Source organism: Engystomops pustulosus, chromosome 2 (assembly GCF_040894005.1).
Source record: "Engystomops pustulosus chromosome 2, aEngPut4.maternal, whole genome shotgun sequence".
In the NCBI taxonomy this organism is placed as follows: Eukaryota; Metazoa; Chordata; class Amphibia; order Anura; family Leptodactylidae; genus Engystomops; species Engystomops pustulosus.
In genome coordinates this window covers 247,687,385-247,918,709 of record NC_092412.1, presented here as the reverse complement: position 1 = coordinate 247,918,709, position 231,325 = coordinate 247,687,385, and the positions used below count along the sequence as shown (strand labels likewise).

The 231,325-nt window shown below is 42.7% G+C and overlaps 2 protein-coding genes across 3 annotated transcripts; one reads left to right on the top strand and one right to left on the bottom strand.

The window, feature by feature from the left end:
- The first annotated feature begins 6,975 nt into the window (after nt 1-6,975).
- HLCS (holocarboxylase synthetase) lies at nt 6,976-135,233 on the top strand. Its single transcript, XM_072138744.1, has 12 exons — nt 6,976-7,098; nt 9,584-9,933; nt 10,303-10,443; nt 12,983-13,145; nt 16,080-16,975; nt 34,294-34,476; nt 62,636-62,907; nt 118,192-118,259; nt 121,845-122,005; nt 125,842-125,956; nt 133,169-133,382; nt 134,769-135,233. Exons 2-12 carry the CDS (start codon nt 9,715-9,717, stop codon nt 134,938-134,940), a joined length of 2,604 nt encoding a protein of 867 aa, XP_071994845.1. The 5' UTR covers nt 6,976-7,098; nt 9,584-9,714; the 3' UTR covers nt 134,941-135,233.
- Nucleotides 135,234-156,127: 20,894 nt separating this feature from the next.
- On the bottom strand, nt 156,128-230,823 carry SIM2 (SIM bHLH transcription factor 2). Of its 2 annotated transcripts, none has more exons than XM_072138742.1 (11): nt 230,272-230,823; nt 191,388-191,470; nt 185,926-186,015; nt 181,352-181,460; nt 169,511-169,596; nt 168,595-168,794; nt 166,268-166,374; nt 165,304-165,451; nt 160,806-160,974; nt 160,147-160,546; nt 156,128-157,652 (listed from the first exon to the last, which is right to left on the bottom strand). In XM_072138742.1, exons 1-11 carry the CDS (start codon nt 230,444-230,446, stop codon nt 156,934-156,936), a joined length of 2,286 nt encoding a protein of 761 aa, XP_071994843.1. In that variant the 5' UTR covers nt 230,447-230,823; the 3' UTR covers nt 156,128-156,933. The 2 variants fall into 2 exon arrangements, with proteins under 2 accessions (XP_071994843.1, XP_071994844.1); XM_072138743.1 differs by having other exon boundaries at nt 156,128-157,649.
- Nucleotides 230,824-231,325: the final 502 nt, after the last annotated feature.

The window sequence follows — 231,325 nt, the reverse complement described above, 5'->3', positions numbered from 1 at the left end:
AAATGTATAGAAATTCTGATTAATAAAGCTATGTATAAAAAAGATCAACATGTAAATACCGTATGTATAAAAAAAGAAAATGTTTTAGATCAACATTTTATTATTACTCTAAGGAAATGTATAGAACGATCTGATAAATAAAGCTATGTACAGAAGATCCACAGATACTAATTCAGTGTATAGAAAATCTGATTATTAAAGCTATTTGTAGGAAAGATCAAGAGATTATAATAACATTTCTGGAAGAGTAACGGGCCATATTTATGAAGCCGATTGCACATAATGATATTCACACAAATTCGCATAAATCCGACATAAATGTGTTGCACGCACGGTAAACTGAGTGCACCAGAAAAAACCTGCAATGCAAATTGGTGCTCCAGTCTTCATGAATTTGGTGCACTTACTATTAGCAAATGTAAAAAATGCACATATTCAACTTAATGGGGCTCATTTACTAAGGGTCAGCGGAACGCATTTTCGTCGGGTTTCCCGGCGATTTCCGTTTTGCGGTGAATTGCCCTGGGATTTTGGCGCACGGGATAAGATTTTGGTGCATCGGTGCAGGCTTGCACGCGACAGAAATCGGGAAGGGGGGGGGGGGCGGGCCATCGGACAACCTGATGGATTCAGACAAACCATGGAACTTAAAAAAGGATTTGTGTCGCAAGATCAAGCACTCACATGCACCAGGAAGAAGCAGGTGAACTCCGGCGGACCTCAGTGCAGAAGCAGGAAATTGGACGCACAAGCTTCGTGAATCGGGGCAGACCCGAATCCTCGTCGGACAACGCACCACGGGATCTTGTTGGGACCGGGTAAGTAAATGTGCCCCAATGTCTGTAAAAAATGCACATATTCAACTTAATTGGGCTCATTTCAGCCGGGAATTGCGTCGCGTGCGATTGGATTGTGTCATAATTGCGCTGGCTTTCACCCGACACAAATCGGGGGGCTGGCCGACGGATTTGGGCAACATGCGGGATTTAACATTTAAAAATGTGTCGCAAGCCAAGCACTTATATGCATTGGGAGGAAGCAGGTGAACTCCGGCGAACCTGATCGGGGAAGTGACAGATGCAGGATATCGGGCGCACGCTGGTAGTGAATCCCGGCAGACTTCATGCTCGTCGGACATTCCGGTTTGGGGATTGCGCAGGGACCAGGTAAGTAAAAGTGCCCCTCTGTATTTAAAAAATCTAATTACTAAAGCTCTGTTTATGAAATATACACAAATTATAATTAAGAATATAGAAAATCTGATTAATAAAGCTGTCTATATAAAGGATTCAAATATTCAAATTATATTTATAAAACATTCTGGTTAAAAAATATATGCTCTTAGTAGGTCCATAGATTCTAATTAAATATCCTGTCAAAAAGGAATTTTTTAATTCCATAAAGCTTTGTTAAAGATCCAAAAACAAATACAGATGTAGAGGAGATGTAGGGAGATTTCAGGAAATCCACATTGTAATAAAATCAGATTAATAGAGCTGTGTAAATAGAAGATTTATAATGAAATGAATAGAAAACATCTGGAATGTACTTCAGATTCACAGATTCGAATCAAATCAATATAACCATCTAATTTATAAAGCAGTAAATATAAAAGATTATTGAAAAAAACATAAATTGGGATTTTTTTTGTTTTACAGAAGATCCAATAATTGTAATATGTGGCGTAACTGAATTTTTAAATCTATTTATATAGAAGATTCACTGAATCTATTGAGATATATAGAAAAATCTGGTTAATAAAGCTTTGTATCAGACACAGATTGTAATTACATTTAGATCATTGACAGTTGGCGTTAAAAAGAAGATTCCCAAATTCTGATTAAAAATATAGAAAAATCTTATCAATATAGATGTCTATATAGAATGTCCCCTGGTTCTTATTAATTTTAAATAAAAATCTGATTAATAAACCTACAAAAGGAGAAATCTTAATAACCAAAGATGTATCCCAGAGATTTTTCGTCAGATTAATTAAAGGCGTTTTCTGGTAATTTGATGACATCTTTTATACACTGGGAAGGTAAACACTTTCTAAATGGGGGGAACCTTCCGATGGCGAAGGGAATACCACCGATTATCTTGTGGCAATGGAACAAGATGCATTAGGAAACAAGTAAGCCATGAGTTCTGCTAAGAAAGAGCATCTCCAAATCAGATCTTGTGAGGTGTTCCCAGTCTAGAATGGTTGGTATATAAAGAAGATCGTCCAAGGAAGTAGAACTGGTGAACCATGGGTGTCCAAGGTTCATTGATGGATGACGGATGGAAGCTTGTCTGGTGTGATCCTACAGAAAAGCTACTGAAGCAAAAATTTTTAAAAATGTTAATACTTGTGCAGTCCATGCCCTGGCAGGTCTGAGCTGTTTCGGTGGCACATGAAGGGTCTTCATAATATTAGGCAGGTGGTTTCGATGTTATGACTGATTGGTGTATGTAGTTATACTGTATATGTAGTGACCAAAACATGTCAAATATTGTCCTGTGTGAACAGATGGGTGAGCGGAGATGAAGGGTCCTATAACTAAAGCTGTCAGATTTGCTGCCCCTCCCCTCCATGATAGGGCTGGGGCTCTGCACCGTCCAGGTGGGATGTTTTGACATAAACACTAATGAGGTCTCAGGAATCAGGAGAGTTTCCTGTGTTCTGTTGTCTGCAACACAAAGTTATCTGTAAAACCGTAATGTTTTTGGAGAAACTCCTATTGATTTCTCTGTTTGTCAGCAAATATTCTCCAAAATTTCCCAGGTTAATTCTCTAAACCTCAAATTTAATATTCTTCTTGGAATACGATTCCATCCAGAATTGAGAAAATTGTATATTTTGGTGACTGCACCGGAAACTAGATATTGTATGTTTTTTGAACATTTTGTGGTTTAATGGGACAGGAGAAAATAAAAAAAAATTGTATTGATTTCGTAAAAGCACCCAACCAGGGAGAATTGGGACACTAAGCCCCGCACAGATAATTATGGACTAGTGGTTCAATGTCCTGAATTGACCTATATAGGTAATTGTCCTAAGTAGCCCTGACAGGTTGCCTTTATGGGGATTGTCCGAAGGATGGAAAACATGTCTTCCAAACACCGCTCCACACCTGACCATGGTTTGTGCTGGAATTGCAGCTGTACAGAGATGAATGGGGATTAGTTGCAATACCAAACACTACCCATGGTCAGGAGAGGAGCTATTATTGGAAAAAAGCAGGCTTGTTTTTTTAAACCTCTGGACTACCCCTTTGTATATATAAAACTTAGGAGTGGAATTACCAAGGCTTGTACTAGTGTATACGCCTTGATAAAGTTGCAATTGCTGGCACAGAGCCATGAATTATGACTTTTTCACTACTTACACCAATTGCACTACATATGGGTGGAGAGGTGTGTGGAGCAGGCCGTGCCCGTTCCACACACCTCGTAATACCTCATATAGCGTAATTCTCTGCCTAAAAGGGCCTAGAGTAGAATATCCAGCTGTGCAGTCATTTGCCGGACACACCCTTTAGAATATACAATGCGACCACTTAACATCAATCCCACATAGTCACAAATGGGTAAAGCCTCCTCCACATACACATTAGCTAAATATTGACTATATGTATGGGGCCTATTGTCTCTTCCCCTACTTTCCTCAAATGGCCGATGTTGGGGTCAATAAGGATCGGGCAACCTGTAATTCAAGCATCCTATCCCTATGTTCTCAGGAGATAAACTACTAAAAGCAGTCTCTTTTCTTTAACTGTATTTCTTCTTTCTTGGGTCATTGCTGCAAAAATCATCCTAAGGCCCCATGCATACGAAGGTGTGGCACGACGGGCACACGCTGGCGCACGGGAGAGGAGGAGGGGGTGAGTGCTGCTCGTCCCCCCGCCACTTTCCACAGAAAATAGTAGCTGCACTGCTGTAGATATGACCAAAAAGATAGTGCGTGCTCTATCTTTTTGCGGCAATGGCTCGGAACGGAGAGCGCAACAAGCCCGTGCCGAGCCCGTGCGCCATAGCTATCTATGGGGGACGTATGTATGGCCACAAGCTTGCGGCTGTACATACGTCACCCCCACGGTCATGTACATGGGGCCTAAGGCTACCCACAGGCGAACAAAATCCTTGTTGAAAAACGAAAGATGACTTCATTATTTTCACTGCCAATTTGCACCAGTCTGGCATCTGTTTTTCACACATCCATATGAGATCTATGAAAAACGGATCTGACTAGGGCACGCTCTCCTTTTTAACGGATGGGTTGCGCTGCGCGGTCAGTTGATAAATCTTTCACAGAATAAAAATGATTTGTATTTCGTGGATCTGTGTGCCATCCATTAAAAAAAAAAAAATTATATATATATATATATATATTTTTTTTTTACATTAAAAATATTACATTTTTTTTATTTAGGGAGAAATAAAAGTACAAAAAAGAGGGGGCTTAGAAAATACAATATAAACATAAAAAAAAAGACTAAAACGGATTAAAAATGAAAAAAAAAAAACTTAATGAACGGTAGGTAGTATAATAATGTTGGGTGTTAGTGATGGGGACTGAGGTGAGTGTACGCTCTGCGCTGCGGAATATGTCGGCACTATATACATAACAGATAATGGAATAAATAGAGCTAAATAATCATCACTCTATAGATGAAGATTGAGCTGTACCTGTCCTGTCCTGGATAAGACAGATGCGGCCTCTTCACTCACGCCATGACAGCCAGGGATCTCATCAGCTTGGTCTGTACATCATCAGGCTGAACTCACCTTTTCACACACCTCAGCCAGGACCTAAGGCCTCAGTCCGTCTTATCACAGGTCTTATCTGTCCTGGGTGAATGCAGTGGAGATCATTAATCCTCTGACCTCCCCCCTAGTAGTTATACTGCAGGTTAATTCATCTGTCATTGCTGGATTTAGCCCCCGGGTATCAACTGAGATATGGAATGTTATGTTAGTATAGTAACACTGACAGGGGCGGTAATATACGGCTGTGGGGAAGAGGGGTGCGGGTATGGGGTGGGGGGTATTGTGAGAAAAGTGACAATCCTATTACTGACTCCCTAAGGGGGAGACTGGGAGTCACAGAGGAGGATATGACGTGAGGGAATTGGTTAGTGGTAGTAATCAGACACTATATGGTGGTATTATTTAGTAACTATATGGTGGTAGAAATAAGGGGGGGGGGGTGAACTATGGTGGAATGATTTTAGTATTAGTACCGTATTGTACTGTGCTTTTATTTATGGACTTTATAGTAATTTTACTTTGCCATTGTATAGAGGTATTATTTACACACTGAAAACCGGTCCAATAAAAGCATCACATATTATAGGTTGTTTCATCCAGTTGTTGTAGGGTGGTATTATTCATAAATGTTTGGTTGTTTCATCTAGTCGTTGTATGGTGGTATTATTCAGTCACTGTATTATTCTGGAACTATATGCTAGCTTTGATTGGTCATATGGTTGTGGTGTTTAGACACTGTAGTCCACATTTATTAAAGTGTTTGTACCAGTTTTCTGTCTGACGTTGTACTTAAATAATGTGCAAACTGCGTGTACATATATTTAAAAAGTGTCTGCACCAGTTTTGTGTCAATGTATAGTATGTATAGTATAGCATTAAGCTGTAATCAGATATTTTTTTCATCACTGCATAATTGTATTATTCAGTCCCTGTATACAGTATTATCCAGTTGTATGTTACTATTATTTAGTCACAGGATGGAATTATTATTCAACAACTGTATTGTAGTATTATTCAGGCACAGTATAGAATATACAGTGACTGTATGGTAGTATTATTCCGTCACAGTATGACAGTATTATCCAGCGACTATATGGTAGTACTATACAGTCACTGTATGGAAGTATTTTTCAGCGACTATGGAAGTATTATTCAGTCATAGTATGGAATTATTATACAACGACTGTATGGCAGTATTATTCAATCACAGTATGACAGTATTATCCAGTGACTGTATGGTAGTACTATACAGTCACGGTATGGAAGTTTTTTTCAGCGACTGTATGGAAGTATTATTCAGTCACAGTATTATCCAGTGACTGTATTGTTGTGTTATTCAGTTATGGTATGGGATTATTATACAACGACTGTATGGGAGTATTATTGAATTACAGTATGACAGTATTATCCAGCAACTGTATGGTAGTATTATTCAGAATCTTTAATGTAGTATTATCCAGTCATGGTATGGTAATATTATTTAGAGACTGTATAGTAGTAGTATTCAATCACGTTATGGCTGTCTCACTCACTCACTCACTCACTCACTGCATAATTAGTTTATACTATTCAAAGTATGTTAGATGAATTCTATACATATACGGTGGCTTTAGAAATATCTTTATGGTTGTATTGCTGTGTAACTGTATGGTTGTTATATGATTCATTCCCTGTATAGTTGAGGACACACATTGTAGAGTATTGTGTCTCCATGGTAACTGACTACCATCAGATTCTGTTGTCATACTTCTGTAAAATTTGAGTTAGTTTGCAGGAGAATGTAGGCTTCACTCCATTGTGAAGATGTATATGTATTGGTCTTCAAATGAGCTGCAGAAATGAGATTTTTTCGCCAAAGCTATTTTAAAAATGATGGCAGTAGTTCATTTTATAAGCATCAAGGCTATAAATGATGATAGGGAAAATGAATTTAGTTTCCAAAGAGAGAAAAACTGAAAAAAGTATATAACATTAAAAAAAAGGTTAAAAAAAATAAGATAAACAAATTGAACTACAAATCCCATCATCCTTTGCGAGCCTAATACGCTACTATTGGATTTGTTTTATATTGTCAATAAAGATTTGGTTTTCAAACCTGCCCGTACTTCTTATTAATGCAACTTGCTTCCGGGTTCCCTTGCATAGGCTGGGCTTGCTCAACCAATCAGGAGACAAAGGCGTTCCTCTTGTCAATAATGTACCAATTAGAAATCACGTACTAAAACCCCTGGCCGGTTTACTATGATATCGGAGTGGAGATTGGCTGGTGTGATGTCAGTGAAGCCCAGCAAGGTTGTAGGGTGGTTTCAAGTTTGTTTGCACTGTCCAGGCTGCATAGGAGTGCATGTGAGTTGTATGTTGTGCTGTGTCTGCGCTCATGGCGCCTCTGGTGCACGCTCTGCTGTGCTACAATGTACTAACCCTCTGCACAGCGATAGGGGGTGTCGTTACTACCTGCTATAGTGACACTGAGCATAGCCCCCTCCTTAAATACTCTGCACTCTTACATCATAACAATGCTGCAAGGGTTAATCATTGTGACAATGCATTTTAACAATGCAAAGCACCATAAAAATCATATATAATATATAATGTTGTCATAAATGAATTGAAAATCTTGTTTCTATGTTTTCTTCACCTGGAAATGTTGGGTGACAACCAAATTGTTGTCTATACAGGAGCTTCAGAGGTTGTCATTCTGCTTTTCTAGACTTCTGAATGATGTATTGTCTTAATGACCTGGTAAAAAACATCATGGGGGGACATTCAGGAGTCTGGGAAAGCTGAGTGGTCATAAGAAGAGTTATAATAATGTGATCTTTGTATATGGAGGTAAATGTTGCTTCAGCCGCCGTCACAATGTGTCCTCCTAGTTCTATGCAGGAGGCTCTAGGAAGGATAATTCCCCCCTTACATGAGCCTTGTATATTGTGCGCCACCAAACTTTCCTGCGAGACCCTCACAGCTGAAATGTAATGTTGATTGTAACATCATAGCGACTTATGGCTCTGATAATATTGCAGGTTACATCAACCTCAGTGTTTCTCAATGAGAGAGAAAGTCTCCGGTTACCTGCATGACGTTTTTGTTGTGTAACCTACAATATTACTGTAAATTAACCTAAAGTGTCCAAGGAGATCTGAGCTAGAGTCATAGCTGTGACTATAGAATGATTATGTCATGTGTTATAGATCATATCATAGTAGCTTAGTTACAATGATGATTGTTCTGATTATTGAAATATCTGTAAATATAAGACCTTCAGTCATCGGGTAGCTCCACCATACAAAGATAAGTGATTATGTACATTGATGACATTACTTATCCTGTACTGATCCTGAGTTACATCCTGTTTTATACCCCAGAGCTGCACTCACTATTCTGCTGGTGGTGCAGTCACTGTGTACATACATGACATTACTTATCCTGTACTGATCCTGAGTTACATCCTGTATTATACCCCAGAGCTGCACTCACTATTCTGCTGGTGCAGTCACTGTGTACATACATGACATTACTTATCCTGTACTGATCCTGAGTTACATCCTGTATTATACTCCAGAGCTGCACTCACTATTCTGCTGCTGGTGCGGTCACTGTGTACATACATGACATTACTTATCCTGTACTGATCCTGAGTTACATCCTGTATTATACCCCAGAGCTGCACTCACTATTCTTCTGCTGGTGCAGTCACTGTGTACATACATGACATTACTTATCTTGTACCAATCTTGAGTTACATCTTGTATTATACTCCAGAGCTGCACTCACTATTCTGCCAGAGGAGTCACTAATTACATTATTACCTTTGTGTTCAGTGACTCCACATCAGGGACATATTTAGACTCTCTAGACCTGCTAAGATTACATTGAGCATTCGGGTTGCATTTTGCCTGTTTCCTTAATGTGCATGCTTCAGATCTACAGTGTATAGTGTTTGGGGCAAATTATATTTTGGTGACTTCCTTGGTGTAGATGTTGCTCGCCCCTCTTCCTCCTGACTTTCCTATGTACATAGATGTGTGATTGTATAATAACATGCACATGGATAACCTATGTAACATCTGAGCATGTCCCATGTGCAGCATGACCTCTACACACAGAGTTCCCTGCTGACCTCATATGAGCGCTGGATCTGGACGCCCGCCCTCGGTAAACATTTGATCTTGTGGCACTGAGAATTCTATATAGATCAGAGCCGAGAAAAGACTCTAAAGGTGCTTGTAATGGAGTATTGCTGGACTCTTGGCCAACACTGAATAAATTGGGATTGTTGTGCAGATAGGTTGGATGATGTGACTTGGGGGATAACAATCTGATCAATGGGGAGTCGACTGCTGGAACCCACCACTGATCAGGGGAACTGGGGTTCTCCCATTCTCACTATGTGGTAGAGCAGAAGGTCGAGTTTGTGCCCTGCTGCTCCATCTAATGCTATGGGAGTGTCCTGAATTGCTGCGCAAAGCGTTCACATATCTCTGTGCAGGAGATACCGGAGCGCTGTGCTCCCAACCTACTGCCCCTCCCCTTCAAGTTCTAAACACACGTGTGGTAAGATGACAACTTACTATCTTGGTCACACCAATTTATGTGATACCTTTCTGCCTGCACCACCACTAGGGGGAGCTCTCTGTATACTGTGTATACATACCAGTATTGGGGACCTTCACTTATCAACATCAGACTGCAGAGAGATAAGAAGGATACATATCACCTCATGGACGACTCAGGGTCTTATATTTACAGGAATTTATAGATTTTTGCCATTGGTTAGACTTTTATTTAAATTTGTTTATTAATGTTTAGTTTTTTTTTTGTTTTTCCTTAGAGCAGGGATTTCATTCTGGATATAAAGGGGGATTGATCATCAACCCTCTCCCCCCTACATTTCACACCTCTATGGGATCTCTGATATAAGGGCTGTATGTGCCCCCTCCATCCTTCAAGTCATCGCCCGTCATGCTCATAACCCTCTGCTACGTGTATCTGTGGCTGCGTTTCCGGTCCTGCTACGCCTTGCTGATCCGGAGTTGTGTGCACCAGTTCCATCGGACCAGCTCCTTCACTTTTTGCACCCACAGCCAAGAACAGGGGAAAAAGATCCCTAGTGGACGGCCGGGGGAGGAAAAGTTGTGCCTAAAATTGGGCAACAAAGCCTTCTTCATAGACCATTCCCAGGTACTACTACTCCGCAGTGCTGACCATGCTGGAAGTGATATGTATTGTCCCTGGAGAGATGTGGAGACTCTCGGTTTACCAATATCCCATCTTAGTAGCAAATAAATGTAACATTGAGTCCTTCAACAGCAACTTGCTGACAGTTTCCAGTTAGTATAATGAAAGGAACAAGTAGAACTTTCACGTTTGCCCCCCTTCCCATTGTGTCTCTAGTTCCCGGGCCACATATAACCCCTGTTGACCAGTGAGGTAGCATGGGGACACCATGGTTTTGGTGAGCAGAGCCTGTCTATGGAATATTTCGTGTACCTCCTCGTGGTATTGACTTTGGCTTCCACTTCCTCTCATTTCCGATGTCTCTTTTTGTAGCTCTTTGAAGATCTGAACAAGTGGAGCCTGTTGCTGGAGCCCCCGAGTGATAGTGATCTGGGAGGCCGGAGGATCGCCTTCATTACAGAGACTTCATTACCCAGAGAAACCTTATCAGCTGCTTCACACCCTCCCAAAAAGGTAACCCCCCCCTCTACTCCCATCCTCAGATCCTTTGTCTTTCCTCTCCATCACTTGTGTTGTGTAAACCTGTAAATCCAAACTTCAATATAAACAAGAAGCTGGACATGAATCCAGGATTTATATTGGAATCATTATTGATCCAATCACTGGGTCATCATATATAAATATATTATGTACCCTGAGTTACATCCTGTATTATACTTCAGAGCCAGGGGCGTAACTAGGAGAGTAGTAGACTTCTTAATGAGCCCCCCTTCCTGCTTAAGAATATACATATTACACTGATACACTCATACACACATATAGAGCATATACACAGCACAAACACATATATAAAGTGCCATACACTGATTTATAGCATATATACACACATAAAATATATACATATCATACACCATAGACCAGTGGTGGCGAACCTATGGCACTGGTGCCAGAGGTGGCACTCAGAGCCCTTTCTGTGGGCACTCAGGCCATCACCAAAGAGGACTCCAGGTATATTCCTGCAGTCCCAGACAGCCCAGGACTTGCTGTGCACAGAGCTATTTTAAGGTGACAGCTCTACCTGGGACTACTGGAGGAGTGGGAAGGTGTGGAAGGATCTGGATTATCAGTGTAGCTCCTGCTTCAGCCCTGACAATTCTTCCTGTTTATGGGACCCTGGAGGGAAGGTACAATGATCATCCACATTTCTTCTATTTTCTGCTTTATTGGTGTCCTCAGGTACTGATATGGGATTATAAATCACAAATTAAATTTCTGTGCTGGCACTTTGCAATAAATAACTGGGTCTTGGTTGTAATTTGTGCACTCAGTCTCTAAAAGGTTTGCCATCACTGCCATAGACAGATACAGCATATACACACCACAGATACACACATACAGAATATATACATATTATACTGTACAACATGCAGCATAATATGTATATAGTGATGAACATCCTCCATTCTTTAGTGTCGGGTCACATTTCGGGGCCCCCTAACACTGCGGGCCCCATAACGGCTGCTATGCCAGCTACCACTGTAGTTACGCCCCTGTCCAGAGCTGAACTCCCTTTTTAAAAGTCCCTGGAAAGTAAAACTGGACCCAGGATTGACCAAAATGGATATATTCTGTAGTTATTGGCAGCTCTGTGATGCAAGGAGAATGCCATGCAGATGGTTTAGTAATGATGGGTGAGGTTGGGTTGTGGTTCTGGACAGTGATCTCCCCTTTAGTTAGGTGGTGCAGTAGTATATTGACTTGCCATCGAGTCCCCGTTGTGTCTCTCTTGCACTTGTGATGGTTGGTCCAGCCTGGAGATGACTTCCCAGTACACAATGGTCTTTGGTTATATAAGAGCCTGTTGTTTGGGGCTGGTTTCCTCCTCTTTGATCGTCACAGGAAGATCTCGTCCCTGTTTATCTTGTATCCTGAGCGCTCGGGAAGCCTCTCTTGTACCTGGGCTTCCATCCGACATGACGGGGCTTTGATCAGGTTACCCAGTCCTTGTTTTGGTTGTTCTTCATCTCATGTCCTGATGTTATTGGTTATGGAGGATGCACTTAAGCTGGTGAATGGGAACCTGATCTGGAGAATATGATTTCACTGGTGGGAGGGGGATTTATTAGAGTTCTTCTCAATGGCTGAGAACTTCTCCCATTACCTCCTATACATACAATGGCTGTCATGCTGGACAGTGCGATACATGATACTTCCCAAACCTAGGGCGTCCCTCATTGGTTATACCCCCAATTCCAGTGCTACTTGTCTGCTATCTAATGTGTCTGATGTCCTTGGAGGACAAGGGGTTGGAGATAAGAATCCAACCTTCCCAAGCCTTTCTTTTCATGAAAGAGAAGCCAAAACCAGTGGTGTATTCCCCTCTCTCTACTAAGAACACATGCTTGCTGATCAGAGCTGAGTGTGCATGTGTATAGACGCTCCATAGGAATGTCTATGATCCAGGGACTTTAGAATCACTCACCAGCTACACCCCTGTTATAGATTTACTTTATTATGATGGATCTCTTAATCTATAGAAGTACAATGAAGGGTTACTCCATGGATTGATTATAATAACCCCAAAAAGTTAATCTGACTGTACATTAGTTGTGAAAAGTAAATCTTCTGGGCGCCATCTGTTCTGCTTTACATGGGCCTCCATTGCTTTATTAACCTCTCCAGTTTGGTCTTTCCCAAAATGGCCACGACTTCTTCAAAGATGCTGAGGGAGAGTCGTAGCCACCACAAATCCATTGTTCCAGTTCGGGGGAATTGTGATGAGGGCTCTTTCTGTGACTGTGGAAAGACTGTGAACCATGGACCTGCAGTGGCCGTATTTCACGGAGAAACCACAATGCCGGGGATGGGACTGCTTTTCTGCTGGTAAGGAGGGACTCCCTGCATCATATATAGAGTCTCATCCTCTGCATTGTTGTCGGAACAGAAAATCCATCCACTGCACGGTCCATGATTTACAGACCGACCTTTGTACTCTTTTGTCCTGTATATACAATGTCCTAATCTAGAACTGCCCTCTCCTCTCCTTCATCAGGTTCGGAAGCTTTCGGAGTACTGTCTATCTCTAGCTCTGTGTCATGGAGACTCTTCCAGATTATTGGCAGAAGCCAGTGTGGATAACTTCAGCGAGTTGGGTATAGCATTCATGGAAGATCGCCTGCAGATGGACAACGGATCGCTTCCTCAGAAGATCACCTGTAAGCGTCTTACCTCATAACATGGAGGCACCACATACACCGGCCCACACTTTCCCTCAATGTAGACAAATATATTATTTTACTATTCTCTGAGGTTTCTATTCTGGTCCAGGCGATGGTCAGATGACTCTGATATGTGCGCAGTACAATGCTCCTCTGTCTGCTAAGCTTAAACTACAGGAACTCAGAAATATTTCTGTCAGAAGATTGTGTTTAAGACATTCTTGAGAAAAATTCATTTGGAGCTACAGTCTCCTCCAAGGAGATGTTTGCGGGAGCCTGGATCTTCTCTATCAGGTGGGAAGATGGCTGTTTGGTTGTGTACAGTCTTGTGTGGTAAATATAGGGCCAATGTTAGAATATTGTGGGTATAGCATGAGCTTTGTAGGACCGATAGAGGAATATTGTGGATGTGGTGTCTGTGTGGTTAGACTGGTGGGTCCACCATAGTTTGCTTTGTGGGTACGGTGTTTGTTTTGTTGGACTGGTGGATACACCATAGATTCGTAGGGTTGGTAAAGGAAAATCGTGGATGTGGTGTCTGTGTGGATGGACTGGTGGGTCCACCATAGTTTACTTTGTGGGCATAGTGTTTGTTTTGTTGAGCTGGTGGATCCACCACAGATTTATTAAACTAATAGAGGAAAATTGTGATGTGGTCTGTGCTTGGTTGGACTAGTGGGTCCAACATAGACATCTCCTCCAAAGAGCTGTTTTACAGGAGGCCGCATCTTCTCAGTCAAGTGGTAAGATGTTGGGATGTGTGGAGTGTAGTATAGAAAATATAGGTCCGATGGTTGAATATTGTGGGTATGATCGGAATAGTTAATCCACCATAGACTTGTAGGAACGTTGGGGTTGTGGTGTCCGTTTGGTGGGTCCACCATGGATTACTTTGTGGTTCTGGTGTTATAATTCCTGTGGGACCTTGATGGTACCACAAAGAACAGGGTTCATGAGACCTAGTATGATGCTTCTCAAGCTGGCCGGACAGATAGTCATCACTTTTGAGGCAAACTCCTTCGCACACCTTCCACGGACAACGGGGCCCCCATAGATCACTAATTGTATCACAGATAAACAGTGAAGGAGATACTACAATGCAGCCCCTCCATTTTGTAGACCAGTGGTCCCAGAATTTAAACCACCACTGATCATGAAAGATCAGTGATAGATCATGTTTTATGATATTGGAAACCCCTTTAAGAAATTAAAGGTGATAGACTTGTTCTAGAAAACTCCACAGTAAGTCCTCACAATTGTGGGTTCAAGGGACCCCAGGTTGATGCTTAGCTGACTGGTTCAGGTTTAGTCATGTGACGTCAGTTCTGTCATGGCCGCCACCTTCTACACATCTGCTGACTAGATGGAGTAGGAAATGGCTGGAACTATAGTGAAGCTACTTTATGTACATATGGTTATTGTATTCTATAACTTCTTGACTCCTATTACATCAGACTTGTACATATTGTCTTTCAGGAATCTGGATTTTAGGGGAGATTTTCCTAAAAAAAAATAGCAACCAATCGGTGTACAGCTTTCATTGTTCCAGAGCCCTTTGAGAAAACAAAGCTGCACTGTGATTGGTTATTCATTGCAATGTGATCTCCTTCAATTTCTTAGCTCCTCCAAGTCATAAATTTATACAGGGTCTAATTTCAAATTACAAACTTTGGGGAAAGTGGGGGAATAATGTCCTTTATTCTGAGTGTTGGGGTCCCATACATCTGACACTTATCCTCTAATAAGTGTCTTTGTTAGGACAACCCCTCAAAAAGCACTTTTTAACGAAGATTCCACCCCATTAAACTAGCAGCCCCCTCAGGTAGGGTATGAATTGTCCCTCTTTTATGTAAAATCTCAGCCGTTTACCTATAAAAAAATCTTCTCCAAAGTCATGTGACAATGAGCAGAGAAGAGTCATGGATTGCCTGAGATGAGTCAAGTTTTTGAGGCTGGTAGAGAGCCACTAAAGAAGCCCCTATCTTCCGTTCTACAGCACCTAGAAGCTTAAAGGAAACCTACCACTTGAAGTGGCAGGTTTCAGAAGAAAACACAGAGCACCAGCTCAGGGTGAGCCGGTGCCGGTGCTTATTTTTGTTAGTGTTTTAAACCGCGGTATCGCGGTTTAAAACACTTTTTAAACTTTATAGCCGGCGCAGGGAGGTACGCGCTCAGCGCTTACTGTGCGCGCGGCTACATAGGAAGTGAAGGAGAGCCGCGCGCATGGTAAGCGCTGAGCGCGTACCTCCCTGCGCCGGCTATAAAGTTTAAAAAGTGTTTTAAACCGCGATACCGCGGTTTAAAACACTAACAAAAATAAGCTCCGGCACCAGCTCACCCTGAGCTGGTGCTCGGTGTTTTCTTCTGAAATCTGCCACTTCAAGTGGTAGGTTTCCTTTAATGCTTGTGTCACATTAAAGATGAGAATGACTGTGGATCTGTGAGCTACAGAATCAGAAATACAGACGGTTAAATTGTCCAGAACTGCATCTTTATCTTCAACTCGAAGATCTTTAGATGCAGAACCACAAATTATGTAAAAGATGAGATTCTTATATTTAACATGACACCAGCAGCATTTTTCTAGGTCCTACAGAACCGAAGATGTCCGGTCCCTGAATTGACCCTCCCCCTGCAGCCTCTAAACTTGACTTATCTCAGGCAAAATATGACTCATCTTCTGTGCTCTTTGTCACGCTACTTTGTAGTAGATTTTTTTTAAAATGGGTAAACGTGGGAAATTTAATTAAAAAGAGGGGATTCTAGAAAGGACTTTCTCTCTCTACCTTAGGAGGTTGGTTCTTAGTAGGTTAAAATATGGTGACGGGTCCCCTTTAAGTGTCCCAATATGGTAAATGGGGCTAAGTTTACAGTATTTTGTAGCCTACCTACCTATTTGTTTTTTATTGTGCACTTTTTGTGACTTTTCAGCTGTGCAATTAAGAGAGTCACTGAAGCATAAAGAAGCATTAGAAGAAGTAAGCTTCTCGACTAAGAGGACATCCCACCAGGAACTCAACGTTTCGGCTTCTGAGGAGAACCGTAAGGAAGACATGGGTGTGGCTGAGAGCACCACGGTGGTTCATAGTCATGGCGGAGGCGCCAGCGGTGGAACTGATCCTAATCACGGAGAGGGAGGAGAACATCCTCATCTCCACCTCTCCAGCTGCCACGAGTGTCTCGAGTTGGAGAACTGTACCATAGAGTCGGTGAAATTTGCATCTGCTGAAAACATCCCGGACCTCCCCGATGATTTCAGCAGCTTAGAGGACACTTCCGACGTGGGTTGTCCTAAAAAGACCTCAAATCTTAACAAGACTGGAAAGCCACCGAACGTCCTCATTTATGGTGGCTCCTTGTCCCAGGATCTGCTCCAGCAAGTCAAAGATGTTCTTCTCCAGTGCTTTGACCCATGTAGATATGTGGTCTACCCTCTACCGGAGGAACAAGTCCTCAAAGTCCCATGGATGGATAACTGCTTGTTATTGGTGGTGGTGACCAGCGATCCGATACCATCCGAGGTCCAAAACCTGTTTACTTCCTACATGGGAAATGGTGGGAAGATACTAGGACTCTCCTCCTCGTTTACATTCGGTGATGTGAGTTTAGTGAGGAGATCACAACTACAGGAGTCTCTTCAGGCCTTTGTTTTTGACCGACCCAATAGAGATCCAATTGGTTTAAATGTGATCTCCAGCGGATATGTGTATGAGACGGATGGAGATGATCAGGTGCAAGGATGGGGCTACATTGACAATGATATGCAAGATGTGGTAATGGTCCACCAGACCTATGGAGACTCCGGTGGAGAAGCCGTTCTATGCCAGGTAGTTAACTAATTTATAATACTCCAGAGCTGCACTCACTATTCTGCTGCTGGTGCAGTCACTGTGTATATACATGACATTACTTATCTTGTACTGATCCTGAGTTATATCCTGTAAATCTTTTATTTTATATAAAAATGAAAAACATAACAACAATAAACATAAATGAAGCCATAACTTCTGGCAAAATAATTACAACAAATATAATCAAAAATAAACTTACAAAACCTCCTGGCCCAGCCACACACACTCACCACACACTCAGCATGAGAACAACCAAAACCCTCACACAGTCCCACCACCTAATTTTTTTTTTTTTTTTTTTTTCCCATAAATAACTAAAGAATACACAGCAAAAAAAAAGACATAAAACAGGAAATAAAAACATTAAATATAACTAACTAAATCCCACGCCCATCACCCTCCCACCCAGACACTGGTCTAACTTCCAAAGTTTGCGCTATATAGTCCAGACCAGTGCCCAGAATCATATTGTCCAAATCCCGTCCACCCCCCTCCCAACCTAACACCCTAACACCAACACCCCAAAACCAACCAGCCTATATACACAAGAACTATAACTACATAAATACACACTGTACACAAGATACAAACACATTAAACAAATCAACATAACAAAACCAAACCACATAAAGCCCAGGTTCGGCGCCTGCAAGCCCTACATCACTACACGCTCAGATACAAAACAAAAATCTACTGTGCAGCATCAGCCCCAACACCAGGAGTGGAGACGACAGGCTAAGGGACACTAAAGGAGAACCCCCTCCAAAGGAGAGAGGCCCTCCCCGTGCCCGCCTCTCATACTCCAGAGAGCGCACCTTCACCAGGTCACCCAGAATGTTCCTAACCACCTCATCCACCGGGAGGATTTTACGCTGCGTCGATACCGTGCGTTCCACGTGTGGTACCTGACCACTAGACTGACTAGAAATAACGTGCAGCGGTCCCGGCCACCCAGGCCTCTGAATGCTCCATAGGCCCACTCCGCATAGGAGAGACCGGCCAACCCGGGCCAATGGATGGAAGCGCCCACCCGGTTGTACACCTCTGTGTTAAAGGGGCACTGAAGCAGGAAGTGGTCCATGCTCTCCAGCAGGCCACCGCACTCCTCCCGGGGACAGCCCCTTTCCTCAGAGCTCCTACACTTCAGATTGTCCCTCACACACAGCTTACCATGGAAGCAGCGCCAAGCCAAGTCCCAAAACTTCAAGGGGATCCGGATAGAATTCAAAAGACCTAAACCCACCCCCAGATCCCGACTTGGGCAATCCCTGAGGGCCAGAGGCTTCTGGAAACGGGCAAACAGAACCCTTTTGTCAAGGAGTTTCCTCGACATGGTCCTGATCTCCCACATTCCCAGACCCCACCGGCGAATCACCTTCAGAACCGGGGTAGCATAAGCCGGAAGATGCCCATGCGGTGTGCGGAGATCCTTCACTTGCCCTCCTGTCTCCCATTCGTGGAAGAAAGGCCGAAACCTTCCCCTGCAGGAGTATACACACGGAGGAGCCCTCTCTTTCCAGAGGTTTGCTACATTGATCTTAAGAAAGGTATTCACTAGGAACACCACAGGGTTGACCATACACAACCCTCCTTGTCTCCTCGTGCGGTAAGTAACCTCCCTCTTGATAAGGTTCAGCCTATTCCCCCATAACAGCTGGAAGAACAGACTGTAGACCCGAGTCCAGAGGGGTTCTGGCAACATGCACACACTGCCCAGATATATCAGCAATGGGAGCAGGTAAGTTTTAATCAAGTTCACCCTTTCCCTGAGGGTCAAAGACCAACCCTTCCACTGGTCCACCTTCTGGGCGGCGATCTTAAGCCTGCCGTCCCAGTTTTGCATGGGGTAATCCCCCTGGCCAAATTCGATGCCGAGAACTTTGGCAGAGTCTTGGGGCCCTGGAAGAGTGTCCGGGAGATCAAAGCCTGGACCTCCCTCTCCCAGCCAGAGACTCTCACACTTATCCCGGTTGATCTTGGACCCAGAAGCCTCTGAGTAGCGGTCAACCTCCGACATCACCCATTGCGCCTCCCCTCTTGAGGACACAAAAACGGTGACATCATCGGCATACGCTACCACCCTTAGAGTGGCTTCCAGTGCCGCCTGGTCCATCCCGACTCCCACCAACGGCCCACGATCAACCAACCTAAGGAATGGGTCAATCGCGAACACGTATAAAAGTGGGCTCAGAGGACAACCCTGGCGAACACCAGACCCAACCTCAAAAGAGCGGCCAATCCAACCGTTCACAAGCGGGAAACTCTCTGCCCCTGCGTACAAAACCTTTAGCCAATTGACAAACTCCCCCGGCAGGCCATACCTCAGAAGGACAGACCAGAGGTACTCGTGGTTAACCCGATCAAACGCTTTTGCCTGATCCAAGGACAGCAAGTACCCCTTCCAGTTACCAGCCCTGCCCTGCTCCACTGCCTCCCGGACACAAAGCACAGCACTAAATGTACTGCGGCCTGGGACAGAGCAGTGCTGGGTCCCCGAAAGGAGCTGGGGCGCAAACTGCACCAGCCGATTAAACAGCACCTTTGCCAAAACCTTTCTGTCCGTATTGAGAAGCGCTATGGGACGCCAGTTCTCAACACGAGATCGGTCCTTACCCTTTGACAGAATGATCAGGGCAGACCTCCTCATTGACTTCGGCAGAGCGCCCGAGGAAAGACACTCATTATATACCTCAGTCAAGAGGGGAACCAAGGCGTCCTTAAAGGTCTTATAAAACTCGGATGTTAAGCCATCCGGACCCGGCGATTTCTTGAGGGCGAGCCCTTCAATCGCCCGGCTGACTTCCTCTTCCCTGATCATCTCTGTCAAAACATCAAGAGAGGGGTCTACTCCTGGCTCAGGGACAGTTTCAGCCAGGAAAGCCGACATCACATCCCGATCTAGATCCTTCCTGCCCAAGAGGTGCGAGTAGAAGGATCTGACGACCTCCAGAATCCCTGATCTGGACCTTTTCAGGGATCCCGTACTGTCAACCAGTCCCGTGACAACTTTACCATTCACTGACATCTTGCAGTTTCTGTAAGGGTCGGGCGAGCGGTATTTCCCGTAATCCCTCTCAAAAACCAAAGATGCGTGTCTATCGTACTGACACCTCTTCAGCAAGGATTTCACTCTGGAGATGTCCTCACGACTACCTCCAGTCGAGACGAGATGCTCGAGTTTCCTCCTCAGGCCCTGATATAGGCGGTACCTGTCCAGGCTCCTGAGGCTCGAGAGCTGGCGGAAGAATCTCGCCACCCTTTTCTTGAGCATCTCCCACCACTCTGACTTACTGCTACAAAGGCCCAGCAATGGTACCTGGCTCTGAAGAAAGTCCTCAAAGGATTGTCTGATCTCCGCTTCTTCCAGGAGAGACGAATTGAGCTTCCAATAGCCTCTTCCCATCCGGGGGGTCTCTGTAACATTCAGAGAAAACAAAATTAAACAGTGGTCGGAGAACTCCACCTCAACAACGGACACTGCTGAAGAAATGGCTTCCTCCTTTAAATAAAACCTGTCTATTCTAGACCTACAGCTGCCCCTATAATAGGTGAACCCCGCGTGGCCTGGGGTGTGCCGGATGTGGACATCCACCAGGCGAGCCTCACTAGCTATGCTATTAAGAGCGACACTATCATAAGTCAGCTTGTCTCTGGAACCTCCCCTATCCTGGGACCTCGTGACAGCATTGAAGTCCCCTCCAAAGACCACCTGCCGACTTGTAAAAAGGTAGGGCTTGATCCTCATAAAGAGACACTTCCTGTCCCACTTGGACTGGGGACCATAGATGTTAATAAGGCGAAGTTCTTGTCCCTTCATGAGGACATCCAGGATCAGGCACCTCCCCATTTCTAACTCAATAACTCGTCTGCATTCTACCGGTGCGGTAAATAGTACCGCCACTCCGCTATACGGCTCGGCCGCAAGAGACCAATAGGAAGGCCCGTGTCTCCATTCCCTCTTAGCTTTAAACACGGCCGCCAAATCTGGCAGCCTGGTCTCCTGCAAAAATAAAATGTCGGCTTCAACGCGGCCGAGAAAATCAAAGGCCGCAAATCTAGCCGCATCAGACTTAATGCTGGCGACATTAATGGACGCCAGCGTCAACGGAGTGGGTGCCGCCATCATGAGTGATTGAGTTAGACGGCTTTTTTCTTACTATTTCCCTTCCCCCTACTGTCCTCTGAAGATGATCCCCTTTCTTTTTTCTCATTAGATTTAGGGCAACTTCTCTTTAACGAAATTGAGGTGTCCATGTTATTACTGGCGCCCAAGGACCCACCCGGACCACCCTCTCCTTCGTCCTTGTCTCCTGACTCTGAGTCAGTCTCCCACTCTGAGGACCCAGCATCCCCAGAGGATAGAGACTCGGCGCCCCCTGCAGGCTGCTCCGCCGCCACCTCCAGAACCCCACCCTCAGCCCCTCCTTCCGAGGAGGCGATCTCATCGAGGGTGAGGAACCGGTTGGAAAACTCAACCAGAGGGGAGGAAGTTTTCCCTTCCTTAGGTACCTTAGATACGCCGCGTCTTTTCTTTTTCTGCTTGCGCTTATTTTCTAGCCAAATCCTGTTATCCTCATCCATACTCTCATAATGGGAGGACGTGGAGGACATGGCACCTTTCTCGCGCTCCATCCTCCTGACCTCCTCATCCAACTCATCATCCCTCAGGGCCTCAGTAGCATGACCAGCCTCTGAGAAAGGACCCAGGGTCACCCCAGCAACCTGAGGCTTCCCCAGTTCTCTCCCTTTTTGTCTGGCTTCAAGCCGCCTTAACTGAGAAGGTGACTTATTCTTGCTTTTCTTCACAGGCCCCTCAGCTCCTCCACCTCTGCTGGTACCCTCCCCAGCAGAAGCAACCTCATGGCTCTCCTCCACTGGGGTCACAACCGCATTGGCAAAGGAGCGAGGACAACGGCTGAAAGGGTGACCGAGCTCACCACACAGGTTACACCTAATGTCCTTACAGGATGCAGCGAGATGACCTAGCCCACCACACAAAGCGCACTTCTGCACTTGGCAGCTGGCGCTAAAGTGTGTGGGGTCACCGCACCTGTGACAGACCTTCGGCTGCCCCTGGTAGAAAATCAGGATTCTGTCCCGTCCAAGAAAGGCTGAAGAAGGAATGTGGGCGACTGTGCCGCCTGAACACTTCAACTTCATCATGAAGGTCCAGGCTCCAGACCAAATGCCAAATTCATCGCGGTTTTTCTGAGGTACCTGAACTACTTCGCCATAACGACTGAGCCAAGTCATGATGTCCATGCAAGAAAGTCACTCGTTACGGGTCAAAACGGTCACCTTCTTGACTGCGTTTTGGCGAGACACTGCTTGCACAGCAAAGTCTCGCCAGCCAGACTCGTTCTTTGCCAGCTCATAATTTGACCAGAAGAGCTCTAAGCCCTCCGGCCGAACAAAGCTGACATCGAACTCCGGAGTACCATAAGGATGTATCAGGGCAAAGATGTCACTAGCCCTGAAGTTCATCTTCAGGAGGAGCTCCACCACCCTTGACCTGGGTGGGCATGCGTCACTGCCCCTCCAGCGAAGACGAACCACATTCCTACGGGAAGCTCCGGGCCCGGTTGTGGGTAAAGACCATACAGTCTCTCCCCCCTTTTCTCTTGGAAGGCTGCCAGGCCATGCCTGTCTGTCCAGAAGGACAGATCAACATCTCTCCCCTCTACAGTGATTGACTTTTCCCCTCTCCTGAGAGCCTCCAGAAGACGCCTTTGCAAAACGCTGTTCCCAGAGCCAGGAGACAAGGAGTTAACCCCACTTGCCCCAGCGGTGACACTCGCATAGCTCCTTATAGGAGCGGCCACCACTGGGGGTGCAGAAGGTCCAGCACGCACACCAGGATCACCCCCCTCAGCACCATTCACCACTCCCACATTCACCACACTATGTGCATTACTGCCTCGCTTCCCTCGCTTCCTTGCATCACTCACACCAGCTGGGCCAGGAGGACCTGGGGTTGCCTCAGCGTCACTGGGCACTGGGGGTAGAGCCACCTCCATAGCTGATACAGCCTGAGAAGAGGCAGCTCCAACCCCGATCTTAAAGGTGCCCTCTGCCTCATTGGCATTAACCCCTTGTTGTCCAGTAGTTTTTTCAATATTTCTGCTCTGCTGCTCGCTGGATGCAAGAGGCCGCTTGCCCTTGCAGACTCCGGACAGTCTTTTTGTGCCCTCTCCAGGGTCTGATGATCCAATGCAAAACAACACTTTTCCTGCGCCTTTCTCTGCAGACTGCCCCTGGCACCGGGCCACCCCCCCTCCCACTGGGGGGCAGCGCACAGTACCAGGACCTGCTGGATCGCCCTCACTGTCCGGCCTTTCGGCCGATGCCTTCCCTGCACCATCCTTGCTACTGCAAACAAGGCTGGTGCTCTGCGCCATGATGGAACGTGGCTTTGCACTCTCCCCGCACCCTGGCACCGAGTCCACTGCAGGATTCGTGCTGGGCTGGGTAACGGGGCCTACACGACAGGCTGGCACTGCTGCCCGCCCGGAGGAAACAGGGAGGGGACGAAACACCAAGCTCACCTCCTGAGACGCCTTGGTCTTCTTGGGTCTCGTCTTCTTCCTCTTTTGGTCATCACTCGGGATATCATCACCAAAGGAAAAGTTCTGGAGGTGAACTGGGGACTCAAGCTGACGGATCTGAGCCATTAGCGCCCCCCCCTGGCCGCTGTCATCACTTTCCTCCTCCAGGTTGGCAGAGCCGCAGCCTGATGGTAATGGCGCTTGCTCCGCAGGCAGCCTGTCGTGCGAGGTCTGCTGGTGTTGGTGCAGGCCACCAGACGGACACGGCAGGTCTTCCTCATCCTCCTCATCATCGCCATCATCCGCCTGGATCTGAAGCCCCTTCAGTTTTCTTAACTGCTCCTGGCGCATGTCATCAAACCGGGCGTCGTTCTCCAGCTTTTCCCGGAACGGACCGCTGTGCTCGCGGATTAGATGTCGCTTCTCCTGCAGAGCGGTGACCTCGGCTTTTAGTCTGTCTATGGTGGTAAGAAAATCAGACTTTTTCTTCTTAGTGGCCACCCCCGCTAGGGCCAAGGTCTCCCTTATCTCCTCCTGGAGCCTCCTCAGCGCTTTTCCAGCTTCCTCGTACTCACGGAGGTGCTCAGCAATCCGGGAGCCATAGATGGAAGCAGACTCCCGGGCCTTAAGATCACCCCATGCTTTTTGCACACCTCCGTGAGCACCCAGCTTTCCAGCTGAACCACCCAGCTTTCCTGCACATACATCCAGCTTTCCAGGAGGAGCACTCAGGCTGATGTCACTTGCCTTGATCTTCTGTGTTCCGGAGACCTTGCGGCTTCCCTGGGTCTTGGGGGTGGCAGCCGAGGTCACATCGCTGCGTCCTTGGCTCCGGGCAGATCTTCTTACCCCCTCCGATTTGGCCGGTAACTGGCTTCTCCTGCCCCCCGCCGGCCTGGTCCGGGAGACAGGAGCCTGGGACTTTCCTGCAGGATTCATCCCAGTGAACCCACTCCCTCCCTGGGGAGGAGAGAGCAGGCCTGGGTGGATTGGGTTTGCTCCAGGTGGTGCAGGAGCTCAGCAGTAACAACCACACCCGTCAGTAGCTCACAGCAGAATGAGAATGCACGCACTATTCTGCTGCTGGTGCAGTCACTGTGTACATACATGACATCACTTATCCTGTACTGATCCTGAGTTACATCCTGTATTATACTCCAGAGCTGCACTCACTATTCTGCTGCTGGTGCAGTCACTGTGTACATACATGACATCACTTATCCTGTACTGATCCTGAGTTACATCCTGTATTATACTCCAGAGCTGCACTCACTATTCTGCTGGTGCAGTCACTGTGTACATACATGACATTACTTATCCTGTACTGATCCTGAGTTACATCCTGTATTATACTCCAGAGCTGCACTCACTATTCTGCTGGTGCAGTCACTGTGTACATACATGACATTACTTATCCTGTACTGATCCTGAGTTACATCCTGTATTATACCCCAGAGCTGCACTCACTATTCTGCTGCTGGTGCAGTCACTGTGTACATACATGTCATTACTTATCCTGTACTGATCCTGAGTTACATCCTGTAAATCTTTTATTTTATATAAAAATGAAAAACATAACAACCATAAACATAAATCAAGCCATAACTTCTGGCAAAAACAATAATAATAATAACAAAACAATAATACAAACTAAAAGAGTCTTACGGAAATCTCCTGGCCCAGCCACACACACACCACACAATCAGCATTATAAAACAAAACCTTCACCCAATCCCACCACCTAATTTTTTTTTTTTTTTTAAATACACAGCAAAATACACATAAACGAACAAGAAATAAACACAGAAATAACAATGAATATAACTGAAATAACATTAATAACATTAAATAACATTAAATATAGCTAACTAAATCCCACGCCCATCACCCTCCCTCCCAGACACTGGTCTAACGTCCAAAGTTTGCGTTATATAGTCCAGACCAGTGCCCAGGATCGTACAGTCCAAGTCCCGTCCACCCCCCTCCCAACCTAGCACCCTAACACCAACACCCCAAAACCAACCAACCTATATACACACAAGAACTATAACTACATATAACTATAAATAAATACACAATGTACACAAGATACAAACACATTAAACAAATCAACATAACAAATCCAAACCACATAAAGCCCAGGTTCGGTGCCTGCAAGCCCCTACATCACTATAAGCTCAGATACAAAACAAAAATCTACAGTGTCAGCTTCAGCCCAACACCAGGAGCGGAGATGACAGACTAAGGGACACTAAAGGAGAACCCCCTCCAAAGGAGAGAGGCCCTCCCCGTGCCCAGCCTCTCATACTCCAGAGAGCGCACCTTCACCAGGTCACCCAGAATGTTCCTAACCACCTCATCCACCGGGAGGATTTTACGCTGCGTCGACACTAAACACCGTGCGTTCCACGTGTGGTACCTGACCACTAGGCTAACTAGGAATAACGTGCAGCGGTCCCGGCCACCCAGGCCTCTGAATGCTCCATAGGCCCACTCCGCATAGGAGAGACCGGCCAACCCGGGCCAATGGATGGAAGCGCCCACCCGGTTGTACACCTCTGTGTTAAAGGGGCACTGAAGCAGGAAGTGGTCCATGCTCTCCAGCAGGCCACCGCACTCCTCCCGGGGACAACCCCTTTCCTCAGAGCTCCTACACTTCAGATTGTCCCTCACACACAGCTTTCCATGGAAGCAGCGCCAAGCCAAGTCCCAAAACTTCAAGGGGATCCTGATGGAATTCAAAAGACCTAAACCCACCCCAAGATCCCGACTTGGGCAATCCCTGAGGGCCAGAGGCTTCTGGAAACGGGCAAACAGAACCCTCCTGTCAAGGAGTTTCCTCGACAAAGTCCTGATCTCCCACATTCCCAGACCCCACCGGCGAATCACCTTCAGAACCGGGGTAGCGTAAGCCGGAAGATGCCCATGCGGTGTACGAAGATCCTTCACTTGCCCTCCTGTCTCCCATTCCTGGAAGAAAGGCCGAAACCATCCCCTGCAGGAGTATACCCACGGAGGAGCCCTCTCTTTCCAGAGGTTTGCAACATTGATCTTAAGAAAGGTATTCACTAGGAACACCACAGGGTTGACCATACACAACCCTCCTTGTCTCCTCGTGCGGTAAGTAACCTCCCTCTTGATTAGGTTCAGCCTATTCCCCCATAACAGCTGGAAGAACAGACTGTAGACCCGAGTCCAGAGGGGCTCTGGCAACATGCACACACTGCCCAGATATATCAGCAATGGGAGCAGGTAAGTTTTAATCAAGTTCACCCTTTCCCTGAGGGTCAAAGACCAACCCTTCCACTGGTCCACCCTCTGAGCGGCGATCTTAAGCCTGCCGTCCCAGTTTTGCATGGGGTAATCCCCCTGGCCAAATTCGATGCCGAGAACTTTGGCAGAGTCTTGGGGCCCTGGAAGAGTGTCCGGGAGATCAAAGCCTGGATCCCCCTCTCCCAGCCAGAGACTCTCACACTTATCCCGGTTGATCTTGGACCCAGAAGCCTCTGAGTAGCGGTCAACCTCTGACATCACCCACTGCGCCTCCCCTCTCGAGGACACAAAAACGGTGACATCATCGGCATAGGCTACCACCCTTAGAGTGGCTTCCGGTGCCGCCTGGTCCATCCCGACTCCCACCAACGGCCCACGATCAACCCTCCTAAGGAATGGGTCAATCGCGAACACGTATAAAAGTGGGCTCAGAGGACAACCCTGGCGAACACCAGACCCGACCTCAAAAGGGCGGCCAATCCAACCGTTCACAAGCGGGAAACTCTCTGCCTCTGCGTACAAAACTTTCAGCCAATTGACAAACTCCCCCGGCAGGCCATACCTCAGAAGGACAGACCAGAGGTACTCGTGGTTAACCCGATCAAACGCTTTTGCCTGATCCAAGGACAGCAAGTACCCCTTCCAGTTACCAGCCCTGCCCTGCTCCACTGCCTCCCGGACACAAAGCACAGCACTAAATGTACTGCGGCCTGGAACAGAGCAGTGCTGGGTCCCCGAAAGGAGCCGGGGTGCAAACTGCACCAGCCGATTAAACAGCACCTTTGCCAAAACCTTTCTGTCCGTATTGAGAAGCGCTATGGGACGCCAGTTCTCAATACGAGATCGGTCCTTACCCTTTGACAGGATGATCAGGGCAGACCTCCTCATTGACTTCGGCAGAGCGCCCGAGGAAAGACACTCATTGAATACCTCAGTCAAGAGGGGAACCAAGGCGTCCTTAAAGGTCTTATAAAACTCAGATGTTAAGCCATCCGGACCTGGCGATTTCTTGAGGGCGAGCCCTTCAATCGCCAGGCTGACTTCCTCTTCCCTGATCAGCTCTGTCAAAACATCAAGAGAGGGGTCTACTCCTGGCTCAGGGACAGTTTCTGCCAGGAAAGCCGACATCACATCCCGATCTAGATCCTTCCTGCCCAAGAGGTGTGAGTAGAAGGATCTGACGACCTCCAGGATCCCTGATCTGGACCTTTTCAGGGATCCCGTACTGTCAACCAGTCCCGTGACAACTTTACCATTCACTGACATCTTGCAGTTTCTGTAAGGGTCGGGCGAGCGGTATTTCCCGTAATCCCTCTCAAAAACCAAAGATGCGTGTCTATCGTACTGACACCTCTTCAGCAAGGATTTCACTCTGGAGATGTCCTCACGACTACCTCCAGTCGAGACGAGATGCTCGAGTTTCCTCCTCAGGCCCTGATACAGGCGGTACCTGTCCAGGCTCCTGAGGCTCGAGAGCTGGCGGAAGAATCTCGCCACCCTTTTCTTGAGCATCTCCCACCACTCTGACTTACTGCTACAAAGGCCCAGCAATGGTACCTGGCTCTGAAGGAAGTCCTCAAAGGATTGTCTTATCTCTGCTTCTTCCAGGAGAGACGAATTGAGCTTCCAGTAGCCTCTTCCCATCCGGGGGGTCTCTGTAACATTCAGAGAAAACAAAATTAAACAGTGGTCGGAGAACTCCACCTCAACAACGGACACTGCTGAAGAGATGGCTTCCTCCTTTAAATAAAACCTGTCTATTCTAGACCTGCAGCTACCCCTATAATAGGTGAACCCCGCGTGGCCTGGGGTGTGCCGGATGTGGACATCCACCAGGCGAGCCTCACTAGCTATGCTATTAAGAGCGACGCTATCATAAGTCAGCTTGTCTCTGGAACCTCCCCTATCTTGGGACCTCGTGACAGCATTGAAGTCCCCTCCAAAGACCACCTGCCGACTTGTAAAAAGGTAGGGCTTGATCCTCATAAAGAGACACTTCCTGTCCCACTTGGACTGGGGACCATAGATGTTAATTAGGCGAAGTTCTTGTCCCTTCATGAGGACATCCAGGATCAGGCACCTCCCCATTTCTAACTCAATAACTCGTCGGCATTCTACCGGTGCGGTAAAAAGGACCGCCACTCCGCTATACGGCTCGGCCGCAAGAGACCAATAGGAAGGCCCGTGTCTCCATTCCCTCTTAGCTTTAAACACGGCCGCCAAATCTGGCAGCCTGGTCTCCTGCAAAAATAAAATGTCGGCTTCAACGCGGCCGAGAAAATCAAAGGCCGCAAATCTAGCCGCATCAGACTTAATGCTGGCGACATTAATGGACGCCAGCGTCAACGGAGTGGGTGCCGCCATCATGAGTGATTGAGTTAGACGGCTTTTTTCTTTCCATTTCCCTTCCCCCGACTCTCCTCTGAAGATGATGCCTTTTCCCTTTTACCATCAGAATTGGGGCAACTTCTTTTTAACGAAATTGAGGTGTCCATGTTATTACTGGCCCCCAAGGACCCACCCGGACCACCCTCTCCTTCGTCCTTGTCTCCTGACTCTGAGTCAGTCTCCCACTCTGAGGACCCAGCATCCCCAGAGGATAGAGACTCGGCGCCCCCTGCAGGCTGCTCCGCCGCCACCTCCAGAACCCCACCCTCAGCCTCTCCTTCCGAGGAGGCGATCTCATCGAGGGTGAGGAACCGGTTGGAAAGCTCAACCAGAGGGGAGGAAGTTTTCCCTTCCTTAGGTACCTTAGATACACCGCGTTTTTTCTTTTTCTGCTTGCGCTTATTTTCTAGCCAAATCCTGTTATCCTCATCCATACTCTCATAATGGGAGGACGTGGAGGACATGGCACCTTTCTCGCGCTCCATCCTCCTGACCTCCTCATCCAACTCATCATCCCTCAGGGCCTCAGTAGCATGACCAGCCTCTGAGGAAGGACCAAGGGTCACCCCAGCAACCTGAGGTTTCCCCAGTTCTCTCCCTTTTTGTCTGGCTTCAAGCCGCCTCAACTGAGAAGGTGACTTATTCTTACTTTTCTTCACAGGCCCCTCAGCTCCTCCACCTCTGCTGGTACCTTCCCCAGCAGAAGCAACCTCATGGCTCTCCTCCACTGGGGTCACAACCGCATTGGCAAAGGAGCGAGGACAACGGCTGAAAGGGTGACCGAGCTCACCACACAGGTTACACCTAATGTCCTTACAGGATGCAGCGAGATGACCTAGCCCACCACACAAAGCGCACTTCTGCACTTGGCAGCTGGCGCTAAAGTGGGTGGGGTCACCGCACCTGTGACAGACCTTCGGCTGCCCCTGGTAGAAAATCAGGATTCTGTCCCGCCCAAGAAAGGCTGAAGAAGGAATGTGGGCGACTGTGCCGCCTGAACACTTCAACTTCATCATGAAGGTCCAGGCCCCAGACCAAATGCCAAATTCATCGCGGTTTTTCTGAGGTACCTGAACTACTTCGCCATAACGACTGAGCCAAGTCATGATGTCCATGCAAGAAAGTCACTCGTTACGGGTCAAAACGGTCACCTTCTTGACTGCGTTTTGGCGAGACACTGCTTGCACAGCAAAGTCTCGCCAGCCAGACTCGTTCTTTGCCAGCTCATAATTTGACCAGAAGAGCTCTAAGCCCTCCGGCCGAACAAAGCTGACATCGAACTCCGGAGTACCATAAGGATGTATCAGGACAAAGATGTCACTAGCCCTGAAGTTCATCTTCAGGAGGAGCTCCACCACCCTTGACCTGGGTGGGCATGCGTCACTGCCCCTCCAGCGAAGACGAACCACATTCCTACGGGAAGCTCCGGGCCCGGTTGTGGGTAAAGACCATACAGTCTCTCCCCCCCTTTTCTCTTGGAAGGCTGCCAGGCCATGCCTGTCTGTCCAGAAGGACAGATCAACATCTCTCCCCTCTACAGTGATTGACTTTTCCCCTCTCCTGAGAGCCTCCAGAAGACGCCTTTGCAAAACGCTGTTCCCAGAGCCAGGAGACAAGGAGTTAACCCCACTTGCCCCAGCGGTGACACTCGCATAGCTCCTTATAGGAGCGGCCACCACTGGGGGTGCAGAAGGTCCAGCACGCACACCAGGATCACCCCCCTCAGCACCATTCACCACTCCCACATTCACCACACTATGTGCATTACTGCCTCGCTTCCCTCGCTTCCTTGCATCACTCACACCAGCTGGGCCAGGAGGACCTGGGGTTGCCTCAGCGTCACTGGGCACTGGGGGTAGAGCCACCTCCATAGCTGATACAGCCTGAGAAGAGGCAGCTCCAACCCCGATCTTAAAGGTGCCCTCTGCCTCATTGGCATTAACCCCTTGTTGTCCAGTAGTTTTTTCAATATTTCTGCTCTGCTGCTCGCTGGATGCAAGAGGCCGCTTGCCCTTGCAGACTCCGGACAGTCTTTTTGTGCCCTCTCCAGGGTCTGATGATCCAATGCAAAACAACACTTTTCCTGCGCCTTTCTCTGCAGACTGCCCCTGGCACCGGGCCACCCCCCCTCCCACTGGGGGGCAGCGCACAGTACCAGGACCTGCTGGATCGCCCTCACTGTCCGGCCTTTCGGCCGATGCCTTCCCTGCACCATCCTTGCTACTGCAAACAAGGCTGGTGCTCTGCGCCATGATGGAACGTGGCTTTGCACTCTCCCCGCACCCTGGCACCGAGTCCACTGCAGGATTCGTGCTGGGCTGGGTAACGGGGCCTACACGACAGGCTGGCACTGCTGCCCGCCCGGAGGAAACAGGGAGGGGACGAAACACCAAGCTCACCTCCTGAGACGCCTTGGTCTTCTTGGGTCTCGTCTTCTTCCTCTTTTGGTCATCACTCGGGATATCATCACCAAAGGAAAAGTTCTGGAGGTGAACTGGGGACTCAAGCTGACGGATCTGAGCCATTAGCGCCCCCCCCTGGCCGCTGTCATCACTTTCCTCCTCCAGGTTGGCAGAGCCGCAGCCTGATGGTAATGGCGCTTGCTCCGCAGGCAGCCTGTCGTGCGAGGTCTGCTGGTGTTGGTGCAGGCCACCAGACGGACACGGCAGGTCTTCCTCATCCTCCTCATCATCGCCATCATCCGCCTGGATCTGAAGCCCCTTCAGTTTTCTTAACTGCTCCTGGCGCATGTCATCAAACCGGGCGTCGTTCTCCAGCTTTTCCCGGAACGGACCGCTGTGCTCGCGGATTAGATGTCGCTTCTCCTGCAGAGCGGTGACCTCGGCTTTTAGTCTGTCTATGGTGGTAAGAAAATCAGACTTTTTCTTCTTAGTGGCCACCCCCGCTAGGGCCAAGGTCTCCCTTATCTCCTCCTGGAGCCTCCTCAGCGCTTTTCCAGCTTCCTCGTACTCACGGAGGTGCTCAGCAATCCGGGAGCCATAGATGGAAGCAGACTCCCGGGCCTTAAGATCACCCCATGCTTTTTGCACACCTCCGTGAGCACCCAGCTTTCCAGCTGAACCACCCAGCTTTCCTGCACATACATCCAGCTTTCCAGGAGGAGCACTCAGGCTGATGTCACTTGCCTTGATCTTCTGTGTTCCGGAGACCTTGCGGCTTCCCTGGGTCTTGGGGGTGGCAGCCGAGGTCACATCGCTGCGTCCTTGGCTCCGGGCAGATCTTCTTACCCCCTCCGATTTGGCCGGTAACTGGCTTCTCCTGCCCCCCGCCGGCCTGGTCCGGGAGACAGGAGCCTGGGACTTTCCTGCAGGATTCATCCCAGTGAACCCACTCCCTCCCTGGGGAGGAGAGAGCAGGCCTGGGTGGATTGGGTTTGCTCCAGGTGGTGCAGGAGCTCAGCAGTAACAACCACACCCGTCAGTAGCTCACAGCAGAATGAGAATGCACGCACTATTCTGCTGCTGGTGCAGTCACTGTGTACATACATGACATCACTTATCCTGTACTGATCCTGAGTTACATCCTGTATTATACTCCAGAGCTGCACTCACTATTCTGCTGCTGGTGCAGTCACTGTGTACATACATGACATCACTTATCCTGTACTGATCCTGAGTTACATCCTGTATTATACTCCAGAGCTGCACTCACTATTCTGCTGGTGCAGTCACTGTGTACATACATGACATTACTTATCCTGTACTGATCCTGAGTTACATCCTGTATTATACTCCAGAGCTGCACTCACTATTCTGCTGGTGCAGTCACTGTGTACATACATGACATTACTTATCCTGTACTGATCCTGAGTTACATCCTGTATTATACCCCAGAGCTGCACTCACTATTCTGCTGCTGGTGCAGTCACTGTGTACATACATGTCATTACTTATCCTGTACTGATCCTGAGTTACATCCTGTATTATACTCCAGAGCTGCACTCACTATTCTGCTGCTGGTGCAGTCTCTGTGTACATACATGACATTACTTATCCTGTACTGATCCTGAGTTACATCCTGTATTATACCCCAGAGCTGCACTCACTATTCTGCTGCTGGTGCAGTCACTGTGTACATACATGACATTACTTATCCTGTACTGATCCTGAGTTACATCCTGTATTATACTCCAGAGCTGCACTCACTATTCTGCTGCGGGTGCAGTTACTGTGTTCATACATGACATTACTTATCCTGTACTGATCCTGAGTTACATCCTGTATTATACTCCAGAGCTGCACTCACTATTCTGCTGCTGGTGCAGTCACTGTGTACATACATGGCATTACTTATCCTGTACTGACCCTGAGTTACATCCTGTATTATACTCCAGAGCTGCACTCACTATTCTGCTGCTGGTGCAGTCACTATGTACATACATGACATTACTTATCCTGTACTGATCCTGAGTTACATCCTGTATTATACCCCAGAGCTGCACTCACTATTCTGCTGCTGGTGCAGTCACTGTGTACATACATGACATTACTTATCCTGTACTGATCCTGAGTTACATCCTGTATTATACCCCAGAGCTGCACTCACTATTCTGCTGCTGGTACAGTCACTGTGTACATACATGACATTACTTATCCTGTACTGATCCTGAGTTACATCCTGTATTATACCCCAGAGCTGCACTCACTATTCTGCTGGTGGTGCAGTCACTGTGTACATACATGACATTACTTATCCTGTACTGATCCTGAGTTACATCCTGTATTATACTCCAGAGCTGCACTCACTATTCTGCTGGTGGAGTCACTGTGTACATACATGACATTACTTATCCTGTACTGATGCTGAGTTACATCCTGTATTATACTCCAGAGCTGCACTCACTATTCTGCTGCTGGTGCAGTCACTGTGTACATACATGACATTACTTATCCTGTACTGATCCTGAGTTACATCCTGTATTATACTCTAGAGCTGCACTCACTATTCTGCTGCTGGTGCAGTCACTGTGTACATACATGACATTACTTGTTTGATCTGTACTGATCCTGAGTTTTTTTTTTTAGTTTTTGTGTTAACCCTTTGTTTCCCTGTGTATTTTGGTCTCAGGTAAGGCTGGAGATGGCTCCGCAGTCACAGATGGATCCTGATCTGGGAACTTTTGACTCTCTAAAACTTAGCAACCCCCAGAGGCACGAGGTGCTGACACAGATCCTCAGCAGTCTGGGCCTGGATTGTGAAATCAGCTCTATACCCCCCCTAACACCCGTCTACCTGCTGACCGCCCGACAGGTGAGTGTCCCCCGCTGACATCTATTTATCACGTCTGCCCACTTAAAAGGCATCTGCCACCAGGATGAAGGGTTGTATGCAAATGAACCTGAGGGGCTCCATACTCCATTAACCCCTCATTTGCAGGCTCATTTGCATACAGTACTTCATCCTGGTGGCAGATGTCCTTTATAGTTATGCCAGGCAGATTGCCATGCAGGAGTCCAGGAAAGCTGGGTGAGTAATTTAGTCATCTAGTCAACATGTATTTGTGCCAGCAGTAAAAACATGGGTGCAGTTTGGTTGTTATAGCTAGTGGTGACCCTGTTGGGGTCCCAGTGATGCAGATAGAGGAGGTGAAGTTACACTTTTTGTGATGAAGCTGCGGATGTAATACACAAGCCTGACCTCTAGTGGCTATGTCATGTAAGCGCAGTGGGGAATGAAGAGGCGTTATAGGTACGAATTTCCTTTTCGGCGGCAGTATATATAGACAATATATCAAATCTCACACTTATTAGGCTCAGTTCACATTACTGTCAGCATTTCTGTTTTATCTCTTTTAAAAAAAGAAAAAAACTGATGCTGAATAAACTGATGACCTTTCAGTTATCTATTGCACATATTCCCTTTCGTATTACAGCCAGTATTTTATCGGAGCAAGTATCTTAGCTGATTATTGCACTTGTTCCCTTAAAGGGGTTCTCCGGAGGTGGAAAAACATGGCTGCAGTCTTCAAAAAAACAGCGCCTCACCTGACAATGGGTAGTGTGTGGTATTGCAACTAAGCTCCATTCATTTCTATACAGCTGAGCTGCAGTACTGGCAGTAACCATGGTCAGGTGTGGCGCTGTTTTTGGAAGACTGCAGCTATGTTTTTCCACTGCCGGAGAACCCCTTTAAGTTACAGCAGCCTGTTTGTTCTCCGAGCAAAAATTTCCGTTCCCTAGAAAGGATGTAAATATAAATCATAGACACATCCGGTATCGCCGCATCCCAAAAATGTCCCATCTATCAAAATATAATTTAATAAAATAATAATGATTATTCCCAGGCTTTAACCCCATAACGAAATATAGCTGCCAAAGTTGAAATTGGCACTTTTTTTTTTTTTTTTTTTAATAAATTTTATTAAAAGTGACCAAAAGGCCGATCGGTTATCAAAATACAAGCCCTCGCACAGATCTTTACATGGAAAAGTTGAGTTCTAGATGAGGCTGCTAGCGGGATGCCTACTCCATCCCATCTTCGGGCCTGGGATTTGTGCAGGTCACAGGACTCTCGGACCCTGACAAAAACTTTGGTGAGACTCAATCTGAGGGCTGGACTGAGCTCATACAGCGAGGGTGACTGAGCGCCTCCAAATATCCGACTAAGGCTACATGCACACTGCCGTGGCCCGCCTCACCGTAGCACGGTGGGCACATGACAGCGTGTGGGAAGATGAGGAGGAGGTGACCGCAGCTCACCCCCGCCCCTCTCCACAGGAAGATACAGCGCACGGCGCCGTAATACGGGAAAAGATAGGTCATGTCATCTCATAGCTATCTCATATCTATCTATCATCTCTCCATCTATCTATCTATTTATCTATCTATATATCTATCTATCTTGTGCTTATACTCTCCTCTGCGCACACTTCTGCTCTGTATATTATGAGGTCTGCATCATTTCTTCTGTATAAGGAAATTCATATCCTAAATGATAATTTATGTAATTGATGAATGTAATCCAACCGCTGTCCACATGGTGTCGCTCTTGATGCACAGTTCTCTCTGCAGACTGGACTATACATGATACTGGGTCGGGGTTATGCAGCCGCTGTAGCAGAGACTCACATACACATCCAGAGCCCAGGGTCAGGCTGATGTCACGAGGAGGGGGGCGCTGTGTGTACATGTCATTATATTATGGGGGGGGCGCTGTGTGTACATGTGATTATATTATGGGGGGCACTGTGTGTACATGTGATTATATTATGGGGGCGCTGTGTGTACATGTCATTATATTATGGGGGGCGCTGTGTGTACATGTCATTATATTATGGGGGGCGCTGTGTGTACATGTGATTATATTATGGGGGCGCTGCGTGTAGATGTGATTATATTATGGGGGGCGCTGTGTGTACATGTGATTATATTATGGGGGCGCTGTGTGTACATGTGATTATATTATGGGGGGCGCTGTGTGTGCATGTCATTATATTATGGGGGGCGCTGTGTGTGCATGTCATTATATTATGGGGGGTACTGTGTGTACATGTGATTATATTATGGGGGGCGCTGTGTGTACATGTGATTATATTATGGGGGGCGCTGTGTGTACATGTCATTATATTATGGGGGGCGCTGTGTGTACATGTCATTATATTATGGGGGGCGCTGTGTGTACATGTCATTATATTATGGGGGCGCTGTGTGTACATGTGATTATATTATGGGGGGCGCTGTGTGTACATGTGATTATATTATGGGGGGCGCTGTGTGTACATGTGATTATATTATGGGGGGCGCTGTGTGTACATGTCATTATATTATGGGGGCGCTGCGTGTAGATGTGATTATATTATGTGGGGCGCTGTGTGTACATGTGATTATATTATGGGGGGCGCTGTGTGTACATGTGATTATATTATGGGGGGCGCTGTGTGTACATGTCATTATATTATGGGGGGCGCTGTGTGTGCATGTCATTATATTATGGGGGGTGCTGTGTGTAGAAGTGATTATATTATGGGGGGCGCTGTGTGTACATGTCATTATATTATGGGGGGCGCTGTGTGTAGATGTGATTATATTATGGGGGGCGCTGTGTGTACATGTGATTATATTATGGGGGGCGCTGTGTGTACATGTCATTATATTATGGGGGGTGCTGTGTGTAGAAGTGATTATATTATGGGGGGCGCTGTGTGTACATGTCATTATATTATGGGGGGCGCTGTGTGTACATGTCATTATATTATGGGGAGCGCTGTGTGTACATGTCATTATATTATGGGGGGCGCTGTGTGTACATGTCATTATATTATGGGGGCGCTGCGTGTAGATGTGATTATATTATGGGGGGCGCTGTGTGTACATGTGATTATATTATGGGGGGCGCTGTGTGTACATGTCATTATATTATGGGGGGTGCTGTGTGTAGAAGTGATTATATTATGGGGGGCACTGTGTGTACATGTCATTATATTATGGGGAGCGCTGTGTGTACATGTCATTATATTATGGGGGGCGCTGTGTGTACATGTCATTATATTATGGGGGCGCTGCGTGTAGATGTGATTATATTATGGGGGGCGCTGTGTGTACATGTGATTATATTATGGGGGGCGCTGTGTGTACATGTGATTATATTATGGGGGGAGCTGTGTGTACATGTCATTATATTATGGGGGGTGCTGTGTGTAGAAGTGATTATATTATGGGGGGCGCTGTGTGTACATGTCATTATATTATGGGGGGTACTGTGTGTAGATGTGATTATATTATGGGGGGCGCTGTGTGTACATGTCATTATATTATGGGGGGCGCTGTGTGTGCATGTCATTATATTATGGGGGGCGCTGTGTGTGCATGTCATTATATTATGGGGGGTACTGTGTGTACATGTGATTATATTATGGGGGGCGCTGTGTGTACATGTGATTATATTATGGGGGGCGCTGTGTGTACATGTGATTATATTATGGGGGGCGCTGTGTGTACATGTCATTATATTATGGGGGGGGCTGTGTGTACATGTCATTATATTATGGGGGGCGCTGTGTGTGCATGTCATTATATTATGGGGGGCGCTGTGTGTACATGTCATATTATGGGGGGCGCTGTGTGTACATGTCATATTATGGGGGGCGCTGTGTGTACATGTCATATTATGGGGGGCGCTGTGTGTGCATGTCATATTATGGGGGGCGCTGTGTGTACATGTCATTATATTATGGGGGGGGCGCTGTGTGTAGATGTGATTATATTATGGGGGGGCGCTGTGTGTAGATGTGATTATATTATGGGGGGCGCTGTGTGTAGATGTGATTATATTATGGGGGGCGCTGTGTGTAGATGTGATTATATTATGGGGGGGCGCTGTGTGTAGATGTGATATTATGGGGGGCGCTGTGTGTACATGTCATATTATGGGGGGCGCTGTGTGTACATGTCATATTATGGGGGGCGCTGTGTGTGCATGTCATATTATGGGGGGCGCTGTGTGTACATGTCATTATATTATGGGGGGGCGCTGTGTGTAGATGTGATTATATTATGGGGGGGCGCTGTGTGTAGATGTGATTATATTATGGGGGGCGCTGTGTGTAGATGTGATTATATTATGGGGGGCGCTGTGTGTAGATGTGATTATATTATGGGGGGGCGCTGTGTGTAGATGTGATTATATTATGGGAGCGCTGCGTGTAGATGTGATTATATTATGGGGGCGCTGCGTGTAGATGTGATTATATTATGGGGGGCGCTGCGTGTAGATGTGATTATATTATGGGGGCGCTGCGTGTAGATGTGATTATATTATGGGGTACCTTGGCATTAGATGTAAGGATATGTGACTGTAGATTGTATGGCCCCCTCTCACTTACCCCCACAACACCCTCAGGTAGGTTTGGGTTGGTGTTGTCTCCCCTCTGCTGTGCCGGCCTATATCAGAAGTTCCTCCTGTAGGTGTATATAAATATATACCATAAATGTCTGATATGAGAATGACCCCTTTCAGCCCCCGCAGGAATATCCCGTTCTCCCTTCGTCTCTCAGAGGTCATGAAATCGTAGATTAACATTTGTCTTGTAAATTTATTGCGGATCGAATCATCTGAGAAAGTTTTCCTTCCACTACGGCCAAATCCCCGTCTCCCTATAACGTTCCCCTTTTCCTGGCTACCAACAATCTTATAAAATGGCATAATTGTTCAGAAAGTCCGGGCCCGGGGAGACTCGTAACCGTCCTGCATGAAAGGCGACCCCGTAAAAACAGGTCGGACAAGAACCTAAAACGGCCAGCGAGCCATCGACGACTTGGCTCGGATACGTCCTAGAATTGGGGGAACAGATGTCAGGACGTCGGAGGAGGAGAAGAATCCTACGTGTCCTCTATAGATCCTGAAGAAGGACACCGCATGGTCACGGCATCGTAAAACCCTCTCGCCTCCCGCTAGGTCGTTATTGTATAACCTTCAAATTGGCCCCAATGAAAAACACGCAAAGCTTTAACTTCCGCTGAGGGACCAGTATATCACCGGGCGCTCGCAAAAACCTCAGCGAGGACGTGATCTTTTTCATGTACTTAATTGACACAGTCTATAACTTTTTTTTTTTTTTCCCATTCGCGATACCAGGTTGTAAACACGGTGAAAAGTTTTCTTGACTTTGGGACTTTTTCACGGATACGAAAGCAGAAAAAAGGACAAAAGTCCATTGTGGCTGCGCCATCGAGCCGCTCATTAACACGTCCCGCTATTGTTTACACAGATGTCTGGTCCGAAACGTAATGAGGAAAAAGCCGGGGATACGGTGTCACATCTGTGACCAGGGGGAGCACCGGGAATCCGCTCCCTACACATGAGCTCGTCCTGACTCCACATATCCATGGATTTGGCTTCCAGGTTGAGCCAAGAGGAGTTTAATTGGTCGCTTTGTGTGCACGGGGCTTATTGGGCTCTTAGGGTGAAATCCATCTGTTTTCTAGACAAAACTGTAGAAGTTTTGTAACTTAAAGGGGTATCCTGACTGATAATTATGGATAACTCGTCAACTGTGGCTACAAGGGCCTCCACTCGACTGGAAGTAATGACATCACCTTAAAGGGATACTATGAACGTCTGCTACAAAAATTCATAATTCTGTAAAAAAAGAACAAAACTCCATGCTGTTAATCAAAGAACGGATCTTAAATAGTTTAATTTTATGATACACAAGATATTACTAATCCCATGATCTCTCAGTTCTCAGCTCCTCCCTCTTATGCTCTGCTCCCAGTGATGATCTAACAGACTGTCCTGCTCTGTTACCATAGTATTGATGTAATTAGCTCACTGAGATGACGTCTCACCACAGCTGCAACCAACCGACTACAGCCAAACTTAGTGGTGATCACATGACCTGCCCTGGCACATGTGATGTGGACATGTGACCAGCGGCCATCTATGTCTCCTCCACAGGGACAAAATCAATGGACTGATTAAAGGGCCAGTAGCATTTTACTTCTTCATTATAGTGTATGACCTCAACATTTTTCTGCTAAGGGGGAGCAAAATTTTAAATTACGACTAATTACTTATTGGCTTATATTTCAATGGCCCATTTGAATATGAATTATGCTGATAGCTGGAATATTATTCATGTCAAATCAACACCAGTGACTGCTCAGAGACCAGTGATTAGCTGTGCCTTACCTCTGTTATTCCTCCTGGTAATGTGTGTTAAAAATGGGGTGTGATGTAAAATGTTAGTGTCTATGAATATGGACAAGTCCCCAATGACAAGGGGAATGGAAACGCCCAGTTGTCAGTTCCATGAGGAATAAAGGAGAGATGAAGAAGAGTAGGAAACATTGTTTAATAAGGCATAGAATCATTAGTGGTTTGAAGTTCTCGATCTTGCCATTGCTTCTTCCGATGACCTCTTAACCTTAGTTCAGTATAAAGCTTAGAGGTGAAAGTTCAGAAAAGTGACGCCACTGTCACATTATGGGGGGGTTGGAGGTCTGATCTCTGGGTGCCCGCCATGAGAATAATAGAGATTTTCTCTGTTAAATAAATATGTTTCACCAGGAAAAAAGAAGACTCTGGAAGGGAGGGGCAATGAAGCCGGTGCATGCAGAGAGCTAAGAGCACAGCAGTGTGAGGATACACCCCCCAGTGCACTTGGAAATGCTGCAATTCTAGAATATTTCACAGTCCTGCTTTTGCTAACAACATGCACAAAGGTTTGATTACACATCTCTCCAGGGGCACTGGCTGCAGAGAGTACAGAGCACAGCAGACTCTAATTGCACTGAAGCTTGAATAATCCTGGAATATAAATGCATTTTTAACAGTCCCGCTGCTACTAACAACATACAGTCTGATTACACAGACAATACAGAACACTGGCTCCAAGAGTACAGCAGTGTGAGGACACCCCTCCTCCCCCAGTGCACTACAGTCCACAGAGCACAGCAGTGTGAGGACACTCCTCCTCCCCCCAGTGCACTAGAGTCCACAGAGCACAGCAGTGTGAGGACACTCCTCCTCCCCCCAGTGCACTAGAGTCCACAGAGCACAGCAGTGTGAGGACCTCCCCCAGTACACTACAATCCTGGAATATAAACCCATAGTTCACAGTTTTGGAACTAACTAATGATGTCTTCGGTCTGCTCATACATGTTGACAGTTTCCTTTCTAAAACCAATATATTGTTGTCCCGGCTGGCACTGAAGTATGAACTGAAGACAATCCCGTGTGAGGTCGTTGGTTTGCTACAATGTATCAGCGCACATGTATCCCCCTGGAATATAGTGTATGAGGATATATTGGGATTATACAGGGTGGCGCGGTGGCTCAGTGGTTAGGATTACAGCCTTGTAGCACTGGGGTCCTGGGTTCAAGTCCCAGGGTCAACATCTGCAAACAGTTTGTATGTTCTCTCCGTGTTTGCGTGGGTTTCTTCCGGGTCCTCTGGTTTCCTCCCACACTCCGAAACATACTGGTAGGTTGATTAGATTGTGAGTCACATAGGGACAGGGACTGATTTTGAAAACTCTATGCAGCGCTGCGTAATCTGTGTGTGATACATAAATTTAATATAGAAGGTAAAAATAATAAATTATTATTACCTTTTAAGTATGCTATCACTACAGGCGGTCCCCTACTTAAGAACACTCGACTTACATACGACCCCTAGTTACAAACGGACCTCTGGATATTGGTAATTTATTGTGCTTTAGTCCTAGGCTACAATGATCAGCTGTAACAGTTATCACAGGTGTCTGTAATGAAGCTTTAGTGTTACTCCTGATTCTTATGACAACCCAACATTTTTAAAATCCAATTGTCACAGAGACCAAAAAAGTTCTGGCTGGGATTACAATTATAAAGTATACGGTTCCGACTTACATACAGATTCAACTTAAGAACAAACCTACAGTCCCTATCTTGTATGTAACCCGGGGACTGCCTGTATATGCTACTTATGGGACACATCTGGTTGTCAATAATGTCCCGATCATTCATCCATTGTGTGTAATCCAGCGTCGTGCCTCGGCCCCATATGTGTTTGGGATGGGATGTATGTCTATATCTGGGTGTTGAAAGGCTACAGAATAGGGCAGCTGGGACACCAAAGCAAACACTTAGAGGATTGTGTCCTCCACAATAGGTTTGTTAAGTCGTCAGGTTTCGGCTTCTTGACTTTGCTCCTGTGTTTGGATAATCCAGGAATCCCGGCCGCATGGATATTCAGGTCTAATCCCTGACCTTGTGTGTGCACAAGAGCAGCACCCAACACAGATGCCAGGAGTCACCCAACAAAAGAAGGGAGAATGCAGAGTATTCCATAGTTAGAAGAAGGAATCTGTCACCAGGTCTGATGCCTATAGGGGGCGCTACATCCTCACAAAGGTGGCTGATTCTCTGTGCTAAGCTGCTTGTCGTCCTATAGGCAATGGAGAGGTGAAAGTACTAGGGGTGATGACAAGAGGAAAAGTTCCCGTATTCTCCACCAGTGGTCACGGTCTGTGTGCTGGGGTCAGATAACCCCTCAGTGTCTGTGATTGGTAAAGTTGTAGGATTTCTGTGTTTTTCTCCCCTGAGGTCATAAGTGTTTGTACAGGGGAGATGACAGATCAGCAATAATTAGTAAAATTGATAAAAAGTTCCCTCGTTCTCCACCAGGGGTCACTGCCTGTGTGCTGGGATGGGATAAGATAACCCTAAAAGAGTAACTGCGAAGATTTTTTTTTCCCCACAAATCACTAGCTCTTGGGATGTAACACAAGTATGCCTATTATCTATGTTACCTATATGCAGCAGTTTCCTTGCTATACCCCTCAGATTACCTCAGTGCTGCAGGAGCTGCTTCCTCTCCCTGTGCTGATAAGCCCGTGAATCCGTACTTTGTTTATAGTTTGTTTCTCAGTCAGTTTCATGGGAGGGGAGGAGCTGCTGCTCCCTGCTCACAGAGGAGGAGGTCATGTGACGGTTTATGTTGCAGAGCTGGATGTGTCCAAGTCCCTCCATTCCAGTTTGAGATTCTACAGAACTTTCTCTGTCTCTCCCTGCACCTCATGCTGCTCCCCTCCCTCACCTTGTACTTCTCACTTTGTGCACTGTGCAGACAAGCCATTAACCCTTAGTGCTCACACAGAACAGGCTATAGACTGCATGTAACTGGTGTACTTGGATTTCTACCACTTATTACATGTTCCCTGCTCCTCCATGTGATGGAAGCTGTCAGGCTGGTCACCATATACATCCTGTATGTGCACTGTGCAGTGTTCAGCGGATTAACTTGTGGGAAACTAAATGGATTTAATGCTTAATTACATTGAGAGAGAACACAAGGCATCATGGGATCTGTGGGCACGCTAACTGGCCTCAGCTTGAGGGCATAGACTAACAGACATTAGTCTCTGCGTCCTCCACCAGGGGTCATAGAAGGCTGCGCAGGGTAGAGATAACCAGACCCCGAGGTCATAACTGTACAAGGGGAGATTACGTGAAAATTGGTTATGACCTGAAAAAAAGCTCCCGGGTTACAAACGTAGCCAATGGTGTTATCTCGGCTATTTTTGTCACTTTGAAGGGAGCACTTATATGGCCCCCTCTCCATTCTGCATGGATATGAGATAGGGGACCCCCATTCTCGATATATATGTCCCACATCTATCAGGTAACTTATGACATCTCCTGTGCAGATGTTTTAAATATTCCTTTAATTAACAGCCTTTAGAAAACGACCACGTTTGTTTAGCAGCAATTATTAGGCCTTGGACACGGCCACGCCCTTGGAGCACCATGATGCTCATTTGCATAAATAAGTTTCTCAGAAATGAAAGGAAATCTTCCATCACAATCCATCCTGATAAACCAGGGACACTCACTCATAGATCCAGGCACTGTTATATTAGTTATCCATGGCCTGGGGGACATTATCAGAGCCCCTCTGTGCTGCAGCTTCACAGGCTGTTACAGTGTGCAGGAGCACTCTCCCATCCCCTCTGATATTACAGCAGGGAGAGGGAAGTGCTGAAGTAGCAAAGAGAATGGACTCTAGGTTCACTCTGCGAAATCCACCAATCACATGGAACTTTTTTCTGACCGATCTTGCTATTGGGTAACGGGCTTTAGGCTCGTTAAGATTTGGTAGCATTTCACAGACCGGAGACTGGGGAAAGGGACTTATATATGATGCTAGGAGTCCCTGCACTACAACAGGACAACCACGCCTTCCCGTAGTCTTGTATTCCAGATGCAGGGACTCCTTGCATCATATATTCTAGGAGTACCTTCCCTGTTGCGTGAAATGCTGCGACCAGGGGCGTAACTTGGAGAGGCAGAGCCCCATAGCAAACTTTTGAATGGGCCCCACTTCCCCCTTAAAAAAACATACACATATGAACATATACATTTATATGCTCATATTATACACAAACCATTTGTATACTTATGTACATACAGTTCCTCACTCACAATCTTACAAACATACACACATTAATTCATTCATGCACACACATTTATGCACACATACACTTATGTATACAGTATATACACATCTTATACACATAGAATGGGGCAGATTTACTTACCCGGCCCATTCGCGATCCAGCAGCGCCTTCTCTGCTGTGGATTCGGGTCTTCCGGTGATTCACTAAGGTAGTTCCTCCGACGTTCACCAGGTGGAGCTGCTGCGCTGAAGTTCCCCCGAGGCCCGCCGGAATGCACTGAAGTTCGCCAGCCTATACCTGGTGAAGGTAAGCGCGAGTCCCGCGACAGTTTTTTTTTTTTTTTTTAAATGCGGCGGTTTTTCAGAATCCGTCGGGTTTCCATTCAGCCACGCCCCCCGATTTCCGTCGCGTGCATGCCAGCGCCACAATCCGATTGCGTGCGCCAAAATCCCGGGGCAATACAGGGAAAATCGGCGCAAATCACAAATATTCAGGTAACACGTCGGGAAAACACGAATCGGGCCCTTAGTAAATGACCCCCAATATATGTACTTCTTATATACACCCACAGTGTTCACACATCAAATACACACCTATAGTATACTGTATACACATCACATATGCACACACATATAGAGAATATACACTTCACATATACCCACACATACAGCAAATACACACATACATACAATACCATATACTGACCTACAGCAAATACACACACACACACCATATATACACACAAATACAGCATATATACACATCACATATACACACACATACAGCAAATACACACATACATACAATACCATATACAGACATACAGCAAATACACAAACACACCATATATACACACAAATACAGCATATACCCATCACATATAGTGCACATAGACGGCAGGCCCCCTGACACTGCAGGCCCCATAGCAGCTGCTATGACTTTTCCGCTGTAGTTACTCCCCTGGCGAGCACCATATTATGGACATGTGATACCCTGGATAACTAGGCGGTACACCACAATGGAGGGGGAATCTAATGGGAGGATTTTGTATCCAAAACAGAAATAAGGGACAGTTTTAGATTCTAAATATTTTTGATATTTTTTTTTTTTACTACTCCTTATACTTCATGTTATGTGGGTCTTCTATATTTATTTGCTCAGTAGTAATATAAATATCGTGTGTATGGGTGCGGAGCGCCCTAGTTGGGGCAGTGCTGTGCGAGAACAGCGCGGCTCATTCAGTGCCCTCGGCTCCTGAGTAAATATACAGGCCGCCCCGCAGACCCCAATGTGTTTTTCTTGTATTATTTGGCTGTTTTCTTATGCAGCGGGTGTATCACTACGCCGGGCTATTTGCTCGCAGATAGAGTTTAGCTCTTGACCTGAGTGTTTTCCTATAATAAACACAGCGGTGATGAGGGGAGCCGTTCCGCAGATTGCTTCCAGATCAACCTATTTCACAAGCCACAGGTAACATGAAGGGTGAGGGGACATCGGCATCGGGAAAGCACCAAGATGTGCTCAAATGGGTTTCCTTAAATGCCCCCCCTCCCCCCTACTAGATGCTATGGACCACTGAAATGCATCTTTTCAATGGATTTTTTTTCCGATTAATTTTTTTAAAATATTTTGTATCCCATGGGTCTGATTCTAGTCACTTGACCCTGTTTCCTCTCCTCCTTCACGTTGTAGATCACATGTAATATACCAGACAGGATTTTCTTTGCATCTCCTTACCCTCCACAGTGTGGGTCATCCGTGATGTCATGTGCTTGGGCCGACGTAAGTAGAACGGCGATGAACAATGTGTCGGACAGATTTAGAAAATTACTTGTCTCCTTTTGTGGTCTCAAAACTGAAGTAATTATTGGATTTGGGTTCATATTGAACCATGAGTGGAGGCTGGTCAAGCCAGGAGGTCTTATGGTCTGAAGGCCAATCAAGCCAAGAAGTATCTTGGGTTGTGTCCATTGGGAGCCAAGAGGTCTACTGGGTTGGGGGCAGATTGAGCCAGGAAGTCTGCTAGATTGGGGGCAGATCGAACCAGGAGGTCTAATGGTCTTGGGAAGATGAAGCCAAAAGGTATATTGGGTTAGGTCCATTGGGGGCCAAGAGGTCTGCTGGATTGGGGGAAGATTGAGCCAGCAGGTCTACTGATCTTGGGCAGATCAAACCAGTTAGTCTGATGGGTGGGCAAAGATCGAGCCAGTTGCTTTTCTGGGCGGGGACAGTTTCAGCCAGGAGGTGGACTGTCCGGATTAGATTGAGCCAATAGCTGTATGGGGTGGAGCTAGATTGAGCCAATAGCTGTATGGGGTGGAGCTAGATTGAGCCAATGGGTGTATGGGGTGCAGCTAGATTGAGCCAATAGATGTATGGGGTGGAGCTAGATTGAGCCAATAGGTGTATGGGGTGGAGGTAGATTGAGCCAGGAGGTGTATGAGGTGGAGCTAGATTGAGCCAGGAGGTGTATGAGGTGGAGCTAGATTGAGCCAGGAGGTGTATGAGGTGGAGCTAGATTGAGCCAGGAGGTGTATGGGGTGGAGCTAGATTGAGCCAATAGGTATATGGGGTGGAGCTAGATTGAGCCAGGAGGTGTATGGGGTGGAGCTAGATTGAGCCAGGAGGTGTATGGGGTGGAGCTTGATTGAGCCAGGAGGTGTATGGGGTGTACTGGATGGGTGCAGATTCAGCAAGAAAGGGTGAAAACTAGGACCATAAAATTGCAGAAATATTGTATTCCTGAAAATGTAGTAGAGCGATGGCTGTGGATTGTCTCACACACCCATACCACATGTAGAGTGTGTGTGGAATAATCATGATATGAAGTATGTTTTATGCTATAGTACATTATTTTAGTACATCGAAGTGAATGAATTGTTTTATTTTTGGATTTTTCAAATTTTGATTTTGAACTTTGTGGCAAAAAAAACTTTGAGAAAAGCTCAAAGAAAATGAAATGAACCGTTATGTTACATTGTAGTCATGGTAGCCCTATGCATTTGTTGCACCGTGGTGCATCTCCACGCGACAAAGGTTATTTATTGGCCTGGACACGTCCAAGATGTGTGGTCCCGGCCTGTACATAGAACTGCAATAATAGGGTTGTCTTTCCTAAGTGAATGGATATGATGGATGCCCATAGCCACATGGTCGTAGTCTTGTGAATGAAGAGATTGACGGCTCCGATAAGGAGAGACTTCACAAGAAATGAAATGACTGTGAGCACGAAAAATGCGCAGTCAGGGGCTACAAGGCTGCCTTTATACATTACACATAGGTCGTCATGTTCTAGGTGATCCGTCTTAGACAAGTTGTCCAGCTTAAGTTTCTAACAAGTTGCCTAAACCTGTGACCCTGGCAGCTCATCGGGGCCACATTTTGAGATTTCATCCATATTCATCAGGTCAGCGTGTAAACAGGGAGACGGACGAGGAGCGCCAACTCACACATAAGGCATTGAATAGGGTAGATACTGGGATGTTTTTGTTTATTTGTTGGCCCAATTTCTGCAACATGGTCAACTTTTTTACATTTTTTTTTTTTTTTTTTTTTCATGTTCTAAACTTTTTGTGTGAGACCAATCCAATAATAGGGCTAGGGCTTGCTTGTATACTACTACTAGTATAATTATGAGTATAGCAGTCACTTCTTATATTTTTAGTTTATTTTTTGGGGAACTTTTATTATTATGTTTATACTAAAACATAGAAAGTAGATTTTGTGACATATATATATATATATATATATATATACAGGCAGTCCCCGGGTTACATACAAGATAGGGTCTGGAGGTTTGTTCTTAAGTTGAATTTGTATGTAAGTCGAAACTGTATATTTTATAATTGTAGATCCAGACAAAAAAAAATTTGGCCCCAGTGACAATTGCAATTTAAACATTTTTTGCTGTAATGGGACCAAGGATTATCAATAAAGCTTCATTACAGACCCCTTACAGCTGATTATTGCAATCTGGGACTATAGTAAAGCATCCAGAGAGCTTCACCAGAGGTCAGAGGGGTCTGTCTGTAACTATGGGTTGTCTGTAAGTCGGGTGTCCTTAAGTAGGGGACCGCCTGTATATATATATATATATATATATATATATATATATATATATATATATATATATATTAATATTATATTAGTTCCATTACCATTACCGGTACTTCTATTCCATATTTGTTTATTACCTTTAGTCCATTTAGTCACGATTATCGTTAGTTGAAGTTTAAGTGATTTTATGCCTTTTTTTTTTTTTTCCCCCCTTTAATTTATTTTCTTGACATTTTCGTCACATTTTGACTATTTTTGGTCTAGATCTTGGTCATTACTTTATCCATTTTATATGATTTTTTATGTTTACTTAAGTTTTGTTACATTTATGATAGATACATATTAGTGTTTTAGAGTCATGAAATTTTAATCATTTGCTTTTTTTTTACTTTTTTTATGAAAAAAAAAATACTATACTTTTATCCATTTTAGGGGAAACTGCTCTAAAATGAGCCAATACCTAATAATAACACCTGGAAATCCTAATAGGTAGACCTGGGAGTCATAATTTTTGTGAAAGAATTGTTGGATTTTTATGGGTCAATAAAGTTTTATTGAGCAGATTATATCAAAGAGATACAAACTACAAAACACTGGGCGAATTATAGACGTATGCAAATTCCATCACACAACTACATTGGACAGTAGAACATTGTAGTATCGGGGGCAGGTTCCAGTCAAGAACGTATTTATCATGAGTTTTTGGATTTTTAAGCCTTTGATTATATCATATATTATTTTTTCATTTTTTGATGTTCCCACTTATACTGTTCCATACTGTTATTATATTCCCGGACCTAAAATATCAAAAATACTAGTTAATCTACAACTAATTTATTTTTTCTTTGTGTAAATTGTTTAGATTTTGGATATATATATATTTTTTTTTTGGTAAGTAACCAAAATTTGACTGTATGTAGGTTTTTGTTATTGATTTATATAATATATAATATTATATTTATATACTTTTTGTTATAGATAACCTGTCGTCTGTATAGTTAGTAATTACCAAGGCATCTGTAACATTATTGTCCTATCTGGTGTAACCTTGACCAGGTTAAGACTCTTATGTTCTCTGATGGGTGTTATGCGTCGAGACGTAATTAGCCCGATTTGACTCTCCCCATTGTATTTAATAAACTTGTATACATTGTATCCCTCAATTACATTAATTATTTTTTTTTAAAATTTAGTTTTAAAAAAAATGTAAATTGCATTTCCAAAAATAATAAATGTATCCTGTTTAAAATTGATACAACGTTATTGATTCTAAATACTTTGGGTTTTTTTGTAAACTATAAAGCAAGTATATACCTTAATATATCGCTATCTGCCTAACCAGGGACTGATTAATTAATTATTAACAATATTTAATGAAAGTTTTGGTGATTCAGATTCGAACGATATCCTTTTATTTACTATTTGTCAGTATGTGTTTTTAAGATTAAATGCATATTATTTATTAGTATGTCATTAAATTAGTACCATCAATAATTACAGTTACGGTATTATTCTTGTACATGTACGAAAAATAATACATTTTTAATTTTTATTACACTTTGGTGATCTAAAAATCCTCAAATAATAATATAATAGAAAATATTATAAATACATAAATATTAATATTTATTACATTATACTACAGGCAGTCCCCGGGTTACATACTAGATCGGTTCTGTAGGTTTGTTCTTAAGTTGAATTTGTATGTAAGTCGGAACTGTATACAGTATTTTGAATTGTAACTTTTTTTTTTTGTTTTCTGTGACATTTGGATTTTAAAAATGTTGGATTGTCATAAGAACCAGGATTAGCAATAAAGCTTCATTACAGACTCCTGTGATAACTGTTATAATTGTTTTTTGTAGCCTGGGACTAAAGTACAATAAATTACCAACATCCAGAGGTCTGTTTGTAACTAGGGGTCGTATGTAAGTCTGTTGTTCTTAAGTAGGGGACCACCTGTATTTGCAAATATTTGTACAAGTTAATTAATTAAAATGATGCTTCAAATTTTTTTTATAAACAAATTTACCTTTTGCACAGTTTTTTTTTTTTTTTTAGTAGACATAGTTAGAGGTTTGTAAAATATTAACAGTTTATTTCCAGGCTACAAAAAAACAGATCTTTCAACGTTTTAAATTAATTTTGTAGTTTGGCTAAAAATTTTTTTTAGTACAATCATGTAACATTTGAATAATTTTGTGTAGATCCATATTATGGTGGATTTACTCATTCACACAAAAATAGTTTTTTCCTACCTTTCTTTTGGTGCATTTTATGTCTGCAAAAAATAACTTGCCGTGAGCAGAGGTCGCAGTTAGTTATAAATGAAAAGGGAATTTTCAAACACACACTGGTTTTTTTTGTGACTTACTTTTTTTTATTGCATTTATAGGTTTTTATTGTTTTTTAAAAAACGGCATGAAATTGGTATTTTATTTTAGGCATTTTACATAGACTTATTTGTGTGGGAAAAAAAAACATAAAATCATAATTTTAGTGACCCTTTTATCCCGCAAATCACCCTGAAAACAAAAAAATTCTTAAGTAGAAACAATGAATTTGTGATATTATTTACAAGCACAGAACATCCACAAACAACTCGGTATAAAGGAAAGTCTAAAGCTGGTTACATACATACTAAGGAATACTTTTTTTATGGATATTTTTGGGAAAAAAATTAACAGAAGCAATGTGTAGAAAAAATTATATACACTTATATGTTCACTATTTTTAGTGGAAGAATGAAAAAAAATTATTTTTTATTTTTTTTTTCCCCACCATCTCTTATCATCGTATGAAATGTAGTTTTTGTGTACAGTGTGAAGACAATAAGAAAGTAATTTCACCATAATGTTTTATGCACAATATATGGTGAATGGCAATAACCATAAATCAAAAACTCATTTGCGTATTGTTTATACTTAATTTTTTATCTTATCTTATTTTTTGGTTTGTGCTTTAGGTGCATTTATCATGTGTGGAAATGTAACACTAGAGGGCACTAAAGATTGAGAAAATTTTTTTGTTGTACTTGTATGAGACACATTTACCAGCTTATTAATTCTTATACATTTTACATATTTTTGCACTTTTTTTTTTTTTTTGCAGTGCTATTTGTAAAAAAAAAACAAAAAACGTTTTTTATTTTTAAATAAAAAAGATTTTTACATTTTATTTCAGTTATTTTAGAATTGAGACTGTGGAAAATTCATTAGCTTATAAATATAAAAACTAGTTTCTTCGGTTTGAAAGTTCGAGAGAGTTTAGTTAATTTTCAGTATTCTACTAAAATTATCTACATCTATTACCTGAAATACTGTTTTGTTTTTTTTTTTTAATTTTATTTTTGGTAATCTTGGGATATGGCGATTTTCCTAAAAAACTATTCTATCGAATATGCCAGTGATGGCGAACGTTTTAGAGATCGAGTGTCCAAAATGAGACCCAAAAACCACTAGCTTTTCCCAAAATGCCAACACGGCAATTTAGGCAGTAACAAACTTATTGCTACCAGAATCTTTGAGCTCCAATCTGACCCTGTCTACACCTTTTCACTCTTCAGACAGGACCATGCAGCACAGGATGGGTCACTTTAAAATACCAGGGCCCTACTTGGACTTGGAGACTGCAGGAAGATGCCATGTCTGGTATACTCTGTGCCTGGGAGACTGCCCGTGTGCCCACAGAGATGCCTCTAAGTGCCATCTCTGGCACCAGTGCCATAGGTTCGCCACCACTGGAATATGCTATTGAGTTGAAGGCGCTTAGGCTGAGCATAACCTAGCTCCGAGGGCTTATAATAAATTCCCGCCCCCAATATTCTTAACATAGCCGGGACCCGCCTTCTGATCACTCTGAAAATCTTGGGGAGATTTTCCTTGGTTGTGTAAAGTCTCAAAGCGCATTGGGCAAGATTTTCAGACTGACGGCCGACGGAATAAATTATCGGACCACAGAGCCAGGAGGCGCTCAGGCGACGTAAGCCTGAGCACCTCCAGCTCATTAGCATATTTTATAAAACTGTTTTATAAAAGGTTTTAAAAAAACTGTATTGGACAGAAGACATCTTGGTGAGTAAGTACATTATAGGACCCCACCATTAGTATAACATTGTATGATCATGAACATGATCCAGTCATAGACCTTTAAAAGGGTACAAGCATAAGTCGTATTCAAATGGGTCATTAAAATATAAGCTAATATGTAATTAGTTGTAGAAGAAATTTGCTGTGGACATAAACTGTAATTAAGAATTAAAATGTTACCGGCCCTTTAATTAATCTTAATTTCCTCCATGTGGAGGAGACACAGGACAGAAGATGCCGCTGGTCACATGTCCACATCACATGTCCTGCTCATGCCTGGGCAGGTCATGTGATCAGCACTATGTTTGGCTGTAGTCGGTTGGTTGCAGTGCATCCAGTATGGCTGCTGCTGTGGTGAGGGTCATCTCAGTGAGGTGATGTGCAGTGATGACAGTTACACATCATTACTGTGGTAACAAAGCATGACTGTCTGTTATATCATCACTGGGAGTAGAGCATCAGAGGGAGGAGCTGTTACTGAAAAATGAAGGATCACGGGAGTTGTAGTTGTAGATGGCTCCGCCTACTTTAGAAAGGCCATCAAATTTTGTGAATCATAAAAGCAAATTATTTAAGCTCAGTTTTGTAAATAATGACATTGTGGCACATTTATTTACCCGGTCCCTGCGTGATTCCCGAGGTGCGTTGTCCGACGAGGATTCCGAGCTGCCGCGATTCAACAAGATTGTGTGCCCGATATCCTGCATGTGTCGCTTCCCCTCTGAGGTCCGCCGGAGTTCACCTTCTTCTTCCCGGTGTATGTGAGTGCTTTGTCTTGAATTTTAAATTCTGCGCTTAGTCCGGATCTATCGCCGGATCTGTTGCCGTGATTGCGGCAAAATCTGATCGCGTGTGCCAAAAACCCCTGGTAAATGCAGCGCAAAACGGAAATAGTCGGGAAACCCGACAGAAATGGGGTCCGTGGACCCTTAGTAAATGTGCCCCAATGAGTTTTGTAGTATTCACTTATTTATAGCGTTATGCATTTATTTAGATAAAGTGCAGCTTAGTTTGGGAAGTATTTTAGGATTCGGTAAAGATAGATTTGGGTTTAGCAACCTGCCGTTAGATCTGCCTTTAATAGGTAGATTTCTGATGATAGGTGGTTTCCTTTCACAATTATAAAATGGGTATACCATATATATTCGAGTATAAGCCTAGTTTTTCGGGTCGGCTTATACTTGAGTATATACGGTAGATTTTTATTTTTCATTTTCTTAATCAAATACAAATATAAATATATTTTGAAAATGTAAAAAGAATATAAATTAAAAAATATATATGAAATGTACAGTATTTTTCAGACTATAAGGCGCATCGGATTATAAGGTGCACCATTAATAAATGCCTGCTAAAATGTCTAGCTTCATATATAAGACGCACCTGATTATAAGGTGCACCTGATTATAAGGATGATTGACCAGCAGGTGGCAGACCTGTGCACAGTTCAAGGCAGCTGTTACCTGTAAGTACGGATCATATATAAGGCGCACCTTTGATTTCTGAGAAAATCAAAGGATTTTTTGTGCGCCTTACAGTCCGAAAAATACGGTACCCTTTGCACAAAACTTCTAATATTTCTATTTTTCTGTACCATGCTATCAAATCTGAAATACAAAACGAGATTGGATCCAACACTCAAAAATCCAGTTTTTTTGGATTTTTTTTTATTTTCACATCTTTATAAAATTCCAACACATTGGGGCACATTTACTAAGGGTCCACGGACACACTTTCGTTGGATTTTCCGGCATTTTCGGATTTTGCACGGCTGTGACAGATATTTAGCAGAGGATTGTGTCGAATGCGATCGGATTTTGGCGCATCGGCGCCGGCTTTCATGCGACAGAAATCAGGGGGGCGGGCCATCGGACGATCCGACTGATTCGGACTGAGCACAAGACACTACCCTTACATGCAGCGGGAAGAAGAAGGTGAACTCCGTCGGACCTGAGCGGGGGAAGCGACACATGCAGGATATCGGGCGCACGATCTTAGTGAATCGCGGCACAGGGCATTATCGTCGGACAACGCACTTTCTGTGAACTTCATCAGACGGGTAAGTGCCCCAATGTATCTATGTGCGAGAAAAACGTTTGGAGTAAGAGCGTTTTGTGAACACTTAAAACGTGCTGATACGTTTATTCTTCCTGATTGATACCCGCGGACAACTAACCAGTAAGCTCGAAAACAAAAACTTCTTGTACTATGAAATCTGCAGTTTGTGTGGTGTTCCCTTGTGAATGCTATACGTGTACATATCACCTGTGTGGTCACCGGGATCATCCAGAAGATGTTTTATTACGTGTAAACAATAATATTTGCTTAGTCTTGTGGAATATCTTGGAATTCCACTCTTTGCTCGGGGGTCACTTGTCTTCACCTCCTCATATACGGCCACACCTGTTAAAATAATTTGTCATACAGACTGGGTCATATTTAAAAAAAACTTTAGCACAGTAGAAAAGCTAGTTTTGAATTCCACAATCTAAAAATAAGTGAAATTTTTGATTCTCTTTTTCAAATTCTAAAAAATAATTTTCTATTTGGTTCGAGACCAGGGATGTTCTAAGAAATGTAACCTAGATTGCAGCTAACACGAAGATCATTGGCCTTTCTAGGAAATTGGTCATAAAGTTCTTTGGGGATGGAATCTAAGACATTAATATCTTATGACATCTGTCTTCCCAAAAATTTTAAGGAAAGTTAAAATGAGTAGAATAAATCTAAAGGATTAAAATAAGTAAGTGCAAAGAAGACAAAAGTTAGGACTTTCCTAAATTTCCCACACTCCCGAAACGTGGTTCTCTGGTTCGTGTAGGAAGTAGTATGACCCTTAGGTTTCTCACTCTCTACGACCCCAGGCTTCCTCTACTGGGAAGACTGACCCTAATTTGTAATCCTATGGGGATGTTTTGGAAGCGCGTAGCACTGATAGGTCACTTAGGCTAGGGGTGGCCACTTGTCCTTGACCTTTGCACACTCTAAGTCTAACCCAAGCATGAGGGACTGGTCGGGGCCTTGTCTGCTAGTAATAGACCTCATCCGTTTTGGATTGACTTGACTTTTGTTCTAGGGTAACATTAAAATACTGAATACATAATATATTTTAACCACAATTTCTTAGTTAAACATGGACCCAATCAAGATAAAGGTTTCCTTATTTTCCAACAATGTAACGTGACATCTCTTGTATTGATGATAAATTATAAAGCACAAGAACAGAATTTCTTTGAGATTTCAATTCTGAAAACTGAGTTGTGAAGGCGGCTCTGGAGTCTTATACAGGCTGTCAGTCACCGGTAGTAGATATCGGCACTAGATAAGCAAGATTTGATAAAATAACTGAGAATTTTGAGGGACCAAGAGTTAACCTAGCTTGACTCAACACCACGAGAGGTTTGCTTCTTTGATTGTCAAAGATGGGCGTGGATTAAGTGCTATGGTTATTATAAGTATTGTCCTTATTAGAGACAACTCTTAAAGGGGTATTACCACAAAGACAAAATTCTAATATACTTAGGATAACAAAAATAACACCTTCTCTAATTCGGTGTTATTAACAAAAATACAGTATTGGAATCCCTTCTGACTATGGTCCGGCAGATACCTCTCATGAATAGCTTCTCTTGAGCATTGTAGCGTGCAGACAAGACCAGCACTACAAACTGTACTGGACTGGAAAGCAGCGTTCATAGGCCTTCTCTACAGACTACAGACACGATAAGGTCTTGATCCAAGGGGAGCGGGAGGCATAGCAGAACTGACAGTGTGTTTTATAGGTGAGGTAGCAGTGTGTCATTGTGTCTTTTATCCATCTCATGACTGTGATTTGTCTCATCTCTCTTTTTTATGTTAGATATTAGTAGAATCTTCAGAAGCTAAATGAAAGTGTAGCTATACCCTGTACCCTGATAATCTAAGCACATTGTCAGCACACTGCATCCAATAGCACAGAGGAATCATGAAGTGTGTACTCAACTAGTGCCCACCCACATTGCTGAATCTTACACTGACCATCACTGAGTGATAGAAACAAAAACAGCAATAAAACTAAAAAATTGTAAAGTAAGGGGGTTAAATATTATCTTTATTTTGTGAACATCACTAGGGGATTAAAATCTGAGAACTTTATTACTTGTAAAACCCTTTTAAATAATACATATGGCATCATTAAGTCAAGAAATTCAGGTCTGACCAGTCCGATCCCTAATGGTCATTGCATAGTAGCCAATATGACATATTACTTCCATTTAGAGGGATACTGGTTAAAATAATACATAGAAGTGGGGGATTAATTGGCCTTATTTTTGCAAAAAAGTCAAAAGCTAAGAAATAATGTAGGGGACGGCTAAGATGATGGTAAGAGGCATAGATGGATTAAGTTTGCATCAGATCAGGGATCAATGAAAATAAGAATCAAGAAGTCGAATAATATCACCCGGAAGACACAATGGGGCACATTTACTTACCCGATTCCGCGGTGCGTTGTCCGACGCTGATTCGGGTTCTGCTGGGATTCACTAAAGTCGTGCGCCCGATGTCCACTAGGTGTCGCTGCTGCGCTGAAGTCCGCCGGAATTCACCTCCTCCCTCTCGGTGTATGTGAGTGCTATTTTTGCGACACAATTTTTTTTTTTAAATTCCGCGGCTTTTCAGAATCCGTCGGGTTGTCCCACGCCCCCCGATTTCTGTCGCGTGAAAGCCGGCACCAATGCGCCACCATCCGATCGCGTGCGCCAAAATCCCAGGGCAATTCAGCGCAAATCGGAAACTTTCAGGAAACCCGGTGGAAAAACGCGCTTCGAACCGTTAGTAAATGTGACCCAATGTCTAACTTTCTGAGGCACCGATGAGCAAGGGGTTGTAAAACCACACAAGGAGATAGTGTGATTGGTTGATGAGGACTTTGCCCTTTATGGAGCTGGGAGTCGCAGTGCATGCGTAACCCTAGACCAGTGATGGCGAACCTTTTAGCGGCTGAGTGCCCAAAAAGACACCTAAAACCCCTCTTATTTATCGCGAGGTGCCAACCAAAAATTAAAGCAGTAACTAACTGCTCTCTGTTCTTCAACAATCATATTGGCCTCCTGATGACAGCAACACAGTAGAAATATGGAAAGTTTGCATAATTTTAGATTCTTTCCAGTGCCCCTCTGTAGACCTGTAGGGGCCAGCAGAAGGTCCTTCAAAGATAATTCGGCCCTGTCTATTCATTCTCCCTCTTCCTACAGTCCCAAGTAGCGAAGTTAGTATCAAAATATGACTGAAAGCAGCATTTTCTAAGTTGCTTGGAACTGCAGGAAGATTCTTTGAGTCCTGTCTGGTGTTCTGGGGCGATGGCCCAGGTGCCCAAAGAAAGGGCTCTGAGTGCCGCCTCTGGCACCCGTGCCACAGGTTCGCCACCACTGCCCTAGACGCTCAAAAAGAAAGCCAGAAACCAGGGAAAATTGGTTGAGAAAGCTGGTCCCGGTCCAATGATAGGAGTAGGACATCAGCCACATGGAAGAGAGCAGCAGAATGATGGTCACAGGAGGTTGTGGTTGGCTGACGTGGTGTAGCTTATGACCTTAAGTCCAAACTTGGTGGTGGACATGGGCTGCTTCTCGTTGCCATTCTGGACGTAAGATGTGCCTAACATTTCGGTTGGCGTGCACAACTTTGTCTGGTATCTCCTAATTCCCTTTCCATTACATCAGGAGGATGTGAAATGATTGGATTTAGCAGATTTGCTGTGTTTTTGAGAAGAATTTCCTGAGAAGTCCATGTGCTGTCCGCCCTTACCGTGTTATGTTGGTCTAAAGAAGACAACTCATGTGTGGCCCGGCCGTGCCGGTGGCTATTACTTGACAGGCGCATAGAGGACTATTAAAGCCGTTGACTAGACCCTTCAGGAGTTGAGGACACTTACAGGAATTGCCAATGACAAATATTATTTTTAAAGAGAAGTTCATCACCCAAGTATCAGTAGCTGTGAAAATAAGCTCTGCTCTCATTCCTGAGCACGTCTGTAATTCCTTGGGAGATTTGTGGCAGGACGTTTGGAAAAGTCTGACTTTGGAAAATCTTTGTCGCTGTACTAGTGGGAGGAGATCTTCAGAGGGATGAGCGAGGCTGGTGATATATCTCCAAAACTTGGTTGTTAAACTTTTCAGGACTGAGAAATTGTGGGTTTACAAGAAATATTACCCCACAATTATATGGTGAAGGGGTGTCAAGCTCTCGCCCACTGGCCAAACGTGACCCACAGTGATATATTTGGCCAATGAGAAAATACCAAGTATCTACTAGTGCAGGCCCGCTGGTACTACATGTCCCACAATGCTCTGCTCATGTGGTGGTGTGTCAATCAGAACCCAAAAGTTCCTTCCCCTCTGACATTGATTAGCGCCCTCATACTACCAGTCACATGACCAAATGGTAGGAGAAAAAACGGAAGCTTTCTAGATAAGTGGGAAGCAGAATGTCACAGTACAGGGATAATACACACAGTGATGTCACAGTACAGGGATAATACACACAGTGATGTCACAGTACAGAGATAATACACACAGTGATGTCACAGTACAGAGATAATACACACAGTGATGTCACAGTACAGAGATAATACACACAGTGATGTCACAGCACGGGGATAATACACACAGTGATGTCACAGTACAGAGATAATACACACAGAGATGTCACAGTACAGGGATAATGCACACAGTGATGTCACAGTACAGAGATAATACACACAGAGATGTCACAGTACAGGGATAATGCACACAGTGATGTCACAGTACAGAGATAATACACACAGAGATGTCACAGTACAGGGATAATGCACACAGTGATGTCACAGTACAGGGATAATACAGACAGAGATGTCACAGTACAGGGATAATACACACAGTGATGTCACAGTACAGGGATAATACACACAGTGATGTCACAGCACGGGGATAATGCACACAGTGATGTCACAGTACAGGGATAATACACACAGTGATGTCACAGTACAGGGATAATACACACAGTGATGTCACAGCACGGGGATAATACACACAGTGATGTCACGGTACAGAAATAATACACACAGTGATGTCACGGTACAGAGATAATACACACAGTGATGTCACGGTACAGAGATAATACACACAGTGATGTCACGGTACAGGAATAATGCACACAGTGATGTCACGGTACAGGGATAATGCACACAGTGATGTCACGGTACGGGGATAATACACACAGTGATGTCACGGCACGGGGATAACACACACAGTGATGTCACAGCACGGGGATAACACACACAGTGATGTCACAGCACGGGGATAACACACACAGTGATGTCACAGCACTGGGATAACACACACAGTGATGTCACAGCACGGGGATAACACACACAGTGATGTCACAGCACGGGGATAACACACATATATGTGGCACAGGCATGAAGATATGTTCATGGATGTTGTGTTGTTGGATGTCTCTGTTGACCCACATAACATGAGGCGAGGGGCTACATTGTGGCCGTGGACCTTGTATTTGATCTGTATATGTATAATATATATATATATATATTAGTATGTTCTTGTAAGGTCACTTATATTTGGAATCTTGCTGCAGTTCATTGTGATAAAGGTGTTCTGTGTAAATGATGGAGCAGAAAGCGTCTGTCCGGGTTTATTTCCTGCGGGATGTTGAGGTTGGATGTAACGGCGCGGCCAGAATGTAATCAGACGTTACAATGTGGATTGTAGATAAACCGCATAGTGATGGGAACCTGACGGGGCTGATGTGATACAGACATATGGTCTTCTGCCAATGTGATACCTGGCTCTACTATCCATGAAGGAGCTAACCGCATGCAGCTCCGCGACCCGTCCTATCACGGGTCATGCTTCCCAGTCCCAGAATGGGCTCAGCACGGAGAACTGCATCATATTAATCGCTGTTACATCATCTTTTCAGCAGCCTCAGAATTCATTACAAGGCTCGTCCATCATGAAGTCCAGCACAAAGGCAAAATCTGCCGAAATCTGAGATCCGGACAATAACCATTGCAGTTCATAAAATCATAAAAAGGACAAACGTATATAAGTATATCGATAACATATAGTTTTGTATACCTGACATAAAAAGAAAAATCAGAAGAGATAAAAAAAAAAAAAAGGTAAAAAAAATCGGGTGGGTAGGGGGTTGCAGATTTCAGTAAAGAAAGGCACAAGTTCCACCAGCCGAGACCAGAGAAGCAGCAGAAAACAAATGTGGCCTTACCCGTTATCCATGGACCACTTCCTTCTAAAATCAACTCTTACAATTATGCTAATGAGCCTGAAAGGCTATGGGCGTGTTATCAGACCCTCTGTGTTGTAGATTGACCGGTTGTGCTGTGTGCTCTCCGCTGCTGAGATTATAGGAAGGGGGGGGGGGGGGGAGGGTGAGACTGAGACGTACTGCGGCAGTGTGTAACAACAGCTTGTGGAGCCGGAGCACATCGGGCTTCTGTAGCATGCCCATAGCACTTCATGCTCATTAGCGTAATTTTACAAGTTGATTTTAGAAGACTTTAAGAAGATCACCAAAGTCGCAGTGCCAGTATCTACGAGTAAGTGTCCCTGGTTTATCATGCTTGATTTTGATGGAATATTTCCTTTAATTTCTGTCATTTTTGAGAAATTTATTTATGCAAATGAGCTTCTTAGGGCGTGGCCGTATCCACTGGTGCTCTCGTTTTTACACTTTAGACACCAGACAGTCCTACTTCTTTATACAACGATTGATGATGTACTCGGTAAGAGGGATAGAGCATTGGCAGATGTGTTCCCATCCAACCTTGAGAGGGCTTTAGGTACTGTCACCCTAAAGATTCATCTGTAACTCCATGGCTTGTATGAGACCTCTACGAAGACAAACTTCTTTACGTACTACACTTATACCAATCTTGTGTCAAAGACTCCCCCCCCCCCCCCCCCCCCCATTGTTCCCCTTCCTTCTGGGGGCATATGTTTTGCCGGTTCTATTGTAAGGCTTCTTTTGGCATCTTGATCAATAAAGTTTTGTTGAAACTAAAGTGTCCTGCACAATGCTCTTTATCTGGTAGACTCCATGTCTGAAATCAAATTGGGTTATACTTTGTATTATAGTTCCTGAATATACCTGTTCCTCTTCCACTTTGGCAGATGGGACGTAACTTTGATTGATTGGGGCCCTCAAAATGCCAAATCTGCCCCTCCACAAGAATGATCATTCACAACAAGAAAAGATTCTGCAGATGGCGAACAATTGAAACATAAAGTCTAATAAAAAGTTGTAGCGCTTATTGCTGTCACCATAACACTAAGTAATGAGACCCATTTGTCATGGTCACCAGTCATTTTTGTCTTTTTGTGTCTTCTACAGGAGGACTACCCTGATGTTCTCCAATGGGTTCAATCAAGAAGAAACAAAAATGGTTTGATAAAATCCAGCAAGATGTCTCTGCAGATCTGTGACTCCCCGCTGGCCGGTGTGGACATCACTCCATCTCTAGCTCCACTTGTCACTGGAGAAGAAAGCTTCACGTCTGAGGACTTCAACCTGGACAAATATCGTGAGAATCTCCAAACTGAAAAGCTGGGTAGAGTTGTGATGTTTTCAGAAGTCACCACCTCCACCTTCAATCTTCTCGATGGGTAAGGTCAACATAGAGTTCTTTCAAGGTTCCTTCTTCGTTAACCAAATCTCATCTTTACCAGAGAAACCATGAATGCAATACTCCTGCAGAGCCACATGGCAAAGTCCTATTAAACATTTTCGAAGCTTGCGGTTTTAGGGACAAATTTTTTTCCAAGATCTGTGTCACTTTAGGTAAAATTTATTACATGAAGTGACTTGATTGAGGTTTCTATGTTTTAGGTTTCATCTCCGAGACCATGACACAAAATTGTCCACCTATTTTCTCAAATGATAAGAGGGGGGTGTTGATCCTGGTCTCATTTTGGTTAATACCGTATATACTCGTGTATAAGCCGGGTTTTTCAGCACAAAAAATGTGCTGAAAACCGTCCCCTCGGCTTATACACGAGTCATACATAAGTCATGCAGTCATAAAAAATATTTAAAAAATAATAAACTTATATACTCACCCTCCGGTGGCCCCGACCTGCAGCGCTGCACCCCGATGTCCGTGTGGGTCCTCTTCTGGCTTCCGCGCCTATCTTCTGTCTTCTCTAACTTCATGCTGGGCGCCGCCATGTTTTTCCTCCAGGCGGCGCCTAGTATGATGTCAGCAGCGGCGGGGTCTTGGCTTATACTCGGGTCGGCTTATACTTGAGTATATACAGAAGATAGAAGTAGAGAACCTGATCCCCCACCAACTAAAATACACTACAACATGCATGAATGTAAGAGATTCTTGTGCTGATTCCTTAACAAGCCAAAGCTCTGTTCCTACATGCTCAGGGCCATGGATTAATTTGGGTGGTGGATGCCCAAGACTGTCCTGGTCTGTATTTTACTTTGTTGGAAAGTCTACCTTCAATAGAATCGGTCATGTTACAAAATCAATGGGACATTGATGTATTTAGGGGGCACGCCTCAGTCCAACAGGGAAAGCTGTGGACTGCCCTTGTAAGAGCGGGAGTCAAAAGGGACCATATAGGGATAGTATATTCTCCCCCGCTTTGGAACCCCTGATCTCCAGCCCGTGGGTGCGTTTACGTCCGAATAACGGTAAGAGTACTTTTTTTTTACTAATTACCCTTGCCCGGATGTTGCAACTTTATTCAATATTTTGGAGTGCTTCACTTCTACGCTAAGGTAATTGTGTTACAATAATTGATACGGGGCACGGGGCACTTTTAATGTGTTTTTTATGGTTTTTTTAATTTAAAGTTATGAAAAATAGCACAAAAAGAGGGTGAGTGTTGCTAGTATTAAAACATATGATTGACTGTGAGTTTATTCAACCAATGGTTGGCTATTTTAATATTCCCAAGAAGTCAATAAAAGTTTTAATCAAAGGGACTTCTTGGGGCCCATATCATTATAAAACCACATTTACCGATCCCTACGCGGCTCCTCCTGGTCTCCACACCACTTCCTGGGTGTTTCCCGATACAACTGGAAGCACAAGTGTATGAATCCTGCCTCAATGATTGGTTGAGTGTCTTTTTCAAGTGTTTCCTAATGTCTAGGAAATGCATTCTAGTGGGGACTGGAAGCTTTGGTACTGAAGTGACGGGAAGGTATGAAGTACCACCTAAAGAGCATAGTTTTTATTTACTGAAAAAAATCCTTCTAACAGTTACCATATGTTCACCGTACAGACCAACATTCTACTTTCAACTCCCGCCCAGACGACTTCTAGCAGGGGATCTTCTGTTTATGGTCAGCAGAAATCATAAAATAATTGTCTTCGTGATAGGAGCCTCTTCCCGGCTTCTAAACGCTCTGCTTCGCAACTTGACATTTGGACAGCAGATCCTTGTGTTTGTGTATTCATTATATTAGTTTGTCTTGTACAGCTTAACATACATCAGAGATAATATCTTCAGCGTGACACGGCTTTATTGCCTGTCTACGAGGCGATTGGCCGGCTCTTATGGAGGTCTCGTGGGTTCAGGGGATAATGGATTGGTTAGAGCCGCGTATCTCTGCTCGGTAAAGAAATGCAGAGATTAGATGCGGCTTGACAATTGCTTTTTAAGTTTAGAATTTTTTTTTCTATTTCTTTCTCATCTTTTGTCGCCTTGAATACACTTAAGAAATTTTACGCCTTTTGAAAAATGTTTATGGACGTTGTGTAGGATAAAGCAGCGGTGAAGGAACTTTGTCTTCCTGCTTTATACATTTAAGTATGATTTATTTATTCATAAGCAATTCCCAGAATTTGTCCTGTAATTCGTTTGACCGGTAGGGGGTATTATTATATGGAAAAGCCCCTTTGCTCAGACCTGGTGTCACAATGTTCATTACCTGCTAGGCTGCAACCTTGAAATCAGGAGAAGGCACCACCCAAGGATGAAGCGATGATAGGAGTTTCATTATCATCCATGGTGTCTCCCTCAAACTTATCTCTTACCACACAACAAGAAAATATTTTCTAGTGCTTTGAGGGTTTCCGATCCCCAATAATGGAGATGTTGGGGGTCATTTACTGAGGGCCCGATTCGCGTTTTCCCTGCCTGTTACCCGAATATTTCCGATTTGCGACGATTTTCCCTGTATTGCCCCGGGTTTTTGGCGCACGCATTCGGATTGTGAAATCGGGGGGCATGGCCAAACAAAAACCCGTCGGATTCGGAAAAACCACCGCATTTAAGAAAAAAAAAGTGTCGCCCGGCACGCACTTACTTTCACTCAGCCTGGCTCGGTGTACTCCAGTGCGTTCCGATGCTCTTCAGCGCAGCAGCAACATCTGGTGGACGTCGAAGGAACTGCCTTAGTGAATCGCCGGAAGACCCGAATCCACCGCAGAGAACGCGCCGCTGGATCGCGAATGGGCCGGGTAAGTAAATCTGCCCCGTTGAGTTACACCATGCCCCAAACTGGGTTTCTAGCTGCCAGAGGTGACTTTTACCTTTCTCCACAAAAACAGGACATGCCAAACCAAGTGTTGAGAGACCTGTGGTGACTGGTGTCCAATGAAAGTACATGAACAGCTACTTTACTATACTCTATGGAAGAGTCGATGGATGAGAAACCTATGAAAGAAATGTTTTTGGATATGGCCATCATTTTTCTAGATGATGATTGTGTATTATTAGTTGACTAAAATAATGGCCTGATCAACTCTAAATTAATCTGCATGATTACTGTAGTCTTAATTTTACTGTGAAGCCTCATATCTCTCTCAAACTTTTTGTTCTTGATTTTGGCTTATTGGAAAGTACCAAAAACCAGTCTGTGCCACCTGAAGAGAAAATCTCCAGTATAACATACACATATATACACTCACCGGCCACTTTATTAGGTACACCATGCTAGTGACGGGTTGGACCCCCTTTTGCCTTCAGAACTGCCTCAATTCTTCGTGGCATAGATTCAACAAGGTGCTGGAAGCTCCTCAGAGATTTTGCTCCATATTGACATGATGGCATCACACAGTTGCCGCAGATTTGTCGGCTGCACATCCATGATGCGAATCTCCCGTTCCACCACATCCCAAAGATGCTCTATTGGATTGAGATCTGGTGACTGTGGAGGCCATTTGAGTACAGTGAACTTTTTCGGACCATTCTCTGTAAACCCTAGAGATGGTTGTGCGTGAAAATCCCAGTAGATCAGCAGTTTCTGAAATACTCAGACCAGCCCTTCTGGCACCAACAACCATGCCACGTTCAAAGGCCTCAAATCACCTTTCTTCCCCATACTGATGCTCGGTCTGAGCTGCAGGAGATTGTCTTGACCATGTCTACATGCCTAAATGCACTTGCCGCCATGTGATTGGCTGATTAGAAATTAAGTGTTAACGAGCAGTTGGACAGGTGTACCTAATAAAGTGGCCGGTGAGTGTATGTGTACAATTAGATAGGAGATCCAAATTTTGTGACGAACCCTGGGCCTATCAGATACACAATCGGCCGCTGGTTCCACTGGTTGGTCCTTCAAGCTGTATGGTGGACACTGACACACAAAATGAACTATTGTTGGTCCTACAAGCCATGTGGCGGACAACAAGTGATCTCTTGTTCGGTGACTTGAAGTTCTGCAGCTAAGAATAGTTTTGGCTACCACTTGAGTTAAACCAGTTCTCAATCTTCAGATGTACTGGGTCCAACCATTCCAAGCTCATTTTGCACGTCTCTAACAACCACCCAGCTCCTGTTTAGAACCAACGTACACGTCCTCTTCCCAGTTTTTGTATTCATTGAAAGTTTCGAAAGTTAGTACCCCTAATACAACCATCATAGGTACAGCCCGAGAAGTTTTTACATCATAAAAAATTCTGCCTTTGCTCCCCTCCGTGTATTCTTTCGGCAGCGCTAATGAGGACACTTAGAAACCTATGCAGATCCTGACCACAGAACAAGTCAAATCCTGCCAACAATAATACAACATATATATTAATATGTAAAACATCAACAAAGACCATCTGGAGGTTCTAATGAATAATCAAGGGATTCCAAATTAAACTATAGAATTTTTTTTTTTTTCCTCCCCCGGCTCTGAATCTTTAGGACAACACTGTCAAATTCAATTTAGTCAGCTTGGGCCTAGAATCCATTTTTCAAACTTTCTATGACAGGACTAATCGCTTCCACCTGTTGTTTGCCTCGGAGCCTTGACTGGCATCTTACCAGTCGGGGTGGAAACATATACACACGGACTCTTATTAGACTCCGGCTGTTTCTCTACTGTGAGCTCATTCAGCCATTAAATTAATTCCATCCCTTTTTTTTTTTTTGTTACCACTTTTTTGTCGTGATTTTTTTTGTTGTATTTTTTGTCAGTGTGATATAGATTTATATGGTAGATAGACCTTTGTTGGCTTTAGGTGTTGAAAGTGAAGCAGCAACAGTCGGCAAGGTACCAAAAACTACCTCTCTTTTTTTTTTTTTTGGCGGGGGTTTGCAATTTGACACATCATTACGAGCGGTCACTAAAGTGATGACTAACTCGAACATGACACGCGCCTAATTGCTTCATGTGTCTGAGGGCAGCCGTTTGTCATTGTCTTGGTACTAACGTTTGTGGAGCGCGAGCGGAGATGAAAGCTCCAAGAAAGGAAGAATTTGGCAGGTAAAAATGGGCAGATGTCTTCATGACTTGGAATATTTTGGTATTTTTGTTGGGAGTCTTCTTCTTTATTTTTGATGTTATGTTTTATGTCTTTTATAAATTTTCATAAAAGTTTTGTTTTTACTTTTTAAAGAGAACTTTTCACCTACGCAAACTCTTTGTTCGGTTTTATAGGTCGTTGTAATTATTTTTGCACAGTTTTCGCTATTTCCTGTGGGCGGCCCATGGCTTGAGATGACCGCTCAGGACCAACTTCCTGATTTTAGAGGAGCAGCATAGACGGTATAGAAACTAACAGGAATGATTTCGGGTTAGAGTTAAAATACAAGTTCAAATCAAAAAACAAGGGGGCACTGTCTCCCTATGGAGAAATCAAGAGAACTGTCAATCTGTGGAATAGCTGAGCTCAGGCGCTGGTCACAGCAGGGACAGCAGAGAGCTTCAGGAAGGGTCTAGATGCCTTTTTACACCTAAATAACATTGATGGTTATGTTCTATAGAATTGTTTCCCCTAAATCCCCTTCCAATCCCTTCCCTTCCTTGGGTAAACTTGATGGACATGTGTCTTTCTTCAATCGTATAAACTATGATGATAAGTTAAGCTTATCAACAAAACAGTGTATGAGTGCGGCACACTCTGCCAAAAGTTGGGGCCTTTGGTAACACAATAGATCCAGAAATATAGAAATTCTAGTAATTCCACATAGTCATCGACTGTACTACCTGAGTATTTAGGTAGATGTGTATTAGTATATTACCTAATATCCTGCCCCCTACACTTACACTCACATTACAGAAAACATGGGGTAAAGTGGCCAACCCCTTTAAAGAGGACCCGTCACCCAATTTTTCGGCACTTGATCAAACGCTGCAGTGTTAGAGTGATAGGAGGTTTCTGGTAACGCTATCAAACACTGTGCCGGGGTAATTGTCGGACAGCTCGCAAAGCGTTTCGATGTATTCATGAGGGAGCGGGGTTGGGGCGTGACTAGGGGCGGTGACTGCTGCCTAGCGCGCTGCAGTCACTGCCGGCCTATGGAGCGAGCGGGGTGGTCCGGGGAAGAGGCAGCGCCTCGGACCGCCCCCTCATGAATACGTCGGACAGCTTTGCGAGCAGTCCGATGATTACATTGTACCACGCCACAGTGTTTGATAGCGTTACCGGAGGTTTTCAGTAACGCTATCACTCTAACACTGCGGCGGTGACAGGTCCTCTTTAAGGCAGTATAGTAACATGATACATTTAGGGGACAAAATTTAGACAATATAGTAACACAACACATACAGGGGAAAACTGCCTTGTCATCTATGAAACTATGGAATGGGATAAAATCTTCTTGTCTCCTAAACAACCAATGTATCATTATTACAGATAAGTGGATCCGAAATTTCCGTTCGAAAATTCAAATATTGCCCGATTTGGCGGGTGAACAGCCAGTCTGGCAATTTAACACCCCTAGCCGTGGCTTTGATTACTCAATGGGACTGCCCCCAATGCACCCCTGGCCAATCATAGCATTGCCTAGTTACCAGGGCTGCAACAATTTGCCGGATTGGCTGTTCAGCTGCCAATCCGGCACTATGTCCGGTAGACACCTGAACAGAAACTTCTGTTCCATTCATCTCTAGATATTCTGCTCATTAGTTCCCTAAAAATCTTTGGTCTGACGCCTTTTGCGTAATTTTTATTATTGTAATTTTTTTTTTGATCCTAAAATTTAAAATGAAAAAATAATAAAGATACAAAAAATGCCATAATATGAAATCATTTTAAATGAAATAATTCTGTAAATTCTGAAAAGGGAAAAAAAAAATAATAATTTAAATTAAAAACGGGGTGTTGGGGCCATGTTTATGTATTGGGCTCGGCAGGTGTGGATGTTTTCTTGTGCTTTTTTATGTATTCAGAACCCGACGTGTGGAATTGCTGGATGAATGCTTTTCCTTCATTTCTGAGCATTTGAAAAATTGTGAAAAGTGAGAAGACCGGTACGAGGAGAACTGGCAGCACCTGAAACTCAGTGCCTGGGGGCTGACTGCATAAGTAATGCCCTCGAAATACACCCCTTAATGGCTGTGCCCAGAGAGCCACAAATTTTCATGTACTGTTTGCCGGCTGGACTGCGGTGCTGGTCGTGTAACAGTTAATTCAGTGCGGGCAGGCAGTCGGGAAGTCGTTGCTTCATTTTTTTGTATGATGCAAGGACTCCCCTTCTGTACAAGGTGTGCAGTATATGGGATGGGGCTAACATACGGGCTTCACGTGACCGTGAAGGAGGCCTTAGAGGGTTATTAGCCTGGCATAGGAGTCTGTTGATTTTTTCCAACTTTAAAGGGATCCTGTCACCAGGTTTTACCGCACTAATCTACTAGCCCCCTCTTGTAGGGTATGAAATGTCCTTTCTAGAATTTCCTCTTTTATTGTGAAATCTCATCCATTTACCTATAATAAATATCCCCAAAGTCAGGCAATTGTGACCCATATCACCTCATTTTCACACGAGATGAGTCAAGTTTAGTGCTTGCATGGGTCGTACTACTTCAGAAGCCCCTATCTTCTGTTATATAGTATCTAGAAACATGCTACTTGTGTCCTATATTAAAGATAAGGATCTCATCTTTCAGATCACATCAGAACTCCAGAGGTACAGACCGCTAAATACATAGTGAGAAATACCAGCTGCAGATAAAGATGCAGTATTTTTAACTGCCTTTATGTCCAATTCTGTATCTTGCAGAACCATACTGAAAGATGAGATTCTTATCTTTAATATGACACCAGCATCATGTTTCTAGATGCTACAGAATAGAAGATCATGGCATCTGAAGTGACACTTCCCTCCTGCAACCACTAAGCTTGCATCCTCATGTTAAAATGAGGCGAGAAGAGTCATATTTGCCTGATTTTGCCTAATAATAATCTTTATTTATAGAGTGCCATCAAATTCCGTAGCGCTTTACAAATCACACATTTTTTATAGGCAAACAGGTGAGATTTCACATAAAAGAGGGAATTCTAGAAGGGACATTTCATCCACTACCTGAAGGGGTAAGTTTAGTGGGGTAAAACCTGTTGTTAGGTTCTCTTTAGAAGTTGCACAAAAGTCGCTAATTTTTCAGCACCCCTTCTACTAATTTTCCTATGTCATCAGGGGAATATGGGGCATTTTTTGCAGCTGTATTGCAAAAAAAAAAAAAATAGCATTTTTTTTCCCTCAAAATTTGCCAGCACTGTCAACAGGGGGCGACTTTTACAGCGTTGTGGTTGGTGAGTCTGTCTGAGAATCCGTCATTGTACTTTAATGTGACCAGATACATTTTTCATGCCGGGTGACAACAAGTAGGTCGTGAAAAATAGGTCACATTTTCCCAAAAATTTCTCTGCCTTCTCGACCGATTCTCTTGATTATGTAGTATCAAATCCTTTCTTATAAGGGAAACAGATTTTTTTAATCAGAAATCATTTAAAAAAATTGTTGAAGACCCCCCCCCCCCTTTCCGGACTAATGTTTTCGGGCTCTACACAACTTTTTGGGTGGGAAATCTCTCAATCTGTTACATAACCACTTATATCGGATAAAGTTGGATGGCCTTGCGTGACTTTAATAACAGCCGGTTAAGTCCCCGCCCATTTAAAAAAAAATAAAAATTTAATACGTAAAGGGGCAGCGCAAACCTGAAAATTTTTATTTAATTTTTTTTAACTTTTTTTTAAAAAAGAAACTGAAAAAGTAGAACATGCCCGATTCAGGTAGTCAGGGTGGTGGCGCTGAGTTGCTTAATTCATTTGAAACGGGTTAATTTGTGTTTGACTTTTTGATGTCAAAGGCCACAGGTTAATTTTGTTTTCAGATAATCAAATGATTGTCTCGGAAAATCCAGCTCCCTGCTCAGAATTAGCTGACACTGACCCCCCGTAAACACGTTAAAAATATCAGGATCTTTTCCCCTCTTGTTGCCCCCTCCCCGGTCCCTGTGGCCTAATTTTCCTCCAATTATTCCGGGAGAGCAAATATTTTAACAATCTTATTTTGTATTCAGGTGAAGTTTTCAGTCATAACACCTCGTATCCTTCAGGCTCAAGTGTCCTTTTAATTGTAAAAGGAACATTTCATTTCCCCTCGCGCTGAATCCGAGTCTGAGAAATCCGTCCTTACAAAAATCCCACAAAGGGCCTCATAAATATCGTCTCCGAGAAGAAGGGGCCCGTAGCAACCAATCAGGTCGCAGCTTTCATTCTTAAACTATGTCCGGGAATGGAGAGAGGCGAACGCATGGCGGGCTGTCACCGGCAACAAGGTCACTTTTTTTTTCTCAATTAAATTTTAGTTTTTCTATATATTTTTTTTATATATATTTTATATGTTAGTTTTTATATATTTTATGTTAGTTTTTATATATATATAAAACAGAACAACATGGTCCATATTTAGAAAACTGGAATATTCAGATTGTTGTTACCTATCGGGATAACAAGAAAAAAAATTAAAGTCATTATTAAAGGGGTTGACCAGTAAGATACAGTACACATTAAAGGGAATCTCACAGCAGTTTTGACCATACAGAGATGCAGACTGTGTTATGTACGGTTCTTGGAGAGATGGGTAATTATACTGCTGTGTATGTTGTTAGTAGCAGCAGGACTGTGAAATATGGATTTATATTCCAGGATTGTAGCTTTTGCAAGTGCACTGGGGGCGTGTCCTCACGCTGGTGTGCTCTCTACAAACAGTGTTATGTATTGTCCCTGGAGAGATGTGTAATTAGACCTTTGTGTATGTTGTTACTAGCATCCAGATATATGGTTTTACATTCCAGCATTGTAGCTTTTTGCAAGTGCACTGGGGGGAGGCGTATCCTCACACCGCTGTGCTCTTTGCTCTCTGCAGACAGTGTTATGTTTTGTCCGTGGAGAGATGCGTAATCGCAATGCTGCATATGTTCTTAGTAGCAGCGGGACTATGATATATGAATTTATATTCCAGGATTGTAGCCTCTTCAAGTGCTCTGTGGGGTTGTCCTCACACTGCTGTGCTCTCTGCAGACAGTGTTATGCATTGTCCCTGAAGAGATGTGTAATCAGACCTTTGTGTATGTTGTTAGTAGCAGCTGGACTGTGAAATATTTATATTTCAGGATTGTAGCTGTGTTTGGAGCACTCTGGTGCACTGATGTGTTACTCCACTTTACTTCTGCACAGCCCCTCATGTAGCAGCTTCTGTATCAACATTTTGATAGTTACTTAAAGGGAGAGAAGCTGATAAAATAACTCACACAACGGGGAAATTTAAGTACTGTGTAAACAATTTTTATAGGATTTCTTCATTTTAGAAACCAGCAGGAACCAGCAGATGGAATATTATCGGATATCGGAGGACCTGTCCCTACACTGACTATTTTAGTAAATATTTGCATTTAACATAATATTGCAGCTTCAGAACTATGTACTGGGATATCCCACTGTTATTCCTCCTGGAAATATATGAATATCTATTATTCATATTATAATATATTATATTATTATATTGAAAAAACTGTCCAATCATTATTATTTCACAAAAGGAATGGTAACTCCCAGTTGCCAATTTATTATTATATTTCCAGGAGGAATAACAGAGTAACAGCACAGAAAGAAGCTGCTAAATGTAGGGATTGTCATTAACGATTAATGCCAGTATACTTAACGCCATGTGGCATGTGCACTCACCTGAAGGCTACCGCAATGATAGCCCCCGGTTATTTATACGATTCTCTTAGCATTCCCGCTGAGCGCGTTGAATATGATATTTTAGAGTTTTGTGAAGTATAATTCATCTCCCCGTAGTAATGAATCAGCACAATCACCGCACCTACACTACTAACTACAGATCTGTGCTCCATAAAAAGCAATAAAACAGTCGTAAAAAAAGGAAACTTGATTTGGCAAAAACCTTACTATTAGCATCCTCTTCACAGCTGGAGACGGCTGATAACAGAGAGCAATTGTGGATTTGTTAAAGCACTACGGAATTTGATGGCGCAATATAAATAAAGATTATTATTTTTTAATATGGATCATGGGGGTCACAATCCAGAAATCCCATTAGAGAGCCCTGCAGATTTTTCCATGGTGGAATGGAGGGGGCGGAGCATGATACATGGATCGGCTTTGATTTCCTGTGCTGTGCTCCGCCCCTCAGCTTGTATACTTGCCATATATGGTTATAGGATCATTCTCGGTTGGTGCTATGTAATATGATCATGATGACCCATGATCGTCGACAACCCCCACTTCTGTTAGAGGTCACCGGCTCCGGGTAACTTACCGCTATGTGGTGTGGACAGCCGTCAGGGTGCTCCTTCTTTTCTCCTGTTTACTCCTCCCACCTCTATCCTAGGGGTCGTGGGACATATGCCATGACTATTCTGTTTAAAGGGCCGGTGTACCCATTACTTAAAATATTGCTGCCCAATCCCTACGTAGCCTTAGTGGCAAAAGGCATCTTTCCCCACCGTAAGGTGCCGGAGATATTTGGGTCTCTAACTTCCTGGTTCCTGAGTTATGTGTCGCTGGCCTTGGGTTTTGTTCTGCAATCCAGTTCTGATTCTTGGTGATGACCTTGGCTTGGCCTGACTCTGAACCATAGTTACCTGTCCTGACCTTAGGCTAATTCCTGCACTCTCTGACCTCCACCTGCCCTGATCTCGGCCTGATACAAGCCTGCCCACCCCACCAGTCCAATGTTCTATGCTGACCCTGACTGTGTTGTGGTCAGGCTGGGGTATTGCAATCCGACTCAATCGCTTGCCACCCTCCCCCGCCCAATCACAATCATTAGGGAAGTGGAGGGGGGAGTCAAATATCAAATTATTTGGTATTTCTGCCATCATATTGATCTCTTTAATGAAGCTAAATATAATGTTCTTGTAACCACAATGTGGATTTTAAAATTAAAAAAAAAACAATTTCAAGAATTTTATATTTTAATCGTTTTTATATCCCATTTTAGGAAATAAAACTATGTCCTTTTTTAAAATTTATTTTTGGTTTACAAAACTGTAAAATGGGTGATATTGTGCAAACACAGAAACATTAATTGTTCACATTTGTATAATACACCTTTTTTTTTTTTTTTTGTAACTTTCAGAAAGTTTTTTTATGCCTATTGTTATTTTTACGACTTTTTTTTTTTTTTGTCGGTCCGTCGGCAGAGTGTAAAGGGATGTGTGGTTTCGTTTTGGTTTCATTTTGACTTTCTTCAAGCACAAAACCAGTGTAACAGATTAAAAAGTAAAAAAAAAAAATGTAAAAAACTTCCCGAGCGGGGCAGATGACAATACCAGATGTGAGGTGAGGCTGCTGGTGGCCACCTGCTTAGTGTGCGTTGTGGTCCTGTGTGGTGGCTGATGTCATTGTGAATGCATGAGATTGAACGTCCGCCGTATCGGGTTCGCGAGGATCAATGCGAGAAGAATGTGCAGAATCTCCGCGCTCTCCTGCTCTCTACATCTGTTGGGAAGGGGACAGGAAAAGCCTCACGGTCCCCAAGGAGTTCCCAAAATCTGGCTGTGATGATCTGAATGTAACAACTTTAGTTTGAGTTCCCATACAGCCATGGTAAAAAAATAAAAAATAAAAAACATAAGTAAAAAAATTGTTCCCCTCCGATATTTCTCATCCCAATTCTTGGATCGAAGGTAAAACCAGTTTTTGCAAAAACAAAGTTAAAAGGGTAGAATCTATTGTTATTATCGGCCCCCACAGGGAGCACATAACTAATAGCTCTGTACTTACCTCCGACCCAGCATGGCTTCTCTAGTCAATGTCCAGCCTAATATAGTTAACCCAATGGCAATGACCCATGCACGTACTATAGGCCCGCTAATAAGAGGGAGCCCGTTTTAGGTTGCTTTGTATCAATTTGATACAATTTGGGTTTTTGCATCTCATAAAATTGCCCGGTAAACTTTTTTGGGTCTCTACTATCCAGTGGGTGGAGTCAGGAAGTCTCCTCCCTCTAAGAACCACCCATCTGACAGTAGCGATCATAGTTAACATATTGGGTGCTGGAACTATCTCAAAGCTATCTTAGTTCTACAGACATTGGACTCAGGTGGGTGGTCCTGTCCCGGAGCAGACAGCCTGGCTCCACCCATTTGACCGTATTTATTACTCTGGAAATTTGTGGCTAGGAAAAAAATCCAACTATATCAGACTTAGTGGAAGAGTGCCTAATCAAAGGATACAAAGAGTCGGATTTGCTGAAGATGGTGAAATGTCCTCTTTGAACACCTACAGCAAAAAAACACTGTGTCTGATACTGTAGCTTCGCTCCATTGATGTGATTAGGACCAAGGTACAAGTATTAAAGCTACTTGCAGCATAGAATGGAGATACAGCTGTGTGCATAAAACGGAATAACATTTTTTAAAAATCGAAAGAAAAAACACGAATTGGCATAAAATAAAATTCATCATTGATGGCCAATATCGAAAATCAGAATTTACAACAACCCCAAAAATAGTGAAAGAAAAAACAAAAATTAGCAAAGAATAAAATTCATCATTGATGGCCAATATTGAAAATTAGAATTTACAACAACCCAAAAAACTCAAATTTTATTCTTTGCTAATTTTTGTATTTTCTTTCGAGTTTTTTGGGTTGTTGTAAATTCTGATTTTCAATATTGGCCGTTAATGATGAATTTTATTCTTTGCTAATTTTTGATTTTTCTCTCATCATTAACGGTCAATATCGAAAATCAGAATTTACAACAACACAAAAAAATCTAAAAAACCCCACAAATTAGCGAAGAATAAAATTCATCGTTGACGATCAATATCGAAAATCTGAATTTTTCAACAACCCATAGTGAAAAGTTATTTTGACTAAAAAATCAAAATAAAAAAAAAGTATATTTAAAATTTTTTTTCTTTAAATCTAAAAAAAAATGTTTCATAATTTGTAATTTGATAATGAAATTGTAAACATTTTTAATAGTTTCCTCAGTATTTTTTCTAATGGCTCCTGATGAAGTGCTAATTTGTGAGCGGCGGGGTGTCTGCGTCCCCTCATTAGCCTCTGCCTCGCGGACCCCCTCGCTGAAGTATTAGGTGCTGAGGTGTTTATTTTAACATAGGGAAACGTTTAGCACCAAAGCCTTCTCCGACGCCTAAAACCTATCTCTCAAACCAGATGGACCACGTACACATTCGACACGGCTTGTAAAATACTGTAATCCACCACATTTGCAGGATTTCTTAAATGAATGATTTTTAGACTTTTACATCTAGGCCCCGGGGGGCTGCACTGTCAATGGCTCCTACTAAATCCAAAATGTAATTCTTCATGTTGTGAAAATATAGAGAGAGAAAATGAACAGGTTTGTGAAAGTTAACGCAGTTTAATGTTTTCTTTAATTTTCTTTATTATTTTAATTTTTATTAATTCACTTAATGTATTTAAAGTGTAGTTTAAAATGTTTTATTTAATTTTTTTTTTTTACAATTACAGTCAGGATAGGTTCCATAGGTTTGTTCTTAAGTTGAATTTGTATGTAAGTCGAAACTGTATATTTTATAATTGTAGATCAAGACAAAAAATTTTTTTGCCCCAGTGACAATTGGAGTTTCAAAATTTTTTTGCTGTAATGGGACCAAGGATTATGAATGGACCATGGATTATGAAAGCTTCATTACAGACACCTTACAGCTGATCATTGCAGCCTGGGACTATAGTAACATCCAGAGAGGTCACCAGAGGTCACAGGGGAGAGAGGGGTCCATCTTTAACTAGGGGTCGTCTGTAAGTCAGGTGTCCTTAAGTAGGGGGCCGCCTATAATTGCGATTTGATACAAAAGTTTAAGGGACTTTAAGGTGTTTTAAAATATAAAGCCATAATTGTTCTCCCCCACCAGCTTCCTACACCCCAGAAGTACGAATGAAGAGCTGTTGTCTCCTAAAAACACAGATTTTAACAAGCCCAATAACCGATGGACAAGACTTGGTGAATCCCCCCACCCCAGGAGTTATTTCTGCCTAAAAAAAAAAAAAAAAAATTGGAGTAACTCTGTAATGAATAAATCAGGAGCAGATCCACCGTAAATTAAAACGGGGAATTAAATACCTTATATACTCGAGTATAAGCCTAGTTTTTCAGCACAAAAAATGTGCTGAAAACCCAAACTCGGCTTATACTCGAGTAAAAAATATATAGGTTTTACCAGGTTTTTGTGGTAAAATTAGGGGCCTCGGCTTATACTTGGGTCGGCTTATACTCGAGTATATACGGTTATAACAAACGTAACAAACTCTTGCTTTTATTTTATTTTTGTGCAGAATTCAGTCAGATTTGTTGTACGGTAAAAAAAAAAAAATAAGAAAAAAAATTATTGGATATAACAAGTATACAGGCAGTCCCCGGGTTACATACAAGATAGGTTTTTTAGGTTTGTTCTTAAGTTGAATTTGTATGTAAGTCGGAACTGTATACTTTATAATTGTAGCTCCAGACAAATTTTTTTGGTCTCTGTGACAATTGGATTTTAAAAATGTTGGATTGTCATAAGAACCAGGATTAACACTAAAGCTTCATTACAGACACCTGTGATAACTGTTACAGCTGATCATTGTAGCCTCGGACTAAAGAACAGTAAATTACCAATATCCAGAGGTCCGTTTGTAACTAGGGGTCGTATGTAAGTCTGGTGTTCTTAAGTAGCAGACCACCTGTAAAAATAAATTTATTAAATGGAATCCTAAGAACATGTTAAATAACAGATATATTGTATACAAAACATTTCCTTAGTATTTGGAGGCGGGAAAATTGCCTTATTAAGTCATATAGAATAGAATATTTGGGATTTGACCTCCTTGTGCCCTTGACCCTAAGTGTTTGGGAAAACAAAATAAAAAATATTTTTCCGTTTTTTCAGTCCTATCTTAATGATAAATAATTGGCAGTAAATATTTTGGGCTCCGTCCGTTCGGAGACCTTGTCCTATCCAGAAAGCAATGAGTGAAGCTCAGGCCCAGTAAGTAGGCGTTCTGTTTTTCTGGCTTCACAGTCCATTAGTTGCCTAAGTATATCATGCACCAGCTCCCCCCGCCGCGTTACGGGAGGTGTAATAACACAACCCGATGCCGGCGAGTCTGCCGATTATTAATGGGAATGTCTCATTACTACAAATAGCTGCTGCTTAATAGAGCAAGGGTTTGGGTTTACTAAAATAGATGATTAAAAGGGTGGCTTATCGCCCATCGACGGCAGAGAGGAGAAATCGGGTCTGATCACTGGGTCTACCAGAAAACTGGATAACGGGCGCACAAATACACCTTGACCAGCCCCATGCCAAATGATCAACTATTGATCCGTCCACTTCTACTTGACTTTGTCTATCCAGGGAGTCCCATAGAAGGGAATGAAGTGCCGGTGCGCCGTCGCTCCATCTGCTATCTTCCGGCTGCCTTTAAGTAGACACAGGTTTATACTCTTAATTTTCCACCCACATCTGCTGGAAGTTTGTTCCAAGAATCAACTACAGTATTTTTCGGAATATAAGGCGCACCAGAGTATAAGGCGCACCATCAATAAATGCCTGCTAAACCGACTAGGTTGATATATAAGGCGCACCGGATTATAAGGCGCACCTGATTATAAGGATGAATGACCAACAGGTGGCAGACCTGTGCACAGCTCAAGGCAGTTATTGTCTGTAAGTATGGATCATATATAAGGCGCACTGGACTATAAGGCGCACCTTTTTGATTTCTGAGAAAATCAAAGGATTTTTAGTGCGCCTTATAGTCCTAAAAATACGGTACTCTATTGCTTCTTATCTTCATCTAATTCAGATCATTGATACCACAGTATTCCCATGCAGATGTTTCTTGGGCTAGGGAAGTGATGGCAAACCTATAACATGGGTGCCAGAGGTGGCACTCAGAGCCATCTCTACGGGCACCCAGGCCATCATCCTAACACAGAGTTCACCAGATAAGTTGAGCGACTCAAGGCCTGGTCCTACACTCCTGGGTAGCCCAAGAGGTGTTGCTTTCATCACTATTTTAAAGCAACACTTCCTGAGCTTCCTGGGACTGTGTGGACAGGGCTGGATTATTGTTGGATCTCCTGCGCCATGATTCTTCCTGTTCAAAGGGACACTGGAACTCCCCCCCCCCCCCCCTTCTTTCAACTGTATTGATATCCTCAAGATGCCAATACGATTGGAAGCTGTGGAATGCTCATTTGTCTCAGCCTATACTGCAAAGCTGAAATGTAAATCACATATTGGATTATTTTATCTTCTCTAGTGAACGCCGCAGTGTTACCGGAGTCACATAAACACATAGGGAACATGTTTAAACCCAAGAATGACTTGCGTATTAGACTACACAAGGTTTATTTTTAGTCTGAAAGACCCATAGATCTACATAGGAGATTCTTAAAGGGGTTCTCCAGATCCAAACATTTAATACCATATTTTCTTGGACTATAAGGCGCACCGGATAATAAGGCGCACCATCGATAAAAGCCTGCTAAAACATCTAGCTTCAAATATGAGGTGCACCGGATTATAAGGCTGAATGACCAGCAGGTGGCAGACAAGGCAGCTGTTGTCTGTAAGTACGGTTCATATATAAGGCGCACTGGACTATAAGGCGCACCTTCGATTTCTGAGAAAATCAAAGGATTTTTTTTTGCTCCTTATAGTCCGAAAAAAATACGGTCATATTCGATTAATAGGGGTGCAGAGTCTGGCTCCCCTACCAGAACAGCCCTTTCCATAGTGTTGTGGACCTGCATAGGACCTGCAGATAGAACTCTCATTCATTTCAATGAACTGTACAGACAGAGGCGTCTGCTTTGGGCTCAGACTGGAAAATCCCATTAAATTGCTAAAAAATCTTTTATTATAGACCCACTAAAGCGTTACACAGTGTAGACATTCCCTTTAAGCCAATTACACCCATCAAACTCTGACTTTTTGACTCTCCATAAAAAAAACTTTCCCAAACAAGCCCACCCGCGTCTCCATGCCCCTTCCCCCCCACCCCATGAATCTTCATTACTGTTCCTCTGTCCGCCCGTGGCTTCTGTTTGTCCTCCTTGAGCTCTGCTACTGCGCTTAGTGGATTTGAAGAGATTTAATCCTAAGACTTCTGCTCCCCATAAGATGCTTTCCCTCTTAAGCAGTTGTAAACCCTGGAATTTTTATTCCGTGGTTCAGCCAAGATGTAATGACACTTCATGGACTGATACAGATCTGCATTGCGTCTAGCTGTGAAATTGTCTTCCAGTTCCCCGGTCACGCAGCAGATATCTGTTTTATAAGTGGGAATGAGACATTTCTATTTGTAAAACCTCCATTGCTCTCGGCTGCAGATTGGTGTCACAGACGAATCGCTATTTACATTTCAATTTATTTGCTTGGCGTGAATCCTACCCAAACAGAAAATGTAATATGATTGCAGTCTGGGGTGGTGTTTACTGCGAAACTTTTGGTTCTGAGTCAATTTGTATAATTTATTATGTAATTGCTTAACTGGAAGTTCCATAAAGGGTAGCTAACCTACAACAAACAGTGCATAATTCAGAAGCATCAAGAGGAACATATGGAACATTAAAGAGGAGTACTGGCCTGTTCTGGATAAATGACTTGGGGTGAGATACAAACTTACTAATAGCTGCAGCAGATCCCGCTTCTGCCTATGTCTCTAACCACTCACTCAGAAACATCATCAGGATCATATGGGACATTAAAGAGGAGTACTGACCTGTTCTGGATAAATGACTTGGGGTGAGATACAAACATACTAATAGCTGCAGCAGATCCTGCTTCTGCCTATGTCTCTAACCACTCACTCAGAAACATCAGCAGGATCATATGTGACATTAAAGAGGAGTACTGACCTGATCTGGATAAATAATTTGGGGTGAGATACAAACTTACTTATAGCTGCAGCAGATCCTGCTTCTGCCTATGTCTCTAACCACTCACTCAGAAACATCAGCAGGATCATATGGGACATTAAAGAGGAGTACTGACCTGTTCTGGATAAATGACTTGGGGTGAGATACAAACTTACTTATAGCTGCAGCAGATCCTGCTTCTGCCTATGTCTCTAACCACTCACTCAGAAACATCAGCAGGATCATATGTGACATTAAAGAGGAGTACTGACCTGATCTGGATAAATGATTTGGGGTGAGATACAAACTTACTTATAGCTGCAGCAGATCCTGCTTCTGCCTATGTCTCTAACCACTTACTTAGAAACATCTGTAGGATCATATGGGGCATTAAAGAGCTGTACTGACTTGTACTGAACTGAATAAAGGACTTTGGGTGAGATACAAACTTACTTCGTGAGAAAATTGAACACCAGCTCAACTCTCCCTCTGTAATAGGCGCTTGTAGTTGGGTCGGCACGGGCCACCTTGCTGCTCAGGTATATATAATATTCCAATACGAAAGAAGGTCACGGTCCAGCCAAGACTCTCCAACTTGACAATCCTTTATTTCAAATACATCATAAAAGGTTCCAATGCATCTCTAACGTCTATATGGATTGACCGGAAGTGATGTAGACAGGGAGGGTGGGGTTATGTCACCGGGAGGGAGTTTTAAATATGTGTTAAGGCAGATTGTAAGTATATGTTTGTCATGATTAAGAGCGGGGTCTCCGCTCGAAACGCGTAGACGTTAAAGATGCATTGGAACCTTTTATGATGTATTTGAAATAAAGCATTGTCAAGTTGGAGAGTCTTGGCTGGACCGTGACCTTCTTTCGTATTGGAATACAAACTTACTACTAGCTGCAGCAGATCCTGCCTATGTCTATAACGACTCACTCCGAAACATCAGCAGGATCATATTATAGAGGAGTACTGACTTGCACTGATCTGAATAAAAGACTTGGGGTGAGATAGAAACTTACTACTAGCTGCAACAGATCCTCCCTCTGCATATGTCTATAATGGCTTACTCAGAAACATCAGCAGGATAATATTATAGAGGAATACTGACCTATACTGATCTGAATAAAAGACGTGGTGAGATAGAAACTTACTATAAGATGCAGCAGATCCTGCCTATGTCTCTACCATCTCACTCAGAAATATCAGCAGGATCATATTGTAGAGGAGTACTAATCTGAATAAAAGACTTGGGGTGAGATGCAAACTTACTACTAGCTGCAGCAGATCCTGCCTCTGCCTATGTCTCTAATGACTTACTCAGAAACATCAGCAGGATCATATTGTAGAAGAGTACTGACTTTTACTGATCTGAATAAAAGACTTGAAGTGAGGTTGAAACTTATTATTAGCTGCAGCAGATCTTGCCTCTGCCTATGTCTCTAACTACTCACTCAGAAACATCAGCAGGATCATATTAGAGAGGAATACTGACCTGTACTAATCTGAATAAAAGACTTGGGGTGAGATAGAAACTTACTATTAGATGCAGCAGATCCTGCCTATGTCTCTACCATCTCACTCAGAAACATCAGCAAGATCACATGGGACATTATATAGCAGTAATGACTGATGTGAATAAAATACTAATATGTAGTATAAGCTCCACAGCTTGCCTATATTTTGCCGTTCCCACTCAGAAGCATCAACAGAATTGTATAGAGCATGATAGAGTAGTATTGACCTAATACGCTCCCATACACTGCACACAGAAAGTAGAGAATCATCTGCTCTATAAGCATCAACAGAATCATATAGAACATTATAGATATGTACTGACCTGTTCATGTGTGAATAAACCAATTGGAGTGAGATACAAAACTAAGTGTTAGCTGCAGCAACCTCAGTCTATGCATGTGCCTCTTTTCTTTCACGTGGAAGCATCAGCAGGATCATATGGAACTTAATCAGTAGTCTCCACCATGTACTGATGTGAATAATGCACTTTGAGTTTGATACAAAACTTAAGAATAGCTGCAGCATCCTCTGTCTCTTCTCACTCACTTGTCTCCTGCTCACTCCACTCCCTTCTCTCTCCATAGACTGCTATGTAATCTCAAATCCCAATTGGCTAAGGTGGGTCATCGTTCCATCCAGTGATTGGTCGCACGTGCTTTGTTATGGTTTCCTGTGATTTTGGGAGACCCCCCAGGAATGAGAGTGCTGCAGAGAATCGGGGTGTGGCAGGACACGTTCTTATTTTACTTGCCCCCTTGTACATTAAAATTTCTATAAAGTAAAAGAAAGTGAAAGTGTTGACCTCTCTGAGGGTATCCAGCAGACTTTTTCATAAATGATCATAAAAACCTTAAAAAAAAATTTTTTGAGCAAAAATCCGATTTTATTTTTGTAAAATAGATTTAAACCTCCTATAATTTATCTTCTTGTTTATCTATATTGATGTAGATAAATTCCTTTAATCCGACGTTGGATGACTGAATATTTTAGACTCCTGTTCCCGGCCTCGTCACAGAATAATAAACCTCGATTCTTGGGCCCCGTGTTCCCTAATCACAGACGTTTCCTGCACTTGTCCTCGTTCCTCATCTGTGAGTACAGGGTCAAGGAGATTAATCACCAGTTCTTATAATCAAAACCGTGTAAAAATGTGGAGATTATTATACGCGAGCTATTTTTAGGGAACATGTTTGGAATGTAGACCCAGTAGAGGGTATTTTATTTTTTGTCGATAGATTTTTTTTAGCATTTTGGACCCCCAGATCCTGTCCGGCACGCGCATCTGTGTGCAAGGACCTTCAATGCTGTCACTGAGCCCGATAGGTCAGAGGACAGCCCTCCTGTAGATCTGGGGCGTGTCTAGGGGACGGCTTGGTTACTGATGAATGATCAGGACAGTTGTCTGTAGCATGTATGTGTTTAGCATGTATGTGTGTAGGATGTAGGTGTGTAGGATGTATGTGTGTAGCATGTAGGTGTGTAGGATGTATGTGTGTAGCATGTATGTGTGTAGCATGTAGGTGTGTAGGATGTATGTGTGTAGCATGTAGGTGTGTAGGATGTATGTGTGTAGGATGTATGTGTGTAGCATGTATGTGTGTAGCATGTAACCTGTATCTGGAAGGCAATCTCGAATACAAGCAAATGAAAACCAGCTCTTCATAAATTTCACATCCATCATCCTGTTATGTCTGAGCATTTCTGCATTGTGGTAATAAAAAAACTACTTCTATTCCCCCAGTTCTCTGGTCATAGTCGGGGGAGTACAAGGTCGCGCCACAACACAGGCCATGTGCATGACTGGATTGGAATTGGGCAGCGAGACGGGTTTTACGACAACAATGCCACCAAGAGAGCTTCACTTCATGGTGAACTCCCAACCTCCTTGACTTTCAACCCCTCTGTTGTAAAATTCACCCGTTATTGCCCTCCTCTATTCCTGCATAGTCTTGCGCATGCGCCATGACTAGTGATGCAGCCCCTGCACTGCACATATCGTTTGGGTGTATGATGGCTTCAAACCTGCACAAAACATCTATTAACACAGCGCATGCGCAAGGCTGCGCCGGAAGAGGGGAGTGCGGAACGGGCATCAAGAAATGGACTTTACAATGCGAGAGACCGATTTGAGGCAGAGAGAACTTGACTTCATGGATGAACTCCCCGACCCCCTGACTTTCTAACTCTCCGTTGTAAAATTTGCCCGTTGGTGGCATCATGTAATTTCTCCTGCATAGTCTTACGCATGCGCCATGTGAATAGTGATGCAGCCCCTGCATATCATCTGGGTATATGGTGGCTTCTATCCTGCACAGAACATCTATTAACATAGCGCATGCGCAAGGCTGTGCAGGAAGAGAGCAGTTAGGCATGGGCATCGATAGGCGGACTTTACAATGGGAGAGACCGATTGGAGGCAGAGAGAGCTTGACTTCATGGATGAACTTCCCGACCTCCCCTGACTTTATGCCTCGTGATTGTAAAATCCACCCTTCTTTTCCTTTCCTCTGCCGCTTTCTAGGAAGTGAGGCAGACTTTACAGAGGTGGGGCCAATTGGAGGTGCAGAGAGCTTGACTTCATTCCTCTTAGTTGGAAAATCTGCCCCTAATAGCCAATGTATCGGTCCCCTGGCCGGCTTGTAACCTGCACAGAACATCTATTTACACGGCGCATGCACGAAACTACATAGGAAGTCTGGTGTAGGGGACGAGAATTTACAACCCAAGGAGAGAGCTTGACTTCTGCTTGAAATCCCTACCTCTTTGTGCTAAAATTGAACAGAGGGATTACAAGTTTTTTTGTTTGTTTTTTTTTTTTTTACCAAAAATCCAGCAACACTCATATGTAACGGGATGATGGATATGAAAAGGATGAAGAGCTGGATAAGGGGATAGTAGTGGTTTCATATGCTCATTGCTGGTGACCGGTTCCAATCAAGACGTCTTGAATGTAGAATTATAAATGTAGCTGCAATACCGGACACAACCTGAGGATAGGGTGGCGCTGTTTCTTGGCAGGAAAGAATGTACACAATGTAGCATAAGTGGCCTCTTCTGTAAGCTCCATGTGCAGCGCTAATGAGGGCGAGGAGCGCGTTCATTGTTTATTATTGCGCAGCCTACAATGAAAAGTGAATTGTCTCCTTTAAAGTGCGTTTCCTGTAAAAAAAAAAAAAAAATATCAAGTGTGTAAAAAAAAAAAAAAAATCTAGCGGTAGATTTACACATAGACAGTAATTGAACCAATTGACCTTCTTTGGTGTATTTACAATTGCCTTGAAATTGTAAGCAGATGCCGGAGGCTTTACTATGAAGCTACGGGACATCTGTCGGGCGCTGCACGCTCTCGCCCACCATGTGCTCTGCTTCTTGTGGACTTGCCAGAAAGTTTTTTGGATTTTATAAAAAAATTTTAAAAAAGAAAAGTGCATCCGATATAGAAAATATACCAGAATTCCTTAGTTTATATTAAAAAAACCACTTTATTAAATGTTGTACTTACCCCGACTTTTTCAAAATTCCTGAAAATCCCCAGGGGGCAAATAGAGTACTACACAGACAAACAATAGGCTGCCCCAATAATGCAGAGACAGCAAGCCCCTATTGAGGTTGGAACCTACCACCGTGACTGTGGTAATCTTCTTATATTTGTTATCCATGGGCTCCTTCCTTCTAAAATCAACTTTTACATTTATGCTGATGTAACCAAAGGGCTCTGGGAGGTAGCTGTGTAGCTTTACAGGCTATTACACTGTGCAGGAGCACATTTCCCCCTTCCCTATGCTTCCTCAGCATAACAGCCTGTGAAGCTACAGCATGGAAACCGCCCACGGAGCCCTTCTGTATCATTAGCATAATTGTAAAAGTAGATTTTTTTTAGAAGGAAGGAGGCCATGGATGACAAATATAAGAAGATTACCACAGTCCCGGTGCCTGGAGCTATGAGTAAGTGTCTCTGGTTTATCATGATGGTAGATTTTCTTTAAGTAAGGGTTCTCTAAACCTGGAAATATTTTTTTGAGCGTTCTTCTCTGTTAATAATTTTGAAAAGAACTTGACTCGTGTTTGTGTGGGTTTCCTCCGGGTCCTCCGGTTTTCTCCCACACTCCAAAACATACTGGTGGATTGATTAGATTGTGAGCCCCTTTGGGACAGGGACTGATTTGACGAGCTCTGTGCAGCGCTGCGTAATCTGTGTGCGCTATATAAATAATTATTATTATTACTCAAATCATCTTCTAGAGGCTTTTTGTGTCCTCATAAGATAAAAAAAAATGTAGAAAATTTGCAGTTTTTATATACAGTACTGTAAAAAAAAAAAAAAAATATATATATATATATATGAGTGTGGAATCAGACTACACAGGCTTTGTTGTCTGTTACCATGGTAATACTAACAAATACATTGTAACTGCAGAGATAACAATAAACAATAATAGATTTCAGTTCTAGAACTGGGAATAGTTTTTAAGGATTTGCCTGATATATTGCCTGGACAGCCTCTCCATCATGTTGGTGGGGTTTTTGGTCCATGCCTGGGTCGTCAGGGTGGGGCAACTGATGACTCGTTAATATTCTGTTTTGTAACAGGTTCAGTCTGAAAAAGGAACAAAGTCCCTGCCCTGGACCGGCTGCACATATGATAGAAATAATGTAAAGTGTCTATTTGTAGCGGAGGCAATTTGTGCTCAGCTGCGTGTAATTCTTGGCAGATGATTGGAGGATTTGCTTCCATTTGGAAAGAAAGGCTTTTTATCAGCAATATCCTAATGCTTCCTCCCACGCCGCCGCTCCACCGAATATTCTACGTGTTCTCCATACAGGAATTAGGTTTATTTTTACTTGCTAGAATTTACTTTATAATCTACTCCTCTCCTTGGAAAACAATCGCCCGCATTCCTCCACCTTGTATTTATTAGGATAGTTTATACAATTAAAGGGAAAGTCTAGTTTTCTTCTGTATTCACACCCAAAAAACGACTATGGATCCTACTTAGAATCTGTAATCAGTTCTCCAACCCACTCATATAGCGACATGTTAAGCCAGTAGATAAAAGTGGTTAGGGATTTGAGCAAATATTGTTTGTATTTCAAGATCTCTGCTTGCTGGCATTCTTAATCAATAATTCTGTCAGCTTAATCATTTACTTACTGTGGATATATACCTGACTCTGGATATGTGATGTCACACAGGTGCACGGCTCATTATAGCCTGATTATTCAGGCTGATTTTGGGAGCCTTGCACCTGTGTGACCTCACATGACCAGGGATATAATGAACCATGTACCTGTGTATCATCACATGGCCTATATAAAATGAGTTGTGCACCGGTGTGACATCATATGACCAGGGGTATAATGAGCCGTGCACTTGTGTGACACCACATTTACCACGGATATAACGAGCCGTGCACCTGTGTAACATCACATGACCAGGGATATAATGAGCCGTGTACCTGCGTGACATAACATGACCAGGAATATAACGAGCTGTGCACTTGTGTGACATCACATGACCAGGGGATATATTGAGCCGTGCACCTGTGTGACCTCACTTGACCAGGGAATATAATGAGCCGTGCACCTGTGTGACATCACACGACCAGGGGTATAACGAGCCGTGCGCCTGTGTGACATCACATGACCAGGGATATATAACGAGCTGCGCACCTGTGTGACATCACATGACCAGTGATTATAATGATCTGAGCACCTGTGTGACATCAAATGGCCGGGTATAATGAGCCGTGCACCTGTGTGACATCAAATGGCCGGGTATAATGAGCCGTGCACCTGTGTGACATCACAGTACCAAGGAATATAACGAGCCGTGCACCTGTGTGGCATCATATGACCATGGAATATAATGAGCCGTGGACCTGTGTGACAGCACATGGCCAGGTATAAAATGAGCCGTGCATCTGTGTGACATCACTTTGACCAGGGATATAATGAACCATGCACCTGTGTGATGTCACATGGCCAGGTATATAACGAGCAGTGCACCTGTGTAACACCACATGACCAGGGACTGTTGTTTATCCACGGGAAGTAAAACAATGAAGCTTCCTACAGTTATAGTGAGGAATTGATACAGGAAGTATATTGGAAAATTGTAGAACTTTACATTATACAATTGTGTAACACAAAGTGAATAACACCTTAGAAAAGGATTTTCCCATCTAAGACATGAGACTCCTGGGACGGCCGGTCCTGGAAGTCCTGGTCACTGCAGGGTAGCCTGGTGGTTACAGTTGCCTGTCCTGGCGATCCCTGGGGGTCCTTACAGTCGGCCACAGCAATCAGAGATGCATTACCTGCCCTGTGGTTATGGGACTATATATATATATATATATATATATATATATATATATATATTATACTAGTTATGGAGATGCTTACGCAGACAGGATGGGAGCATCTGGGAGGTGGAGCTTGAATGCAGAACATTTTGGATGTCCGCTTTATGGTAGTCATCCTCTTGTGGGAAACCACCGAATACCACACCGAGGTACAAACTCGGCTCTGCTGCATCCGTACTCGTAAAAAGTGAAGCTTTGTTTCACAGCTCTGCTTCTTAGGGTGTGTGTGGCACAGGTGAAAGACTTCTGTCTGACGGCTTCTCCCCTTTCTCCTCTGGGGGGCTGCAATTTTGGAGCAGGAGCCGAGCTATTTTTTCCCCTGCTTTATGTCATGCGTCCATAAACATCATAAGCAGTCATTGTATCCATATTGTTATAGTCCCCTCTCCCTAATGTCAGGAAGCAGGCGAACATTTTGCTTCCAATTTATATTTGTTTGCTACTCCCAAAATCTGCCATGCGGGGATTAGCCGGGAGCCGGGAGTGCGCGGTATTAAAAGTCTGATTGGATGTATTATGTTTCACGATCCTACGCTGCGCTCTAGAAAGCCACACAGAACACACTAACACTCATTATTTCACTCGCCTTCATCCCCGTGATTGGGGCTGACGTTCGCGCTCGCCCAGAGATTGTGGTTCAGCTGGAAAACAACTCTTTCAATGTTTTCAAAAATTAGCAGCCCTTACGCCCGCCTCGACCTGCTCTGACCTCTCGAGAGCTCTGCTATTATCTGATGTAAGTGCGCGATTTTGTTTTAATATTGTGACTCTCATCGGCAATAAAAGCTTCACTGTTGCTGGCAACTCCATGTTTAACTTTGCAAATATTGAATAAGCTGGGAGGTGAGCCCAGGAGGAGATCTGAACACAAAAGGTTTGGAGCAGGTAAATCTAGGAGGGGAACGAGCGACTACTGATAAGTTTTAAAGTCCACTCTCGTAGGAAATTCATGGACATGGCCATTCGTTGCGTCTGCTTTGTTTATTAGTTACAGTCAATGATGAATTTGGATTCTTGGGGCCAATAACATTGGGGCACATCTACTTACCCGGTCCGGAGGAGTTCCAGAAAGTGCATTGTCCGACAACAATGCACTGTGCCGCGATTCAATAAGATTGTGCGCCCGATTTCCTGCATGTGTCTCTTCCCCCCTCAGGTCCGGCAGAGTTCACCTTCTTCCTGGTGCATGTAAATACATGCCTTGCGTCACAATTTTAAAGTTAAATCCCGTGGTTTGACCGAAACAGTCGGATCGACCAACGGCACGGACCACGATTTTGTGTTGCATGAAAGCCGGCACCGCTGCGCCAAACTCTGATCGCGTACGCCACAATCCCTTTCTAAATCCCTGTCACAGCGGCACAAATCCAAAAACGTTGGAATATCCGACGAAAGTGCGGCCGTGGGTCCCTTAGTAAATGAGCCCCATTGTGTTCATCTGGACCTCTTGGGCCGTAATGGTGTAAAGAGCCTTATCCGACCGTAGACTCCTCTGGTGTTCTGGTGGAACTTTGGTTGGATAAGTTTATGTCCCACTGGTTATTAACCCAATACTAAAGACTAGCAACGGCTTCATTTTACAGAAGAGCTTAGGTGTGAAGTTACAAGAACTAGGGTTTAGTCACAGGGGCTGCAGATAACGTTGTGGTCCTTGTTGTCTCTCCTTTTTTTATTGGAGCAGTTGTACAGCCAATCACACTGACCATCACATTGAGATGATCCACCAGACCTCTGCCAATCTCCGACCTCCATTGATGGCATGGACTCAGCTCATCAATGGTGCAGTGCTAAGATGCCAACATTCCAAGGTCAACATGTGTCATCTCTAAAGACACCAGTGGGGGAGCTGAGTATCAGCAGGGGAGCGGCATTTGTTTTGATAAAGATTGTATTGTTCATTTTATTGTTTTAAACCGTTTTTATTAATTGAGACGTTCACTACCTCCATTCAGCAGCTCTTTGCATACTTCAATTGTCAACATCATCCGCTCCTCTTCATCTTGATCCCGGTGCTGTCCGTCAATAGTCGTGACACGCCAGGATCACTTAGAAAAGAAAATTATAATTAGCAGCACAGAGTGCGGGAACAAGATGTCCGGCGCTCCGGGCTGCTAATTAAGAAATTCCCCCACAACTCCCTCTCACATGATGTCACCATGCTGTGAGAGGCATGAATAATTAGCAGCCCAAGCGCCAGACATCTTGTCCCCGCGCTCAGTGCTGCTAATTATAACTTTCTTTTATGGGTAATGGCGATGTGTCAAGACTCGTGGTGGACAGCATTGGGATCAACATCAAGAGGAGCGGAGGTGAGTCTTTTTTTTGTTTTTTTGAGTGGTTGATTTCCTTTAATAAGAGTTGAAATTATTTCTTTAGCTCCAACCTCTCACCATTACCAATCAAAGAGTGGCATTTGGTCTGGCATCCAATATGCTAATTAGGTTCTTTACTGTGAGGTGGGCAGTCCAGGGCTGGCACAAACATGCTGTCACCACCCACCTGGCAGTAGGGATCCTTATTAGCATGTTAGTTGCTGAAATTAACACCATTGGTGGCTAAGGAACGATGGGGACTAGAGAAGAAGTGACAACCCTAATGGTAGTGGTGGAACGTCTACTATGGAAACAGTTGGTTGGGTTGGTGGAGGTGGCAGAAGATGCTCTTCTTAGAGGTCAGTTGTTCTGGTGATTTGTCGCCAATTCTCAATGGGTAACAACATGGAAAGAGAATTACCGTGGGTAACGAGGGTTAGGCAAGCCAAAAGATTATGGCTTTGGCTTATAGACAGCAGCCTGAGAAACGAAAGCTAAAAGATAAACCTAAAAATACTGCAAAAAGTAAATAAAAATTTACTTCATATGAAATTTTTGGGACAAGGGGAAACTCTCTCAAGCCCTGAGAATTCTGGTGAGTTAAAAATCCCAAAAATAGGGCATATAGGAAGGAAACAATGGTGAATCGGTGACCCCATATACCCTATAGGACCGATTGTAGGAGGACTTTTCTTTCCTGGCTCTGATCTATCGACATGAATACACATTCGGAGAAGTATTGAACTTGAGTAAAACCTTTTTAATCTGTTCTTGTAAAGATTTTTTTGGAGCCTCCACAAGTGATGGAGATCGGATCTGCAGATTGTTACATCCGCTAATAACACTTTAGCACTTTTTGACTAACAGGATTTCATAAATGAGGCATTTCCTGATTGGTTTGTATATTGATCGGCAGTCATTGTGTAGGAGATCAATGATAATGTACTTCACATTCATATTCCTAATCCCTTTTTGCCGATTAGAATTGATAGGTTGCAGTCGGATCCCTTTAAATGCGGACTGAAAGCTTTGATGAATTTTCTAAAGTGACTTGAAAAATTTACAAACATGGAGGCCGGGTCGAGCATTCTGCCTCCTTACCAAAAAAACATATATTGGGATAAAGATCCCCTAATTAAGATCCCGTAATCATACACCCAGGAAATGGCAGGCAGTATAGGAAATATGGATTCTATATATGGGGACAATCAATAGCTAGGGCCCTGTAGATGGGCACACTATACAGTAAGTAGGGACACAATATACAGTACTTAGAGCATAATATACAGTACATAGGGGCACACTATACAGTACATAGGGCATACCATACAGTACATAGGGGCACACTATACAGTACTTAGAGCATAATATACAGTACATAGGGGCATACCATACAGTGCATAAGGGCACACTATACAGTAAATGGGGCACACTATACAGTAAATGGGGCACACTATACAGTACATAGGGCATACCATACAGTACATAGGGGCACACCATACAGTACATAGAGGCATACCATACAGTACATAGGGCATACCATACAGTGCACAAGGGCACATTGTACAGTAAATGGGGCACACTATACAGTACATAGAGGCACACTATACAGTACATAGAGGCACACTATACAGTACATAGAGGCACACTATAGAGTAAATGGGGCACACAATACATTACATTGGGGCAAATTATACAGTACACAGGGGCACACTATGCAGTACACAGGGGCACACTATGCAGTACATAAGGGCACAATATACAGTACAGGGTATAAGTGTATCATACCCTACACAGGGAAAAATTAGAGCATGCTCTAACTTTTCCCATGTTTGCAGCCGTGTGGCGCTATTTCCTATGGAGACGGGTTTGAGGCGCTCATCCCGCCTTCTCTCCTGCGCGCCGGGCTACAGTACACGTCATGTGGAGGACATCTCTGTACAGTCCTTTTTTCCTCAATTGATGCAGAGGAACCACAAACCTTTTTATTTTAATTATTGTGAATGAAAAAAGAAAGATCAACAAATGCAGATACAACATTGACAGAAAATGGACTGAAAACGGATGTGTTTTTGGCGTATATACCATGGACACACCTGCGAATGAGCTCCAATTCTGTGCTTCAGGGATTTCAAGAAAGTCTTCACTGAATAGCCTAGACAAGTAGAAACCTGTCACTGGTCTCCAAAGTTGTCCATATACCTTTCCACTTGGGAGAGGTTTGCCCTCAACCAATAGGAGACAACTACTGTCCCCCGATCCAGGCTCGATCCAGCTTAGAGTGTCGCATTAAGATAAACTCGACGTAGTGAAAGATATCGGCATGCCTCACTAAGTTGGAAAACAGCTGGAAAATCAAACTCAACAAGAATTACGTTAACAATTGTTACCCAGTTCTACTTGGTACAGAGCAAGACATCTAAGCTACGTGTTCAAAATCTCTCCTACCTAGTCCATTATCTTCCCAAATCAAGATGCTAGATGTAGCCTTGAGTGTCCGCAGAGATAGCCTCTTAGGAGGTGGTGGAATTACAGAATTATTCATATTCAAGGCTCAATGTGCTAAACTCATGGTTCCGATCTTGTTTGACCATCCAAGTCCAAGTCTATATTGTAGATGGACTTCATCTTGGAGGAAGAATCTCGCTATTTCCAAGAGGAAATCTTACAAAGCGATCTTCTCTTAAGTCCCAAAATCCATACCGTTGATGGTTTTTAGCAGGACCATAGGCCCAGGGATGATTTGACTATCATTACAAAATGACAACCATTTTTAATATAAAAAAAACAACAACTGGACACCCCTTTTCCTGTGATTCCTCGTACCCCGTTGGGTTGGACTTCCTGTTGACCCTCGACATACACCAAACCACCAGCTACAGGATTGACCCAATCTCATATAGTGACTGACTGGAAAATCATGCTACTTTGCACCGGAAAAACCCCCAAGGAGGATTAAAAACCAGAGAGATGTGGGGATCAGCAAGGACTTCATACTTGGTTCTAAATATGATGTGACTAAATGAAAATTTCCACTCGGTTCCCAAATATCCATCACAATCTATATTTTTAAGAAGTAAGATCTTCTTTAAGATGTCAGCTAATGGGACCTCCAGCAATCAGCTGTGATCTGTGTAGAAGTCGATCACAGGAAGTGTTTAGTTTCTCTGCAGCTCCTCCACAGGAGAAATGAAGCATTACAACGGTGTGTTGAAAGGTTAGGGCCTCCAAAGCAAGAGGAAATCTTCACTGTAGTCAAGAGATGAGGATCCTCCCTTCTTCAAAACTCTAGTATTCTCTAGTAAATTGCATAATAAAGTTATTTTTATGTTCTAAACTGGACAACTCCTTTAAGTTTCAATAAGTTATCGTATCGTGAGGAGACATTAAGTGGGATCGGTAGCAGACGGTTAGGAGAACGTAGACCTCTACCATTTGGTTTACTTCTTACACATATTGTCCATTCTGCCAAGCCTAAAAATATAAAAAATGACCTATTTGTAGAGTGATGGGTGATCCCTCCCTCATCTGCCTCTCTGGACGCTCTCCAGTCGCTGCTCATTACAGAAATAGCCATTATCCTCCACAACTGTTAACAGGATTCTGTCACCTTTTGAGCTAAGTGACCCTTTCACAGTCTGCAGATTATCTGATTTCAAGTGCTTTATCTCCATAATTTGATAATTATCGACGTGGTAAAAATGTAACTTTGTGTGAATAGTCCCATAGCAGCGTTTAAAAAGAAATCTAGTAAAGTGCTGCTGTGAGGGTCCTCGTGTCCTTACTGCTCCCAGGGGGAGTCACTGAAATGGTCCAGATAATGAGACACAGCTGAGGAACCGTATTACAATATTTTATAATATTTTTGTTGCTATTTTAACAATAATTTTATAGGGCAAACACATATTAGATGTAAAAACTATGAATAAACAGTGAGACAAGAAGTAGAGCTTACACTCTACAGGAGAGGACCCTGCCCATAAGAGCTTACTCTCTACAGGAGAGAGGTCCCTGCCCATAAGAGCTTACACTCTACAGGAGAGAGGACCCTGCCCATAAGAGCTTACACTCTACAGGAGAGAGAACCCTGCCCATAAGAGCTTACACTCTACAGGAGAGAGGACCCTGCCCATAAGAGCTTACACTCTACAGGAGAGAGGTCCCTGCCCATAAGAGCTTACACTCTACAGGAGAGAGAACACTGCCCATAAGAGCTTACACTCTACAGGAGAGAGAACCCTGCCCATAAGAGCTTACACTCTACAGGAGAGAGGTCCCTGCCCATAAGAGCTTACACTCTACAGGAGAGAGAACCCTGCCCATAAGAGCTTACACTCTACAGGAGAGAGGTCCCTTCCCATAACAGCTTACACTCTACGGGAGAGAGGACACTACCCATAAGAGCTTACGCTCTACATGAGAGGTCCCTGCCCATAAGAGCTTACACTCTACAGGAGAGAGGACCCTGCACATATGAGCTGACACTCTACATGAGAGGACCCTGCACATAAGAGCTTACACTCTACATGAGAGGTCCCTGACCATAAGAGCTTACACGTTACAGGAGAGTGGACTCTGCCCATAAGAGCTTAAACTCTTCAGGAGACAGGTCCCTGCCCATAAGAGCTTACACTCTACAGGATAGAGGACCCTGACAATAAGAGCTTATACTCTACAGCAGAGAGGTCCCTGCCGATAAGAGCTCACACTCTACAGGAGAGAGGACCCTGCCCATAAGATCTTACACTCTACAGGAGAGAGGACCCTGCCCACAAGAGCTTACACTCTACAGTAGACAGGACCCTGCCCATAAGAGCTTACACTCTACAGGGGAGAGGACCCTGCCCACAAGAGCTTACACTCTACAGGAGACAGGACCCTGCCCATAAGAGCTTACACTCTACAGGAGAGAGAACCCTACCCATAAGAGCTTACACTCTACAGGAGAGAGGTCCCTGCCCATAAGAGCTTACACTCTACAGGAGAGAGGTCCCTGCCCATAAGAGCTTACACTCTACAGGAGAGAGAACCCTGCCCATAAGAGCTTACACTCTACAGGAGAGAGGTCCCTGCCCATAAGAGCTTACACTCTACAGGAGAGAGGACCCTGCCCATAAGAGCTTACTCTCTACAGGAGAGAGGTCCCTGCCCATAAGAGCTTACTCTCTACAGGAGAGAGGTCCCTGCCCATAAGAGCTTACACTCTACAGGAGAAAGGATCCTACCCATAAGAGCTTACACTCTACAGTAGAGAGGTCCCTTCCCATAAGAGCTTACACTCTACGGGAGAGAGGACACTACCCATAAGAGCTTACGCTCTACATGAGAGGTCCCTGCCCATAAGAGCTTACACTCTACAGGAGAGAGGACCCTGCACATAAGAGCTCACACTCTACATGAGAGGACCCTGCACATAAGAGCTTACACTCTACATGAGAGGTCCCTGACCATAAGAGCTTACACTCTACAGGAGAGTGGACTCTGCCCATAAGAGCTTAAACTCTTCAGGAGACAGGTCCCTGCCCATAAGAGCTTACACTGTACAGGATAGAGGACCCTGACAATAAGAGCTTATACTCTACAGCAGAGAGGTCCCTGTCCATAAGAGCTTACACTCTACAGAAGAGAGGTCCCTGCCCATAAGATCTTACACTCTACAGGAGAGAGGACCCTGCCCACAAGAGCTTACACTCTACAGTAGACAGGACCCTGCCCATAAGAGCTTACACTCTACAGGAGACAGGACCCTGCCCATAAGAGCTTACACTCTACAGGAGACAGGACCCTGCCCATAAGAGCTTACACTCTACAGGAGAGAGGACCCTGCCCACAAGAGCTTACACTCTACAGTAGACAGGACCCTGCCCATAAGAGCTTACATTCTGCAGGGGAGAGGACCCTGCCCACAAGAGCTTACACTCTACAGGAGACAGGACCCTGCCCATAAGAGCTTACACTCTACAGGAGAGAGGACCCTGCCCACAAGAGCTTACACTCTACAGTAGACAGGACCCTGCCCATAAGAGCTTACATTCTACAGGGGAGAGGACCCTGCCCACAAGAGCTTACACTCTACAGGAGACAGGACCCTGCCCATAAGAGCTTACACTCTACAGGAGAGAGGACCCTGCCCATAAGAGCTTACACTCTACAGCAGATTGCTCCTCCTCCCTTAGGGCTCCCCAGTAGATCTTGTATTGCCAAGTTTTGAGGTCTAGGACCGAGGGTCACTTTAATACTTTAAATGTGGAGCTCTAAGCTTAGAGTGATAGTGAAACACTGGGTCCTTATTCCCGTCACGAGGCCGGACCATTCTGATGCTTCATTCTTACCCTATCACATGACAATACTCGCTTTTACGTTCCGGTCGGGGTTGTGTTTGCACAATCGAGAAGCCGAGCAGGAATTTCACTTGATGCTGTTTTACATGCTAATCCACCCGAGACTCATTTTGGAAAGGTCAAAGTAATGGGCGACTCCTGAATGGGAAGAAAAGGCCACTTTCTAGTTCCCAGACAAAAGTTTTGGTCGTCTTCTCATTGTCACTCTCATAAGAGGCTTCACTAGCACAGACAAAAACATCAAAAAGACCCATTGTCAACCTGGACAAAGAATAATGAAGCCTTCTCGTGACTGGCATTGGATTAGACTGGTTTCACATACTGGTCGGACCATGATGTCTATATGTGAGCAGGGGCCTATAGCCCACAGGGAGCAGATCGGTGGTTGGGGAATATCGAGTTGGGGGGGTCTCATGGATTTTCTGGTGACTATGACTAAGGAGATATGAAGTTGTAACTATTATCGTGGTTCCCACCATTGCAGATTCATGTGGCAGTATGGGGGACACCCTAATGGTCTCTATCCACCATAATGGACACAATATTCAAAAATAGAGGCAGCACTCCCAGATGAAAGTGAAAAAATGGAAGGGTTTATTCACAAACCGGCGACGTTTCGGTGTTTATCACCTTTCTCAAGCTTGAGAAAGGTGATAAACACCGAAACGTCGCCGGTTTGTGAATAAACCCTTCCATTTTTTCACTTTCATCTGGGAGTGCTGCCTCTATTTTTGAATATTGTGTATATGCAAGTCTTTTACCAGGACTGGTGAGTCTGTGCACCCCCCCCCTTTTTAGGGGTCTCTGTTGTACACGGTGCTGCTGTGGACTTTCTTTATCTAACCACCATAATGGACAGATAGACTGGATGTCTGAGGTAAAACTATTCTAGTTGCCAATGAAAACCAATCAGAGCTCAGCTTTCATTTTATAAATAGCTGATAAATTGGCCCATCAGACTTTATGTAGGTAGATGTATAGATATCAGATAGATGCTATAGATGGATAGATATATTGGATGTTTATAGATGAATGGATAGTTATCAGATATGTAGATATCAATCTACAGTATTTATATCATATATATCTACCTTATATCTATCTACATCAAGTCTAGTATAATATTATAGGGGAGATTTATCAGAGGTGTCTGAGGTAAAACTGTTCTAGTTGCCCATGGAAACCAATAAGAGCTCAGCTTTCATTTTATAAACAGCCGTGGGAAAATCAAAGATAAGCTCTGATAGGTTGCCATATAGCCGGTATAGACTGAGCGCCCACAACCTGCCATGGAGTCTGGGCGGCACAGACAGACGTACGTGCCAAGGGAGACCAGACTGTGCCCACAGTGCCAGGACCAGGAGGCCACCAAGGATGAGGTCCACTTCCTGCTACACTGCTCCAGATACTCAGCAGTGAGGGACACTCACTTCAGGAGACTCTCAGGTCTCCTCCCAGACTTCGGCTCCATGGAGGAAGGAGAGAAAATCCATCCTGCTGGGGGAAGAGGAGACCGCAATGGCCGCACAATACATCTCTGCCTACCATATACTGAGAGAGATGTGATATACCATGGACTATAATTACCCCCCAAACCCCATGTCCCCATTCATCCTGTTCCCCATCACCCTGTACCCCACCTTTTTTCTCACAATCCAATTGTTATAAATGCTTTGGCAATGCTAAATTGTATTTGGTCCTGCCAATAAAGCTTCTGTGAATTGAATTGGATATAAGGTAGATAGATATCAGATAGGTAGATAATAGATATGAGATGGATATCAGATAGATACTGTACATTGATTGATATACTTGATGTAGATTGATGAATGGATAGATATGAGATAGACTTGATTAAGCTAGATATGAGGTAGATACACATGAGATAAATATACGTATGTAAATATATATATATGGGATAAACATGAGATAGATACTGTAGATAGATTGATAGATATGAGGTATATAGATAGATGGGATAGATGTAGATAGATAGATGGGTAGATAGGAGATAGACTTGATTAAGCTAGATATGAGGTAGATACACATGAGATAAATATATGTATGTATGTATATATATATATATATATATATATATATATATATATATATATATATGGGATAAACATGAGATAGATACTGTAGATAGATTGATAGATATGAGGTATATAGATGGATAAACTTGATGTAGATAGATAGATGGGTAGATAGGAGATAGACTTGATTAAGCTAGATATGAGGTAGATACACATGAGAGATATATATATATATGGGATAAACATGAGATAGATACTGTAAATAAATAGATAAATGTGAGATATATAGACATGAGGTAGATACACATGAGATAGATACCAAAAGAAGGTCCACGGCAGCACAGTTGTAACTGAACCTCTACATTAGGGGGCAGCACCCCACAATTTGAGCTAGGAACACATATTATTATTTCAACCCATAAATAAACGCACCCTTGCACCATATGCTTTACAGTTGGACTTGCTGCCTCACCTTTCCTGGATAACTACAGTAGAAGGATAGATATGAGGTAGATAGACGTACAATGACAATTGTCTGTGTGCCCTATGTATATGGACTTCCTGGGATTACTTCTCCAATGACTTCACACATCCCAGAAACCTCCTGCTAAATTTATTGCTATTTTCTTCTGATATCTAGAAAATTTTTATTGCTTGGCCAATATAAGACTAATCCATGGAGGGAATCATGTATGGTCTGGCCTTGTTCATCAGCATTCTTCTTCTTCTTCTTGCATGGATGATGAAGGAGGGGGGGGGGGGGTCTTATCTTTTGTTACTTGAGCTGGGGGCCACACAGCTGTAGCTTTTCGCCCAGCGTAGAAGGAATTAAGTCAACGTAACAGAACACTGTGGCTTTCACGGAGAGGTCAACGTCAGCGGCCTTCTCCTCTACCTGGTGGCTGGCCGCTTTCCCATTAAACATCATTTATTCTGAAGGAGGCCTCGCTGAGACCATCTGGGTCCTCCTGTCTCACTTGATCAGAAGATAATTTCTCCTCTCGGCGCTGTAGTCATGTTCCATGACTGCCGCTCCTGACGAAAAACAAGAGTCCTTAATTAGCAGCAGTGTTCAATGAGGACGGTTAACCCGCCGTACCGCCAGGCAGGTCATGCCGCTCCCAGGGAACGCTAAACTATGACCTCTAGAACTTTCTAATATTCTCTTACGCTCACAGGGGGTCTTACACTTACTCCAGTCTCCTCGTATCCCGCTGTGTGAGCTCCTGTGTGGAATTATATATTATTTTTTTAAGAATTTTTGTTCTACCCTATTTTTAGATTAGGTTCAATTCAACCAAAAAATATGGATTTTTTTTTTTTTAAATACCAATTATATTCTTTTTACTCAAAACCAATTGGGACATTGGTTTGTACTATTTCTATTTCCCAATTTTTTTTTTAAATTATTTCTCTTTCGGTTTAAAGTCTAAAAATACGCGTCAAAATTTTTTATTGGGAAATAAAATCCTTAAGAACAATATTTCAGCATTTTTTTGAAATATCTGAATTTTTACAAATTACATTTTTGCCTAAAAATAATTAGAATGTAGTAAACAATCAATATATAAAAATATTAATTGTTCTAGTTATACTTTTCAAAAACTAGTCAAATTTTCAAAGCTATGGAACTTCTGGAATTTTTTTAATGTATTTTGTGTTCTACATTGATTTAAAATAAAAAAAAAAAATACTATATTAAAATTGTTCCGTAAAAAAATGCTTTCATCTACAAGGTTGACAAAAGATTTTCATATCTTTTATGAAATATAATTGAAATATTCCAAGAATTATTGTAAGTTTTGACTGGGAAAGTGTTAAGTCTTGTTTATATAAATCCTCATACAGATTGAATGATGTCTTTAATAAAATATATGTAATTTACCAACAGCAATATGATATTAATGCTCCCGATCTTAGCTTATAACCAGATGTCCTGCAAAAAGATCCCTAAGCGATCAGCTCTCATAAGCAGTGCTCATTTTTCCTACAGTGCCTCCACAGGACAAATGAGGTATTACACATTGCCCTTTGAAATCAGTGTCCGATCCATGTAGACAGGTCAGGTTACACATTTTAAGATTTTTTACGTGAAGAGAACTTGGGCAATGTTCCTTATTAGATTTTTTTTTTTTCCACATTGCAAAGAAAATAAAGTAAAATAAATACTAATCCAAAGATTTTTTCAGGGACCAAAAACTGGGTTTTCAAAGAAGGTTTTTCACTTGTTCTTTCTATGTGAATGAGGTTTGCAGAAATCTGTGTATGTAATCTAGGAATATTGCCGTGTGTGAATATAACCGTATACAGTCATGAAATGGGCCAGGGACCTTCCAGACCTGGGATCCCTCCTCCCCCCAACAACGGCAGCACCCAGTAATTGGCTGCTGTCGAAGTATGGGGCGTTTCCCCAGTGATGTCACTGTTGTCCTATATGGACGGTTTCCTCCCTCCTGCTGAGCGACGTATCAGCTCAGTGAGGCTGGGGGGCGGGATGCAATACACTGCATCCGCTCTCCATAACCTTCTATTGCCTCCGCTGAATGTATACATCTCTCAGCAGGAGGCAGCAGGATGCAAAGATGTAGCTTGATAGCTGCCATTTTTTTGGGATGCGATGATAACTGGTTTACTAAGCGTATACCAAAAATGTAGTGTGAACCAAGCCTAAGAATCGCACAGATCAGATCATATTGCCCTTTATTGAAAATAGATGGTTGACCGTGGCCATCAAAATGGAAGATTTTCTGTTTATTGGGTGTCCAGTCCACTGACAGCGATAAAAGGATATGTTTTTGAAAACATCTAATGATTTATCGATCCGGGCGGGCCTCTTCTGATTCCTCTTGGTACCCCACCAATCACTATACTTCCTGAACGTGTGACTGTAGCTTGTGATTGGCTGGGTATATTACCTGGCGGGGATCAAAGGGGTTGGCCATTAATAAGAATTTTTCCCAGAGTAAGTAAAAGACCCTCATAGAATCCCCCATATAGTAAAGTTTGACAGCACTGCCCCCTTTATCTGCCAGGGGACATCACAGGTCCAGAGCCCAACAGATACTGGGGTAAGTACAATATGGGTCTTGTACTTACCGGAGTAAAGTTATGACCAATCCCTTTTAAGGTCTGCATACTTCCTAGTGATTTTTGGGGTGATCCTTGGTGGCTCAGGGCCTAATCCCATCCAATAAATGGGATTACAGATGTTAGATGTGTAAGACAGTTATTCGACAACTAGATAATTTTGGGAATTTTTAGATTTGTTACTCAGTCACACGGTAAGCAGAACCGATAACAAAAGGAAAACATTTTATAAAAGATTTATTTTGTATATTTTTTTCTGTTGCTGACCATAAGCATAGATGGTTTTGAAGGGAAAATGTCTTCAAGGGTTAAACACAAAACCTTTTTGGTCCTGTCCTCCAGCTACTCCTTTCCAGTCATTTTCTCATTTCCAAGATGCATTGAAATTCTTAAAGAAACAAGCCTTAAGTGGTGTGTTGATGCGTTAATCCCTGGGTACATATGGGTTCATCCCATGGCCAACATTGTTTGGGTGGTTCCCGGCAGATCAGAGGGAATTTCTCCTATCAGATAATCAGAGGATTCTCGGGAGGAATGTTTGCCTTCTTCATTCCTAATGTGAATGGTTGGATTTTTGTGGCCTTAAGCCCATCGGCCTTGTGTTTACACGCTGTGTGTCGGGGTTTGTGCTAAAAGATTTCAGTTGTGACTTGCACGACTCTAAAATGTCTTTATAAGTGGAACATCTCGTAGCCAGAGGCGTTTATTCCGGGAAGCCGAGACTTCTTCTAATTTTACTGTATGTTTTTTTTTTTCCGAGTCACGTTTTTACCATTGTTGACCTTGTGTCCTTTACCCCATAGTCACAGGTGACCAAAATCTATAGAAATTCTAGACTAACACATGTTAAGAAATCTTAGTTTAGTTTAGTTTAGTTTAGTATACATTAGATTAAAAGTATTCTCCATTTTTTGATTTGTAAAGTGAATGTCTTTTACCTCATCAGCCAGACACCCCTGACATTCTTGGATACGACCACCTCTGCTGTAGAGAACAAAATTAAATGTCTATGAGTTACTGCACATACCACAGCCGCCCCTGTAGTAATGAACGCTGAATCCGGATGGTCCGGCAGGGCTCACTAGTGCATTTCTGGCCACCGCTGGAAGAGTTTGGGGTTGGTCGTATCCAAGGACATCCATTTGTGGCTTTATTTATGGGAAATTATCTTCACACAGATATTTTTTTTAATAACCTCCAATTAAAGAAATGTATATATGGAAGGTATATTAAATGAAATGTATATGTCCAGATGGGAATACTACATTAAGAATGTGCCTGGAATCAAGCTAACGATGAGCAATACTGGAGGATTTTGATACATATGGGAAACTCATTAACTTTAAAGTTAATCTGCAAAAGTCAGAGATGCTAAACATGTTACTCCCTTCTACTGAAGCGTCACATTTAGCTCCAGTCTTTCCTTTTCGCTGCGCCGACGCATCTATTAAATATTTAGGTGTCCACTTTTCCTCAGATCTCTCCCACCTATACTCTCTCAACCATGAACCGTTATTGAAAGCTATAGCAGCCGTCCTGACTAAGTGGCAGTCGTTGGTCCTGTCTTGGTTTGGGAGAGTTAATGTACTAAAAATGGATATTCTACCCCGCCTCCTATATTTGTTTCAGACTGTACCCATGGACATTCCTCCAACCTTCTTTACGTCTCTCCAGAAATTGTCTCGCCACTTCATAAGACCAGGTTCTCTCCCTCGTATAAGAAGAAATCTCCTCATGCGACCCAAGATAATGGGGAAGGGGGGGGGGGGGTCAGACTTTATATCCTATCATAGAGCAGCCACAGGCACCTGTGTGTTGGATCTCTTCCACCACAGATTAAAAAAAAGCTCTGGGTCAGATCAGAAGTGGAATTATCTTCCTCACATGTATTGGGTTTTTTCTGGTTGCCACAATCCATTACACTGGAGTCTCTGCAGATATCATCGGCCCTGAGGGGAATCCTACAGGCTTGGAGGAAATTTGCTTTAAACTACAAATAGTCTCTTTTCCGGGTGCCTTGACCTCCTCGTTGGATAACCCACAATTCACTCCAGGGGCCCAAGCCTGCTCTCTCCTGGGAGTACACTTCCTAGAATTAGAGATGTGGTGGATGAGGGTGGAATTCGATCATTAGTGGACATAGGCACTGGAAACGCGCCTGGTTACTGGCTCAACTATTTGCAATTGCGGCACTTCATCTCCTCTCTGGCACCTATTGAAACTCTTACATCTACCCTCACTGAAACTCAACTTACTCACACCATTTCATTACCATATGGATTGTTTTTGGCAAGGGAGACAGGAGACTCGATACCATGCTATGCTAGGGCCTGGGAGACGGCCTCGGGTAAAGAACTTACCAAAGAGCAATGGTCTACTGTATTCACTCTAACTCATGTTCTTTCATCATCCTGCAGAACTTAACTTTAAGATTCTCTCACATTGGTACCACACCCCGGTTAAGCGGAGACAAATTGGATTTCGGGCCAGTGCTGGTGATGCAAGAGCAACTCATGCACAATGCTACATATTTGGTGGAGTTTCCCGCTCATCGCCCCCTTGTGGCAGAATATTAACCAACTATATAACGCATTGACCAAATCTCAGCGGGACAGGCTCTGCTCTCGGCTCTCTCATATGACCCTGACATCGGAACAGGCTTTGCTCTCGGCTCTTCCAAGACTTATCTCAAAAATAAAAAAGGACCTTCTGAGACTACATCCTTGTAGCCAGATTATGGAGATCCTCTGTTCCCCCCACCAGAGCTGATTGGATTGCTGCCCTGAACCATATCTTCAGAATGGCGGAGCTGAGGGCCATTGATGAAGGCCGAATCCCACAATTCTACAATACATGGTCCAACTGAATAACTTTTAGAGACTCACACTCCTTTGCGACTTGGGTTACATCTGGGTCGGTACCATAAGATAATATTATATAATGCTTTCTTTACGTGCCTTTTTCTCTATCTATTCATTCTTCTCTGCTTTACTTTCTCTCTTACTTGTCCTTTCCCCCAATATCCAACCCCACCCCTCTTTCTATGTTACTTGATGTTTTATCCTGTTCATACTTTTTAACTGTTGGAATGTCTACTGGAGGCGACATGTTTATATTCAGAACCTGTTACATTCCATATGATCTGTTCAACGCTTTAATTACCGGGTTTTCAACTCTAAGGATGCATTCAGACGGCCATTGGAGGATGTATATACGGCCGATGTATATACGTCGGATTTACGTCTCCCATAGGCCGGCAATGGGCGCACAGAGCCGGATGGAGCGGCACCATTTCGTAGCTGGGGAAAAGTTAGAACATGTCCTATCATGCCCCGGAATACGGCACAGTGCGCCTCTCTCCGGCGCCGACCTGTGCCCACCGTGCTACAGTATGGCGGAAGCAGATTTGTCTTAACTTAGCCTAACAGTGACTCATTCTACTTGCCACCTAATTCCACGGCAAAGGTCAATTGTATTGATCATTGTACAAATGCTTCCTGATTGTGATTGATATGTCTACTGTATTTTGTCTCTAAATTAACATTCTCTTTTTTGCCAAATCCGAGTTTTTGAGATCATGTATATTGTATTCCAGACCCGAAACATTTTTTCTCAAAGGAAATTGTCCCATGATCGATTCCTGTTTACGGACAGTTTTTTGGTTTCTGAAAATGGATGTCCATGATAGGACAGTTTTCACTGAGTTTTCACTACCATTGACAGAAGGGATTGTTGAGGCCACATTATAGAAAGAGTTGCACCTCCAGCTGCCGATGGCTGTGGTTCTCCGACATTATAAAGAGCAGATGTCTGCTGGCCCTCTCATGGAGTGCGGAGTAAAGCAATCTGTTTACAATAGCGGCAAGGTGTTTTATTAACTCCCACATAATCCAGCGGTCGTAGCGCTGCCTCAAACTTCACAATGTTGTGTTCTTTTGTCTCCTTCGCTAAGGCTCAACCTCAGTGTTGGTGACATTAAACATGGGAAACCTCCCCGTCCTCGGCCTCAGAACATATTTAAAAAATGAAGCATTTAGGAAGTAAATGAGAAACTTAAAAGACACAAATGCGCCATATATATTGTCACAGAAGGGTTGACTAGTGTCCTTAATGAGGAATATCTTTAAAAAGGTGAAGGCCCACCATCCTGTGGTGTGTTGTAGGCACCTGTGTTATTTTCGAAACTTGGTGTCCTAACCTCACAACCACCACTGCACAAAAAGTGCGGACAACTCATGGGTGATGCCTAAAGCCAAAGTGTAAACAGGACTGGTGGACAGTGTTGAGGGACATTAAACCATCTGTGCCCGATGTAATGCAAATGGATATGTAGTTTCTCTTTAAGCCTCCTTCAACGCCAAGAGTATTGAGTGGGGATTTTTGCGTTGCTTGGCATCAGTTCATATCTTTTGGACTTCTCACCAGCTTTCGTGTTGAAGACTTCTTAGGGTCTGTTCACATCTTTTTTGGGTCTTCAGTTTTTTACTTCAGTTATTTTGAGCCGAAACCAGGTAAGGTTAACACATAGAACAGGTGCAAGTCTTTCCAGTGACTCCAGACATGAGCCTGTTCTGTGTGTTCAACCACTCCTGTGTTTGGTAGGAAATAATTGGTAGGATGTAAACTGGCCCTAACCTATACTCCTTCTTTCCCATTGATGTTCCACCTTCGCTACTATTATATTTTTTTCTTTGGTCTTCTCCACCGATCGACCATCACAAACTATTACTGTTTCTTTCAATGCTTCTTGTGCCAATTGTCTGGAAGACTGTCTCGATGACCCCAACCATCCAAAAATCCCATGGCTGTGTAATTCTACATTGCAAACAGACCTTGGTGGACTTCCTAAAAGTAACACTTTTGTGTTATCATTAGATAATATTTCATTAGATTTATATTTTGTCTGGTGGCGAACCTATGGCCCGGTGCCAGAGGTGGCACTCGGAGCCATTTCTGTGGACACCCAGGCCTTCACCCCAGCACAGAATTTGCTAGATGTGACTCAAGGTTTCCTCCTGCAATCCAGGACCCATGGCTGTCTTGGATCGCAGGAGGAAGGTTTGAGTGCTACGCTCAGTGCTATTTTAAAGCAACATCTCCTTGGCTGCCAGGACTACACAAGAATCGAGAAGGTGTAGACAGAGATGGATTATCATTGGAGCTCCTGCTCTGGGTCCCCTGATTCTTCCTCTTCAGGGGACCCTGGAAGGAAGCTGCAATCCAAATTTCTCCATCTTCTTTCTATTGTATTAGTGTCCACAGGTCGCCAATATGCTTGAAACTTGTGATACAACTGGGATCAATAGGTTACTGCTTTAATTGTCATGTTGGCACTTTGCGACACAAAAGTAGGTTTTAGTTGTAGGTTGGGCACTTGGCCCTAAAAGGTTCGCCATCACTGGTCTAGGTAATATAGTTACAGAAATTTCGACTTAATTTGATCTGATGTCTTCTCCAGCCAATAGAAACTGTACTCTGTACTGATGAAGAGCAACCATTCTCAAACATAGATGGTGGCTCTAGTTTGGCCGATAATCTGATTCATGTTTCCAGGATCTTTACATGTGTGGACATTGACTTACAGGGTAGCTACCTGTAGGAGAAACTATGCTTTCTTTAGAGCCATTTTATGTTTTTTTCTATGGAAGTATTGTGCCAACACCCTTCCTTTTTTTTGTTGGATCTGTATTAAGAATTTGGTCCTTCCCGTAGGAAATCTTGACTGAGCTCACTCGAAATGAGACCATTAAAAAAATCCTGAAGAGTTACAAAAAGTTTCCCTTTGTAGGTTCTAGATACTTGCTGAAATTTCTCCGGAAAGATTCATTTTCTTTTTACAGCTTTTCTAACACTAGAGCTTCTATAATTATTTCTGAAAGGACATGAAATAATTACAGTGCTGAAAGGAGGATTCCTGCCAAAAGCCGTGTTACCGAGGATGAAGTTTTAGTGGAGTAACTCAAGTGCGGTACGTGATACTATCTACCTCGTTCCAGACGACCTAAAAAAGCAGATTGTGGTCCGGGGACTGCTTGGATGGACAACAATAATGTGTATTCATAGAGTCGGAAAATACGTCTATGGGAACTTGATTAAGAAGCTGACAGATATTTCTACCGGCTGGGAGCTGGCATCCTTCTTTGAAACGTTCTCGTGAAGCCATCAGCAGAGCGGCCTAGAGGCTTGGAATAGAGCGAGATTTATACATCTTGGCTTCGTTTGAAGTTATTTTGGAAACTGGCTGCTACTTTTTATAGTATTGGTTTAGTGAAAAAAAAAAATAGGTAAAATCTACTACTATAGGAAGTCCTGTTCTTCTACGAGGGAAACACAAGCATCGTTAATCAGGAAAGTCATAAATTAATACATCCGAAAGCAGTTTTCTAATGGTTGAAGGATCAACGTCCACATTTTTTAGATGCTTTTCTGCTTCATAGATTTGAACATACATTTGAAGTTTTTTTGGGGACTTTTAACTATTTTAAAGGGTTTTTCTGGCCTAAAACTATAGTTTACAAACCTATTCACAATAGAACGGTGGGGACACGCTGCCCGTCACCCTTGGTAGATCTTACTTTCTGGGCAGGAAGAAGGCAGTTCTGTCTCTAGTAGATGGCCCACTCGTGCATGTTCTTCTGGTACTAACCACCATGTATAAAGTTAATCGATCCTCAACAAGGGGTTGCCTTCCATCTATTACCTACTGTCATAGATAAAAGCCAATTGATCTTGAATTGGTTGTTGCACTCCCATTGATCAACTATTAACTGTTGTTAGGCTATTACTAGTTTTGACCCTTTCAAGGGGTTTTCTACTTTGGAAAGTTTATATTCAGCCGCTCATTCCGAGATTACTTGAATCTGGTGGACAAGTGGTAGACCGATGACATTGTTGTTTCTGTCACTAATTTATGCTGTTCCCTTTGATAAGCAATGGTGGCTATTATGTAACTCTTCTAGAAAAAGGTATAACCCAGCCTCAGAGAGACGGCCATTTTGAATTTTACATAGCACTACCTACGGTCACCAGGCCACCAATCTCAAAATAAATCTACACTGATGGTTCTTAGCTCTGCCTGCCTCTCTTGATATGCCGACTTGTTGTGCATGTTACCCTTTTGGTTGCAATCCTACATATTGGGTCAACATCTGCAAAAACTTTGTATGTTCTCTCTGTGTTTGCGTGGGTTTCCTCTGGGTCCTTCGCTTTCCTCCCACACTCCAAAACATATTGGTAGGTTGATTAGATTGTGAGCCCCATTGGGGACAGGGACTGATTTTACACTTGACTTGGATAAATTAGAAAATTCCAATGGGCAACTTCACCAATTGAGTTTTCATACTGCCCCCACCCTCCTCCTCACATTGGGCCGGGCAACTGAGGGAAGATTGTTCGGTTCTTACAGCCGCCATTTGTATTTAAGTAAAAAAAACTCTTTATTTACTAACTGCCCCCTCCCAAACCCCCCCCCCCCCCCTCATCTGGGGGTCACCCTAGGCACCTAGGCACGGCCAGCTCTGAAAGTCCCAAATGTGGCTATCAAAATTTCTGTGTTAAATTTGAAGTTCCCTAACTGGATCCTAAAATAAATGACTCTGAACTTTACATTCCCATACACCCCCACCCCCCTTCCCCAACTATATTTGGCAGGGACTGAATTATTAAGCTGGTAGTAGACAGTGTGTTCAGACTGTTTCTGCACTGAATCTCCATATATCCCCCAAAGATCTCCCCAATCCAGGAAAGTCGTGTGACTGATTGCCGGAGCAAACTTTACATGGCGGAGATTCTGGCCGCCCTTCACATATTCTGCTGAAACCTTCATTCCTTTTCTGTTAGCACCTTCCACGGGCATTAAACCCACATACTGAAAAATGAGTCTACAAACCGCAGCGTATTTCATCCAGAATAATTTGATCTATATTATTTCTTTTTATAGTCCCTATAGTGTTTTTCATGTAGGTTATGCAGGTATAATGGCAGTATGAAAAAACAAAGATAATAAAGTATAAAATATTAAGTAGTTAATAGGGAGGGTGGCGATTGTGTTTTTTTTTTTTTAATTTATTTTCTATAAACGCAATTATAAAAAAAACGATATCTTTCGTAAACGCAGGCTGTTCTGACATTAGGCCTGTACAGTGAGCCCTCTCCATTTCGGAGTAGGTGTCTGCTGTTTTATAAATCCATGATAACCTCTTAAAGAGGGACCTTTCACCACCTCATACATGTTATGATGAAAATACTGTAGGGGCTGTGTCACAGATTCGGGGGCACTTGGAATTTTGTTTGTAGCCTCCACGATTGCTGAGATATCAGTCCCAGTATCTGACCATTGTAATCTTCTCCACTGTCAGAGAGGAGGTGCTGGAGCAGAGGAGGAGGCGTGTGTTCAGCAGAAGATTATCATAACATGATCTATCCAGTTGTTTTCAAAAGTTTCATTTGGGATTGAACAGGTCCAAATAGGAGGTTGGGGAATCCTTTCCAGCATGGCCTGGCTACTTGTACCAGGAGTCTCTCAAAAGTGGTGAACCAGAGTGCTCATCCCTGGACCCTAGGAGGTCGGATACTTTTTGAGAGACTCCTGAGGCACCAGGCAATGCCGAGAAAGGCTTCAGGTGGTCAGATAGGGCTTCCATGTCCTCCCGGTCTCACAATGGAGCCCCTAAATTACCCCATTTATTTTGCCTAGTCCATTCTCAGGGTCCTTGAAAAAGGAATTTGTGAAATAATTGGGGCTCTGTGGCAAAACTGGCAGGTTGTGGAAGCCTTATCCGACCTCGAATAGACTGGCACCTCATCCCGGTCGCTTCAGAATTTCTACAAAAGCTTTGCAGAACTCAGAATCATTCACGACAGATCAAATTTTTCATGAAATATGGATTAAATTCCACATCGTCGATTTTTGATGCACTGATCTACTTGCAATCTCTGATTGGTCCCCTATTCTGAAAGATGGATGAAGCAACCCATTTTTATTTGTGAAACCCTAGCCTTCCCCAAAAATAACACAACACACCCTCTGTGCAAACACTCACCCAAAAATTCCCCTTCTGTGATGCTGGCCTTGCCCAAAAATTGCACAGAATAAAGGGAACCTGTCACCACATTTTCACTGCTTTGCTGTGCTGTGATTTCATGTGATCAGATACATACATGGGGTAGATTTTGCAAATGTTAGTGGGTAAAGGACCTTAGATGACACCACCGTGGTCACATGACATGCAGTGCCGCAGGTGCCATTTAACCCTTCCCTACCCAACAATTGCACACAAATTTCTCTGCCTAAACGTCATCCACTTCACCACTGCCCCTTATTTTTGTAATTTTAGCAGTTTACATGTTCCCCTCGCAGGCTGTCTCAGTCTCCTGTATGTCACGTTGCGAGCTATGAAACGGTAACAGTCAGTTTATTGTAGTGTTGGGGCGGTGGTGTAATGCCCCAGGAGTTATCTCGCATCACACGTATAAATCTGTCTGCCTCCATTTGTCTCCGCGGTGCATTATCCGCTTCCCTCCCATGTTTTCTACCTCCTTACCGAGTTTCCTCTTGGCCCAGAGGAACATCTACTCAGCTCATTAATACGGCTCAGCAGCCACTGCCAAATATTTGAAGCATCAAAGAATTCCCGAGATTTTAGGTTTTTTAAAAATATTTTTTATATTTCATTATACCTTGCTCCAGAGGATGAGGGTTATAGATGGTGTCATTTATGTGTCTGTTTTTTGTTAACCGTGTAGCGCTCACTGCCACTTAATTCATTTTCTCTAAGAAAAGGTCAAAATTTAGATTTTTTTTGTTTACTAAATTTTTTTTGTACTTTTATTTGTAACATTTTAATTTTTTTTTTACAATTTTAACGCAGCCCATGTATCCAGGAATTGGATGTTTTGTTCATCTTCCTGGTGTTCGATTATAATTCTACAATCACAGTGGAGACCGAAACTTGTTGAGGCAGATTGTGAGGGCATGGGCGACACTCGATTATAATGATAATAATAATAGATTTATGTGGTTTTTTTCTGGGCACTTGAAATACCCTGGGTTACGTACAAGATAGGTTCCTCGGGTTGGTAGTTGAATTTGTATGTAAGTCGGAGCTATACATTTTAAAATTGTAGTGCCAAAATTTATTTTTTCTGTGACAATTGGATTTTCCATATTTTGTGCTGTCATGGGAACAAGGATTATCAATAAAGCTTCATTACAGACACCTTACAGCTGATCATTTTATCTCTCCTATTATATATCTATACATTTCTCATATCTATCTATCTCCTATCTATCTATGTATCTATCTATCTATCTATCTATCTATCTATCTATCTATGTATCTATCTATCTCATGTCTATCTATCTATCCATTATCTATCTCATATCTATCTATCTATCTATCTATCTATCTATCTATCTATCTATCTCATATCTATCTATCTATCTATCTATCTATCTATCTATCTATCTATCTATCTATTTATCTATCTATCTATCTCATATCTATCTATCTATCTATCTATCTATCTCATATCTATCTATCTATCTATCTATCTATCTATCTATCTCATATCTATCTCATATCTATCTCATATCTATCTATCTATCTATCTATCTATCTATCTATCTCATATCTATCTCATATCTATCTATCTATCTATCTATCTATCTATCTATCTCCTATCTGTATATCTATCTATCTCATATCTAACTGTCTATCTATCTATCTATCTATCTATCTATCTCCTATCTGTATATCTATCTATCTATCTATCTATCTATCTGTATATCTATCTATCTATCTATCTGTCTATCTATCTATCTATCTATCTATCTATCTATCTATCTCCTATCTGTATATCTATCTATCTATCTATCTCCTATCTATCTATCTATCTATCTATCTATCTATCTATCTATCTATCTATCTATCTCATATCTATCTATCTATCTATCTATCTATCTATCTCATATCTATCTATCTATCTATCTATCTATCTCATATCTATCTATCTATCTCATATCTATCTATCTATCTCATATCTTTCTCTCCTATATATCTATCTATGCATTTCTCATATCTATCATCTATATGTTTCTGTATATTTCTCATATCCATCTATTTATATGAGGCCTAATGCCCCCCCCCCCCGGTCTGCATGCTCTGCACTCTTTTTTATTATAAGATAAGATATCAAATATCAAAATATCAAATAGACAAAAAATTCAAGATGACAAACCCTGCTTAAAGGCATCTACCATCAAAATCCATCCTGATAAAACTGGGACACTAACTCATAGATCCAGGCACCGGGACTGTGTGCAGCGCTGGGGTCCTGGGTTCAATTCCCGTCCAGGTCAACAACTGCAAAGAGTTTGTATGTTCTCTCTGTGTTTGTGTGGTTTTCCTCCTGGTCTTCCGGTTTCCTCCCACACTCCTAAACATACTGGTAGGGGATTAGATTGTGAGCCCCATGGGGACAGGGACTGATGTGACAAGCTCTGTGCAGCGCTGCGTAATCTGTGTGCACTATATAAATAAAGGGATCATTATTAAGGTGCGACATAAACTAAACAAGGAAACTGTGAACAAAACTGTTTCAAACTTTGCGTCCTTTATCATTTTAGATGCATTGGACCAGTCTAAAACGCAAGTGGACCTTCCCTTTAAGCCTTAATGTTCTGTTATTTCGTTACAATGTACAAGCCGTGCGCTGGCTGCAAACTCTCTTTTAATTACTATTGTCCCGGATTGAATGTTGCGCTGCTAATTCAGGTTCTGTGTACAATAAAAGTCCCCCCCGCCCGCCCCCTTAAGGACCTTTTATTCTGTAAAGAGCTATTAGCGTCATGGTTACATGTGTAGACCATTCATCACGGAGTCTAACGTTAATGTTATTAAAGTCTTAATTAGATCTCTCGGGGAAAGGAATCGTTTTGAATCCCCAGTTCTCGTTAAAACGTTGCGCACACACTGTAGTCGCGGGATCCCGCCGGCTTCCTGTGTATTGTGTAGCCTCGTCTTATTATCTTATACTCCATGCCATTATTATACTCTTCGGATAATTCACGTGTGGCGCGGTCGGTTGTCCTTTGCCGCCATCTTGTTTTTGTCATCCTCTTATTATACTCGTTGCCAAGTGAAATAAACGCTCTCGTTAAATTCAAAGGATGTAATCAGGGAGCGTCGGTAATTTGTTAATGTTTGTTTATTTTATTTTTTTACGACGCTCCCTCAAGATTTCCATCTCCCGTTTCCCTTAAAGTTTATATTACAATAAACACCAATTTGGGCCTGAGGTGGGAGGGAGGGGGTAGACGTGTAACTGTGATCCCTGTTTTGGCGGGACGGATCGGGGGGCTCGTATGAGGAGGATTTTTTTTTTTTTTTAGAAGTCATCCGAGATTGAATGTTTTTGGTTTGTCGGCAACACAGAAGCAACTTGTGGTTTTCTATTACAAATTTATTTTTTTTATTATTTTTTTTTAAAAAGCTCGTTTTGTGTATAATTAGATTTATTAGTAGATTAAAATCAGAACTGGAAATTCTGTGTGTAAAAATGGGGGAGATTTTTCACCCTTCCTCTGTTGTTCCTCCAGGAGATGAATGAATATATGGACAACTGGGTGTGGCGATTCCCTTGTCAAAGGGGTGTGGCACTACATACTGTGAAAGCAAATTAGTGGTCGGTATTTGCTCAGGGAGAGGACCCCGTACCTCTCATGTATCTCCAACTTCGGAACAAAGGACATGTCTCCCACAATAATAATAATTCCTTTATTTAGATAGCAATCCCCAAACGTCAGGCAACATTTTTTTTGTATCCATTGGGCTCTAAATTAATTTACCAGAGTTCTGGGCTCTTTATGTGCCCCACACTTCCCAAAATGGGGAGCGCCCACAGCCAAAAAGGCCCCCCAAAAGGGGGCATGGTTTCCGCTATTCAGGGGTGGGGCTTATGAAAAGAGGCGTGACAATATTTTCACCCAAAACCAGTGAGATCATTCCAAATGATGGGACATATAGGGAGATCCCACCTCAGGATGGTACCACCCACTTGTCAATGTAGACATCATTTCCAGTAGGAATAACAGAGGAATGGTACAGAGGTGTAAGAAAAGAGGCTCCAGAATTTTGGTCTTAGATTAAAACTAACGTGTTGGGTGATCTGTACTGGGATGTTCTGGGACTGGAGTATTGCGGACCTCTCGGTACCATAGCTGATCAGTGACTGATGAAACACGTTGGGGTCCAGTTGGCGTCCCCTCTTAGAGGGCGGCAGCTTTCAGTTCCCATCCCTTTAGAGGTCAGGATTATCTGTCACTTGGTTACAGCTTCGTACCATAAAAGTGAATGGGGCTGAGCTGCAGAATCCTTATGGACCCGTTCCCTTGGCGCCTGTGCGTTCCGGCCAGTGTAGCCGGCATATTACACCCTGCCTGTATATACGGCACATACTGTCCCAACATAGCGGGAAGCGGTGCTGGTGCATGATGTGCTTTATCTTACCTACAAAGTAAAAACTTCAAGAAAGTTGATTTTGGACCCTAAACCATCGGTCCATAAGGACCGGTAGTTGGTTTAGGTTCCCATATTGACAGGACAGGTCTTCTTAAAGGTTACAGGAAAATATACAGTGATAATATACATTTTACAGACTGAGCCAATCATGAGAGGACTGTGTGCAGCCAGGACCACAAAGACTCTCAGCAGAAGATAGATAGATATGAGATAGATAGATAGATATTAGATAGATAGATAGATAGATATTAGATAGATAGATATGAGATAGATAGATAGATAGATAGATAGATAGATAGATATGGGATAGATAAGAGATAGATAGATATGAGATAGATAGATAGGAGATAGATAGGAGATAGATAGGAGATAGATAGATATGAGAAAGATATGAGATAGATAGATAGATAGATAGATATGAGATAGATAGGCAGATAGATATGAAATAGATAGATAGATAGATAGATAGATATTAGATAGATATGAGATAGATAGATATGAGATAGATAGGAGATAGATAGATAGATAGGAGATAGATAGATAGATAGGAGATAGATAGATAGATAGATAGATAGATAGATAGGAGATAGATATGAGATAGATAGATAGATATGAGATAGATATGAGAGATACATAGATAGATAGATAGGAGATAGATAGATAGATATGAGATAGATAGACATGAAATAGACACTGTAGACAGATATGAGATAGATAGATATGTGATAGGTAGTTACATACATAGATATTGTAGACATTGTAGATAGAATAATAGATATAACGATAGATGTGAGCTAGATAGACCATATAGATGGACATTCAATATTAGATGGATAGATATGTAGATGTAGCTGAGATGAGTTTGTCAGATGCAGCAGAACCTCCTTATTGTTGGTTCTTAGTATTACGGCTTTTTTCTTGTACAGAATTTTTCTTATTCGCATTGCAGACTGTAAGTAATTGAGGGAGCAGTTTGGTTGTACAGATGTAGCAGAGCTGAGTGTGTGAGGGTGCGGGAGGAGCCCTGAGCGGTTCGGCTCTGCTATACATGTAGATGTGGTCTCTCCTCTGGCTGCTGATGGCTCATTTCACAGGTGATTAGGTTTTATGTGTCGCTGCTTCCTGTGTGTACTGACCGCTTATTTTCCCATCACTTTCAGGCTGATGTTTCACGAACCAAAGGAAATGGGGTTAATCGCTATTGCAACTCGGCAGACTCAAGGCAAAGGTCAGGGGACGTCTTTCAATTTAAGAAAACCTGCTCTGCGGAATCCCTGGTGTTTTACTTTTCCTTCCTGTGTCTTCAGTTTCATGACATTGACTCTTTATGACAACACAAAGTTCAGTTTTTAGCTTTTAGAATTGGATTTATATTTTAGTCTCCCCAAGTACAATGGGACTATGTCCTCACACTGCTGTGCTCTGTAATCTCTGCAGCCAGTGTCAGGTATTGCAGCCACTGTTAGTAGCAGCTGGACTGTGAAATATGAATTGATATTCCAGGATTGCAACTTTTCTAAATCCATTGGAGACTTGTCCTCACACAAGTGCTGTCTGCATTGAACTTCTCCACGGTTCCCCTCCTATACGTTAAAGTTATAACAGGCTTCAAGTTGAATACTACAGCTTTCACTCAGAGCAGTGAGCGGGGCTGTGGAACACCTAAATTCAGAGAGCTAAGGGCACAGCAGTGTGAGGACACCTCTGCAGGGGAGAAGCTAAAATCATCAATTGTAAATCCAATTTTTCTGTGTTATTTTTAAGGTCCTCATTCACGCAAATGATAAACTTTTCTATACATTACATATGTAATGAGACAACCTAGTTGGTCCCTCGTGTTCTGCTTCTGGTGCTTCTGTTACCTTGTGTTTCTCTCATAAGGTTTGTCCTAAAATGTAAGATCAAAAATGTTTTTTGCTCATTAATGAACAGTCTGCACCCCATCCCACCCCCAACAGATATCTAGATATTTTTGCCAATTTAAGAAGACTGACATATCACATAGTCATAAGTATTGCGACCCTTTGTTGTGACACTCATATGTAACTCACTGCCCATTTCCTTCTGATCCTCCTTGATGGTTCTGCTTCTTTATTGGAGTCCAATAAACTCATTGGACTTGATAAGGAAAGGCACACACGTGTCTATATAAGACCTCACAGTGCATGTCAGAGCACATGAGAATCATAAGGTCTAACGAACTGCCCAAGGAGCCCAGAGACAGAATTGTGGCAAGGCACAGATCCTTCCAATGTTCCAAAGAATCTCTGTAGCACTCAAGGTTCCTAATTGCACAGTGGCCTCCATAATCCTTAAAAGGAAGAAGTTTGGGACAACCACAACTCTTCCTCATTCTGTCCGTCCAGCCAAACTAAGCAATTGTGGGAGAAAAGCTTTGGTAATAGTGGAAAATAAGACACCAAGATCAGTGTGGCTGAGCTCCAGAGATGCAGTAGGGAGATGGGAGTCACCTACCACTGCAGCCTCTAGCAGTTGGGGTCTTATGACATAGTCTGCCGACAGAAGCCTCTCCTCAGTGCAAGACATATGACAGCCGCATACAGTGTGCAAAACACATGAAGGACCCAGACTATGAGAAATAAGATTCTCTGCTCTGATGAGACAAAGATTGAACTTTTTGGTGTTAATTCTAAGCGGTGGAGAAAACCCGGCGCCGCTCATCACCTGACAAATACAATCCCAGCAGTGACACGTAGGGAGCAGCATCAGGTTATGGGGGCAGGACCACCGGGTGTAATGGAAGGAAAGATGAATGTGGCCAAGTACAGGGATATCCTGGATGAGAACCTCTTACAGATGCTCTGGACCTCAGACTGGGCCGAACCTTCCAACAAGACAATGACCCTAAGCCCACAGCTAAAATAGCACAGCAGAGGCTTCAGAACGTCTCTGTGACCATTCCTGACCGGCCCAGCCAGAGCCTGGACCTAAACCCAATTGAGCATCTCCACCAACATTTACCATCCAACCTGAGGGAACTGCAGAGGATCTGCAAGGAAGAGGCAGAGGATCCCCAAATCCAGGGGTGAGGAACTTGTAGCATCTTCCCAAGAAGACTCCAGGCTGCACCAGCTCCAAAGCTGCTTCTACTCAACACTGAGCAAAGGGGCCGGATACTCATCACCGGGGGCCCGATACTCATCACCGGGGGCGAAAAAATCCTGATCACCGGGGGCATAAATCCTCATCTCCAGGGGCCGAATACTTATCACCGGGGCCCGAATACTCATGACCATGTGATATTTTAGTTTGTCTTGTTTAATAAATTTGCAAAAATATCTAGATCTCTGTTTTTTTCTGTCAAGATGGGGACAGAGTGTTCATTAATGAACCTTTTTAAAGTTACCGATTTGGCTGAAAAATTTAAAGGGGTCTGAATACTTTCTGTACCCTCTGTACTCAACAGCAGGAGCACAATAGAGGGCACTAGGTATATTCACTACAAATGCCTAATGGAGAGATAATATACTTACCTTAATCCATCTTGGAAATGGAGTTGGAAATGTTGGCAGTCATGTAACCATTTCAGCCAATCAGTGGATTCGGGGATTACAGGAACAGGAACGGTCTCAGGGGAGATCAGTGATTGGCTGCAGCGATCATTTGATCAGCTGGAGGTACAGTATAACATAAAATTTTCTACCCAGACCTCCCAGAGGCTTTTAAGTGAAATTGGGCCAAACTCCCTACAATATACAGACTCCGACCCCATAATCCAAGTCTATTCAAAACCTAGAACTGAGTTCATAGTCAGAGGGTCCTCATTCTCAGAGTAGGTCCGAGTCTCACATAAGACCCAAACATATGATATATTTGACCCATCATGTGGATATTTCATCAATGTCTAAAGTGTCAATATCCCTTCAAGAATGTTTATTGAAAGAAAATTCTGAATTTGGTGTCAAGTTGTTTGTTTTTTCTTGTTTTTTTAGTTTAACCATTGACTCCCTTTCACCCCATTGACTGTTATTGTAGGTTTAGAGACATATGACAGATTTCTCTTGCCCTGCGGGGTTATATGTGACGTCACGGGTCACTGCCTGTAACGCCTAGTGATTCACTGCTTCCTAGTGAGGTCATCGGTTGTACTTATGAATGGGGGTTTTTTTTCAGCCTAGGGTCCGTGTCTGTCAGTGTCCTTGGTAGAGAAGGTCACTATAAACCTCTCATAGGTGAAGGTTTTAGGCCAAATCTTTCTTCTAAATTCAAAAGTGAAGCTTCTGGCCCTCAATCCAAAGTGATGTATATTCCATGTATAATCCTGGTAGAGGGAGTATGGGTGAACACGATAGACACTAGATATTCTAGTGCTAATTTTAGATGGCTTCTATCTTCCCAATTATCGGTTCACGTAAAGGGGGTTTCCAGAGAATCAGTGTTTGAACATGGGTCCCCCGACATAAAATATTTATCTATTAACGATCTTCTTCTGCATTGATCATGATGATGCACTCCACTTCCTGTTGTCTTTTGAAACACAGGAAGTGGGTGGAGAAACCTATTCAGCCAATCACTATCTTAGGTGTTTTAACTGTCTCTCCAGTGATTGTCTGAGTAGGTGTATCTAAGCGTTTCCTGTGTACATCGAGAGACGACAGGAAGTGAAGTGCGGGGGAATCGGGGATAGGTGAGTATTGTCTTTTTATACTAGTGCCTCTGTATTTAGACATTTTATGAATGTAACTTCACATATTCTATACATCTAAATTTTGAACACCATAGACTACTACACATTTCTCTACACATCATTAGTAAATTCTTTCATATAATGGGGTTCACTGCTTGTTTGCAGGTCGGGGTGGGAACATCTGGCTGAGCCCTAGAGGATGTGCCTTAATGACATTGCTGGTCACCATCCCCCTGTCTTCTCCCCTGGGGCAGAGGATCGCCTTTGTCCAGCATCTGATGTCCATGGCTGTTGTGGAGGCTGTGAGGACACTTCCGGGATATGAGGTAAACATTATCCACCATCTAATTGGTGCTGTGGCCATGTTTGTTATGTCTATAGACCTCGTTGTAACATGTTGTACTATAGAAATTTGGGGCGAAGTATGTCCCTGGAGCAGTGTGAACATGCCACTTATATGACAAAGTAAGAGCGATGAACTAAACCTTTTACACCAGGTTGAAGGAAAGCCAAGAATTTTCCCTCTTTATGTAAGGTAACATGTAGGCTTCTATGATCCCACTATCTATCCAACACTTGTTCACATACTGAATGGTCGGTGCATAACGTGGTGGGTCGAAGGGTATCTTGTTAGGGATGGACTGGTCATCAGAGTGGTGGGCCCCAGTATATTGTGGCAGGAGTGGGACAAGATGGACAACACAGTTGTGGGTCCCAGTATACTGGTGGAGGTAGTAGGGTTGGTCAACTGAGTGGTGGTTTCCCAGTGGTATATGCAGAGCAAGTTTGACAACACAGTCATCATGCAAGTCTACTTTGGTGGGAGAAGAGCAAGATTGATAACAAAGTCTTCATCCTAGTCTACTGTGGTGGGAGAGTACAAGATGGACAACATAGTCTTCATCCCTATGGGTTGTGGTGAGAGTAGGAACATATTGACAACAGGGTCTACTAGAATACCCTGGTGGGAGCAGGACAGGATAGAAAACAAAGTCTTCATCCTAGTCTACTGTGGTGGGAGAAGTCTTCAGTCTAGTATACCCTGGTGGGAGCAGGACACGATAGACAACAAAATCTTCACCCTAGTCTACTGTGGTGGGAGAAGGCAAGATTGACAACAAAGTCTTCAGTCTAGTATACTCTGGTGGGAGCAGGACAAGCTTGACCACGGAGTCTTCATCCCAGTCTATTGTGTTGTGGGCAGAACAAGATGGAGGGCAAGGAAAGGATTTGGACAGTACAATGGGTAGAATGAGAAGGAACGTGGGAAGACATCTTCCAACAGGTGGACTCTAAGCACTATGGGGCTCAGTCTCCACTATGAGCGCTGTCATCACTACTGCCACACCATTGCTCACAGACTAGAGCCTATCACTGATCACCCTCAAACATGACATGTCCATGGTGGAGCTTCCACTAACGCTTCCCTATGTGTGTCAGAATACTGATTAATTACGGAACGATACCAGTGGGCGCACACAATTGCCGCAGCGGAGTACTTGGCGTACAGAAGGTTAACTGAGTTTATTGAAGGAGTCAGACGGCTTTGTCACCTCGTAGCTCATTCTGCCGTTGCCGGGTTCTAATAACTGCTGACTGTAACCCTTCGCTTCTTCTTCTTCGGGGGGCTTTCTTTCACACCAGCATATGTTTCCCATCTTCCCTAAAACCAACGACTTCCTCGCATTTACACTGTGTCTATTTCTATACTTCACGTCTCTCCATCCTCCGCTGGATCAGGTCTTCAAACCTTTGCATCCATTTATCAGCCGAGGACTTAGGGTAGACAGAAAGTTGACGTATCGGGCCGGTCATGGCTGATTTCTCCAGCATCACTCCCTTCTCAAGCCATTTACCTTTACGCGGCGGCGCTGTAATCCGGGGCGTCAGTCGCTGCCTCCTGCTGTTGTTCCCAAACCTCAAACATTTTTCCCATTAAATCTTTCTAAGCCTTATGGGGCACATCTCAGCGTCTCGCCCCGTAGGGAGCTCACTATGAAACGCTTGCAGCCCGGCCGCTAAATGTAAGCAGATGGACAAGCTTTGAAGAACGCCACAGTCGTATGGAGCAGAGAAAGCTCCGTTGTGTTTCACCTTTCCAATATAAGCAAAGGGGAGAAGTAAGCTGCCACTTTACCGGCCCTGGGATTTGGGTGATTGAAGAATTTGCCGAGAAGCGATAGATCCTTGTTTTGTGGATCATGGTATAGGAAAGGCCTGAGAAAAGAAGGGAAAACCGGACATTTGCCTCAACTTTTTGCTTTGTGTTATCAGAGTTTTTATTGTAGAATAACGAAAACTGCTCTAGTACATACATTATATTACATATACTACATAGATTATATATGATTAAATATACTACATATATTATATTCATATACAGGCGGTCCCCTACTTAAGAACACCCGACTTACAGACGACCACTAGTTATAAACGGACCTCTGGATATTGGTAATTTACTGTACTTTAGTCCTAGGTTACAATAATCAGCTGTAACAGTTACCACAGGCGTCTGTAATGAAGCTTTAGTGTTACTCCTGGTTCTTACGACAACCCAACATTTTTAAAATCCAATTGTCACAGAGACCAAAAAATTTTTGTCTGGGATTACAATGATAAAATATACAGTTCCGACTTACATACAAATTCAACTTAAGAACAAACCTACAGACCCTATCTTATATGTAACCCAGGGACTGCCTGCATTATATTACATATACAACATATATTCTATATTATAATATTACATATATTCTGTATTATATTACATATACTATATAGATTATATATTATTACATATACTACATATATTACATATGCTTCATACATTTATTCCAGTCTGCCCCCCCCCCCTTTATTTTTCAGCCATGAGTGCAGAGTAATCTAGTTTTGTTTATTTTCTTATTGCGTTCCAAGAGACCAAACTTTTTTTTTATTATTATTATTTGGTATTTTTACTCATAGATCCAGGCACAGTGACTGTGGTTATATTTGTCCAAGGTATCCTTACTTCTAAAACCAACTTTTAAAATTATGGGAGCATAACCAGAACCCCTACATTCTGCAGCTTCACAGGTTGTTACACTGTCCCCCCTCACCCCTGCTCCCTCGACACTCCCCCCTCTGCCTGCTGTGGGAGAGGTAAGTGCTCTTTTTGCAGTGTAACAGTGTGTGAAGCTACAGCACGGAGAGCCTCTAGTAACGCCCCCAGTACTCTTCAGGCTAATTAGCATAATTATAAAACTTGATGGGAAGGAGGCCATGGATAACACATATAAGAAGATACCACAGTCCCGGTGCCTGGATCTATGAGGAAGTGTCTCTGGTTTATCAGGATGGAATTTGATAGTAGATTTCCTGTAAGGATCAGGATAGAATAAATTATAAATATAAAGTTATAAAGTCATGATGGATTTTTCTGGTAGATTTCCTTTAAGTGGCCTTATGAGGGCTTCTATTTTGTAGGTCTGTTAATAATTTTATGGCACCGTTTTGGGGTTACACACCATGTATTCAAAAGCATCTTTACGTTTTAAAATTATAACAATTCCACATTTTTTAATTTTTACCTTTACCATGCATTAGAAACATTGTATAAATTGCGTAAATTGCATTCTCAGGTCAGTAGAATTTAGATGATACTATAATTACTGTACTTATGAATTACCATATATACTTGAGTATAAGCCTAGTTTTTCAGCTCAGAAAAATGTGCTGAAAACCCAAACTCGGCTTATACTCGAGTAAAAAAAATATAGGTTTTACCAGGTTTTTGGGGTAATATTAGGGGCCTCGGCTTATACTTGGGTCGGCTTATACTCGAGTATATACAGTAATTTCTTTCACTACCTATTTTGCCCTATAAAAAATAAATCTATATATTTTCCTCTGTAAAGATATTCACAATAAAGAACCCATGTCATGTTGTTGTGGTTGTAGCTTCCTCTACAATAGAAGCTTTTTGTCAAGGCAACAAAGTTTGTTTTTATTTTAGACATTTCCCTATTTCAATGTTTCTCTACAATACAGTCAATTGTGCTTGTCAGCATCACACTGACAGACATCGTCAGAAGCTCTCCCTGTCTTCCACTGTGGTCAGTATAGATTCCTATGTCATGGTTGATGACCCTAAAGATCTGATTTACCTTTTTGCTCCTTACAGGATATTGAGTTAAAGGTGAAGTGGCCGAACGATATATATTACAGCAATCTGATGAAGATTGGGGGAGTCCTGGTCAACTCCACACTCATGGGAAATATGTTTTATATATTGATTGGTATGAAATGCTTCTTATCCTTACTTATATATTACATGTATATCTATCTATCTATCTATCTATCTATCTATCTATCTATCTATCTATCTATCTCTCATATCTATCTCTCATATCTATCTATCTATCTATCTATCTATCTATCTATCTATCTATCTATCTATCTCCTATCTATCTATCTATCTATCTATCTATCTCCTATCTATCTATCTATCTATCTCCTATCTATCTATCTATCTATCTATCTATCTATCTCCTATCTATCTATCTATCTATCTATCTATCTATCTATCTCCTATCTATCTATCTATCTATCTATCTCCTATCTATCTATCTATCTATCTATCTCCTATCTATCTATCTATCTATCTATCTATCTATCTATCTATCTCATATCTATCTCCTATCTATCTATCTATCTATCTCCTATCTATCTATCTATCTATCTATCTATCTATCTATCTCCTATCTATCTATCTATCTATCTATCTATCTATCTATCTCCTATCTATCTCCTATCTATCTATCTATCTATCTATCTATCTATCTATCTATCTATCTCCTATCTATCTATCTATCTATCTATCTCCTATCTATCTATCTATCTATCTATCTATCTATCTATCTCCTATCTATCTATCTATCTATCTCCTATCTATCTATCTATCTATCTATCTCCTATCTATCTCCTATCTATCTATCTATCTATCTATCTCCTATCTATCTATCTATCTATCTATCTATCTATCTATCTCCTATCTATCTATCTATCTATCTATCTATCTATCTATCTCCTATCTATCTATCTATCTATCTCCTATCTATCTCCTATCTATCTATCTATCTATCTCCTATCTATCTATCTATCTATCTATCTATCTATCTATCTATCTATCTATCTATCTCCTATCTATCTATCTATCTATCTATCTATCTCCTATCTATCTATCTATCTACCTATCTCATATCTATCTCCTATCTATCTATCTATCTATCTATCTATCTATCTCCTATCTATCTATCTATCTATCTCCTATCTATCTCCTATCTATCTATCTATCTATCTCCTATCTATCTATCTATCTATCTATCTATCTATCTATCTCCTATCTATCTATCTATCTATCTATCTATCTATCTCCTATCTATCTATCTATCTATCTCCTATCTATCTATCTATCTATCTATCTATCTATCTATCTCCTATCTATCTCCTAGCTATCTATCTATCTATCTCCTATCTATCTCCTATCTATCTCCTATCTATCTCCTATCTATCTATCTATCTATCTATCTATCTATCTCCTATCTATCTATCTCCTATCTATCTATCTATCTATCTATCTATCTATCTATCTATCTCCTATCTATCTATCTCATATCTATCTCCTATCTATCTATCTATCTATCTCCTATCTATCTATCTATCTCCTATCTATCTATCTATCTATCTATCTATCTATCTATCTATCTATCTATCTATCTCCTATCTATCTATCTATCTATCTATCTCCTATCTATCTATCTATCTATCTATCTATCTCCTATCTATCTATCTATCTATCTATCTATCTATCTATCTATCTATCTCCTATCTATCTATCTATCTCCTATCTATCTATCTATCTATCTATCTATCTCCTATCTATCTATCTATCTATCTATCTATCTATCTCCTATCTATCTATCTATCTATCTATCTATCTATCTATCTATCTCCTATCTATCTATCTATCTATCTATCTATCTATCTATCTATCTCATATCTATCTATCTATCTATCTATCTATCTATCTCCTATCTATCTATCTATCTATCTATCTCCTATCTATCTCCTATCTATCTCCTATCTATCTCCTATCTATCTATCTATCTATCTCTTATCTATCTATCTATCTATCTATCTATCTATCTATCTATCTATGCGTTGGAAATGGTAGGCAGCACTCCAGAATTCAGGTCAAATAAAGGTGATTTTTATTGGAACAGGTGGCGACGTTTCGGTGTGATACACCTTTCTCAAGCAATTTTACAAGTGCCCCATTTGGGGTATAAATAGGAAACACAATGTGCACATATGCATAGGGGGTGTGTCTTTAAAGTGCCGGTGCATATTATACAAAGTTAAAAATGTACTCATCTTAATACAAAACATGTCAGACAAAAATCTTGTATTGAGTGTCCTTTATAAGTGAAACAAAATGTGCAATATTTGGCTAGGAAAAGGTTAAAATTACCCAACAAGCTATGCAAAATCTCCTCTGGTGTGGAAGCCTCGCTATTGGTATGTTGGCCCATCGGCGTCTGAAAAATGACACTGCGCACGCGCCAAATTGTGGCGCACGCGCAGTGTGTCTCGGTGACTGCCGGGCGGCCATATTAAATTAGGGCCGCGGAGGTAAGAAAACAATCTAATGGATATGTGTGTGACAACAGAGAATTGGGTGGAAAAAGGGGGAGGGGGATGAAGAATAAGTGCCCAGCGTGTATATGGCACAATATAGAGATATGGTATATCTCATCTAAATAGCGCTGGTGCATACACATATGGTCTCCAGAGTTACCAAAGAGCCTATCAAAGAGCTCTATATCACTACGGGTGGTCGTTATCGACTCGGCTTTAGCCTGTCACCCGTGTAGAGGTATGTCCTGTGTCCAGAATAGTGTGCATATAGCACTGGAATAAGAGGTGCCAGGGGGATCAATCTGCGATGTAATCGCATCCCCAATAGTGGCAATGTTCACACCACTGGGGGTGGAACATATATTATGGTCACAACCCCCTGTGGCGAACAATAACGACACCCTTCTGGCCGTAGATGAGAACACTGGACAGTATGAGGAGACATCAGTGTAATAGCGATATGTAATCGGAATGTACAATCTAGTTGTCACAACACTTATCCCAAATTCTAGAGAAAAATATATTTAATGTCTGAATAAGTACAAGTAGAATACAGGCCAAATAGTGAGGAAAAAGGAGTTTTGTCTTCCACTTGGAGGGTTGTCAATCAGCTTGCTGCATATTCATAATTCGGTATCAAATATTGAAAGATGGTGTTAAATCTAGAAAAAAAGAGACAAATATCAATAATCATGCAAAGAGTCTCCTATCTAGTCACAGTTTGGGATCGATTTTATGGATCAAGACACCGAATGCAGGGATTGAGGCTTCACCCTCACAAAACGTTACCCAGGTTGAACTCCACGTTTAACCCGTTAGGTTTGAGAGTGTTTAATCTGGATATCCATTTTAGTTCAGTTTTTCTCAAGATCTTTTCTCTATTCCCTCCACGTCTGAGGGGGGGTATATGATCAATCAACACAAATTTTAACTGGCTCTAAGTGTGTCCCTTCTCCGTAAAGTGCCTTGAGACTGGGAGATCCAGTTTTCTCTTCCTGATTGTGTACCTGTGTTGTGTAAAACGGGTTTTGAAATCCCATGTCGTCTCCCCAATATATGCTAAGCCACATGGGCATGTGAGCATGTAGACAACATAACTGGTGTTACAGTCAAGATAATGTTTGATCTTATATTCTTTATTCATGTGCGTAAATGTCTCGCCTTTAATCATGTGGGGACAGTTCATACAGGATCTGCAGGGGAAACACCCTGTACGTGTCTTGCCCCATAGTCCTGACTGGGTGCATGTTTTGAGAGGACCTACATCTGCTTTTACCAATACATCTTTGATATTCCTCGCTCGTCTAAAGGAGATAAGAGGGGGGTGGTCTAATTCTGGGAGATGAATATCCATATTACGCAGGATAGACCAATGTTTTCTTACAACACTATTTATTTCTTGACTCAAATCATTGTATGTCGTGACAAATGGAATACGTTTGTCTATGTCTTTCGATTTTTTGGTACATAATAAATCCTGTCTGTTCATGTTATCAACTTGGCTTCTATTTTTATGAATAATTTTCCTAGGGTATCCCCGTTTTTCAAATTTTTTCTCCATGTAATTAAGATCTCTGTTAAGTTTTTGTGTATCACTAGAGATTCTTTTTACGCGTAACAGTTGGCTAAGAGATCTATCTATCTATCTATCTATCTATCTATCTATCTATCTCATATCTATATATCTCCTATCTATCTATCTATCTATCTATCTATCTATCTATCTCCTATCTATCTATCTATCTATCTATCTATGTATCTATCTATCTCCTATCTATCTATCTATCTATCTATCTATCTCCTATCTATATATCTCCTATCTATCTATCTATCTATCTATCTATCTATCTATCTATCTATCTATCTCCTATCTATATATCTCCTATCTATCTATCTATCTATCTATCTATCTCCTATCTATCTATCTATCTATCTATCTATCTATCTATCTATCTATCTATCTCCTATCTATATATCTCCTATCTATCTATGTATCTATCTATCTATCTATCTATCTATCTCCTATCTATATATCTCCTATCTATCTATGTATCTATCTATCTGTCTATCTATCTATCTATCTCCTATCTATCTATCTATCTATCTATCTATCTATCTAATATCTATCTCCTATCTATCTATCTAATATCTATCTCCTATCTATCTATCTATCTAATATCTATCTCCTATCTATCTATCTATCTATCTATCTATCTATCTATCTATCTATCTATCTAATATCTATCTCCTATCTATCTCCTATCTATCTATCTATCTATCTATCTATCTAATATCTATCTCCTATCTATCTATCTATCTATCTATCTATCTATCTATCTATCTATCTATCTATCTATCTAATATCTATCTCCTATCTATCTATCTATCTATCTATCTCCTATCTATCTATCTATCTATCTATCTCATATCTATCTATCTATCTATCTATCTATCTATCTATCTAATATCTATCTCCTATCTATCTCATATCTATCTATCTATCTATCTATCTATCTATCTATCTATCTATCTATCTATCTATCTAATATCTATCTCCTATCTATCTCATATCTATCTATCTCCTATCTATCTATCTATCTATCTATCTATCTATCTATCTATCTATCTATCTATCTCCTATCTATCTATCTATCTATCTATCTATCTATCTATCTATCTCCTATCTATCTCCTATCTATCTATCTATCTATCTATCTCCTATCTATCTATCTATCTATCTCATATCTATCTATCTATCTCATATCTATCTATCTATCTAAACTTTCCAAAAAACAGGCAGCACTCCAAAATAGTAGTGAAAAGCGATGGGGGTGTCTTTATTCCATGTGCAACGTTTCAGCTCTCGCAGAGCCTTTATCAAGCATAGTTTACATGGCCAGTGTGCAAACATATAAGGGCCAATCTTACATCTCATTGGTCCATGTGCGGACCCAAACAATCATTTACAAACTTTCACAAAATATGGTAGTGTCTATTACAAGTGATACATATACACCATCAAAATACAGTAGTATATTGTGTACATTAAAATTGTGCATGTGTAGGTGCAAAAAGAGGAAATTATGCCATCATATCGGTCGTGGGACCGCCCCCGATCTCGGCCTTCCAATCATCAATCCGTGATGACGTCTTCCGGTGACGCGGTGTGAATATTATCATGACACCGACACTTCCGGCGTCCCGCCCCTTTTTCTTACGGATTGATGATTGGAAGGCCGAGATCGGGGGCGGTCCCACGACCGATATGATGGCATAATTTCCTCTTTTTGCACCTACACATGCACAATTTTAATGTACACAATATACTACTGTATTTTGATGGTGTATATGTATCACTTGTAATAGACACTACCATATTTTGTGAAAGTTTGTAAATGATTGTTTGGGTCCGCACATGGACCAATGAGATGTAAGATTGGCCCTTATATGTTTGCACACTGGCCATGTAAACTATGCTTGATAAAGGCTCTGCGAGAGCTGAAACGTTGCACATGGAATAAAGACACCCCCATCGCTTTTCACTACTATTTTGGAGTGCTGCCTGTTTTTTGGAAAGTTTATATTTGAAGACACTCTAGCCAGAGGGTCAAGGACTTTGCACCCAACCAGGTTGCTGTGCTGCTCTGAATTCTCCAGTTATTTATTTATCTATCTATCTATCTATCTCATATCTATCTATCTATCTATCTATCTATCTATCTATCTCATATCTATCTATCTCATATATATCTATCTATCTATCTATCTATCTATCTATCTATCTATCTCATATATATCTATATATCTATCTATCTATCTATCTATCTATCTATCTATCTATCTCATATCTATCTATCTCATATATATCTATATATCTATCTATCTATCTATCTATCTATCTATCTATCTATCTATCTATCTATCTATCTATCTATCTATCTATCTATCTATCTATCTATCTCCTATCTATCTCATATCTATCTATCTCATATATATCTATATATCTATCTATATATCTCATATCTATCTATCTATCTATCTATTAGGCTTTAATAAGACATTCATTTCTAATTAATTATGAAAATTATTCAAATCTCTTGTGAGAGGAGTGTATTTTCTGTTTTGTACTTTGTCATGGGGACTTTAGTGGAGATTTATCAGAAGTGTCTGAGGTAAAACTGTTCTAGTTTCCAATGGCAATCAATCAGAGCTCAGCCTTACATTTCTAAACAGCTATGGGAAAATGAAAGCTGAGCTCTGATTGGTTGCCATCCGCAACTAGAACAGTTCTGCTCTCTGACACTTCTGATAAATCTCCCCCAACATTCTCTCCATCCACATCCCACCCGATATGAATAAAGTGGGTCCTCACTTAGTCCCACACGTTGATAAACTTGAGCTGCTGCCCTCTGTATAGGATGCCCACCTTTTGACCAGAGTGGAGAGCAGAAACCAAACCCGTTTCTCACTCTGGAGGACCCGTCCTGTCCTTGTTTTCCATTGATTTCAGTAGACCTCTTGTAATGCTTCATTTGCCCTGCGGAGGAGCCATAGGGAAATTGAACACTTATCCGATGTTCCTCTAGAAGGCAAAGCTGATTGGTTGAGACACTTTCTGATCAGTTTATTCAGGGCAAAGGAAATACCTTAGACAACATGGAAACCTTAAGTTATTTAGACGCAAATTCTTCACCCCGGTATGTGGTCCACCAGGCCATAGACGGTTATCGTAGCGATACGACCTGTTTACATTAGCTATATATGGTGTAAGGTCATAACGCCTTCATATATATTTTTCCCTTTTCTCCTAGGTTGTGGGTTCAACGTCACAAATAGTAACCCAACAATCTGCATCAATGATCTCATCTATGAGCACAACAAGAGATATAAGACAAATATTGATCCGCTGAGGGTGGATACCTTGATAGCCCGCACAGTGACCGCTCTCGAGAGGCTCATTCAGATGTTTCAGAAGGAAGGACCCAATGCTATTCTGCCCACCTATTATAAATATTGGGTACACAGGTGAGCGTGACAAACAGTGCTCATGGACCCTTTTGTGTTAAGTGGGGCAAAAGTTCACCGGCCGACGACAAGCGTGGAGAAATATCTAGATATCTTATCATGGACTGTGCCTATTCTTTGGTCTGGGATTAGGCTCTGCTTATTCTGAATTATACACGTGTCACTCATATTTCCATCATCCATCATCAAGATAAGGGCATTGTCCAGGATTGATGGGTAAACAAGGCCCTCTCCTTTATCATGGCCACGTCAAGCAACCAGATCTCCACTAAACCAGGCCTACACTATAAATTGATATTGACCAGAACCATATAAGGCGCAGTAAATACTATAAAGAGTTTTGCTGCTTTTGGGTTTATGTAGATCAATCTAGATTTTTATGAGGGTCACAATGTGGATCACGACTGGTCTAGGTTGTCCCATCTCCAGGATTCTCATTTTAGAAGGTCTTCCATTATGGAAAAATGGCTGTTTTCTCTTAAAACATTGCCACTCCTGTCTGCGGGTTGTTGGTGGTATTGCTGGTGTGTCCTCTTTGGTTTAACCCTTTGGAAGGTGTGGCCCTCGTTCTGGAAAGAGTAGTTATGTCTCCAATGCCACTAAGGAGGACTTCCAGTTAGGTCCTCAAGAACGAAAGCTTATTGGCCACAAATAGCCGCCCTTTGTACGGTAGTTCTATATTGATGGTTCTTAAATGGGTTTTTCCACAAAGCTATTGTAGAACTTGGTGTCCATTTGGTTTCTTTGGGTTCTGCTTTTCTTGTGGTGGACTTTAGGATTGGGCATGTTGACTATTACAAGCTTTTGAGGGAACTGGCCACAGACAGAGGAGCCTGAATGAAGCTACTTTCCTTTCTGCAGTAAAAACACATGCACACTTGGTTGTACGGACATTTTTTAATCCTATGTCCCCCCCCCATCCATGTCACCAGAGTTCCTATTCTCAAGATGGCTCAAGAGGATGACACATAGGGGGCAACTTTATGGGCTCTCCAATGGGGTGGGTGTTTCCTATGCCTCCGAAGAGCCAACGCTAAAAAGCATCATACATAGGCACGTTTAATGCCTCTCTAGTAGGGTGGGTAGATCCTATCATTCCAATGAGCCAACGTTCAAGAGGATGACACATGGGCACCTTCATGGGCTCTCCAATGGGGTGGGTGGTTCCTATGCCTCCGAAGAGCCAACACTCAAGAGCATCATAGGGCCTCTCCAGTAGGGTGGGTAGATCCTATCATTCCAATGAGTCAACGTTCAAGAGGATGTCAGGCGACAATTTATGGACTATATAAACTCACACCAACACCATGTTCTGGATGATTTTGTTCTATTTTTCTTGGAGTATATACCTTTGTTGATTCATATTTTTGGTGTTCTTTTTTTCAGCGGGCAGCAGATCCGGCTCGGCGGTGAGGATGGTCCCTTAGCTTGGATTGTCGGAGTAGATGACTCTGGGTTTCTCCAGATCCTCCAAGAAGGGAAGGATGTTGTCTCTGTCCATCCTGACGGAAACTCTTTCGACATGATCAGAAACTTGATCGTACCAAAGCACTCCTAACCCGGTTATAGGAGCTCCTTATAGTAGACATTCCCGAAATCGGTGGGCGGTGTCAGTCGCCGTCTGACAGAGATTCATTTTTTTGTAGCACTTGGGCTGTTGTAGGTTCTTTTTCTCGATTTTTGGATTCTTTAACCCTTTCCTAGTGTATTGTATCTGTATGGAAATAGTGTATATGATGACATTAGGGCTGGTAGTGGGGTGAACTTCATAGGGACTTGTTTACAGGTTTTTGAGGTTGAATGCGCTTAAAATTGTACAAAATATGCAAATAAAGCAGAATTATTCCATTGGCTCTGATTGGATGAACATTTCTTGGTGGGTTCTTACTGTTTTCATATTATAAGAGATGTTTATGTCACCTGTATCCATTAAAACACTGGGTACAGCCAAATTTAGTGCCTAAACTTGTCATAGCTACAAATATACTGGAGAATGGGCATTATGGGGGACTCACAGTTTTATGTTACTGAGGCTTATAGGGTGCGTATACTTTTGCATTCAGTTTCTAAATTGAAAAATAAAATGAAAATTTAAAGCAATATTGAACATAGTCTTAGGCTTTACATCTCCAGCTCGTATCCAGGCCAATCTGTCTCCATGGTTACAGACTACAATCACAGCTGTGTAGTCTGATCGCCCTGATAATTTCTACCTACGCTTGGTTGTTTCTTACATACATTTAGTTAGTGTATTAGGAATAGGGGTGAATGCAGGATGAGTCAATCCAGGATTTGTCAGTAACCATGTAGACACATGCATCTGCTTAGGAGCTGCATACACAAAATGGGAAGACAAGTTTTTATTTAGGCTGCTTGCAGAGTTGCTTGATCTTTTTGTTTGTATGGTGTTATCTAATAGCATAATCAGACTATAAACTTTCTACTAGACTCTGTTCTCATTCACAGACAGCAAGCACAGATCTTGAAAATGGTGGGAAGTCAAGCAGTCTTGCTCACATCCAGAAACAAGAACCCTGTATCCACTACTCAGCTGAGGGCAGGATTAGCTATGTACAGGAGTAATGTCCCTGGATGTGAGCAAGAGGATTCTCATTCCCTGACAGCAAGCAGAGATATTGTAAATGGTGAGAAATTGAAACGGTTGTAGATTAAAGGGGGTTTCCAGGAATTTACATTGATGTCCTATTTTCCCCCGGGAAAACTCTTTTCATGTCATCCCCTTATCTACAGGACCACAAGCAGAGGTCTTATTCCCGTGTCTGAACAGAACCATTGAGGATGCGCCATGCAGCCCTGTTCATTCTCTATGACTCCAGAGGAGATGACCGATACCTGTCAATCCCATAAATCCCATGAAAAGAGAGAAAGTTCTCATCCGTTACCTTCCACTCCATTCAGATGGGCCATCGGATCCCCCATTGTTGTGACCAAGAGATCATGTCAGCAACCTCACGGTTTTGTAGATCTCTGCTTGCTGTCCTTCTATAGGAAGCTTCTATGTTTACTTCCAGTGGATAGAAATTTAGGGCGGCGTGGTTGCTCAGTGGTCAGCACTACAGCCTTGCAGCGCTGACGTACTGGGTTCAAGGTCAACATCTGCAAAGAGTTTGTATCTTCTCTGCGTGTTTGCGTGGGTTTCCTCCTGGTCCTCTGGTTCATCCCAGACTAAAAAACATACTAGTAGGTTGATTAGATTGTGAGCCCCCATGGGGACAGGGACTGATTTGCTCTCTGCAGCGCTGCGTAATCTGTGTGTACTATATAAATAAAGGAATTATTTAATTAAGGAAATAATCTGACTATGGTCACGCAGGTGCACCTATGTGACCATGGTCACATTCTGTCTACTGGCAGTAAACCTAGAAGCTTTCTATAGAATGGCAGCAAGCAGAGATCTAGAATACAGTGAGGAATTGAAACAGATAGTATATTGGAAAATTGTATAAGTTTTTATAATACAAACAATAACATTAATTTGCTAAAATGGTAATAGCCCTTTAAATCTTGTGCCCTCCCCTTTAAAGGAAATCTACCATCGCAATCCATCATGACAAACCAGGGACATTACTCATAGATCCAGGCACCGGGACTGTCATAATCTTCTTATATCTCTTATCCATGGGCTCCTTCCTTGTAACATCAACTTTTAAAATTATGTTAAGGACTCTGAGGGCGTTAACAGAGCCCCTCTGTGCTCTAGCTTCACAGACTACTACCCTGTCTACCTCTCTCCTACAGTACTTCCCCCTCTTCCACTGTGGGAGATTACTGTAAGCAAAGGGAGGGGGAGGGATGAGACATTGTAACAGCCTGTGAAGCTACAGAACCTTTCAGGCTTATTAGCATAATTATAAAAGTTGATTTTTAGAAGGATAACAAATATAAGAAGATACCACAGTCACGGTGCTCGGATCTATGAGTAATGTCCCTGGTTTATCAGGATAGATTGTGATGGTAGATTTCCGTTCCTTTATATACAACCAGAAGCCCCTTTAAGACACAGGTGCTGGTGCTGTTGCCTATTCATTGTGTTCGGTGCCAGATGACATTTTCCTCACCGGGGCCGGGGCAGGACTCTCCCCCTTTCTGGTGGTTGTGCAGCTGCAGGTTTCGGGCCCCCCCCCAGCTCAGGATCCATTACTTTCAAATTGGTCATTTCATGTAATTTCATGTTATTTATTTAACGCAAATAACTTTCAAGGAAGGCAAAAAAAGAAAAAAAAAAAATCCAGAGGACAGAATATAATATCCTATTGTGTCCCGCGCTGGAATTATTGCTGCACGTCTACCATTAAAGCGTCCCCGCAGACCGGGGTTATGAATAGCAACAGATTTGACGGCTCTCCTGGGAGACGCTCCATAAAGCCAGCGCATTGCAATCTGCTTAGATATTTACTAATTTCATTGTATATGAAAGATAGAAAAAAAAGGTTAATTTGTTTCTGATTTCAGGACGTATAAATCAGATGAGGTTTATGGAGGCTAAGAATTTATATCGGCGCTGATATGCAATAAATAACGTGTACAGCAAAAACCCTTCACATACGGGGTTAATGAGACTTCATCCTGGAAGACAAATTCCTCTATAGAACTTTCTAAGGTAGGGAAAAAAAGGGTTGTTTCCCCTTTAAGAAAGACTCGGTCATTGCTTGTCACTTTTCACTGTCATTCTATTCCTGAATCAGGCTTCCCAGGATGAGCAAAGCTTTAGAAGTTTCTTTTTCCACAGTATGAGGTGTCACAGTGCGAAGAATTGTGTTTGGGAAAATTTCAAGGGAGTGTGTCGGGTTCTGAAATGTTTCTCAAACCAATAATTGTGGCTTGTAGGCGGCTTTTAGTAGGATCAGAAACATATCCTACTGCCCTCAAACTTATAAAGTACTGCAGAGATAATCACCTTTTTCTTTTTATGCAAGTGCAATGGGGGCGGGGCCTGAATTGCCTGAGTTGTTTACAGAGTGCTGCAAGTGTTACAGCTCTTATGCGAAATCGTCAACCCATTTGCAAAGATTGTCGAAATTGATGTAGGAAATTCTGCTAAATCAGGCTCCGCCCCCGGTGCACTTGCAAGCAGATTTGCATAGCCGGAAAAGCTTTGCAGAGCTTTATTGGTTTGTGGCCGAAATAGTAGTTTCCGCTCCTTGTAAACTGCCCTACATTGTGATCGTGTTATGGGGAGGCGGGTTTGTAACACAACCACAGAAGCTCACCTCCCCACTTTTATCCAATCAGAAGGGAGGTGATGATATTTGCATATATCTGGTGCTGGTGGGGTGCTCCATTCTCTATACCCGGTGTCTAGGATGAGCAAACATCTTTCTCAAAAAAAAAAAAAATCATGTTTTTATAATCTTGTACAATCCCTTTAAGTAAAAATATGACCTTAATTTAAAGGGATGTGTTTACTATATAAAAATATTGATCAAAATTGCAAATATTTACAATATACGGACGGTAAATAAGAACGGGACAAAGACCATGTTATCAGTTCTCACCTGTATATGTAGTATATACTAGAAAATATACGGTACGTGCCTCTGCAGCCATATGGCGGTATTATATCCGCGCTGATGTGTGTATATACGAGGGGCAGGAACAGATATTGTATCAAATATTGTAACAAACTGTATCGAGTGTACACCCCCCCACCAGCACCAATGCACCAGACCCTCCGCTACCTACAGCTGCATCATGTTAACACTTCATCATGGAAATGAATGGGAACATTAAGGGGAAACTGGAACCAACAGGAACGCGGAGGAGGAAGAGTCTGTATCACTGATGTGAGTGCGAGCCGGCACCGAGCCACGGGCCACAGGATCATGGGCGACTACTGTGTGATGTTTTAGTTCGGAAAATTACAACAAGATATAAAAAAACAACCAAAAACAAAAAATCTATAACAAAATATTTTGCAATGTTTATTAATTCCTTAACCAGACCTCTTCTTGCTGGCAGTGAATAGAGCACACTTACCTACAGCTCTCTACAGATCTAGGTCTGCTCACTGCTTGAGGGGCTTATTACCTTTGTATCCAGTCTCACTAAAGCTGATATTTGTTACAATGTATCAGTGCAGTGCAGCAAGAAGTAGAAAACCCTCAGCTTTAAAGAACATCTACCACCAGGATGAAGGACTGTATGCAAATGAGCCTTAGGGGCTCCAGGCTCCATTAACACCTATGGAACATGGAGTCCCTCAGGCTCATTTGCATACAGTCCTTCATCCTGGTGGTAGATGCCCTTAAGGCTACAATCACAGCTTGATTTTTTGTTTTATATATTTAGCAGATACGCCAGGAAAGCCCTCGGTTGAGTGTATCCATAGCCTCCATGTAGCAGGTGGAGGACTTCATATACATTATATAATATGGGGAATGCATGGAAAGATGCAGCAAGCTACACTATATCGTCCTGTTCCCTCCTGCTGATTGAGGTATACGCTCAGCGGAGGCCATAATGGTGGAGGGGCAGATGCAATGTATTGCATCCATCCCCGGCCTCTGCTGAGTGTAACCTCGGGGATGTCCCAGGTGATGTCACTGTCCATATAAGGGCAATCACTCCCTGCTACCAATGTTTGCACCACCTCCCGCCTTAAGGGGGAGGACGACGTATGTATGTGAATATACATCCTAGCCCTCCCTTGTAAGGATGTGGTGATTTCTAGGGTCCAGAACATAGGTGTAATTATAAATAGTACTGATCTGATTGTATGGTGAAGAGACTCCTAGGCTCTCTCTCCACACCCTCAAGTTAAAGGGGTTGGCCACTCTTTTACACAAGTTGCCCTTGTGCCTTTACTGCCTTAATAATTATCCCTGAATGTTCATCAAGTGATTCAGCAGTCCTGCTACTTACTTAGTGCTGTCCACTCTATGTGGATCTTTGTTTCATGTCTAAGTTCTGCTGAATAGGAGGAGCTGTAGCAGCAGAATTATGACTCATCCTGTTCCCTCCCCCTTTACTTTCCTTGTGTCTGTGAGATGGACTGTAAGATAAATAGACAGTGGGACGGACTGAAGAAGCGAGAAACAGGAAGCTGTGTATATATATATATATATAGAGAGAGAGAGAGAGAGACACAGAGAGAGAGAGAGAGGGAGGGAGACAGACAACGGGGAACGGCTGAAGCTGAAGCTATCAAAAAAGATACAGGTACAAACACTTATAGAGACGTGTCTAATGGAAGAGATTTATTAAAAAGTGGCCAACCCCTTTAAATCCCTGTATTTGTCTCAGTGTACAAGATAAGTGCAGTCAAAAATGCCTGAAATCCTCATGTTCCCGTCACTTGCCTCCTGGTTCGTGTTCTGACGTTGGGTTTTCCAGTTAATAGGAAGCAGCCTCCAGGACTGTGAATCACCTTCATGGAAGAACAATGTTATTATTTCATTTCCCTCTTACAAATGAAAACTAATGAAGTGCGGAGATGTCAGCGGAGGCGGAGAATCCTCCAGGAATGTCCCCCGACCGCAGCCGCCTCGTACCAGGAGAGAAATGCTGTCTGTCATCAGGTCTCCGGAGTCTCCAGGAAAACCAGAGAATTCCTGCTTTCTGTGCAGAACCAATGCCGGAGCCTCCGGAGCAGCGATGTGTGGATCCATATAACCCGGAGGAGAGGATGAATAGACTCCTGGAGGTCTCCTCATCAGGGGGGCGGAAGGATGATTTCTGTGATTTATAAGTGCCAGGGCCCAGAACTGCTGGGGGGCCCTCATAAGGCTCTACATAAGGAATCCATAGGGGTGATGGAGGCTGTATCTACTGAATCCATAGGGTGTCAATTGGACTTGTATAAAATCCCCATTAGGGGGCTGTTTGGTATGATACTAGGGAATATTTTAGGGAACAGGAGACTTTTTTTAGTTTCTAAATTTTTAAAGTCGCCCCTTAAGAGTTTAAGGGGCGCACTGAGGCTCTGTCACCCAGGGGCCTACTGATACCTGGGGCAGACTCTGGTCCTGACGATACAGAAGATTTGTTTTACCCAATGCCCTAAACAAATCACCATAGGATGAGCAAAGGGGGACAAATCACCCGAAAAGTCGTCTCCCTTCATCGTTTTCTACCGCTTTTAGTCAAAATGTTTCTTAAAAAAAAAAGTGTAATGTACACGAAGAGGATGATTGGTAAATGACTCTAAATATTGGCTGCCTCCAGAGGCTGGGAAGACCAAGGGGTAGAGATGAGCGGACCCAGTGCTCGGGTTCGGCCACCTGATCCGGGCGTATACCCTAAACAGCCCCTAACAACTAGCCTTGGCTATGATTGGCCAGGGGTGTCCGTGGTGGCCGTTGCAAGGGGCGTCAATTTGCCGGCACTATAGTATAAGGTCAGGACACCCCTGGCCAATCATAGCCTTGGATAGTTGTTAGGGGCTTCAATTTGTCAGACTCGTTGTTTGGCCACCAATATAGCAATGTTTGGGTCAGGCGGCCGGACCTGCCCATCGGGTCGGCTCATCTCTACCAGCAGTAAGATGCTTGTGATCAGAACTTTTAGAACTGTCACAGATTTAGCAGTTTTACATTTTGGGGTCTTTCTCGCAGAGTGGGAGGTCCCAACGCTATTTGGATCTTCTGGTAGTTGACTGCTACGGTGTTGGCTCCCTGCTCCACCATTAGGTCACCGCTGTGTGTGACTGAGACTGGCAGCTGCAGTGCAATAACATGGGCCATGGGCCGCTCATCTTTATTTAGTGGGTGATTTATATGGGAGCAACAGAATAAGACAGATTACACAGTGGGGGCCACAGAAAGGGGGCGTATAGGTGTTCACCGCAAATTACTGGACAGATTGCGACCCATGAAAACTATCAGTATCAGATTTTACAGGCTAATGAGTAAGACAATGGGGGTCATTTACTAAGGGCCCGATTCGCGTTTTCCCGACGTGTTACCCGAATATTTCCGATTTGCACCGATTGTACCTGAATTGCCCCGGGATTGTGGCGCACGCGATCGGATTGTGGCGCATCGGCGCCGGCATGCGCGCGACGGAAATCGGGGGGCGTGGCCGAACGAAAACCCGACGTATTCGGAAAAACCGCCGCATTTAAAAAACAAAAAAGTGTCGCTTGGGGAGCGCTTACCTTCACCTGGTCCGAGGTGGTGCATTCCGGCGCGATGAGATGATTTTCAGCGCAGCAGCGCCACCTGGTGGACGGCGGAGGAATTACCTTCTTAAATCCCGTCCGGACCCGAATCCAGAGCAGAGAACGCGCCGCTGGATCGCGAATGGGCCGGGTAAGTAAATTTGCCCCAGTGAGTTCTACATTATTTTGGTGTGTGGGTTTCCTCCAGGTCCTCCGGTTTCCTCCCACACTCCAAAACATACTGGTAGGTTGATTAGATTGTGAGCCCCATTGGGGACAGGGACCGATTTGGCGAGCCCTGTGCAGCGCTGCGGAATATGTGTGCGCTATATAAATAATGGAATTATTATTGTTATTCATAATGAGTATAATGATTTCATTTATTATGTATTTATTATTATTACTGTTTCTATTGTATTACTGTATCATTATTATTCTATATCAATATTTTTATCCTTAGTACAATCGCAAAATGTGAGATAATTTTACTGTGTATCATTGTGCACTTTAATTCCCTGTTACTTTAACAATTAAATTTAACCATTAAATGACCTGTTGACAAGTATGGCATATTCTGGTCCTCGGACACTTTTAGAAACTGACTGTCTCTGTTATTGTTTGTTTATTGTTATATTGTTATATTATTATTGTTTCTAGATCTCTGCTTGCTGTCATTCCATAGAAAGCTTGTTTACTTCCAGTTGACAGAAATCTGACCACGGTCACACAGGTCACACAGGTCACACAGGTGCCCGGCTCGTTATATCAAACAGCTCTGATTCCTCTCTGTGATATAACAAGCCGTGCACCTGTGTGTGCACCTGTGTGACCATGGTCAGATTTCTGTCAACTGGAAGTAAACCTAGAAGATTTATATAGAATGACAGCAAGCAGAGATCTTGAAAACAGTGAATGATACAGAAGGTATATTGGAAAATTGAATAACTTTTCACTGTACAAACAATATCATTAATTTGCCGAAATGGGACGACCCCTATAAATATAATTTAATGTGGATGTCTTCTTTATAACCTTATTAGATGCAGTCTCAGGATCTTCACCTATTAAGAGAGAGAGGAAAACAGCTACAAAAGAAACTCCGGCTCTGGAGGACCCAACAGCCTTTTAATTTCAATGGGAAATGTGTAATGCTTCCTTCTCCCTTTAGGGGCGCTGCAGAAAAACAAATGTAGCTGATCATGGATTATGAATAAATCCAGAAGGTCCCATAGGATATCCTGTCAATGGCTTATCATAGGGAACCTTATAGAGATTATACACAATGGATGACCCCTATGGATCTATAGGAACCTGTAGATAATCATATTTCCCATGACCCCTACTACTTAGCCCCAGATCTGACCCAGCAGTAAACTGTACACCGCCTACACATGGCAGCCATAGTCGTGTATGATCTATGTCATGTTTATGAGGATGTAAATAAGAGGTTGTTCCAGATCCAGAAGTCCAAAAACTGGTTACGGATGGTCGGGCGGCCTCATAAATCACAAGATTATATGAAATATTACAGATACAGAAAATGTTGTCAGGCCGCCAGGGCTTCTCCAGTTATTACGGTGCTGGGTATGCTGGGACTTGTAGTGTCCAACTGTCAGACCCTCCACCTCCCACCAATCAGATTGTTATACTCAGGGGTGCACCAATTTTTTCTGCTGTAAAAAGTCAATTAGCACCCCCCCCCCCATATGCTACGTAGGGGAGGGGGGGGGAGTTATCACAGGTCTCTTAGAGCAGAACTGTTCTAGTTGCCCATGGCAGCCAATCAGAGCTCAGCTTTCATTTTCCCACAGCTAAGATTCTAAAATTAAAGCTGAACTCTGATTGGTTTCCATGGGCTACTAAAACATTTTAACCTCAGAAACGTATGATAAATGTCCCCCTATGTATGTATAGGGAAATATATACACATATATATTCCAATATTCATACAGCTGACATTACACTTGGTCAGTTTTAGTAGCGTGGCTTTATTTTTATGTGGGTGTCTCCACCCCGATTGAGCTACAACATGTTCCACAGCAAAGTGCTTCACTTTCTATGGTCCTGATGTGGGGGAAGGGGGTGGTCACAATCTTTTAAGGCAGCAGCACAAGTTACAGAAGTGAAAATTTGTAGGAGACCTTTATTAGCTGAACTTACCTCATGATTTACTGCACTCTGCCGCCTGAGGCCACAGGCTCAACTTGCCTCATAGTAGAAGCGCCACTGGTTATATACCCTGTACATTTCTTTAGCAAAATAAAGAGAAAAGACTATCTCCTGTGGTGTATTACGCACCTGAAGTGATGGGCGGCACGGTGGCTGAGTGGTTAGTACTTCTGCCTTGCAGCACTGGGGTCCGGGGTTCGAATCCCACCCAGCTCAACATCTGCAAAGAGTTTGTATTTTCTCTCCGTGTTTGCGTGGGTTTCCTACGGGTCCTCCAGTTTCCTCCCACACTCCAAAACATACTGGTAGGTTATTTAGATTGTGATCCCCATGGGGACAGGGACCAATTTGCCATGGTTTGTGCAGCGCTGCGTAATCTGTGTGCGCTATATAAATAAAGGAATTATTATTATTAATAGACCCTGTGCAAACCTCATTTGACCTGTGGAGGTGCTGCAGGGGGAGGGCCATATGTCACAACTAGAGAAGAGCGGACCTGATGATCGGGTTTAGCCGTCTGACCCGCCCAACTAACCATGGCTATGATTGGCCATAGTGTGACCCCCTTGGCCAATGGACAGGATGGGGTTAAGCTGTATGATTTGTATCTGATTATTATTATTACGGTGGAAATCTTCATTACGGGCGGCAAATTACCATAAATGCTATGAGTAACCCAGTGATGAGAGATGGATCCTCTATGGCGGCCTCATGCGGTATATATGTATATGTTAGTGTTGGCTCATGCTCATTAACATGCGTGGATCACAAGGGCCGCTAATCACTAATGAAGCAGCATTAATAAATAACATTAATTACTTTGGACTTTTACAATTCTGATTTTGCAAGCGCAGGAACCTGCCAATATCTTGTTAATGTCTCTGCTATTTGGATAAGAGCAGGGAAAATACTTGACACTACATGATGGACATGTCCTCAGCTGACTTCAGACCTGGGGCGAGTGACACACGGTGGGCGGGGCCCCCATGCTTATTCAGGGTGCATTGTGGGTAGTCTGTCAGTATACATAGGGAGTTGATTACCTTTTTGTTAATAACACGAGAACCTCATTGATTGGAATAAAGCGAAAGCCAAAATTCTGCCTCGTAAATTGGGATGAATCCAGTAACATTCCACCGCAGCAGGTTTATCAGGGGAAGAAACCTGGACTGATGTTTCCTGTGTCTCTTATCTGCAGTATATAACCTGGGGCACAAGTGGTGAAAAATTGTGAATACATGGGTTTTTATCAAATATTCTGGTGGTTTATTTTTGACCAGTGGCGAGCTGAGGACAAGGACTGCCTAGTCTGCCTCTGTTATGGGGTCCTGTCAATATCCTGCTGCCTATCCCTTGTCTCTGACTGCCTCTGTTATGGGGTCCTGTCAATATCCTGCTGTCTAGCCCTTGTCTCTGACTGTCTCTGTTATGGCGGTCCTGTCAGTATCCTGCTGTCTAGCCCTTGTCTCTGACTGTCTCTGTTATGGCGGTCCTGTCAGTATCCTGCTGCCTAGCCCTTGTCTCTGACTGTCTCTGTTATGGGGGTCCTGTCAGTATCCTGCTGCCTAGCCCTTGTCTCTGACTGTCTCTGTTATGGGGTCCTGTCGGTCTCCTGCTGTCTAGCCCTTGTCTCTGACTGTCCCTGTTATGGGGTCCTGTCAGTATCCTGCTGCCTAGTCCTTGTCTCTGACTGTCTCTGTTATGGGGGTCCTGTCAGTATCCTGCTGCCTAGCTCTTGTCTCTGACTGTCTCTGTTATGGGGGTCCTGTCAGTATCCTGCTGCCTAGCCCTTGTCTCTGTCTCTGTTATGGAGGTCCTGTCAGTATCCTGCTGCCTAGCCCTTGTCTCTGACTGTCTCTGTTATGGTGTCCTGTCAGTATCCTGCTGCCTAGTCCTTGTCTCTGACTGTCTCTGTTATGGGGTCTGTCAGTATCCTGCTGCCTAGCTCTTGTCTCTGACTGTCTCTGTTATGGGGTCCTGTCAGTATCCTGCTGTATAGCCTTTGTCTCTTTTATGGGGTCCTGTCAGTATCCTGATGCCTAGCCCGTGTCTCGGGCTGTCTCTGTTATGGGGTCCTGTCAGTATTCTGCTCCCTAGCCCTTGTCTCTGTCTCTGTTTTGTGGTCATGTCAGTATCCTGCTGCCTAGCCTTTATCTCTGACTTTCTCTGTTATGGGGTTCTGTCAGTATCCTGCTGCCTAGTCCTTGTCTCTGACTGTCTCTGTTATGGGGGTCCTGTCAGTATCCTGCTGCCTAGCCCTTGTCTCTGACTGTCTCTGTTATGGGGTTCTGCCAGTATCCGGCTGCCTAGCCCTTGTCTCTGACTGTCCCTGTTATGGGGGTCATGTCAGTATCCTGCTGCCTAGCCCTTGTCTCTGACCGTCTCTGATATGGGGTCCTGTCAGTATCCTTCTGCCTAGCCCTTGTCTCTGACTCGCTCTGTTATGGGGTCCTGTCAGTATCCTGCTGCCTAGCCCTTGTCTCTGTCTCTGTTTTGTGGTCATGTCAGTATCCTGCTGCCTAGCCCTTGTCTCTGACCGTCTCTGATATGGGGTCCTGTCAGTATCCTGCTGCCTAGCCCTTGTCTCTTACTGTCTCTGTTATGGGGTCCTGTCAGTATCCTGCTGTCTAGCCCTTGTCTCTGACTGTCTCTGTTATGGGGTCCTGTCAGTATCCTGCTGCCTAGTCCTTGTCTCTGACTGTCTCTGTTATGGGGTCTGTCAGTATCCTGCTGCCTAGCCCATGTCTCTGACTGTCTCTGTTATGGGGTCCTGTCAGTATCCTGCTGCTTAGCCCTTGTCTCTGACCGTCTCTGATATGGGGCTCCTGTCAGTATCCTGCTGCCTAGCCCTTGTCTCTGACTGTCTCTGTTATGGGGTCCTGTCAGTATCCTGCTGCCTAGCCCTTGTCTCTGACTGTCTCTGTTATGGGGTTCTGCCAGTATCCTGCTGCCTAGCCCTTGTCTCTGACCGTCTCTGATATGGGGTCCTGTCAGTATCCTTCTGCCTAGCCCTTGTCTCTGACTTTCTCTGTTATGGGGTCCTGTCAGTATCCTGCTGCCTAGCCCTTGTCTCTGTCTCTGTTTTGTGGTCATGTCAGTATCCTGCTGCCTAGCCTTTATCTCTGACTTTCTCTGTTATGGGGTTTTGTCAGTATCCTGCTGCCTAGCCCTTGTCTCTGACTGTCTCTGTTATGGGGTCCTGTCAGTATCCTGCTGCCTAGCCCTTGTCTCTGACTGTCTCTGTTATGGGGTCCTGTCAGTATCCTGCTGCCTAGCCCTTGTCTCTGACTGTCTCTGTTACGGGGTCCTGTCAGTATCCTGCTGCCTAGCCCTTGTCTCTGACTGTCTCTGTTATGGGGTCCTGTCAGTATCCTGATGCCTAGCCCTTGTCTCTGACCGTCTCTGATATGGGGTCCTGTCAGTATCCTGATGCCTAGCCCTTGTCTCTGACTGTCTCTGTTATGGGGTCCTGTCAGTATCCTGCTGCCTAGCCCTTGTCTCTAACTGTCTCTGTTATGGGGTCCTGTCAGTATCCTGCTGCCTTGCCCTTGTCTCTGACTGTCTCTGTTATGGAGGTCCTGTCAGTATCCTGCTGTCTAGCCCTTGTCTCTGACCGTCTCTGATATGGGGTCCTGTCAGTATCCTGCTGCCTAGCCCTTGTCTCTGACTGTCTCTGTTATGGGGCTCCTGTCAGTATCCTGCTGTCTAGCCCTTGTCTCTCACTGTCTCTATTATGGGCTCCTGTCAGTATCCTGCTGCCTAGCCCTTGTCTCTGACTGTCTCTGTTATGGAGGTCCTGTCAGTATCCTGCTGTCTAGCCCTTGTCTCTGACCGTCTCTGATATGGGGTCCTGTCAGTATCCTGCTGCCTTGCCCTTGTCTCTGACTGTCTCTGTTATGGGGGTCCTGTCAGTATCCTGCTGTCTAGCCCTTGTCTCTGACTGTCTCTATTATGGGCTCCTGTCAGTGTCCTGCTGCCTAGCCCTTGTCTCTGACTGTCTCTGTTATGGGGTCCTGTCAGTATCCTGCTGCCTAGTCCTTGTCTCTGACCGTCTCAGATATGGGGTCCTGTCAGTATCCTGCTGTCTAGCCCTAGTCTCTGACCGTCTCTGATATGGGGTCCTGTCAGTATCCTGCTGCCTAGCCCTTGTCTCTGACTGTCTCTGTTATGGGGCTCCTGTCAGTATCCTGCTGTCTAGCCCTTGTCTCTGACTGTCTCTGTTATGGGGGTCCTGTCAGTATCCTTCTGCCTAGCCCTTGTCTCTGACTGTCTCTGTTATGGGGCTCCTGTCAGTATCCTGCTGCCTAGCCCTTGTCTCTGACTGTCTCTGTTATGGGGGTCCTGTCAGTATCCTGCTGCCTAGCCCTTGTCTCTGACTGTCTCTGTTATGGGGTCCTGTCAGTATCCTGCTGCCTAGTCCTTGTCTCTGACTGTCTCTGTTATGGGGGTCCTGTCAGTATTCTGCTGCCTAGCCCTTGTCTATGACTGTCTCTGTTATGGGGTCCTGTCAGTATCCTGCTGCCTAGTCCTTGTCTCGGACTGTCTCTGTTATGGGGGTCCTGTCAGTATCCTGCTGTCTAGCCCTTATTTCTGACCATTTATGTTACTGATGACCCTTCTGCGTAGAACCAGTAGTGCACGGAGTGGGGCTGGGGATATACTCTGGCTCCGGCATTCTCTAGGATCTGGAAAATGATATGGAGATGATATACTTTGGACCTCCATACTGCTCATCTGTAATTAATTACTGCCTATTGGTCATTTTCTAGCTATCCTTGTCTTGGTTACCTTAGCTTCTTTGCTCCTCCTTTTTTGGCTCTGCTTTGCCCCTCCATAAGTACCCTGAATCATTTTCTGAGGCAATGTTCCTCTGACATAAGGCCCTCTTCTCTACCAGCTTCCAGGGCCAAGAAGCTCCATTAGGTTTCTAGATTCAGCTAAGGAGCTCATATTCCCGTCTGTGACTACCATTATATCATTACAATCAAACTCTTCCAGCCTCTGCAATGTTTTACCATGACGTCAGTCTTCTCACTTGGTACCTGGTATAACCAACTAGTTACACATGAGCTATTGCCGGTCAGAGACTACTCCTGGAACCAGATGGATCTACTGATCCCTCAAAATAGTCTCTTTAGTTTACACAGGGTACTTGACTTAATTCAGCCACATGAGGAGGGTCCTTGACTTAATGATCATCTACCATGAGATTTACTGATGGTAAACTGCCCTAGCTTACTTGCCGGTTGAGGTCTCTAGGGGATGGCACAGTTGCCTTTCATTCTGGAATGGCTGAATACCCGTAATAACAACTTTATAAAAATATGCAAATGAGCCTCGGGCCAAAGTCACCGGAGTGCCTCATGAGTAAGTTGGGGCCGTCTCCTTTAGTAAATCTGATGCTAGACGTCATTTAAGTTTCTAAAAAAATCAAGGGTTGGTTTTACTTGGATATGTCCACCAGCAGAGCTACCAAGCAGGTTATGTCTACAGACTCCGTCCAGTCCTTGGCTATCTGCTATCAGTGTTGGGAACTGAATGACCACAATATGGCGACTTTGGGACTCAGGACAAGCCAGGAACCCTTGTGAAAACAGTAAATGAGGCAAAATTGATTGTCCTCCAGCTTTTTCATACACAATTATAGTTATTTACAGGCAGCATATTGTGGTAACTTCTAAAACGAGCATGAGACATGACCGGCCAGGGTTTCTCATGTACATGAAGGGTTCTACAGCCAAGAGTTCTTGAGTAAGTGGACATCTAGATGGTTCTATTACCTTTGGATAATCTCAAACTCCCTGCAGTGCCTCCACAGGGGAAAGAAAGTATTGCCCAATGTCAATCTACTCAATGGATGGACCGTGTAATGAAGGGCTGAGAGACGTTCTACGATGATCGAGAGATGAGGATCCTAACCAGAGCATTTCCATAGATAATACATACTGGTAATGAGTTACTAATATACTCTAACGTTGGCACGAGCAGTATAGAGCATGTATAACAATATTAGACCAATAGTGGCAATGACTGCCAAACCCAGATGTGCCTATCCATGCTTACCTGGGCCCGTGAACAACCAAACATAAACATGTACCGTTCTATGGTGACATAAACTGGCAAACTCACCTCCCTCACTTATGAGCCAGGTTATTAGTCTCAAGGAGGCATGCTTCTTCTAGACGCCAAGGCACATTTAGCCTTATGTACTCACTCATGATGGCCAAAGTCAAGACCTTAAACACTGAACATCTTGTAGGAGACCTGGACATGGTCCCTTAGTTCATCAAGCCCCTTGGAGGATAGAGTCATCCAGTAACATAATATGTGGTCTGACTACACCTAGGGGGGTCTATTTTTTATGGCATGTCGAAGTTCTTTGAAGGTTCTTAAAAGGAATCCATGACCTTACTTTGGATTTGAAGGTTGGCTTAGTCAGTTTTTAGGGTGAAAAGCCAAAATATCTGAGGCAAGACAGAAAATTGCTAGGATGGATGTAGAAGTTTTATATGAAAACTATGTTACTTACTCGAAATGTATGAACCACAGTATGGCCCTCAGGTAGTGGATCATAGACATGGGCTTCCTAAACCTAATGGAGACTTGGGTTCTACAGGGAAATTCATGGCCAACCATGTAACAAATGGATTGGTGGGATGCCCCAGAGTTGGACCATTGCTCTTGTACAAGTCTCACATCTGGCCCATATGAGGACCCTATATTGTCCGTGTCAAGTGGTATCAAGTGGTTGAACCTATGAATAGAATAAAACATTCCATAAACCCGTCTCTCCCGCTCCAAACACATCTGTCCTGATTATTCACAAACATCAAATTGTGTTCTAATGTTTATACAGGGCACAAAACCATGAAATATATTCACAGGTGTCTAGGGTAAGGATGGGCACTAGTAGGAAAACATCCTAAGGTTGTAGTTTTTGGCATCAGGAGGGAATTTATCAATCATCTACCAAACATCAGGTGATAACATCAGGATTCATGGGCTGGAAGAAATATCCAATAGAATGTGGGTCTTTTGTTGTCCAATGAACCCGTATAATTCAGGGCCGTGCTCAGAGTTGATGATTCTGTTGTCAATGTTCTTAGATAGATAGATAGATAGATAGATAGATAGATAGATAGATAGGAGATAGATAGATAGATAGATAGATAGATAGATAGATAGATAGATAGATAGATAGATAGATAGATATGAGATAGATAGATATGAGATAGATAGATATGAGATAGATATGAGATAGATAGATAGATAGATAGATAGATAGATAGATAGATAGATAGATATGAGATAGATAGATAGATAGATAGATAGATAGATATGAGATAGATAGATATGAGATAGATAGATAGATAGATAGATAGATAGATAGATAGATAGATATGAGATAGATAGATAGATAGATAGATATGAGATAGATAGATAGATAGATAGATAGATAGATAGATAGATAGATAGATATGAGATAGATAGATAAATATGAGATAGATAGATATGAGATAAATAGATAAATATGAGATAGATAGATATGAGATAGATAGATAGATATGAGATAGATATGAGATAGATATGAGATCGATAGATATGAGATAGATAGATAAGCGATAGATAGATAGATAGATAGATAGATAGATAGATATGAGATAGATAGATATGAGATAGATAGATAGATAGATAGATAGATATGAGATAGATAGGAGATAGATAGATAGATAGATAGATAGATAGATAGATATGAGATAGATATGAGATAGATAGATAGATAGATAGATAGATATGAGATAGGTAGATAGATATGAGATAGATAGATAGATAGATAGATAGATATGAGATAGGTAGATAGATAGATAGATAGATATGAGATAGATAGATAGATAGATAGATAGATAGATAGATATGAGATAGATAGATAGATAGATAGATAGATAGATAGATAGATATGAGATAGATAGATAGATAGATAGATAGATATGAGATAGATAGATAGATATGAGATAGATAGATAGATAGATAGATAGATAGATAGATAGATAGATAGATAGATATGAGATAGATAGATAGATATGAGATAGATAGATAGATAGATAGATAGATAGATAAATATGAGATAGATAGATAGATAGATAGATAGATAGATAGATAGATAGATAAATATGAGATAGATAGATAGATAGATAGATAGATAAATATGAGATAGATAGATAGATAGATAGATAGATAGATAGATAAATATGAGATAGATAGGTAATACTGTGGAAGCAAGAAGACAAAGAAATGAGGAAAGGTGAGTGGGAGAGGGGAAGGGCTACTGGGGCACCGTGAATGCCGGGGGGGGGGGGGGGGGAGTGTGCCTATTGGGGGGCATTGTGGATACTGGTGGCACTGTGATTGTTGGGGGGTAGTGTGGCTACTGGGGGCAATGTTGCTGCTTCAGGGGGCACTGGGGGCACTGCTGCTGTTGAAGATGCACTGTGGCTGCTGAAGGAGCACTGGGGGCACTTTGGCAGCATGGCCAGCGTGGCAGCTGGGGGTACAGTATGGGCACCGTGGCAGCTGATCCAGGCTCTGTGACTACTGAAACAGGGACTGTGGCTACTGGGGGCACTGTGGCTGCTAAGGGGGCACTGTGGCTGCTAAGGGGGCACTATGGCTACTGAGGGGGTTCAGCTTTGTGGTTGCCCTCAAATGGATTGTAATGGATGTTATGCTGTATAAATGTAAGTACTAAAGAGCTTGAGTAGTTACATTATACAATAGTAAAATGAAATTTTAATTAAGGCAACCATGTGGTTGCTGATGTGGACCCCCGTTAAAATGAGTATGACACCCCTGTTGTAGAGCATTCGATCCTTAAAAACTTTGTAGGCAACAAAAAGAATCTCAGAGGGGAGGAGACCTAAGTTAATCATCTCTCTGTCTCTCTGATGTGTGAGAGGCGGGGACTCACACTACATCCGCCCCCGAGGAGAACAGAGAACTACTACATCATTACATCACTACATTAAAAACTAGATCTCTCCCTCCTCACCCCCCAGGGAAGGGGGGAAATGCAGGATCATTGGATAGATTTTTTAAGAAATATTTTTGGTTCGCATTGATGTGTATTTCTTGAGATATCTCCATTTTTGAACATTTTTTACCCATTTTGATTTTCGGCAATTACAGCTCCACCTGTCAATGAAAATGACTTGAATCAATAAATCGATAGATTGAACCAATGTAATTTTTCCTGGGGAATCCAAATCTGCAATACAAAATGGGGTTCCCATTTAAATTTTTTAAGTTGCCCCCACCACACCCCCAGGGAGTGGGGGTAATAGGCTGAGTTTGGTATCATTGGATACATTTTTGAGAAATATTTGACTTGCATATTTTTCGTTTTTTGATCCGATGTGTATTTCACTAGATATTCCACCGTTCCCACCTTTTTGTTACACCCTGTATAGCTGACGCGTCTCTGTGTTACTTTACGCGCTGTTAATACATGACTTGCTCTATGGTAATTAGCTAAATACCTAAGAAGTTTCCATTCACCCCCATCTCATTTACATGAATAAAGGTCAAATTTATACAGGAAGAAAAGGAACAAATTGGAACAAATCTACCACCAGGATGAAAGACTGTATGCAAATGAGCCTGATGGGCTTCAAACTCAATGAACACCTATGGAACCTGGAGCCCCTCAGGCTCTTTTGCATACAGTCCTTCGTCCTGGTGGTAGATGCCCTTTAATGTGGGTTACTAATATAAATTAGGATTCTGTCTTTTTAAATGGCCATTGGTAGCTTGTGGGATCAGTTATATATTTGGGAAATCTAATCTCAGCCCATTGACTGATGAGTCAAGGGCAAAAACTGCAATAGATCTGAAGGATAAAATCAGATAGAAAACGCAAAGAGGTCATTTTATATTACATCCTATTTACATATTCCAGGGCAGTTGGAATTTTTCCTCTAGACCCGGCCATTCCGGAGCAATCAGTGCTGTTAGTTTTTGGTACCCAAATGAAAATCAGGCTCTTAACTAACTGTCAGGTGGGTGGGCCTAAGTAGGAACTGCCCTCCTGACACTCTTTATGGCAAAATGAACAGCAATTGTTAAAGAAGTTGTGAAAAACAATATTTAATTATCAGTTCTCCTAGGGCTATAGTTGAACTTTTTGGCCAAATTTTTTCTTGTCATCTGTTTCATAGTTTATACGGTTGAAAAAAGACACCTGTCCATCAAGTTCAACCAAGGAAGGGAAGGGATTGGATGAGGAAGGGATTTAGGGGAAACAATTCTATATAACATAACCATCAATGTTATTTATGTGTAAAAAGGCATCAAGACCCTTCTTAAAGCTCTCTGTTGTCCCTGCTGTGACCAGCGCCTGAGGCAGGCTATTCCACAGAGTGATGTTCACTTGTATTAAAAGACATCTACCACTGGGATGAAGGACTGTAAACCAAGCACACTGACATACTGGTGTGTGCCCCTCCTGGGAGGATCAGCTCTTCTTTTAAATTCATATTCCCTGATTTAAAAAAAATAAATAAATCAGGATTTCAAAATTATGCAAATGAGCCCGAGGGGCTCTTGGTTTTAAATGGTGCCTGGAGCCCCTCAGGTTCATTTGCATAATTATAAAATATTTTATTCTTAAAAACAAGGGCATGTGAAGATTAAAGAAAACTGGATCCTCCCAGAGCAGGCACACACCAGTATGTCAGTGTGCTTGGTTTACAGTCCTTCATCCTGATGTTGAATGTCCTTTAAAGGGGGTTTCTCATCCTGTATATTTATAACATGCTCATCTGCACAGCACGGCTTGTGCCAGCGCATCACATTACAAACCATAATATAATATGGCCGGGTTGAACGTCTCTGGGAGTTTATACACTCTGTTCATTTAGTTGCACTCATAGACTTGGAGAGTAGATGAACATTTGTTGACCTACCATTAGGCTCCACTTCCAATCAGGGCACTGCAGCATGAACTTCTTGGGTTAACTGGACCTGAGACATCATCAATTACTTCAACTGATTACAGCAGGAAGGGGTGTATCAGCCATTAGCGAATTGAGCCTCTTGCCTCAGGCAACACCTCCTACAGCAAAATGTGGGGCAGCATCGGAGGTGCAGTTATCTACTAAAAATCATGACCTGCCACTTAAAAAAAGTGTCTGGTGTGAGAAGCAAAAACCCCAAAAATAACCTAATACATTACTCCTGGATGGGGCAGAGGGGGCGCCATTCTATAGTTCACCTCCGGCAGCAGAGAGTTTAGGTTCATCCCTGACTGCAGGTAAAATCCACCATGTCGGAATCCGCTCTTATATCCCATCCTGTATCTGATCCCATAGAAAGCAGGAGACAGATACCATTCTTTTGACTTTGGTTTATTATTAATATACACAAAGACTATTATTATTATTACTTTATTATTAAAAATGTTGCACATTAATAGCTGCATAGTCAGCCCTTCATCCATACATCATCTGACGGCGTGAGGTCATGTCTACCCTGTTCAGAGGAGATCTGTCCCTACAATAATGTCTTTGGTTCTCGTATTTTATTTCCTGCCAAGAAAAATTGTTATTATAAAGCGAACAGACAAATCCTGCAATGTCTGTATGTTAAAAAAAAAAAAAAAAAATTATAAAAAATTTCGTCCGGTATGACTTAAAGTCGTAGATCACTACAATAATCTAGGGAATAATTAAAATTTAGACGTTCCGTGCCACCTGAATTTCGATTATTGCCTAATGTGTCTATGAAATTAAATAAATTTAGGTCAGCGTCTCCCGATACAAAAATTTGGAGAAAAAGAAAAAACATTTTGCGGCCCTACATTCATTACAATGTATCGCAGTCTGGTGGAGGGGATTATATGAACTGGGTTGTTTAAGGGGATAAAAAAAAAAATTCCTTCATATAATTAAATTTGAAACTCTACGTCTCGGCCGCTGCCCTTTTTTATTCATCGGGTGGTGGAGAAGAGGAAAATATGATCTGGCACATTACTTCTCATATGGCGCAGTCTACACCAGAGATTAATCTGTAACGATGCTGCTCTGAAGCTGGTTGTATAATTCTGACCTTTTAGGTTCCTATTACATACGTCCTGCCAAAGAGAACATGAGGGTCTGTCCTTTCACGACCTTCAGCTCCGCTTGGTAAGTTCTGGTCACCCGGGGGCTTTCTCATGCTTGTGTCTAAATAATTCCAGTTTCCATCAACAAGCCAAGACCATGAGGTCCATTGTCACCTCCCATTGGTTATAATGACTGAGGTCCCAATATAATGGGGGAGTGCAGCTTCGCGGTGGCTTTCGGGAGAAGATAGAGATGAAGGACTTTGGTTTCTGTACATGAACGAGTTGGCTTCCTCCGAGGAATAGCCATAGTTCTCCGTCCCGTGTTCTCGTTCTGTGCATGAGGATGGTTGACAAGGTCCGTGTTTGGATAACACATGGTGGTAATTTAGAGGTACGTAGGGGACCTGGCTACGGGGCTTGAAGTGCTCATGTTCAGGGTTATGGGGAGGAAATTTTGTAGATGTTCTATCAGAGTGCTCCAGTTCATGATATCCCGTTGGACGTAAATTAACATGCCCGTATCTGGGCTCCTTCATACAGATCCTTCGTGTCTGCTCGTAGACCACCGGCCTTGGAAGCAGATGGTTTAATTGTCCTACAGTCTTGGCATGAAGACATTCCGATTTCGACAAAAAAGAACTGTTTAAGGAGTCTGAAAAGTGCTTCTCGTTTGCAGGCATCTTCTCCTGCTGGTATCTACTGAAGTCCATCTTGTTCTCTTCTTTTACGGTGTGATAAGTTGGGGTTCCTCTGTGTTCCAGTTTGTTGGCTTTCATTGGTGAACCGTAGTGCTCCTCTTTATATCGGATGTTGGACCTTGATGATGTTGAAGAACATCCGGTGTACCCGTCAGTTGTGTTGTCCGCTGTCGCATACCTTTTGCCTGCTAATAGAAATGTTACAAGAAAAACAACAAAAAGTTAGCTGAACAATATAAATAATGAAAAACAACTAATGTAATGCGTCCAACATGCAGCATAACCTGACAAGAACGTCCAGTCCGAATACACAGCAACTGGAACTGGACTCAGGATTTCAGTTCAGTTCTGGTTGCTCAGTGTTCAGACCGGATGTCCCAGCCAGTTACACATCACTAGCTTGTAAGGGGCCTAAGACAGCGACTTGTTAAGTGTAATTTCACATTACCCTAGTTAGTGGTGGGGGTCATCTAAAACGTTATTAGTGATCTACCCTTAGAAATGGACATGTAAGCGGTATTGGGATGAGAATAGCCTTGTCTCTTTCATGCTGAGGTGGTCAGGGTTAAGGAACATTTGGACACATTATTATACTCTGGTACTAAGCGTGCCAACGTATAATGGTTCTGACTAAGGAGTCTCCGGCCTGGATGAATATATTGTCAAACAAGCACACTGTAAAACTGGTGTGCGCCCCCTCTGGCATGATCTGCTCTTCTTTTGCATTCTAATGCCCTGGTTTTTACAAAAAAAGTATTTCACAATTATGCAAATGAGTTGGAGGGGCTCTGGGCTTCATAGGTTTTAATGGAGTCTGAAGCCCCTCACCTGCATAGAGGGAGGAGTAGTTGAAATTCCTGACTCTACACTCTAAATCATGTCTTGTACACCTTTTTTCAGGTGTAGAAGCTGTGATAATTCCCCCCCCTATTTTTTTCTGTAAATCCCATAGAGGTGATGGGGACAGGCAAACAGCTGGGATGGGAATACTCCTTTAATACAAGTTCGATGGAGGTCCACCACCTAACTCATTGATATTCAGATTGATCTCAGACTGGTAAATGGAGTCAGAAGGTATAAATAACTATGACTGAACAGTCAGACTACACAAGGTTTGTTTGTAGTCTGTTACCATGGAGATATATATACATAAGACCTGTGTACACAAAACGGTAGTGTATTTTTATTGTTTGCACAGTGTGAACAAGCTGTCAAACAATAAAGCAATTAGAGAAAGTAACACATTATCATGAAGGTCGTCATCCCCAGCCATAACATAAGCTCTACGTGTTCACACCCAAGAAATCCATCAAGGAAATGAACATTTTTACATAAATATTAATGAAAACAAACTTGTCTGTTTGCTAAACCCATTTAATCTGCTTCTCAAAGTTTACTGATCCATCAAACTGCTGAAACCACAACATCGGCCGGGCGGCTCCGGGTGACATAATACGTGCTCACATTTACATTTCACATCCATTATTACAACATGTGATGTTTGGGAAAGTCATAATAACAATTCATGGGTTTGATGGATATGGAATATTTTTTCATTTTGAAAGCAGCTTATCTCCAGGATTGTTTGAAGGACACTCAAGTAGCAGTAGTCAAATATTAACCTTCGCTGCTGAATATATCTGTCAAATATTCACCTCTCAGCCTGACAGAAAGTAATGTTCTGGAGTAGGAGTAAGCTCTACACCCCAGGAGGAGCCGTCCGTAACTGCGTTCTCTAAATATCCTGTTACTTTACCTTTACTCAAGACTGGCCAGTAGTAGCCCTTGACAGACACGAAGTGTCGGGACAGGAAGAGGAAGTTACATGCAACTACTTCCTGTCTCTAAAGAATATAGACGAAGGGCATGGTATCAATAGGACACTATGACATAAGTATGGGCCATTTCTTGCCAATTTGGAGTGAAATTAAAGGGGTTTTCCAGCTTTTTGACCTATCGAAACCCCAAACAATCAGCTGCTATGATGCTATCGTGGTCCAGCTCTGCAGTGGTTCTGCACACTCCAATGTAATCGCATAATGAACACAAGTGCCAGTTGTCTCAGGCCGACTGGTGACCCATCGATAGATCATTACTGACCTTTATGGGGATTACTATGGGGGTGGTTGTGAGGGTATTATAACAAGTCTGACTGTAAGGATAACTTGGTCATGGACTTCATTTTGGTTCCTCCACATGGGCATCTGGGCCTGGTACTGCAGTTAAGCCTGACTCAAACTGATGACACTGATCCAAGCCATTACCATAAGTATGACACTCTCCCTGTATAAACATTTAAAGGAACCAATACCTAAGAATGACAGGGCAAAGGACTTCTAGGGGGCTCATGGAGACGGAAGTCCTTCACATGGAAGTAGTTGACACCCCAAGTGTCCATATTGCAGCTGAGACTGTGTAGAAAGATCTCTAGCTTGTAGCTACGATGGCAGTGGAAGACGTGTATCTATGGAAAGTATTGGTATAATTGGTAGGAAGATAAGTGGTGATCTAAACCATCTGATCTGTTTTTGGGGGTCCACAGAGAGGCACATGGTGCCCAACTTGCCCCAAAGTCAGAAGCTCCCCATTAATAAAAGTGGTTGAATACCATAAACTCCATTTTACTGCACTTTTCATTGTACATATCATTCCCTTTAAGCTTATAACCAGCAAATAACTTACCGTCATAGTTCTGAGAGAGGTTGTGTCGCATCTGGTTGGGTTGACCGTGATCTGTCTTTGGTGGTGAATTTGGCGCCACCGAGTTTGAGTAACGCCAATGACACTCCCCGCCTGTTTGTAAAGTTCCAAAGAAAAACCGAGCTACTTCACAAGGTGAACCTTGAGGCTGCCCAAATCTGGAGGGCATGACTTGCTTCTTGGTACTTAACATATGAGAGTCCATTGAAAAGTGTCCGTAGTGGTAAGGGAATGGCAGGCTGTAGGTCGGGGTGTATAGGAGTTCACTGCTTTCCGAATGGTTGTTCTGCTCCTGGTTTGTTGTAGAGTTTATTGCTGAGTTTCCTTTCCAACTTCCTGAATGGGCACAATCCAACTTCTCACCATACAAAGGACCATATTGCTGCAAGAGAAAAGTCATAACATAAGGACACAGAATGTACTGTCCCTTCATATAAGGGTTTTCCACAACCAAGCATATTCTATGAGTACTAGATGGTCCAAACCCCACCATATACCGCTCACATAATGATGTCTACCAGTAGATGTCTACCTGTATTTACTAAGTCTATATCATGGACATGATATCACGACCCTCTGTGATTCTACTGAACCCTGATCCTTACATGACACCCTAGGACCTTCCTGCAGGCCATAACTACCTGTGGGTAGGGGGTAGTTCGGGCCTGCTTTGTCTTGACTTTTGCCGCCTTCAGTTTGGTGGGCTTTCTTGCCTCATGTGAGGTAGTCATCGCACTCCGACAGGAAAACGTGGCTTTTGAAACAGTGACCTGCTCCAAGGACAACTGCAGCTCCTTATATTCTATATCTCTGCACAGAAGGAGCAAAGAAAAAGATTTCATTGGTCAGACCACACATAGTACGACATAGTAGAGATGGAACGAGTGCAACCGAGACTAGAATACAATGACAGATTACTAAAGTTTGGGTCATTCAGTTTAGAGAGAAGACAACTGAGGGGAGACCTCATTACAATGTACAAATACCAGAATGGGTAGTATAAAGATCTTTCTAATAATTTCATTATACCTAGGCCAGTGAACAAGACAAGGGGGCATCCTCTATGCCTAGTGCAAAACCGGTTCCAATATCACCAGAGACAAGGGTTATTCTCTACACCTACAGAAGAGGAGGTTCTACCATCACCATAGACAGGGGGCATCCTCTACACCTAGAGGAGAGGAGGTTCTACCATCACCATAGACAAGGGGCATCCTCTACACCTAGAGGAGAGGAGGTTCTACCATCACCATAGACAGGGGGCATCCTCTACACCTAGAGGAGAGGAGATTCTACCATCACCATAGACAGGGGGCATCCTCTACACCTAGAGGAGAGGAGGTTCTACCATCACCATAGACAGGGAGTATCCTCTACACCTAGAGGAGAGGAGGTTCTACCATCACCATAGACAGGGGGCATCCTCTACACCTAGAGGAGAGGTGGTTCTACCATCTCCATAGACAGGGGGTATCCTCTACACCTAGAGAAGAGGTGGTTCTACCATCACCATAGACAGGGGGCATCCTCTACACCTAGAGGAGAGGAGGTTCTACCATCACCATAGACAGGGGGCATCCTCTACACCTAGAGGAGAGGAGGTTCTACCATCACCATAGACAGGGGGCATCCTCTACACCTAGAGGAGAGGAGGTTCTACCATCACCATAGACAGGGAGCATCCTCTACACCTAGAGGAGAGGCAGTTCTACCATCACCATAGACAGAGGGCATCCTCTTCACCTAGAGGAGAGGCAGTTCTACCATCACCATAGACAGGGGGCATCCTCTACATCTAGAGGAGAGGGGGCTCTACCATCACCATAGACAGGGGGCATCCTCTACACCTAGAGGAGAGGAGGTTCTACCATCACCATAGACAGGGGGCATCCTCTACACCTAGAGGAGAGGCAGTTCTACCATCACCATAGACAGGGGGCATCCTCTACACCTAGAGGAGAGGAGGTTCTACCATCACCATAGACAGGGGGCATCCTCTACACCTAGAGGAGAGGAGGTTCTACCATCACCATAGACAGGGGGCATCCTCTACACCTAGAGGAGAGGCGGTTCTACCATCACCATAGACAGGGGGCATCCTCTACACCTAGAGGAGAGGAGGTTCTACCATCACCATAGACAGGGGGCATCCTCTACACCTAGAGGAGAGGCGGTTCTACCATCACCATAGACAGGGGGCATCCTCTACACCTAGAGGAGAGGCGGTTCTACCATCACCATAGACAGGGAGCATCCTCTACACCTAGAGGAGAGGAGGTTCTACCATCACCATAGACAGGGGGCATCCTCTACACCTAGAGGAGAGGAGGTTCTACCATCACCATAGACAGGGGGCATCCTCTACACCTAGAGGAGAGGCGGTTCTACCATCACCATAGACAGGGGGCATCCTCTACACCTAGAGGAGAGGAGGTTCTACCATCACCATAGACAGGGGGCATCCTCTACACCTAGAGGAGAGGAGATTCTACCATCACCATAGACATGGGCATGCACTACACCTAGAGGAGAGGAGGTTCTACCATCACCATAGGCAGGGGGCATCCTCTACACCTAGAGGAGAGGCGGTTCTACCATCACCATAGGCAGGGGGCATCCTCTACACCTAGAGGAGAGGAGGTTCTACCATCACCATCGACAGGGGGCATCCTCTACACCTAGAGGATAAGGGGTTATACTATCACCATAGACAGGGGACATCCTCTACACCTAGAGGATAAGGGGTTATACTATCACCATAGTTATACCTGATTCCATATTGGGGTCAGGATGGAATTTTTAAAGTTGAACTTGATGGACCTACTAAGATACTATGATTTATACACATTTACTAAGGGCTTTGCGCCGCACTTAAGTCGGATGGTTCACATTCTTCTAGGCTATAACGGCTGCACAGTTATTTAATAAGTGTCTGCGCTGGTATTGGGGCGCATGGGAACCTTTTTTGGCGCGGCTGCGCTGGCTTGGATGTGGCACAAATTAGAGGGTGTGCCGTTGGACAGTCCGACTGATTCGAACCGAGCGCCGTATTTAACTTTCTAATTGTGTTGCACGCCCTATGTTTAAGTTGCACCACAAAAAAAGTTGGTGAACTCTGTCGGACCTGAGCGGGGAAGCGCCAGATTCATGATTTCTGGCGCACAATCTTAATGAATCGCCGCACCCAGCATTACAGACGGACAATGCTCTTTTTGTGCACTCCAGTGACTTTGTAAGTAAATGTGCCCCACTGTGTTTTTAATGGCTTTATGACGTTTTTGCACTTTACAAAATTTTTTCTATTAAACAAGACCCCGTTTTTTTGTTCTTTTTATTGTCACATAGCAAGAGCCCTGAATTTTTATTTTTACCATCAATATAACTGTATGAGGGCTATTATTCTATGGGACAAGTCTTAGTGCTTAATGTCAGCATTTTGGAGTACATTGTTGTACTCTATATTGCATTTATTAACTTTCATTAAATCTTTTTGGGAGGGAATATAAAAATTGGCAATTCCACCTTTGTTTTTTACACTTGGGTAATCTAGCATGGCATGGAGTATTGGGTTAGGTCGATAAATGCCCAAAAAAAACAGTGAGCGGGTGTATATTCCAGAATTTTTACAAACAATTATTTTAAAAAACTATTAGCAATTCTAAACAAATCTTGACCATAGAATATAACCCTAATTAGCTAAAACATTTTGGATACTTTTCACCAAAAATATATTGGGGAGATTTTTCAAAAGCTGTGTATAAAATTAAAGCTGAGCTATGATTGGTTTTACCTCAGACACTCCTGATACATTTCCCCCATAATATGTGTCAGACACCAGGGGTAGTGGACCCACTGGACCACTGCGGACGATTATGTAAGCCGACACCTGGGAGTGGAGTCTAAGTGGTTCCCAGTTTTCACCAGAGCCTGCCGCAAAGCAGGTTGAACTTGTTGCGGCGTGGTACCAACAAGTCGCTCCACAGGCGCAACTTTGTCCGCATTGGCAGCCAAGGTGAAGTACAGAATCGTAAGGCAAACTCGTGGTCAGGACAGGCAGCACAGGATCGGTGTCAGGAACGGAATTGAGGTCACAACGGGAAATCAGGATAATCGCAAAGGGCAACGAACACAGCTTTCTCTCAGTCACATAGCACAAAGATCCATCAGGGGACACAGGTAGGGGCTTGGAATTTATCAGGGAAGGCGGCTAGACAGCGTCAATTATCGGCGCACTAGCCCTTTAAATCTTAGCAAGCTGACGCACACGCACCCTAGGAGACGGGGACGCTTGCCGTACCGCAGGACCCGCGGAGATCGCCGCTGGAGCCAGGGGAAGTAAGTTACCTTGCAGGCTGGGCCTGGAGGCACCGGGAGGAACACGGGTGCGCCTGAGACCCGGGACATTGGTCGCATGAGCACCTGTGTGTGTGGCAATATGTATATTTATATTTTTTATTGTAAAATGTCTTTGCTGTTTTTGGTCCTTTGTTGGTTACAGGGCTGGTCGGGAGGATGTTTTGCATTAATACTTGGTTCTGGCCGCAGAGAATTCCTATTGCGTCATCTGTTTGCACATCATGAAATTACATGGCAAGTGTCTGATTGAAAATTACAGATTGATTGCAGTGTTTATACGCAGCGGCTTCCTCCGCTCTGCCCAGAACACATTTTTTAAACACTTTCAGAATTTGACTTTCTGGGATTCTTTTTCCAGATAAATAATAAACATTAATTTGGGGATAAAAATGTATATTCTAGTAATAACAATTCTGTTATGTGCCCCCCCCCCCCCCATTATTTCCCTTTGAAATTCAATCTGCACTTTCAGTCTTAGGGCTAAATCCCAGTGTTCAGTCTGTGAATTCCCAGGATCATCACGGTACCTGAAGAGGAAGATGTTACATTTCCAACATTTGAAAAAATTCTCAAGGTGGGCGGGGGAACTGTACAAAAAATAAACATGTACTTAACTTTTCTGCCGTTCCCGGTGTCCCCGGCCGCCGCCCATCAGTGCCCTGCTCCTGTTTGTTTACGGGGGGCACGACACCTCATCTCCGACAACCTCCGCAGTCCCATCCTTCCCCAACCCAGTGTCTGATATAGTCGATATAGAAAGATAAGATGATCCCAGATACTTACGTGAGGACATAGTTCACACTAACAATACAGTGAGGCCTGGAAGATCGGCTGTTGTGGACGATCGTTGCGTAACTCTGGACCCAGACCCAACCTCCATGTTTGGAAAGCAGCCGATAATATTTGGTGGTGACCTGCCCTTTTACCAGCACTGGAACATAAAAGAAAGTTCATTCAATCAAATTTCTGGGGGGTTTTTGGCAGCACACATTAGACAGTTATACAATTAGAGTAAATAGGAATTGAAAAAATTTCAATCAAAATTAGAAAATTTATTGAATTTTTATTTTTTTTTAAGGATTTATAGATTTTTTTATAAGGTTTTCTTTGAAATGACTAATAATAAATGATATTAAAAAAAAGTTTGCTTTTCTTTCTTGAAATATGGACTGTAACTGTAGGGTCGGCTCCAGGTATCAGTAGGCCCCTGGGCGACAAAGCCTCAGTGGGCAGTAAACTCAGGTGGCGGGATTAAAAATTCAGAAACTAAAACAGTCTCCTGTTCCCTAAAATACTCCCTAGTTTATCATCCCAATCAGCCACCTCATGGTTAATTTATATAAGCCCCCCTCACCCCATGGATTCCTTATGTACAGCCTTATGTGGGCCCCTCAGCAGCTCTGGGACCTGGCACTTGCCCAGGTATGCCCAGCGCTGGCGCCGGCCCTGTGTGACTGATACTGCAGTGATTTCAGTTGTGGTTATGCGCTGAGATCACCGTTATACTGCCTCCTGATTGGCTGAGAGAACTGTTTGCAAGGCATTATGGGCTATTCCGATACCTAACGTCATGTGATCTTTCCTCCGTCTCACTGCCATCTTAGAAGGTTCTACTGAAGGGAAACATATAGGTTTTGGGTTCTCACATCACCAAACTTAGTGTAAACTTTTACGCCAACCCAGGTTTTTTTAGATCCGGTTCGCTCATCTCTACCCAACCCAACAAGAAAAAATCTCAGAAACTTACAGAGGTGATGAGCGTATCTCAGGTGGAACACATCGCAGCCGTGGACGTGGTGGTAAAGAGTTTTCTCTATGAGGTCTTGAGGTTCATAACCGGTTAATTCGGCTACTCTGCACAGAAAAGAGCAGAACTGAGGGCGGTGCCTTAATAAAAATCTATTATTAGAAAACACTGAAGCATCTGGACACCTTGGAAGATCCCTCCTAGATGTTCCACATAACACAACGTGACTGCTCCAAACTTTTGGAGACCTTGATGCCAGAAGCTGATTACACATTGGATGAGAATATTCCAGTTATTAGGAGATGGCAATGGAACAAGTCAGTGAAAAAACACAGGATTTTCAACAACTATTTAGAAATCTAACAAAGAGTCCTGAGAACTTAAAGGGGTTTTCTATACTAATGGCTGTCCTTAATGGGGCTATCCAGTCAAGTTACAGCAAGTTAGCCTGTATCTCCAAGATAAGGGCTAACTTGGTGATCGGTGAGGGTCTCAGTGATGGGACCTCCATCGATCATGAGAAGGGGGGGGCTATTGTACCCCAGATGAGTAGATCAGCCAGTCACACATGCATCGGCTGCTGTATTCTCTATGGCGATGATGGATATAGCTGAGTTCGGCGCTCATGGAGATAAATCCAGCTGACGGCGCATGCACGACTATTCATACACGGTACTATTCATCTGGGGTTCAATGGCTTCACATGATAGATAGAGGCCCCATCACTGAGACCCCCACCGATCAGCAAGTTAGCTCCTGACCTGTGAATATAGGCTAACTTGTGACTAGAGAACCCCTTTAAGTCAGCAATATCAGATCAACACATTGAGCAGATTATACATAGTGTCCTATCTGCAGGCAGCATGTTATAGAGCAGGAGGAGCTGAGCAGATTGTACATAGTGTCCTATCTGCATGGAGCATGTTATAGAGCAGGAGGAGCTGAGCAGATTGTACATAGTGTCCTATCTGCAGGCAGCATGTTATAGAGCAGGAGGAGCTGAGCAGATTATACATAGTGTCCTATCTGCAGGCAGCATGTTATAGAGCAGAAGGATCTGAGCTGATTGTACATAGTGTCCTATCTGCAGGCAGTATGTTATAGAGCAGGAGGAGCTGAGCAGATTATACGTAGTGTCCTATCTGCAGGCAGCATGTTATAGAGCAGGAGGAGCTGAGCAGATTGTACGTAGTGTCCTACCTGCAGGCAGCATATTATAGAGCAGGAGGAGCTGAGCAGATTGTACATAGTGTCCTATCTGCAGGCAGCATGTTATAGAACAGGAGGAGCTGAGCAGATTGTACATAGTGTCCTATCTGCAGGCAGTATGTTATAGAGCAGGAGGAGCTGAGCAGATTGTACGTAGTGTCCTACCTGCAGGCAGCATATTATAGAGCAGGAGGAGCTGAGCAGATTGTACATAGTGTCCTATCTGCAGGCAGTATGTTATAGAGAAGGAGGAGCTGAGCAGATTATACGTAGTGTCCTATCTGCAGGCAGCATGTTATAGAGCAGGAGGAGCTGAGCAGATTGAACGTAGTGTCCTACATGCAGGAAGCATATTATAGAGCAGGAGGAGCTGAGTACATTGTACATAGTGTCCTATCTGCAGGCAGCATGTTATAGAGCAGAGGGAGCTGAGCAGATTGTACATAGTTTCCTATCTACAGGCAGCATGTTATAGAGCAGGAGGGGCTGAGCAGGTTGTACATATTGTCCTATCTGCAGGCAGCATGTTATAGAGCAGGAGGAGCTGAGCAGATTATACATAGTGTCCTATCCTCAGGAAGCATGTTATAGAACAGGAGGAGCTGAGCAGATTGTACATAGTGTATTAGCTACAGGCAGCATGTTATAGAGCAGGAGGAGCTGAGCAGATTATACGTAGTGTCCTATCTGCAGGCAGCATGTTATAGAGCAGAGGGAGCTGAGCAGATTGTACATAGTTTCCTATCTACAGGCAGCATGTTATAGAGCAGGAGGAGCTGAGCATATTATACATAGTGTTCCTATCTGCAGGCAGCATGTTATAGAGCAGGAGGGGCTGAGCAGGTTGTACCTATTGTCCTATCTGCAGGCAGCATGTTATAGAGCAGGAGGAGCTGAGCAGATTGTACATAGTGTCCTATCCTCAGGAAGCATGTTATAGAACAGGAGGAGCTGAGCAGATTGTACATAGTGTATTATCTACAGGCAGCATGTTATAGAGCAGGAGCATACTGTATGTCTCCTATAATTACCTCCTATATTTCTATGTGTAAGGGCACAGACTTGAGTTATGACATTTTGGATTATAAAGGACATAATAGCTTCACATAGGTTCTTACCTTGAGTCCAGGAAAATGAGTTTGAGGTCCAAACTGGCTCTGAACATAAACATGTTACTGTGGAGTTTGATCTCTGTGATGGCGCTCGGGGGTAAGGACTGACCCACAGCCACTAGCCCTACAATTTGATAGCAGGAGTCATATAAAGAAATGTCCAGCATATACTGCCTTATTTTCAGATACCCACTGCAGTGAATCACCTGTCATATAAAGATAAAACATATGACATATACACTGAACACACCAACCACACAGTATTCTCATGACACACCCATTTGACATTGGAAACGGTAACACCCAGGTGCCAATTTATTCATGCAGTTCAAGCTGGAACTTCAAAGACCACAAAACTGAATATCAAACTTTACAGGACAGTCCTTACGATAGGGATGTCCTGCTCCAAAAAACAGGCAGTGCTTGCTAAACTCCACCCCGAAGTGAGTGTCCTGTCTAGTGTAAGGGTGGAGTCTAGTAGGATGTGGGTGGGTCTATTGGCAGTCTGACATCTGGACTGAAACATCCCAATTTTTCTAGTCTATTCTCAACTAGTCCCTATTTTTGCCAAAGATTCAATGTAAATATTTTCATTTGATGGGTGGTACCAAAACATCTTTCTGCTCAGGACCTCCCAACTGACAGTAGAGAGACTAATTTGGATAGCTTCTGGGTAGTTTCAGTACCCAATGTGGTTATTAGTCAGATGGGTGGTCCTACACCGAATAAAAAAGCCTGGCTCCTCCCATCTGACGCTAGAAATCCAAAAATTCTGAAATTAATTGTTCAGAAATGATGAGGGATAGAAGGAAAATTCCAAAGATGCTCAAAGCTGGAGTTGATGGAGATGGTGAAAGGACCTTTTGGAGACAGAGATCTCGTCGCTCAGTGATATTACAGTACCCTCAGAGGTGACACTTACCTTGTAGCCGCTACATGTGAGTCCCGCGTTTCTTTTTGCCAAAACACATTTCATTCGTAGAAAAAACGACCTTTCAATTTCATATTCTGCAAGAAGGAAAAAGATACAAGTAAATAACCTGACGTCAAACCAGAGAACACGGAAGACGGTGGAGGTGAGGCCGGATATTCAATTCCTTACATCGTTGCTTAAAGGAAATCTACCATGAAAATCCATCATGATAAACCAGGGACACTTTCTCATTGATCCAGGGACCGTGACTCTGGTAATCTATGTTTGTGTTTGGCCGCGCGACCCAAATCCATATTACCAGATTGGCAGCCGAACAGCCAAGCTGGCAAATTGACGCCTCTAGCTACTACCCATGGCTATGATTGGCCAGGGGTTACCCTTGGACAATCGGCCAAATCCCAAACCCAATCATCGGGTTCTCTCAAATCTGCTTTTGGCCCTTTTGTATATCAAAATCCAACAGCTAATCCTTATGCCTCCTGACTTCTGCCTCTACAAGGATTCGTTCATGAATTGTGCCTCTGAAATTTTAGTCAATGTCAAACCACCCAAACTTTTTTTTCCAAAAACAGCTCATGGGGGAAGAGAAGAAACATCCCCATCAGATACCACTCAAAAAATCGGGCAAGATGTTCAAACTCTGTTTTGGAAAGCCCAAAGGTGGTTTTGAACTGGCCTTTACCCGATGGCACTTGGTGGAACATCTGGATCACAAGGAATATTTTTTGAAGCACATTTTGAGATTCCATAAATCTTTGGGATTTTCTGCACAGAACAGGCTTGAACATGGGTCATGCTGCTTTTTTGAGTAGCGGCATGTGCACTACCTGACAAATAAGAAGCCAAAATATCTTTACACGTAGACAATATCTTGAAAGGACATCAAATCTGTGAATATAATAACGTTACACTGTGGGGCTACCAGTGTATTGTCCTACGTGTAGATACAATTTGTACTTAGGTCTGGCAGCTATACAAGGCTTAGGAGGTCTCTAGTTTTGGGATTAGGAATAATTTAGGCAATTATGGCCTCTCGGTAAATAATGGGGTATCCATTTACTTTGTCACATCCAATATTCCTCAGTTTTTAGGTTAATGTAGTAATAATAGTCATTTTTTACATAATTTATCCAAAGCTTTCCCCGGCTTCTCTCTCATTAGAAATGAATATCTTGGGGATTGATTGAACTTCACACTACAGGCCACGTGTTGGGTTTTACAAAGCCGCAAACTAGAAGATCTTGTCGCTCGTAAATTCTCACTTTTTATGAATTTGCTACATTAATTGTTGAGTATCATGCCCAAATATGAGCACTTTATATAGTTTATTTCTTTCAATATCAGCATCAATGAGAATTTCATCTACTGCAATTTAAACGAGATATTTAGGTACATATACCAATAACCATGCCTCATCTACATAATAAACCCCTCATCAGTCAGACATATGGTACAGACAGTTCCTATAGGCTTGCAGCAGGCAGACTGTCCAGACCTGGTCAAAGATCGACCCAAATCTTTGACTCAAACGAAGATAGAAAGTCCCTTCAGACTTAGAGAAACCCCTAAGATCTGATTGGTGATAGATACTACCCAAAGACGTTATCAGAAATAGACTAGATGAGTGATAAACATACCCATTAGACTTCATTCGAAATCCACACATCTCTTAGACTTAGTTATGTTGTAGATGAAAGCACCTCTAAGACATGATCGAAAATAGACAAACTCTTAGACTTGGTCAGAGAAGGATGCACCTCTTAGACTTGATTAGAGATAGACAAACCCCTTAGGTTTGGTCATGGATGGACACAGTCCTTAGATTTGATCATATGTAGACAGACAGATTAGACGTAAAGATAGACATACCCCGAGATTGGGGGAATTGGTCAAACAAAGACACGTCCATGAGGAAGGTCAACAAATTAGATTTGGTCAGAGGCAGAGATACCTCTTAGGCTTGACCAGAAATAGACACAATCATTAGACTTAGTCAGAGATAGACACGATCCTTAGACTTGGTCAGAGATAGACACGATCCTTAGACTTGGTCAAAGATAAGACACGATCCTTAGACTTGGTCAGAGATAGACACGATCCTTAGACTTGGTCAGAGATAGACACGATCCTTAGACCTGGTCAGAGATAGACACGATCCTTAGACTTGGTCAGAGATAGACACGATCCTTAGACTTGGTCAGAGATAGACACGATCCTTAGACTTGGTCAGAGATAGACACGATCCTTCGACTTGGTCAGAGATAGACACAATTGTTACACTTGGTCAGAGTTAAAAACCTCTCCATAGGATTGGTCATAGAGACACCCCTCAAACTTCATAAGAGTCACCCTAAGTCATTATAAGTGATCGGCCAGTCTAAAACTGTGTTCAGACCTGTGTTTTTTCCTTCCTTTTATGTTTATCGATTTCAGTCGACTTTTATTGGCTTCCCTTAATGTCCATTAGCACCACCACTTTTTTTGTGTTTTGTGTGTGTGAACTGTAGCTTAGGTTTCTGCTGTTGTGGGACTGTTTGAACTCACCCAGTTCCTCTGCAGCTCAGCCCAGCAATGGTTAACTTAAAGGGACCCCGTCTTCACAAATTGACCTAATTAACCGTTACCAGTATGTTGTAAAGCAGATTAATACCTTCCATATCATATTTCTTTCATGGCTCAGTCTGGTGGCATCATTCGAAAATCAACTTTGAAGTGAGATCTAAATTGGATATATAAAGTCATGGAGGCGGAGAGCCCAGCAATGAAGTCAAGCTCTCCTCACCTGAGAATGAAGAAGATCTGGTTAGTGAAGTGTCTGGATGCGGGACCATCAATTACAGTGAAGAGGGCATTTTGAAGTGAGGAAAGCTTGACTTCAGTGTTCAACTTTCCGCCTCCTTGACTTTATGCAACCAAATTACATCTCATTTCAAAGTTCATTCTCTGGACAATGCCACCGCACTGGGCCATGAAATAAACATGATCTAGAAGGTGTTCAGCTGCTTGATGACATATCAGTAGTGGTTTATTAGGTCAATTTATGCTGACAGGTTCCCTTTAAGTGACCTGCTGGGGGCGGCATCCATGAACTTCTTTATATTTCTGCCCAGGCCCATTAGACCTTGCTGGTTTTAATAGTCTCCAGATACCTTTCCCTATTTCTGCTTTGTTACTTGACTATTCTCTTGCTATTCGACAAAAGACAAACCACTAGAGAGGGGTAAGCCTCTACTAGTGCCCTTAGCATAGCAATGGCTTATCGCTTATGAGAACGAAGATTAAACATGCTCTTTTGTTCAACATTTGTTGGTGAAGTGTTGGCGCACTTCATATACATACTGACAGACATCTGGCCAGTCCAACCATGACCAGTAGTACATACGTGTATGGGGATCAGGACATAAGCAAAATTCCAGTCCTCCCTTAGGCTGTAGGTGTACTGGGTATTAGGAGGAGTATAGCCAAAATTGTTATGTGTAATGAGTAGATTTTGGAGTTTTTTCCCCTAATCTTCCGATTCTGTGAATATCTATATGTCCTCACTGACTTCCTGTTCAATGGGCGGATACTTCCTGTAGTGCTGAGCTCTAAGCCAATCAGATTGCTCCAATACTTTCTCCATCATTACACTTTCCTCACCATCATATCTCAAAAAATAGATTTTTGGGTGTGCAATAAAGTAATCTATGGACAGTATTAGTGATATTTTCCAGTAGGACAAAATGTTTTTACATTGAAATATTTTTTCTTTTATCATGGGTGCTAATGTGAACTGGGGCCATGTGTCTGCTGACTCTGGGCAATGAAGGCTGTTACACTACAGCAGATCAACACATTACACACTAACAGGATTGACTCCTCGTCCGGCTACGTCTCCTGGGTTCTACCTCGCGCTCTGATCATAGGGGATTAAGCAGAGATTTCTACATAAACCGCACTGCTGTATATCCAATACCATATTGTTTCCAGGAGTCGCCGTTGTCGGTATAGATATTCGTCATTTAGAAGGAAAATGGCTGGAGGGGGGATGTAGGGTCGTAGAATATGGTGTGGAATATCCCCGCCGACCAGACTCGTGTTACATGATGGGAAACATGAACTGCAATGACTGTGTTATGCCACTTATGGAAATTCTTAGCAATCCCTTTAACAAATATTCTGCGGTGACTTAATGTAATATGTGCGATTAGCGTCAGGGATCTGGATAACGGTTACATCACTGCCCGTGTATGAGGTTTCTATAGAGATGTTCTGCAGGAGCGAAGGGGGGTATAATGGTAGGTAGTCCAGGTTTTATCGCTCGATGATATTTGTAGCGTCTACCTCTTCTATTAAAGAAAATTCTTCAACAAATGGGTAGATTGTTGAAATCCGGTAAGAGGTCCACCAAGGATATTTGAGAAGGTTCCGAAATCTGGACATTTAGAGACTGTTAGGCCGATGGTAGACAGGCAAGTTTCTTAGAACCAGCTCACTCAGTGTGGGGCTTTTATCACGGTTAGTACACCATTTTTCTGGCATGTACATCCTGGCCACCTACACATGACAAAGGGGTTTAGCGTGGGATGGGCCCGTTCCTGGCAGGGTCTGATATGGAAATAATCCGGCTGCTCTATATGTAATAAGAGGTCGGGTGGGAGGATGTCTGGGGAATTTACCATCCCAAACTCAAAGGGGTTCATTTACTAAGGGCCCGATTCGCGTTTTCCCGACGTGTTACCCGAATATTTCCGATTTGCCCCGGGATTTTGGCACACGCGATCGGATTGTGGCATGCACGCGACGGAAATCGGGGGGCGTGGCCGAATGAAAACCCGACGTATTCGGAAAAACCGACGCATTTAAAAACCGAAAATGTGTCGCTTGGGAAGCGCTTACCTTCACTTGGTCCAGCTCGGTGTATTCCGGCGCGTTCAGATGATTTTCAGCGCAGCAGCGCCACCTGGTGGATGGCGGAGGAACTACCTTCATAAATCCTGTCCGGACCCGAATCCTGTTCAGAGAACACGCCGCTGGATTGCGAATGGGTCGGGTAAGTAAATCTGCCCCAAAGTGTCAATTCACCAGTTCTAGCTTTGGACCAGTAGGTTTGTTGGAGCCTTACTGGTTATGCCGGGGTCTGGCGGAGACTATAGAGACTGGTAGATACAACATCTTACTATAGGGGGAATATGAGTGACTGGTCAAAGGATTTTTTCAGGGCTTCTATATTCCTAATGACCTAAGGATAGGATAGGGCTGTGGTGGTGAAACTATGGCATGGGTGCCATAGGTTGCAATCAAAGCCCTCTTGGTGGGCACCCATGCTGTCACCCTAGCCCAGAGTTCACCAGACAGGACTCAAGGCCTCTTCCTGTAGTCCGTGGAACCCCAGGACATGCCATGCTCAATTTTATTTTCAAATATACAACCTGGGCTGCCTGAAACTACTGGAGGAACGACAAGGTGTAGACGAAACTGGATAACCATTGGAGCTTCTGTTCTGGGCCCAACAATTCTTCTTCAGGGACCAATGATTAACTGAATTTCTCCACTTCCTCTCTATTGTATTGATGTCCTCAGGACGCTGGAATTTGGTTGTCATTTTGGGCACTCGGTCTCTAAAAGGTTAAATATCACTGGGATACGGCAGTAGTAGTTGATCGGTGGTGGTGTACCTAGCATCTCAGCCGGTCAGCTGACTGTGATTAGAGCCCCATCTGTATTGTATCTGCCATCCAACAACACATTTACACACTACACTACTGACAGAGATGTCTGCTTCAAGTGTAGGCCTATGACACCTCTCCAATGAGCCAATCAGTGTGTGTGGGGGGGGCTATGACCTATTAAAGGGAGAGCGCCAACATCATAGTTTATTGTCACCGTTCTCTCTTCTTTAACCGAGTGGCTGCGGCAGTCATGTGATCACAGTGACCACAGAAAATGTAAACAATGAAACGTTGAGCAGTAGGCACCATGGGAGCAATGCTGGCACCAGCACTGGGCACGCTTGGGCAAGTGCACTGGCCCAGAGTTGTTGGGGGGGCCACCTAAGGCTGTACATAAGAAATTCACGGGGGCGAAGGGGGGCTGTATCTAATGAATCCATAGGGTGTGATGGCGGTTTAAATAAAACAACCTGGGAACAGGATACTGTTTTCGTTTCTGCATTTTTAATGTCGCCACATGCGTTCACTGCAAAGGGGCCCAGTGAGGCTCTGTCACCCAGGGGCCTACTGAGGCTCTGTCACCCAGGGGCCTACTGAAGCATGGAGACGACTCTGCATGGGAGCAGGGTGAGTCCCATTACTTTAGCCCCTTCCGGCCACCATGGCCTTTTCCAGTATAACAGCAAAGAGTAAACATATGATAAAAACCTTGTGCAATTAAGAAAAAAAATCACACTAAATGCAAGTGAAAATGGCTAAAAAATATTTTAAAAAAAATTCTAGTATTATATTTTAGTAAAGTTCTTGAGTTGTCCCTTAATACTGATAGAAGTAGTATTTTAGCCTCTATGGCTGCAGCAGGCGGGACCCCTGATATCTCCGAATGTTCAGACGGAATTACATGCACTGGAACCACCAAGGACTTCTCGCGTCTTTCATGTGGTGGGAGTAAATTATGGGGAAAGGACGTCTGTCTGCCGGAGAGAGGGGAGAGTGTGATACAAGCAGATTTGATGTTGAACTGGTAGAGGATGGAGAGATCAGAAATAATTTCTATCACATTGTCCGCAAACACCAGCAGCTGGTTTTAATCCTCCATCTGGGGAGCCAGAGCCTTCAGAGATGGCTGCGGCCTTTGATACACAGAAAGCCTCACAGCGTCTGGCCCCTGTGTTTTATGTCCCCTTTGGTTTACACTATTCATAATGTTCAATCCTGCCACATACAATATTTAAGGATGATGGATTGAAAAGCTTGTATTTATAGGACGACGTGACCTGAAGTAGCTGTGTGAGGAAGAAATGGAGGCGGCCATTTTGTAAACTGAACTAATAAAAACTATTAGCCTTAAATAAAAAACGTAACACTTCGGAATGTGTACAGGCAGTTCTCTACTTAAGGACACACGACTTACAGATGACCCCTAGTAACAGACGGACCCCTCTGCCCACTGTGACCTCTGGTGAAGCTCTCTGGATGTTACTATAGTCCCAGACTGTAATAATCAGCTGTAAGGTGTCTGTAATGAAGCTTTATTGATAATCATTGGTCCAATTACAGCAAAAATTGTTGAAACCCCAATTGTCACTGGGGCAAAAAAGAATTTTTTGTCTGGAGCAACAATTATAAAATATACAGTTTCGACTTACATACAAATACAACTTAAGAACAAACCAATGGAACCTATCTTGTATGTAACCCAGGGACTGCCTGTATAAATCTTACAAACACACCCAAAATTTAACATTCAGATCCTTCTTTCCCTCAAAAACATAATTAGCAGCCCGGAGCGCCGGACATCTCGTCCCTGTGCTCTAGGCTGCTTTTTATAACTCTTTTTATTAGGTGATCCCGACGTGCCAAGATTAGAGAAGATCATTGCCAGGATCAAGATGAAGAGGAGCCTAGGTGAGTATATGTACATGTTTTGTTTACTTTTTTAAAATGTTAGATGTCAGGAGAAAGTTGGGGTTAGAGTTTGCAACTGGTTGGGGAATGTTAATATATCAATTGTAATGGTTCTAAAAAAGCCATAGTTCATAGGGTTGCCAACAGATATTGCCTGATATTGAGGCAGATTTATCTTAGGCTACATGCACACAATCTTATCTTATGGCCATGTGCCGTACCGCAGCGGTTTTTCACAGCTAGCACGCGGCCCCATTGTTTTCAATGGAAAATATGGTCATCCATTTGATTGACTGTATTTCTAACTGAACCGTAATTTGGCTGCTCATCTTTCTTTTTTTTAAAGTTTTTATTTATTCATTTTTAATTTTTTATAACAAGAATAAAACTTGAACAAATTAACAAGACAGCTGACCACAGTGGGGCTTATTTACTAAGGGTCCGCGGATTGCACTTTCGTCAGATTTTCTAAATTTTCGGGATTGGCACAGCTGCTGTGACAGGTATTTAACAGGGGATTGTGTTGCACGCGATCGTATTGTGATGCATGCGCTGGCTTTCATGCATCAGAAATTGGGGGGCGGGCTGTCGGACGATCCGACTGATTCGGACTCAGCATGGGATTTAACATTCAAATTGAAGAAGGTGAACTCTGGTGGACCTGAGCAGGGAAGCGACACATGCAGGATATCGGGCGCACAATCTAAGTGAATCGCGGCACAGTGCATTATCGTCAGACAATGCACTTCGGGTAAACTCCGTCGGCCGGGTAAGTAAATGTCCCCAGTATGTTATTTTCCGAACGTGCAGAGTGATACAAGTAATAATAAGCGGCTGCTCATCTTTCAATGGAGAGGGGAGGGGTAAGGAGTGATCACTCCCCCTCCCTTCTCCGCCAATTCATGTGCAGCGTCAGGGCTACAACCCCGGTTAGAACACGGCCGTGTGCATGTAGCCTTAGTCTGATGCAGGTTTTGCTGTATTTTAGTGACTTTTTGGGCGCATTGGGGTGTTTGCCAAATTTTTTACGGCTTTTTCAATCAGTGCACAGGAGTTCGCTGTGTAGCCGTAATCCTTATTTGCACCTAATTTGTCTTTGTATTTCTCCTGCTTCCAAATGTTCGCACCTGATATAACATTGTTAACACCTAAAAGGGTGCAGTTATTTGCGCAAATCCAGTCCTGACCATGTGTAGGAGAGACAATGGGGCAGATTTACTTACCCGGTCCATTCGCGATCCAGCGGCGCGTTCTCTGCGGGGGATTATTTTAAATGCGCCGTTTTTTCCGAATCAGTCGGGTTTTCGCTCGGCCACGCACCCCGATTTCCGTCGCGTGCATGCCGATGCGGCACAATCCGATCGCGTGTGCCAAAATCCTGGGGAAATACAGGGAAAATCGGCGCAAATCGGAAATATTTGGGTAACACGTCGGGAAAACGCGAATCGGGCCCTTAGTAAATGACCCCCAATGTTATGAGTTGCACAAAAATTTGCACCTAAAAAGTCTAAAAAAAAAACATTCGACAAAGAGCTGAGACTACAAAGACAAATTAGGCACAAAAAAAGACTCACTAGAGGCAAAATAAAGGGAAGGTAAAGAAAGATAAATGACCCCCATTGTATTATTTAGATAGTAAACCTGTAGCTGGTTGTCTATTGTGAGACACCCATGTGTTTACATAGTAAAGGGCTTCTGTGGAGCTTTCTATCACATCTGGCACGTTCCCTGCATACAGCACAGCTGCTCGCTGCATACAACGTGTTTTCTAGGTTAGCCGCTCCTTCCAAGATTGTCTTTAAGCCACATCCAGAACTCGCGGAACCTCAGCCAAAAACTTGTCACATTGTGTTTGGAATAACAATGAACTGTTTGACTAAGAAAATCTCTGCGAAACAAGAACAATGGCCTACGACAAACATTCCAGTCTGACGATCCAACGCTCCAAACACAACGCATCTTATGTTTCTAATCCCCGTGGAAATCAATTGGTTAATGATCGAAAATGGCCATTCCCAAAAAAAAAAAACACAGGTGCAGAATTCTAAAAAAAATCCATGTGGAATAATAGAGATGAGTACAGTGATCTTGGAATAATGACCGCAGCCTTAGACCATGACATAACTGCGAGTGAGTTTTTACAGTTAAAGAAAACCACCATCAACTAATAGTACAAGAAAGATTACCCATGATTCCTTGTTTGCCTCCACTTTTTATCGGGTGTCTATGAGCTCTACCATGCCTGCAGATAAAGTCTTCTGAGGTAACATTTATTTCATCTAGTCATGATGGTAGAAGTTCCTCACAAGCTCATGATAAGTAGAAGTTCTTACAACCCCGCCCCATCCTATGCAGCAATCGTCTACTTCAGCCTGATCAGTTTCCAAAGGATGACGACCTCCTGTCCACCTCCAGTCAGTGTAGATGAAAACACATGGTAGATGGGGACATGCTACATGATTTGCATTAGGTCAAAGGATCTTCAACGATGTCTTTACCATGCTTACTCCCACCCAAGGGTGAACATAGACAAGAAGGACCTCGAAGGCCTCAAAGACATTTACCATTATGGAGCTGCTTATCATAAATTATCCCTCTGGCTAGGACCATCCATATCTAGCTCCGATCTATGAGAAAAAGGTGTTTAATTTCCATGCAGTGCTACCACAGGAGAAACTTGCTTAGTAAGCAATTCAATACCATGAACAGGATAGGTCCTCCAAACCTTCTCAAACATTATGACCAAGAAATGGAAGGATAACAAGCCTTAGTGTCCGACTGCTCTTCCCCCTTTCCTTGACCCTAATGAGGACCCTTACTTTAGCCATGCTATGAAACAAGAAAACACCAAAAGAAACCCCTATATATAATTTTGAACCGCCCTCCAAAATCCAAAACTAACAAGAAACCAAAAAACAAGAGAGCTTGCCAATGTAACAAGGCCCGGGATGGAACCTGGACCCTACACTTACTTCCATTTCCACCATGAGATCCAGGATTCATTCCCTGTCCTATGGTTAGTGGTGTTTATACTTGTCATGGATTGAGATGAGCAGACGCGATGGTTGGGTTCGGAATACGGGTTCAGGCACCTGACACCTTGGCCAATCATAGGGCATCAATTTGAGCCCACCTGGCCAACCATAGCCATGGCTAGTTGCTTGGGGCATGACTTTGAACCCACCAGGCCAATCATGGCCATGGTTTGTTGCTAGGGGCATCAATTTGCCGGGTAGACTGTTCGGACCTCAATCCAGCAATATGTCCCGGTCAGGTGGCAGAACCTGACTATCGAGTTTGCTTATCTCTAGTCATGAACAATTTTTGGTCAAAATCAGAACATTGGGGCACATCTATGTACCCGGTCCTGTACGATCCCCGAGGTGCGTTGTCCGACGAGAGTGCGATTTACTTACATCTTGCGCCCAATATCCTGCATGTGTCGCTCCCTAATCAGGTCGGGTGGAGTTCACCTTCTTCTTCCTGGTGCATGTAAGTGCATTGTCCTGCGACGCAATTTTAATGTTAAATCCCGCGCTTAGTCCGTATCAGTCGGAGCGTCCAACGGCCCACCCCCCGATTTGTGTGGCATGAAAGCCGATGCGCCAAAATCCGATCACGTGCGCCAATAACTCCTGCTAAATGCGGCACAAATCGGAAATCGTCAGAATATCCGACGATAGTGCGGTTCACGGACCCTTAGTAAATGAGCCCCATTGTCTGTTGCCAGTAGTTGTCTAGAGCTTTGCAACAACTACATTAATGTGGTAAAAATCCAGGCTGCATGACCCTATAGCAGTGATGGCAAACCTTTTAGAGACCGAGTGCCCAAACTACAACAAAGACCCGCTTATTTATCGCAAAGTGCCAACACAGAAATGTAATTTATGATGTATACTCCCTTCTCTGTCACAGTTTTCATTGATACCAGCACCTGAGGACACCAATAAAGCAGAAAATAGTCCCAGGTAGAGCTGTCATTTTAATATAGCTCTGTGCACAGCAAGTCCTGGGCTGTCTGGGACTGCAGGAAGATACCTGGAGTCATCTCTGGTGATGGCCTGGGTGCCCACAGAAAGGGCTCTGAGTGCCTCCTCTGGCACCAGTGCCATAGGTAAGCCATCACTGTCCTATAGCTTCACTTTATACAATATTCTACAACAAGCTGTTAGGTTTCCGCCTGAACAGTCGCACGACCCCGATATATAAAGCACATAATGAAACTGATTGTAAAATGAGAGCTTTGTTCCAGCACAAAATAGAAATATACCTTGTAATAAGTGTGGGTGAAGGGGCTGATGAGCTGTCAGTACCGCCGTCATCTCATCATGGTCTGAAGGATGGATATATTCATAGATACTATTGCCGGTCAGTTCCACCTGCCGGGAGAAGACAAATAAGAGTTAGTAGACGAGACCTGAGCTGAATAATATCTCAATTCTTGTCTCTGCATGAACAATGTAATTTCATCAAGGAGGAGAGTTCTTCAGGCGCTAAACCTTCTACTACACCTCTAAATGAAGTCAACCTCAAAGATGTTAGAAACCTTCACTTTCTCAGATGAATTTACTTAGAAGCTTATATTAGCATTCATTGGCAAGAGTATGGGTGGGTTGGCGCGCCATCATACTGGCGTAGGCCCAGATCTGACACAATAATGTGGCCTAAAGATCCAGCAGAAGACAACCCCACCTTCAAGTGACTTTCGAGAAATCAGATATTGATGATACGTCCTTGGCATAGAATGATAGTAAGCTCATTATAATAATCTGCATGGGTGAAGGGTGGTCCTTAAAATCATCTCTTCTGATGGGCCAAAGGAGCCTTAGTCAGTCAATGATCAAGGATTTTACTAATACTGTAATTGTTAGACAGTGTAGACTTATATCTGTCCAGTCTATCAGAGAAGATTCTGCTGGATGATAAACCTGGTGCATGTGGCGTCTGTCTTGCCGAGCGTGGCAGACTATCTAACACCACTGAATTTGTGTATGGCACCATCCTTGTGGTGAGGACTGACCCTTTACATGCTCATTGTATCACAGTCTATATCCCCACCCAATCGAGCACCTTGTAGCTGCCTACTGTGCCTACTCCCTATCCTGAGCCAGGATTGACCAGACTGATCTGTTGATGGCTTTGACATTCACACTGGGGCACATTTACTTACCGCGGCCTGCGATCCCGCGGAGCATTGTCCGACGTGGATTCAGGTTCTGCCGGGTTTCACTAAGGTCGTGCGCCCGATATACTGCAGGTGTCGCTGCTGCGTCGAGGTCTGACGGAGTTCACCTTCTTCTTCCTGGTGCATGTATGTGCTTGATCTTGCGACACATTTTGTTTTTTAAATTCCGCGGTTTTTCCGAATCAATCGGGTTGTTTGACGGCCATGCCAGCCGATTTCTGGTGTGTGAAATCCGGCGCGATCTGTCACCCAAATCCAATTGCGTGCGCCAAAATCCCAGCGGAATTCGGCACAAAACGGAAAAATTTGGGAAACCCGACGGAAATGCGGCCGCGGAGCCTTTAGTAAATGAGCCCCAATGAGTGCAATTTCACGAACGAGCTATTGTGGAGTTTCCCTTTAAGGCTGTGCCTCAGCCCGCCAATATATTTCCCATATCTCTCAGCCTCATTACAGCATGAAATACTCCAGGCTTTATTGGCAGAGATGATAATAAAACCCTGCATTATTTCACAAACTATAAAATTATATGAGATTCCCTCAATCCCCCCGAGCTCCAAAACAATGTCCAAATCATCCGATCGACCTTACGTTTCCTTATCTGTTTCTCCACCACACAGATGTAATTTTTCTCTGCTGACAGCCGAAACGATTTACTATATCACAAAATAATTTTTGTAAAGACAGGAGGTTTTACCGAACATGACAAATCGCCAGCCATATTAAATTCAAAGAATAGAAAAGGAATATTCCAATCTCTGGTATTATCGGCGCTCCGCTGGGGTGCACGGATTAGCGTCCGCGCACACAATGTCTTCCAGATGTGGTGGACGTGGTGCCGATATTTTCTCTTTACAACATGGCCCGAATGTTTACCTCCAGGTTACAGAGGCCTCCTGATGTGTTATATTTGCAATCATTTATCTCATTGGTCTGGTATCTAGCGTTGATTGTTGAACTACCGCCCTCAACATGTCCATCGTGAGGGAGAGTTACCATAGATTTGGAGATCAATGCTGGAGAAGTTTCAACCACTAAATGCTAGGACTTAATCAAATTATCTTCAATTAGATTTAAAAAATGTACCTGTGTGAAGACAGTTTCCCATAAATGTTGTAATTTTGCATTTAGAAGTGGAGGGCAGCTGTCCTTGGATACGACCACTGATACTGGAGTGTTTGCTCAAAGAAACAATTTAATTTTTGTATATGTAATGGCCGGGAGTTACTGCACATACCACAGCTGTCACGTGGTAATGACCGTTGTATCCAGGTGATGGGGGCGCCTAAATAGTGCATACCTGGCCACTGCTTAAAGAGTGTTGAGGTGGTTGAATCCAAGAACAGCTATTCAGCGTTGGACTGGCCCACAAGAGCACCAAAAAGTCCTCAGGTGGGCCAACGCTTCAATCCCTTACTGGACCCTAGAAGTAAAGCATAAGACAACCCAATTTGGAAGCTACTAATATCTTTGTTAGGTGAGCCCGCAGGATAATTTGGATAATTTTGGTTTAAAAAAAATTAAAAAATTTTCATGTCAGATGTTACTATTGTATTTTAAATTGTAGTTTAGTTCCACTTTGCCGCCACATCTGTTGCCAATGCAGCACAACCCACAGTTTTTATCTATCTAATACAAAGTGAGGAATAAAATAAGGTTAAAATGTAAAACCTCAAAAGCAGAGGCACTTACAGAAAAAGAGATGGTCCTAAAAGATCAATTACTGATTATTTTCCCATTGCATTTACTGATTTTTTTTTCAATATCTCTGCTTGCTGTCATTCAGTAGTAATTACAGGCAGTACCCGGGTTACATACAAGATAGGGTCTGTAGTTTTGTTGTTAAGTTGAATTTGTATGTAAGTCGGAACTGTATATTTTATCATTGTAACCCCCAGCCAGAATTTTTTTGGTCTCTGTGACAATTGGATTTTAAAAATGTTGGGTTGTCATAAGAACCTGGATTAACACTAAAGCTTCATTACAGACACATGTGATAACTGTTACAGCTGATTATTGTAGTCTAAGGATAAAGTACAGTAATTACCAACATCCAGAGGTCCGTTTGTAACTAGGGGTCGTATGTAAGTCAGGTGTTCTTAAGTAGGGGACCTCCTGTATTACTCATTATTTACCTCCATGTCCTGGTGATGTGATGGACCCACAGGTGCGGGGCTCATGACAGTAGTTATCAGAGCTATGTCCATCACATGACCTGGACAGGACTACAATGACCACTAACGCTAAAGACTCTAAAAGTCACCGCCCCTTGCAACCACCAAATACAAATTTATATATTAAAAAACCTTAAAAACCCCAAAAGTTATACGTAAAAGAAATATAGATCATGGTCCTTCCCCTGGTAGCCAGGGCAGGCAGTGAGGATAATTCCCACCAAGTCTTCCATTGGATGTTAGATCAGCGTGAGGGCACGAGACGACAATCCCTGAATTCTCTGTTGCTAAGAAACAGCTCAAATATATTTGTGCCGCTACTTAACAAACAGAAGATCTGACAATGCTACATTCAGCGTCTCCGAGAATCTCCATAGAATAATGATTACAAGGAGATTCACAAGAGAAGCGGATGAAAGTATCAGACTAGGGTTCCTTAGGACCACCATAGGAGGTGATTCTGAGGGTCTGACCTGCTGCTATACAGAATGTGTGACGTCCTTCTATAATTCTATTGGAATCTTTATTGCCCATCATCCATAAGATCCCAAAAGTAATAAACTGCCATGACAATTTGGTTCCACAACTGGGTTGTCTTCTGCTGGACCTCTGAGGCCTACTACTCTGTCACCGCCTGAGCCCTCCAGAGATTTCTCCATAACTCTAGCTGGGAGAACCATGAAGATCACCAAGCAGGTTATATCATATAAAACATCAAAGTCCCCCATTACATGTTTTTGCCTCAAAACGACCAACTTCTTCAAGGATTTCCTCCTAACCTGGAAATACTGTCACCAGTAGACATTTTTTTACAAACCCCTGCCATGACCCAAGGTTACTCAATCAAACTTTGATAGTCATATCGTTGGTCACATAGACATCTGCCTAAATATTTCTCAAAAGCAGGATCTCTCTGAGCTCCAGATGTGGACAGTTATGCAGTTTGGAGCTGTGATTGGCTTAGTGGCATCTTAGGGAACTTCCTGTCTGAAGAGCTTTGAGGCACTTCCTGTGACCTTCGAGAGACTCCAAGAATTGGTGAGCATCAGGAACCCCTGCACCACCTAAACCAGAGGAGCAAGTAACCACCACAAGAAACCACAAGGGCCTTGAGTGCCAGGGCAGGAGTGACAAACACCCTTAGGTATATGCACTTTGTTTCATCTCCCAGTACTGCAGTAGTACTTTCCGGAAGCTCCAGGTGGGTCATAGGACTCGCTTTGGCCAAACTATGGTCTGCTAAACCACAGGGTCTCACTTCCTTTGACATCACAAGTGACATCTTGTGGTTTCAAGCAGGTGCAGGAGCAGAGTACACGTTGGACTTTTGACATGGCTCTAAATGGGTTTTCCAAAAATCCCCAAATTTTCTACTATTGGGATATTTTTTTAACTTCTAGGAAAACCTCAGACGACATGTATCCTCTAAGTGTAGGAAACAATAAAATAATTAAGTAAAAATTGGTATAAATTGGGTAAATTTACCTGAGACAATCCCAGATGCACAGAAGCCGTTTCGGAGATGTACATTATCTTTCCATCCGATGCAACAACAAAAACAAAGCCGTCCAAGGTCTGGAAGAAACAAAGAGATATGAGAGATGAATATGAGCACCAGGTCTATTACAGGCCAGATAGTCTATGACCCCGGGGGTGAAGTAATGAAATTTAGACTTGATTCACAACCAGATTTACAAATTCATTTTTAATTTTTTTTGGGGGGAGGGGTGGTTGTTTTTATAGGTTAAAAAATGTACAACAAATCATAATGTGCAACAGGGTTTCCTGTCACCATAGACCAGTGATGGCGAACCTTTTAGCAACTGAGTGCCCAAACTGCAACCCAAATCTCCCTTATTTGTTGCCAGGTGCCAACCAAAAATTAAAGCATTAAGTTATTGCTCCCTGTTCTTCAACAACTTTCAATCATATTGTCCTCCTGAGAACAGCAAAAAAGTAGAAAGATCAAAAATTTCCATTATCCAAATATAATTCGGCCCCGTCTGCTCATTCTCCCTCTTCCTACAGTTCTAAGTCGAGAAGCCGGTATCAAAATATGACTGAAAGCAGCATCTTTTAAGATGCTTGGAACTGCAGGAAGATTCTTTGAGTCCTGTCTGGTGTGCTGGGGTGATGGCCCGGGTGCCCACAGAAATAGCTCTGAGTGCCGCCTCTGGCACCCGTGCCATAGGTTCGCCACCACTGTCTTATAGGGATCTATGGGACCTCTAGAATGGTGGTTTTAGGAACACAAATGTAAAATTTGGTCCAAATTTGGTGACTTCTCGGTGGATAGTAGATCTTTGAAAACAAAATAAAGTAAAACGGCCCATACTAATGTCAGTGGCTTTCTGGATTTCAATATTGATGACCTATATGTAAAATACCAGGTTGTGGAACCACCTATCAGCTGGTTCTGGCAGCGTCTGGGTCTGAAACACACCATTGGATTACCAGGAACTATATATAGGTCCTTCCTGTCAATGAGGACATTTTAGAGATCTAAAAAACTGCTCAATATCTGGAATGAGGATGCAGCCACTCATCGAAGGTTACTTGAGTTGGTCGGTGGTCCAGGTTGGTTGGGCAGGTTGGTGGTCTTGAAGTGGCAATACATCTTTAATGGCTTTTGGCCAAAAGCTTGTTCAGCCAACACTTACTCCAATTTATTTTTCCATGATAATTTAGTCTTTGTTCAGCCTTACATTCATATGTCGAAAATAATGGAACGGGCATACTGAAGTTCAACATGCCTGATCCTTCTATCTTGCGATCTCATTCGCTCTCTTGGACCACAGTAGATATTTGGAAGATATTACAGATTCACGTGAATACAATATTATTAGTGCAATCTAGACAAGGGGGTGTAAACCTTTCATTTCTATGGGGGTGTGTCTCTGTATAAAAGGATACGCCCCCTTGGCTAGATTGCGCTAATTCATATAGACACACCATATCAGGAGCTCTACGGCAATCACATGAGGTCTATAGTCACTTATGTTGGGAATTTCCTCTTATTCGTACCATGGATAACACTATTCAAAAAAGGAGGAACGTGATTGGAAATGGGGCGGGGTTTGGTAACAGTTTTAACTATATGTTTCCTGGAAAACTAATGCAAATAACAGTGGTGTGCCAAAATTAGAAAGATTATTCATAAATAATAATAATTTTGGTGTCTTTCTGGCTGGGGGGTTACACAAAATCAATGATATAGGCCACTATTTGTAGTCTGTAACCATGGAGACGCATAGATTTGCATGGGAGCTGTATACAAAAAGGATTTTTAATACATTTTTTCATGCCTATTTAAAAAGGATGCTTCATTTTTTTTTTTGTTGTAGATGTAATAAAGCACCAAAAACAATAACTATACTGATAAGATGAGAACCAACCCTTCTGCTCCTGGTAAAGCTGGGTTATCAATATGGCCGCCATTAGGAGCCGCTTTCCTAAAGTTTTTCCATTTTTAGACTTTTAATCCCCCTGTCCCTCTCCTGTGAGACATCTACAGGTATTTCATCTCCATCAAGCAGTAAAACTCGATGTGATGGAAAAAATAAAAGTTGGAGCGCGGCTTTATGAAAACCATATTGCAGGGAGTGAGATTGTGCAGGGTTTGGGGAGAGATTATTGCGGCCTGTTATGTATTTTCCTCAGATAATAGGAACATTCTCTATAAACCTACAGGGCTTTCAGCCACAAATGAAAAATTGCTGCGAATTAAAGGGTCTTACACACAGAGAACGCACAACGCACAACGATACTAAGACCCTCAGGCGTATAATATACAGTATGGAGGGCGGCACTGCACACAGAACAGCAGATACATGACCCTCTGATATATACTGTGCCCGCTATATATACTCCATAACATTGTGCCCGCTATATATACTCCATAACATTGTGCCCGCTATATATACACCATAACATTGTGCCCGCTATATATACTCCATAACATTGTGCCCACTATATATACTCCATAACATTGTGCCCGCTATATATACTCCATAACATTGTGCCCGCTATATATATCCCATTACATTGTGCCCACTATATATACTCCATAACACTGTGCCACTATATATACTCCATAACATTGTGGCCGCTATATATACACCATAACATTGTGCCCGCTATATATACTCCATAACATTGTGCCCGCTATATATACACCATAACATTGTGCCCGCTATATATACTCCATAACATTGTTCCCGCTATATATATCCCATTACATTGTGCCCACTATATATACTCCATAACACTGTGCCACTATATATACTCCATAACAATGTGCCCGCTATATATACCCCATTACATTGTGCCCGCTATATATACTCCATAACATTGTGCCCACTATATATATCCCATAACAGTGTGCCCGCTATATACTATATATACCCCATAACATTGTGCCCGCTATATATACCCCATAACATTGTGGCCGCTATATATACACCATAACATTGTGCCCTCTATATATACCCCATAACATTGTGCCCGCTATATATACCCCATAACAGTGTGCCTGCTATATATACCCCATAACATTGTGCCCACTATATATACCCCATAACATTGTGCCCACTATATATACCCCATAACATTGTGCCCGCTACATATACCCCATAACATTGTGCCCGCTATATATACTCCATAACATTGTGCCCACTATATACTCCATAACATTGTGCCCACTATATATACCCCATAACAGTGTGCCCGCTATATATACCCCATAGCATTGTGCCCGCTATACATATCCGATAACATTGTGCCCACTATATATACCCCATAACATTGTACCCACTATATATACACCATAACAGTGTGCCCGCTATATACTATATATACCCCATAACATTGTGCCCGCTATATATACCCCATAACATTGTGCCCGCTATATATACCCCATAACATTGTGCCCACTATATATACTCCATAACATTGTGCCCACTATATATATCCCATAACATTGTGCCCACTATATATACACCATAACAGTGTGCCCGCTATATACTATATATACCCCATAACATTGTGCCCGCTATATATACACCATAACAGTGTGCCCGCTATATATACCCCATAACATTGTGCCCACTATATATACCCCATAACATTGTGCCCGCTATATATACCCCATAACATTGTGCCCGCTACATATACCCCATAACATTGTGCCCACTATATATACACCATAACATTGTGCCCACTATATATACACCATAACAGTGTGCCCGCTATATACTATATATACCCCATAACATTGTGCCCGCTATATATACTCCATAACATTGTGCCCGCTATATATACTCCATAACATTGTGCCCGCTATATATACTCCATAACATTGTGCCCGCTATATATACTCCATAACATTGTGCCCGCTATATATACTCCATAACATTGTGCCCGCTATATATACTCCATAACAATGTGCCCGCTATATATACCCCATTACATTGTGCCCGCTATATATACTCCATAACATTGTGCCCACTATATATATCCCATAACAGTGTGCCCGCTATATACTATATATATCCCATAACAGTGTGCCCGCTATATACTATATATACCCCATAACATTGTGGCCGCTATATATACACCATAACATTGTGCCCTCTATATATACCCCATAACATTGTGCCCGCTATATATACCCCATAACAGTGTGCCTGCTATATATACCCCATAACATTGTGCCCACTATATATACCCCATAACATTGTGCCCACTATATATACCCCATAACATTGTGCCCACTATACCTACCCCATAACATTGTGCCCGCTACATATACCCCATAACATTGTGCCCACTATATATACACCATAACATTGTGCCCGCTATATATACCCCATAACATTGTGCCCGCTATATATACTCTCCATAACATTGTGCCCACTATATACTCCATAACATTGTGCCCACTATATATACCCCATAACAGTGTGCCCGCTATATATACCCCATAGCATTGTGCCCGCTATATATATCCGATAACATTGTGCCCACTATATATACCCCATAACATTGTACCCACTATATATACACCATAACAGTGTGCCCGCTATATACTATATATACCCCATAACATTGTGCCCGCTATATATACCCCATAACATTGTGCCCGCTATATATACCCCATAACATTGTGCCCACTATATATACTCCATAACATTGTGCCCACTATATATACCCCATAACATTGTGCCCACTATATATACACCATAACAGTGTGCCCGCTATATACTATATATACCCCATAACATTGTGCCCGCTATATATACACCATAACAGTGTGCCCGCTATATATACCCCATAAGATTGTGCCCACTATATATACCCCATAACAGTGTGCCCGCTATATACTATATATACCCCATAAGATTGTGCCCGCTATATATACACCATAACAGTGTGCCCGCTATATATACACCATAACCTTGTGCCCGCTATATATATACCCCATAAGATTGTGCCCACTATATATACTCCATAACATTGTGCCCGTTATATACTATATATACCCCATAACATTGTGCCCGTTATATACTATATATACTCCATAACATTGTGCCCGTTATATACTATATATACCCCATAACATTGTGCCCGTTATATACTATATATACTCCATAACATTGTGCCCGTTATATACTATATATACCCCATAACATTGTGCCCGTTATATACTATATATACCCCATAACATTGTGCCTGACACAGATGCTACATGTAAAACATAAAATGCAATGCAGCTCCTCCTGTATCTAAAATCTTTTAAGAAACATAATAAATAATAATAATAATTCCTTTATGTATATAGCGCACACAGATTACGCAGCGCTGCACAGAACTTGCCAAATCAGTCCCTGTCCCCAATGGGGCTCACAATCTAATCACCTAACAGTATGTTTTGGATTGGGGGAACCTACCTGTAATAAATGAGATCCCAGTTCTTTGGCCACATTATCCAGCGGTCCTATCCTTGTAGGGTGTCCCCAGGCGTCTCCCAGTCCTAAGGAAAAAACCAATGAGAAGGTTACAGAACAGCAATGAGATATATGTCCTGCTCCTAGGTCATCACATCCACATCTCTGACCTGTATAAGCTCATCCTGCTTTATGTGCCCTATTTAAATGAATACTGCAATAACAGACACAACCATTGAACCAAGGTGGCGCCATATTTATCTCTGAAATCCACTTTAAACCAACACTACCCTTTAAATGTGACTGAAGGCTGTTCTGGGGGGCATCTCTGTGACTACTGCCCACTCTAGGTTGCATCTCTGTGACAGATGGCTACTCTGGGGAGCATTTCTGTGATGGCTGGATACTCTGGGAGGCATCTCCGTGACAGCTGGCTGCCCCAGGGGGCATGCCTGTGACTGCTGGATACTCTGAGGGGCATATCTGTGACTACTGGCTACTCTGGGGGTCATCTGTGACTGCTGGCTACTCTAGAGGGGAACTCTGTGACTGTTGGCTACTCTGGGGTGCATCTCTGTGACTGCTGGCTACTCTGGGTCACATCTTTGTGACAGCTGGCTACTCTGGGGAGCATTTATGTGATGGCTGGATACTCTGGGAGGCATCTCTGTGACTGCTGGCTACACCGGGGGCATGTCTGTGACTGCTGGCTACTCTGGGGGGCATCTCTGTGACTGCAGGCTACTGTGGGTCGCATCTCTGGGACAGCTGGCTACTCTGGGTCACACCTCTGTGACAGCTGGCTACTGTGGGGAGCATTTCTGTGATGGCTGGATACTCTGGGAGGCATCTCTGTGACTGCTGGCTACACCGGGGGCATGTCTGTGACTGCTGGCTACTCTGGAGGGCATCTCTGTGACTGCAGGCTACCGTGCGTCGCATCTCTGTGACAGCTGGCTACTCTGGGTCACATCTCTGTGACTGCTGGCTACTCTGGGTCACACCTCTGTGACAGCTGGCTACTCTGGGGAGCATTTCTGTGATGGCTGGATACTCTGGGAGGCATCTCTGTGACTGCTGGCTACACCGGGGGCATGTCTGTGACTGCTGGCTACTCTGGGGGGCATCTCTGTGACTGCAGGCTACTCTGGGTCGCATCTCTGTGACAGCTGGCTACTCTGGGGAGCATTTCTGTGACGGCTGGATACTCTCGGAGGCATCTCTGAGACTGCTGGCCACTCTGGGGTGCATCTCTGTGACTGCTGGCTACTGTGGGGTGCATCGCTGTGACTACTGGCTACTCTGGGGTGCATCTCTGTGACTGCTGGCTACTCTGGGGTGCATCTCTGTGACTACTGGCTACTCTGGGGTGCATCTCTGTGACTTCTGGCTACTCTAGGGTGCATCTCTGTGACTGCTGGCTACTCTGGGGTGCATCTCTGTGACTACTGGCTACTCTGGGGTGCATCTCTGTGACTGCTGGCTACTCTGGGTCACACCTCTGTGACAGATGGCTACTCTGGGGAGCATTTCTGTGATGGCTGTATACTCTGGGAGGCATCTCTGAGACAGCTGGCTACACCAGGGGGGGGGGCATGTCTGTGACTGCTGGATACTTTGGGGGGGCATCTCTGTGACAGCTGGCTACCCCATGGGGCTTGTCTGCGACTTTTGGATACTCTGGGGGCATCTATGTGACTGCTGGCTACTCGGGGGGCATCTCTGTGACTGCTGGCTTCTCTGGGGTGCATCTCTGTGACTGCAGGCTGTTCTGGGGTGCATCTCTGTGACTGCAGGCTGCTCTGGGGTGCATCTCTGTGACTGTTGGCTCCTCTGGGGGCATTGTTGAGACTACTGTATACTCTGAGGGGATCATTGAGACTACTGTATACTCTTGGGGGTATCTCTGTGACTGCTGGCTATTCTGTGGGGAATCTCTGTGACTGCTGGCTACTCTAGGGGGAATCTCTGTGACTGCTGGCTACTCTGGGGGGCATCTCTGTGACTGCTGGCTACTCTAGAGGAGATCTCTGTGACTGCTGGCTACTCTGGGGGACATCTCTGTGACTACTGGCTACTCTGGAGACTACTGGACACTCTGGGGGATATCTCTGTCCTGGGGCATCTCTTTGGCTATTGGCTGCTCTGTGGGGCAACTCTGTGACTGCTGGCTACTCTGGGGGGAATTTCTGTGACTGCTTGACCGGTATTACTGCCGAGTCTGGGCTGTGAGGACACAGCCCGGTACTTGCAGGATGCGTTTTCCTGCAGTCTTCTTCTAATGTGCCCACGTAGAAAGGCTGCACCTCAGAAGAAGTACCTTTAATGGCCAAGGTAAAAACCCAACAAGGCAAATACGTAAAGGGGTTGTTCACACAGGTGCACAGGTCGATATATCCCTGGTCATGTGATGTCACACAGGTGCACAGGTCGATATATCCCTGGTCATGTGATGTCACACAGGTGCACAGGTCGATATATCCCAGGTCATGTGATGTCACACAGGTGCACGGCTTGCTATATCCTTGGTCAGGTGATGTCACATACAGTCAGTACATGGCGGCATTATCATCCTGTCACTATATGGCGGTATTACCATCCAGTCACTATATGGCGGTATTACCATCCAGTCACTATATGGCGGTATTATCATCCAGTCACTACATGGCGGTATTATAATCCAGTCACTACATGGCGTTATTATCATCCACTCACTATATGGCGGTATTATTATCCACTCACTATATGGCGGTATTATCATCCAGTCACTACATGGCGGTATTATCATCCAAACGCAACATGGCGGTATTATCATCCAGTCACCATATGGCGGTATTATCATCCAGTCACTATTTGGCGGTATTATCATCCAGTCACTATATGGGGGTATTATCACCCGGTCACTACGTGGCGGAATTATCATCCAGACGCTACATGGCGGTGTTTTCATCCAGACGCTACATGGCGGTATTATCATCCAGTCACTATATGGCGGTATTATCATCCAGTCACTATATGGCGGTATTATCATCCACTCACTATATGGCGGTATTATCATCCAGTCACCATATGGCGGTATTATCATCCAGTCACTATATGGCGGTATTATCATCCAGTCACTATATGGCGGTATTATCATCCACTCACTACATGGCGGTATTATCATCCAGCCACTACATGGCGGTATTATCATCCAGTCACTATATGGCTTTATTATCATCCAGTCACTATAAGGCGGTATTATCATCCACTCACTACATGGCGGTATTATCATCCAGTCACTTTTTGGCGGTATTATCATCCAGTCACTATATGGCGGTATTATTATCCAGTCACTACATGGCGGTATTATCATCCAGTCACTATATGGCGGTATTATATCCAGTCACTACATGGAAGTATTATCATCCAGTCAGTATATGGCGGTATTATCATCCAGTCACCATATGGCGGTAGTATCATCCAGTCACTATATGGCGGTATTATCATCCACTCACTATATGGCGGTATTATCATCCACTCACTATATGGCGGTATTATCATCCACTCACTATATGGCGTTATTATCATCCACTCACTATATGGCGGTATTATCATCCACTCACTATATGGCGGTATTATCATCCACTCACTATATGGCGTTATTATCATCCACTCACTATATGGCGGTATTATCATCCACTCACTATATGGCGTTATTATCATCCACTCACTATATGGCGTTATTATCATCCAGTCACTATATGGCGGTATTATCATCCACTCACTATATGGCGTTATTATCATCCAGTCACCATATGGCGTTATTATCATCCACTCACTATATGGCGGTATTATCATCTAGTCATTTTTGGCAGTATTATCATCCACTCACTATATGGTGGTATTATCATTCAGTCACTATATGGCTTTATTATCATCCAGTCACTATAAGGCGGTATTATCATCCACTCACTACATGGCGGTATTATCATCCAGTCACTTTTTGGCGGTATTATCATCCAGTCACTATATGGCGGTATTATTATCCAGTCACTACATGGCGGTATTATCATCCAGTCACTATATGGCGGTATTATATCCAGTCACTACATGGAAGTATTATCATCCAGTCAGTATATGGCGGTATTATCATCCAGTCACCATATGGCGGTAGTATCATCCAGTCACTATATGGCGGTATTATCATCCACTCACTATATGGCGGTATTATCATCCACTCACTATATGGCGGTATTATCATCCACTCACTATATGGCGTTATTATCATCCACTCACTATATGGCGGTATTATCATCCACTCACTATATGGCGGTATTATCATCCACTCACTATATGGCGTTATTATCATCCACTCACTATATGGCGGTATTATCATCCACTCACTATATGGCGTTATTATCATCCACTCACTATATGGCGTTATTATCATCCAGTCACTATATGGCGGTATTATCATCCACTCACTATATGGCGTTATTATCATCCAGTCACCATATGGCGTTATTATCATCCACTCACTATATGGCGGTATTATCATCTAGTCATTTTTGGCAGTATTATCATCCACTCACTATATGGTGGTATTATCATTCAGTCACTATATGGCGGTATTATTATCCAGTCTCTATATGGCAGTGCCGTGACCCGGCTGTGATCACACGGACCCCGCACCAGAGCCGTGACCCGGCTGTGATCACATGGACCCAGCACCAGAGCCGTGACCCGGCTGTGATTATATGGACCCAGCACCAGAGCCGTGACCCGGCTGTGATCACACGGACCCAGCACCAGAGCCGTGACCCGGCTGTGATCACACGGACCCAGCACCAGAGCCGTGACTCGGCTGAGATCACACGGACCCCGCACCAGAGCCGTGACCCGGCTGTGATCACACGGACCCAGCACCAGAGCCGTGACCCGGCTGTGATCACACGGACCCAGCACCAGAGCCGTGACCCGGCTGTGATCACACGGACCCAGCACCAGAGCCGTGACCCGGCTGTGATTATATGGACCCAGCACCAGAGCCGTGACCTGGCTGTGATCACACGGACCCAGCACCAGAGCCGTGACCCGGCTGAGATCACACGGACCCCGCACCAGAGCCGTGACCCGGCTGAGATCACACGGACCCAGCACCAGAGCCGTGACCCGGCTGTGATCACACGGACCCAGCACCAGAGCCGTGACCCGGCTGTGATCACACGGACCCCGCACCAGAGCCGTGACCCGGCTGTGATCACACGGACCCCGCACCAGAGCCGTGACCCGGCTGTGATCACACGGACCCCGCACCAGAGCCGTGACCCGGCTGTGATCACACGGACCCCGCACCAGAGCCGTGACCCGGCTGTGATCACACGGACCCCGCACCAGAGCCGTGACCCGGCTGAGATCACACGGACCCCGCACCAGAGCCGTGACCCGGCTGAGATCACACGGACCCCGCACCAGAGCCGTGACCCGGCTGAGATCACACGGACCCCGCACCAGAGCCGTGACCCGGCTGTGATCACACGGACCCAGCACCAGAGCCGTGACCCGGCTGAGATCACACGGACCCTGCACCAGAGCCGTGACCCGGCTGTGATCACACGGACCCCGCACCAGAGCCATGACCTGGCTGAGATCACACGGACCCAGCACCAGAGCCGTGACCCGGCTGTGATCACATGGACCCCGCACCAGAGCCGTGACCCGGCTGAGATCACACGGACCCCGCACCAGAGCCGTGACCCGGCTGTGATCACACGGACCCAGCACCAGAGCCGTGACCCGGCTGTGATCACATGGACCCCGCACCAGAGCCGTGACCCGGCTGAGATCACACGGACCCCGCACCAGAGCCGTGACCCGGCTGTGATCACACGGACCCCGCACCAGAGCCGTGACCCGGCTGAGATCACACGGACCCCGCACCAGAGCCGTGACCCGGCTGAGATCACACGGACCCCGCACCAGAGCCGTGACCCGGCTGTGATCACACGGACCCCGCACCAGAGCCGTGACCCGGCTGTGATCACATGGACCCCGCACCAGAGCCGTGACCCGGCTGAGATCACACGGACCCCGCACCAGAGCCGTGACCCGGCTGAGATCACACGGACCCAGCACCAGAGCCGTGACCCGGCTGAGATCACACGGACCCAGCACCAGAGCCGTGACCCGGCTGTGATCACACGGACCCCGCACCAGAGCCGTGACCCGGCTGTGATCACATGGACCCCGCACCAGAGCCGTGACCCGGCTGAGATCACACGGACCCAGCACCAGAGCCGTGACCCGGCTGAGATCACACGGACCCAGCACCAGAGCCGTGACCCGGCTGAGATCACACGGACCCCGCACCAGAGCCGTGACCCGGCTGAGATCACACGGACCCAGCACCAGAGCCGTGACCCGGCTGTGATCACATGGAGCTTCTCTACAACTAAAAGCCCTAAAAAGGCAGCAGTTTACTTTACTAAGATTATTGGCAGCTGCACAAATGTTCTCACATAACACAAGAGACGGAGCCCGGACACAGACGTCATACATCAGCACCGGAACCACCAGACCCAGAACTGTCCATTTATCTATCTATCTATCTCATATCTATCTATATATCTCATATCTATCTATCTATCTCCTATATATCTATCTATCTATCTATCTCATATCTATCTATCTATCTCCTATCTATCTATCTATCTCATATCTATCTATCTATCTATCTATCTCATATCTATCTATCTATCTATCTATTTATCTATCTATCTCATATCTATCTATCTATCTATCTATCTATCTATCTCATATCTATCTATCTATCTCATATCTATCTATCTATCTCCTATATATCTATCTATCTATCTATCTCATATCTATCTATCTATCTCCTATCTATCTATCTATCTCATATCTATCTATCTATCTATCTATCTATCTCATATCTATCTATCTATCTATCTATTTATCTATCTATTTATCTATCTATCTCATATCTATCTATCTATCTATCTATCTCATATCTATCTATATATCTCATATCTATCTATCTATCTATCTCCTATATATCTATCTATCTATCTATCTATCTATCTATCTATCTATCTCATATCTATCTATCTATCTCATATCTATCTATCTCCTATATATCTATCTATCTATCTATCTATCTATCTATCTCCTATCTATCTATCTATCTATCTATCTATCTATCTATCTATCTAATATCTATCTCCTATCTATCTATCTATCTATCTATCTATCTATCTATCTATCTATCTATCTATCTCATATCTATCTCCTATCTATCTATCTATCTATCTATCTATCTATCTATCTATCTATCTCCTATCTATCTATCTATCTATACAAGAAACCGGGCAGCACTCCAAATAGTGAAAAAAGGTGTAGATTCTTTATTCCATGTTCAGCAACTTAACAGCGACGTTTCGGCTCCAAGGAGCCTTTTTCAAGCCGTCTATACAGTGTAAATGGCAGTATTATATACAAATCCCCGTGGTCACATGACCTCATAATACACGCCCACCAAATTACCATATTTGTGATACAAAAACTTTAAAATGCATATAATTCATTGGTGTACAGTGATTTGTGTATTCAATACACTATATAAATACATGTAACATACAAACAATTTAATATTTAAAAAGACCTGTGATAAGGATGTTCCGTGAGTTCTCCACGTGAATCTCGTGTAATGGAAAGAAAGTGGTGCAGTGCTTCTTGTGCAAGTAGTTTAAAAAATATATGCTTGTTCTTCAGGTGTCTCCCCGTAATAGCTGTAATCTCCTTAGACCGTAAACTTGTTCGCGGTAAAGGTTGTATGGAACGCATCTTGGAACGCACCCTCTGCGTTCCAAGATGCGTTCCATACAACCTTTACCGCGAAGTTGCTGAACATGGAATAAAGAATCTACACCTTTTTTCACTATTTGGAGTGCTGCCCGGTTTCTTGTATATATCGTTGAGGGACCTTAGGCCGAGTCCCAGGACGCCTGCACCCACCACTTCCTCTGGTTTGTGCCGCTTGGACTTTCTATCTATCTATCTATCTCCTATCTATCTATCTCCTATCTATCTATCTATCTATCTATCTATCTATCTCATATCTATATATCTCATATCTATCTATCTATCCATCTATCTATCTCATATCTATCTATCTATCTATCTATCTATCTATCTATCTATCTATCTATCTATCTATCTATATCATATCTATCTATCTATCTATCTCATATCTATCTATCTATCTATCTCCTATCTATCTATCTATCTATCTATCTATCTATCTCCTATCTATCTATCTATCTATCTCCTATCTATCTATCTATCTATCTATCTATCTCCTATCTATCTATCTGTCTATCTATCTCCTATCTATCTATCTATCTTCTATCTATCTATCTCATATCTATCTATCTATCTCATATCTATCTATCTATATCTCATATCTATCTATATCTCATATCTATCTATCTCATATCTATCTATCTATCTATCTATCTCCTATCTATCTATCTATCTATCTCCTATCTATCTATCTATCTATCTATCTATCTATCTATCTCATATCTATCTATCTATCTCATATCTATCTATCTCCTATCTATCTATCTATCTATCTATCTATCTATCTATCTATCTATCTATCTATCTCCTATCTATCTATCTATCTATCTCCTATCTATCTATCTCCTATCTATCTATCTATCTATCTATCTATCTATCTATCTATCTATCTATCTCATATCTATATATCTCATATCTATCTATCTATCCATCTATCTATCTCATATCTATCTATCTATCTATCTATCTATCTATCTATATCATATCTATCTATCTATCTATCTATCTCATATCTATCTATCTGTCTGTCTATCTATCTATCTCCTATCTATCTATCTATCTATCTCCTATCTATCTATCTATCTATCTATCTATCTATCTATCTATCTATCTATCTGTCTGTCTATCTATCTCCTATCTATCTCCTATCTATCTATCTCATATCTATCTATCTATCTATCTATCTATCTATCTCCTATCTATCTATCTATCTATCTATCTATCTCATATCTATCTATCTATCTATCTCATATCTATCTATCTATATCTCATATCTATCTATATCTCATATCTATCTATCTCCTATCTATCTATCTATCTCCTATCTATCTATCTATCTATCTATCTATCTATCTATCTCCTATCTATCTATCTATCTATCTATCTCATATCTATCTATCTATCTCCTATCTATCTATCTATCTATCTATCTATCTCCTATCTATCTATCTATCTATCTATCTATCTATCTATCTCCTATCTATCTATCTATCTATCTATCTATCTCCTATCTATCTATCTATCTATCTCCTATCTATCTCCTATCTATCTATCTATCTATCTATCTATCTATCTATCTATCTATCTATCTATCTATCTATCTATCTATCTCCTATCTATCTATCTATCTATCTATCTCCTATCTATCTCCTATCTATCTATCTATCTATCTCCTATCTATCTATCTATCTATCTATCTATCTCCTATCTATCTATCTATCTATCTATCTCCTATCTATCTCCTATCTATCTATCTATCTATCTATCTATCTATCTATCCATCTATCTATCTCCTATCTATCTATCTATCTATCTCATATCTATCTATCTATCTATCTCCTATCTATCTATCTATCTATCTATCTCCTATCTATCTCATATCTATCTATCTCATATCTATCTATCTATCTATCTCCTATCTATCTATCTATCTATTATCTATCTTATAACCATTTCATATCTATGTTTCTCTGCCTGGCACATCAATACCTCCCAGTAGCAGCAGTTATGTGACCGCTCATCATTGGCCCTTTTTCAGGACTTTGTACATTGCTCGTCTGATATTTCCTGAGATCTCGGTCCTGGGTCTGGACTTTAGTTAAAAAAAAACTAAACACAACCATGTATCACAGTTTTTCGGCTGCCACTTTTTCAGGCTACTTTATCATTGCGATGTATCTTACGTTTTCCCCTGTGTGATACATGTGATAAGTCGCTGTTTAGTGTCACTTTTGGGACTTTTGGGGACCTGTTAGGCACAAGATTGGGACAATTCCAAGCCCAAAAGTCGCACAAGTTGAACAAACATTTGGGCTACAAAGATAAATGCGGCTCCTGTATCAGATCCTGGGGGCAGGTAACGCTGCTGTTTGATACTGCGAATAAAAAGTCCCAAACTGCGAAAAAGTCTCACAAAAAGTTGTACAAGGAAAAGAAAGAGAAAGCAATAGGAGGGATCTGTGTCCCCAGAGATAATCGGGTTAGTCCTCAGATTCCTCTCATGCTGTGAGTTCACTTTGGACAATTCCTTTACCTTCCTGTGGTATAACCAGGAATGCAGTGTTATATCTCCCTACAGCGCCACCACAGGGGAAACTCGGCATTACACCATGTCCATACACCAGTACAGGATGTCTATGTAACCGACTCTTTGTGGACCCTCCTCTCTATTAGAGGACATCGCCCCTCAGAGGTCCAGCAAGAGATGACGTTTCTTTATGCAATTGGAACGGTTTTTAGTGCATAAATAAAGGGCTTGATAGCAGATAAAATGACTTCTGTGATCCTACCTCTTGCTCCCGACTGGTGATGTCAGAGGGTTGGTGATGTCAGAGGGCCGGTGATGTCAAGGGGCCGGTGATGTCAGAGGGCTGGTGATGTCAGAGGGCTGGTGATGTCAGAGGGCCGGTGATGTCAGAGGGCTGGTGATGTCAGAGGGCTGGTGATGTCAGAGGGCCGGTGATGTCAGATGGCGGGTGATGTCAGAGGGACGGTGATATCAGAGGGCCGGTGATGTTAGATGGCAGGTGATGTCAGAGGGCCCGTGATGTCAGAGGGCCGGTGATGTCAGAGAGCCGGTGATGTCAGGGGGACGGTGATGTCAAGGGGCCGGTGATGTCAGAGGGCCGGTGATGTCAGAGGGCCGGTGATGTCAGAGGGCAGGTGATGTCAGAGGGTCTGTGATGTCAGAGGGGCAGGGGATGTCAGAGGGGCAGGGGATGTCAGAGGGTCGGTGATGTCAGAGGGCCGGTGATGTCAGAGGGTTGGTGATGTCAGGGGGACGGTGATGTCAGGGGGACGGTGATGTCAAGGGGCCGGTGATGTCAGAGGGCCGGTGATGTCAGAGGGCCGGTGATGTCAGAGGGGCAGGGGATGTCAGAGGGTCGGTGATGTCAGAGGGCCGGTGATGTCAGAGGGCAGGTGATGTTAGAGGGGCAGGGGATGTCAGAGGGGCAGGGGATGTCAGAGGGCCGGTGATGTCAGAGGGCAGGGGATGTCAGAGGGTCGGTGATGTCAGAGGGGCAGGGGATGTCAGAGGGCCGGTGATGTCAGAGGGCAGGGGATGTCAGAGGGCCGGTGATGTCAGAGGGCAGGTGATGTCAGAGGGCAGGTGATGTCAGAGGGCCGGTGATGTCAGAGGGCAGGTGATGTCAGAGGGCAGGTGATGTCAGAGGGCAGGTGATGTCAGAGGGCTGGTGATGTCAGAGGGCCGGTGATGTCAGAGGGCAGGTGATGTCAGAGGGCAGGTGATGTCAGAGGGCCGGTGATGTCAGAGGGCCGGTGATGTCAGAGGGCAGGTGATGTCAGAGGGCCGGTGATGTCAGAGGGCAGGTGATGTCAGAGGGCAGGTGATGTCAGAGGGCTGGTGATGTCAGAGGGCTGGTGATGTCAGAGGGCTGGTGATGTCAGAGGGCCGGTGATGTCAGGGGGCCGGTGATGTCAGGGGGCCGGTAATGTCAGAGGGCAGGTGATGTCAGAGGGCAGGTGATGTCAGAGGGCAGGTGATGTCAGAGGGCAGGTGATGTCAGAGGGCTGCTGATGTCAGAGGGCTGGTGATGTCAGAGGGCAGGTGATGTCAGAGGGCCAGCGTTGTCAGAGGACCGGTGATGTCAGAGGACCGTTGATGTCAGAGGGCCAGCGGTGTCAGAGGACCGTTGATGTCAGAGGGCCAGCGGTGTCAGAGGACTGGTGATGTTAGAGAGCAGGTGATGTCAGAGGGCAGGTGATGTCAGAGGGCAGGTGATGTCAGAGGGCCGGTGATGTCAGAGGGCAGGTGATGTCAGAGGGCCAGCGGTGTCAGAGGGCCAGCGGTGTCAGAGGGCCAGCGGTGTCAGGGGGCCAGCGGTGTCAGAGGACCTGTGATGTCAGAGGGCAGGTGATGTCAGAGGGAAAGCGGTGTCAGAGGACCTGTGATGTCAGAGGGCTGGTGATGTCAGAGGGAAAGCGGTGTCAGAGGACCTGTGATGTCAGAGGGCAGGTGATGTCAGAGGGAAAGCGGTGTCAGAGGACCTGTGATGTCAGAGGGCCGAGGTGTGTGCTCTCTCCGAGGCGGGAGCAGCAGGTAGGATCACAGTGGTGGGCGGAATAAATTAAAACCCTGTAAATGTCCTATAACTTTTCTGAACTATTATCCTAAGATTTTTTTTTCTACTGATCAAAGCAAAAACTAGTGCTAATACAAAGATATTTGTCATACAGAGAAGATTCTGTAAATGGGTTTTTCTATAAGATCGGCAACTAATACAGGACAGTAGGGGGTCCGACGCTGATTTTAGTGCCAAAATTGACACAGAGAATGGAGTAGAGGTACTTAGAGGGTTAATACTATCGGTTGAGTCCTAACCACCAGTCCTTTCTGACCTCCCAGGAATTTCAAGGGTTAATCCTACAGTCACCCGAGGCATTATTTGACCCATCCGCTCTGCACCACAAGGGTTAATGGGCTACTGCGGGGCAGGTTGTGTTTTAGATTTCCTCTCCCCCGCTGTTGTTATAGAGGCCGGACGTGTTTTGCTCCCTCTCCCTCAGATTAGCCCTCTAATACCTCTTTACATGTCAGCAAATTTCGATTTCTTGCAAGAACACCTTTATGTAACCGGATCCAGAACAATGGGGGGGATGTCATCTGCTGCGGGGGTAACGTGAGCAGAATGTGATCCTCCCCGGGCTTACCCCCACACCAGCGCTGGGCCCAGATATTACACCAACTGTAGCGAAGAGAAGGAAAAGGAGCCAGACGTGGCAGAAGTGGATTATAAACACACCCCCCCCCCCCCCCCGTCCCTTTGCTTCCCCAGCTCCCCCCCACCCCCTAACCCCCCCCCTGCCACCAGCCATAACCAAAGACTTAAAGTGGAAGGATCACTTTATAGCGGGGAGTAGATTCTGTTTATAAATAGTTTGTGTTACACAAGGGGTGGCCGATCATTTCACTCCTTATTGTTCTTGTGCTTGTAGAACCCCCCACCGTGCTCCCGCTCCCTTCACGGCTGCTTAGAGCGGCGGGTGACATAGGTCAGGCTTACGCTGCTAGGAAGCCGGTAAACAGTTAATTGAAGTGAATACGATATGGGTTATGATGGTGTACATGGAGTTCTCATCCTAGTAGAGGCCGCAATACCATGATCCCCCCGCCCCCTATCCCTGAACAATCATATATCTATGTAAGGCCTGGTGTCATATCATTGGCCAATCTGCCCCCCATCCACACCCAAACCCCGGACCCTAACGTAAAGTTCAGGTCCGCTCATCTCTATCAAACACACAGCTATGGATGAAAACCTAAAGCGTAAACATCATTTGAGATCATTTTTAATACTAGTGTGTGGGGAGGTGTTGTGAATGTTTTTTTTTATAATATACTTTATTAGGAAATTTTGCTTCAGGCTGCAATGCTACCTCTTGTAGAGATCCGTATTACAGCCTGTATAGTGTGTGTCTATGGAGGCTGACTAGCTGACATCTGATTTCCCAGTGTTTGTTTACACAGCTCTGAGCAGTGAGGATTTACTTCACTTTTAGCCCAGATCAGTCTTGACAACAGAGAAGTACATCCATTACTAAGGGGCACTTTGCAGCCTGGTTTTTTTTTTTTTTACAAATTAAGCAAAATTTAAAGAAGTAAATTAGAAAAATGTTCAAAACACTTCCCCCACACACACACAAACACACACAATACAAAAAAACAATCTCAAATGACTTAAATTATATTTCTGGCAATTATTATTATGAATTATATTATATAATTATATATTATTATTTTTTCAAACATAATTATTAGCTTAATTCATTCCTATTGTTTTCATTCTCCTTTTGCTCTGAGATTCTCCCCTTTCAGGCCCAGCGCTAATCCACACTCCAAGAAGAGGACTGATCCTAGATCAAAAATTTCCTGTTCACACAACATAGCCAAAAAAATATGTGGTTTACTTGTAGCTGTGTCACGTGTTTTCCCCATTGCGGTATTAAAAATATGTAATAAAACACAGTTTAAAACCTGATCAAAAAATCAATGGCCATTAGGAACATTAAAGGGGTTTTCTAGCAGGAGACGATTGCCAAAGCTGCCGATTCTTATTTGTCAATGGGAACCAGGAAGCCAAAACCACCAGGATACCCGGATCAGAATTGGAGCAGCAGAGGATTGGTGGATACGTTTAAATTTTTTTTATTCTTTATTTTTTTTAACCATTTCCTAACTTTTATGAAAAATACTTCAGTGCCGGAAAAGTCAGTTTAGAACCAGATTACTATGTAGCCATGATATTTCCACTATGGATTTTAGTTTTTGGGGTATGTTAAGCAGTCAGTTTCTTTGAGAAGACCCCTTTTGTTTGGTTGGTTCTGATGACAACCCAACATTTTTAAAATCCAACTGTCAAAAAGACCAAAGAAAATTTGTCTGGAGCTACAATTATAAAATATACTGTTCCGACTTACATACAAATTCAACTTAAGAACAAACCTACAGAACCGATCTTGTACGTAACCTGGGGACCGCCTGTATACTATTTATCTAATGGGGAAAGCTAGTGATGTACAAAGTTTTGTTTATTAGAACCAACAGGTGGTCCAGATCCTGGTGCCTTATTGTGGCCATATACGATTGGCCGCAGTTTAAGATTTTTACAGTCTTTAGTTTTTCAAAAAAATAAAATTCTAACCTGTCAAGCCAACTAATGTAATGGTTTGCAAGCCTCCTTTTGATCCAGTAAACGCAATTTCAAAAAACGTAAGTCAAATATTTTGCAAGTGTTTTTCTTCATTTAAAAACCTAAAAAAAACCTAAAGCCAAATGACACAATATTTTGCACTTTTTTTTAACCAGTTTATAAAAAAACATATCATAAAAATAAAAAAAAATCAAGAATAGATGATACTGTGGCCGATCCCTTTACTTCTATGAAACTGAATATCGAAATTCATCAACAATATACACGGGGCAACATTTTTTGCTTTAAAACTAAAACAAAACCAACCCCGCGCAAATTGATGTCCTTCATCAGGTTTTTAAAATATAAAAAACCTGATAAAGAAAACATAAGAATATTTGCCAAAGGATTCGAGAGAGAATTTATACACATAACAAATGTTATTTTAATACTTTCAAGCTGAAATAGGTAAAAAACCGAGCCTGAAACTTAGAAGCCGAACTTTGCAGCGTCAGCAAACTTCTTCAGGGTCTAATAACAGGCTCACGAAAAGACCGTACCGCTAATATAAACATATCGAAATTAACCACTTAAGTGGTAAATTCATGACATGTTTTAGGTCAGAAGAAATTATCGTAAAAAAAAAAAAAACGCTGTTTGCTCGCGGTGAGGAGCTTAAGTTCGAGCTCTGTCAACTGAACTAAAAGGATGTTATTAATTTAAAAGGGGGTTTAGAAAATTCACAAACTAAAAGAAAAACTAGATAAAAAAAATCTGTGAATATAAAATACAAAATACATAAATACAACGTAAAATATGATAATTTCTGGGAACAAAAATCTATGAATATAAAATACAAATACATAAATACAGGCGGTCCCCTACTTAAGAACACCTGACTTACAGACGACCCCTAGTTACAAACGGACCTCTGGATTTTAGTAATTACTGTACTTTAGTCCTGGGCTACAATAAATAGATGTAACAGTTATCACTGGTGTCTGTAATGAAGCTTTATTGTTAATCCCGGTTCTTATGACAATCCAACATTTTTAAAATCCAATTGTCACAGAGACCAAGAAAAATTTGGACGGGGTTACAATTATAAAATATACAGTTCCGACTTACATACAAATTCAACTTAAGAACAAATCTACAGATCCTAATTTGTACGTAACCCGGGGACCGCCTGTACAAAGTAAAATATTTCTGGGCAAAAAATTCGAAATATAAAATACAAATACATAAATACAACGTAAAAAATATGATAATTTCCGGAATTTAAAATATGATGGTATAATTATAAATTTGCAGAAAAAAAAAATTCTGCAGCTAAAATGTCCGTTTTACGAAGAGAAAATTTGACCATTTCTAATTTTTTACATCTATTTTTGTACACAAAAATTTACGCCAAAGAATTTGTGTTACACTATATGACCGAGTAATCACATGCTGTAATTTATGGACAACATTTTTATTACTTTTTTATGGATCTAAATTCACTAGAATTGAATCATTTAACCCCGGGGGCACTTATATCAATAGTAGAAAAAATTTCTGTGAAAATTGTGGTGACGGTTTGTGATTCAAACGTAAACCGTGACACGTATTGGGAGGGGGGGGGAATTTATCCCAGTTAACCCTAAAATTTATGATAAGCATCTAGTGAGAGCATAAAACGTTAGAATCATGTTGCCCTAAAAATATTTTATATACATAGGAGAAGGTTGAAAAAAAAAAAATTCACTAATGATGTCTGGATCTTGATAAGACAGGATAAGCAATATTAGTTATTGTTTCTTGGTGGATAATGATAACCACCGGGTCTATTGTACTAAAGGACTGTACAGGCGGTCCCCCTACTTAAGAACATCCAAATTACAGACGACCCCTGGATTTTGCTTATTTGCTGTACTTTAGCCTTGGATCACAATAATCAGCTGTAACAGTTATCACAGGCGTCTGTAATGAAGCTTTATTGTTAATCTTAGTTCTAATGACAATCCAAGATTTTTAAAATCCAATTGTCGCAGAGACCAAAAAATTTTTTGCCTGGGGTCACAATTATAAAATATACAGTTCCGACTTACATACAAATTCAACTTAAGAACAAACCTACAGAATCTATCATGTACGTAACCCGGGGACCGCCTGTAATAGAAAAATGTATAAGATTAAATTTTTTGTTTTTTATAATCTTTTGAATTTTTTAATAATCTTTTGTCTTTTTCTCAGGAGTCAGTGGTACTGTGCAGTAGGCTAAGGCACAAGAATCATTATATGGGGACAAATTGATATTTACAATTAAAAAAAATAATATATATATTTTTTTTATATTTTTTTTTTTACATACATATTTTTGTTTTTTTTAATGATTATTACACATATAGAAAGCATTAACTACATGCATTTAAAAATGGGTGATATGTAGGGTATATGAAAAATTAATTAAAGGCAAAAAAAAAACTTTTTAGTGTCATAAAATTGTGTAAATAATGTCAATGACTGCACAAAAACAAACATTATTATGACTATTATTATGGACCTTAGTCAAATCCACTGTGTGGCCCCTTAATGTCTTAAAATAACGTAAATCAATGCACTATAAAAAAAAAATAATAATAATTATGACTATTAGTATCGACCTTAGTCAAATCCAATGTAAAACGTTCTCTGTTCGTCCCCTTTATAGGGGATTATTAGTTGTCCGGGGCCGTACAGAAGGAGTTACAGTAAAATCTCTGTACAGCGGAGACTTCTTCCTGCCGCTCATGTAAAGTGCAGACAACTAATCTCTACCATAGAGGTTAATGGGAGGGAGAGATTAATTACTTTTCCTAAGAGAGTCCAGGACGAATGTTCTCTTCCAGCAATGAACAAAGGATTTTTTTAGGGGGAATTTTTTTTTTTTTGGGGGGGGGGGGGGTGTAATCTCTTGAGAGTGTGTATAATTTCTCCTAGAATTGGACCAACGCTCCGATATGACGAGCGCGTGTCTTGCTGTGTGTACACTGCCCTAATGATAGATAATGGAGTGTCATGTCAGGTTAGGGAGAAGACAAGCCTCAGCGATATTTCTTACTAAACTGCAGATTAGGGGAATCAGATCTCTAATTCCACACAACAAGCGGCGCAATACCAGGGGACTCCTAATATAACACTAGTGATTGACAGCGGACGCTCAATATACAATAATACAGCGAGAAATGGAATAGAATTATTAGAATTTATTGTACATTATATGTTACGATTCTACTATGTCATTTTTTTCCTTGCTCATAATTTATGACATTCCTAATTTTTTTTAAATTCCCCCTCATCCCTGTCCATTCGATATAATCTGCCCTCGCTTGTATACGACATATACTCGGTTTATCAATTAATTCACATCAAATGTAAATCACAATAAAAGTAACCACTTAAACGAGGATTGACCGGAATAATCCTGTGTTTAGGAGTCAGAGATTTTTCGAGATCTTGAGATCGAAATTTTTCTCTTTGTTTTTTTTTTTCCATATTGTATAGAGAGTATCCAGAGAATGTAAAAAAAAATTTAAAAAATCCTGAATAATTAAAAAATAATATGGATGGAACCGAGTTTTGGGCTTGTATAATTTACATTGGCTTATTTTTAATCTTGATGTTAAAATGGTCTTTTGTTTTGTTTTTTTTACATTTTTGAAAAAAAAGTTGTAATTTTTTTTTCTTGGTGCACTCCAAGCACCCTCCAGCAATGAGTGATTGTTAGCAAAATTTAATTTATGGACTGGATTCCAGTGATAAATTAGGGGCAACGCAGGAAAACTTTTCCGGGGCGTGAAAAAAAAGCGCGGATCCATCACTGCACCCAAAAAAGTTGCGAAGATTAGAGAAAAAGGAAAGTCTAAAATGTGACAAAACACCCCCTGTCTCGATGCATGTGATAAGTTATCGCAGCAAAGACTGTATAACCATTCATTATTTTTTATTGGAGCTACATAAAACCCCCCTCTACATAAAATGATATAAAACACCATTAAAAAAAATATACACTGCATTATTATATATTTTTTTTTTACTTTTTGGCTTAATTTTTACTTACGGTAAGTAAGATAAGCTACTCTTAAGTAAAATAAGAGTACATTTATACATTACAAGGATTTTTCACAATTTTGTTCCTTTTTTTTTCTCTTATTCTTGCAGCTTTTTTTATCTCATTGGTAGTTTGGCATTTTTTGCACTTATCACACTCCCTCTGTAAAGTTTGCTTGAGTCATTGGGGGATATTTATCAGGACCTCTGCGCACCGTATGCCTGCATACGTTCGTGTGAATGTAGCCTAACCTTCTATGAATATACAAGAATACAACAACTGTTGGTTGTGTCTAAACAATCAAAGAACCAATGGAGATCAGGTCAACCAAACTACTACCCTTATATTAATTAGACTGCACCAGTATATTACATAGAGTGCCATAGTACATCACCCATCACCATAAGATTACGTAGAGTGCCATAATACATGACCCGTTACCATAAGATTACATAGAGCGCCATTGTGCATAATCAGTCACCATAAGATTACACAGAGTGCCATAGTACATCACACATCACCATTAGATTACATAGAGTGCCATAGTACATCACCTGTCACTATTAGTTTATATACAGTGCCATAGTACATCCACAGTCACCATTAGATTACATAGAGTGCCATAGTACATCACACATTACCATTAGATGACATATAGTTCCATAGTACATCACTTGTCACCATTGGATATTAAAGAGTGCCATAGTACATCACCTGTCACCATTAGATTACATAGAGTGCCATAGTACATCGCGTGTCACCATTAGATTACAAAAAGTGCCATAGTACATCACACATCACCATTAGATTACATAGAGTTCCATAGTACATCACCCATCACCATTAGATTACATACAGTGCCATAGTACATCACCTGTCACTATTAGATTACATAGAGTACCATAGTACATCACCTGTCACCATAAGATTACATAGAGTGCCATAGTACATCACCTATCACTAATAAATTACATAGAGTGCCATAGTACATCACCTGTCACTATTAGATTACAAAGAGTGCCATAGTACACCACACATCACCATTAGATTACATAGAGTGCCATAGTACATCGCCCATCACCATTAGATTACATAGAGTGCCATAGTACATCACCCATCACCATTAGATTACATATAGTGCCATAGTACATCACACATCACCATTGGATTACATAGAGTGCCATAGTACATCACACATCACCATTAGATTACATAGAGTGCCATAGTACATCAAATATCACCATTAGATTACATAAAGTGCCACAGTACATCAAACATCACCATTAGATTACATAGAGTTCCATAGTACATCACCCATCACCATTAGATTACATAGAGAGCCATAGTACATCACCCATCACCATTAGATTACATAGAGTGCTATAGTACATCACACATCGCTATTAGATTACATAGAGTGCTATAGTACTTCACACATCACCATTAGATTACATAGAGTTCCATAGTACATCAAACATCACCATTAGATTACATAAAGTGCCATAGTACATCACACATCACCATTAGATTACATAGAGTGCTATAGTACATCACACATCGCTATTAGATTACATAGAGTGCCATAGTACTTCACACATCACCATTAGATTACATAGATTGCCATAGTACATCACACTTCACCATTAGATTACATAGAGCACCATAGTACATCACCTTTAGATTACAAAGGGGCTCATTTATCCTTATTTTTCTTTCTTTTTTTTCTGTCTTTTAGGGGAGTTTTTTAAAAAATGTGCAATGAAGTTAATTAATTTATCGTCAGAAAGACATATTTATGTTCTATTCCGGATTTGCTAAATGTCGCAAATGACATTTATTTTTTCAAACTCGCAAAAAAATGCAGACGAAACCACACTTAAGAAAAATATAGAAAATGGAGAGAAGTGACTTGAGACATTTGTGTGACATTTTAGAAACATTTGTCTCGCAAAAAAAAAAAAAAAAAACATTTAACACAAGGAAAAAGGGAGATTGATAAATTACCACAGTAGCAGAAGGAAATAAAAACAGACATAAAGAAGCCAAAACAGATATAAGATAAATGACCCCCATAGAGTTACAGAGTACATCATCATTCATTTTTAGATGACATAGAGTGCCATAGTACATCACCCATCACTATTATATTACGTAGAGTGCCATAGTACATCACCCATCACCATTATATTACGTAGAGTCCCAAAGTACATCACCCATCACCATAAGATTACATAGAGTGCCATAATACATCAGCCAATCATGATTTGATTACATAGGGTGCTACAGTACATCACTGGTCACCATTGGATTACATAGAGTGCCATAGTACATCACCCGTCACCATTAAATTACATAGAGTGCCATAGTACGGCCATTAGATTACATTACATAGAGTGCTATAGTAAATCACCTTTAGTGCAATAGTACATCACCCATCACTAATAGATTATAAACACTGCCATAGTACATCACCTGTCACCATTAGATTATATAGAGTGCCATAATACATCACCCATCACTAATAGATTATAAAGAGTACCATCGTACATCACCTGTCACCATTAAACTACATAGATTGCCATAGTACATCACCCGTCACTATTAGATTACATAGAGTGCCATAGTACATCCCTCATCATCATACGATTACATAAAATGCAATAGTGCATCACACATCACCATTAGATTATATAAAGCGCCATAGTACATCACCCAACACTATAAGATTATATAGAGTGCCATAGTACATCACCCATCACCATAAGATTACATAGAGTGCCATAGTACATCACCCGTCACTTTTAGATTACATAGAGCACTATAGTACATCACCATTAGATTACATAGAGCGCTATAGTACATCACCCGTCACTATTAGATTACATAGAGTGCCATAGTACATCACCCATCACCATAAGATTACATAGAGTGCCATAGTACATCACCCGTCACTATTAGATTACATAGAGCACTATAGTACATCACCATTAGATTACATAGAGCGCTATAGTACATCACCCGTCACTATTAGATTACATAGAGTGCCATAGCACATCACCCATCACCATAAGACTACATAGAGTGCTATATTACATCAACAGTCACCATAAGACTACGTAGAGGGCCATAGTACATCACCCATCACCATTAGATTACATAGAGTGCCTTAGTACATCACCCGTCACCATTATATTACATAGAGTGCATAATACATCACCTGTCACCATTACATTAAATAGAGTGCCTTAGTACATCACCCCTCACCATTAGATTACATAGAGTGCCACAGTACATCACCTGTCACCATTAGATTACATAGAGTGCCATAGTACATCCCTCATCACCATACAATTACATAAAGTGCCATAGTGCATCACACATCACCAATAGATTACATAAAGCGCCATAGTACATCACCCAACACTATAAGATTATATAGAGTGCCATAGTACATCACCCATCACCATAAGATTACATAGAGTGCCATAGTACATCACCCATCACCATTAGATAAAATAGAGTGTTATAGTACATCACACATCGCTATTAGATTACATAGAGTGCCATAGTTCATCACCCATCACCATAAGATTACATAGAGTGCCATGGTACATCACCCGTCACTATTATATTACAAAGAGTGCTATAGTACATCAGCCATCACCATTAGATTACATAGAGCGCTATAGTACATCATCCAACACTATTAGATTATATAGAGTGCTATAGTACATCATCCATCACCATAAGATTACATAGAGTGCTATAGCACATCCCTCATCACCATTAGATTACATAAAGTGCCATAGTACATTTCCGGTCACTAATAGATTACAGTACATAGTATTGTCACCTGTCACTATTAAATTACCGAAAGTGCAATAGTACATCACACATCACAATTAGATTACATAGAGAGCAATAGTACATCACTCTTAACCATTAGATTACTTAGAGTGCCATAGTACATCACACATCACAATTAGATTAAATAGAGAGCCATAGTACATCACACTTAACCATTAGATTATATAGAGCGCCATAGTTCATCACAAGTCACCAATAGATTACATAGAGTGCCATAGTACATCACCCGTCATCATTAGATTATATAGAGCGCCATAGTACATCACGCATTACCATTAGATTACATAGAGTGCTATAGTACATCACCCATCACCATTAGATTACATAGAGTGCGATAGTACATCACCCGTCACCATTAGATTACATAGAGTGCCATAGTACATTTCCGGTCACCATTAGATTATTTAGAGTGCCACGGTACATCACATATCACCATTAGATTACATAGAGTGCCATAGTGCATCACCTGTCACCATTACATTACAGTACATAGAGTGCCATAGTACATTTACGGTCACTATTAGATTACGTAAAGTGCCATCGTACATCATACATCACCATTAGATTACAAAGAATGCCAGAGTACATCATCAGTCACCATTAGATTACATAGAGTGCCATAGCACATCACCCGTCACTATTAGATTACATAGAGTGCTATAGTACATCACCCATCACCACTAGATTACATAGAGCGCCATAGTACATCATCCAACACTATTAGATTATATAGAGTGCCATAGTACATCATCCATCACCATAAGATTACATAGAGTGCCATAGTACATCACCCGTCACTATTAGATTACATAGAGTGCCATAGCACATCCCTCATCACCATTAGATTACATAAAAAGCCATAGTACGTTTCCGGTCACTAATAGATAACAGTACATAGTATTGTCACCTGTCACTATTAAATTACCGAAAGTGCAATAGTACATCACATATCACAATTAGATTACATAGAGAGCCATAGTACATCACCCTTAACCATTAGATTACTTAGAGTGCCATAGTACATCACACATCACAATTAGATTAAATAGAGAGCCATAGTACATCACCCTTAACCATTAGATTACATAGAGTGCCATAGTTCATCACAAGTCACCAATAGATTACATAGAGTGCCATAGTACATCACCCATCATCATTAGATTACATAGGGCGCCATAGTACATCACGCATCACATGGAATGCCATAGTACATCACCCGTTATCATTAGATTATATAGAGTGCCATATTACCCATCACCATTAGATTACATAGAGTGCCATAGTACATTTCCGGTCACCATTAGATTACTTAGAGTGCCACGGTACATCACATATCACCATTAGGTTACATAGAGTGCCATAGTGCATCACCTGTCACCATTACATTACAGTAGATAGAGTGCCATAGTACATTTACGGTCACTATTAGATTACATAAAGTGCCATCGTACATCACACATCACCATTAGATTACAAAGAATGCCAGAGTACATCATCAGTCACCATTAGATTACATAGATAGTACATCACCCGTCACTATTAGATTACATAGAATGCCAGAGTACATCATCAGTCACCATTAGATTACATAGAGTGCCATAGTACATCACCCATCACCATTAGATTACATAGACTGCCATAGTACATCACACATTACCATTAGATTACATAGAGTGCCATAGTACATTTACGGTCACTATTAGATTACAGTACATAGAGTACTATAGTAAATCACCTGTCACTATTAGATTACCGAAAGTGAAATAGTACATCACACATCACAATTAGATTACATAGAGTGCCATAGTACATCATCTGTCACCATAAGATTACAAAGAGAGCCATAGTACGTCACCTGTCACTATTAGATGACATAAAGTGCCATAGTACATCACCCATCACCATTAGATTACATAGAGTGCCATAGTACATCCACAGTCACCATAAGATTACATAGAGTGCCATAGTACATTTCTGGCCACCATTAGATTACAGTACATAAAGTGCTATAGTAAATCAGCTGTCACTATTAGATTACATAGATTGCCATAGTACATCACACATCACCATTAGATTACATAGACTGCCATAGTACATCCATAGTCACCATTAGATTACATAATTACATAGAGTGCCATAGTACATCGCCATTAGATTACATAGAGTGCCATAGTACATCACCAGTCACCATTATATTATATAGAGTGCCATAGTATATTTACGGTCACTATAAGATTACCAAAAGTGCAATAGTACATCACAATTAGATTACAAAGAGTGCCATAGTACATCACCTGTCACTATAAGATTACATAGAGCAGTGATGGCAAACCTTTTAGGCACAGAGTGCCCCAACTACAACCAAAACCCACAGTTTTTTCGCAAAGCGCCAATGTGACAATTTAAGCAGTAACTTATTATTCCCTGCTCTGTCACATGTTTAAATTGTATAGGCACCTGAGGACACCAATACAGTAGAAGTTTGGATTATAATTGTAGCTTCCTTGTAGGGTCCCGGGCTGCCTGGGACTGCAAGAGGCCTTGAGTCGTGTCTGGCGAACTCTGTGCTGGGGTGATGGCACAGGTGCCCATAGAGAGGGCTCCGAGTGCCACCTCTGGCACCGGTAGGTTCGCCACCACTGACATAGAGTGCTATAGTTCATCACACATCACCATTAGATTACATATAGTATCATAGTTCATCACACATCACCATTAGGTTACATAGACTGCCATAGTACATCCACAATCACCATTAGATTACATAGAGTGCCATAGTACATCACACATCACCATTAGATTACATAGGCTGCTATAGTACATCCACAATCACCATTAGATTACATAGAGTGCCATAGTACATCACCTGTCACCATTATATTACATAGAGTGCTATAGTACATCACACATCACCATTAGATTACATAGAGTGCCATAGTACATTTCCGGTCACCATTAGATTACATAGAATGCCAGAGTACATCATCAGTCACCATTAGATTACATAGAGTGCCATAGTACATCACCCATCACCATTAGATTACATAGACTGCCATAGTACATCACACATTACCATTAGATTACATAGAGTGCCATAGTACATTTACGGTCACTATTAGATTACAGTACATAGAGTACTATAGTAAATCACCTGTCACTATTAGATTGCCGAAAGTGAAATAGTACATCACACATCACAATTAGATTACATAGAGTGCCATAGTACATCACCTGTCACCATAAGATTACAAAGAGAGCCATAGTACGTCACCTGTCACTATTAGATAACATAAAGTGCCATAGTACAACACACATCACCATTAGATTACATAGAGTGCCATAGTACATCACCTGTCACTATTAGATGACATAAAGTGCCATAGTACATCACCCATCACCATTAGATTACATAGAGTGCCATAGTACATCCACAGTCACCATAAGATTACATAGAGTGCCATAGTACATTTCTGGCCACCATTAGATTACAGTACATAAAGTGCTATAGTAAATCAGCTGTCACTATTAGATTACATAGACTGCCATAGTACATCACACATCACCATTAGATTACATAGACTGCCATAGTACATCCATAGTCACCATTAGATTACATAATTACATAGAGTGCCATAGTACATCGCCATTAGATTACATAGAGTGCCATAGTACATCACCAGTCACCATTATATTATATAGAGTGCCATAGTATATTTACGGTCACTATAAGATTACCAAAAGTGCAATAGTACATCACAATTAGATTACAAAGAGTGCCATAGTACATCACCTGTCACTATAAGATTACATAGAGCAGTGATGGCAAACCTTTTAGGCACAGAGTGCCCCAACTACAACCAAAACCCACAGGTTTTTCGCAAAGCGCCAATGTGACAATTTAAGCAGTAACTTATTATTCCCTGCTCTGTCACATGTTTAAATTGTATAGGCACCTGAGGACACCAATACAGTAGAAGTTTGGATTATAATTGTAGCTTCCTTCTAGGGTCCCGGGCTGCCTGGGACTGCAAGAGGCCTTGAGTCGTGTCTGGCGAACTCTGTGCTGGGGTGATGGCACAGGTGCCCATAGAGAGGGCTCCGAGTGCCACCTCTGGCACCGGTAGGTTCGCCACCACTGACATAGAGTGCTATAGTTCATCACACATCACCATTAGATTACATATAGTATCATAGTTCATCACACATCACCATTAGATTACATAGACTGCCATAGTACATCCACAATCACCATTAGATTACATAGAGTGCCATAGTACATCGCCTATCACCATTAGATTACAGAGTGCCATAGTACATCACCTGTCACCATTAGATTACATAGAGTGCTATAGTACATCACACAACACCATTAGATTACATAGGCTGCTATAGTACATCCACAATCACCATTAGATTACATAGAGTGCCATAGTACATCACCTGTCACCATTAGATTACATAGAGTGCTATAGTACATCACACATCACCATTAGATTACATAGAGTGCCATAGTACATTTCCGGTCACCATTAGATTACTTAGAGTGCCATAGTACATCACCTGTCACCATTAGATTACTTAGAGTGCCATAGTACATCGCTTATCACCATTAGATTACATAGAGTGCCATAGTACATTTCCGGTCACCATTAGATTACTTAGAGTGCCATAGTACATCACCTGTCACCATTAGATTACTTAGAGTGCCATAGTACATCGCCTATCACCATTAGATTACATAGAGTGCCATAGTACATCACCTGTCACCATTAGATTACATAGAGTGCCATAGTACATCACCTGTCACCATTAGATTACATAGAGTGCTATAGTACATCACACATCACCATTAGATTACATAGAGTGCCATAGTACATTTCCGGTCACCATTATATTACTTAGAGTGCCATAGTACATAACCGGTCACCATTAGATGACATAGAGTGTCATAGTACATCACACATCACCACTGGATGACATAGAGTGACATAGTGCATTATTGTACATCACACATCATGATTATTTGAAATACCCATATGATGGCTGCGATGATCACCAATCATTGAATGCAGTGATAACAAGCAAACAGACTTAAATGCTGGTATAAGCTTCCTGAAACAAGATCCATTCTTCATTTTGATTCTAACAGCTAAGTTTTTTAGATAATTGTTGTTTAATTATGCAAATTAGCCTCAGAGGCCCCTACTACAACACAGAAGCCTCTTCTAGCTCCATCATCCGCTAATTATTCACGCCTCCAGTCAGCGTTTCCACCCACTTCCTCCCTCACCACATGAAGGCAGCAATAATTAGCAGATGAGTCAGAAGGGGCTTCTGTGGTGTAGCCAGGAGCCCCTGGGGCTCATTTGAATAATTCCCTTTAGCACTGAATCCATGTCGTAGATTTCCTTTAAAAGGCAGAAATTCATAGCATTTGTTGTATCATTGTTTTTCACATTTTTTTAAATTCTCAATTTTGAATCCTCTAGTGATGTTTACACAATAAAGATAATTTTTAACCACTTACTGTACAATGTACTCAGTTGTATTGTTCTTTTAGCTACTATCACTGGTGGTCAGTATAAGCTTAATTATAAGAGTGTGACAGATGAGAGATGAGATCCATGAGATGCATATAACACACAATGACACTCTCAGCCCTGCTATATCTCAGCTCACCCACAACATACAGTACTATTACATCTGATGTGCCTCCCCCTCCCCCTCCCTTGGATAAAGAACTTATCTGCCTGTAGCTTTACTCTCCTCACAATCTGATGTGTTGTTTGCCGGCAGGAAGTCAGTGTGTATCAGTGTGAACTCCTCCTGGAATGCAGGGGGAGGTGCTAGAGGCAGAGAAAAGCTTAACTCAGCGTCAGACAGGGGAGCAAGATGGCTGCCGACCCTAAAGTCAGAAGACCCAGGGTCAGAAACCAGGAGCAAATTGTTCAACCATATGACTCCATAAACTCTATAGCAATACACATTCAAAAACATCCGCAAATCTTTCTTTTTATTTTTCCACTTTTTTGTTGTTTTTTTGTCACCTCTTACGATCTCCACCCCAAAAAAAAAAAATATATATTATTTTAAACAATCGCTTAACAATTCTGAAAAATATAAATTTACAAGAGTCACTGGCTCAACCAAGCATTTCAACCTGCAGTAGACAGTCATTTCCAACAAAACCTTTGTTTTTTGCTGTCCATTATGCCATTTACAAGATATTCCCTGGTTAATCCTTATGGTAATGAGGCAGTTGGTGCACTCAGATGCGTTCTTAGCACCAGGAGCAGTTATATTCCCAACTAAACCACTTCCCTCTTCTTCTAGTGTTGCCCATTGCTTCTCATAAGACAAGTAATAGGCAGGAATAGCAGTGATCTGGGTGCACCGGGGTGCTGGGTGCACCAACTGCCTCATTATCATACAGATCAAAATGGGAATTTCTCGGAAATGGAATAATTGATAGAAATAATAAAGGTATTTTTAAAATCATAGATCATGTCTTTACAACATTACATTGCTTGGAGAGGGGGTACACTCCCTTTAAGGTGCAGACAGCACTACAGTCAGTTAATCAGAGCACCCTGATAGTGGCCCCGTATTACTCACAATGCAAAATGCAGCAGTCACAGTGTTACCACAGTCCACATCTATAACCGTCGGTCTGTTGGATAACGTTTAGTCAGAGGATGCGCCAAATTCATAACATGCTGAACCTAAATTCTCTGCTGCCTGAGACGAGCTATAGAATGACCCCTCCCCCCCCCCCCCAATCCTGCTCCATCCAGTAGTAATATGTCAGGTTATTTTTAGAAAATGGGTTATCCCTGCAGTGTCTCACACCCATGCTGACTCTAGATGTGTAGAGACAGTGGGGGTCATTTATCTTTTCCTTACATTGTTTTTTTTTGCGCCTTTTTCCTGTGTCATGGCTGTTTTGCACCTATTTTGCGTTTTTTTTATGTAACGTCTCAATTCGCTGTGTTTTTGCGCCATATTTGTCATTTACAGTTTTTGCGGCCGATTTATTACACTATTGCGCCTATATGGGCATAAATATTTGCGCAATAACATGCCAGTCCTGACCGTGCTTAGGAAAGGCTATGGTACGATTTGCGCCAAAAAAAAAAACCTGCATTTAACGACAGACAAATTAGGTGCAAAAAATAGACACAACAGGGAAGGAAGAGAGGGGGAAATAAGATAAATGACCCCCAAGTGTCAGGTCCTGCTTTGTAGCAGGTGACTGCGCCCCTGATGCTGCCCACCCCATCTTCCTGCAGGTGGTGCAGCCTGAGGCAAGAGACTCAACTTGCCTCATTTCTGTTGTACCCCTATTAATGGGACTGCTAACACTGTTACCCAGCATTTCCATAGTAGTGATTGGACCAATGCTTGTCAGACCCCTAGCGATTAGATAAGAGGGTAAGTGTCATTTCTAGAACAACCCCTTTAAGACCATCACTTTGTGCTGCCGCTGTGTGAATACTGCTGTAGCAAATAGTAAACGCTTGGTTCTGCTACCTTATGTAGGGAGTAAATTTTGAACAATCAAAAAATAAATTTGAATTGTGGGGACCCACATTTATTTTTTTATACCCCAAGGCCTAGGGGAGACTTAATCCACCCAGAAGACATGTGAGGTCAGTGATTGGCTTGAGGTCAGTAAATGGTTGTGAATATTGTTACAAGTTTTTACAAATGAAATAAAGTTGTTCCCCTTAAAAAAAAAAAAAAAAAAAAACATTAAAAAAAATTGTTTCAAAACCAGCACCAGCTGCACTGTGTGAATATACTCTCACTGATGACCTGCAGATTCTGACACATCATAAGGTCTCATAGGGTCTAAACACTTGTCATGCGGTTTTTAAATGTCAAGGGATTTTCTTTAGTCATTTATTGAACAAAGGAGAAAAATTACATCAAAATCCTGCGACAGTAAAGTCTGTAATGTAACATCACCGTTAAAAACGCTGTGAAAACGCTTCAAAACGGATCAGAGTGAAGCGACTAGAACATGACAGGAAGCAGAGAGGTCACTCCATGGTTCACAGGTCAAATACACATCTACCATCTATGTGTCAGAATATCGCACACACATTGGTCACAATCACATCGAGCTCCTACACGCCACAATCTGCCGACCGATCCTTTGTCTAAATATTTATATAAACATTAAACCAACCAGAGCGATCAGCGATCTAGTAGAAATAATTATTTCTATATTATAATTAATTCTGCTCTTTACCATTATCCAGATATTTCCATAAAATGTGATGGTTTTCTATAGACATTTACCAAAGCTGCGAGTCCAGTTCTCTGTGGAAAGCTCTGAAGTGTCAGCTCTTGGGAGCACAGATATTACAGCCCGGTGCACACGGTGCATGAGGTTACATTGCATGGAACACGATATGTATAGGATGTACTATGTATATATAGGATAGTACAGGGGGATATGTGAGGTTTTGCTGTAACTTGTATGTTTCTAACAAGGGAAGCATCACAAAGATGTTAGAGAAATAGGAAAATGTGATAGGAAACATCTCCCTGCACTGCACTCACCATAGGAATACTACAGTCACAGGGTTACATCTTACATTATATATACCTTACATATATTGTACATATGAGAAATAGAAAAAAGAAAATCTGGGTTCACGCTAACCAGCTTGAGGAAGGCTCACACTTTGAGCCGAAACGTCGCTTTGAATATGGAATAAATCGACTTATCTGTTTTTACAATTCTGCGTCTGGAAGCTATTATCACCTTTCAATATAATAGATAGATAGATAGATAGATAGATAGATAGATAGATAGATAGATAGATAGATAGATAGATAGATAGGATATAGAAAGATTGATATGATATAGATAGATAGATAGATAGATAGATAGATAGATAGATAGATAGATAGATAGATATGAGATCGATAGATAGATAGATAGATAGATAGATATGAGATCGATAGATAGATAGATAGATAGATAGATAGATAGACAGATAGATAGATAGATAGATAGATAGATAGATAGATAGATAGATGATAGATAGATAGATAGATAGATAGATAGATAGATAGATAGATAGATAGATAGATATGAGATAGATAGAGAGATAGGAGATTGGTTGACACAATCTAGATAGAGCAGGAGTTAGATATAAATATATGAAATAGATAGAAGCAAAATAGACAGATTATAAAAACAGCCAGATAGATAGATACAGCAACACAGTACAGAACGCAGTAAATAACTATCTATTTCTATATTCTATCTACCTAGCATCTATCTCATATCTATTAATCTAATATCTATTTATTTATTTATTTATTTATTTATCTATCTACTGTATTATCTTAATCCATAACTATCTGGACTTTTATGGCGCTATGTAAATAAATAGTATTCATTATTATTATTATTATTATTATTATTATTATTATTATCTGGATACACATATTGACCTCCCCATCCTCTTACATTCTCGCTACACACCTGATACATTTGCTGCTGGCAGCCGCAGATACCTGCACCCATGTAGTGAGAATATTATTATAGATATGTATATTATAAATTATGTTCTATTTATTGTGCATTATTATACTCCCCTATTTAGATTGCACATTATATTATCATGGATACAATCTGTTGCTTTGTTTCTTACATTACAAGTTTTACTCCATGATTTCTGAATGAATCGTCTGGAGACACATAAATACAATGATGAGATTTCAGCTCCTGTGCTGGGACTTGTTGTTCTACATCCATGTAGTGATAGAGTTACACTGGAGGTGTATAATGGGAGGGCACCGGTGCCAGGCTGGGATTATCTGGCTGAAAGTGGCAGCACATTGCTGTAATTACTCTCAATCATGGAGATTAATTAGGTGATAATGAGACTGGGACAATAGGAGCTGCCAACAGATTACAGGAGGTCAGCTCTGATTTTACTACTACCCTCATCATCATCACTATCAAACTCCACATTACAGATATCCCTCAGCATTTTCTTTTTATCATCAATCACATTACTAAAACTATCTTGGTAGTAACTATATATATATATATATATATATATATATATATATATATATATATATATGTATATATATATATATATATATATATATATATACACACTGCTGCTTACAATAGCAATAACTTATAAATAGGACTGGTGACATTAATAATATGAATTAGAAGAAAAAAAACCCTATCAATAATTATGTGAAAATCATCAAATGTTAAAATATTATTATTGCTATTCATAATTCATAAATTATCATCATTCATAATTGTTGCGCCTGTTAATAAAAATAATGATTATTACTCATAATCCTATATTACACCTTTATAACTAACCTTCATTACCTATTTAAAATCCGTATATTACACTATTATGATGATGATGATGATTATTATTTTGGCTAATTATAATAATAAACATCAGAATTAAATATACACATTCACTTTTATTATTCATTTAAAAAAATTATATTTGAATTGTTATCAATATTAACTGTCAATACTTTAATAATAATAATATATTAGTTGTGTTGTAAATAGAAACATTTGAGGTTTTCTTATAAAGATGTAGAAGAATAATTATTATGACATAAAGGTTTACAAACATTGATTATTAAAAAATAAAGTTTAAAATCTATTGATTCTTATATAATAATATCATGGATAGTATATGGCATTAAAGGATGAATAATATAATGACTAATATTAATCCTGATGATCATATATCACAGCTGTATCCAGAGTCTGATCACAGGGAGCAAAGTCTACATAGCAGAAAGACATTGATTAAAAGGTTATTTATTATTATTATTATTATTATTATTATTATTATTATTATGTAAAATCACAGGCTTATAGTGTCATCTTCTGTATATACAATGTAAGGGAGCACCATTTATTCTACCTAATGTATATTCTCTAAACGTTTCTCTGTAGGATATATATATACTGGGCAGAGCTGGTGGTGGGGGATATATACTGGGCAGGGCTGGTGGTGGGGATATATACTGGGCAGAGGTGGTGGGGGATATATACTGGGCAGGGCTGGTGGTGGGGATATATACTGGGCAGAGGTGGGGGGGGATATATACTGGGCAGAGGTGGTGGGGGATATATACTGGGCAGAGGTGGTGGGGGATATATACTGGGCAGAGGTGGTGGGGGGATATATACTGGGCAGAGGTGGTGGGGGGATATATACTGGGCAGAGGTGGTGGGGGGATATATACTGGGCAGAGCTGCCGGTGGGGGATATATACTGGGAAGAGCTGGTGGGGGATATATACTGGGCAGAGGTGGTGGTGGGGATATATACTGGGCAGAACTGTTGGGGGGGATATGTACTGGGCAGAGGTGGTGGGGGGATATATACTGGGCAGGGCTGGTGGTGGGGATATATACTGGGCAGTACTGGTGGGGGGGATATATACTGGGCAGAGGTGGTGGGGGTTATATACTGGGCAGGGCTGGTGGTGGGGATATATACTGGGCAGAGGTGATGGGGGATATATACTGGGCAGTACTGGTGGGGGGAAATATACTGGGCAGAACTGTTGGGGGGGATATATACTGGGCAGAGCTGGTGGTGAGATATATACTGGGGACAAATTGATGGTGGGATATATACTGGGCAGTGCTCGTGGGGGGGGGTATATACTGAGCAGTGCTGGTCGAGAGAACATGTATTGGAAACTATTGATGGGGGGAATATACTGATATACTGGGCAGGGCTGGTGGGGAAATATATACTGGGCAGAGCTGGTGGTGAGGATATATAGTGGGCGGAAGAGGATATACTTATATATATATACTGGTAAGTACTAGTGGTGGAGACACCCCCTCTCCTGCTATATGGGTGTATAGGGTGAGGCTGCGGGACATTGAGCCTTTGTAGATTGATCCCTCTTCCATCCGATCGGTCTGACAAACTAATTCTTTGTTGCTTGGATTTTGGTCAGTTGGGGTCAGTCTATCCTGTATTATTGGTAGAATATAAATGTAACCCCCAAAATAAATAACATAATTTAAACCTGGATAAAACAAAAATAATATCTGCATACATACATATTCACAGGTTATTTCCCTGCTTATTCACCTTCAGTATATTAGATATCCATGTGTTTGTCCCCCCCCCCTCCCTCCTCTAGCCCTGTATATATCCCCTCTAACCTCTATCCCTGTATATATCCCCTCTATCCTCTATCCCTGTATATACCCCCTCCATCCTCTAGCCCTGTATATATCCCCTCTAACCTCTATCCCTGTATATATCCCCTCTATCCTCTATCCCTGTATATACCCCCTCCATTCTCTAGCCCTGTATATATCCCCTCCATCCTCTAGCCCTGTATATACCCCCTCCATCCTCTATCCCTGTATATACCCCCTCATTCCTCTATCCCTGTATATATCCCCTCTATCCTCTATCCCTGTATATACCCCCTCCATCCTGTAGCCCTGTATATACCTCCTCCATCCTCTATCCCTGTATATATCCCCTCCATCATCTTCTATCCCTGTATATACCCCCTCCATCCTCTAGCCCTGTATATATCCGCTCCATCCTCTAGCCCTGTATATACCCCCTCCATCCTCTAGCCCTGTATATATCCCCTCCATCCTCTAGCCCTGTATATACCCCCTCCATCCTCTAGCCCTGTATATGTCCCCTCCATCCTCTAGCCCTGTATATACCCCATCCATCCTCTAGCCCTGTATATGTCCCCTCCATCCTCTAGCCCTGTATATACCCCCTCCATCCTCTAGCCCTGTATATACCCCCTCCATCCTCTAGCCCTGTATATACCCCCTCCATCCTCTAGCCCTGTATATATCCGCTCCATCCTCTAGCCCTGTATATACCCCCTCCATCCTCTAGCCCTGTATATATCCCCTCCATCCTCTAGCCCTGTATATACCCCCTCCATCCTCTAGCCCTGTATATGTCCCCTCCATCCTCTAGCCCTGTATATATCCCCTCCATCCTCTAGCCCTGTATATACCCCCTCCATCTTCTAGCCCTCTATATATACTCTTCATCCCCTAGCCCTGTATATATCCCCTCCATCCTCTAGCCCTATATATATCCCCCCCCCCCCCATGAACTAACAGGACCATGAAACCCCATTATAAGGAATAAGATCCCTGTGTCTGTGAATTTTGAGAGATTCTGTGAAAATCTTATCAGAAAGGAAATGGAGAAAAACAGCTAAAAACAAAACTGAAAGTCCCATGGAAATGAATAGTATGTGAATCTGAATACATATAGAACATGTTATATATATGAAAATTACACTCATTTAAAATGTATAAATAATATATTCAATATCATGATAATAATAATAATAATAATAATAATAATAATAATAATAATAATAATAATAATAATAATAATATTTTGGACCCTTTAAAATGTGCTTAGACAGAAAACGTGAAACAGAGGGAAGGCCCCATAGAAATAGAAATACTGGGATTATAAGAAAAGATGAATCTTGAAATATGTTTTGCAAAATATTACATTTACACGGCGCACATTATTAATAAGGCACAAAGCAAACAACATCCACAACATTACACACATCAGTGCAACTCACATACACAATATACAATGTAATACACAGCATAAATAATGAAAACACAATACAACCTACAATGTAACAAACCCAATCTACAGTACAGCACACACACACAATATACAAGGTATATACACAATATATAGAATGTAATATCATAAATAGGGCGCACAACCATCAACATACACACACAATGCAAGGCAGATAAACGCAACACAGAACACAACACAACACAGAACACAACACACAACACAACACACAACACAACACAGAACACAACACAGAACACAACACAGAACACAACACAGAACACAGGTAAAAGCAGCAAACATGATACAGACAAGGAAATACTGAATGTTAAGCATATTTTGTGAGCAATTAACCCTATATTGCACATACAAAGTAGTAAAATATATCGTAATATGTATATTAATAACACCAGTGATAATAATATAAAGCAAAACTGTAATAAAACCGCAAAATCCCTAATACAATATGGTGGTCAGTGTGGGAGCAGGGGCTGCATGTGCCAGCACAGGACCCGGGGTTATTTATAGCAGGTAATTGGCTGCTGATTTAGATTTACATGATTATTACATGATGTATGTGTGGAAGAAGAGCAGACTGTGCACAGACCGCACTGAGCTCCTAAACCTCATGTAACACATCACTAGCTGCACAGTAGCCCCCAACATGGGGACTGCTGCCCCTCATAACCTCTCTGTACATACACTGACATTATAAAGATAGATATTTTCTTCTAGATAATTCAATATTCTGCTAAACAAACCTATTTAAGGTAACAGATACAGTACAGGCCTCCATTAAATATAAGTTTAGTTTCTTATACATTATAAAAAAAATATAGATATATGTTCAACAACTTCAAGACCAGCTGTGGATATAGTACATAATATATAAATGAGACAAATAGTATATAGAAACACCTACAGTATATAAAACATCTACATATATATATATATATATATATATATATATATATATATATATATATATATATGGAACAGCTAAATATTTATAGAAGCATCTACAGTATATAGAAACATCACAATATTTATAGAAACATATAAAGGATAGTAATTACAGGGATTTTCCCATATACTTGTGATTACTATTATTGCTACCGAGTTAATTGATGTATTTATATTGCTAAAAACTTGGATTAAACTAGGAAATAAAACTAGTGATAATAGTAGCAGGGACCTAATAACAGGGTTAATTATAAAAAAAAAAAATACCACAAAAGTCATAATATCAGTAATGCATGTAATGCAAAAATAATAGTAATAATAGTTAATAATTAAAACAAGAATATAAATACTAGTAAGTCATAAATAAAACTAGAAATTAAAATTATTAAAAACTAAACAAAAAGCAAAATAAAAGGAATGTTACTGAAATACTAATAGTAAAAATAAATACTGAATATGCCAGAAGCAATATTAATAAAATCTATTAGCAGTATTAAAACTGGTCAGATTATATACTAAATTGCATATTATATTATGACATGGAAAGAAATAATTAAAAAATATATATATATACAAAATATGATGGTTTTTCATAACAAAGTCAAAATACACATTTTAAACAAAAGTAGCAGTAATAATAAAACAAAACTGGTAAACACTGTAGTAAATAAATATTAAATATATATATATATATATATATATATATATATATTATAAGTATACATACCAAAATTTTATTATTGTTGTAATTATTATTATTATTATTATTATGAACAACAATAATAATGCGGATAATAGTAAAATCGTGGAAATACAAATAAATACAAGTGACATAAGAGAAACCTTTATCGATGTTTCTTTAATGTTTTAGTATATTAAACACAGTATAAAATAATATTAAAAGTGGATTCAAATTAATAACTGGACAAATAATAAATAAGTAAAAATCAAACATTTATTTTAAAGCTTTAAAACCGAGAACATGCACCCTATGGCGGCTTATACTGAGATTTTATTGGGGACTACAAATAATTACTTACAGGTTTCATTCTTATTATTACTGTGTTACTTCTATTATTATTATTTGATTATTTCTGTAATTCTTACTTTTCCCTTCTCCGGACGTTACAATGTATCACTCTCAGCTCTTGTATTATGTTTGTTGCAGATTATTAGATTGATACATTTGTTGCCTGCACACGATATTGTGCAGATCATCAGATCCTTGTCCTAGTTCTCTCCTTCTTGATACATTTGGAAGGTATATACTGTATATACATTGTATCTGCTGTGATATGTGGGTGACTCGTGCAGGTGTCTGCTGAGGGGCCACTTACCGTCGGGGAAGACTGCTCTCATCTTGAGGTAGCTGGTGGTCAGCCTGATGATGGAGGCTTTGTCCAGCTGGGAGGTGATGGCAGAGGGCAGGGGCAGCAGCTTTGCCAGCTCATAGAACTCCCCATTCTCCTTCTCCCTGCGGGTCTTGGCTGCATTCTTAGACTTCTCCTTCATAGTGATGATGAAGATGATGGTGGTGATGGTGAAGATGATGGTGGTGGTAGTGATCAGGGTAGAAGAAGATGACTGCTGGAAGTGATAGCACTGACATAATAATCAGTAGGGGGCACAGCACTGGGCACTGACTGGTAGCCCTGGGCCAGGGGCATTATGCCCACCCTTGTCTCTGGGCCATTGCTCCTGATCAGGGAGATCTTTCTTGTGACTCCTCCAGGCCCTAGTCCAGGAGTCCAGGGAGAAGGATCAGCTCCATGTCCTGCAGTAAGAAGCAATCCACATGTAGGGGTGTGTGGGTCAGACCCTCCTGTGTGCTGGGCTCCTCTCCTCCACTCTGTCCATAGGAGAGCACTGAGGGATCTTCCCAGCAGGATGGAGGTGCAGGCAATGGAGACTTGTGGAGTTGTGCAGACACTGGATAGGCCCCGGGCTCAGTGACGTCTCCACACACTACACGGGGAGGGCAGGGTGAGCTGCACACTCCAGCAGCCAGGGGGTTAACGCCTCTGCAGCCCCGGCACACCAGGGGTTACTACTGTGCAGCCTGTCCCTGCTGTATTACACTGCCACAGGTCACTAGGGGTTAACAGCTCTGCTCTCTGCATCTGCTGCTCTATATAGTGCTGCTGGGGGGCAGGAGTCCTATCTGTAGCCCCAGCAGTAAAGGGGTTAACTGCCCACACCTCTGCAGACATCACCCTGGGGGGATCAGGCAGCCCCCCGTCTATAGTTTTGGACTGTTGGGAAGGAGAGAGCGAACCCCCAAATGTATTTCCCTGCAGCAGCTGCTGAGTAACTATAGAGCAGGAACATGTCAGACATATAGAAGTATCTGAGCCATGCAGCATCTATCTATCTATCTATCTATCTATCTAT

Excerpts from the sequence above, each read along its gene's own strand:
- SIM2 (XM_072138742.1), bottom strand. The coding sequence starts at position 230,446 with ATGAAGGAGAAGTCTAAGAATGCAGCCAAGACCCGCAGGGAGAAGGAG. Across the intron at positions 181,461-185,925 it reads TGCATCTGGGATTGTCTCAG|GTGGAACTGACCGGCAATAG; the intron begins GTAAATTTACCC and ends TTCTCCCGGCAG. Across the intron at positions 160,975-165,303 it reads AGTGTGAACTATGTCCTCAC|AGATATAGAATATAAGGAGC; the intron begins GTAAGTATCTGG and ends CCTTCTGTGCAG.
- HLCS (XM_072138744.1), top strand. The coding sequence starts at position 9,715 with ATGCTCATAACCCTCTGCTACGTGTATCTGTGGCTGCGTTTCCGGTCC. Across the intron at positions 13,146-16,079 it reads GCTTCCTCAGAAGATCACCT|CTGTGCAATTAAGAGAGTCA; the intron begins GTAAGCGTCTTA and ends GTGACTTTTCAG. Across the intron at positions 133,383-134,768 it reads TATAAATATTGGGTACACAG|CGGGCAGCAGATCCGGCTCG; the intron begins GTGAGCGTGACA and ends TCTTTTTTTCAG.